Source organism: Microplitis mediator, chromosome 1, assembly GCF_029852145.1.
Source record: "Microplitis mediator isolate UGA2020A chromosome 1, iyMicMedi2.1, whole genome shotgun sequence".
NCBI classification, from domain to species: Eukaryota; Metazoa; Arthropoda; class Insecta; order Hymenoptera; family Braconidae; genus Microplitis; species Microplitis mediator.
Window position 1 is genome coordinate 25,982,532 of NC_079969.1, and position 288,358 is coordinate 26,270,889.

At 34.2% G+C, this 288,358-nt stretch overlaps 23 protein-coding genes, 1 long non-coding RNA gene and 1 other non-coding gene across 58 annotated transcripts; 12 read left to right on the top strand and 13 right to left on the bottom strand.

Annotated features, from left to right (window-relative positions):
* The first annotated feature begins 218 nt into the window (after positions 1–218).
* On the top strand, positions 219–1,350 carry LOC130665550 (transmembrane protein 216-like). Its single transcript, XM_057466001.1, has one exon. The coding sequence runs from the start codon at positions 796–798 to the stop codon at positions 1,222–1,224; it is 429 nt and encodes a 142-aa protein (XP_057321984.1). The 5' UTR covers positions 219–795; the 3' UTR covers positions 1,225–1,350.
* A 1,080-nt stretch (positions 1,351–2,430) lies between these two features.
* LOC130665542 (adenosine 3'-phospho 5'-phosphosulfate transporter 1) lies at positions 2,431–7,030 on the bottom strand. The gene is made up of 7 exons (XM_057465990.1): positions 6,702–7,030; positions 6,404–6,612; positions 5,742–5,950; positions 5,296–5,671; positions 5,015–5,226; positions 3,639–3,764; positions 2,431–3,557 (listed from the first exon to the last, which is right to left on the bottom strand). The coding sequence occupies exons 1-7, from the start codon at positions 6,731–6,733 to the stop codon at positions 3,390–3,392; spliced, it is 1,332 nt and encodes a 443-aa protein (XP_057321973.1). The 5' UTR covers positions 6,734–7,030; the 3' UTR covers positions 2,431–3,389.
* A 1,030-nt stretch (positions 7,031–8,060) lies between these two features.
* On the bottom strand, positions 8,061–14,650 carry LOC130665571 (trafficking protein particle complex subunit 8). The gene is made up of 4 exons (XM_057466024.1): positions 14,096–14,650; positions 13,586–14,027; positions 10,078–13,515; positions 8,061–10,012 (listed from the first exon to the last, which is right to left on the bottom strand). Exons 1-4 carry the CDS (start codon positions 14,250–14,252, stop codon positions 9,748–9,750), a joined length of 4,302 nt encoding a protein of 1,433 aa, XP_057322007.1. The 5' UTR covers positions 14,253–14,650; the 3' UTR covers positions 8,061–9,747.
* Positions 14,651–15,618: 968 nt separating this feature from the next.
* On the top strand, positions 15,619–18,350 carry LOC130665589 (E3 ubiquitin-protein ligase RNF14-like). Of its 2 annotated transcripts, none has more exons than XM_057466045.1 (5): positions 15,619–15,746; positions 15,849–15,896; positions 15,963–17,060; positions 17,433–17,605; positions 18,085–18,350. In XM_057466045.1, the coding sequence occupies exons 3-5, from the start codon at positions 15,968–15,970 to the stop codon at positions 18,343–18,345; spliced, it is 1,527 nt and encodes a 508-aa protein (XP_057322028.1). In that variant the 5' UTR covers positions 15,619–15,746; positions 15,849–15,896; positions 15,963–15,967; the 3' UTR covers positions 18,346–18,350. The 2 variants fall into 2 exon arrangements, with proteins under 2 accessions (XP_057322028.1, XP_057322035.1); XM_057466052.1 differs by having other exon boundaries at positions 15,966–17,060.
* A 249-nt stretch (positions 18,351–18,599) lies between these two features.
* LOC130665603 (soluble lamin-associated protein of 75 kDa-like) lies at positions 18,600–20,383 on the top strand. The gene is made up of 4 exons (XM_057466064.1): positions 18,600–18,739; positions 18,816–18,987; positions 19,070–19,250; positions 20,010–20,383. Exons 1-4 carry the CDS (start codon positions 18,726–18,728, stop codon positions 20,309–20,311), a joined length of 669 nt encoding a protein of 222 aa, XP_057322047.1. The 5' UTR covers positions 18,600–18,725; the 3' UTR covers positions 20,312–20,383.
* A 127-nt stretch (positions 20,384–20,510) lies between these two features.
* Positions 20,511–26,613, bottom strand: LOC130665582 (AP-3 complex subunit beta-2). Its single transcript, XM_057466032.1, has 9 exons — positions 26,248–26,613; positions 26,085–26,160; positions 25,438–26,019; positions 25,070–25,366; positions 23,373–23,640; positions 22,605–23,312; positions 22,235–22,540; positions 21,515–22,154; positions 20,511–20,869 (listed from the first exon to the last, which is right to left on the bottom strand). The coding sequence occupies exons 1-9, from the start codon at positions 26,385–26,387 to the stop codon at positions 20,722–20,724; spliced, it is 3,165 nt and encodes a 1,054-aa protein (XP_057322015.1). The 5' UTR covers positions 26,388–26,613; the 3' UTR covers positions 20,511–20,721.
* A 14,355-nt stretch (positions 26,614–40,968) lies between these two features.
* LOC130676872 (histone-lysine N-methyltransferase, H3 lysine-79 specific-like) lies at positions 40,969–53,158 on the top strand. Of its 7 annotated transcripts, none has more exons than XR_008991545.1 (11): positions 40,969–41,576; positions 41,797–41,976; positions 42,053–42,379; positions 42,465–42,732; positions 43,709–44,429; positions 44,546–45,023; positions 45,165–46,405; positions 46,482–46,712; positions 47,746–47,993; positions 49,579–49,739; positions 51,068–51,208. XR_008991545.1 is itself a non-coding variant. In XM_057483492.1 (11 exons), exons 1-11 carry the CDS (start codon positions 41,499–41,501, stop codon positions 51,565–51,567), a joined length of 4,185 nt encoding a protein of 1,394 aa, XP_057339475.1. In that variant the 5' UTR covers positions 40,970–41,498; the 3' UTR covers positions 51,568–53,158. The 7 variants fall into 7 exon arrangements, 5 of the variants coding, with proteins under 5 accessions (XP_057339385.1, XP_057339633.1, XP_057339475.1 ...); XR_008991536.1 differs by having other exon boundaries at positions 40,970–41,576; positions 51,080–51,220; XM_057483492.1 differs by lacking the exon at positions 49,579–49,739 and having other exon boundaries at positions 40,970–41,576; positions 45,165–45,510; positions 45,598–46,405; positions 51,068–53,158.
* A 3,709-nt stretch (positions 53,159–56,867) lies between these two features.
* LOC130676422 (glutamate-gated chloride channel) lies at positions 56,868–94,386 on the top strand. 11 transcript variants are annotated; one of them, XM_057482634.1, is made up of 11 exons: positions 56,868–57,352; positions 64,808–64,875; positions 70,976–71,088; positions 81,616–81,683; positions 89,167–89,236; positions 89,328–89,481; positions 89,560–89,642; positions 89,719–89,853; positions 89,934–90,086; positions 90,338–90,615; positions 90,948–94,386. In XM_057482634.1, exons 2-11 carry the CDS (start codon positions 64,817–64,819, stop codon positions 91,761–91,763), a joined length of 1,929 nt encoding a protein of 642 aa, XP_057338617.1. In that variant the 5' UTR covers positions 56,868–57,352; positions 64,808–64,816; the 3' UTR covers positions 91,764–94,386. The 11 variants fall into 11 exon arrangements, with proteins under 11 accessions (XP_057338617.1, XP_057338609.1, XP_057338601.1 ...); XM_057482626.1 differs by lacking the exons at positions 56,868–57,352; positions 81,616–81,683 and adding exons at positions 58,001–58,232; positions 77,870–77,937; XM_057482618.1 differs by lacking the exons at positions 56,868–57,352; positions 81,616–81,683 and adding exons at positions 58,002–58,232; positions 74,889–74,956.
* Positions 57,484–58,235, bottom strand: LOC130676487 (uncharacterized). Its single transcript, XR_008991413.1, has 3 exons — positions 58,025–58,235; positions 57,702–57,854; positions 57,484–57,634 (listed from the first exon to the last, which is right to left on the bottom strand). It is a non-coding gene; the product is annotated as an uncharacterized LOC130676487 (long non-coding RNA).
* Positions 94,387–99,000: 4,614 nt separating the features above from the next.
* On the bottom strand, positions 99,001–101,375 carry LOC130676479 (DNA repair protein RAD52 homolog). The gene is made up of 6 exons (XM_057482741.1): positions 101,240–101,375; positions 101,014–101,167; positions 100,809–100,957; positions 99,609–99,831; positions 99,360–99,539; positions 99,001–99,272 (listed from the first exon to the last, which is right to left on the bottom strand). Exons 1-6 carry the CDS (start codon positions 101,264–101,266, stop codon positions 99,139–99,141), a joined length of 867 nt encoding a protein of 288 aa, XP_057338724.1. The 5' UTR covers positions 101,267–101,375; the 3' UTR covers positions 99,001–99,138.
* A 112-nt stretch (positions 101,376–101,487) lies between these two features.
* Positions 101,488–105,089, top strand: LOC130676412 (ribosomal RNA processing protein 1 homolog). Its single transcript, XM_057482598.1, has 5 exons — positions 101,488–101,825; positions 101,900–102,294; positions 103,442–103,624; positions 103,695–104,696; positions 104,776–105,089. The coding sequence occupies exons 1-5, from the start codon at positions 101,672–101,674 to the stop codon at positions 105,004–105,006; spliced, it is 1,965 nt and encodes a 654-aa protein (XP_057338581.1). The 5' UTR covers positions 101,488–101,671; the 3' UTR covers positions 105,007–105,089.
* A 66-nt stretch (positions 105,090–105,155) lies between these two features.
* On the bottom strand, positions 105,156–107,699 carry LOC130676469 (lysocardiolipin acyltransferase 1-like). Its single transcript, XM_057482714.1, has 4 exons — positions 107,452–107,699; positions 107,159–107,347; positions 106,876–107,083; positions 105,156–106,802 (listed from the first exon to the last, which is right to left on the bottom strand). Exons 2-4 carry the CDS (start codon positions 107,324–107,326, stop codon positions 106,069–106,071), a joined length of 1,110 nt encoding a protein of 369 aa, XP_057338697.1. The 5' UTR covers positions 107,327–107,347; positions 107,452–107,699; the 3' UTR covers positions 105,156–106,068.
* A 187-nt stretch (positions 107,700–107,886) lies between these two features.
* LOC130676471 (regulator of microtubule dynamics protein 1-like) lies at positions 107,887–111,257 on the bottom strand. Its single transcript, XM_057482728.1, has 6 exons — positions 110,886–111,257; positions 110,617–110,809; positions 110,352–110,546; positions 109,981–110,198; positions 109,533–109,771; positions 107,887–109,047 (listed from the first exon to the last, which is right to left on the bottom strand). The coding sequence occupies exons 2-6, from the start codon at positions 110,802–110,804 to the stop codon at positions 108,784–108,786; spliced, it is 1,104 nt and encodes a 367-aa protein (XP_057338711.1). The 5' UTR covers positions 110,805–110,809; positions 110,886–111,257; the 3' UTR covers positions 107,887–108,783.
* A 2,730-nt stretch (positions 111,258–113,987) lies between these two features.
* Positions 113,988–119,564, bottom strand: LOC130676653 (phospholipase DDHD1-like). The gene is made up of 8 exons (XM_057483050.1): positions 118,921–119,564; positions 118,011–118,307; positions 116,889–117,056; positions 116,605–116,733; positions 116,348–116,489; positions 115,526–116,226; positions 115,315–115,467; positions 113,988–115,185 (listed from the first exon to the last, which is right to left on the bottom strand). Exons 1-8 carry the CDS (start codon positions 118,982–118,984, stop codon positions 115,037–115,039), a joined length of 1,803 nt encoding a protein of 600 aa, XP_057339033.1. The 5' UTR covers positions 118,985–119,564; the 3' UTR covers positions 113,988–115,036.
* A 2,007-nt stretch (positions 119,565–121,571) lies between these two features.
* LOC130676655 (enhancer of rudimentary homolog) lies at positions 121,572–123,684 on the bottom strand. The gene is made up of 3 exons (XM_057483065.1): positions 123,443–123,684; positions 123,269–123,356; positions 121,572–121,938 (listed from the first exon to the last, which is right to left on the bottom strand). Exons 1-3 carry the CDS (start codon positions 123,443–123,445, stop codon positions 121,718–121,720), a joined length of 312 nt encoding a protein of 103 aa, XP_057339048.1. The 5' UTR covers positions 123,446–123,684; the 3' UTR covers positions 121,572–121,717.
* Positions 123,685–124,540: 856 nt separating this feature from the next.
* LOC130676664 (unconventional myosin-IXa-like) lies at positions 124,541–138,836 on the top strand. Of its 5 annotated transcripts, XM_057483094.1 has the most exons (12): positions 124,541–124,942; positions 125,074–125,292; positions 125,419–125,713; positions 127,293–127,985; positions 128,209–128,509; positions 129,419–130,595; positions 130,688–131,333; positions 131,422–131,482; positions 133,009–133,419; positions 134,191–137,516; positions 137,599–138,612; positions 138,716–138,836. In XM_057483094.1, exons 5-12 carry the CDS (start codon positions 128,217–128,219, stop codon positions 138,811–138,813), a joined length of 7,026 nt encoding a protein of 2,341 aa, XP_057339077.1. In that variant the 5' UTR covers positions 124,541–124,942; positions 125,074–125,292; positions 125,419–125,713; positions 127,293–127,985; positions 128,209–128,216; the 3' UTR covers positions 138,814–138,836. The 5 variants fall into 5 exon arrangements, with proteins under 5 accessions (XP_057339077.1, XP_057339084.1, XP_057339059.1 ...); XM_057483101.1 differs by lacking the exon at positions 133,009–133,419 and adding an exon at positions 131,730–131,777 and having other exon boundaries at positions 125,074–125,713; XM_057483076.1 differs by having other exon boundaries at positions 125,074–125,713.
* Positions 138,837–164,290: 25,454 nt separating this feature from the next.
* On the top strand, positions 164,291–173,420 carry LOC130665443 (hemicentin-2-like). The gene is made up of 4 exons (XM_057465842.1): positions 164,291–164,917; positions 167,555–167,706; positions 171,932–172,142; positions 172,269–173,420. The coding sequence occupies exons 1-4, from the start codon at positions 164,830–164,832 to the stop codon at positions 172,760–172,762; spliced, it is 945 nt and encodes a 314-aa protein (XP_057321825.1). The 5' UTR covers positions 164,291–164,829; the 3' UTR covers positions 172,763–173,420.
* Positions 169,919–169,990, bottom strand: Trnah-gug (transfer RNA histidin (anticodon GUG)). Its single transcript has one exon. It is a non-coding gene; the product is annotated as a tRNA-His (tRNA).
* Positions 173,421–178,228: 4,808 nt separating the features above from the next.
* Positions 178,229–179,608, bottom strand: LOC130665437 (3-ketodihydrosphingosine reductase). The gene is made up of 3 exons (XM_057465828.1): positions 179,353–179,608; positions 178,854–179,283; positions 178,229–178,769 (listed from the first exon to the last, which is right to left on the bottom strand). Exons 1-3 carry the CDS (start codon positions 179,458–179,460, stop codon positions 178,315–178,317), a joined length of 993 nt encoding a protein of 330 aa, XP_057321811.1. The 5' UTR covers positions 179,461–179,608; the 3' UTR covers positions 178,229–178,314.
* A 65-nt stretch (positions 179,609–179,673) lies between these two features.
* On the bottom strand, positions 179,674–180,798 carry LOC130665452 (probable ribosome biogenesis protein RLP24). Its single transcript, XM_057465854.1, has 2 exons — positions 180,621–180,798; positions 179,674–180,230 (listed from the first exon to the last, which is right to left on the bottom strand). The coding sequence occupies exons 1-2, from the start codon at positions 180,699–180,701 to the stop codon at positions 179,790–179,792; spliced, it is 522 nt and encodes a 173-aa protein (XP_057321837.1). The 5' UTR covers positions 180,702–180,798; the 3' UTR covers positions 179,674–179,789.
* An 810-nt stretch (positions 180,799–181,608) lies between these two features.
* On the top strand, positions 181,609–187,402 carry LOC130663407 (girdin). Of its 3 annotated transcripts, none has more exons than XM_057462619.1 (5): positions 181,609–182,216; positions 182,282–182,370; positions 182,447–185,697; positions 185,800–185,867; positions 186,524–187,402. In XM_057462619.1, the coding sequence occupies exons 1-5, from the start codon at positions 182,166–182,168 to the stop codon at positions 186,797–186,799; spliced, it is 3,735 nt and encodes a 1,244-aa protein (XP_057318602.1). In that variant the 5' UTR covers positions 181,609–182,165; the 3' UTR covers positions 186,800–187,402. The 3 variants fall into 3 exon arrangements, with proteins under 3 accessions (XP_057318602.1, XP_057318610.1, XP_057318596.1); XM_057462627.1 differs by having other exon boundaries at positions 181,610–182,216; positions 185,764–185,867; positions 186,508–186,646; XM_057462613.1 differs by having other exon boundaries at positions 181,613–182,216; positions 185,764–185,867; positions 186,524–187,401.
* Positions 187,403–190,088: 2,686 nt separating this feature from the next.
* On the top strand, positions 190,089–204,166 carry LOC130663424 (NGFI-A-binding protein homolog). Of its 9 annotated transcripts, none has more exons than XM_057462659.1 (11): positions 190,094–191,252; positions 198,260–198,361; positions 198,451–198,588; positions 199,566–199,876; positions 199,939–200,151; positions 200,225–200,478; positions 200,550–200,646; positions 202,110–202,193; positions 202,300–202,415; positions 202,488–202,544; positions 203,530–204,166. In XM_057462659.1, exons 1-10 carry the CDS (start codon positions 190,964–190,966, stop codon positions 202,540–202,542), a joined length of 1,659 nt encoding a protein of 552 aa, XP_057318642.1. In that variant the 5' UTR covers positions 190,094–190,963; the 3' UTR covers positions 202,543–202,544; positions 203,530–204,166. The 9 variants fall into 9 exon arrangements, 5 of the variants coding, with proteins under 5 accessions (XP_057318642.1, XP_057318661.1, XP_057318651.1 ...); XM_057462678.1 differs by having other exon boundaries at positions 202,315–202,415; XM_057462668.1 differs by having other exon boundaries at positions 202,113–202,193.
* Positions 204,167–206,719: 2,553 nt separating this feature from the next.
* LOC130668665 (flap endonuclease 1) lies at positions 206,720–208,581 on the top strand. Its single transcript, XM_057471062.1, has 4 exons — positions 206,720–206,971; positions 207,054–207,433; positions 207,513–208,118; positions 208,186–208,581. Exons 1-4 carry the CDS (start codon positions 206,890–206,892, stop codon positions 208,258–208,260), a joined length of 1,143 nt encoding a protein of 380 aa, XP_057327045.1. The 5' UTR covers positions 206,720–206,889; the 3' UTR covers positions 208,261–208,581.
* LOC130668658 (reticulon-4-interacting protein 1 homolog, mitochondrial-like) lies at positions 208,573–212,439 on the bottom strand. The gene is made up of 8 exons (XM_057471048.1): positions 212,113–212,439; positions 211,866–212,023; positions 211,566–211,806; positions 211,169–211,314; positions 210,661–210,810; positions 210,302–210,591; positions 210,032–210,217; positions 208,573–209,188 (listed from the first exon to the last, which is right to left on the bottom strand). Exons 2-8 carry the CDS (start codon positions 211,911–211,913, stop codon positions 208,807–208,809), a joined length of 1,443 nt encoding a protein of 480 aa, XP_057327031.1. The 5' UTR covers positions 211,914–212,023; positions 212,113–212,439; the 3' UTR covers positions 208,573–208,806.
* A 1,933-nt stretch (positions 212,440–214,372) lies between these two features.
* LOC130677859 (mucin-19-like) lies at positions 214,373–267,656 on the top strand. Of its 3 annotated transcripts, XM_057484763.1 has the most exons (5): positions 214,373–214,526; positions 236,183–236,356; positions 243,424–244,982; positions 261,976–262,125; positions 264,710–267,656. In XM_057484763.1, the coding sequence occupies exons 3-5, from the start codon at positions 243,783–243,785 to the stop codon at positions 266,105–266,107; spliced, it is 2,748 nt and encodes a 915-aa protein (XP_057340746.1). In that variant the 5' UTR covers positions 214,373–214,526; positions 236,183–236,356; positions 243,424–243,782; the 3' UTR covers positions 266,108–267,656. The 3 variants fall into 3 exon arrangements, with proteins under 3 accessions (XP_057340746.1, XP_057340754.1, XP_057340738.1); XM_057484771.1 differs by lacking the exon at positions 236,183–236,356; XM_057484755.1 differs by lacking the exons at positions 214,373–214,526; positions 236,183–236,356 and adding an exon at positions 238,939–239,972.
* Positions 267,657–288,358: the final 20,702 nt, after the last annotated feature.

Here is a 288,358-nt window from a genome sequence, read left to right on the forward strand (position 1 = left end):
TTTACCATCTGGGTAAAATAAGTCTCCTAAAAAATCACCAAAATAAATATTTTTTTTTTTTTAAATTTGACCCGGCGCTCAAATAATAATTCAAAAACTCTACTCAAATATTTCCCGCCACTAAAACGCGTAGTGCGCATATTCCCCGAGAACAAAACCACATATATAAATACATATATTCACATATGATATATCCCCACACTTACCCTCTGCATTTTTATGTGTTGACAAATTGGAGGGCGGTCAGTATATCTATTTACGTTTATGCATTCACGGACCGAGACACGTCTAACTAAAGTTATTTCCTCTCTGTCTCTCCTCCATCGGACATCAAAGAGGTGGGCGCCAGAGAAAGAGGGAAAGTGGTGGCGGTTACTAGCGTCGGGGAGGAGGTTAAAAATAAACAACAAAAAGGGAAAAGTTGTTTTTAGTAATACATATTTACATAGAATACTTAAAATATATAACAATAATCTGCGTGGAGTAGCGACAGTCAATACGTAAATATATAATAATCATACTATTTATAAAAATTAATCACAAAGTTTATTTAAATTTAAACAAACAAACAGTGCGATAAAATTACCAATAATGAGTGCAGTGATCTATTACAGACAGTCGAGTTATCAGTCAGCTTCACCTTCAGCAAAAATATATAAAAACAAACAGTCCCCGAGTTTTTAAAACCACTAGTGCCTATTAATAAATAAAACATTTCACTTGACCATGAGTACAATTATTTACTGCCCGTGAAGATTAAAAACCACAAGGGGAAGTTTAAAAAAAAATAAAACAATGCCGGCAGTCGCAAACTCGTCATTGACTTACGAAATCCTCATGTACTTAAATTCATTTTACTTCGGAATGTTCGCGGTATGCGAACTGGGAATGGGACTCTACAAAGCAACGAGTCTTCCAGCATCAAATTCCACGACAACGATAACTGAATTTTCACTTCTTCTGTTCCTAATAGCCACCGAGGGCGGACGTGTCTATCTGGGCCGTAAGGGAAATTTAACAGAACGAGGAGTTCCCATTCTATGTGGAATTATTCTAACAATACCCAGTGCACTTACGACACTGTATTTTCTCGTGTGGCAGAGCTATGTCCTTAGACTAGAGATGATCCTCTGTAGCATACAGTTGGTCCTGCTTACGTCTGAACTTGTCATCTCTGTCCTGTGCCTTATTGCCATTTTTCGTCCTCCGCTCTTTGAAGAATAGATTACTATTGTCATTTATTTAATATATTCATATCACTCTATAATCATCATACTTATTATTATTATTATTATCACTATTATTTATATTATTATTATTATTATTAATATAGATATGTATATTACCATATATTAGATATGATTATTTATTATCATTGTAATAATATACGTTTGTAAACCCCAGCATGTGGTCTGATCAATAATGCATCATATATATGTATGTATATATATATATATATATATATGATTCATCGCCTACATACATCTAAAGCTTTTACTTGAGGGTGGGCAGTACCAATTTTTGATTTTTTTGTCTTGAATAAATTCAATACTCGAATGTTGAAAATCTTTCGAAAATTTTTTACGTCTTGAAAATTTTCCCGGAAGCTTAAGAAAATTTTAGTTTTCCGATTACGTCTTGAATAATTTTGTCACACGAATGATGAAAATTTTTGACATCTTAAAAATTTCTCCGGAAGCTAAAGAAAATTTCTGTAATAAAAGTTGATGTAAAATTCAAAAATTTGGTTAGCGCGCCAAATTTTTGAATTTTACTTTTCCGATTACGATTTGAATAATTTTGCCACACGGATAATGAAAATTTTCCGAAAATTTTTGACATCTTAAAAATTTTTCCGGAAGCTAAAGAAAATTTTTGTAATTAAAATTGAAGTAAAATTCAAAAATTTGGTTAGCGCGCCAAACTTTTGAATTTTACTTTTCCAATTACGTTTTGAATAATTTTATCATACGAATAATGAAAATTTTCCGAAAATTTTTGATATCTTAAAAATTTTTTCGGAAGCTATAGAAAATTTTTGTAATTAAAATTGAAGAAAAATTCAAAAATTTGATTAGCGCGCCAAATTTTTGAATTTTACATTTCCAATTACGACTTTAATAATTTTGTCACACGAATGATGAAAATGTTCTGAAAATTTTTGACGTCTTAAACATTTTTCCGGAAGCTGTGGAAAATTTCTGTAATAAAAATTGACTAATAAATTGAAAGAAAAGTAAAATTTGAAATTTGGCGCGCAAACCAAATTTTTGAATTTTACATTTCCAATAACGACTTGAATAATTTTGTCATCCGAATGATGAAAATCTTCAAAAAAATTTTGACGCCAGATTTTTTGGAAATTACAGAAAATTTCAGTAATTAAAAATTAGTAAAGTAAAACTAAGAAAATTAAATTAGTACAGCTCATCCTTAATAAATTTCACTCATTTATTTCATTACAAATCATTCCAAGCATCATCGGATGTTAATTTGAAACTACGACCTTTGGTTTATTTATGAGATCTAGAGTAGAAATTTAATTTAAATCCTTTATTTTATTAATTTATTAATCATGTGTATTTTTGAGTACTATATATATTTACATATAAATCTAATAGTCAATAAACGAAAATATTTATTTATAACATTAATATTCCATTTTATTTTATTAACTTGACATTAAAACTTAACTATATCTGGTTTTAATTTAAATATATTTTAGACAAATATTATTTTCACATCGATGATCAATTATTTATCGCCGATGATTAATGATTATGATTAATGATAAAGTATCAATTATCAATTATCGTATTGTTGTATCTACTGTACAAACATGTCACGTGCATGTTACTTTTTAATTGATTATCAATTGGCTAATAAAAATTAATTGGTATTTTAAATTATATTTAATTACGTTATATTGCAAATGAACACAAGCTTGTAATTCCCTTTCCTTATTTATTTTGCACGATTGTTTTGCTTTATTTTCCGTAGGTACCTTTTTTTTTTAGAGTAATTATTAAATATTAATTATTTAAAAATTTGTACATTTTTTTCAGCTAAAAAAAATATAAATAAAAAAACCTATTTTAAAAATAAATAAATAAACAGGTAAGCAAAGTGTAGAAATAATTTTTAAAAAACTGAATAAGTACTGAATTTATAAAATAATTAAAATTTAAATTCTATTATTGTCTGATTAATTTAAATTACCGCCTGAATTATGATTAATTATTACAGTTGCTGTATAAAGCACATGCTTGATAAAATTATAAAAATATATATGTAAATATATGTATATATATATATAAATCTGTTTCGAAGTGTTAGTCGATTTAAAATAATTTACTATACCGATGATAAAAAATATTAATAATTAATAATTAATCTTTTATATTTATATTTTCAGTTCGGTGTTTCTTTAACGCGCGCACTCTGTTGCGACAGTAATTACGTAAAAATATTGAACCGAATACAATAAGTATTCCAATCACTCCGTATATTGTTATTTGGTGGTCGTATATGAAACATGACAGCAGTATTGCTAATCCCTGTATTTAAATAAATAAATAAATCATTAATTTATTGTTTAATTGTTATTATTATTAGAAAATTTAGTAACTAGTAATTACCTGACGTATTGTCATAATTATTGAAAATGTAACAGCTCCGAATTTTTTTATTGTGTAGAATATAAATAACTGGCCAGTTGCGGAGCATATTGATATGAGTAAACAATCAATTACAAAAGTAGGGAACTAAGAAAAAATATTATTGTAATTAATAATTTAATTAGGGATTATTAGTCCCGTCCATTTTTTTTTAAATATTCAATGACCTTGTACTTGTATTCAAATTTTATTAATTCGGGGAAAAAAAAGCCCTAATTTAAAAAAGGACAAGTTACGAGTTATCAAGTAGGAGCTAAATGAAATTTGTTAAATAAATTCCAGTAAAATCTTCATGTCATGGTAAAATTTATTTAGCAAATTTCGTTAAACTCTTAATTGATGACAACTGTAAGTATTTTTTTAAAATCTATCTATTGTAACTTGTCCTTTTTTAAATTAATGCTCTAATTTTGTTTAAGGAGGGTCTATAATAATTTTTGTCGAAACTTTTCTCTGAAACTAAACCTCTAAACGCAAAACTAAGAACAAGGCTCGATGCATTACTCCATAAACTAGCAGTCTACGTTTTGATTTTTCAAAAATAATAATTTGTTTAAGAGAAAAACGTGGACAAAGTTTCAATTTACTGCACAAGTGCAACAAGGATAGTTCCGTTTGTTGACTTGAGTGTGATAGAGAAAAAAGTTCAAACCTCTCTTAATTAATAAAATTTAAATACGGATATGGCAGTTGAATATTTTTAAATTGGAGAGGGGGGTGACTGACTGAGAATGTCCTTAATAATTTAAAATAAATATATGATCCCAAGTAGCACACTTGATTTTGTCATCTATAAGATATCAGTTTTTCGGCCTATCGATAAGCCACCGAAATGTTGACAAAGCGATCAGAAATTAATGTCACCGAAAAAAAATCTGCTTAAAAGACTTGACACAAGTGATGACAAAAAGTAAATTACAAATAATGGTCAAATAAATCATCTAATCAGTTTTTTAATTATAAATTTTTTAAAACGGAGAAAAAGACAAATTTCCCCGACTTCTAGGACCAACATCTGTACGTCTTATTTATGTAAAAAAACTTGGCTTTGACACAAAAAAATGAGTCTTGTCTTTTTAAATGACATCTGAAATTTGTCTCTGTGCTACTCGGGTAAATATATGATTACTTTATGAGTGGAATGTAGCTGACAATTGTAAATTTTTAAATTTTTTAATAAATAAATAAAATGTAAGTAAAATAAAAATTAAAAAATGCGTACTTTGATCACTGAAAAATCAGTTCGCGCATTTTTTTAAATTTCATTATTCAAAATTATAAATTGTCACACATCTGCTACATTTACACTCATGATTACTTAGTAATAAAAAAATTACCTTGATAAGAAAACAAACAGAATTAGTAAATCCCGATTGCTGTAACAATGAAGTCGCTGTTAGTAAGCAAGAAAATAAATTGACCCCACACATCATCTGGATACTCGTTGGTCCGTATTCTTTAGACAAAGCTTCTTGCCAATTACTTGTGAAACTATCGAGCGCCATGTAACCGGCAAGTAAAATAACACCTGATATTGTTGTTACTTTATCTGTAATTCAGTAAACTCATTTATTATTTACTACTAGACAAATAAAATTAATTACCAAAAGTATTTTACCATTGACATCATCAGCACTTCCTAACATAAATAATGTCATACCGACAGATATCAGAGCAGCGGTTACGTATTCATAATACTCGTAGGTTTTGCGCGATACTAATTTACCCATTATCATTACAGGAATTATTTTTGATGCTTTGGCTAATACCTGAGTTGGAAAACTAACAAATTTTAGTGCTTCATATTGGCACCAACTACTCAGTATGTTGGATAAAGAACAATATGAATATTTGTACAGTGGCGTTATATGACGCGGCTGTTTTATTATAAATAAATATAGGCCTGATACTGTAAATGCGAGGATTCTATTTACAAACACTAGAAACTGTGAATCTTTGAAATGTCCCTTCTCCCCATTACTGCTTACATACTCCTGTAAAACAAAAAAAATTCATTTGAAAAATTAAATTTTTTTCTTTGCATTAGAAAAAAAAATTTAGTACTTGAGTCATTATTTTTTCTTGAAAATATCCCCATGTTAAATAACTTATTTGCAGGCCGAAAAAACAGTACGCTAGTAAAAATGTATCATTTTTAATAAAATTATCTTGTTGAGGTTTAGCTGCCGGAATGTAATCAGATGTATCAAGAAGACCAGATTCCCCACCTCCTGATATACATTTATGAATTAATTTTGATATAATCCCAGTTCCTGGAAAAAAATTAATTTATTTATATATTCTATAAATTCTTCATGATCTGGAAATTAGTTGACAATTAACAATTTTCGGATTTTTCTTCAAGTAAATTACAAAAAATTAAAATTATGCACATGTAGAAAATTAGAAAAACTAGAGGTGCATTTTTTAAAAATAATTTTTTTTTCCATTTATCGTTTTGAAAAAAATCCAAAAGTTATTAGACGTCGGCTAACTTTAGATGAATAAATTAATGATCCTGAAGTTAGAAGACAATTGTCAATTTTCGGATTTTTTTTCAAGTAAATCATAAAAAAAAAAATTAAAATTATGCACATGTAGAAAATTAAAAAAACTAGAAGTGCATTTTTTTAAATAATTTTTTTTTTCGATCTATCGTTTAGAAAAAAATCCAAAAGTTATCAGACGTCAGCTGAGAACTGAGAGGAAAAATAAATAAAATTTACCAGTTCGCTGCAGGTACTTGCTGTGTCTAACATACTTATAAATTAAATATCCAGGTAATAAAATAGTTGCATATCCTAGTAAATTAAGACTCAATCTTATGATCCAGTTATACGAACCAGCATTAAATAGTTCACTTTGATTTTCAGTTAATGATTTGACTATTTGTGTCGTACCATAAATTACTCCAATTGATAAAAACACAAGGGCACTGCAGAGAAAAAAAATAAAACATTTTATTGGTTAAAAATTAAATAAAATAATCAATTATTTATAAAAAACATCCAAATATCTACTTACCATATTATTAAATTTCCTACATAATTTCCCATAATTGAAACTCTGATAATATTTGAAATATTTTTAACAAAAAATTGATGGAATTTATGGAGGTTATTGCGATCATGAGTAAATAGAAACTTTTCAATAACTTGAAGGTCTTCTTTTGTGTTCGAACATCGTTAAATTACTTATCTAAGTAATTAGAGTGAAAAAGTTGTGCTGCCGGTTTGTATGAATAGAATTATTGACAAAATATGCCATGGGCAGGTTTAAAATTTTATGTATTTATTGAATTTTGGTGTATGATTTGTCTGTTTAGATTTAGACACTTGTTATTATAAGAAAACTGCATTGTCGCTGTCGGTACAAACATAAACGTCAGTTTTAATGAAATGTTTCATTAATCATTTTAAAAAATAAATAATTATTGAGTAATTATTTAATATTTTATTTTATTTGTCTCAAGGCTGGCGGAAAAATGGGAGCGATGTAATGACAGCGATAACTATTTAGAATAAAATTTATTTACAGGGTTATTCAAAAAATTAATTTTGTATTTTTAATTGGTGGTAATTAATTAATTGATTAATTATTTTATGATATGAGTAATTGCGGGTTCGGGAAAAAATTTAGAGAAATTTTTTTATACATCAATTATTTAAAAATTTTTAAATTCAGCGCCAACTTAATTGTGGTCTCATTTTTTGAATTTTAAATATTTTAAAAAAATTACCCAGTCTCTAGTTAATTAAAAAAAATTAATTTTGTATTTTTAATTAGCGATAATTAATTGATTATTTATTTTATGATTTCAATTATTTGAAAATTCTGCGCCAACTTAATTGAGGTCTCATTTTTTGAATTTTAAATATTTTTTAAAAATTGCCCAGCCTCTAGTTAATTAAAAAGAATTAATTTTGTATTTTTAATTAGTGATAATTAATTGATTATTTATTTTCTAATTTTCAATTATTCAAAATTTTAAAACTCCGCGCCAACTTAATTGTGGTCTCATTATTTTTAAAATTAAAAAAAAATCTAGTCTCCAGTTATTTAAAAAATGAATTTTTATAAATATTACAATCAAATTTATTTTTGTTTATAATTTTTTTATAAAATAAAATATTAAAAATAATTAAATTTTAGCTGTCACATAAAATCTTAATATTTATTAAAAATAAAAGTAATTAATTATTCATACAAGGAAATTAAAAAAATGCATTTACTATCAACATTAAATATAATAATAATAATTACTCTGTATAAAGTAAATAATTGGGATTTTATTAAATGGTTTTTGTTAATTAATTAAAATAACAATTAAGTAATGAATGTTTACATTAAACTATTTATTTTTTTTAGTTTGTTATTTACAATGGAAGTATGTTAAAAAAAATTTACACATACTCAAACTCAATTCATAATACTACTTAAATATATATATATTATTTATAAACTTTTGTATAATTTAAATTTATAATTAGATAAATAAAATTGTTCAATAATAATGTAACATTTATAATCAATAAATTTATTATTTTAATATTTTATACAAATATTTTTAAGTATAAATCAATTTCCCGGGAAATTTAAAAAAAATACTTAGATATGATCATATATTTTAAAATATCAACTATATGATCACGTATAAATTTTTACTCATCGAACATGAGCATAAATTGGGCGATTTTTCATACCCTAGTATTTTTTCCCAGGATAATTTGTTGTATGCAATTAAAATTCAAAAGATATGTTAGGATTTTTTTCTTCATTAATAATTATTATTATCAGTGACTAAAAGAATGGATGGAGTTGATCTCATCTCGCTTTTATTTAAATTACTTAATTACTTATCAAGTTAATTAAACAAAACAGCGAACAACATCACTTGTTGATTAGCGTAATTAATTAAAGATGACATTTAAAAAAAGGCGTTAAATGATAACAGAAATAACAAGTGGTAAAAAATATGAAAATCCATGTGCGAGTATTGGTTTTAAAAATATAACTGAGTGATTCCATGTCTCATGACTATTTACACTTTAAATATTATTGAGGAATGATTTTAATTTGCTTTATTTTTTTATGTTATTCGTCTATTTAATAGTAGATTGTGTGACAAGGGACGAAACTGGCTGACATCACCCTCAGTATGAAATCGTGTTTCATCCTGAGTTACACACAATATTTTTCATGATTACCTGCATTGGAACTTAACGTTCCAGTATCAGCAGCCAGTCAGAAACAAGTTAAGGGGGAAGCTGGGCTGAGATACAAAAAAAAGAGGATATTTTTGTGATTTTTTTTTCAGAGTACGTTCGTTATTAAAATTCTCAAAATTTGTGACACTATTAAGCAGCATTCCAAGAATGTTCTGCTAAATTTTCATAAAAAAATATTGAAAAATAAGCCAGTGGTAGTGGGGAGAGACGAGTCACCTTAAAAAAAGTCTCTATGCCGCAGACAGGATTTGAACGAAGGAATAAACAAAATATTCATTTTTGAATTTTTGGTAAAGACGGAATAAAAAACTCTGACTTTTGCCGAAAATTCTTCCTTTTGTTTAATTAAAAAATAAGTAGTTATTAAAAAAAAATCCTTCGTTCAAATCTGAGGTAAACTTATGTACTAAAGAAATCTTTTTGGTTTTTTGATTTCAGATGAGGCATGAGTTATCCTGTTTGCGGCATGAATTCTTTTTTTAGGTGACTCGTCTCTCCCCACTACCACTGGCTTATTTTAAAATATTTTTTTCCGAAAATTCTGCAGAATATTCTTGGAATGATGCTCAATGATGTCACAAATTTTAAGAATTTTAATAAAGAAAGTACTCTGAAAAAAAATGTAAAGTTAATGGTCTGAAATTACTGTTGAAAAAATAACAAGTATCAGAGTTTAACTTTCGAAAGCCTTCAGCTAGCGAGCAGAAACTTCCGAAGGGACGAAACGTAAATGTCACTGCCCTCTGATTGAAGACATTCACAATTTACGCGTTTGTTTCGACTGGCTGTAGGAACACTGAAACTTGAAGTTCTACTGCAGGTATCATGAAAAATGAATTTTATTAATTTGCTTCATTGACAGTGCAGACGCTTTCCGGCCGCCACTTCTGAGTTACAAAATTATCAAACTGCTCAAGTCTCGCTAAGAGATCTAGCCGTGATGCTAAGTCATAAGTACCTGGTGACGATATGACAGCTTGTAATTGAACGGTATGACGTTGGTATGACTCTATTTTACAACAAATTGTCGTATGACACGCGTAACGGAAGTACGTTGACGCTTGAGGTACATAGAGCTGTGATTTAACACTTGGCAAGTATAATTGACTATAAAAAAAATTTATCACTCATTAATATTTTTTCATAAATAATAAAATATTTAATGGACTTACCTACTGGTTCCAATTGTCTTTATTTGGACATAAACTTTTGACTGTGAATTATTTTGCAAATTTAACGTTACAGGAATAATACAAATCTGTTGCCTATTAAATTCATGAGCTATTTCTCGTAAATGATTGAGTGAGAATGTGATGACATTTTTTTGTAATTCATTTTCATCAATAGTGTCCTTCTTAATTATGCTAGTAGAGTCAGGAATATTACGATCGGGTCCAAATATTTTCAAACGCGTCGAATATTCACTGGGTTCTGCTGGCGCTTCTTCTGGATGCTTGTACAATTTATTGACAAGCTCAAGATCAACGTGATGCTGACCAGTTGTCTCGCGAATCACCGCCCCAGCTTCCATAACTTTAGCGCGCCACCTGACAATCATCGTCGCTCCCAATTTCACGGTATCAACAAGCGGAGAGTCTGCTAAAATTGCACCCTGATTTGTCTCTAGACTTGGATCTTGTGGACTGATGTTTCTTTTTTCAACAAACTCCGCGTACGGAGTGTTGGCTATCGACTCCCGGTCCTTGTCGTCGTTCAGTGAGACATCGGAGTAAACATTGTCGTCGTTGAGTCTTCTTGATAACTTCAGCAACAGGTGGCAAGTCTCTTGCGGCTGCACCCGGTACTTGAAAGACTCGACAATGGGATCCACCAGCTTCCAGCTGTCACTCTTCAACGACATCTTCGTGAGAGTTATCTCGTTGACAAAGGGCTCGTGGGTGTTGTTGGTGTTCTTGACCTGGACCACTAGATTCATCGTCGGTAAATTATTTTTCGTAACAGCACTTGGCCGTACGATTGTTTTTATTTCAACAGAATTCGATACTTGAAGTTGCCAAGTGTGTCTCGATACGCGATAACGCGGCGTGCTCTTGGCCTGAGGATTTTCGTAGTAGAACAATAAATCTAGTCGATGGTTGCCCTTTTCATGGGGCGCTCTTATCCACAGGGGAATTTTAAACGTCTCTCCTACGTCTAAAACCTGTTGCATTGACGGCAAAACTATTTTAGTTACACTATTTATTTTATTATCTTTACTACTGTTACTATAATTATTACTAGTGGATTTATCTGACGGTCGCTCTAAACAAAACAGACGGGCGTCAGTGGAACCGACGTAGACATTTGTCAGAGGAGCGGTTCCAATGTTTTTTAAAGCTACTTCCAGTCGTTGTAGTTCCCCGCAGAGCATTTCTGTTGCTACTTTGCTGAAGGATACTTGCAAAAAAGGCGCTTTGTCGACGACATTCATCTCCAATCTGTAATCAGCACCGTAGAGAACCGCGTCGGGCTTCTCTTTGACGTTCTTCAGCTTGGGACCCCGTACTTCGAACAATCGCTTCCCGTGGATCATCACCGAGGGATTCACGATCGGGAGATCGTTGTTCGCACTGCTGGGGTTCGACAAATTGTAACTGATGCCCATTATCTTTAGCTCGCCCATCTGCGTCGGCGTGCAAGACAGCACGACCCGTTGCCGGGAGCTCGGCTGCAGCAGGACCGAGTCGACGACCGCTGTCTCAACGGAACTCGACTCGGCCAACGAGTTTTCTGACAGAGTCTCGTTGCTGGCAGTCTGGCCGTCTTTGGTGAAGGACCAAATTAGTTTTATTTTGTACAGAGGAATGGAGATCCTCAGGGGATTGTGTAATTCAACTGATAAATAAATAGGCTCATCAATTACGGCATTTGGCTTTACAGTATTGTTAGTTTTGTTAGAATATAGAGATACTGAAGGTTTAAAAATCATCGGCACACTACCCTGAGCTTCAGTAACAAGTGTCTCTTCAAGCTTCGACCATCTGGTGTCATTGTCGTCTTGCTGATCGAACAAATCGTGAGCATCTGCGTCGTCACTTGAAGAAATCAGTGGTCCTAGTAATACTTTTATCTCGTTGCCGTCAATCAGAGGCAGAGGTAGAATTGGAAGTCCATTAAAATGTGGCGGTACTTGTTGCATAAGTAAATTATTAATATGTAAAAATTCCCGTAGAAAAGCAGCTTGTTGGACCGCCGGCTGCTTGCTCGATGGGCTGAGCAGCTTTTCGAAAGCTTTGACCGCTTCTTCGACTTGTTTGAGCGAGGCTGCTTGTCGGCCTATTGTAAAGTGAATATGATCTTCAGCAAGAGACCAGCCTTTGCTGCAGTAAACCTGGTAGGCTTGTTGGTAACATCGGAGCGAATGTTTCCGCTGTCCGGCTTTGGAGAATCTGTGGCCAGCTAACACTGCGTGGAAGGCGTACTTGTGCATCATTTTAGAGGAGACGAAGCAGTAGGCCGCTTGCTCGAGCAGCAAAGCTGATCTTAGGTCGGAGTCTTCGCTGGTCATGCGGATCAGCTGCTTGGCGGCATCACCGTACAAGTTTCTGCCCTTCAGACACTCCGCGCTGAGGATCGTCGCGCGTGTGGCGAACTGCGGCATCTTGCAGCTGTTAGAGTAGGTGAGAATAGCGTCGTCCATGTACTCGACAGTCTTCCTGGTCATCTCTCCCTGCATGAACGCACTCAGTGCTGCCATTTCCAGTGCTCCCGCGTAGTAGAGCCAGGCCTGGTCCGCAGCAAAGTCACGTTTCGCGCTGTGATACGCTTGATACGCGAGGGTATAGTGACCGAACATGAAACAGAGGTCGCCTAGACGACGCAACTGCAGCTCCGAAGAATCCGCGGAGTAAATGACCGCGTTCGTCGGCGCAGATCCAGGCGCTCCGGGTTTGCTGGTACCGAACCAACGCTTCGTCGCGCTGAACAGTGACCGACTTACCCCCTTCTTATTAGAAATGACATCATTCAAAAGGCCTATTTGCTTCTCAACATAAGGCAGCAGACTTTTTATACAAAACTCCGTCACCAAAGTTCTTATCCTATCAAGATCCTGAGTTGACAGTCTCGCTCCATGTTGAGCAACCGGACGATTTGGGGAGTCCGCCCAAACGTTTGCGTTTATCGGCGACCCAGTCACCGCCTGGTGCTGTGACTTAGTGTAACTATTGTCTGTAAAAGAGCTGAATCGTTTCTCACTGTCCGGGCTCAAAGGGTGGATCGTCACCGGGACCACTTCCTGAGCAACTTCAACGGGTATTGCAACCACTTCAGATATTTCCGAGGACAGACTTATCTTGTCAGTGATGTCAGGTGACAAAAGAACTGGATTTTGCGGCGCCACTGGCGTACCAGCTTGACTTGTTGGTTTATCAGTCCCACTGGTCACTTGATTCGGCATCGCACTGACTCCCCCAGTGTCCGCAGGTGTCCTGGGGCTGCTGCTGTGATCGCTGCTGGTAAAATCAGTGAACTTTACCAGAAATTGACTCCACGGATCAGGTAAATACATGTTGTCGTCCATTTGACCCGGTGGTCTTGAATTCATTTGTAACAGGAAGCAATTATTTACATCATACAGATTTTTCATCTCCGTAAACACCGACTCGGCTCTAAAAGAACAAATCCACCGAATAAATTTATTTATTACTACTAATAAATTATGAAATTTAAAAATCTTACTTGGCCTTTTCATCTTGCGTAGAGTCATAAATTAATATATAATATCTCAGCGCATTGTTGTTAAACCACTTTGGCAATTTTCCAGGAGTACTCTGATGTAACTGAGCGGCCATTTGTTGAATTTTATCCAAAGGATTATCATCTGCTGTCGATACGACAATCATGCAGGCTAAAAAATGTTTAGTGAACTCATGGTCCGATGGAAACTGTACATTGAGAAACATTTCACGCCAGGATTCGAACCATGGTACTGATAATGGAACATCCAAATCAGTGGTTCCTATTCTCACAGAAGTCGTGCGCTCGCACTGTTCCGAGCTGACGGAATCATTAAGCATTTTCCTGGCGACACTTGGCTCCGGTGGCTGTCCATAAATATCAAGAATAGACAGACGTAAATTACGAATGGGAATTGTTGATCCCTGGGGATCTTTGATGTGGCCTGTAGTAAAAATAAAAGGAAATGAATTACAATAAATAAAATAAAATAATTGTAAATATTTAAATTACCTTCAGTTGCGAGGTTACAAAAAGGCTGCAGCAGTTCAATAAACGACAAATTATTTTTCTGACAGACTGCATCAGCAGCTGCCGAACAAACTGCACCAATTTGAGGAGAAAATGCATTGCTTATAAATTCACGTGGTGTCAATTTACACTGAGCCATTTTTTATAAAAAAATTTATTATTTTTCACCAGCTATTAATTCTTAAATTATTTTTTCATCACCAAGTACATTATGTACATAACATTTAATTGTTATATTTATTTATTAATATAGGTATAGATATATATATGTAGAATTATATCAATTAAATTGTAATTGGATAGTCGATAAAAATTATTTGAATTGCGATAGCACCATCATCCCCTTGGATATTTTTAAATTAAATTAAAGGCCAAACATTTTATTATGACTTATCACTGACAGACACCCTACCCTTGTGACTCGTAGGTTAATGGATCCAGCAAATTAACTATTTTATGTTATTATTATTATTATTATTATTATTATCATATATTTTTATCCGCTTGATAATAAATTTATTACCACTGGCCATCTGTTGTTACAGACAGTTGCAAGTTACAGACTTCATTCTTCAATGACAATCAGCATGTTGGAGATTCAGAGATTACTGACACTGTCACCTGGTGACAACAGCGAGTACTAATTTTTGAGTTTTTGAATGGGCGGCGGTGACTTTGACACAAATGTATCGATAAAACAAATTTCGATGATTCCATTACAGTTAGCAAATAATTTGAATTTTCAAATTTTTTTTCAATAAATTGTTGACAGAAAAAAAAAAAACAAAAATATCCATGGTACTGAAGTTAGCAGACGTCTAATAATTTTTTGATTTTTTTTTAGACGATAAACCATAAAAAAAAAATATTTGAAAAAATTGCACCTGTAGTTTTTTAAATTTTCTACATGTGCATATTTTTTTTTTTGCAATTGATTTGTTGAAAAACAAAAATTCAAAAATTTTTAAATGTCTGCTAACTTCAGAATCATAAATATCCACATGTAGAAAATTTAAAAAATTATAAGTGGAATTTTTTCAAATATTGCACATTTAAAAAAATATCAGCTTCAATTTTACGTCAAATTTGTATGTCATTTAACGTATAAGAGCTAAAACGTTTATATAAAATTTTTTAAATCTACTGTACGTCACCGAGATGTCAAAAGTTTATGACACTGAAGTTCGCTGCCGTCTGAATTTTTTAAAAAATGACAGATTATAAAAAAAAAACTTTAAAAAATTGCACCTATAGTTTTTCAAATTTTCTACATGTGCATCTTTTAAATTTTTTTTTTTTTTTTTTTTTTTTCAATCAAATTATGGGAAAAAAAAGTCAAAAATTGCTAATTGTCAGCTAACTTCAGTATCATAAAAATTTCATTTAGATTTTCTGTGAAACTCTAATTTCCCGGGTTCGGGTTCATCAACACTATTTAAAATATTTTTTGCCGCATGCGCAGTAAAAATAACATATACATGTATACTTAATATTCGCTTGTTCCTCTCGTTCTCAATAAGATTCATGTTGACGTAGTCGCGATTTCTTCGATAGATACAGAGACTAGTTTTATAAAGTAACCAACATAACGCCTAATTTTTTACGCTTCAATTTTTAATTACAAAAAAAATATGTAAGTATCCATGCAATTGTAAATATTCTCATAAATATGACGTGAAATTTTGCAACAAACATTCGTTAATACCAATTACATATATATTATATTTATTTTCAGTAGCTCAATTTATTTAAGTAGCTGTTGGTTCATCAAATAATTATTTCGGTAAATAAAATTATATATTTATATTTTTCATATATTTTATAAGTAATGTAAACATACTTTTTATAGTAGAAATGGCTAGTGAACAGCAGAAAGATGAAATTATAGCACTGGAGAGTATTTACACGAGCGAAGAATTTTCTTACAATCTAAACAATGATCAGTACCAGTGTTCATTGAAAATCTTCATCAGCTTACCAGAAGGTTTTTATTTGCTGTACAAAGACGAGCGTAACAAAGAGGAAGTCGAAGAAAAAGTATCAATCAGTCATTTACCGCCACTTAAATTGTACATGACATTACCCAAAGATTACCCTGAAAAATCACCACCGGAATTCACTTTGTACTGCTCCTGGATGACTCCGTACAATCTTATAAAACTCTGCAGGAAACTCGACAAGCTCTGGATTGAAAACAAACCGCAGGAAATTATTTTCACCTGGGGTGAATTTCTGCAGAACGAAACTCTTGAATTTTTAAAAATTAAAAACAACTTAAATTTAATTAAACAGTACACGTTTTATAAGAAAACAATCGATCTTGTGCAGGAAAAAAAAACACGAGTCAAAAAAACAAATCGGTTTGACAACAGAAACTTTCCCAAAGCAAATGTGAGCAAACGCAGCCGGGATAGGAAAAATAATTTGAGACTTGACAGACGTGGAGTCGTCGACCGCGGTCCTGAGCAGAATGTAATCGAGATGCTGGTGAATTACAACGAAGAGCGGACCTCCATCGAGTTTAAAAAAAATTTTTACACCTGCAAAGTTTGCTTTATGGACAGATCTGGGGAGTCTTGCACACAATTCAAACCCTGTCTTCATATATTTTGCAAGGATTGCATCACTGGATACTTGCAAGTGAGGATCAAAGAGGGTGCTGTCCAAAACATAAATTGTCCTGAGGAAAAGTGCACTTCCGAGGCATCACCAGCGCAGATCAAAGAACTCGTCAGTCCGGAATTGTTTTTGAAGTATGACTCGACGTTACTGAGCGCTACTTTGGACACCATGCTTGACATTGTTTACTGTCCTCGTCGACATTGTCAGTATCCTGTCAGTAAAGAGCCCAATGAAAAAATGGCGAGCTGCCCTGCTTGCAATTACGTTTTTTGTATTTATTGCAAAATGGTTTACCATGGGATTGAACCTTGCAAAGTGTCTTGTGGTAAGCAATTATTATTTTTATTATTAAGGGCATTCTCAGACAGTCCCCCCTCTTTTTAAAAATATTCAATGACTCGGTCATATCTGAATTATCATTCTATCAATTAATTAAAACAATTAAAGCATTAATTGGCAAAATGACAAGGAGTTTGACAGATAGAGATAAAAAAAAAATTACTTACAATTTTTGTCAATTTTGAGTTGAACGAAATTTGGTAAATAAATTTTGGCCTGCATAATTTGATATTTCAAATAATGTAGAGTATTGACATGAAGATTTTACTGGAGTTTAAAAATTAAAAAAATCTATCTCGTGCCCTTAATAAAAATTATATATAATTAATATCGTAATTAATATGGCTATTATTTACAGCGGAGAAGCAAAAACTGGTTTCTGATTACCAAAATGCAACAGAATTATCTAAGCAACAATTAGAAAATCGTTATGGTAAAAAACAATTACAAATGCTTGTTGAAAATACAATGTCAGAAAATTGGATTAATTCAAATAGCCGTAATTGCCCTCATTGTAATACAGCTATTGAGGTAACTATTTATTCATATACTCAATCAAAATTATAATTACGAGCAACCTGCAGTCACTATGTGACTGACTAAGTATTACTGCCAAATTTATAAAATATTTGAATTTGTTTATTAAAATCTATACTGTAAAGTCAACTCTAGAATCTTTTATTTATTTCTTTAAAAAAAATCTAAACACAGTCAAATTTTTTTTTTATCAGTCGTCTAATATATTTTTATCCACTGACACCAAATTAAATTTTTTAAATTGTCTTTTTTTCCCGCGTAATTTAAATGTAATTCGAATAATTTATTTATCTCGAAACTTGGCAATAAAAAAGAGTTCAAACTATGAAAACGCACAAATTCAACTCAAGACTTTTTCAATGATACCAAATTTATTAACATTTACTTATTTTATCATATAGATATGGCGGGAACAAAATTTTCCTTATTCTCTTAATAATACAGATAATAATAACAATAATATTTATTTATAGAAATCTGACGGATGTAATAAGATGACATGCGGTCGTTGCAATACTTATTTCTGCTGGGTATGTGGTACTCGATTAAACCCAAGTATGCCTTACTTCCATTATCAGGATCCTCAGTCAAAGTGTTACAAATTACTCTACCAAGGAATGGTCGTAGACGATGAAGATGACGATGAAATAGACTTTCCTGCAGTTTATCTCGACTACGATTCAGACGATGACGATCTTTCTGACGAAGATTTTGTCATCGATTACGATATTTAATTAACTTTTTATAATAATATACATATTTATTTTAAAATATTTAATGAATTTATTTGATATTAATATTTGAAGCTGCTGAGAGTTTATATTAAAATGTACATATAGCAAATAGAGGAGTCAAGGCTACGATTGCAAATGTGATATATAATTTTATTGATGCGTCATGATTGTCATTATGGTCGATCCGTTTTGCACACCATTGTGATAACGCCTAGTTTTGTTAAGATAAATCTTTATACAATAAAATTATCTATTTTATCAGCTCGGTATTTTAAGAAGCGATCGGTTATCTGTTCTCTCAATTTAAATCTTTGTATATGTGCATTTTTTTTTTTTTACGTATATTGTTTATTATTATTAATACCGTAAATTAAAACCTCATGTTCTGTAAAAGGTATATTTATTTATTTGTATAATTTGAAATTAAACATAAATTTTTCTTCGTTTTTTTTTTTTTTTTTGTGAACAAGGTGCGGAAAACTTCAAACGACTTGTACGCAAGATGTTGATGTTAAATTAATTAAAAATATTCAACGAATTGATTGTAAACTGTGTAAAAATTTCATAACTATTGTAGAAAATAATAAAGTTGTTAATATTGATGATAAATTTGATGATTGTGTTGACAATTCCTGGATAAAAGTATTTTTATAATTTAAATAAATTTGTTTGGATTATGTAGCTTTGAATAATCAATATATATATATTTTTTATGAAAAAATAGGTTACTAGTGACCGAGATAAAGTTATTTATTATGTGCTAAGTCAAATAATTTATCGGGAAATGGATACTCCGTGTGAGGATAAATTTGAATCAGTTTATGATCACGCGGATGATGATGATGATATATATTTAAAGTGGTTAGATAACAAACCTGTTGGATTTTATACCATTAAACCAAAAGGTAAAGTTTTAAATAATTAAATATCAGACAGTGCCCCCGACTTTTTAAAAATTTTCAAATGTCATAAGCGTATTAAGATTTTATATGATACTGAAGTTAGCAGACGTCTAATAATTTTTGGATTTTCTTTTAGACCGTAAATTTAAAAAAAAAAATTTGTAAATATTACACATGTAGTTTTTTAAATTTTCTACATGTGCATATTTTTAGTTTTTTTTTTCCTAATTAAATTGTTAGAAAAAAAATTCAAAATTTTGAAATATCTGCTAATTTCAGGATCCTGATTTTATCAATTGATTAAAAAAAATTAAAAGCTTAATTGAAAAAAGGGCAACGTAGAAGTACTTTCGCTGAGGCATAGATTTAAAAAAAAAATCTTCGTGTCATTTATAATTAAATTTGAATTTTCAAATTTCGTAGGCTTAAATTTATTTGACAAATTTTTTTCAACTCCTAATTGATAACTGTAAGTATTTTTTTTTTAATTTTTTATTTCGAATTTTTTTCATCAAATCATTGAAAAAAAAAAAAAAATCTAAAAATATGCACATGTAGGAAATTAAAAAAACTACAAGTGGAATTTTTTAACATATTTTTTTTTTATAATTTTTTGTGTGGAAAAAATTATTAGACGTCGACTAACTTCAGTATCATAATAAAATTTTAATACTGACAGTTTAAAGTCATCGAATATTTTTAAAAATTGGGGGCACCCGGAGAATATTCTTATAATGATGAGTAATTTAAATATTTGAATAGGAACTGTGATTTATGGGACAAATAGATATTCAATGACGACTTTGGACACCGCTTACATCAGGTCTCAGTACAGAAACAAAGGATTGGGCTTAGAAATAATTAACGACATTATCGAACGTTATCCGAATGAAGATATTGGATTTTCAAAGCCAATTTCCCATGGTATGCAACGGGTGTTAAATAAATTTTTGACCCAACGCAAAGAATACCGACGACGTTTTTGGGAAATTCAAGACGGAGGTATCGAGGGGTCTGTTAAATTAATATGGTTTATTTTACGAAGCCAACTGCAAAAATCATAGTTATAATTTATTTGAGAAAAATAAATTTTCTTTTGTAATAAATTATCGATTAATAAATTTTTTGTAAATATACATATTTTATAATTATTTTAATTAAACTGTCACTTTAATTTTTTTTATTTCATGTAATATAAACTTTCAGACGTTTTTATTTTAATAATTAATTAAAATTTTATTATGACTGTGAATGTACCAGATATCAGACAATTCATAACTTTTAAATAATTAAATAAATTAATTGAAACAATGAAATTTAAAAAAATGCGCGTAATAATTTTTCAATTATCTAAGCACGTATTTTTTAAAAATTTTTATTCTTACATTTTATTTATTTATTCAAAAATTTGAAAAATTGACAGCTGTCAGCTACACCCACACTCATAATTTTATCATTATTATTATTATAATTATTATTGTAAATATCCTTTAATCTCATTCAACAACATTGAACCTATAACCATTTTTTCACAATTTACAATTATTTCAATTTGTTGATCATCCAGTAATTTGACTGTCACCAATACCAGAGATTTTGACGTCAATGTATGAGCAGCAAACCTTGAATAATTAATTATTTATTAATATTAATTTTAATATCTAAGGACATTCTCAATATCCCCCACTTTTCAAAAATATTCACTGACTTCCGGCTGTCATGATCGTCTTAAAATTTTATCAATTAATTAAAAAAAATTACTTAGTTATTATCAATTAGGAATTAAACGAAATTTTAAAAATAAATTTCAGTAAAATCTTCGTCAATATTTTTCATAATTCAAAATTTCAAATTTTGTTCGACTCCTAATTGATAACTGAAAGTAATTTTTTAAAAATTTACACCAGCGATAATTACAACCTGTCATTTTTATGATACTAAAGTTAGCTGACGTCTAATAATTTTTGAAATTTATTCCACACGATAAATTATAAAAATAAAATATTTTAAAAAATTGCACTTATAGTTTTTTAAATTTTCTACATGTGGATTTTATCGTTGAAAAAGAAATCCGAAAATTTCAAATTGTCTGCTAACTTCAGGATCATGCCATTTTTTCAATTAATACTCCAATTTTTTTTCAATCAATTAATAAAATTTGAATATCGATGACCGAGTCAAGAATATTTTCAAAAAGTGTGAGGGTTGGAGGACTGTCATAGAATTTTACTCCTTTGACAGGAGTAATTTTAATTACAATTACTTACCGCGTGGTATTATTTTCATTTGAAATAATAGCAAAATTACCAGCCTCAATAATTTTCTGTGTCAAATCTTTTTTATTAACAGAAAAATTTATTTTCGTGCTGTGCTCATTCATACCCTTGAGTTTATCCTTCTCGACATTGAACATGTCATCCGAAAGTTGTACAGCACGTATTATTTCTCCAATAGGAGCTTTCAATTGAACCAGAGGCGCGTGAGTTTCATCAGCTATCGTGTACTCGATATTAAAATTTGCGGGTTGTGTTGAATCATTATAATTAATTCCAATGATCGATGACAGTGTCATGTTCGATTGCAAAACGGATATGGGTGCAAAGTCGTGTATCAGCATCCCAGATGATAAATTTTTATTACCAACTCTGATATTTGTTATTGATTCACTGGTTTCATTTATGAACGTCAGCTCCACACTGACCATCACCGGATTAACTAAATGCTGACAACGTGTAAATCTTGACTCTATTTTCAGTCCACGTCCTGTTATTTTATTGACAAGTTCTGATCTCCGGGTAGGAGTAAAAAATGCTGATACTTGTGTAATACCATTAATAGAAGTCGCCGGATTTATTGGAGTCAAAAAACCTCCTAAGCTCGGAGTCATCACTGGAGTCATCGGTATTACTGTAATTAAATTTATTAATACCACAAATACTCTACCGGAACAATGAAATTCCAGTCATTTAATTATTCCGTGAACTTACCGTCATCTAAATCAAGCAACAAATCAAGACTACTTTTGGGTTTAGCCTCAGTTACTTTGTCTTTCTTATTATAAATTTTGTTATCTGTATTTTTAACTTCAACTTCACTTGATGATTCGCTGTTGTCATCAGACGCAGAGTCGTCTGAATTAGAACCACTGTCGGACGTTTCAGACTGCGAATTATTAACAATTTTTTTGATAGGCTCTTGTGATTTATTTGACTCTGATGAGTAATCGGATTCTGAACTGTCATCTGAGTCAGTCGATTCACTCGATGAAGTCTCTGAGGAATCGTCTTCCGACTCTGATAAAAATATAAATTTGACAATTAAAATAATAAACAATAAATAAATTAATAAGTAATTTACCTCCGTCATCAGGTGAACTTTCATCCTCGCTGTAAAATGATTTTTCTTTTATTTTTTTATCCTTCCTGCTGTGTCTCTTCTCTCGCGGCTGATGGGTAATTATCGGCTCCGCGACGTCTCTGACTGATGGATCTGGTGCGACTTCCGGGAAATCTGGCAGTGGTCTGTATCCAGCGCAAGGCATGTCAAGATAGTGTGACAAGGTGCCCAGTTGATAACCTTGTGAGCTTTTGAATCTTGACATGAGTGTCGGCGCGGGTTTAGGAGCGAAAAATATTTTCTTAGCGCACTTGGCTAATTTTTTATCTCCATTATTGTCATCATCAAATATAAAGTAACGTAAAAAACGTGCCCGGTCTCTTATGTCATAGTTCTGATCGTACTTCGCAAGTTGGAATACGTATTGACAAAATAATTTTGTCTGATCCGGATTATTAAGACACAACTTGACAGCTAAATTTAATATTTGTAACTTGACAATATCTTTCTCATTGATAAAACTTTTAGCCATTTTACGGAGGACATCTGGAGCAATCTTTGGCACCCGGTCAGAGTATTCACCTAGAAGCCAAAGTATTGATGCTCTTGCTTGCGGTACTGTTATGAAGTCCATCAGTTTAGCCATGTGTGCTATTATTTCTTTGTGTTCGTTCGGTTGCGTTTGCAAAAGTTTTTTTATAACGACGACACTCTCAGCCACGACGACTTCTGGAAAGAAAAAAAAATTAATCAGCTGAATTTTAATTATTAAATAATAAATATAATTACCGTCGCGATTGCTTAGTAAAGAAACTAATCCATTCAAACATGTGTCAGTAACTTCTTTGATGTTGCTCGCACACCTTCCGATGGCTTGGATACTAGCACCCACGAATTCTTTGTCACTACTTGAAATATAAGTCTGGAACTCTCTGAGTATAACACTTATACTTGTTTCCGTCGCCAAATTTGTCAGGATATCTAACTTCAGTAATTTAATATGCGTTGGATCTGATGTCCTGACGAAAAACGACTTGAGAAATGGTTCAAACATTCCCTAAAAAATGTAAATGTAAATAAATTAATGAATGGAAATTTTTGAGTAATTATTTTATTCATCATTTAGTGGGGGACGAGGGATGAAACACGATGATTACAAACCAGGGTGAGGTTGGCTGACCACCCGGAGTTGGAAATTGTGTTTTATCCTGGGTCACACACAATATTTTTTATGATTACCTGCATTGGAATTTCAAGTTTCAGTGTCAACAGTTAGTCAGAAACAAGTTAATTTAAGAACGATGGTGTGATCAAGTATGAGCGTAAGCGTAAAGTATCATTTAAAATTTATCATTAAGCAGAAACTATAGAAAATCCATAAAAAAAATCTCAAGAAAATCTATAGAAAATCAGGACTTATCACTGTCTGATTGATTATCTGTATCATCGGGGATCTGTATAATAGGGTTCCATGACAACTGATCCCCGACAAGTAAACACACGATAATTAATCCCACAGACAACTGATTCCACTGACAAATTCATAAAATAATTAATTACTATGACATGAGTAATTAAAATTCACTGTTGTAAATACAAAAAGTCAGTTACTCTCAGCATCGTATTGAAATGATGCTAAAAGTAGCAGTAATTAAAAAAATTTAATTATTTTGAATAAACCGAGTCATGGAAGCCACTTTGTTTATTGAAAATAAATAAATTTTTTCAATGACTTCTATATTTAACGTCATCTAAATATGATATCTATGGTATTTTTTTATTATCTAGTTAATTGTCATCAGATAAATTAAAAAAATTAACACAAAAAAATTTTTTTAAATTATTTACATGCATTTTTTTTAATTTTTGCCTGTCAGTATTTACTCGGTTTATTCAAAATAATAAAATTTTTTTAATGACTGTTACTTTTAGCATCATTTCAATATGATGCTAAGAGTAACTGACATCTGATAATTCTAATATTTTTGGTTCCATGACAACTGATCCCCGACAAATAATCACACGATAATTGATCCCACTGACAAATTTATAAAATAATTAATTATTAATTAATTACTATGACATGAGTAATTAAAACTCACTGATGTAAATATAAAGAGTTAAATTATGTAAATTAGTTGTTGATAAAAATCAATTGACCACCAATTGTTAATGGAATCAGATTTCGGTGGGATTAATTTGTAGGGATCACTTGTGGTACAAAATTGTTAGGATCAGTTGACGGCACACCGTTTGATAGGAATCTGGATACTTGGGATCTGGATTAATACATCTGAGTCATCGGAATCTGTGTAAGAGATCCGCCCGCTGACTGGACATTTGAAATTAACGCATACGCTCATATTTATTCGCGGCATTGGTCTGAAATTCGCTTGTTCGATTGTCTGTATGTACACCTGAAGTTTCGACGCTGGCATCATGAAAAAATAATGATGTTTTGCGATAGCTCGCAATACTTACGTTACCTTTCTTGCAATAGAGATACTGGCAATACAGTGAAGAACAATGCTCTGCACTTCTCGATGGCTTCTCAAAAGTCTTATTAAAGCCTTAGCGGCAATCATAACTTCACTTCTTGGTGCCACATGGTGATATAATTGAGCAACCGCCATTACAACAGACGCATTACGACTTTGTAACAATGGCTTTGTATTTCTTAGCAATAAACGATGATCTGCGTCCAATGAAAATTTTGTTTTTTTGACGTTTGATGAGTCCGAGTCTGAATCATAAAACGGCCGGTTCTCATCTTCCTCAACATCCTGGAATAAAAAATGAAAATTAATATTTTATTTAAAAATGACTTTTATTAAATTATTATATCGATACTTACGTCGATATTTGGATTAATAAACTGTGTTCTAGCATAACGTGTCAACATATTTACAATAACAACTTGCCCCCACTCATCAACATCAACCAGTAAATTACAAAGCTTACGATAATTTTTATGAATAAGATCTATTCTTTCTGGACAGACTTCTTCAAAGGCCATAACAGCAGAACCAACAACCAGAGTAGTTTTGTCGGACAACAATTTTTCTAAAACACTTATCAGCTCATCCTTCTGCTCTGGATCCAGAGAATACAATTTCGGGATCGCATGAGCTGCTGTTTTTCTCACATACGGCGACATGTCACTCGCAGAATCTTTTATCGCGAGCATAACGATCGGAACAATCATGGGGACTCGTATAGAAGAGAGAACTCTCAGTGCGCTGGCTCTTATCAGCTGATTTGGATCCTTCAGTGCTCTCTGAAATGTTGATATCGACAAGAGAGCAAGATCTTGCTGATCTTCGGCATAACGCACCAAGTAAACGTACACTAGTTTTTTAACTTCGATATTTTTCGACACGACGTTTTTTACAACCGCTGGAAATAAATCTGACGCATCTCTGCCTTTGGCGACCATCTGGAAGTTTAAATTTATTTTATTATTTAGTTGTAATAATAAAATAAATGACAGCAAATACTCACTCCGATGATACGTTTCATAGCTTCCAACTTGAGTCCATCTTTATTGCTGTCCAACATTTGTTTCAAGTCTTCATGCCTGAAATTATAAACCATTTAATCAATTTCCTGATTACGAATTTAAAAAAAAAAGTTAATAAAAAAGTGAGTAGATAAGAGGATTTACTTTTTGTAGTCTGAGTGAAAAAATCCTCCAGAAGCCGGATCAGTACCCAGCTCAGTATCTCCACTTGCTCCTAAAGGCCGATCGTTGCTGTACGAACCGCCAGAATTATTTGACAGAGTACTTGCCGCGGCGGTTAACATTTTGAATATTTATTTATTTATTCTTTTAATTATGTAATAAAAGTTATAATTTATAAATATTTAATATAAAAAATTGGAACAGATGATCAACTACTTGTCAAAGTACAAGACTTTTGACAGATTACAGTAAAACCTGAGCCTCCATATTGTCGGAGTAGTCCCAGTAAAACTCGCAGCAGCACCGGCAGGAGTTTCTCTCCCAGAACCCGTTCTCGTGGCCAAGTCGTGGATTAAGTGATCTCCCGTACGCGCAACTCCATTTTGACAGTCGCGATACGAGCGCTGCCATGTGATTATTTTTAAAAACATTAAAATTTAAAAAAAAATATGTATTATAGATTATTTAATCAATTTCACCAGAAAATCAATGATTTGTAAATAATTCACAAAATTGACCTGCAAAAAAAATTTTTTATTAGATAATTTGATAGCTATTGCGTATAATAAAAATATTTCTGATAGATTTACCACACGAATTTTGAAATATTAATTTTTTTTAATAATCGACCTCCCTGGACCTGCAGCTTGATCTGGCTGTCGTGCTGCTCTCGGTACCGGAGAAATCGGTCTTCTTAATTCACCATTGCTTTATATACCAAAAGAAATCATAACTTTTAAATTAGGAGCGTTTGGATCGAGATGGACAAGTACTTTGTGAAGTTATGAATAAACTTATTCCTGAAGCTATATTTTTATGATCAATTTATCTGGCGGTCAATTTAAAGTGATAAAAATTATAACGAATAATTTTTAATTATTATATTTTATTGTGATTAGTAATTAAAAAAAAAAAAAAAATATTGCAGCCTGGATTCGAACCAGGAACCTTCGAGTTGACCAGAGCGGCAATTTCCCATGATAGATAAACCCTTTTTTTTTTTTTTAAAGAATTTTATTTGCGATTAGGAAAATACAAATTTTAATATATTACAGGCAGCAAAATTTACTTAAAAACTAGCCATACATGTTTTTATTAAAAAGAATTAATAATATATTTTGGCCACTGCGTCTCCTTGATTGGAGCAGCTTTGGGCCAATACTGATTTCTTGTTAGGTTTATAATTATGTTCTTCTTTGAGTTTATTAATTTTAATTGTTATAGTAAAACACACATTGTTTAGTTTTATTTTTTAATAAATAAGTGGAAAAGACGATCCCCGTAAAAAACCTCTTATAGATAAACCCTTCAATCTCCTCCGTCCATCTTACGGTATTAAATAAATTGTTATTATTATTATTGAATTTCATGTTTCAAGTATCAAAGAACGTAATTCGATGATTGTCTAACCTACCAAGGGGTCTTGAAATATTTTAGACATCATGGAAGTTTGACAAATCTCACGGTCTCGGCGCCTTACCAATTCGGCCACCGCGACGTCTAACAAAATCATTTTTCTTTTACGTTTAAATGAGATTTCATTTTTGTCAAACTAGGCCCAGAGGACAGAATCATAGCTCACTCGATGGCGCGCCAAAATTTAACATTAAAAATAATTTCTGAACTTATCTAACAATATGGATACAAATAACAATAAATATTACACATGGAATGTTGTACAGTTAGAAGAAGAAGTAAAAAAGCGTAGTATTCGCACAATAGGAAAAAATAAAATTTTGCAAGAACGGTGGGTATGTTATAAATTATTATGATTAACCTCATTATGACGTGTCATGAAGAACAATTAATTGAAGCTTTTATTTTATTAATTTAAATAATTATTATTCGTGATTTAGGTTGATATTTTGCGATGAAAATAAAGATGTTTTCCAGTTGCATGCGCAAGACCCTAATGAAGTATTTTGGACACCAGACGTTACCGAATAGCCGGTAACAGAGGGGGTAGTTCGATGCTCACCACGAGATGGCGCCCATCTTCTTGTAGTGTTCCTGGTCAGATACTTATTTCAGAGTTTATATATTCCATACTTAGATGGTATTACCTTCAATTTGGTGACCTTTAAATTCATGGTGATTAAATCTAGAATGCAATTGAGATAATTTCAATACTTACCACATACGAGTCAAAAAATTTTCGTAATGAGTTTATATACTCCATATAAATGATATTTACAATAATCACTTTTAAATAAGTTATAAAATAATTTATCATTACAATTTGTAATATAAATTATTTCTTTCTCAATATTGGTCCTAATTCGGTAGCGACGGTTGTGAATTTGTGATAGTCGGTTCGGTATTAAGGTCGATTGCACTAAGGACAAAGAACCTTTGACTGTTTATTGCCAATTGTAGATCAGCCGGTTGATTTTCATTGACGTCGTTTGCCTGATTTGACGCAGACTCTGTGACCCGGACGGCTTGCGCTGGATTATCATCAACGGACGAAACAACTGGAAGGATGGGCAAATCGGTGGAGGTTTCATCCTTTTTATGAGATTCGACCTTACCTTCCAACTCTATGGATATTTCTAATATGGGTTCTGATGTGGCACCTTTGACTTCTCGTATAGTGAATAAAACGTACTATAGTCGACCATAAAACTCAGATGTTCGTCTTGCGTCTTGTAAGCAGAACTTGACAAATCAGAGTTGTCTAAGCACTGTTTGCTCAACTCTACCCAATTTGTTTTAACGTATTTTAGAACTGATGTTCTAATTTTTTGGTGGTTAAACTGATGTTTATGTAATAATTGGGATAGAGATCGGAAGAGACACGACCCATCTTCAATAATATAAAAAGGTTGTTTCCTAGATAGCTCCTATATTATATTTGCATCCATGAGGAGAAACCAACCTGCTCGATGGTTTCATTCCAATGAATGTTGTTGTATTTTAAATCAAGGTTATTAGAATAGAACGTCCCATAATTTAAAATTATTATCGTACCGTCCTTTAAAAGTATTAGTACCGTCATAAGAGAACTCGGGTCTTAATAAATTTGGTATTCGAAGCAAAGAATCTTCATGCTCCGATAGTTCATTTTTAATTTAATTTAGATAAGATTTTACTGTGGTTTTCGCAGTGTTTTTGTAATGCGGAATTGAATTCTTCGAATTTTCAGTAACTGAATGATATAATTCACGCACCTAGTAATGATGTTATTATGTTTTTATAATTTTAAAAAATTAATTTTTAATTTACTTGAATTAAATTTTTTTAATACAAATAATTTAATTGTTTTGATTGTCGATATTTTTAATCGATTGCAAAGGATTTTTAAGTGATCCTGAATTTAATAGACAATTAAAAAATTTTGGATTCTATTTTCAGCTAATCATTTACAAAAATTAAAAAACCAAAAATATGCACATGTTGAAAACTTAAAAAACTATAAGTGTAATTTTTTTTAATACTTTTTTTTATAATTTATTGTTTTGAAAAATTTCAAAATTAGGTGTCAGCTTACTTCAGTATCATATTTTTAACTGGGATCCTGTAAATAATTTTTATAAGATACATTTATTATTATAATTATTATTATTAGAATTATAAATATTTATTCTATATCATTACACTGAGAAATAAATATATTAAACAATGATAGAAACACTTATTTTAAATTCCTAGAATGTGCATATTTGTATTAAATTTTACATATTTATTTACAGCAGCTCCTTAATAATCAATTTATAATGGATTTACTTAAAATTTCATAAAGTAATTAAATTTCGCGCCAAGTTGGCGCTACTGCGCGTCACTGTATTCGACGTTCAAATTTTTCCTAAAGTGGGGGCGGGTCGATGATTTGCAAAATCGATTGGTTTGTATCAACTGACGGTTCGATAGCGGCAGTCAGTCATCGAAAATGGCAACAGTAGTCCAGAACTTTCTTTACGTTTGAATTAAAACACAGTGTCGCAGTTAATTCGCGGAATTATCCATAAAATTTATTGCTCATAGTAATTGTTTAATTAAATTGTGCAGTGTTTGTAAAATGTAAAGTGTGCAAAGTGTATGTGGTGTCGTTAAGTGTTAAGTGTTCAGTGGTAGTGTAAAGTGTTGCTGATGACTGATGCTGATAACTTCCTAGTTCCTGAGCAAAATCATCTGGCATCGTCTGGTGGGGAAATAGCAGTTAAGTGACGTTTTTTAGCTGCAATACACTTGGAGCAATTTAATTCAAATCTCCAAGTGTACCAGGACACCCTTCTGCATATTATTTCCCCGCCAAGGTTTGTTCAAACACTCAAATGTTTTTTTTTTAAATTTTTTAAATATTTTTCTATCATATGCTACCGCCATTTGATTTTGAAGTTCGATTTTTAGTTTTCCAATTTGTAATAATTTATTTTTCAAATATTTAAATTTACCGCGCAAGTGTTTTCCATTTATTTTGAATTGAAAATAATTATTAGTTGTTTTTTTTTTTTGTTACAACAATAATAATATTTATAAATATAAAAATAAAATAAGCGGGTATGGGAAAAAAATTTTTGATCAGTAACGTCTTATAAAAATTTTAAATTAAAATCTGAGATTTATATTTACACAAGTTTGCAGCACTTGGAAATAATAAATGTAGTGTAGAGTATAGAGGGTTTGGAGTATAGACAGTAGTATCAGCAGGTTCAATGGCTGGCAGACAACGCATGCGCTCAACCGGACATTGGCACGAAAAGGAAATAAGAGAATGAAGGAGGTAGAGCTGGAGATGGCAACCGAGTAGAAAGGACAGGAGAATAGACCGGAGTCGGTTGAGTACGTGATAGTCCAGTCGGCCTGGAAAAAAAAAGGGGTTTGTTGGCAACTTTTCGACAAAATGGTCCGATTTTGAATTTTTTTTTTTTAAAATACTCAGAAAAATATTCTAAACATTTGTGTGTATGTGGGAAGTGTTGCTTTTTTTTTGTTTAAAAAATAGCGTTTTAGCGTTGAGCTTTAAATTAAAATATCTCAGAAACTACGCAAAAGTAGTCGAGACATGCTGCGTATGAAATTTAGAGAATTGAATAACGAACAAAATGAGCCCAACCCGATTTCTCTACGACCAATAGTTTGCGAGATATTAATTTTTTAATGAAGAAAAACGCGGTTCCGCTCGAACGCTTATAAACAAATAGCTGTAACTCCTCGAAAAATCATTCGATTTACTTTTTTTTTTTTTTGAATTACAGCTATTGTTGTCTACTATAAGCAAAAAAATCAGCTAAGCTAAAAAAAATTTTTTTGAATTTATAGGAATTATTTTCAGTTTTTCGAATTTATGCATTAAAAAATAGTTAAAATTCGAAAAAAAATATTTTGTTTGCATATAAAACTTTGACCAGCACCATAGAATCGATGTGAGAAAAAATATTTTTTTTAAAAAATTTTTTTTATGCAAAAATTTAGCTTACAAGTTTAAAAAAATATGAGCTCTACGGGGACTTGAACTCAACTCCGAGACAGTGCGCGTGCGCCATTCCCCTCAAACCGTTGTCGGCGAAATATGGGGGAAATAATAATAATGTGAGGCATATAATAATAATAGCAAGCGGCCGCTCAGATACTCGGAGTAATTCGTTTTTTCATTCTTATTTATAATTTTTTTTTTTTTTTAAAGTCTTAATTAACTTTCAAAAAATCGTTACGACAATATAGGTATCAATCGATTCCAAATTTTGTGAATCGTCCAGAAAATCTATCGATTTAAGATCGATTTTTGAAATGTTAACTAACATTTTTTATAAACAAATAAGTTTATGAACTTTCAAAAAATCGTTACGACAATATAGGTATCAAACGATTCCAAATTTTATGAATCGTCCAGAAAACCTATCGCTAAAAGATCAATTTTTGAAATGTTAACTAACTTTTCCTATAAACAAATAAGTTAATGAACATTTAAAAAATCGTTTCGATAATGTAGGTATCAATCGATTTCAAATTTCATTAATCGTCTGGAAAACCTATCGATTAAATATCGATTTTTGAAATGTTAACTAATTTTTGTTTATAAACAAATAATTTAATTAACTTTTAAAAATTCGTTTTTTCTATATAGGTATCAATCGATTCTACATTTTATAAATCGTTCGGAAAACCTATCGATAAAAGATCTATTTTTAAAAATGTTGAGTAATTTTTGTTTATAAACAAATAAGTTAATTAACTTTTAAAAATTCTTTTTTTTATATATAGGTATCAATCGACTCCAAATTTTGTAAATCGTTCGAAAAACCTATCGATAAATGATCGACTTTATAAATGTTAACTAATTTTTGTTTATAAACAAATAAGTTAATTAACTTTTAAAAATTCGTTTTTTCTATATAGGTATCAATCGATTCTAAATTTTATAAATCGTTCGGAAAACCTATCGATACAAGATCTATTTTTAAAAATGTTGAGTAATTTTTGTTTATAAACAAATAAGTTAATTAACTTTTAAAAATTCGTTTTTTCTATATAGGTATCAATCGATTCTAAATTTTATAAATCGTTCGGAAAACCTATCGATACAAGATCTATTTTTAAAAATGTTGAGTAATTTTTGTTTATAAACAAATAAGTTAATTAACTTTTAAAAATTCTTTTTTTTATATATAGGTATCAATCGACTCCAAATTTTGTAAATCGTTCAAAAAACCTATCGATAAATAATCGACTTTATAAATGTTAACTAATTTTTGTTTATAAACAAATAAGTTAATTAACTTTTAAAAATTCGTTTTTTCTATATAGGTATCAATCGATTCTACATTTTATAAATCGTTCGGAAAACCTATCGATAAAAGATCTATTTTTAAAAATGTTGAGTAATTTTTGTTTATAAACAAATACGTTAATTAACTTTTAAAAATTCGTTTTTTCTATATAGGTATCAATCGATACCAAATTTTGTGAATCGTCCAGAAAATCTATCGATAAAAGATCTTTTTTTAAAAATGTTGACTAATTTTTGTTTATGAAGAAAAAGCTAATAAACTTTAAAAATATCGATTCGACAATATTTAGTCCCTCGGCTGAAGAGGGAAGCCCGTATGCACTTTTAGGTCCCCGGATTCTGATTAATGATATTTACGTATTTTTTTCCGAGGATCACGAAAAACTAGGTTATTTTGCTCGCCGATGGTAGGTTTAATTGTTAATAACAATTTAATTGTTTATAACGATATAAATCGAGAAGGACTGATTTGACGGGGAAGTTTATTTAAAAAAAAAGTTTTAAAATTAAAAAACCAACAAAAAATGTCCTTATCATTTTTTTGATAGAATGAATATTTTCGGAGATAGCGCAAAAAACAACAAGTAGCGGTCGAACCTCTCTCTCGCGCGCACGCATCCCACAGACTCTAGCGACGAACGACAGGCACAGAAAAATACAGGGACGAAAAAAAAATTCAATTCTCGGTGTCAACTAAAGATTAAGAAAAGAAACTCATAGATATCATAGAGGAGACTCTATGGAAAATTTCCAGACCCATAATCGATGGATCCACCCCATAGACACCGAGTAACAGCCCCATAAATGGGAGTTTTTTAATTAAATTGTCGAATTTTCGACTTTAGAAAATTCAATCCTCGGTGTCCACCTGAGATTAAGGAAGGAAACTCATGGGAATCTTCGAGGACACTATACAGAAGATTCCCAGACCCATAATTAAAATATTAACCCCATAGACATCGAGTAACAGCACCATAAATGGGGGTTTTTTAATTAAATGAACGAATTTTCGACATTAAAAAATTCAATCCTCGATGTACACCTGAGATTTAGGAAGGAAACTCATGGGAATCTTCTAGGACACTATACAGAAGATTCCCAGACCCATAATTAAAATATTAACCCCATAGACATCGAGTAACAGCGCCATAAATGGGGGTTTTTTAATTAAATTAACGAATTTTCGACATTAAAAAATTCAATCCTCGATGTACACCTGAGATTAAGGAAGGAAACTCATGGGAATTTTCTAGGACACTATACAGAAGATTCCTAGACCCATAATCGATAGATTAACCCCATAGACACCGAGTAACAGCCCCATAGAAGGGGGTTTTTTAATTAAAGTGTCGAATTTTCGACTTTAGAAAATTCAATCCTCGGTGTCCACCTGAGATTAAGGAAGGAAACTCATGGGAATCTTCGAGGACACTATACAGAAGATTCCCAGACCCATAATCGATAGATTTACCCCATAGACACCGAGTATCAGCCCCATAGAAGGGGGTTTTTTAATTAAATTAACGAATTTTCGACATTAAAAAATTCAATCCTCGATGTACACCTGAGATTTAGGAAGGAAACTCATGGGAATTTTCTAGGACACTATACAGAAGATTCCTAGACCCATAATCGATAGATTAACCCCATAGACATCGAGTAACAGCCCCATAAATGGGAGTTTTTTAATTAAATTGTCGAATTTTCGACTTTAGAAAATTCAATCCTCGGTGTCCACCTGAGATTAAGGAAGGAAACTCATGGGAATTTTCTAGGACACTATACAGAAGATTCCCAGACCCATAATTAAAATATTAACCCCATTGACATCGAGTAACAGCACCATAAATGGGGGTTTTTTAATTAAATGAACGAATTTTCGACATTAAAAAATTCAATCCTCGATGTACACCTGAGATTTAGGAAGGAAACTCATGGGAATCTTCTAGGACACTATACAGAAGATTCCCAGACCCATAATTGAAAGATTAACCCTATAGACACCGAGTAACAGCCCCACAGAAGGGGGTTTTTTAATTAAAGTGTCGAATTTTCGACTTTACAAAATTCAATCCTCGGTGTCCACCTGAGATTAAGGAAGGAAACTCATGGGAATTTTCTAGGACACTATACAGAAGATTCCCAGACCCATAATTAAAAGATTAACCCCATAGACACCGAGTAACAGCCCCATAGAAGGGGGTTTGTTTAATTAAAGTGTCGAATTTTCGACTTTAGAAAATTCAATCCTCGGTGCCCACCTGAGATTAAGGAAGGAAACTCATGGGAATCTTCGAGGACACTATACAGAAGATTCCCAGACCCATAATTAAAAGATTAACCCCATGGACACCGGTTGACAGCCCCATAAAAGTCGTTATTTAACTTGTTTTTCGAGAATTTGACTTTTTAAAAATTTAAGTTCTCGGTGTCTACTCGAGATTAAGAAAAGAAACTTATAGAATTTTTATAGTAGACCCTACTGAAGATTTCCTGACCCATAATTAATTGATCCACCCCATAGACACCAAGTACCGACCCCATAAAAGTCGTTATTTAACTTGTTTTTCGCGAATTTAAGTGTTATAAAATTCAGTTCTCGGTGACCACTGTATATTAAGGAAAGAAACTCATAGAATTTTTTTTAGTAGACCCTTCTGAAGATTTCCTGACCCATAATCAATCGATCAAATATTTTTGATAACTCACTTTTGGCCGATTTTTATATATATTTTAAATATATTTTAGATATATTTAAGAAATATTTCAAAATACATAAAAAATACATAGCTAAAAATATAAAATAAATATATTTTGCATATATCTAAAATATATTTGATATATATAAAATATATAAGAAAATCGGCTAAAAGTGAGTTATCAAAAATATATATTTACTATACATATTTTTTAAATATTTGATCGATTGATTATGGGTCAGGAAATCTTCAGAAGGGTCTACTAAAAAAAATTCTATGAGTTTCTTTCCTTAATATACAGAGGTCACCGAGAACTGAATTTTATAACACTTAAATTCGCGAAAAACAAGTTAAATAACGACTTTTATAGGGCTGTCACTCGGTGTCTATGGGGTAGATCGATTAATTATGGGTCAGGAAATCTTCAGTAGGGTCTACTATAAAAATTCTATGAGTTTCTTTTATTAATCTTGAGCTGCCACCGACGACTAAATTTTTTTCAAGTCTAGTTTTAGTTAAATAAGATAAAATTTGGATCTTATGGGGTCGGTACTTGGTGTCTATGGGGTGGATCAATTAATTATGGGTCAGGAAATCTTCAGTAGGGTCTACTATAAAAATTCTATAAGTTTCTTTTCTTAATCTCGAGTAGACACCGAGAACTTGAATTTTTAAAACTCAAATTCTCGAAAAACAAGTTAAATAACGACTTTTATGGGGCTGTCAACCGGTGTCCATGGGGTTAATCTTTTAATTATGGGTCTGGAAATCTTCTGTATAGTGTCCTCGAAGATTCCCATGAGTTTCCTTCCTTAATCTCAGGTGTACATCGAGGATTGAATTTTTCAAAGTCGAAAATTCGACAATTTAATTAAAAAACTCCCATTTATGGGGCTGATACTCGGTGTCTATGGGGTTAATCTTTTAATTATGGGTCTGGGAATCTTCTGTATAGTGTCCTCGAAGATTCCTATGAGTTTCCTTCCTTAATCTCAGGTGTACATCGAGGATTGAATTTTTTAATGTCGAAAATTCGTTCATTTAATTAAAAAACCCCCATTTATGGGGCTGTTACTCGATGTCAATGGGGTTAATATTTTAATTATGGGTCTGGGAATCTTCTGTATAGTGTCCTAGAAAATTCCCATGAGTTTCCTTCCTTAATCTCAGGTGTACATCGAGGATTGAATTTTCTAAAGTCGAAAATTCGACAATTTAATTAAAAAACTCTCATTTATGGGGCTGTTACTCGATGTCTATGGGGTTAATCTATCGATTATGGGTCTAGGAATCTTCTGTATAGTGTCCTAGAAAATTCCCATGAGTTTCCTTCCTAAATCTCAGGTGTACATCGAGGATTGAATTTTTTAATGTCGAAAATTCGTTAATTTAATTAAAAAACCCCCATTTATGGCGCTGTTACTCGATGTCTATGGGGTTAATATTTTAATTATGGGTCTGGGAATCTTCTGTATAGTGTCCTAGAAAATTCCCATGAGTTTCCTTCCTTAATCTCAGGTGTACATCGAGGATTGAATTTTCTAAAGTCGAAAATTCGACACTTTAATTAAAAAACTCCCATTTATGGGGCTGTTACTCGATGTCTATGGGGTTAATCTATCGATTATGGGTCTAGGAATCTTCTGTATAGTGTCCTAGAAAATTCCCATGAGTTTCCTTCCTAAATCTCAGGTGTACATCGAGGATTGAATTTTTTAATGTCGAAAATTCGTTAATTTAATTAAAAAACCCCCTTCTATGGGGCTGTTACTCGGTGTCTATGGGGTTAATCTTTTAATTATGGGTCTGGGAATCTTCTGTATAGTGTCCTCGAAGATTCCCATGAGTTTCCTTCCTTAATCTCAGGTGGACACCGAGGATCGAATTTTTCAAAGTCGAAAATTCGACAATTTAATTAAAAAACTCCCATTTATGGGGCTGATACTCGGTGTCTATGGGGTAAATCTATCGATTATGGGTCTGGGAATCTTCTGTATAGTGTCCTCGAAGATTCCCATGAGTTTCCTTCCTTAATCTCAGGTGGACACCGAGGATTGAATTTTCTAAAGTCGAAAATTCGACACTTTAATTAAAAAACCCCCTTCTATGGGGCTGTTACTCGGTGTCTATGGGGTTAATCTATCGATTATGGGTCTAGGAATCTTCTGTATAGTGTCCTAGAAAATTCCCATGAGTTTCCTTCCTAAATCTCAGGTGTACATCGAGGATTGAATTTTTTAATGTCGAAAATTCGTTAATTTAATTAAAAAACCCCCATTTATGGCGCTGTTACTCGATGTCTATGGGGTTAATATTTTAATTATGGGTCTGGGAATCTTCTGTATAGTGTCCTAGAAGATTCCCATGAGTTTCCTTCCTAAATCTCAGGTGTACATCGAGGATTGAATTTTTTAATGTCGAAAATTCGTTCATTTAATTAAAAAACCCCCATTTATGGTGCTGTTACTCGATGTCTATGGGGTTAATATTTTAATTATGGGTCTGGGAATCTTCTGTATAGTGTCCTCGAAGATTCCCATGAGTTTCCTTCCTTAATCTCAGGTGGACACCGAGGATTGAATTTTCTAAAGTCGAAAATTCGACAATTTAATTAAAAAACTCCCATTTATGGGGCTGTTACTCGGTGTCTATGGGGTGGATCCATCGATTATGGGTCTGGAAATTTTCCATAGAGTCTCCTCTATGATATCTATGAGTTTCTTTTCTTAATCTTTAGTTGACACCGAGAATTGAATTTTTTTTTCGTCCCTGTATTTTTCTGTGCCTGTCGTTCGTCGCTAGAGTCTGTGGGATGCGTGCGCGCGAGAGAGAGGTTCGACCGCTACTTGTTGTTTTTTGCGCTATCTCCGAAAATATTCATTCTATCAAAAAAATGATAAGGACATTTTTTGTTGGTTTTTTAATTTTAAAACTTTTTTTTTAAATAAACTTCCCCGTCAAATCAGTCCTTCTCGATTTATATCGTTATAAACAATTAAATTGTTATTAACAATTAAACCTACCATCGGCGAGCAAAATAACCTAGTTTTTCGTGATCCTCGGAAAAAAATACGTAAATATCATTAATCAGAATCCGGGGACCTAAAAGTGCATACGGGCTTCCGAGTACTCTTCAGCCGAGGGACTAAATATTGTCGAATCGATATTTTTAAAGTTTATTAGCTTTTTCTTCATAAACAAAAATTAGTCAACATTTTTAAAAAAAGATCTTTTATCGATAGATTTTCTGGACGATTCACAAAATTTGGTATCGATTGATACCTATATAGAAAAAACGAATTTTTAAAAGTTAATTAACGTATTTGTTTATAAACAAAAATTACTCAACATTTTTAAAAATAGATCTTTTATCGATAGGTTTTCCGAACGATTTATAAAATGTAGAATCGATTGATACCTATATAGAAAAAACGAATTTTTAAAAGTTAATTAACTTATTTGTTTATAAACAAAAATTAGTTAACATATATAAAGTCGATTATTTATCGATAGGTTTTTTGAACGATTTACAAAATTTGGAGTCGATTGATACCTATATATAAAAAAAAGAATTTTTAAAAGTTAATTAACTTATTTGTTTATAAACAAAAATTACTCAACATTTTTAAAAATAGATCTTGTATCGATAGGTTTTCCGAACGATTTATAAAATTTAGAATCGATTGATACCTATATAGAAAAAACGAATTTTTAAAAGTTAATTAACTTATTTGTTTATAAACAAAAATTAGTTAACATTTATAAAGTCGATCATTTATCGATAGGTTTTTTGAACGATTTACAAAATTTGGAGTCGATTGATACCTATATATAAAAAAAAAGAATTTTTAAAAGTTAATTAACTTATTTGTTTATAAACAAAAATTACTCAACATTTTTAAAAATAGATCTTTTATCGATAGGTTTTCCGAACGATTTATAAAATGTAGAATCGATTGATACCTATATAGAAAAAACGAATTTTTAAAAGTTAATTAAATTATTTGTTTATAAACAAAAATTAGTTAACATTTCAAAAATCGATATTTAATCGATAGGTTTTCCAGACGATTAATGAAATTTGAAATCGATTGATACCTACATTATCGAAACGATTTTTTAAATGTTCATTAACTTATTTGTTTATAGGAAAAGTTAGTTAACATTTCAAAAATTGATCTTTTAGCGATAGGTTTTCTGGACGATTCATAAAATTTGGAATCGTTTGATACCTATATTGTCGTAACGATTTTTTGAAAGTTCATAAACTTATTTGTTTATAAAAAATGTTAGTTAACATTTCAAAAATCGATCTTAAATCGATAGATTTTCTGGACGATTCACAAAATTTGGAATCGATTGATACCTATATTGTCGTAACGATTTTTTGAAAGTTAATTAAGACTTTAAAAAAAAAAAAAAATTATAAATAAGAATGAAAAAACGAATTACTCCGAGTATCTGAGCGGCCGCTTGCTATTATTATTATATGCCTCACATTATTATTATTTCCCCCATATTTCGCCGACAACGGTTTGAGGGGAATGGCGCACGCGCACTGTCTCGGAGTTGAGTTCAAGTCCCCGTAGAGCTCATATTTTTTTAAACTTGTAAGCTAAATTTTTGCATAAAAAAAATTTTTTAAAAAAAATATTTTTTCTCACATCGATTCTATGGTGCTGGTCAAAGTTTTATATGCAAACAAAATATTTTTTTTCGAATTTTAACTATTTTTTAATGCATAAATTCGAAAAACTGAAAATAATTCCTATAAATTCAAAAAAATTTTTTTTAGCTTAGCTGATTTTTTTGCTTATAGTAGACAACAATAGCTGTAATTCAAAAAAAAAAAAAAGTAAATCGAATGATTTTTCGAGGAGTTACAGCTATTTGTTTATAAGCGTTCGAGCGGAACCGCGTTTTTCTTCATTAAAAAATTAATATCTCGCAAACTATTGGTCGTAGAGAAATCGGGTTGGGCTCATTTTGTTCGTTATTCAATTCTCTAAATTTCATACGCAGCATGTCTCGACTACTTTTGCGTAGTTTCTGAGATATTTTAATTTAAAGCTCAACGCTAAAACGCTATTTTTTAAACAAAAAAAAAGCAACACTTCCCACATACACACAAATGTTTAGAATATTTTTCTGAGTATTTTAAAAAAAAAAAATTCAAAATCGGACCATTTTGTCGAAAAGTTGCCAACAAACCCCTTTTTTTTCCAGGCCGACTGGACTATGACCCAGAGCGAGAAAGAGAATATACAATATAGAGGACAGAGAGGCGAGAGGCGCAGGCAGGCAGAAAAGAGCCATGACGCCATGTTTTGATGTCGTCATCCCCCCCCAAAGCAAAACCTCTGCTGGTGTTTTTCGACATTAAAATTTGCTGTTGTACTTAGTATTTTTAATTGTTTATATTGTTTTATTATTGTGGTGTGTGGCCTACCCCCTCGAAGACTCATAAACCCAACAGTTAATAAGATAAATCCAATAGCTGGGGAATAAAACGTGGCCCGAGTTTCGCCACACAGAGTCAGGTGAGCCTCAGTCAACTTTGCTCTGTCTTTTTCTCATACATAAAGTGCTGCTGCTGCTTGATGTTGGCGAAAGCGATTCTCGAGCGGGGGGGGTCCACGAGCGTCGTCTACGTGGTTGTGGGATCCTAGTGAACGACCGACATTTAACACTTAATTGTTTATCAGGATTACGTCACAGCCATCACCATTTAAAGTTTTATAAATTTATAAAAAGTTACTCTACATGAAAATAAATATTACAACACAGTGCCTCGAAGTATTATCATGGAGTTGCGATTACACTCACCAGCGGGAGCAGAGCCCATCGTTTATCAGTGGCCACTCACGTCTGGATCAGGCGCCGTAAGTTTATTTTAATAATTATTGTTTATTATTTTTTTTAACTATCACGTTATTTTCATCGCTGATTATCCATAATAAATGTCATTGGTGTCAATGACACACTTGACATCGGTGCTCTCATTTTTTGAGCCAACTGCTTTCCTTATCAGCCCAACGCTCACTTTTATTATTTATTAATTAATAATAAATAGTACGGCAATTAAAAGACTATTGTTTACAGGACCGTCATGATGGAGCCATTGATGTTGTGGAGACGATGAGGTGGGTCTGTGATGATCTACCGGACCTTAAATTACCCCTAGAGAACAACATTCTCCAAAACTATGACACTAGAGATTATGACAGCATGAAGGGCCTGTGTGACCGTTTCAATAGAGCTATTGACAGCCTGGTGCAGTTGGTACGTTCATTTAAATAAAATAAATACAAAATTTATCAGGTAAATTTTTTATTTATTTATTTAATTATACGTTTAGGAAAAAGGAACGAGTTTACCATCAATGAGATTAAATAAACGACCTAGTAGAGGACTGCTACGTCATATATTACAGCAGACGTACAATCAAGCGGTAGTTGAACCTGATAAATTGAACCAATATGAACCATTTTCCCCAGAAGTGTATGGAGAAACTAGTTACGAGCTTGTTTGCCAAATGATTGACCAAATAGACGTCACCGAGGACGATATTTTTATCGACCTCGGGTCTGGTGTCGGTCAGGTTGTGCTACAAATGGCTGCGGCGACTTACTGTAAAATTTCACTGGGTGTTGAAAAAGCTGATGTGCCTTCACGATATGCACAAGTTATTATTTTTTTTATTTAAATTATTTATATGTATATATGTATGTCTGGAGTAGTTACTTAAGCAAGTTGTGTATTTTTTACAGAACATGGAAGTTAATTTTCGTAAATGGCTAAGTTGGTACGGGAAACGATGCGGCGAATATCGTTTAGTTAAAGGAGATTTTCTAGCGGATGAAAACCGTGAGAGTATTACTAGTGCAACTATAGTTTTTGTAAATAATTTTGCATTCGGTCCAACGGTAGATCATCAGTTAAAAGAGCGTTTTGCTGATTTACGTGACGGCGCACGTATTGTATCTTCTAAATCATTTTGTCCGTTAAATTTTCGTATAACTGACCGAAATCTTAGTGGTACGTATACTTTACGATGGTAAATAGTATATTGTGTGACGAGGAATTAAACAAGACAATTTCAGGCCAGGGTGAAGTTGGCTGACCACCTAAAGTCTGAAATCGTCTTTCATTCTTAGTTACACACTAGAGTTTTCATGATTACCCGCATTGGAGCTTGAAATTTCAGGGTCAGCAGTCGGTTAGAAATGTCAATTTAAGATGATCCTGAAGTTAGCAGACAATTAACAATTTTTGAATTGTTTTTCAACAAATCAATTGCAAAAAAATAAAATAAAAATATGCACATATAGAAAATTAAAAGAACTACAAGTGCAATTTTTTATGATCCTGAAGTTAGCAGACAATTAAATTTTTTGGATTCTCGTAATTCAATAAATCAATTGTAAAAAAATAAAATAAAAATATGCACATGTAGAAAATTTTAAAAACTACAGGTGCAATTTTTTCAAATATTTTTTTTTATCTTCTATCGTCTAAAAAAAAAATCCAAAAATTATTAGACATCTGCTAACTTCAGTATCATAATTTTTTAAATATTTTTTTTTTTTTTAATTAAAAAATCATTAGACGTTGGCTAACTTCAGTATCATCAATTTAAGACCAATGATGTGATCAACTATTAGCGTATAGTCCAAGAAAACTTTTTTTCAACCCTACCTGGGCGATGGTTAAAAAATTTTTTTTACTACTCTATTTTTGATACTTCAAATTAACTTATGTCAAAAGTTCCGAAACTTATCTCAAAATTCGCATTTGAAGCTCTATTTTCTTGGAATAGTAAACGTAAAATGTCATTGTTGATCACAAAGTCATAACTGTCATTTACGTAAATATTCGCGGCATTGGACTGAAATTATCTGGACTTTTTCGACTGGCTGTAGAAACACTGAATGAAGTTTCGATGCTGGTACAATGAAAAATGAAATAATAGTAGTTTTGATAATAATTATTTGTAATAAAAATTTGAATTTAGATATTGGAACAATAATGCATGTTTCGGAGATGACACCTTTGAAAGGTTCCGTCTCCTGGACTGGGAAACCAGTATCTTACTACCTCCACGTAATCGATCGAACAAAATTAGAACGTTATTTTCTTCGTCTTAAGAACAATAGAATGGGCGGACCAGACCTTGAAAACTCTGATTCTGTGATAAGTAACACTGCCAGCAATAGTAGTAGTAGAGTATCAAGTAGAGCTGAGCGTGGAGATAGAGCTAAGAGGGATTTGTCACGGCAGCTTGAAAGTCCCAATACTGAATTGGCTGGTACAAACAGCGATTCAGATATGGACGACACTAAAACACGACGGCAACCCTCGAAAATGCGTAGAAAATTAAATAGAAAAGTTGGCGCTGGTGCTGGTGCAGCTGCTGGGAACAATACTGGTGCTGTTGGCATCACACGAGCAACAAGAGGTAGACAACGCGGCAGAGGTGCGGTCAAGAAAGCTAAAACCAAAAAAGCTATCAATATCTCGGGATTGGATTTACTCCACAGTCAGACACTGCTGAGCACATCTCCGCAAGCTATTGGTAAAAAACTACCGCCAGCTCCTGGTTGCGTCGACCAACATCTTTCGTCGTTGTCACTTTCATTGCAAGCCAACACCACGAGTGTTCACGAAGAACTCAGCATACCTCCAGCACCAGCTGCGACACCTTACGCGCTCCAAATTCTCCTCGATCATTACAGGTAAATATAACTTCAAAAAATCTTCATATATTTATAGGTATTTTAAGTGTTTTCTTTTTGTTTGTTTGTTTTTTTTTTTTTTTTTTTTTCGTTTTTTTTTTACTTTAATTCTACAGGGACCAATTCATGGCAATGCTGGAATCATTGAGGACACCGGCGTACAAAGACTCAGTTAATGAGGAATTAGCTAAGGAGCGTGAACGTAATTCAAAATTGCAGTCACGCGCAGCACAATTAGAAAAACAAATAAAGGTATTGATTGATGACAGTGTGGCATTATTGAAAGCAAGAATGACAGAATTGGGTATTAATGCCACTTCACCGGGTGATTTGCTTGCAAAAGCTAAGGAAATCGTACTGAGGCATAAACAACTGCAAGCCAAAGCCAGTAAATTACAGGCTCAAGTGTCATCAATGGAGACTGAGCAAACACGATTGGCAACGCTCAGGCACCAAGAGCTTAATGATAAGTACAACAGTGGTAGTCATGATAACGCAAACAATATTCAAAATCCTCCTCCGGTACTTACACCTGAGTACATACTCAAAGAGATATCGGCAACGTTATCGCAAAGAAAAAAATTACATTCTCAGGTAATTATCATTATAATAATAATAAAAAATTATAAAAAATTCATTATCTATTTTGTATTTATTCTTAATAAATAGTTTATTAAATATAAATTAATAATTATTATTAATAATTAATAATTTTATTTAATGATTATTTATTAGGTATCAAAATTAGAGCACGAATTAAATCAATTAGAACGTACTGCCAGTGATAAACAAGCAGTAGCGATAGCCCAACAGCATCGTGATGCTGTTGCTAATAAAAATTTACATCATCATTCACAGCAGAACGGAAAGAGTCCACGGAAAACCCGTGAAGGACGATCGCGGTCTCAAGAGTGGCCTGATGTACCGGATATCGGTAAAATTCAAGAAAACAATCCGGAAATTTTAGCGCAAAAAATTTTAGAAACTGGACGTCAGATAGAAGCCGGTCGTATACCCAACAGACTCAATCCGACGAGTGGTGCATCAAATATTAACAATAATATTAACATCGGCAACAATGGTAACATAAATATTATTAATAACAATAGTATCAATAGTGGTAGAGTTAAATTACCACAAGCAAACGTTAATTTCTCATCCTCACCAGTCATTGTTACTCAATCACAAGGTAATTCTCGGGACGCTATCAATCGTGTTCAAGAGTCGCCGAGAGTTAATAATTTTGAGGACAGACTCAAAAGTATTATCACCAGTGTGCTAAATGAGGATCAGCAGAATAGAAATAAACAACAACAGCAGCAGCAACAGCAGCAGCATCATCAGCAGCCGCATTCTTATCAGCTCCAGTCTCAGCAGCAGCAGCAGTCGCCCCAATCCAGTGAACTTGATCGCAAACGTACCAGCAGCATACCTCCGAATGTATCAACTCCCGATTATACTCAAGTATCACCCGCGAAATTGGCGCTACGCCGACATTTGTCCCAAGAACGTCTTACTTGTCATCTAGTGCAGCCCGATAGATCATCATCGGCACCAGATTCACGGCAATTAAATCATAATAATAATAATACTAATAATATTAATAATAGTAGTAGTAATAATAGTAATATTAGTAGTGGTAATAATAATGACAATCGTATTCCATCCACCGGTCCAAGTACCGGACTACTTGGTACAAGAACGATCGGTGATCTTGTGAGCGGTGAAATAGAACGAACGCTTGAAATATCAAATCAATCGATTATTAACGCGGCAGTGGATATGAGTGCAATGATAAGACCCGAAACAGTTTATTCCCCGATAAGTAGACCCGCTAGTGCGGAAGGTGAAACAGGACTTGCTACCTTGGCACACGTTGCCAGCTATGCGCCAACTTGTTCAGCTTCTGCGTCAACTTCAACCACTTCAACATCACGTTCTTCTGTTTTATTCACACCTGCGTCACAATCCCAAAGGTAAGCACGCAAATAAATCACACGCTAATTGTTGTTGTTCTTGTTGATGTTACTGGTGTTGGGGTTGTAATTACAGATATACACCGGTTCAACTACCAAGAGCGGACTTGAAACCTTATCATGAATCATACTTTGCTGATAACTCAACGCAGTTAATAAAGCAAACTCAACATACGACGGTATCACATCCGTCTCAGTCCTCGGCATCTAATGAGGATTTACAACCTGTCGAGGGTCTTGCGGCCTCGCTTCATGCGAGAATAGTAAACAACCACAGTGACAAAAACGAATCTTCAAATAATCGAAGGTATTCAATAATTATGAGATAAAATTTTATATTTACCCGTAACCTAAGGAGTAACGGTAACCGATTTTCAATTCAATTTACGGACAAACATTGGAAACCTAAAATAGAGCTAGAAATTTCGTATTTTCAAAATTTCTAATTCGTCTCCGAGAAAAATTGTTTTAAAATTCTCATTTACTCTACGAGTGCAAAAAAGGCAGTCCCGTTTATTTTTCTGAGTGTGAGACAGAGGTCCGGTACCGCATGCCCTTAAAATTACTCTATTCGAATCGAGAAAATTATGATCAGTTTTCAAATATTCTATTTCTATTCAATGGAACCCAAGTAGCACAGAGACAACTTAAAGATGTCATAAAATTTTTTTGCATAAATGAGTACCGATGTTAATCCTAGGAGCCATAGGAAATTTGTCTTCTTTCCTCTGTTTTAAAAAAAAAATTTCAAGTAAAAAGCCGATGACTTATTTTATCATTATTTGTAATTTACTTTTTGCCGTCACTTGTGTCAAGCCTTCAAATATTTTTAACATAAATTTCTGATCTTGTCAACATTTTGGTGCCTTATCGATGTCAAAAAACTGACATCTTATAGATGTCATAGTCAAGTTTTTAAAGTAATCAAAAATAATTTTTTCGTAAATTCGTGTCTGATTTTTATTTACCCCAGACAAAAATTTAAATTATCGTAAAAAATATTAAAATTTTATGATACTGAAGTTAGTCGACGTCTAATAATTTTTTTAAACAATAAATTATAAGAAAAAAAAATATTTGAAAAATTCGCACCTGTAGTTTTTAAAATTTTCTACATGTGCATATTTTTAGTTTTTATTTTTTCGTAATTGATTTGTTGAAAAAAAAATCCAAAATTTCTTAATTATCTGCTAATTTCAGAATTATAAAATTTTGCGTAATTAAAAATAAAATTTTGTAATTGTTCTTATACTCTTATTAAAAATGACTTAATTAATTTAAATATTTAAATAATTGTTTAGTGCAAGCCGGTAAATTATTGATAATTGTTTGGTAATTAGATATCAGCCGTATGCACGTTACGTAAACAGCAGCAATAGCCACGGGAGTAATGACGGTAGTGTGCCGTCGCCTCTACAATCACAATCAGCGGTGTCTTTAGTTAAAACAGAGACAAATGTTTCGTCTGTGAGCACCAGTGGAGCACCTCTCAGTCCTCTTATTGAGCCGCACTCCAATACCTCAACACCGCTAGTTGATGAGCCGCACATGACTACGCAAAGACAACCCACTGGAGTTATAGACGAAGGTAAGTAATTGTGTATCACTGTGTGGATAAATTATTATTTTATTTAGATGGAAATATCAATGATAACCCGGTCGTCATTATTATTATTAATTTTTATATATTTACATTAGGGTGTTTCAGAAAAAACAAATTTTTTTTTGGTATTCAAAAATTGAAAGTATACCTGTAAATCAAAATTTTGGTGCCAATCCGAGCTCTTAATAATAATATTAAGGTTTGCCTCAATCCATTTTTCTATTTTCCATTTAAATAACATAGGAAAAAATTTTTTTTTTTTAGAATTTTCTAGCTTACAGACCACTCAACGGATTTTTATGCACAATAAAACTTTGTGTAGGAAATTGAATGCTCTACAAAAAAAGTCTCTTATCATTTTTTGATAAATCCCACTGTTCAAAAGTTATTTAAGTTTCAAGTCAAATTTATAGTAAATTTTGAGATCTTTTCACTTTCTGGCGAAACTATCAGTCTTATTACAAAATGTCATAGAAACTTTTTTGTAGGTAATTTTATTCCTTACAAATTATTACGAATAAAATTTTTCGAAATTCCGCATTGTTTTCAATTTATTTTCATTTCAATGTCAAGCTCTTAGAATTAATCATAAATCTATTTTTTTAAGAGCTTGACATTAAAATAGAAATAACTTGAAAACAACGCAGAATATCGAAAAATTTTATTCGTAATAATTTGTAAGGAATAAAATTATCTACAAAAAAGTTCCTGTGATATTTTTTGATAAGACTGATAGTTTCGCCGGGAAAGTAAAAAAATCTCAAAATTTACTATAAATTTGACTTGAAGCTTAAATAACTTTTGAACAGTGGGATTTATCAAAAAATGATAAGAGACTTTTTTTGTAGAGCGTTCAATTTCCTACAAAAACATTTAATGTGCATTAAAATCCGTTGATTGGTTTATGAGCTGGAAAATTCTAAAAAAAAAAAATTTTTTTTCCCGTGTTATTTAAGTGGAAAATAGAAAAACGGATTGAGGCAAACCTTAATATCATTATTAAGAGCTCGGAATGCTACCAAAATTTTTATTTTTAGTGATACTTTCAATTTTTGGATACCATAAGAAAAAGAAAATTGTTTTTTTTTTTTTGAAACACCCTAATTCACATATAAAATTTTGTGTTAGCTTTATTTTAGATGCGTGCGTCCTGCTTTATTTCCTTCTTAAATTAGCTTTACCTTTACATTTAAATTTATATTATTATTATTTTATTTAAATATTTCCCGGTTTATTTATATCGTTATTATTATTGGTGATTTGTTATTTCTTTGATTGGAAAAAAAGTCTAAACTATCAATTTTGATTGAAATATTTAAATCAAAGTCTACTGTGCTTCTGAATTTACATTCTACCCTATTATTATTATTTTGCATCCGTATAAATTTGATTTATTTATATTTATTATTTTGAATTTATTAACTAATGGCTTTGGATATGAATATTCTATGGTTTTATTTTTAATAAATCTTTATATTCGTACTTTTTATCTGACGGAGTTGGTATGTGATTTCTTTATTTATAATTTTTATTTTGTTTTTTTTTTGTTATTGTTGGTTGTATTTGTTAGATGCACTGTAGCTGTTTGTTGGTTAGCTCTGTCACATACTCAGTCTCTCTCTTCAAAAATTCCCTCAAGGCTTGTGTTTTATTAGAGATTGAGACGATCAGAGGGAGAAAGAAAAATATGAGAAAATTATGGCTGCCTTTGGGTTGGTTCGCGGTCTCTTGGTGAGTTTTCCCAAAGGGGTTCTTCCAAATTTTTCTTTTGTAATAACTTTTATTCCAAATCATTCCATAAATAAATCTTTAAACATAAACAATAATTATTGAGGGGATTCTCCGCAAGTCTCTCCCGCACTTTTTTAAAAACCAAATGTCATAAGCGTAAACAAATTTTGTTAATTAATTTTTTAAAAAATTGGAGAATTGATTGAAAAAAAGACAAGTTGCAATTTCGCCAGGTATAGATTTAAAAAAAAAATTACTTTCAATTTTTAACAATTAGGAGTCAAATAAAATTTTTTTAAAAATCTACATCAGGAAAATTTTTACTACATCGTCTTTTTTTCATTTAATGCTTAAATTTTTTTCAAATTAATTAATAAAATTTAAATACCGCAATGAGTGACCGACCTAATGAACTTTGAAAATTGACCTTCAACAATTTGAACTTGACAATTTGAACTTTGGTAAATTTGAACTTTTATAAATGAAACAATCTATTAATATTCTTATAAATATTAATGATAATGATGAAAATAATGATGATAAAGAACTTTTAAATAAAACAAAGTTTATTGGTAAAAAAATAATTATATTTAAAAAAATTATTTTTGATGATAGAAATACTAAATTATTCAAAATTCAAATTTACTTAAGTTCAAATCGTCAAAGTTCAAATTGTCAAGTTCAAATTTCCGAAGTTCATTAGGTATGGAACCACCGCAATGACAGATCAGCTGCCCAATTTCAAAATTTTGAATCATGTCAAGACTCCACTGGAACTAAAAATACTAAAAAATCGATTTTTAAAAATTTTTCTCTGTGTTTTGAAATTGGGCAGCCGAGTTGGATATTTAAAAAAAGTGAGGGCGGGGTATTGTCTGAGAATTGCCTTGATAAATAAATAAAAATGAATAATTTATCCATTTATCATTCATTGAGGCATTTCATGGTAACTATCAGTTGCATATTTCCATGAAAATAAGCCAACAATCGCAACCAACTGTGCTATTAATTGGATTAATTAACTGTTATTATCTAATGGCGAATAAATAAGCCAAAGGTAGCCTGACTGCCATTTGTGAGAATGCCTAGTAGACAATAGTACTATCTTTACATATATATTTATACTTAGTCGTATTATTATATTTTTAAGTTTATTCCTATTTATTATTTAATTATAAACTTATAATTTAAAATCTGTTAAATGTATAACGTATGCATGTAAGTGTTATTAATTGTCTTAATATAGGGACATGGCTTATTTTGATGAAAATATGTTGTTGATCGACTGTTATTTTCTGTAGAATATTAGTATGTCATGATAAATGTAGTTGATATTACAGATGGTGAGGCAGACTGGCAGGATCGCATTAGTTCGGGTTTCGATAGACTAGTTGCCTTCGCGTCGACAGAACTTGACAAACGGCGAAGATCCACCGAAGGTGTCAACACAAGTCCTGACAGCGGATTAGGATCAGACAGCACCGTTATTGGACCACCTAGAGTTGTGCCTTCGCCGGACGAAGCACTAGGTCCGCCGCGTACGCCCTCGCCGACCAGTCCACGTCCGCCGAATCCTACTGCGACGAATAACAACAACAATACCAGTAGTAATAACAACAACAATAACAATAATAATAATAATTCATCATCGGTACCACTTAAGTACCAGCGACAGTCGGATCCTGAGAGGCAGCATCATTTTAAAAAAAAGTTCTTTCATCGCGATTGGAACAATTCCGGCAGTACAAGTAAATTTCGACCTAAGGGCAAAGATTGGGACTGGAATAATTCTGGCCACTGGCCGTCTTCTAATGGCGAACAATCATAAATTCATAATCAATCGTTTTTCGTAATAATCGTTTGTAAAAAAAACTATAAAAGAAAAAAAAAAGTTGTAATATCGGAGTTTTTTGGCCAAATTTATAGCGATAGACTTTTTTGTTTTGTTTTGTTTTTTCTTTTTTATAACTTTTTGCATCCATGAGAGTGAGAGAGTAAATGTGACATGTGCGTTGTTTATTATTATTATTATCATTATTATTATTATTATTAATTATTAAAATTGTAAATTAAAATAAAAAAAAAGGTACTGCTACGGTGTGCCACCAAAATTTTAGTTAGTATCAATTACGACAAAATCATAAGACTTATTAGGTAAAAAAAATTAATAGGAAAATTTGTATGTTGTTTTAGTGTGATGGTTTTTGAAAAGGGGACAATAATTTAGGTGTAATTATTATAACTATTATTATTATTATTATTATTATTATTATTATTATTATTACTATTACTATTATTATTATTATTATCATTTTACCCTAAAGGATTCAGAAGATTATTTTCTAATGTAATGTTTACTTTTTTTTTATATATTTACTTTTTTTCTTTATTTTGGAGTTTATAGAGTAAGTTTTTGATTTAGATTTTGTTTTTTCCCAAATAAAATTGGTGAGTACTGTAGCAAGAAAAAGGAAAATGAATTGTGAAAATAAATAATCTGATAGAATTAAATTAAAAAAAAAATAGTAAAGCAGTGGAGAAAAGAACTGGGTATGATGAACAACACTAAAGTTAAGTGAATTTATCAGTGATGAAGATCTAGTTATCAATCTATACGTGCGCGTGTACACCCGGATTTAACCGGGATTAGAGAGACTGAAGCAATGATAGCTGGTAAACAACATTACCAAGCCACTGTGTGTTCGTCAAAAGCTCAAGTGTTCATAGCTGTTGCGCATACTACAATGTTGTTATTGGAGTATGTTCTTAGCCAACAATATATTTATTATTATTATCATCATCATCGTCATTATCCTGATCCCCATTCCCCTCATGATCCACCGCAGCATCCCGAGAGCCCAGGACCAATTTAATGTCTTGGAGATAAAATCTTATTAGGAAAATGAGCTGTAGGCTTAAACTTGATCTCTCAGCAAAGAAATAATTAAAAACATACGTCATAAAATAATTGAATTTTGTGTACAGTAGTTTTAATTCTGTACCGGAAGCTCTGTATATGTATCGAGTACAATTTACGGTGTAAATGTTAAGCATGGAAGTTATGTAGATGTATGTATAAAAATATTAACAAAATAATAACGTAAATGTGAGAGAGTCGATTGATTCGCTGATCAAGTAGCGTAAATTAACGTTAAAGGATAACGTGTGTAAAACTGTAATTATATTGATTGATAATCAGCGAATAATCTCTTGTACGTTTAATAATTAATACACTTTAAATAATAATTGTGATGTAGGCACCTGCCAATTTTAGCATGTTCCACTGCCGAATCTTATATTAATTCATTTTATTATTATTATCATTATTAATTATTATGGTTATTATTATTATTATTATTAATCATTATTATTTATTGTTTTCTTGGAATATTTTAATACTAAGGTTTTATAATAAGCAACTTTATGGTTTTGTTATTTAAATCCTTACCATCAATAGTGTTACGTCCTTTTAAATTTAAGGTAAAAGATCTAGTACCTGATATGACACTAAAGTTCACCGCCGTTTGATAATTTTTGAATTTTTTTAAAAAATGAAATTATAAAAAAAAAGTATTTAAAAAATTGCACCTATAGTTTTTTAAATTTTCTACATGTGCATATTTTTTTTTTTTTTTTTTTTTTTCAATCAAATTTTGAAAAAAAAAATTTAAAAATTGGTAATTGTCTGCTAATTTCAGTATCATGTACCCGATCAGGGAACTAGTACCTAATTACTCCATGTATTTGTATATCTATATTTAATAAATATATATACAAACACATGAGTTATCGGGTACTAGTTCCCTGATATGATACTGAAGTTTGCCGCCGTCTAATAATTTTTTGATTTTTTTAAGCGAGAAATTATAAAAAAAAAAAAATTTCAAAAAATTGCACTTGTAGTCTTTTAAATTTTCTAGATGTGCATATTTTTAGTTTTTTTTTTTCTTCAACTTTAAGGGCGTGTTCAGAAATACACTCTGGAGGTGAAAAATTACCTACCCAGGTGTGATTAATACCTTTGTAATGTTAAATCGCACCTCTGGTTCGACTAGAGGATATTTCTGAACGCAGGAGTTGAATGTTTCTCTTCCAGAGTGTGTTTCTGAACACGCCATAATTGTTCAAAAAAAAATTAAAAAATTTTTAATTGCCTGCTAACTTCAGGATCGTTTCCCTGATCGGGTACTGGGTCTCTTACCTTACGAAAAAATAATTTTATCAGGTTGACGTCGTTGGAGTATCGATAGATCCGAAGTGCACCAGCTGTTGAGCTCTAAATAATTATTTTTTATTTTCATGGGTATTATTATTGAATTAGTAGACAAAATTCAATTTAAACTGTGGCATATTCTTGAAATAATATGAGCGGGTGCACGGACAGAAAAATATTGTCAGAGTATACGTATCGCTATTCTGGCTGTACGCTGTATACTCATCTTAGGAAATCGGGTTTATTTTTATCCGGATTTAAATTAATCTTAATAATATATAGATATATCAGCTATAATAATTTAAACCCGGATTAAAAACCTGGTAATGATACGTCGTATAGCCAATTCAGCTTACAGAGTTTCCTCACAGTGGATCGTCAAAATGACGATTGTATGTCATTGAAGTATTCTTTCAAAATATATGAATATTTATTTATTTAAAGCTGTAAGATGGACAGCGGGGTTCTCTAAAGTCTACCACATGACTATCCTACAGATATGAGTGCCGTCAATTGATCCCATCGTCAATTGATTTGTATCAACGACTAATTTACTTAATTTAATTTTTATATTTAAAAGTTATTTTTAATTGCTCGTGTCGTAGTAATTAATTACTTTATGAAATTGTCTGTGGGATCAATCGTCTTGTGATCGCTTGTCGGGGATCAGTTGTCATGGAGCTCTACAGATAATACTTGATAAATAACTAAGCAGCCAATTTAGCTATACGGATCCTCGCTGGCAAAACAATTACTTACATCAATGAAACTACATGTGATTACAAATCTATTTGTCGTATTTTTAAATTAAATCAATGAGTACATATCGAAGTTCTAATTAGCAAATTGTCTACTAGGTAATTCCGATTTGAGTTACAGACAAAAATATTATATACTAGATACGGAATTGATTTTTAAATGAAAAATAAAATTTTAAATTACTTTTTTTTTGCGTAAATAGAGGATCTTCTGAAACGGAGTTAGACAATTTGTTAATTAGAACGGCGATATCACTATTTTAATGATACTATAGACTATTCGATGAACATGTGAGTAGGAGGGAATCCCTCCCAAGCGGCACAAAAAAATTGTTGACTTTATGGTAAATTTGAGGCGACAATTTGTAATTATGTAACCAATTGTTAACTTAAATTCAACAAAAACTCAACAATTTTTTTTGTGCCGCTTGGACTAGTGGAAATTTTTCGACTTTTCTCTGAAAACTCTGAAAAACCCTGATTAAACAACTGAATTCGATCGAATTAAACAAAATTAATTTTTAATTCTATTTAATTCAGATAAATTCTGTTAATTCGGTATCTAACTTAAAAGTGAATTCTGTCTAATTCGGCAGGAAAACCAGAATTTGTCCAAATTAAAACGAATTCGAATAATTCTATTCGGTTTAATTCTGATTAATTCGAAAATAAGTTTCCAATTTCTGGTTCTGAATCCGAATTAAACTGAATTAAAACGAATTTGAAATTTTTAAATCGCTTGTATTCTGTTTAATTCAAATTCAAATTTTCAATTCAGTTGAATTCTGTTTTGCAGAATTCGACAGAATATAACAGAATAAAAATTTTTAATTCGGTTGAATTCAGTTGTTTAATCAGGGAACTCTTTAGAACTTTAGAACTGAGTTTTTCAGAGAAAATTCCGAAAAATTTCCACCAGGGTTCTTAAATAAGGCAACCAAATCGTTATTTTGAAGATACATTGGATGGTCATTCTGACAAAAGTTTTCTCCATGTGGAGGACAGAGATCCGGGGTCTTGGATCTTCGTAGACTATCCTAGATCTGCGATCCAGTGCAATTATTAAAAATCGTTTGTCGCATCTCAAATTACCCTAGCGAACGTCCTCGCGACCCCGTCTCATACATCGTCAATTCCGGCTCACGAATGCGTCCCAAAATCTCTTATCGCAAGCGGTAAGACGACAATTCAGTTTCTGATCAGCAAAGTATTGAATTAATTAATTTCTTTAAATTTAAATGAGTAATTAATTAGTTTTCAACGAACAATACTAATAGGAACGTCACAATAGTAAGTAATAAAATAATTATTTTCTAGTCCTTCCTCTGCATTTAATGTCTGCTTGGTTTAAAATAACTTAAGTGGGCCTCTAAATTTTTACCCGGCATCCACTTGATTTTTGTGTCATATTTTTTCATTATTATATTTTTTTACCGTGAGAAAACGCGGGTAAAAAATAAAAAATAAAAGCAATGAAAAGTTTTCTAATGAGAGCTGGTGTTACGTACGCATTGTAGAGAGTGTATGCGCAAGCTGTTTATTTATCTGAGTTGTTTAAAAAAAGTTAAATAAATCGTCGAGCGCATACTCATTAAATTCAATGAGAACACACATAAACTAAACTTTAAATTACAAGTTATACTCAAAGGATTTTAAATACTCATTTAAAAAGAATTTAAATAAACGCGTATGCGGATGTACATTTCTTTCACCATCTGCAGGTTCGTAATTTTCCAAGACCGATTGTCGGGTTTCTTTGTCATATTACATAAGGGGGTTTCATTTTTTTGCGGGAAAATATTTTATACAACAAACTTATTTTTTTACAAAATTTTGGGTACCCCATTTTGCCCCCTCTTCTATATATGATATATATTTTAAATTATATTTAATAAGTGAGGATATTATGCTGTGGGTCCTTGGAGATTTAGCGAGTGTGCAAACAATAATCAATTGTGTATAGTTACCGATTAGATGGTCCATCGCAACCCCCGACTCCCGAGTGGTGTAGTAGGGCCGAGGGCGTGTAAATAAGGTAAGCATCGATGATTAAATAGCATTAGTGTGGAGCAGGTAGAGAGAAGTTGTAGCAGTGGTAGCAGTAGCAACAGCGTAGCTAGAGGTAGAGGTAGAGGCAGAGGTAAACCCAGAGGTAGAGGTAGAGGTAGAGGCAGAGGCAGAGGCAGGCATCAGCAGAAGCATTGAAGGCACCAGAGTAAGTGACGTGATTGAAGTTTGTGGTGGGGCCGGAGGTGCCAGCGGAGGTGATGGAGGTGCTGGCGATATGAGGAAAGAGAGGAAAGTCCTCTGGACGAGGAGAGCACAAGCGAACCGGCACGGCATAGGATTTAACAAGCTGGAGAAGGGTGGTCTATGACGTCACGTTGCTAAAGCGACGCGGCAGCACTGAGCGTCTGCGTAAATCCTACACTGGGTGTCTCTGGGCCGAGAGATCAATAGTGTAACCAGTAACCAGGTAGTCAGTGTGAATTGCTTTCGAGCTCTCGACAACGCCAGTCCAGGATACGAATCCCCCGAGATAGGACGTTTGCTAACTGACCAAGCGAGTAATATCGGAAGGCGCCATGTCACCATCGCCACGCCGTTCCGCCGTGATTGCCTAGGATTTTCATTATCTCCAGGTGAGTCTCATCATTACCTTGCAATTTATTTATTTCACTCACCATTTTTCATTATTTATTTATTTACTCACCAAAATGTGTACAAAGTCGCGCTACCGCTCTAATCAAGCGGTATTTTGTTTTTTCGGCTTATTAAATCACTCGTATGTGTGTCGGTTTGATTCGAATTAGCAGGGGTAATTAGCCAGATCGTCATTAGTTATAACCGGGCAGAAACGAGACGGTTGAGTTTCGAAGGAGTCGGTTGGGATGTTGGGAGTCAACCCAGGGTGGAGTAACCACCTATACAAAAGATGTTTTACACCCACTCGTACAATTTACCGTTCGCTAAGTCAAATAAATAAAATACCATTTATCCAGATAATTTCCTTGATTGGTTAATAAATTTCTGTACTTCAACCAGCACCTATGATTAGTTAATATCAACTGCACTTTATCACTTGGCTGATGTTGCACAGATTGTTGTCTCAACTAACGTACAATATGTCAAGCTGTCTCGTAGCTTCAAATTACAGAGACGTAAAAGTGTTATTACTTGTCACCGGTGTAAATTGTGTGTAATGATGAGCTGGGTAATCTGATCCACTTGATTCAATATTCTATACAACTATACAAATAAAAACTTATGTGATATCACAGACGGGTCGAGCAAAGCGTGACAGTATCACTTACATAGGTTACACCCTATCAGTCGTCCGACGTCGCTCGACGATACGTTTACTCGTTTCACTGAAGTCCTGTTGGTTTTTGTTGGTCTCCACTCCTTTTCTCGCTGAATTAAATCTCAGACAAGTTCTTAGCATCCGCGAGTCTTAATCAATTGACATCTGTGGGATAAGAGCTGGTCCGTTGTTTGAATTTAAAAATGAAATTCTTAAAGGTAATGATAAAAATAACTAATTAATTTATTAATCAGCAAACGTACATATTAAAATTAAAATCAATTTAGTTTTAAATAGGATTATAATATTACTGGAGCATTGCGAGTAAGTGTATATTTCAATATGATATCCATTGATAAATTCCAATAGGTACAAATTAATTAACTAGTTATATAGGATAAGTTTGATTAATGAGGACACCTGATGATTCAAGTTGTATTTTGGTAATCAGCAACTGTAGCCTTTAATATTTTATCTCCTCTTTCTCTCTCGGTTTATATTTATCTTGTTCTTCCTCTTCTCTTCCTCTTCCTTTGATACTTCTCGGTATCTTTGTCACCTGGATAAATTAAATAATTTAAGTATTATAAATTTTAAAGTAGATCTTGACGTACAAGAAGAATTTCAATAACTTAAACATGCGAATTCAATTATTCAGTAGGTTTTAATTATTCAAATTATTCATTCACTCAAGATGGGTGTTAATGAAGAATCTAATTAGCAATTACTCAATCATATTATTAGATTATTTGTTATTATAAACGTTTAAGGTTCATTTCAAAATGTAATATTAAGACCGTACTCAGACAGTGCCCACTTTTTAAAAATTTTTAATTACTTTAAACTGTCATTGTATTAAAAAAAAATTTGAAACTTTTATTGAAAAAAAGACAGAAGTACATAATTTCGAGAGGTAGAATTTTTAAAAAATTACTGACAGTTGACATCAACTGGGAGTTAAACGAAATTTTTTGAATAAATTTTAGCCGAAAAAATTTGAATTATAAAATTGAGAAAATTTTTCGGAATAGTATATTACATACCTAGGCCAGTAAAATAAGAAAAGTCTCAGAGCACATGTAATTGTTGGCCGAGGCGAAGCCGAGGCTGACAAACATGTGGTCTGAGGCTTTCTTTTTTACTGGCCAAGGTGCGTATACTATTTTTCTGCTCGACGAAGCCGGAAAGTTGCAACTTCGTTTAGGGCAGCGGCCCGAAAGTTGCCACTTTCCGGCCGGAGGGCAGAAAAGTTATTTAACAAATTTTGATTAACTTCAGTAATTTTTTTTTAATTCTATACCTCGTCAAAATTATGTACTTCTACATTGTCCTTTTTATGAGGTGATCTTGAAGTAAGCAGACAATTAAAAATTATTGAATTTTTTAAAAATCAATTACAGGCAGAAAAAAAAAAAACTAAAAATATGCACATGTAGGAAATTAAAAAAACTACTGGTGGAATTTTTTTAAATATTTTTATTTTTATAATTAAACATTTTTTTTTAAATCCAAAAGCTATTAAACGTCTGCTAAATTCAGTATCATTTTTATGACACTGAAGTTAGAAGACAATTAACAAATTTTGGATTTTTTTTTTCAACAAATTGATGACAAAAAAAATAAATTAAAAATATACATATGTAGAAAATTAAAAAAGATATAGGTGCAATTTTTCGGAATTTTTTTTTTTATAATTTATCGTTTTTAAAAAAATCCAAAGATTATTAGACGTCGGCTAACTTCAGTATATCTTTTTTCAATTTTTTTTTTAATTGATTTAATTTTAATACGGTTTTGGCAATTTAAAGTCGGAGGATATTTTTAAAAAGGGTTACATGACTAAATAACTAATTTAAAATATCTAATTCAAAATATCTGACGACAAAAGATCTAATGACAAAATATTAGGGTCAAATATTACGATACTGAAGTTAGCCGACGATGTATAATTTTTGTTTTTTTTTTTAAATGACAAATATTAAAAAAAACAAAATTTGAAAAAATTGCACTTGTAGTTTATTAAATTTTCTTCATGTGCATTTTTTTGGAATTTTGTTTTTTTTTGTAATTAATTGGTTAAAAAAAAATTTGAAAATTTATAATCGTCTGCTAACTTCAGTATCATCAAATATTTAGTCGTGACACTGTTTGTATTCGTATACTTAGTAAATTTGACTAGATATAGATATACCAATACATTTAAAATTGCTACGATAGTAGCAATACTATCAGAAACAATTACACCAGTAACTTCATTAGATGATTTGATCAGATATTTTTGGATTAGATCTAATTTCTTAGAAATTTTGACGTTGGATATTTAGGGTCAAATATTTATTCGTGACACCTTTAAAAAGTAGGGAGTACTGTCTGAAAATTATACTGTCCGAATAATTATAACTATTATTGTGACCCTTTGAATAAAAGTTATCGTCCACGTGCGCAATTATCCCTGAGTAGGTTAACGAAAAAATTTTCATCACGTCGAATCGATTTGTAATAACAATAAAAATAGTAATAATAATAATAAGAGTAATAAAAATATGAAAAATGTAAACGTTTCGTTGGCCTTGTCACGGTTAAGAGTTGGCAATTTGTCGGGAAACGAGGCACGATTTTCGTATATATCCCCAATCAATCGGATATCCGGCGCACTTGCTACGAGGGTTTGTGCTTACTCGAGCAAAACTTACAGTCTCAGACTCTCATTCCCTTCTTTCTCTCTCTTTCCCTTTTTCGATGATGAAATGCTGTCGAGTTGCCGAACCGAGAGTCACACTCCAGATGAACAAAATACCAGATGTGAGGTGTGAGGTGTGAGCTGTATCAAATACATATTTTTCTCACTACTTTTTTTCCTCTTCCCTTCATTCTTCTTCCTTTCCTTTTCTCCGTAATTACTTTTTACGATATTAAAGTTTATGAGAAATTTTATTGTTAATAAAGACCGTTTTTTATCCCCTTTTTTCGACTCTATTTACTTTTTAGTCATGAAACTTTTCCGTATTAATTAAACGTGAATTATTATTAACGCTCAGTTGGTCAGTACTCTTATTTTTTTATTACTTCCATTGATATATTTTTATACTCCTGATAACTATTTTTAGTTCGTCTGAGAAAGTTATAAATACATTTTTTTTTTCATGTCAAAAGTTTCAACTTTTTTTGTTGCGAATAAATAAAAACCCCGCGGCTATCGCGGATTACAGAAATTTAAAATACTTTTTTTTATATATTTAAATTTAATCAAATTATTTTTCCTACAATTCACTAATTACAAAAAAAAAAAAAAAAAAAATTTACCCAATTATTAAAATACGGTAATAGCAGTAATTAAACCGTGATTGCGCAGAAATAAAAATTTATTCATAAAAAATAGGAAAGCAAAAAAAAAATTTCCCATTGTGTATAATTAGCAATCCAATGAAATTGTTTTAATTTATGAGCTATTTTTAACATAAATTACTCTGTTATTAAATGGACATTAAAAAGTATATAAAACTTTTTATTATTAATTTGTACACTAACGCAAGTATGATGCCGGATAACGTTAAATTGACGTCTAGAAGTGGTTATATAAAAAAAAAAAAAAATCGATCTAGCATCCGTAGCTCACTGACGTCCAATAACAAGTTTTATAACTGAGATGCTCGTATCGCGTGCACGGGCGTGACCGAGATTTTCAGCAGGTAGCTTAAAATCTTATATGTTATATATACATACATACATACATATATATATACCTATCCACCTTATCCATATATCTCGAGTAAAAAAATAATGGCGAAAAAAATAAGAGCAAGTTAATAAAAAAAAAGTGGTTAAGCTGAACAACAAGAGCGGAAGATGAACGCGGGAAATTTATCTTATATATAAATTATAGCCCGCACTCCCACGAATTTAAAATAAAAGCTGCCCCTGAAAGCCAAGTTATTTAAACCCACCTGCGGACTAGTCCCTGGAGATTGGAACATTAGATATAAATCTCGCGGATCCACACTCAAGACATTTTTAAATTTATTTCATCAGTCATCGACCTTTCGCGGGATGAAATGGCGTTAAATAAAATTAAACTTGTCAATAATAATATAAATGATATACATTTATACATAAAATAATTTGATGATAAAGTTAATTTTTCCTCAGTTGACGGAAGAAGAGTATGAGTTTAAATATCCGGCGAAACTAAGTAATTGTGACATTGAGGGGTGTTACTACCCTCTGATTTACCAACCGATCAGCGCTTCCTATTTTCATCACTCATAATAATAACAATAATAAATATTTATTATCAAATAGCAAACTCATAAAAATAAATTAAAAGCATAATAGATCTTTACTGTAGATCATCGTAACAAAGATAAAAGATAAATTTATGATTTACGACGGATGAGATTAAAAATAAAAATATAATACTTTTACACACTCTGTACAAACACCCCAGCTGTACATGTATTAGATCGAAATTTTATCAGTGGCATTTAATCACGATTTATTGCCATGAATTACTTATCTTAAGTTGCTCTTTGGGATTGTATTGATTTTACGCACACGAGCGCGCGCGCGCGACTAGACCAGGAAAGATCGTTATAGCGCCACCTGACTACTCCGTCGTCGTCATCGTCGACGTAGTTGTAGTTGTAGTTGTAGTTGTAGTCCTCATCCTTCTCGAGCTTATACTTTACGTTCGTTTTCTTTTGTATCCCATCCACCCACCCACCCACCCACCCACCCACTACTACAACCACCAGCATGACCATGCACTAGGTGTAGTAAATCCCTCGGACCTCGACGTCTACACTCTTATACACGCTGATTAATATGTCCATGTGAATAGAACACGAGCAGCAGCGGTAGTAGCTGTCGGTATATGAAAATTAGATTAGCAACATCCTGTGCCTGCGTGACTCTCCAGAGCTGAGCTTGAGCTTGAAAACGAAATCAATTTATCTCCGTGATTTTTTTATTCAATAATAATATATTGCTTTACCCTGCCAGCAAACGATTTATCAATCAAAGGGGTTATTAGTCAGCAAGAGATTTCCGTATATATTTTTTATCCTCGCTTTATACTACGAATTATTAAAATTAGGCGACGAGATGGGGGATAAATGTTTAAGCGGGGCTGGCCTTTTTTTGTCACAAACTCGCTTATGTGTCTCTGTGTCATATATTTTTTATATATACACTTTTTGTCTCGTTAAATTTCTCTTGCATATTCATACGTATGTATACAACGTTAACGCGACTGTTTGTTATCATCTTTCTCTCTTATACTCACTCAAGAGTCTGCCCGAGCTTAATATGTTGAACCATTGGAAATCGATATACTTGATCTATTCCATCTGTACAAAATTGTTTCCAAGCAAAGCAAATATATTTCTTACTCGTTGATTAAAACCACCGGCTGATTGTTTTTACAATAAAATATATATATATCGTCATTCTCGGTAGAAAATCGTCTAACTCCATTTTCGTAGATTATACAGGAGCTGAAAAACGATAAAAAAATCATTTTTCTAACATAAAAAAAAATATTTAAATATGCAGACATTTTTTTATTTAATATTTGAAAGTATCAGTTTTTTCCCGGGTTAAAAAAATAATTCAAATTTGACTTTTTTGACTTACATTGAAGTCAACGATTCAAAATCTAGTAACTTGACTTACACTGCAAAAAATCGGGAGTGAATTCGGATTTTATTTTAATCTGAATTCACTCTGTCACTTGGAGTTTCGGAGTTTTTCCAAAAAATCACTCCGTATACGGAGTAAATAAGGAGTTTGTCTTTCAGCGGAATCCCTATCCAAAAATTCCCATAGAATCCACTCAACTGTGACAGAAACCGCATAGAATCCTATAGACTGTATTGGTTTCTATGCGGTTTTTGTCGCAGTTGAATGGATTCTATGGGAATTTTTGAATAGGGATGATTTCGAAGTGGTCTGGATTTTATTTAAATCTGCATTCACTCCGATTCGGAGTTTTAATATTTAAATAAACTTCGCTTCGGAGTAAATTTCACTCCAAAGGAATTAAATAAAAAAACAGTCATCCATTTTCCATTCACTCCGTAAATTTTTTACAGTGTACTGAGTATCCATTTAAGTCAAACTTCAGTTATTTCTTTGACCCGAGTTCTTATCTTTTTTGTTGAAATTACGCGATTTTTGTGCGTCAGCCTCAATAACTTGGAAATCTGAAAAAAAATATGAACCAATCATCAATATTATGAATTACTTCGATTTCTAACGGAAATGCAAAAAAGTCATTTTATAAAAAATGTGGTTCGGCGGTTTCCTACTGAGAACGACGATATATACATAGATATACATATGCTTTTGATGAGATGAGATTTTAACAAGACAAGGGAGTTATGCACAACAATATAATCATATGTATATGTATACATGTATATGTTTATTCAATCAGTGTTTACGTTGATATAGACATTAAATTAATTTATTAATAATCTTACTGATTTCATTACGCATATAGAGTTAAGTACAATATACATATATATATATATATATATATATATATATACGTACTGTGCAATGCCAAGCCTTATTTAATCTCTACGGATTAAATTATTTTGTTAGCCGTGTGGTAAATGAGATAGAGAATTTGTGTTTGTATATATAATTAGCTGTAATATTATTCGTATATATATATGTATATTGTCAATTGGCCACAGTGGGATACTCACTTTGTGGGTTTTTGGCATTTTGCAACTGCAGTATATATTTTTAAACCTCAGTATTCATGAATATAATTATGTTTATTTTACAGGCCGCCGCAATGTGGCCTGGAGTACTACCTCTGGTAGTATTACTGATATTCCTGGTGCATCCGTCAAGGTAAGATTACTCAAAATATATATAAAGATTTAAAAAATTTTTTTACTCCATTTAATTTTATTGTCCTGGTACATACAAGATGAAACTGTCTCGAGTTATTTACCGCGGTTTCGTTCAGAGAGCAGAGACCCGCGAAAAGATAAAATAAATGTCTCCGGAAATGAGAAAACGACGCGTGATATATATTTTTTTCGCAGTCGTTTACTGGATAAAGTAAATTAAAAATTAACTCGCGACACTTGTTGATCGAGGATGTTATTTTTAAAGCATTCTCGCTGTTTTTCTTCCCGCCTGCAGTTTAAACTACTGAAAAAATAAAACACGGGATTTAACTGGTTTTAAGCCTTGTCAAGTAGAGATGGTGACAATATACAAGCTTAGCCCAAAGATTTTCATATTTAAATAATGACTGATGAGTTGCAACCACTCGCACATACACACAGAAATAAATAATTTCTCGGCGCAAAAAAAATTTTGCATTATGAATTGAGGACAAAAATCCTTTTTCCTGTGCAGATTTCGCTCACGATGAGACACATATATATTTTGTATTTATTATTTATCTTATTTTTAGTCACTTTCCGAGTCAAAAAACTTCGGATTTAAGTCTCAAAGTTCTCAATGAGGTTTTCGAGGATCAATTTAGAATTTTAAGATTGACAACAGTATAGAAAGTTATCGTAGTTTAGTCCTCAAAGTAGTAAGTACGACCCATTTTACCACTTTGAGGACTAAACTGTAATAACATAATCTGGATTAGAGCATCAAAATACTCAAAACATGAAGGAATAATTTTATCCGCATTTGAACCTCAAAAGTTTCATTCGACGTATTCTCTCCCCTCCCTTTTCTATCCATATTTTTAAAAGTCCGTATAACTTTTCATTCGTTGAGGATTTTGAGGCCTTAGTTACAATTTAAAATCGGTAAATTATTCGCATGTAGACTTTATAGTTCTTATTGAGGATTTTGAGTACTAAAGTAGAGTTACTTCCCATATAAAAAAAAAGAATCGGCCCATTACTGGGTCGTGAATGGCTACCAATTTTCAAGTATCGGCCGAAGATCGGATGATAACGGTATGCCAAGCATTGGCCAATCGTGGCAATCAATCATCGGCCAAAGCTTGGTTTCAAAAGCACTCGATCAAACCGTTGGCCAACGAACGGCGGTTAATTGTGCGCCGTTTTTATAAACAAAAAGACGGCTGCCAATGATTCACCATGCACGGGCCAATATAGTTAGCCATTTATTGGCCAATCATTGCAAACCAGGCGTCGGCCGATCTATGAGAAAACTGTGAAGCTCGGCGACTTTGTATGGGAATTTCTGGGCGGCAAATAAAACATCAGACGGCAACTTTAATGAGTTAATTTATTTCTCAAGTTTCGATAATCATGACGTGTGAAAAAGTTATCAAGTCTTAAAATTTATTCATGGATTTGAAGAGAGTTGAATCAAGCCCTAATATATAAACTCCTTGACTCTTTCCGAGTCCATACCAAGTAAAGGGAGAGCTTGAATAGTCCTCTACAAGCTCAGTCTTCTCACTTTCTTATAGTCTTGTTCCTTTACGTTCTGCCTGTCTCTTACTTATGTTATATACTTTCCCTCTTTCTCTATATATACATATGTATATAAATCCAAAGCTGACTGGCACGGTTTCTCATTTAAAATTTGCCTGAGGCATCAGACCAGTTTAAACATTTTCGTTGAATATCATCTGTTATCACCGTTCTCGATTAAGCTTTATAGTATGTTTCTTTTTTATTTTTAAGCGGAGTCATACACCTTTTTTATTTCCATTCCATTTTTTTTCTCCACCAGACAATCGATCATTACTGGGATCTAATTTTTTTTCATCTACTACACTGCCTGTACATTTATTATTTTCAAAGGCTTTATGAAAAAATACTAAAGCATGAATACTAAATTTAATAGGTCATTAATAATAAATAAAAGTCATGTGATACGATGTACTGAGTTTTTATACAACATTTTCCTTGCCATTATAAATTTATTGGGGAATAAATTTTTATGACATCCGGTTATTTTTACAGCCAATAAATAATTCATAGATTCTGGTGATATTTATTTACTTATAACCTTTACTAATTCCATTGAGGCTTTCTTGGGGCTCGAGAACCCCCATATGAATTAAGATAAGTCTCCAAGCGAATTGTAATTCAAATTTATCTGGGATTTAGATATATATATATTACAAACTAAGTCTATTGACTAGATTCTGTACCGTTTCTTCCCTTGACATTTATATTATTCCGCCTAGTTCTTATTGAGCTTTCGTTCTGCTGCTGATAGCTTTGGAGGCGGAATTTTTTTTTGAGTTATCAAAAGAGGTTTTATTTCTAAATATCAGTCATCATATTCCCATACGAAAAAAATTTATATCCGGGTAAATCTGGAATATGTCTCATATATGCAGATTTGCCCGGATATATATTTTTTTCGTATGAGTCAAAGCTAAAATATCACATAAAAAAATATCATACGATGAATTATCACACGTCCAATTCGCGCCAGATTCGAAATTTAAATCGTAGATTGAACGTACTAGACGTTTAAAACGTAAATTCAACCTTTGAAGACGTAAAAACGTATTTTAGACGTAGTTGACGACTGAAAACGTAAATAAGATATGCGTTATCGTAGATACAACCTTTTAAAATTTGCAATCGAAAAAATTAAACTATATCGGAAATATTTCATTGTCAAAAAAAAACATGTCTAGCAGTCAGAAGACGAGAAATAGAAATTTTCTCTTTTAGGTCTTACAGACTACCCTGTAGCTAGCAGACCAAAAATAAAAACTCTCGGCAGCTGTGGTATATTTTGGGCCTTGTGAGACAGTATACTTAGAAGCTGGGAAACAAGAAATACAAATTTTCAGCAGCTTTTGAAAATTATTTTAGAGCCTTGTAAGAGATCTCTAGACTCTTTACTCTTTAAACTAACTCACGAGCCATCAGTAGATTTATCTTCTGCGAGGCCCAAAATATTTTTCAAAAGTTGCTAACAATTTTTATTTCTCGTCTTTTGGCTGCTATCCCGAGTCGAAACATTAGACGTAAATTGAACGTTCTTAATGTTTTAAACGTAAATTGAATGTTTTGAACGTAGATTGGGGTATCATAAATTGAAAACATATTTATCATAAAACTAAAACCTATTTATACTTCCAATAAAAAAACATAAGCATACCAAAAAATTTTTTTCATCAATTTTGTACTCCTGGATTATAATCACGTCAATTCCCTAAAATTTTGTCCTCCGCTTTTCTGGCTCTTCAATAAAGAATTCGTATTGTGAAAAAAAATTTTTTTCAGTTTCATACTTCTATTTTTAACACTATATATGTATATATCTGTTCATATATTATGATATCAAGGTGATGAAAATTGTGATTAAAAATATCGAAATAAATTAATTGATGTTATCATTAAACTAAAATCATAACTCATGAAATTACCAATTCATTATGAACCAAAATACAAAAAAATTGTTCAATTTACTTTCAAAACGTTAAAAACGTTCAATTTACGTTTAAAACGTTAAGAACGTTCAATTTGCGTTTAAAACGTTAAGAACGTTCAAATTACGTTCAAAACGTTAAGAACGTTCAACTTACATTTAATATTTCGACTCGGGTAGGCATGTTTTTTTGACAATTAAATGTTTCCCATAAAGTTTAATTTTTTAATGCAAGTTTTGAAAGGTTGTATCTACGATTACGCAAGTCTTATTTACGTTTTCGTACGTCAACTACCTCTAAAATACGTGTTTACAGCTATTTACGTTTTCAACGTCTAGTACATGCAATCTACGATTTCAATTTTGACTCGGGCACTTGCTCAAATTTCGCGACTCGTTTTTGCCGACTTTAGGGCCAGTTTTGGACACTTAATACACAACTAAGGACGTCATTAATTTTTGAAATGTATACCAAGATACTTTTATCAAACTATTACAGCGGGAATTTTATTTTATACTTTTTCATTCATTAAAATAAAGTATTTAATGTCCGAAAATGGAGCAGCGGCTTCAAATGACACTTAAATCCTATAAATGATTTTTTTATCATGATATTGATACGCTGAAAAATTCCTACGGTATTTTGATATGATAATTAAACCGTGATATTTTTTTTTTTCATGTAATATCTACTCGTGACACCATTAAAAAAAAAAAAGAAACATTAAACGTGAAAAAATTTTCAGCGGCTTCTTAATTTTTCTGTTAAGTCTAATGTCGGTATATATATTTGAAAACAATACCAAAGACTTGAATAGCAAACACAGGGATATCCTTGAAAAAGTATCAAGATGTTTGTTGAAAAATGCATCGTCATCTTAAATGTAGATAGTGCCAGCGGTTGGTAGAAAATTCACGAGCTGGTGATCAAACGTGATGCACATACTTCCGCACTAGAATAATAAATGAAAGAAGAAAAATAGAACAATGTACATTATGCAAACAAAGAAACCTCAAATTACTTGCTGGATTTTTTTAACTTTTTACTTTTTACAATAAAATATATTTTAAATTATTTACGTAATTGCGTTTAATTTAAGGAGCCCGGGTCAAAAATAAAACTTGATTCAGGCTCGCTTCACCTTATTTTCTTTTGAAGTGATCGATTTGCCGACGATTTTTCGATAAGATCTCGACTTTTTCGACTTAAATTTAATTTTTTTCAACTTTTTCAACTTTTTTCATCTTAGTTTCAACTTATTTCAACTTATTCATATTTTTTTATCTTAGTTTGAACTTATTCGCCTTTGCTTCGAGCACGATAGTCATTCACCTTACTTTTGACTTGCTAAACCAAGTCGAAAAAAAGTTATTTATTCACCTTACTTCCGCCTTTATATATACAAATTATTTGGCTCCCTGCCTTTATAAATCCGGAATAATTTCTCATGCAAAAATTTCTCAGCAATAATTACTCAAACAAAAATTGATCCGACACAAAAATTTCTCGCTGTTGTTTACCTGCTGTTGTTTCTTCATATTTGTGGTGAGAAAATATGCCTTGAGAAATTATTGCTGAGAAATTTTGTCGCAAGAAATTATTGCATGAGAAGAAAAAGACGGTCGCCAAATTATTTCACCTTAGTTTTGACTTTTTCGTCTTATAATTTAAGTCGAATAAGTCTAAATCAAGTCATTTTCGACTTGATTTAGACTTTATCGCCTTATATTTTAAGTCGAATAAGTCTAAACCAAGTCAATTTCGACTTGATTTCAACTTTTTCGTCTTAAATCGTGACTAAGTAAGCCAGTTAAGTCTAAACCAAGGCGAAAACTCAATGTATTTCATCTTCGTAAAAAAAAGTCGAGTTTGTTTTGTGAAAAACGGCTCCCAATTTCGACTTGGTAAACCAAGTCTAAATCAAATTTTATTTTTGACCCGGAAGAGCTCGTTTCAACTGGACACCTAACGGGATATTCTTTATTATGTTGTTAAATTAGTAATTGGAGAATTGTCTGTTAAATATTATGATGATGATAATAATAATATTTAATGTAATGTAATGATATGAAAATGTAACACAAAGACTTAATGATTCTCTTGATGTACTGGTGTGCATGTAGTAGCATAAGGCTCATTAAAACAGTTAGATATAATGGAGCCAGCAAAGGAGAATAAGAAAAAACCAGAATAAAAACCTAGAAGAAGAAGGACAGAAAGAAGAGATGTCCGATAACAACGTCAACAAGTTGAGAATGAAGCTCTCTTGGGTTCTCTCTTGAAAAGCTCAGGCTTTATTCAACTTAATGCCGACTTTTTCTCTCTCTCTTTTTTACTTCGCGAGTCGTGATCTCGTGCCCGTCTACTGTACGACAGATATAATTAAGCCGTTGTAAATGCTCAACCGGTAATTGCATATACTTGTATATAGATATATATATAAATAAGTTTATTCTATGAAAATTAATTTCCGATCTGGATCGAGTATTTTATTTTTAACTCCAGGGGCTTAGAGCCCGGGTATTTAAAAGTAATATGCAGCCTTAATTGCGAATTTAAATGTCACCAGTGTTGAGAGATTTTATTATATTTTATGTTTTTTTTTTGCAGATGCTCACCGGGAAAGGTCAACTACCGGGAGAAGGAGAAGGAAGTCCTGGACGACATTCTCGGGGAGAAAAAATACGACGCTCGTATTCGACCGAGTGGAGAGAATGGAACAGGTAAATAGATTATTGTCCAAATAATTCCTAGATTTCCAACAAAAAATGATTATTCCTCTACACAATAACCGTCGGACGTAAGAGTAACCACTTACTGGTCTTTAGTTACTATTATTAATTCATTTAAGAATAATAAATGTATATTATTAAATCCAGTGGTTAAAAAGTGTTCAGAAAGCGCCTAGTGTACACTGTAAAAAATTTCGGTGTAAAAATCGACCTGGAGGACTTTACACGGTCGTGTAGTGTGAAATAACAGTGTAAAATTCTCTCGGTGTAAATTTTCCATCCGTGTAATTTTAGTACGGTGTAGTCTACTTTTTTGCACCATTCCGTATTACTCGTTGTAATTTTGATTAATGAGCAACAAACGATCATTAATTATTTTTAGATATTAAATAGTATTTTGAACATTTCAATATTTTTATGCTGAATTTTCTTAACGCAAAATTATCATGAATTGTACAGTTACACCACCGAATTTAGTGTAATTTTTACACCAAAATTTTTACACCGAGACATTTACACTACACCGGGTCCAAAGAATTTTTTACAGTGTATTAATTTCAATGAGTTTTAATATTCAAGAAGAAATTTTTTAATTTTAAATTGTGATGATCGCTGAATAATTATACCCGGGTAAAAACATTTTACCGAAATTATGCCGAAACCATAGAATTTTATTCAAAGAGGTCGAAATTTGGCTGAAATCTCACTGAAGCCGTAGAATTTTATTTGAAAGAATTCGAAAGTTGGCCGAAATTTAACTGAAGTCGTAGAATTTTAATGAAAGAGGTCGAAATTTGGCTGAAATCTCACTGAAGCCGTAGAATTTTATTTGAAAGAATTCGAAAGTTGGCCGAAATTTAACTGAAGTCGTAGAATTTTAATGAAAGAGGTCGAAATTTGGCTGAAATCTCACTGAAGCCGTAGAATTTTATTTGAAAGAATTTGAAAGTTGGCCGAAATTTAACTGAAGCCGTAGAATTTTAATGAAAGAGGTCGAAATTTGTCTGAAATCTCACTAAAGCCGTAGAATTTTAAAGTTGGCTGAAATTTAACTGAAGCCGTAGAATTTTAATGAAAGAGGTCGAAATTTGGCCGAAAACACCGAAATTTTATTCTTAATATACTGACCGAAAATTGGCCACCAGAATCGGCATATTTTCGATTTTCTTCAGGCCTAACTATCGGCCATTTTTCAGCCTCGAGTTCACCTGAGCTTTTTCCGGCCACTTTTCGACCGCGAAAAATTAATTATTGTTTTGGCTTGAAATTTTTTTACCCGAGTATAGACAATTATTTGACGCACGTACTGGTGTACGTAAATTTTGTTACCGATACATGTTGTGGGACATGTAATTTATTACGTCAACGTTTACCGCTTTTTTTGTATTTCGCGTTGGGTGGGATAAAAAATGGACAGTATATGAGTATGAAGCCTCAAATGTCTTGTTCGCATGCATCAGCCACGTTTGCTGGTGATACAACCATTTAACATTGTACATTTAAAAATGTTTTTTTTTTTAAATATGACAATGTTTAAAGGCCTTTTACCCGATCAATGTTTTACATAGAGTGGCTAACACGTTTATTACAGGCTGTATAAAATGAAAATATGAATTATTGCTATTCCGTGTTAGAGGAAATACTTTTATATTTAGATCACGCGATGCGATCTGGAGGCATACTTTTTTTTAAAATAAAAGGCTAGATTAATATCGTGCTCTATATTACTGCAGCCCCCATTGCAAATGTTTGTTATTATCCTGACATTACGAAATTGTTAAAATAATTTAAAGTTTATTTTATTGTTGATCATGAATTAAGTTAAATTGGTGGATAGAGAGCATTATTGTTATTACAGCTGGAATAGTAGAATAAATTTCAAGAGTTAAATGCACAAATGGGTATAGTTTGAGGTAGAAACGCGTGTTTTGTTCAAAATGAAATAGTATAAACGTGTAGGAATTGTGGGCTGGGGTGAGAGGAAGAGAGAGGGAGTAGAAGGAGACGCTAAAGGATGACAGAGTAAAAAATAAAACCAAAAAAAAATGGATAGATAAAACAAGTGTGGATCTGCGAGTCTCGTACTAAAAACGTGTCTCACCTTTATCGAGCACTTTCGCGCCGCGGTAACCAGGAGCTGAGTACCAGTAGCTGGAGATTTCGAGGATATTGTTCGTGCCACGTCATGCCATGCATTTCCCTTGCAAATTATGAGCAAATATAACATACAAATAAACCTGGTTCTGTGTAAACATCCACCAGGGCAGTGTGAAATAACTTCAGAGTGCTCGTTTGTGAGAAACGATATCCTAGATTTGTTGCCGCTAGTTTTATTTTTTTTTACTCAATTATTTCGGCGAAAACAATTTATTATTTTAAACTTTGGGTAATTTACTTTCAGTTCTCTAACGCGACAGTTTTATAATTGGCTCTTTTATTTGTTTGTGTCTTCAATTATTACTATTATGATCATGATTAGTAGGGTGGGTTGAAAAAAAAACTTTTTTTTTTGTTTTTCTTAGAATGGGGGTAGAATTTGTACCTTATAAAAAAAAAAATTTTTTTTACTCAACGTTTTGAGGTGGCCCACTCGTTTTTAAAATAAATAATTGATCAAACGGGGTTGTCCCAACGAAAAATATTACATGGTGTTCTAGAATCTGTAGGGTGTCCCCTTGAAAGCTAATTGAAAGTCAGAAGTTGAAAAAATTTTTTTCCTATTATTTTTGTAATTTAAGTAAAAAATCCAAAAATGAAAAGCATTTTCTTTTGAATTAAAATGAAAGTGAAGTTAAAAAAAAATCACATTCGAAAATTATTAGATGTTTTCCACGATTTTGGACAAAAAAAAATTTTTTTCGTTGGAACTACCGTTTAATCAATTATTTTTTTTAAAAACGAGTGGGCCACCAAAGGACCAAAAAAGGTTGAGTAAAAAAATTTTTTTTTTCTTGAAAAATTTTTTTTTGTATAAGGTACCAATTCTACCATGCTACGAAAAACAAAAAAAAGTTTTTTTTCAACCCACCCTAATGATTAGCATCCTCGCTGTTGTTTTTCGTTTTACACATAGACAAGTGAAAAATAGCTCGAGTTTTGATGAAAATTTTGTTTTGTTTTACAAGTTTAGTTTAATCGGCGTTACTACTTGGAACTGTTTTGCTGGGTGATTGGAATTTAATTGTCAATTAAGTCATTTCCAACTGCGTTTAAACTCGTGACACTAATCACACCAACAATTTAACTCAGTTTACTATTTTATGGATGTGACTATTAAATTTTACTTAACATCTGACGCTTTATCCAGAACATGATGTATTATTCTGATTATCATCTTTTAAATCATTTTTTTCTCCTGATAAATTTATTGATTTCATTTCATTTCATTTCATTTTATTTTATGAATTAAAGCTCCTCTGAGAGGCTTTTTCATCCGATAAATTATTTACGTGTGCATCAAAACTTTAGTATAATAGATTGAGTGAGGGGCGATGATAAATTTAACCATTAAATAAATTAATCAGTAGCTCAGCAATAAATATATTAGACCCGGTAAAAATATTTAACGAATACCGCAGCTGCGACTTGAAATATTTTCTAAATGTAAATAACGTTATTTATTTCTCATTCTTTTTAGTTTCTTATTTTCATATTAAAGTCTAAGGTAATAATTCATTTTTATTTAGACTTGAACTAGTAAACTTTTAAAAAAAAAATTAAATAAAATAGCCAATTGATGACTAGCATAAGTTTAATTGATTAAAAAGGGGCTGTATTGTTTTTGCCCTTAGATGGGCCGGCCATTGTCCGGGTAAACCTGTTTGTAAGAAGCATTGCAACAATTAGTGACATCAAGATGGTAAGTATATATTAAAAAAAAAAAAAAAAACAAAGCCAGTGCTCGCACAGATCTGATGTCGAGCACTTAAGTCAAAAATTGTTGTATTGAAAAAAAATAATTAAGTTATCGCGGTTAATTTAAATCGTCTCTCTATGCCTCTAAATATTTTAATTAAAATCCCTGCCAAATGTAGAAGAGCGCAAGTAGGTTAGTCTCGTTATCGCATGCTGCGAATATTATTATTATAAATTTTTATTATTGTTATTATATATATATATATAAAATAATTTTATTTTTACTTAAATATACATAAGTTTTGTCAACAAATTAACGCTATTCGTACGACCCTCGAGCATCTTCACGAGTCCATCGATCATCCAGTCCACTAGAATTCTGTATAGTATACCTATATAAATATATGTATATGTATATGTATATATGTCAATATCTATATATATATATACTCTATAGGTGCAGGCATGCCAGGCATTTCTATATAGCTTTTTATCTTCATTTTATCTCAGCGACGTTCAAACCAAATACTTACTCTTGTTCATATATTTTACTTAGTCTAAAATTTCTTCTTTTTATTTACTTTTTTCTCATTTGCATTTATACTTTGTAAGTATTCTTACATGCTATTGTTTCCACCGAAGGATTCAGCTCGTACAATTATCGTAATTGGATAAAATAATTAATTGGCCAATACATATATAAATTACATCCTTTTGAGTTGAGGATTGTCATAAATTGAGGATGGGGAAATATGAGATTTATTGTAAAAACAAAATTTATACCGAGAGCTGAGGACTGATATGAGTAGGAAGGAGTTGAATCCTTTTATATTTATATTAGAGAATAAACTGGGTGTATATATATATATATTTTTAATATATAATAGATATATATTATCCGTGTCCACGATGTGGCGATCTAAAAGGGCGCGCAAGCGCATTTTCGACAGATCTTTGCACGTTCAATACGGGTGTGACGCCCACACTCCTCCATCTCTTACCCTCATTTCCTTCATCATATCCCTGTTATCCTCATTTTTTTATTTATATATTCACTCCTTATTTTCCCTATTCATCTCCCTATGAACGTCTTATTTATTTATTTTATTTAAAAATACATTTTATATTTATTTTGCATCAATGCTCGGCTCTGTTATTACAAAACTTACAGCGTGTTTTTATCTCTTCGCAAATTATCATATATATATTGACAATTATTTAAATATTAAATGTCATTTCGCGACTTCGATAGCTGACTTGCTCAGGTAAGTCTGCAAAAGATTTATAAATTAAATATACATGTATTTTATATCATTATTTATTACTATATTTTATGTATTTATCTCTCTGCTAGTCCATCAAATTTTAAATATTAAATACACCGACGATTTAAATCACTACGTTTATAAATCGTCTTAAAAATACGTTATCAATTTTCGTTGCTAAATAAGTATGATGAATGATTTAATAATTATATTGTTTATAATTTATATAAATAGATTTTAAATCTCCGATAAATATTCAATAATTAATCACCGACATCAATTTTAACAATTGGATTATTTTGATAACAATGTAGCATGCAGTTGATAATTTGTGGGATTTTCATTACATATTCAGCGGATGCCAAATAAATGATTGAAATTTCATTTTTTTGACTCAAGTTAAAGTCAATTTTGCCAAAATCAATTCAAATTTTACTTTTGTTGACTTAAATGAATACTACGGAGTCAAAATCCAACTTCTTTTTCATCCATTTTGACTTATTTTTGGCTAATTTGACATCCACGGTCTTCATTTAATTCACAAAAGACAAGTTTTTGATTTTGGCTCAACTGACTTGAATTTGAGCCAAAAAATTCAAATTCATTTTTTTTTTTATCCGGGTATTCAGTGGATGCCAAAAAAGTAATCACTGATTTCCCAATTAAAAGACATCGCATATATGCCAGGCAGGCATATATTTGATAAAAATAAAATGAATGATGTCATTAGCTGTATGTTTATTTTATTTGATAAAATGAAAAGCAAATAGACGAAAAAAATGTAAACAGCGATACAAGTCTCGTCAACTTATTTGCCGTCAGTATTTTCAGTCTGACGGTACAGCACGTACACAGTTTCTGTAGCGATGGCATACAAAACTATTGATGGAGTGACGATACAATGGTTGCCCTTCGGAATCCTTTTGTATACATCAGTGCTGTACACAAATGCACGCCCGTTTCCAACGGGTTAACGTATCAATATGCCATATATATGCTACAATTCAAATAGGGCTCTTTTGCATGCATCTGGTATATCACCAAACATCTATTATACTGGCATGTCTCTTGTGCGACCTGCCAGGTCATATTTTTAAATATAATGCGATTAATAACAATAATAATACGAAAAAAATAAATATGAGCGAGTGGTGAATGTAAATAAAATTTTATTTTAAATCTCGGAACTGTAAATTTATGGGAAAATCAGTGTGTTGGGTTTTATTTTAAATTTGTGAGCTCGTAAAACAGTTACGGTAAATACGTGAGATGTTACGAAGTCATGTTTTATGTGACTTTGTCACTTAAATCTTGATTGCACATAAAGAAGATTAAGCTGTCAAATATTTATCATTTCAAAAACATTACCACATTTATTTGAAATTTTTTTTACATCAACAATTTTTTTCGTTCATTTTTTTTTTTTTTATTTGTTTGTTTGTTTGCTGGATAAGAGGATGTGTTGGTGTACAAAGTGTTGGGTGGATAGAGTATAATGAAGATAAACAGGTCGATAACATACGGATTAATAAAAAAAAAAAAAAAAAAAAAAAAATGATAACATACACGTTGACAGATGAATAATAATAGCAACTAATTTAAAAAAATAGAGATTGATTAATTATTTGTGTGTTCTGTTTTTGCCATGTTAGATGGACCTGCATATGTCCAAGTCAACATATTTGTTCGAAGTATCTCAAAAATAGATGACGTAACTATGGTAAGTTTGAAACAAAAAGTTAACAAACAAAATAATAATCGAATAGTATTTTTAAAACAAAAAGTCTTTATATCTTGTAAATCACAGAAACATATATATGCACACGCGTTTTGGGTGTTTGTAATTACTAATTGATATCTTTACTGTGTATATTAATTAAATATCTATATACAATAACATATTTTCGACCGTTTTTTCATTATAGTTTATCCATTTTGAAACTGTTTGGATTTTAATATGTATTTGACACCTACACTTTGTTTTTCTCTCTCATATTTTTTTTACACTTTATTTATATATTTTTTCTATTATTATTACACGGAGAGAATTTCGTTATAAATTTAAAGGTTCAAATTTAGAAGAAAATTACAGTGTCAGTAGTAAAGCTGGAAAATTTAGCGCCAGTGGTTGTCGGACTGCTCCCAGAAAGAGAGTGAACTTCGACTCGCCCCCACTACCGATTATTCCTGAGCTGCGCATGCGCAATGAAAAGGAAGACCAGTAGAACGCCCAGAGTGGGAGTAAAGACCGAAAACACCCGAAGTCTCTCTTGCTGGGACAGTGGAAAAGTTTACAGCACTTCCTATAAAATATATATGTCTATAGAATACTTTGAGACTCATATTTTATAAAGAGAACTGTAAAAAATCCCATTGGCGCTAAATGGTGTCAGCTTTACTAAACTGCGACTGAATTTTATGGTAAATTTTCTCCGTGTATTATTATTATTAAAGTAATGTGGTGTGATAAAATAATATAAGCAGTTTATGTTAAATGAAATTGACAAGCAGTATGATGTTTTGTTTAATTGACATTAAATTAATATATAAAAATAATGATTCGAAACAGTGACAGTTAATAAATAAATTAACGTTATTAAATGAAATTAAATTTTGCATCATGCTGAGAGTTAATTGCTCGTTTTATAATATGTTAACGCTAAAATGCTAATGTGTAGTAGATAATTTTATTCAGTAGAAATATATATCCATATATATTATATTTATTGCTCTTTTGTATTTATTAAATTTTTAATTAATTATATTTATTAAATTTTTTATTGGCCTTTTTTTAATACTTTTTTTTCTAAGACAACTGAGTGCACACAATACAATTAAATAAATTACAAAACTGTACACCATTTAAATAAGTAATTACTTGTGACTTGTTATAAAATAATCCGTAATTGGAACTATTATAACATGATACAATAAAACTTAACATTTAAACAGGAAATATAATTGTACATTAAACAATACAGACTATAAATATTATTATTGTTATTACGCGCTTTTGAATTTATGAAATTTACTGCATTATAAAAAAAAAGTAAATAAATAAATAACAGCCAGAATGTTTATAAAAACACTACGTAGTGAACATATAAAGGAACAAAAAAAAGCAATAAATTTATAGTAAAAATATGCACGGGAATAATGTCAATAGATAAAATAAATGTGTGTGAATATAGAGTATGCACTGGATTTACAATTGTTTGGTAAGTTACAGCAAAAGTTTAATAACAAGTTTTGATAGTCATCGAAAATAAAATAGATAAACCAAAGGCATCTACACATACACATATATACATATGTATGAATATATACATACATATATATATATAGATATAAATCATTGTTATTTTGTTATGTTAGGATTAAGATATCTCGCGTTTATATTGTCATAAAACTTAGCTCGCATCTACTATGCGTATACACGGAGAAAATGGTAACTGTTCCTAGCATTTATCAACCCATAACGTTATGGTAATAATTACTTGGAATTATGAGATGTACGCCCATAATTTTTGGAAAAAGTTTCCATGACCATGGGAAACCTTATAATTACGGTCAAAGTTTCTACATCGTATGGTAATCAAATTACGGTAATAATTTCTATATGGAAGTAGTTCCTATAGTCACATGTAAATAAATCCTATTTCGACATTGGAACGGTTCCTAAGTAAGTAAGTATGGGAATGAACTTTATAAATCATGGTAAACATTATGATAATATTATGGTAATGATTACTATGGTAGTATGGTAACTATTACTATAAAAATTATGGCAATGATTACTATGATAATATGGTAGTGATTACTCTGGTAGTATGGTAACTATTACTATAAAAATTATGGTAATGATTACTATGATAGTAAGATAACTATTACTATAAATATTATGGCAATAATTACTATGATAGTATGGTAGTGATTACTATGGTAGTATGGTAATGATTACTATGATATTATGGCAATGATTACTATAAACATTATGGTAACTATTACTATAAATATTATGGTAATGATTACTATAAATATTATGGTAATCATTACTATGATAGTACGGTAACGACTACTATGACAGTATGGCAATGATTATTATAAATATTATGGTAATGATTACTATAAATATTGTGGTAATGATTTCCGTAATATTAAAATTTTCTGAATGTTACGGTATTCGTTACCATCAGACACAGTAATTATTACTATAACTAGTATGGGTGCCATTCCTATGATGGATATTTCAAAAAAACCTGTTACCATACGATATGGTAACTATTACCATAAAATATTGTAATAGTTACCGTAAATATATCTCCGTGTATATCCATTTATATTTAGATATTTAAAAAAACTATGTGTGCACATATTATTATTAATAGATATAATGCTTGTGTATGCGTATCTGGTTGGGCCAAAGCAAGAACTTGCAAGGAAACCCTTTTACATCACTTGCGTTATACAACTATGTGTACTGTTATACACTGAGGTAATAGTTTGGTACAACAATGATAATGTACTGACGCCATGATAAATATATTTAATAAAACTTTTCTAGCTCTACGATGGCTCTCGTTTCCAAGACTTGTACGAGTCAAACTTTCGAGAGAAAAACTCGGAAAATTTTTTTTATTTCAAACAAATACAGGAACGTAATTGGATTTTTATTTATCACGTCTGTTGCATAATTAATTAAATTATTATTATTATTATATGCTTGATAAATTTTGAGTACTGGTTGGTGCTCTTGTGTAACAACGAGCTGTCTATATATATTTTATTATATAACCGTAAAAATTATGCTATCAATTTATTAAATTTCATAATCCCTTGGAGTGAAAATAAAAGAGTATAATAATTAAAAAGCGGATTTTCTCGCGTGATTTAGTAAAGAGCGTGAAGGGGATATACATTTTTTATAATAACGTATGAAAAGGAATCTGAGCATGAGTATATATGTGCGTGTGTGAATTTATGAATTTAAAAATAATAAAACAGAGCTCGGAGCAATAAAAATAAACAAATAAATCGGCAGCGTAAAATGCAGAAACCGGAATTTATATTAATCATATATCATTTTTTCTTCTCCTGATTCACTCATTTTTTCGAGCATATGCTACCCTACGTTTTACTCCTGTCACACTTCTTATTTTTTATTATTCCTATTATATCACTTTTTAAAAATATATCAATAATCTTCCTTGACGTTTTTTTTAAGCAAAGAAACAAACCAATTTAAACAATATATTTATATATGTCAATAATATCATCAACAAATACATCAACTACAACAACAACAACAACAACAACGACTACTAAAAGATAAATCCTATATTCCTTCATAATGATTTAATAATCCGATTGTTTTGTTCTGTTCCGGCAACGTGATTAGATGGCCCAACAATTGTCGACGTCAACATCTTTCTCCGATCAATCAGCAAAATAGATGATTATAAAATGGTGAGTCAACTAAAAACAACAACAATAAAAAAAACAAGGCCTACAGTCTATACTAATCCACACATTGTATTATCTATATAATTAACGTCACGTGTATATGATTCGTTAAAACTTGCACTTCTCTGTTACTGTACTCGTAATAAAACAGTATCTACTAGGGTGGAAAATTTTTTCGACTTTTTTTTTATTTTTAAGCTCACATGGAAAAATGGTGGCTTCAAGTATTCAAAGACTCGGCTTCAAATTTTGTCATGAAAAATTTTCTAGAGGTCGCTTAGGAATTTTTGAACTTTTGAAAATCGACAAAAAATAAAATTTTTGAAAATAAAAATATAAAGAAGATTGAACTACACTGTAAAAAATCACCGGGGTAAGTCCAAGCGGTATAGGTGTTAAATTTACCCCCGATAGCGGCGTGAAAATAACACCGCCACCGGTGTAAATATTCTTTACCGGTGTTAAAATATTTTTACTTACTCGATCACTATATTTGTTAATAAATGATATTTTTTATTAATTTTCATAAAGAACTGACATTTTTTGTGTTTTATAATCTTTAAAGTTAATACTCCAAGCGGACGCAATTTACCCCACTTTTACACAGGCATTACTCCGCTTTTACACCTGTTACCTCGCTTTTACACCGGTATTACTCCGCTCTTACTCTGGTTATCCCGCTTTAACACCGGTATCTTTAACACCGGTGTAATTTCATTTTTACACCGGGCGGAGTTAAAACGAGTCCATTTTTAACACTGCTCTTTTTACAGTGTAGTGAAGAACCAAAGATTTTGAAAAAAAAATTATGTATCTAAAGATCGGAACGTGTTTTGCGCAATGAAAATGAAAAATTTATGTAATTTGACTACTTATATAAAAGACTTAGGGGGTAATTGGGGGTGGCTGAAAATTTCGGTGACATCTAAGCACCGATGCGAAATATTTCAGAAATTTAGATCCAGTAGATTTTCACTTTTCATTGCGTTTTTTTAATTTCGTTCTGCGAAAAAACTTTCTGATTTTTAGTTACATACAAAATTGAGTATTGTTGACTTTCGAAAGTTCAAAAATTCCTGAGCGACCTCTAGAAAATTTTTTGACGACTTGAAACTTGGAAAGAAGTATTTGAATACTTCAATTTAACATTTTTTCATGCACAGAAAAAAATAAATTTTTGCATTACGAATTTGAAAATAAATTTTCTGAGACGAGAAATTGACAAGAATTCTAGTCCTGAGAAAATTTTTGGTTTCAATTCATAATGCAAAATATTTATTGATAAAAAGTCAAAATATTGCCACTCTAATATCTACTATTATTATATATATACTATACATAAAATATATATATAATAAATATACTGTCGCGCAACCAGTGGATGCAGTGTTGCTACTACCAGTCAAACGTTCAATTTTAAATGTCGTTACTTGTCATGTATTATAATCAGCATAAACGTATTTAACTACATACATGTATATATATCTATTTATTTATTTATGTATAGATATATATGCATATTGATTGTCGAGTGATTGATTGATTGACTGATATTGATTGGCTGTATATTACTAAATAAATAACCTCGTGTGTCTTGTCAAAAAATATATGTGGAATCTGCTCTTATATTTATTAACACACCGTTAAAGCTTTTTTTCCCGGTCGTTAAATCGAATATCAATTACCAAATTAAAAACCGATAACAAAGTTATTATTTCTTTGGTAATTACCGTAATTGTTGCACGATATACGATTTATCTTTGTCGGAAATTCGGATTCAAAACATCAAAGAGTTTTTTAGTTTTTTCATATATTAGATTAATATACAATGCATGCTGGAAAAACATGCTCAATAATAATCTCGTATAATGAATTAAATTATATGTATTCATTCATTTATAACCACGCTTTATAAATATATATATCATTCAATCATAATCATTCAATTTATCCGCTCGCTCAATGTCATTTTTATTTTCTTTCAATTCATTAATCATTTTATCGTCATATTTTATAAGTCTCATTTTCATCCCCTATTATCTACTCGATTTCTGTACTTGGTGTAACTCATATCAAATTCATATATTTATTATCAATATCATTATATACATATATATGTATATCTTCTCATTTTACCATAAATGCCTATCGTCCTGATTTATTTCCCCGCTGTATTTTTTTTTAAATTTCGATCCCACGAATATAGAACATGACTAACGAGCAATCCGACAATAACGTAATTATTTATTTAAATTATTAATAATTGTCTGCCTTTTGTTTCATTGTCTTGTATAATAATGCTTATCGCTGTTAAAATCGTTAAATTATTTATTGTGATAAGAAAAAAAATAATTATAACCGTTGAAACTTCAAATAAATTAACTGATCATTACTGGCAATAATATTCTCCTGAACGTTTCGTTATGGTACAGTGTACAGTGTAATTAATCAAGCACTTTAATAATAATTATAATAACAATTAATAATAAACACCTAACGCACTATACACGTGTTCATTTATTTTAATTACTATATATTTGTATATACCCGTATAAAAACTCAAAAAAGGTTCATAATCGTGAGCTTCGAAATTTGAGACAATTCGAAATTTTGAGTTAATCTTTTTTTAAACTCCAAAAATATTCAAAAGTTTAAGAAAAATTTCTACTGAATACTTTTCAGGCAAATTTTTTCAAGTAAAAGTAATTCGTCTTGAAAATTTTGCTGGTATGAAAAACACCCGAGTCAAAAAACTTCGGATTTAAATCTCAAAGTTCTCAATGAGGTTTTTGAGGACCAATTTAGAATTTTAAGATTGACAGCAGTATAGAAAGTTATCTTAGGTTAGTTACGACCAATTTTACCATTTTGAGGACTAAACTGAAATAATATAATTTGAATTAAAGCCTCAAAATACTCAAAACATACAGGAATAATTTTAATCGCATTTGAACCTCAAAAGTCTCATTCGACGTACACGGAGAATAATGTTGGCTCGAAACCTACTAATTTTTGTTATGCTGTCGACCAAACTTGAAACAGGAATTGAAGCATCCAAAAAATTATTATGCTCATACGAAAAATTATTACACTCACACGAAAAATTATTATACTGTATCACGATACTTACAACGTGCAAGAAACTTTTCGATAAACTTTAATAAAAATTACTTTCATACATTATTATAACTGTGATGCGGCATAATAATTTTTTATAAGAACATACTTTTGGATGCTTTATTTCCTGTTTCAAGTTTGGTCGGCAGCATAATAAAAATTCGTAAGTTTCGAGCCAACATTTTTCTCCGTGTATTCTCTCCCCTCCCTTTTCTATCTAAAATTTTTAAAAGTCCGTATAACTTTTCATTCGTTGAGGATTTTGAGGCCTTAGTTACAATTCAAAATCGACAAATTATTCGCATGTAGACCTCATAGTTTTTATTGAGGATTTTGAATACTAAAGTAGAGTTTCTGGGCGGCAAATAAAACATCAAAGTAATCGAGGCTTTTGAGGACTAAACTAAAATTTTTTTTTTACTCAGGCATAAAAAAAAATACTTTGAATATTTTTTGACTCCTTGCAAAAATTTCCCAGGAACAAGACGGAAATTCAAATTTTTTTTTCCCTCCTAAAAATAATCAACTCACAGTTCAAAATTTTCTCAAATTCGGAAGTTCACTGTAAATTTTTTTGAACGATCTTTTTCTATACGGACATATATATCACTATGAAAATATTTAAAAAAAAGTTAATAATTTCCTACGCTTAAAACGCCGCAGTTCAGATTAGCCTTTAATGCTTTTCTATAATCAATATTACGATTAAAAAAAAAAAAAGCCAATAGGCAGTTCTACCCAATTTAAAAAGTAACGTATAATATATATATTTTTTAACACGTACACTATTTTAACACATTATGAAACTACATGCACTCTTTCACGCTCTTCCACGCCTTTATTGGGCATTTATAGCTTACTAATTAATATTTTTATCTAACATATATACTAATATTGATAATATAAAAAAAAAAACGAATATTAAAGAAAAACATTTCGAGAATGTGCTGTCTGTGCCTGATCTGTTTTGTGTCGGCGTAAAAAATCTCCATATAAATATAAATTTTTGAAAGTAAGAAAATTTTTTTTGAAAGCGTGTGTGTTTTAATTATGTGCTGATAGCTAAATAACGATAATAATAATAAATATATCTACTATATTTTATATTATGTGATATAGAATATTTTAAATAATTTTTAGGTATTATTGTTATCATTAAATTGTCTATATATATAATTGTTTGGTGAAATAAAAATTATGATGACACGCATGAAATAACCGTTTTGATGGATAAATGCTGAGGAAAAATATATTCATGTCTTACATTAAACTCAGGTGACTGCATGGTAAAGTATATCGTACATGATATAGGGGTTGCGATTGGTTTTTAACGAGTCTTGGAAACATTTAGATGGAAATATAAGTAAAAGGGGATGTCATACATTTCCATGTCATTTATTGCAGAGCAATATATTTGGCAGATATCAAGCATAATATTAAGTTCAAACTTTTTATGCGTCTGTCTAGTAAAAAGTGTTATTACAGGTAGAGCACATATACACGTCAATAGTTTTTAAGACTAATGGATTATTGCGGTGGATTTTTGCCAAAAAATTGCGAATTCATCCCTTACATTACAGAGTTATTGGGAACCTGATGCGTTTCGATCTTATATTTTGATGAAGTATTTTTTCTTAAACAATTTCTGTAACGTCAAATTAAATTTTTTTTCTTGGTCGCTTTTTAACTGCCGGGGTCTTTAGCAACCGTGAACTGGGGGTAATAAGTTTGGGACTTTTGGACTTTAGGTCAGCGGCGGGCCGAATCTCAGTACAGGGAACTAATTTTTTTGGGTAACTGGGATTCGAACCTACGTTTGACCGGTTACTAAGTTCGAGTAGTAGCCTACTTACCTCTCGGTCATGACGACTGGTTCAAAATAAATTTTTGTAGTACATGAAGAGAATTTTTTGATAAAATTTACCCTACAGTTTAGAGTAGACCTGGGCCAAAAACGAAAGAATAAAAACTGATTCCTTTCGTATCATTTTTTATTTAAAAATTACTCGAAATTTGGTTTTTTGACCCCATAATTGAACACTATCTAGAAACGTAAGAATAATTATTCATCCATGCCCAGTTTTACTGACAATAACCCTGGTATAAATTTTTTGGAATTTGCTCTGAAAAACTCAGTTCTAAAGTTCTAAAGACTTTTTCAGAGTTTTTCAGAGAAAAGTCCAACAAATTTCCACTAGGGAAACGAGTAAAATTTATGCGACAATTCTCTCCGTGTATGAAATTTCAAAATTTGATTTTTTTTTAAATTTATTAGAATTTTTCTCACTGATGACGTTACGGTAATTGCAATTTTTTTTTTGTTATTCAAAGCAGACTTTTTTTGAATTAATTTGATGAATCTTAAAAAAATGGCAAGTATAATTATTTAAATAAAAATTTGATAGCAAATGAATGAGATGGTTTGTTAAGTACAAGATTTATATTTATTGGAATCACACACTAACTGAAACAGAAGAGACGAAAGTTACCTGCTGACAACTCGAGATAAATCTGTGAGCTAATATGCATGAATAATATATACAAATATATATATATACATATATATATTAGTTGCTTTATTAGTTTATGTGCATCGTGAGCAATTAAATACTTATCAACATGCTTCCACTAAAATCCTCTTAGTACTTGGCACAAATGCTTATACATGCCGCCGCTTTTAGTATTTGTTTTAATTGTTTTTTATTTTAAAATGCCATCGCTCGTATGTCCAATTGATTAATAAATAAACGATCAAATATTTCATTAATTTCAGTAATTTAATTATAAATTCATTTACATATAATTTACTTAATTAAATTAACTTCTGTACGAACATATTTGATTTAATAACCGAAAAGGTTTTTATTTTGTCGCTAATGGAATTTATTTATTAATCAAACCGTTTATTTTAAAAGTCATACATATTAAAAATATTCATTCGGAGAGAGAGAATTAACGAAACTAAAAAATCTAAAATGTATATTACACATTTTTTTTAGTTTTTATTTTTTTTTATAGAATATTGGCAGTGATTGAAATTTTATAAATATCGAAAGACAATTGATTTAAATTTTTAAATGAGCGCGAATGCAGCAGACAGACAAATTTTAAATTATAAATAAATAGAGTAAATAATTAATAAAATAAATTTTTTAAAAATGCGCATTTAAAAAATTTGGAAATTTACAAGTGCATTTTTTTTAATTATTTTTTTTTTAAGTATTTATTTATAATTTTAAATTTCTCTGATGTTTGCTCAGGGTGGCCACAAAGAAATGATTTCAAAATTCCCTGATATTTCCCGATTTTCCACTAAAGTTTTTCACATTTTTCCCTGATTTATAAATTTTTTCGTAATATTTAGATATTCAAAGTTTTTATTATATTTTTATTTTTAATAATTAAATTTGATAATTAAACCATGCGAGAAATCATAAAAAATGGCAATAAAATAAATTAATATTGCCTACTATTGATTATTCGATCTTAAAAATGTATAAGTTAAAATTTTTAATAAGAAATTTTATAATTTAAATAAATTCAAAATACACTGGTTACAAAAATTAAGGGATATTAAAAAAATTTCAAATTTTTTAGTAATTTTCAACAGTTTGTAACTCGAAGGAAAATGGTCGTACAATAAAAACAAAAAGTCAAACTGTATCTTCAAGTGTCTAGTTTTCTGATCTGGGTCTTTAAATTTTTTTAATATGCGCGGTTCCGGAGCAATCAAAAATTAATCATAATTATCGAAAAAAATTTATTGGAGCTCGAAGACCGTTTTTAAGACGAGCAAAAATTTGGTAAATTTATTTTTCGATAGTTTTCTCAGGATTACTCCAGAACCGCACATAATAAAAAAATTTAAAGACCAGATCAGAAAACTAGACACTTGAAGCTACAATTTGCCTTTTTTGTTTTTGTCGTATTACCATTTTCCTTCGAGTTACAATCTGTTGAAAATCACTTTAAAATTTGAAATTTTTTTAATATCCCTTAATTTTTATAACTAGTATATAATCAAAAATTTTTTAAATTTTGAACTGTTGCAATTCAATATCCGGATACTTTTCGAAATTCCCTGACATTTCCATGATATTTCCCAGCTGCATTAAATTCCCTAACAATTCCCGGTTTTCCCGGTTCGTGGCCACCCTGCTGCTGCATTCACACTCGTATTTTTAAACGTCAAATAAACAATTAGAGTATTTTTTTTTTAGAAAAAAAGTTTATAAAATAACAATATAGTTTAAAAAAAACGTTTTACAATAGAATAGTATTCGAAAATAATTAAAAAATATATAAAATAATAACAAAGGTATGTGGGTACAACACTGTGAAATAATTAATGAAAATAATTTGTTGACAGGAATATTCAGTACAATTGACGTTTCGAGAACAATGGCTGGATGAACGGCTCAAGTTCAACGATTTCGGAGGTGCGCTGTTATAATATATTTTTATTTAAATATATATGCATGTATATTTATTTATGTTTTATATAAAATTTTAATTAAAAAACTTTGGCAGGTCGATTAAAATATTTAACGTTGACGGAATCGACGCGAGTGTGGATGCCGGATCTTTTTTTTTCAAACGAAAAGGAAGGACATTTTCACGAAATCATTATGCCAAATGTATATATTCGAATATTTCCTCATGGCTCGGTACTCTACAGTATACGGTAACAAAAAAATAAATAATTCATAGATTTCATTTTTCTATTCATTCAAATATCACAAGACATTTTTTTTCCACCCAGAATATCTTTGACTCTATCGTGTCCGATGAACTTGAAGCTCTATCCACTAGATCGGCAAACTTGCTCATTAAGAATGGCCAGTTGTACGTAATACGTCACAAATTTATTTATTTGCTTGCTTGCTTATTAGTCAGTAAAAAAAAATGTATTTAATTCCAGATGGTTGGACGACTGACGATTTAGTATTTGTTTGGAAAGAGGGCGATCCCGTCCAGGTAGTGAAAAATTTACACCTCCCACGATTCACTCTGGAAAAATATCTCACTGACTATTGTAACAGTAAAACAAATACAGGTAATATTTATTTTAGAGTAAACAATATTTTATTTAAATGTAAATAAATAAAGAGTTTACCGGATGAAATTTTTTTGTAGGCGAATACAGTTGCCTAAAAGTGGATTTACTTTTTAAACGTGAATTCAGTTACTATCTAATACAAATTTATATACCATGTTGTATGTTAGTTATTGTCTCGTGGGTGTCTTTTTGGCTAGATCAAAGCGCCGTACCAGCTCGAGTGTCACTTGGTAAGTGGCTTTTTTAACTTTTACTTTTTCTCTCCCTTCTTGATCTCGTTCACGAGTTTTCTTTTGTACCTTGTCCATGTATCTGTGGTATAAAAAATCTATAAGCAATTCAGATGGCAAAAGATGATCAATATGAATAAGGGAATAGAAGGGACATGTAGATATGTAGATAAGGGTGATGAACTAAAGTGGACTATGAATAATAACAGAATTGAATTGAAATGGTGTATGTTATTTGTGATTAATGATAGGAGTGACAACATTACTGACAATGGCCACACAAACGTCTGGAATAAACGCTTCACTGCCACCAGTCTCCTACACAAAGGCCATCGACGTATGGACAGGAGTATGCCTGACCTTTGTATTCGGTGCGCTGCTAGAGTTTGCACTGGTTAATTATGCCTCGCGGAGTGACATGCACCGGGAGAACATAAAAAAAAAATACCGCACTGAAATAGAGCACTCATCATCCGTCGATCCAACGACCGAGCTCCTTGAACCCGACAGCTCCACCAATTTCCAAATGGTCAGTTTAACAGACGTCTTGATAAGTATTTTTTTTTTCCTTTTCGTCTATAAGTATTATTATTTTATCGGACAAGAGTCATTTGAATGAGAGTCACAAGCAAAAAATGAAATAAAGTAAAGTCAAATTAAAGTTTAAAAAGTAAATTTGAACATAAATGTTGATGTTAAATTAGTAAAAGAAAAAAATTAGTAGCTTTTGAACAGAAAACCAAGAGCCGTCAATTTCTTTCAGAAGCCTCTCGTCCGACACACGGAGGATTCAATGACAATGGATAAGGTCCGGCAGTGCGAAGTACACATGATGCAACCGCCGAAAAAAAACTGCTGCAGGTCGTGGCTGTCCAAGTTCCCGACGAGATCCAAGCGCATCGACGTCATCTCACGGATCACTTTCCCCCTCGTGTTCGCTCTGTTCAACCTCGCGTACTGGTCCACGTACCTGTTTCGGGAGGAAGCGGAGAACGAATGAATGGCAACAACATCACAACAACAACACCGCCATCAACCAACGAGGAAACGTTTGGAACAAGAGACGTGGCTCGCGGCCATCTCTACCATCATTCTCACTCATCAAGACACCATCACCACTCGCGTTCACGCTCCCATTCGCGCAATACTATCACGAGTAATCATTCTCACCATGTCTATCCGCACATAAACAACAACCATCAGCACCATCATCAGACCTACAGCAGACAGCGGCAGCACCGTCATCGTCATCAGCAGCCGCCGCAGTCGCCGACTTCGTCAACTCAAACAGAGGAGGGAGAGACGACTCACGGTTCGCCCGGAGTCCTGTCGATAAATTCCCGGAGGCCACCTTCTTCAAGAGGTTCCTCATCGCCAGCTTCGTCGCGCATGGAGACTCCATCTCCGTCGACGTCCATGCTCACCACCGCCGGGACTAAGACGAACCTGAACTCGTCAGCTGGAAACAGTTCTTCGAAATTATTCCGGAGATTGTCACGACTGAACCGGGAATCCTGCACCAACTACTTCAGAGATCTCTCCACCTGTCATACCCAAGGCAGCGCGAGAATAGACGTTATCTCACGCTTTGCTTTCCCCTTCATGTTTGTCGTATTCAACTTCGCTTACTGGTCCATGTACCTCTTTCGGGAGGAAGACACTACTAAAATGAATTGATGTGTGACTTTGAGTAATGTACGTAAATTTATACTAAAAGATAAAACGTTTATTTGAAAAACAAATGAGATTTAACTGATCAAGTTGATATGTAGTGGATAGTTAAAGGTGTGAGAAATGGGAATTTAATAATATCTAATGTTGATTACGCTCAGCATGGTCATTTCCATATATATAATATTTAAATCATCATGATATCGTTCATTAAATTTATAAGCAACTCAATCTATCAGTCATTTATCTTAATACGATATACGATTTTAATAAAAAATAATCGATAATAAATAAATTTAAAATCAATATTAAAAAAATAAATATTAAATGTACGATGCTGAGTCGTGACCAATAGATTGCTCAACGATATTATAAAAAATAAATAAATTAAAAATTTTAATTACGGAGAAAAAATAAAATAAATAATTTATTAATTCCGGGAACATTTCTCTGTAAGCACTAAATAATTTTGGGCGTGAACGACTAAATCATCAAGTGCGAATGTTTTAGTAAAACATATTATTATTATTTATAATTATTATTGTTATTATTATAATTATAATTAATGAGGAGAGACCGCGCGCCACGAAGTGACAAAAGTAGTGGATCTTGCATAGCCACGGCCTTTTTATGCCTTGGTGCATCTATATTTATAAGTATTATATATCTATAAATATATATATAAATATAAATATATATAAATAATATAAATATATCGAAAAAAAGTAAACTTGTTATAAACAGTCAGTGATTCCTTTATATTAATAAAATAATGTGTGAAACTTTGTAGCCTTGTGATTTATTGTCTCGTTCTGTACATTCTTTTCAAACGGCCCTCTTTTGGGCGCGTTTATTAGCTAATTGATTAACTAATGTTAACATCAAACATGCAATTTGCAAATTATCCTAGCGGATCCGAATTACCATAAATTTACGTAATTTACTGCAAATTTGCCGCATTTTCGGTTATTTGCGGCAAATTACAGCAGTATATGGCAAATCATGACTAATATTCGGTAATTTACCGTAAAAATACGAAAGTTTACCGTAGAATATGGCAATTTAAAATTTTTACCGTAACTGCAAATTACTTTAGCGGATCCGAATCACCGTAAATTTCCGTATTTTACCAAAAATTTGCAGTAGTTTACGGTAATTTGCGGCAACTTACAATGGAATACGACAAATTAGGGTAAAGATGGGGTAATTTACTGCAAAAATACAAAAATTTACCGTAGAATATGGCAATTTATAACGATTTGTAACATTTTTACCGCAGTACAGTGAAATACTTCACTTTACGGTAAAATTCTGTAATTTTGTAGTAAATCTGCCCGTTTGGGTGAAATAGCGCAATTTTGCCGCAAATTTACGGCAAATTACCCCATCTTTACCGTAAAACCCGCAATTTGCCATGATTACCGTAATTTTCTACAAATTTGTAGTAAATTACGGCAATTTGTGGTAACTTACAATAGAATACGACAAATTGTGGTAAAGATGGGGTAATTTACTGCAAAATTACAACAATTTACCGTAGAATATGGCAATTTATAACGATTTGTAACATTTTTACCGCAGCACAGTGAAATACTTCACTTTACGGTAAAATTCTGTAATTTTGTAGTAAATCTGCCCGTTTAAGTGAAATATCACAGTGCCACCGCAAATTTACGGTAAATTATCCGTACTTTTACCGTGAAATACCGCAATTTGCCATGAAATACCGTAATTTACTACAAATTTGTAGGAAACTACGGCAATTTGCGGCAACTTACAATAGAATATGACAAATTGTGGTAAATATGGGGTAAATTACTGCAAAAATACAAAAATTTACCGTAGAATATGGCAATGTATCACGATTTGTAACATTTTTACCGCAGCACAGTGAAATACTTCACTTTACGGTAAAATTCTGTAATTTTGTAGTAAATCTACCCGTTTGGGTGAAATAGCGCAATGTTGCCGCAAATTTACGGTAAATTATCCGTACCTTTACCGTGAAATACCGCAATTTGCCATGAAATACCGTAATTTACTACAAATTTGTAGTAATTACAGCGATTTGCGGCAACTTACAATGGAATACGACAAATTGTCGTAAAGATGGGGTAATTTACTGCAAAAATACAAAAATTTACCGTAGAATATGGCAATTTATCGCAATTTGTAACATTTTTACTTTAATACAGTGAAACACTTCACTTTACGGTTAAATTCCGTATTTTTGTAGTAAATCTGCCCGTTTAGGTGAAATAGCGCAATGTTGCCGCAAATTTGCGGTAAATTACCCGTACCTTTGCCGTGAAATACCGTAATTTACTGTAATTCAAATTCGTTAGGGATAAAACACACAATGACGAGTGTAAACGAGATAGTTGCTCAGAGGCTGAAAGTTTCTTATAGTAAATCCGTATGATAATTATATGAATCAAAAAAAAAAAAAAAATAATAAATAAAAATAAAAATAAATACCATAGTGTGTACCAAGTGATACATTTTCATTTACATGCTACTATAAAGTAAGACAATTAAAAATAAGATAATAAATAAATCGACGAACGAAAATCGGTGGAAAAAAATATTATTACAAAAAAAAAAAAAAAAAAAAAAAAATAAAGGGTAACTAACAGATTGATTGTCGTACAAACGTTATTACTTTTTACGAACGACAGATTTGTAATTTAAAAAAAAAAAGTAAAAAAAAAAAATTAATTTAAGCTTTTCAAAATTTAAATAAAACCAGTCGCCGGCGACCACAAATACCGGTAGTGTGACAAATATATTTCTGCAGTCAATATCGAGGATCGTGTATATTAATTAAAAAAAAATAATAATAAAATAAACTAATAATAAATAAAATAAATAATAAATCGTATCGGTTGTTTGTCAGTAAATAACTAGTATAATAAATAATAAAAAAAACAAGACACGAATTTATATAATTATCATTGCATTAAAGGGGGCAGGGTAACGAATTAATAAATTCATCCATATATTTATTTATAATGATAATAAATTTAAAATAAATAAACGAGCGAGGATTATTATGAATTATTTTTCTTTTTTTTGAATTTGAAAGTGATCGACCTCGATAGAAAATAATGAAATGATTTACTAACGTTGAAAAACAGTTAATAAATAAAAGCGAGGGCATAAACACGTTGGAAAGTAATGTAATATTTCGACGATAAATATTAGCTGGAGAAAAAAAAATAAATGAATTTAAAAAAACAATAAAACTTTAGATTAACCACCATTAGTTATTTAATAGTTGCACTTATTACATTATAGACATTGTAACTCATCCCATATAATATATATCATATATATATACATACATATACCAGATATAAACCATTCGAAATTAAATATCACCCCTTAGCCCCGCCACTACCCTATCCATCCAAGTGTAAATAATAATTATCAATTGCAGAGGATCCCATCAGTGAAAATCAATACCACACTACAGACACACAATACATACATAAATATACATATATATTTATTCTAAATAAATACGTACGCAGACACGTCATTGCCATATCTCTATAATTAATAGAGTCGGCGAATTTCATCAGACAAATTAATCAAATGGAAAGTATACCTACGTAAATATATATATACATATACATACATATACACACGTACATGCATACAAACAAATAATACATACATACAGTTCAAATTTGTTGTAAGCAATCGTCAAAGGTTGTAAGGGAAAAAATTCTTTTAAAAATTCGAGATCGAGATGAGTGTAAATTTAGATAATTCTGAAGTTAGCAGACAGTTAGAAATTTTCGGATTTTTGTTTGAACAAATCAACTACGAAAAAACAAAAAATAAAAAAATGCACTTGTAGAAAATTTAAAAAACTACAGGTGCAATTTTTTCAAATATTTTTTTTTTTTATAATTTACTGTTTAAAAAAAAAATCAAAAAATTATTAGACGTCGACTAACTTCAGTATCATTAAACGTAATGATCCTGAAGTTAGCCGACGTCTAATAATTTTTGAATGTTATTTTTAAATAGTAAATCATAAAAAAAATATATTTGAAAAAATTGCACCTACAGTTTTTTAAATTTTCTACATGTGCATATTTTTATTTTTGTAATTCATTTGGTGAAAGAAAAATCCAAAAATTTTTAATTGTCTGTTAACTTCTGGATCATTAAATGTAGCAGACATCAGACAAATTTGAAATTATTAAAAAATAGAGTAAATAATTCGTAAAATTAAATTAAAAAAAAATGCGCATTTAAAAAATTTTTAAATTAATAAGTGCATTTTTCATAATTATTATTTTTTAAATTATTTACTCTATTTATTTATAATTTTAAATTTGTCTGATGTCTGCTACATTTACACTCATGAGATCAAGGACTCCCGCCACCACAATTTTTAGATAAAATTTTATGAGGGCGTTGCGTACACAGAAAAAAATAATTTCTTGGTGCGAAAAATTTTTACTTGACCCAAGAAATTGAGGCGAGAAAAAAATTCTTGAGCAAAGAAATTTTCCCAAGTCCTAAAGAAATTTTTGTCTTAAATTCATAATCTTGCGCCAATAAATCCTTTTTTTCTGTTATATGAATGTTCGAGTCGCTCGTTATGAACAAAGATCCAAAGAATATACCGATGATTCGTGATAAGTTGCGTGCAAAATAAATTCAAGTTAATGAACTTGTATTGTGAGTGATAATAACGAGTGTCGAGATGAAATTTTAGCGGCTGAAAAAGTGGAGGAGTAAAAGTAGCGAAAAGCGCGACAGAGAAAGTTGCTTATAACAAACTTGGACTGTATAAAAGTTTTTAGTACACTGTAAAAAAATCGGGAGTGATTGTCACTCGGACTTCAGAGTTTTAGAAGAAATCAATCCGCATATGGAGTAAAAGGGAGTTTGTTTTTCCAGCAGTGATCTGAATTTTATTTAAATCCGATTCAGGGTTTTAATATTTAAATAAACTCCCGTTAGGAGTCCATTCATTATTCACTCCAGATTTAATCGGCAAATTTTTTACAGTGTAGTATATACTGGTGGAGTATTTAAATGAAACAACCAACAAAAAGATACGACGCTCATTACACAAAATTATTTAAGAGTGAATTTATAAATCTATTGATTTATAACAATAAAATAAAAATTTTTAACTAAAATCAGGACGACCCTGTAAATAGAAAAATAATAAATAATAATAATAAATAAAAGCAGATGGACGTAAAAAAATAAATAACGTTAATTTAAATCCTCACTAATGGATTTATTGATAAAATAAATAAAAAAAACCGTATGAATTACCAATAACTCACTGATTGTAGATCGTTAGATCTTATGTTTGTTTAAATATATATTATTTCATTTGTTATTGAATAGATAGGATGTATAAAAAATTATGCATTACAGGTTTTTATGTTTTTTATATATATTATATATATATATATATTTTTTGTTTTAATTATTAATAAAGTTTTTTTTTTAAATCTGTATACGTTGATAATAAAAAATCCGAATGAATGAATTGATTAATATAATAAATAAATTTATTCCCTTCTTAATAAAAATTATTATTATTATTTATAATTGAATGTATAATATTTTTTAAATTATATTAATAAATATTGTTTATTATATTTAAGATTTTATGATAGATATTTATATATAAATACGTAATTTATTAAACTAATTATAAAAAAAAATAATTGAAAATGGATTTGACGATAAATCAAAATTGATTGATCAAACTAGGATTTTAAATTAATATTTAAATTGTAGCTCTTTATTTTATTATTTTATTTGGGGAGAAGCTGGTCTGCGATGCAAAAAAAAGAGGATGCTTTTGTGATTTTTTTTTTTAGAGTACGTTCTTTATTAAAATTTTGAAAATTTGTGACATTATTAGGCATCATTCCAAGAATATTCTGCTAAATTTTCATTAAAAAATATTGAAAAATAAGCCAGTGGTAGTGGGGAGAGACGAGTCACTTAAAAAAAAGTCTTCATGCTGTAGGCAGGATAACTCATGACTAGGAACAAGTTTTTTGCCTTAATTTTGAAATGAATGGCTCTAATGTTTGATATTAAAGCGAAAATATTGGGTTTATCATAAAAGTTTTCAAACAAAAGTTGTGGGAAATTTAATTTTACAAAAAAAATGTCTCTTATGATTTTTTGATACGACCAATATTTTCGTCGTGATTCCAAAATTAAGATTCATAATGAGTGATTCAAATTTTTGTTGATTATAAAAATCTTAATTTTGAAATTACGGCTTTCTTATTAGTTCTATAAAAAAATTTTAAGAGACATTTTTTTTATAAAATTAAATTTTGAACAACTTTTATTTGAAAAATTTTTTTATACGACCAATATTTCCGCCGTAATATCAAGAATTTGACAGCATTAATAATTAATTGTTATTTTTTATTCAAAGTAAAAATCCTGGCTCTACTCATGACTGCCTTATCTGAACTCAAACAACCAAAAAGATTTCTTTAGTACATAAGTTTATCTTGGATTTGAACGAAGGAATAACCAAAATATTAATTTTTGAATTTTTGGTAAAAGTGCAATCAAAAAACTCTGATTTTTGCCAAAAATTCTGCCTTTTATTTAATTAAAAAATAAGTAGTAATTGAAAAAAAAAATCCTTCATTCAAATCCAAGATAAATTTACGTACTAAAGAAATCTTTTTGGTTTTTTAATTTCAGATGAGGCATGAGTTATCCTGCCTATGGCATAGAGACTTTTTTTGAGGTGACTCGTCTCTCCCCACTACCATTGGCTTATTTTTCAATATTTTTTTCCGAAAATTTAGCAGAACATTCTTGGAATGATATTTAATAATGTCACAAATTTTGAGAATTTTAATAACGAACGTACTCTGATAAAAAAAATAACAAAATTATGCTCATTTTTTTGTATTTCAGCTTCCCCCCTTAAATAAAAATTTTTCATGCCATTAAATTTTAAATTGTTCATAAATAAAATAATAATAGAGATTTTGGAAATTCATATCGAGAAATTAAATTAAAAAAAAAAGTAAATTAATATTACGACGCGATTAAAAAATATATCGATAAAAGAACGTCGTATCTGTTTCTGCTGCAACGTGCTCAATTATTATAGAAGTTCTTAAACAAACCCATGTAACAGTAATATGAAATCAACCATATACTGATGTAATTGATACAAAACTACTAAAAAAAAAATAATAGAAAAAAACTGATAAAAAAAATAAAAAACCTCAGACTCAATATAATTTAATTTATAAAAAAATTTATTTAATACTTTTTTCGTTGTATTACAAACGACTAATCAATTACTCTAATTTATAAAATTGTAAACACGATTAACTTATTAATTAATTATTAATTACTGATTTTTTTGTACTTTTTCGTCAACTTTAACATCTACTTCACCTTTCAACATCATTTGTCGACGATACTCCTCTTGTTTTTCTCTCTGTTTACGCTTACGTTCTAATCGTAATTCTTCATCTGTCATGACTGATTAATTATTTATTTATTAAAACTAATTTTGTCATTAAATAAACCAAAAAAAAAACAAATTAATTTATTTAAAAACTTATTTACCTGTAGTTCGTGTTGTGATGTCTGTACTTTTAGACGGAGGTTTAATTAATTGTACTGTAGAAGTAGTAGTTGACACGCCGCTAATTACTTTTACTTCATCTTTTTTTCCTTCTTTTAAAATGTCTTTTTTCTCTTCCTTAAAAACTTCTTTCTTTGCTCGTTCATTTGGAGAATTAACGTCTAATTAATTTTTAAACAAATTGTTAAAAAAAATACTACAAAATTAAATATTTTATTTAAATCTTTTACTTTCTATGTCTGTATTTGTAGAACTAGAAGGCTTTGGTACCGAGTTACTTGTTGACACTTTTGCTATTTCCTTTGATCTCTGATCGCTTTGGGACAATTTATTATCATTCGTTTTTTGTATTTTTGATTTATGAGCCACCGACAATATTTGCTCGTTTATTTTCGTTTCGATTATGCCGCCAAAGCAGAGGAGAGATTTCTTCAGCGCGTTTGTTATTGAAGACTGAAAAATATTAATAATCAATAATTAAATAAATATAAATTTATTTTATTTACCCCAGACTCCCGCTCCGAATTTTTCCTCACTCATCTCCATTTCTTCACACCCAGGCCAAAAAATAAAAATAAATTTCAAATAATAAATTACAGGATAAAGGGATCAATAAAAATGGTAATCAGCAAACTTCAATTGCAACGTTTACACATCAGCCCTGATAGCCACCATAACCGCAAGTCAACTTCAAGCTACATCCGGAATCTGATTGTAACTTGAATTCAAATTGACTTAAAATGTTACTGTCAGATAATGACGTTAAGTTAATTGAAAGTTTAACTTGAAATTGATGGCAAGTTTTTTTGTAAAATTACATTCAGTTTACGGCCGCAATTTACATCAACTTGCACGCAAGTATTATCCAGCCAAGGCTTGCCAGAAACTTGTTAAGTTAGCCGAAAATGTTTCACTGCAGAAACTTGCTGAGCAAAGTGTGGCTATCAGGGAATATTATACAGAGTCTGAAGCTGGAAAATACAGCGAATCATTGCAATTGAAGTCAACTAATTATCATTTTTATTTAACGATCCCTTTATTCTCTAATTTATTATCTATTATTCCAATATCTGGATCTTAAAGGCCAAGAAAGAAAAAAATATTTTTTCAGCTTTCGTTCCCCCATTCCAGGAGCTCCGTTTCCTGCTCCATCACTACTTTACAAAAGATGATCCTGAAGTTAACAGACAATCAGAAATTTTTTGATTTTTATTTTCAACAAGTCGATTACAAAAAAAATACACATGTAGAGTATTCAAAAAACTACAAGTGCAATTTTTTTGAATATTTTTTTTTTTATGATTTGTCGATTGAAAAAAAATCTAAAAATTATCAGACGTCGGCCAACTTCAGTATCATTTACAAAAGCTCTTTATTTCTGAGCCCTCTTTCCCAATAATTTATTTGTAAATTACAAGATAAATACTTACGACTCTAGCTTCATAAACAGCAGCACCTTTGACTGATGATTCAGCGTTACTGTATCCCATTTCTTCATGATAAGTACCATCAGGTAATTGTACTCTTACAAATGCAGCACAGCCAATTAAATATTTTCCCATGACATATTCAACAAAGTCTAGATAATTAATTAATTAAATATACATTTATTTTATTTAAATTCAAATTATTTACCAACAGTTTGACTAGTGACAGCATGACTCCATTTCCCATGTCCGAATACTTCATTGGCTATTGATATTAATTCATTATATGTATATTTATCATTATCCAGGTGTCCACGTGAAGAAATATCTTTCTCTGGTGAATTATCTGTTCTGTGTGTCGGCTTAATTAAAAACAAAATTAATTAACTAATTAATTATTTACTTACATTTCAAATAATTTTTTTATGACTTACCAATTTAATGCAAGAGGAAAAACTCATTGTAATTAAATTAAAATAATAAACAATTTTAAAAATTTAAAAATAATTCATTTTTTGTGTACATCAGGAAAAAACAAAAACTCAACTGAAAGTCGTTGACATTTTTATTTTTTTTTTAATATTATTATTAACTGTTGGTAAAAATGGTGACAATGAATTACAAAGATGGCGCTAGTGGATTATTCTGGAGGGTAATGAGAGTAGTAGAAAATTATTTTAGAAGGTTATAATTTAGTATCCCACGTGTCTGTACCAAGCACTCGTTGTTTATAATTTTTTTTAATAACCAAATCCTATAAATAAACAAAAAAAAATTTGTTGTACATAAATATGACGTATTAATATTTTATTTAACAATTGAAAATATATATGATTTATATATTGTAGTAAATAACGTAAGCAATAATGGCAGTGAAAAACTATCAGTATAAAAAAAATCTAGTGATAGCCCAAGAAATAAAATTCGCACGAGAACTTGCGGATAATAATAAAAATGCGCGTGCGAAAAAATTAAAAAAGTTAAAGACATGGTTGACAATACGTTCCAAGAGTACCATTGGTATGTTTTTTTTTTTTTTTTTAATTTTACTCCAACTCCAATTGATTATTTGCTAATTTATTTTTTAATTTCAGCATTCTCTGAACTAGACTTCATGAGAATATGGAAGGGTCTGTACTACTGCATGTGGATGTCCGACAAACCGCTGGTGCAAGAAGAACTCGCGGAATCAATCAGCCAGTTGGTATTTTGCTTCGATTCAAAAGACGTGGCTCTGCTGTACACAAAATGTGCACTGAACACTTTGTCTACTGAATGGTTCGGTTTAGATCAGTACAGAATAGATAAATTTGAAATGTTGGCCCGAAGAATAATCCGCCAGACATTTTTGATTTGTAAAAAAATGGCTTGGAATGAAGAATGGGTCAAAGGTTTTGCTGATGTAATTGATTTTATTTTGTCAAATGTCAAAGGATCGTTGGGATTCAGGTTCCATATCATTGAAGTCTTTATGGAAGAACTGGCTAAGGTAAAATTATTTATACGAAAATACCTCAGGGTGGCCGCGAACAAGGAAAACTGGGAGTTATCAGGGAATTTAATGCAACCGGGAAATATCATGGAAATGTCATGATCCTGAAGTTAGCAGACAATTAAAATTTTTTGATTTTTTTTTCAACAAATCAATTACAAAAATACAACAAATAAAAATATGTACATGTAGAGAATTTAAAAAACTACAGGTGCAAATTTTTCAAATATTTTTTTTTCAATAATTTATTGCTTAAAAAAAAATCGAAAAATTATCAGACGTCGGTTAACTTCAGTATCATGAAATGTCAGGGAATTTCGAAAAGTATCCGGAAATTGAATTGTAACAGTTCAAAATTTTTAAAATTTCAAATTTTAAAGTGATTTTCAACAGATTGTAACTCGAAGGAAAATGGTAATACGACAAAAACAAAAAAGGCAAATTGTAGCTTCAAGTGTCTAGTTTTCTGATCTGGTCTTTATATTTTTTTATTATGTGCGGTTCCGGAGTAATCCTAAGAAAACTATCGAAAAAGAAATTTACCAAATTTTTGCTCGTCTTAAAAACGGTCTTCGAGCTCCAATAAATTTTTTTCGATAATTATGATTAATTTTTGATTGCTCTGGAACTGCGCATAATAAAAAAATTTAAAGACCCAGATCAGAAAACTAGACACTTGAAGATACAGTTTGACTTTTTGTTTTTATTGTACGACCATTTTCCTTCGAGTTACAAACTGTTGAAAATTACTAAAAAATTTGAAATTTTTTTAATATCCCTTAATTTTTGTAACCAGTGTATTTTTAATTTATTTAAATTATAGAATTTCTTATTAAATATTTTAACTTATACATTTTTAACATCGAATAATCAAAAGTAGGCAATATTAATTTATTTTATTGCCATTTTTTCTGGTTTCTCGCATGATTTAATTATCAAATTTAAATATTAAAAATGAAAATATAATAAAAACTTTGAATATCTAAATGATACGAATAAAATTTATAAATCAGGGAAAAATGTGAAAAACTTTACTGGAAAACCGGGAAATATCAGGGAATTTTGAAATCATTTTTTTGTGGCCACCCTGTTATAATAATTTAAAAAAATTAAATTACTTACTCATTTAATTAATTAATTTTAGGTAAGCGAGGGTAATATACATGAAGATCTGGTTACTCAATTACTCAGACCATTCGCTAAATATTTGGGATCATTGCGTGATGACAGAGAAATTAGACATGTTACCAAACATATATTTAGGTATTTAATATTTCAATCTGATGTCGGAATGGATTATATGGAAAAATTTGACGCTTGGAGAAAAGTAAATTTTTTATTTTCTTATTTTTTTTATTTATATTTTATTTATTATTAATTATTAACATAAATTTTAGGCTGGTTTTCCTATGGGCAGTATCGATGCAATGTCCAAAGTAGAAGTTGATGATGATGATGATGATGATGATCAAGCAGATGATGAGAGTGGAGCTGAAGATGGGGATAAAAAATCAGGAGAAAAACCTCTTGATCCAAGAGCGGGCCGTGTAGATGTCGAATTACCTCAAGTGCCTTTTAATCCTGGTCAAATTGCTGAGTTACTAGAGGAGTACAAGAGGCAGCCGTCGTCGATTGCGAAAACTCGACGGCAAGTGAAGAAATTGATCTATGAATTCACCGATTTGTCGCAGGGTGAAATGCCGATCGGTGTTAAAACCGTCGAAGTTTTTAAAAAGAAACCTAGAGATGTAAATCCGTCTAAAGCTGCCGCGCGATTTCTGGCTTTTGAAGAAAAACTTTACTCTGACTCTAAGCTACGGCTGCTGAGGAAGAAGAAAAAAAAACGGGTTCTAGAGCTCAATGCCAATGGAAATGTTGATGATGATGATGATGATTTGGAAAAACCAAAGGCTAAGAAGCGGAAAGTAGCTAAAGATGAAAAAGAAGTCAATGAAACTCCAGAAAAAGTGACGAAGAAAAAAAAAGTTAAAGAAGCTGAGGTTTTATGCAACGGAGATGCGAAAGACGAATTGAAATTAAAGAAGTCAATTAAAAAAACAACTCAAGTGAAGGATAAAAAAACGAAAATAAACAAATTAAAGAGTCGGCGGAATAGTATCCTGAGCCAAATGTTTGATGAAATTGATGACTTCGCTGATTTCCAAGCTTCTGGACTAGCGAAGAAGAAGAAACAAGTAAAATATGATTTCAATAACAGTTGGGATGTGTCAGTAAATGAATGCCCGTCTACTCCAACATCTCCAGTCGCCAAGTCTCCGGTTCCAGATTCTCCGGCCAGCCCACCTCCATCTCCACCCACTCCTGTGCCCGAGAAAATTTTAAATCCTCCAGTACTCTCAACTCCGCACTTTCCCGCGTTAAAAAAAGTTAAAATTCAAGTGAGTAGTTTTGCCTACAGATTTTTAAAAATTATTTTTCAGTTTGAATTTAATTTTGATCGTAATTTTTTTCTTCCAGGAGGTGCTTAGTGTCGAGGCTCCAGTAACAAACGATACTGGATCAAGTTTAAAAAAACGTGTTAAAATCGTATTACAACGTAATACAGCTCAAAACACATCCGAATATATAAAACAATTACGCTCGAGCCCAGCGATTCCATTTGACGCCAACAGGAAACCACTCGCTGGTGTCCTCAAGCCGAGTCCGATCTCCAGCCCGATAAATCCATTCTACAGAAAACTAATGTAGATAATTTAAAATAAATAAACTAATTGTAATTAAATATGGATGTCTTTTAAATTTGATAAATAAAACAAATAATTAAAATAATTTTTCTTAATTATTTTCGAGGCGTGGTTAAGAAATAAAATTAAAGGCCGTAGTCTTTGAGTCAATATATTTTTTTTTAATTTACAAGGATTTACACACATCTATTATTACTTTTTTTTCTTATAATTTATAGAGAAGGTACACAAAAAATTTACAGACAAAATTTACTAGTGATTTGTAAACTGTTCAAAGATATAGTTTTTTTTGTAATTGATTATTTAATTGTTTAATTAATAAGTTAATTGATTTAGTTTAATTAAGTTGTGTTTTTGGTATTGATGAAATATATATTATTTACAGTAAATATAGTAATAGTAATAATTAAAATTAAATCTCTAATTGAAATCTTCCAGAGAAGATATTTTTCCATTGAGATTTTTTAATCTTAATACTTTGGCACATGAATTCACTTCATTTATTACGTAGTTCGTAATATACTTTAGAAATTGAGAAAAATATATTCTTCTGACGCGATATATTTATATATATATTTATATTTAAATTTATTTTGTATTTTATTATAGTAATGATTAACTACAATTCATTATTTAATACTTTGAATCACCAAGATAATTGCACTATAATATGATAATTTCAATTTCAAATTTTAAATTCAAAATTAAGTTGTAAAATTTAAAAAAAAAAAAAAAGTACAGTCATTAATTCCAGGGATTTTTAAAAAACTTTAAAATTTATTTTTTTTCATGATTTAAAATAATTTATAAAAACTTTAGATTGGATTTTAAAAAAATTGAGTTGTCAGTTGATTGTAACAGACTTTTGGTTTCAATTATCTAAATAAATTACATTGACCTAAATATGAACCTTTTTCCTTTAAATATTAAATTTTAATTTTAATTTAAAATTCAAAAGAAAAAAATTTAATATTTTATTTACATCAATATCACAGTACTAAAAACCACGTGCATTTATTTCAAAAATAAAATTTCATCTACCAAAATTACTCAATATTTATAATTTTCATCTGGACAGTAAGTAAATATTTTTCCATCTCCAGTACCACCCCATCTCCATCTGATTAAACCCCGAGCTGAATAGCGAGAGCCCGATGAACAAGAGAGTGTGCGCCAGAGTCCAGAGTTGAAAGAAAGTCGAGGTGATGATCATTACAATGGACACTCCGGTCAAAAGTGTCCAGAACCCAAAAGCGGCGCTCAAAACTATACCCTGGGGCATCGGCCAGACCTCGTTGTCTTCGCAGAAGCTCTTGTTTTTGTTAAACTTCTTGAGCATCGCTTCTTTCTGCCGCCAGCGTTCTTCCAGCCAGTGTCTGAGACCTTCTTCATCATCCGGAACTTGAGCAGAAGGAATTCTAGTCACGTAAAAATGAACTTCTTTTGGCATTTTACCACTGACTAAATCTATTTCCGACTGCGGCACGTAGTCCGGATAACCGATTGTGAGATCGTAGACGGCATCAAGATATCCAGCACGCTGTAGATGTCTCGCCAGATAACTGAAACCGGTTGTCTTTGGATGCAAAGTGTACTCGTACAACGGCAGCCCATTTTTTTTAGCAAATCTATCAGATCTTTCTTTACTACTCGCTGTTAAATCCGTTCCTTCTGGGAATATCAATAGCTGCGTACGTCTTTTTAATGCTATCAAGTAGTCTAGTGTCCGTGACAAACGACCTTTATCTTCTTCCCACCTACGTGTTATATAAAGGAACCCATTCATCTGCATAATCCAACCTGGTACGTTCATTTTGTTATCAACAACCCAATAAAATTTATAAAATTTAGTGACTTATAGTTAATAACTCACCCGGACCAGGTATATGACGTATTGGATCCTTCAAAATAAATTTCAATTTATGGGCAGCGATATTTGGCATGCAGGCTTGATACATCGCTGCCCACAAGAAGTTCCAGTCGACTCTCGTCCGATGATTCATCACCATTATTGCCGACTCATTCGGTAGGATGTGATCTCCAGATATTACAACTTTCACTCCGATCATCTCCAGCAGTGCCTGGGCAGTAACATAAATTTTTAAAAACCATAAAATAAATAAACTGGCCTTTGAAGGTATCAATTAAATACTGACTGTAGGATACAGTTCCCAGCAGGAAAATAATAAGTCCCCGCATTTTCTGAAGGTCGGAGGACTGAGTATCAGTATGGGCAGAAGAGGACACGCGATGAACAGGAAACCCGCTGCTATGCTGCCATACCAAAGGGCACAGTACAATATCCCGTACACCAGTCCACGCATCACAACTTATTTGTTGATGTCCTGTAAATTTAAAAAATAAATCAGACTGAATTTAAAAAATAACGAGGGTTGTTAATTACTTAAATCAAGAGCGTAATGTTTTTGTTTTAATTAAGCGAACTTACATGAACATCGACAGGGAAAATACGTCCCACATTTCACAGATCTGAATCGCTGACTAAATTAACAGAGTAATAAAATTTAAAACTTAAAACCTCTGGCTTCCCTCCAGAGTTATAGACTAGTACAAAAGTACCAGAGGGGCTTCCTCATGTCTACACACACCCATAACTATTTTAAAGCATCCCCTACTATTCACTACCTTCCTTCCTGCCTGCTGCCTGTCTCTCCCTTCCCCTCCCTCTGTATCTCGCGACCCTCAAACGTACACACACTCACCCTCGAGAGAAAATCTCGTGGCAGGGATGCTGGACCCTCGCTGTGTGGACCGTTATTGATCTTTATATATAATACACATTGTATTATACACCACAAAAGACTTGTCAATACTTCCGTCATTTTTTTTTTTAATAAAAAAATATGTACATTAAAAAAAAAAATTAAATAAACTGAACTGCGTGTACAATTCAATGGATTTATTTTTTAAAATGTATAAACAATTAATGCGAAATTATTAAAAACTACTAATTAGACCAATTTATGCCTTTACAGCTGACAGCTTCATGATTACTCATATCAATTGTTTTTAATTAATTATTAATTTACAATTATATATAAATAAAATATATGAATCTATAAAACATCAGAGCACCATTTACACTACAATCAAACTATTAAAAATAATTATTTTAATTACTAACTATTACACAAATAATTGGTATTTTTAATTCTATTTACGGACTTTGGATACAAAAAATTACGTATGAAAAATAAATTTAATAGGAATGTCAGAATATTAAAATTAAAAAGCGCATTTACGCGGTCATGATTTAAATTTTTTTTTTGTTATACAAGTAAGTTTGTGTAAAATTATATAACCCGTGGATTTAAGTAAAATTACTGATCAGCGACAGTATCGCAAAGCCGTAGTTTAATAAATTTAATCTTTAATTATTATCATTATTATTTATAAAGTAGAATTGTTTAAAATGAGGGTAAATGTAGCAGATATATGACAATTTTTTAATTACACAAAAAAATTAAATAATTAAGACAATCCCGGATGGAAATATTTCGGACTTTCCTCTGAGAAACTGAAAAAGTCTTTAGAACTTTACTGAGTTTTTCAGAGAAAATTCCGAAAAATTTCCACCAGGGATAAAATTAAAAAAAAATGCATTTACTGAATTTGAATTTTCTAAACATGCATTTTTTTATTTTTATTTTATATTAAAAAAGTTTTAAAAATTGTCAGATGTCCGCTAACTTTACTATCACTTGTTTAAAAAAGATTGTATTTATAAGTAGTTGGGTAAGAGGAGAAGGTAAAGTAGACATCAACAGTAAGAAGAGTATGTTGATATAAGATTATGAGCTTCGGATTTCATCGTTTCTTCTTTACTGTCACATGCTGGAAGATCTTTTAATTCTTTAAGCAATTCGATAGCTTTGCCGTAGGACTTTGTTTTTAAATATGCTTGTGCCAAGAAATATTTGTTGGGTATTTCGGGCACCTTGACATGATTCTCTGCGTGCTCCAAATGTTTTATTGCCTCTTCATAGGTTGCTTTTGGTGCTTCTCCGAATAATGTTTCGCAAATCTATAAATATAATAATTAAATAAAGTAATAGATGATCCTGACATTGACAGACAATCAACAATTCTTGATTTTTTTATCAACAAATCAATTAAAAAAAAATAAATCAAAATATCCACGTTTAGAAAATTAAAAGAATTATAAGTGCAATTTTTTCAAATATTTTTTTTTGTAATTTATCGTTTGGAAAAATAATTCAAAAAATCCGACGTCGGCTAACTTGGTATCGAATTATTCGAAATTTACTAATGCTTCAAATTCAAATTTTTATGAGAGGTAATTAGACCTCAGATACAAATCTGCAAAAATTTATTTTTTTACTTTAAAAACTAATTGAATATTTGAAAGCTGATCAGAATTTCTTTGATTCAAATCGAGTGATTTAAAAATTCACAAACAATTCGATTCAAAAACCATTCGCACGCCCTATAAAATAATTAATTGATTGATTGATGGTTGGATATAATAATATTAAGATATTTAATTACTTTTCTTTCAAACCAAGTTAAATTTGAAACGCTGTACTGAAATCTTCCAAGTAAGTGATTGAGTAAAGCGTCATCGGGGCTTAATTTCAATGCTAATTTAACATGTTTTTCAAATTCTTTACCAGCTGCAAGTTTTTCTTTAGTTGGTAAGTATTCAGTACGTAAACCAACAAGTAAAGCGTAATATTTGTGGAGATCAACATTATCAGTATCGAGAAATTTTTGACAAGATTTAATACCTGAAATAATAAACAAATTAATAAATAAATTGATTAATTTATTGGTGCCGCGACTATTAAACCGAAGATAGTTCAACATTACGACAGTTCAACCGACAAAAAATCCCTGATAAGAAGGCACCTAAATAAGGGTTCTGATTATTTTCAGTTGAACTGTCGTTCGGTTTAATTGTCACAGAACCGATTTATTAATCATCAGAATAATGAACCTTCTTGTAATATAACATCTTGTTCTTTAGTATCAGTAAGTAAAGAAGCATTTTTAAAATAAGCCCTTGCCAGTCTCCAAGCGACTTCAATATTGTCATCATGCCAAAGTGCCAGCGAACGCAATTCCTCTAGTACCTCATCGTAAAATATTTCCAGTTCAAATTTCATATCCAGCCCGAGCAGTTTATCGAACAATGGCAGCATTACTCCTGCTGTCCTACATCACTAAAATATATAATCTTGTTCTTCATGATTTATAAATTTATCAAAATAAAAATAAAAATCCGCAAAATAAAAAATATCAGCAAACAAAAAATTTCATTTTATTTTTATTTTAATAATAATAATTATTATTATTAAAATAACTAACCCATTTTCGAGCTCTTCATTGGCTACTTCATCATCAGAACAGTCATAAAATTCATCATCGACGTCTGTTTCAGTAACTGATACTCCATCGTTCTCAATGTCTGTTTCATTTGTTGTTGTGTAAAAACTATTTGCTGATGTCTTTCTTTTCCTTGAATTTTTAGATTTTTTAACTCGAAGTTTTTCTTGCTGTGCTCTGAAATAAATAATTATTATTATTCCACCTAATAAACAATTAATATATTAATTAATTAGTAGTAGTATACCTCAAATTATCTAATGCTTCTTGTAATTCGGAAACTCTGCGATTAACATTTTCTAAATTATTCAACATTTGCTCGCGTTCTCTGTGTTCCATTATTTTTTGGTAAATAAATAAACTAGCGGCACCAATTACTCCAATTGTTGCTCCCAGAGCAACTGTTATCATCTGTGTGTTTTGAAACTGACTCATTGTGCCTAAAAATTTTTTAATTTATTTACAAGTCAACATTTTAATTCGTAATCTTGAATAAAAGCAGAGAAAAATTCTTACCTGCAAGTACTTAAACAATAAAAAAAAAAAAAAAAAAGTAATCTTTGACCCACTTGAAATAATATTTAAATTATTCACATAACTTTGAAATACATCATATGTAGATTAATTTAATTATCAGGTAAAAATATGGTAGCAATTTACACGTCGTAATAAATAAAATTTGTCAGGTGCATTAAAAAAAAAATAAATTTTAAATTTAAATTTACAAAATTAGTTAAGCGTTTGTTGACTGCCGGTTTACTACTATTTCAATAATGTTTTACGTGTCATTATTGATAATAATTACTGTACAGTAGGTCAATATACACAATATTCACAATGTACTCAAAGGTGTTGCTGTTGCCAATGTTTGCAATAAAATTTAGGCTAGAAAATTCTTTATATATATATATGTATATAATATAATATATAGTTGCTTGCTTATTGAAATATTTTTAAATTATCTACTGCTGGTACACAAGTTTATGACAGAGAAATATATATATATTTACACTCAAGTCGATGGCACTAAAATTCAATTTATGGATAAATTTAAAACTGGCAAAGTCTCGAGATACGAAGCCTTTGAATGTTTCAATTGATTCTCATGTAATTTAAATAAAACTCATCAAATACTTCACTAACAGTATCTTACAGCTCGGCAATAAAATTTCGCAATTAACTGTGAATACTATTCAACCAGGTAATAAAAGTTTTCTACATCTTATCAAGATTTTCTGTAATTCATCATATGAGTAATACTATTCTTATGCATTAAAATTTTTGTGTTCAGTACACACCGAAGCTGTTTTCCCCCGATTTACAAGAAATTGGCACGGCGATGAAAGAAGCGGCGTCAAAGACGGCTAAAGCAGACGAAAAAATCGCTGATGCTCTATCGCAGCAGAGCGATATTATATAAAAGGCCAGATGACAGCAAACGAGTTAGCCTCATTAGAAACACGGCTAATGGAAAATAAAAAGACCAATGATGCATTGGAAAAACAGCGGCAACTTTATTTATTATTTAATTTTCATATTTTCACTTGTTGCAACCGATACAATTAACTGTAAGTGGTAAAAAAATCTAAACGATGAATAGCAACATTCACTTCAAAGTGAAGATTCAAACAGTTGAAGGAAAGCTTACATTCGCTCATTTCAAGCAAAGAATGCTTTTAAGCAAAATGCGGCCAAAGTTCTGTCCGAATTGCGAAGACCAATATTGAGACAGAAATAATTACAGAAGAATTTATACTTTTAAATTGTTTTCAAAAATACATATATGATAAACTTGGAAACTATCTGAACATTATTTCAGATTATTTCACAATGTATGAGAAAGTCACTAAAAGCAATGACAATCATCTTGGTTGCATTTGAATAGTATATTTATTTATCATTTCAAGTTTACAAAAGTATAAGTTTTACAGTTTTCTGTACTTATTGCTTGCCCAGTTTTACCAGTTACATTTTTATATTAGACTAGGATGTTTGTATTTTCATTTTCTTAGGTATTAACACTTGTAGATTTATATATTTGGAATGGGCCCAAAATGAAAAACAAACCCATGAGATCCAAAATGACAATTAATTAAATCCCCAGTATGGAATATATCAACTCTGAAATAAGTATCTTACTAGGAACACTACAAGAGGTTGGGCGCCATCTCGTGGCGAGCATCGAACTATTCACGCTGCTAGTACCTAGCATCGGTGACTTTTCTCTCCTACATATATATTTTTTTTCCCAAGAAATTATTCTCTCGATTTAAGCAACTTCTTTTTCTCCTTCAAAAAAATTTCTCTTATATTAAGGGGATACGCTACCGGATCTCTTTCTCACACTCAGAAAAATAAACGGGACTGTCTCTGTTGCACTCGTAGAGTAAATGAGAATTTTAAAACAATATTTCTCGGAGACGAATTAGAATTTTCGAAAAAAATACGAAATTTCTAGCTCTTTGTTATATAAGGTTTAAAAAAACGCTAGAGACTCTATTTCAGGTTTCTAGTATTTGTCCATGAATTAAATTGAATTGAAAATCGGTTATAATCTCAAGCACTATTTTTTTATGTGCGTATTTGAATATATTTCTAAAAATATAATACTTATATTTTATTTTAGATACCCATCAAAAAATTTTAACTCTTAATTTCCATCTGTAATAATTACTATAACTTTTTGTAGAGAAAATTTCCACGAGAGTGTAGTTGAACGTTTATCATCATACTGAGAATGAAAAATATTTTTTATATAAATAACTATTTTTAACGGGTTACAATTGCATTACACAATGGACCAAGACTCTGCCATAGCGATAGTTCACCGTATTGTAAATTCTCATTACCGTGAAATTGCATAAAATAAAAAAATAAAAATAAAATAAATTGTAAAACACGCAAAGACATAATTACTTTTTGAAATTCGCGCCAAAATACTTTTATCGCACTATTGCAATAGAAATTTTATTTTATACTTTTTTATTATAATAAAAAAATGCAGCAGTGGCCACAGACGTAACTTCTGCCCTACTTTTTCAAAAATTAATAATCAAAATATTGTTTTACTCAATTTTCATTATTACAGAGTTAAAGAAAAACTCTAGTAAAATAAAAATATGTAAAAAAAAATATGATACTGAAGTTAGCCGACGTCTAATAATTTTTTATTTTTTAAAAAATGATAAATTGTAGAAAAAAAACGTATTTTCAAAAATTGCACCTGTAGTTTTTTTAATTTTTCACATGTGCATATTTTTTTTTTTTTTTTTTCAAATTGATTTGTTAAAAAAAACTAAAAAAATTTGTAATTGTCTGCTAACTTTGGGAGCATAAAAAAATAATTTATATTAATTTGGTATAACAAGAATTTTATTTTAATTTTCAAATAATTTTTAATCAAATCATTCAATATCTACATATCTGTCAGTTTAAATTAAAACTTGTAATTACAAAAATTTTATTAATTACTATTACTTATTTACTCAGCTTCAATTATAAGTTTGTTTTAATTAATAAATAATTTGTAGTTTGTAACAAAAAAATTTTAAAGATGAAATTGCTTTTGATTTTATTGGTGTCAATATTGTGCTGTTTTTAAATTAATTACAATAAGTATTTAATTTAATAATTTATTTATTAATATAATAATTTTAGGCTCTATAAATTCTTATCCACTAATGATTTGTTATCATTATTAATCTACGTGCGAAATTTATTTAGTATAAAAAATGGTCGAATCATTTCTTTCTCTCTCTCTCTAGTTTACTGCGAGTTAATTTAAAAAAATTCAAAATCAACAAACACTAAAGGATATAATTATTTAATAGAACAATGAATATGTAATTAATTGATATTTTAAAAATATTAAATATATATTTGATGATGTGGACGAATGTTATAATTTTACATTTCTTAATCTTCATTAATTCATTTTCTTTTAACAATTAAAAGGTACAACTTATTTTAATTAACTAGTTACAATAATTAATCATTTAATTATAATTTTTTTCTAATTATCATTACGTAAAAAAAATTTATTTTTTTCTATCTTATAAAACATTTATTATAATTATAATTATTAATTAATTAATATTGCTGCGTTTGTCACAAATTCGTTATTTAAATTTTATACTTAGAATATCAATTAACGATAATTAATAAAACAAATAAATTCATTTATTTTTAATTAAATAAATTATCGTGATTAATATCGATCACATTAACGATTAAATATAAAAAATGCGTTCCACACATGTGTAAATTGGACACTATATTTGTGATCTATATATATTAATAATGATAATTACAATTAACAATTATTATTAATTTTAAATATGAAAAATTATGAAAAAAACTTATTAGTCTTACACTGTAAAATTGTTATTGTATCGTTTTTCTGTTATCACAGATATGGTTTTCAGTAATTATTCTATATAATTTTTAATATACATGTATATGTATATATTCATATATATATGTTTATTTTTCATTTTTTTTAATAATAATTATTTTTTTTATTATTAATTATTTTTGGTAGGAGGTCTTTTATGCGTCAGATGTCAAATAGACCTGATTGGTTTTAAAATAATAATATAAAGGACTAGTAAACGCATGTATGGCATTTCAAAATTAGGAGCCGTGATGCTGCTGATCCCGAGCAAACATCAAGTTTCTAAATTTGGAAATAATCTAGTTAATACAAAATAGGCGACGTCATAATTACTCCAGTACGCAGTATGAGCTGTCACGGTGTATAAATAATTACGTCCTAGTCCACCCGCTCGCAACACGTAATCAAGTCGTTGTTCCAGTTCTTAAATAAAAAAAAACAATAATAATAATTATAGTAATTGCTGATAATATTTATCTATTGACATTTACATTCTTACACTAGTTAATTTAAAATAAAATACTTGTACTTTAAGTCTGTAAATAAAATTACCTTCGTCAGGTCTGATAATGGCATCGGGTGTAGGGGACGCGCCTTCTTTGCCATTCCATCCGGCTCTGACAAGACCCCATAAGCTCCATGAGCCTTTTTCGACAGTTCTGATTGGCGTATCGGTAGGACTTTCGGCCTCTTTGTCTTCATTATCTGTAAAAATAAATAATAATTAATAAAGTATAAAATAAATATAAAATATAAAAATTACCTGACGTAGGCATTGACTCGACGGTTCCTAGTGAGGGTGGCTGGTCAGGATTATCAACGCCACCGTATGGCAAGATAAGCACCGGCTCAACTTTGCTGTAATTTCTAACAAGCAGCGGTTCCATTCGATAAGCGACCGGGTCAGACCAATGAAAAATATTAAAAAAATTTTTGCACAGTCCCGGTGGCATGATATCCCCAGGATTAGCTGGTGTGCGTGTACGTAACGCCAAAAATACTGATAAAGGTGAGCCGAGACAAAATAAATTTTCAATTGTAAACTTCAGACCATCTGTTACAAGCAAAACATCCGGCGCCGCTGGTGATGGTGGTCTCGTGTCTGGTCCCATCCAGCCAGTCACGATGTCGTAAACAATAACACAGCCGAGTGAGTGCGCCAGCACTGATACCTTTCCACTCCATCCAGGATGACGGCTTGTAAACATGAAATACAGACGATTCAGCTCACGTTGCAACCCAGCACGGACTTCTCCGCCATACAGCGGACTCGTGTAATAAAGAATATCCATAGCAGATGTGTTCAATAGATGTCTGATACTCATTACGCTGTACGGCGTTATTGCGTCTACAATATCTCCGTCGAGTTTTAAAGACGACCGCCATTCCACCGGGAAAAATTCAACACGGTGCGATGAATAGGGAAAGTATTTTTGCTTACACCAGTCAACGCAATCACGAAATCTATTGAGAAAAAGAATATCTATATAGATATATATTTATAATTAATTTATTTATGATAATGAGACAAAAGGTCGACGGACTGTTACAAAATAGATAAACAAAGTAACGATAATTTACTCACGATGCTGTATTTCGTATGATTTTACCGGTATCACGTTTCTGACCAATCCCATGGACAACAAAAACCAAATGATCAATATCATTTGGCTTATCATCCATTGTCGCGGGAGCCTTGTAACCGCGCTTGAGGCGATATCCGCTTGCTTGATAATTTTATAAAAAAAAAAATATAAAAAGTAATCAATCATGGCTCCAGTCGGAGCTTAACAAAGTACTTTTTCTATATTCAAATGACTTGACATAAAAATGAATACATACTTTTAGTAAATCCTAATTTGGAGGTAACACTGCGCATTAATTTACTCGGAGTGTATTCACTGTAAAGCGCGACATCGTTAATCGCATGCCAATCAACATGAAATTCCGGGAAATGTACCGTGTGTAGAACTGTAATAAAAAATAAATTATGTAATCTTATGAATATTTTTATTCAAATGGAAAAAAAACATAAAATATGTCGGATAAAAAATAAAAAATAAAAAATTCCTCCAGGTATAGATAAAAGTAATTAATTAATAATTCAGTGGTAAATAATAAATTACCTTTATAGGAATGCGAGGGAGCTATTTCCTCAGGTGTTGACCCTGACGATTGTTTTTTTTCAAAAAGTCTTAAATGATTCTCCTCTATAACTTTTGAGTGTTCTATCTCCAGTGGAATCCAGCTGGCGTCGTAATACCACGTGCCCCGCATGATTTCCCATTCTTCACCTTTTCAACAAACATTCGTATCATTTTTTATTTTATCAATAAATTGCTTTCAATATTCCCGATATATCAATCAAATAAATAATTACTATGTATTGAGTGTAAATAAATGTTAATTCATTTTTTTCTCAGCACCAGCATTAGCATACGCATTAATTATTTTTTTCTCTTATCAATAAAAAAAATTCGATTAAAAATTTCTACTACGAAAAGACAGAAGAAATTTTATGAGAAATTAATTTTAGTAAAAAAAGAAGTAGACAAATTATTTTATTTATTGCTGGTGTTTTTATTGAATTATAAATTTTTAATTGAATCTAAAGTGATTGAATAGAAGCAAATAACATCAATGCAACACTTGGCTTACATTACTGTTGCTTATTGCAGTGAATGCACCCAAAGGAAATTGGCAATAATAGACTCAAGGACGTTGTCATTTTTTTAACATTAAAAGCCGGAGTTAAAAAAATAGAATGTAAAATATAGATATGAATAAAATAAAAATTTTAATTTTTGATTTTCTTTAAACAATAAATTATTAAAAAAAAATATTTTAAAAAATTGCACTTATAGACTTTTTAATTTTCTACATGTGCATTTTTTTCGTTTATTTTTTTCTTCAAATTTAATTGTTCAAATAAAATCCGAAAATTTTGAATTGTCTGATAACTTCAGGATCATAATAATTTAAATATTTACGTACAATAAATTTTAATAAAATCAATAAGTGAACTGAAAACTATCTAGAAATTTTTTCTCAAGGTTTAACAATCGCGTGATAGCTCTCCGGTTAATGTCAACAATATGTTGTTTCTTTTTAATTCGTTATTAATAAAATAAATAACAGCAATAAAAACTAATGAGTAAACACTTGAAGTAAATTATAGCAGATATGTTTGAAGACTAAATAATTTGTTTGTGTTGAGTGTTAGGTAAAACAACAATAAAACAAATTACCTGGCCAATAAATAGATACACATCTCATATTATCAAATTCTACGTCATACATTCCGCCTTTTACGACAACTCTCTCATAAGTATTTGAATTTTCATTGGTCTGGTTATCATCCTGTCCCAGTCTTAGCTGCCAGGCATTTTCGATTCTCAAGCTGTCGTACCCGCAAAATTCAATCCATCTTTTATCAACACCATCCTTGTAAAACCATCTGACTTCTTCAGGCGTCAATGCGACAGCGTATGGTAATTCTGTTATTAATTCTTCCGCAATATCCATTCCATTTTCTTTGTGTTCATCTTAACCAAAAGAAAATTAAATAAATAAATAAAATATAATAATTATCAGTATAATAAAAAAATTTAACCGAGATAATATTTTATAAAACTACACGATAAACTTAATTAAGTAAATATTTGAATTTATTTTATTAATTAATCGGACAATGATCTCATATTTACTACAATTATTTAAAACTATAACCTATAGAGTCATCACACGACAATAAATAATATATCAGTAAAATATATAAATAAATATGAGTGTGAATGTAGCAGACGTCAAATTTAAAATTTTTAATGAATGGAGTAAATAATAAATAAAATAAAATTCAAAAAAATGCGCGTTTGAAAAATTTCAAATGAGCGCATTTTTTAAAAATATTATTTTTTTATTTATTTATTTATTTTGATACTGAAGTTGACAGATGTCTAATAATTTTTTTACTTTTCTTTAGACGGTAAACTATAAAAAAAAATTGCACCTGTAGTTTTTTAAATTTTCTACATGTGGAAATTTTAAGTTTTTTTTTTGTAATTGATTTTTTAAAAGAAAAATCTGGAACTTGTCTGCAAACTTCAGGATAATTATTTTAAAAATTATTAGCTTTAAATAAATAAATATATAAATTACCTTGAATGTCATCAAGATCCAGCGATGTCTCACTGAAAGGATCCACGACAAAATTATGAGACATCCTGGCCACCAGAAAAATTTCCTTTATCGTTGATAAAAAAAAAATTTTTCTAAACAATGATAAAAAATACTCCGTAATCTACAATAAACACAGAACTACTTCATAAGTAATAACACGATGAATCATTTAGAACGATAACGATACACTTTCTCTCTGCATTACTTATTACTTGTACTTGTACTCAAATAATCTTCCAATGTTTTTTTATATATATATAAATATATAAATTACCGTTGAATATTATTAGAACAACTATTTTCTGCACTGCGACAACGCACACGAATTATTGACAGCTGACATCAACATCAATCATTTTATTTTATTTTTACTATCAGTTAATCGGTAATTTAATTGCGAGTTCACTGCATGAAAAAAAAAAATAAATAAACAAAAAAACAAAATATTTAAATGTCTATGAATTTAAAAGACTAATACATTGTGAGCAAGCGGCGATAAATGTTTTTATCTGAAGCTCTACTCACAATCACAACACTCGTAATAAAATAATACTTGCAACAGAACTCATGAGCATGTCGACTGTCGAGTAGTCAACGTTGACTTTACTATTTTTCTTGGCTCCTCAAACTCCTCTTCTAGGTCTAGTGTCTAGTTGTCCCTCCACTTTCCACCTCCTACATTCATTCTTATATCTATAGACACATGTACACATTTATATCAACATATATGTGTTGACTCCCTCTCTTTTTCCCCCTCTATTCCCGCGTTTACGTAACTTGAATTACTTTATATTTATATATATTTATATTTAATGTAATTAAAGTAATAATTTGCAATTAATTTACTTAAGTTTATTTCGGTTAAAAAATTTGAATTACAAACGAGCAATTAATGAAATTTAAGTATTCAATTTTGAATTTTAAATTTTAGATAATTCATTTATTTGAATTTTCAAATAATTTTTGATAGATGTAATGAAGAAATAAAATTACGAGAGATTGTATTTATAGATTTCTGCGTATGAATGAAGTAATGGTATATGGGTAATATAATATACAGAAATATATATACATATGTGTATTATAAAGATGTTTTGTGTTTTAATCTTAATATTATTATAGATTTATCAGCCACGTGTGGAATTCGTGCGTATTAATATCGTGTCAAATGTCAAATGATTTGATCTTGCAATTGTTTTCTTGGTATTTTTTTTGGCTGATAAAATTACAATGTAATCTACTTAAAGGCTTTGATAGTGCCCCTCATTTTTTGAAAATATTTGAAAACTTTAAACTGTCAATCATATTAAAATTTGTGAGTGAGTGTAGCAGACATCAGAGAAATTTTAAATTGTAAATAAATAGAGTGAATAATTAATGAAATTAAATTTTTAAAAAATGCGCGTTTAAAAAATTTTGAAATTGACAAGTGCATTTTTTATAAATTTTAGTTTTTAAATTATTAACTGTATTTATTTATAATTTTAGATTTGTCTGCAGATTCACAATCGTTAAAATTTTATTAATTTCTTAAAAAAAATTAAAACAATTGAAAAAAGGACAACGCAGTCGTAAGCTCGTTGAAGTATAGAATTTTAAAAGAAATTACTTACAGTTATTGCCAATTAGGAGCTGAATGAAATTTTCTGAATAAATTTCATCCTGAAAAATTTGAAAATTCTGATTATAAAATTTATATGATTTTACTAAAATTTATTTTCCAAATTTCGTTTGACTCAAAATTGTAAGTAATTTTTTTTAAAATCTGTATCTCAGTAAAATTACTTCTACGTTTTTATTTTTCAATTGAGGTTTTTTTTTTTTTAATCAAAATTTTACGATACTGAAGTTACCGACGTTTAATAATTTTTGAACTTTTTTTATAATTATAAATTAAAAAAAAAATATTTAAAAAAATTGCACTTATAGTTTTTTAAATTTTCTATATGTGCATATTTTTAGTTTTCTTTTTTTTATAATTTATCATTTGGAAAAAAATTAAAAAAATTATGAGATGTCTGTTAACTTCAGGATCATAAAATTTTGATATGTGTGAATGTAGCAGACAGACAAATTTAAAATTATAAATAAATAGAGTAAATAATTAAAAAAATAAAATTTAAAAAATTTAAAAATGTATAAGTGCAAATTTTTTAAAAATATATTTTTTTTAAATTATTTACTTTATTTATTTATAATTTTAGATATGTCTAATGTCTGCTACATTCACACTCATAATTTTGATACGTTTACGACAATTGAAAATTTTTTAAAAGTGGGGGACACTGTCTGCAAATGGCTTTAATATAAAAATAGTTAATTATTATAAAATTAATTTTATCTTTTATGATTTGTAATTATTTTTATTATATATCATTTTTCCTTTTATGGACATATGAGTCCAAGTTTAATTAGAGATTTAAGTTATCAAGGTCTCGGGTTGTAAAAAATAGTTTTGATAAAATTTGGCTTAATGGCTGTAAAGTAATTAGTTAATTATAAATTACTGATAATAATATACCTGAAACAAAAAAAACTAGCAATTATACTTATAGTTTTAATTAAAAAAAAAAGTGTTAAGAAGGAACCTGAGTAGCAACAAGAGGTTTATTAAATAAATAAATCATCAATGAACGTTTATACATTATATTTGTTATAATAAACAGTAAAGAAATATCATAATGTATAATAATTATTTAATATTTAATTAATTTCAATATAATTAATGGATGTAATTATGAAAATTAAGTTAAATAAATAAATATATCCAGTGTTATCACTCACTGTGACCGGCAGCTCGGCGTAATAAGACATAAATTTTTTCTTTTATCCAGTCTTTATTGTAAGGGGCGTAGGTGTTTGTTGATTTTTGATAAACCAGACACGACAGATCCGTTAATTGATCTATAAAATCAAATAATTGGCTAATGTCGTAGGTTATTGTCGGTGTATTTGGGTTTCTTCTCTTTAAATGTTCTTCGTAAATCTTACAGACACCTGACGGAAATTTATTTATAAATTATATTTTATATATTAACACAATAAAAATATAAATAATAATGATGCTGAAAGTAGCCGCCATCTGATAATTCTAGTATTTTTAATTACCAAGTTAATTGTCGTAAGAAAAATTTCTAAAAAACCTGAGTCAGATTCTAAGGCAAACTTTGAATCTAAATGAGCATTGAAACCTTAAGTTAGACTTTTTAGGACATATTTGTAAAAGCTTGAGAGGCCAACTTAGATTTATGGAGGTATGAATTAGATCTAGAGACATAAATCGTGAAACGAACGTAACCGGACTTAACAGAAGCAAGAGTTGGAGAATTGATGCAAGTGATCTAGTCATTTCTCCAGTAGGCTAATGACCCAAAGGTGGATTGGGTCCCATAGTAGCCTGGGACTAACAGAGAGTCTATTTAAAAAATTTTAAGGCCTTAAAAAATTTTTTGCAAGTGATCCAGAGATTTAATCAGTAGATTATTGACATCTAGGAGTGGAACAGGACCTAGAAGCAGCCTGAGATCAACAGAGAGTCGATTTAAAAAACTTTAAGGCTTTAAACAAGTTTCTACAAGTGATCCAGCGATTTAATCAGTAGATGAATGACACCTAGGAGTGGAATAGGACCTGGAAGCAGCCTGGGATCGACAGAGTCGATTCAAAAAATTTTAAGTTTGTTCGTTTCACGATAAATCTTTGGTTTAATTCATGCCTTTGTAAGTCTAAGTTGGTTCGTTCCAAGTTTTTACAATGACTGTGTCCTAAAAAGTCTGATCTAGGTTTTCAAAGCTCATTTAGGTTCAAAGTATGCCTTAGATTTCGATTCGGGAGTACACAGTAAAATTTTTGAAAATTATTAACATGGATTTTCTACTCATCTAAAGTTAGCCAACGTCTAATAATTTTTGGATTTTTTTTCCAAACGATCAATCATAAAAAAAAATTATTTTAAAAAATTGCACCTATAGTTTTTTTAATTTTCTACACGTGCATAATTTTTTTTTTTTTGATTGAATTCTTGAAAAAATTTACGAAAATTGTTAATTGTCTACTAACTTCAGGATCATGATTTTCAAAAATTTTTCCCTGTCAGTATTTACTTTTTTTTATTGAAAATAAATTTTTAAATGACTGCTACTATCAGCATCATCTTATAATAATAAATAAAATATTTAAAATATAAAGGGAATGATGAAAAAATAAATTATTGCATTACAGATCCATTAGTTGTAATCACAAGACGTTAATTAACAGTGATAATTTAATGACAGGTGATTTAATAAGAGATTATTATTTATTATCAATTAAAAAATAGTGATAATACCTTCAAGACACTCGTTGACACTTTCGTAATCAGAGTAGGTTCGTGTTTCTGGTCGATTTCCCGGCTGTACTAACAATATAGTATGTGACTGTAATTAAAAACATATTTATTGTAATTTAAATAATTATTAAGCAAACAAACTTATCACTAAATATTGATTACCATGATTCTTACCATTTTGGTTAACTTTTAAAAACGTTTCTCTTTTTATTATTTATTTATTTAGACTAAAAAAATAAATAGTTCTCGGATTATTCCACTATTCAATTAATTAATTAATTAATCAATTAGTAATACTGTTTATATTATTATTATTTATTTATTTATTTGAATAGTTGTTAACATTTGTAGCGGTTTATTTGTCAGCAAGATCAGCAGTGGCGTTTTTTCCAGGTTTTACTTTTAGTTCGTATTCCTGCCGGGTTTCAAAATTTCCGCGCGGAATTCAAATTTTTAAATTCAATTTTCATATTTTTCTTAACTTTTTTTCTTTAAACGTTTGTTTAAATTAATTATTAATTAATAAAAAGTTAATCATTAATTATTTTTGTTTTTTTTTAATCAATTTACAAAATGAAATTACACAGTGACGTCATCTGTCAGTGACAGTCGTAATTTTAAAAAAGTACCAACATATTGATACTGAAGTTAGCCGACGTTTAATAATTTTTTTCAAATAATAAATTTAAAAAAAAAATTCCAAAATTTGCACCCATAGTTTTTTAAATTTTGTACACGCGCATTTTTTCTTTTTTTAATTTTTTCTACTTGAACTGTCAAAAAAAAAATTCAAAAATTGTTAACTTATGATCCTGAAGTTAGCCAACAATTCAAAATTTCCGTATTTTTTTTGCACCAAATAAATTACAAAAAAAAAACCTAAAAATATGCACGTGTAGAAAATTTAAGAAATTATACGTGCAATTTTTTCAAATATTTTTTTAAAAATATTTATCGTTTCAAATAAATTTCAAAAATTATTAGACGTCGGCTAACTTGTGATCCTGAAGTTAGCCAACATTTCAAAATTTTCGAATTTTATTTTGAACAATTAAATTTGGAGAAAAAAATAAACTGAAAAAATGCACATGTAGAAAATTAAAAAGACTGTAAGTTAAATTTTTTTAAATATTTTTTTTTGATATAATTTACTGTCTAAAATAAAATCAAAAAATTATTAGACGTCGGCTAACTTCAGTATCATGTTAACTTCAGGTCCGCACATATTATACATAAACCAAAATATACAATAAGCTACAGAACGTTTGTAAAAGTAAAAAAAGTATAAAATAAAAGTACAAAATAATAAAGTTTTATGGTATAGTGGTTTCAACGGCAAATAACGTTGACGATTGGTCAAATAATAGAACGTAACTAATGCCATTGGTAAATAGACCTAAGGCATCTTCGGTGGCGGCTGTATGATTGATAATTCCGTAGTGACTGTACATACACACACTTACACACATCCACACACATACCCCAGAGTCTCGAGTACAAGTACATACATTAAACTGAACCATTCATACATACATACAATACAGTTGTTTCCTATCGTGTCGATATCTCATACTCATACTCTGTAAAAAAAAGAAACAAATAAATAAATAAAATAATCAGAGTACAACAATAAGTAAAAAGGGAAATATATTTAATCTCCATGTGATAGTGATTGTAAGTTGATATAATTATAAATATATAAATAATTTTAAAACGGAGTACACTATTATTAAGTCAACAGGATTTCCAAGTGTTTCATACTTGATCTCTCACCATCTTATTTTATTTTCTTTCTCTTTCTCTAGATATATTCCATATCCATACACATATACACATACATACATATATATAAAACACGAGTCAGAGTCAGAGCAAGAGCAAGAGCACCAGCATATATCTGTACACATATATATGTCTACGAACATATTAAGTCTTTCTTTGTCATACATCCAGTCTTAAAGTTTAGTACTTGTAGTTCTGATTCGCTCGTTTTGCGCGTGAACGAGCGAAAACAGGAAAAACAGGTACGCGACAACGGGGTGTGCAACTTAAAATTTTTCTGTTTTAATTATTTAAACAAAATAATAATAATGGTAAATAAATAAATAACACTGGGTAATTTAAAATAATAATTCGGGTTATTATTTTAGGTGATTTTAAAATAATCTGTGTACTGGATAATAAATAGTGCCAGTGCTAGCTAGTGCCATTGGATAAGCAAAAAAAATTGTTAAAGAAAGTGTGGATGGTGAATGTGTGTGATGGATTTTGATAGTTGTGTAGACGGTTGATAGAACTCTTTTTACTTTGAGAATAAACCCATAAGTCTACTTAGTTACAAGTACTTTGGTTGTAATTATTATTATTATTATTAAGAATAATTACTGGTTACTCTAACGGAATTGTTGTTGATTATATTTATATATGAATGGCAATTAATCAAAGGTATAGTATTTTTACAGTATAATAATTATGGTTAAATAAATGGGAACAATAATCTGCAAGTGGAGAGTAATCTGGTGTCAGAATATCATTTTTCTGGTAATAAAATATGTGGATTGATAAATATGGTGATGGGATTGCCGGTTTAAGGGGAATTTATTTATTTATTTGATGAATAATTTTAACGAATGTAAATCGTGTCAACGTTGTCGCGGTTCATTGGTTTTAACTAAAAGGAGTTAAAAAAAATAGTAAATTAAATAAAGTGTGTGATGGATCTGGTGCTGGGGCGTCATGGAATTTTCTGTTTTAAAACGACGGCCTCGTGATTCATAAGATGAAAAGTGTATTTATTTAGCTTTCTAATTGCTTTGCTGCTGAGTAATTCAATGCCATTAGCAATACAGCAATGACAATATAAACAATTCCTAATTATTGCTCGTTATTTTTTTTTGCAAACAAATAAGAGAGGAGATGGTCTTTTAATGGGGTCTCGTAATTTACTGGACTATTTTTAATCATTAATTCAAAATCGTGTCCAGATCAACTTAATAACAGTAAAATTTCAGGGAGTTGGACAATTTCAAAATTAGAATTTAATTTTGAACATATATTGGACCTTTCGTCCCTTTATTGGGACCTTCAGAAACTAAAACAAGTAATTTTAAATGATTTGTGATTGGTTATGTTGTACCATGTGATTGTATAATTAATTGTTTTGTTTATTCATGTACCTGAAGATTAGAACGTTTATCACGCAACGAAAATGAAAAAAATTCATGTAATTTAAGGGGTAGTTCCAGTTGGGGTTGGCCGAATATTTTCCAGTAGATTTTTTACTTTCCAATTTTTTTTTTCGTTGTGCAGAAAACGTTCCAATCCTCAGGTACACGTTTATTTACATAATTTTTGTAAATCATTACAATGACTTGTTTTAGCTGCTAAAGTCCCAATAAAGGGACGAAACGTCCAATGTACGGTCAAAATTAAATTAGAATTTTGATGTACCTGAAGATCGAAACGTTTTTCGAACAACGAAAATGAAAAAAATTGATGAAATCTGACTGCTTAAGGGGTAGTTTCGGAGTTAAGGGTTGGCTTAAGATTTTCTGCTGACATATTAGCATCTACGTGCGAAACATTTCAGAAATCTAATCATCCAGTAGATTTTTTACTTTCCAAATTTTTTTTTCGTTGGGCGAAAAACGTTACGATCTTCAGGTACATGAATTTTGAATTATTGTCCACCTCCCTGATTTTAATATTTTTAAACATTTTTTTGTCTACTGTACTAAGTTTTGATTCTCTGCCATAGACTACTACGTTGTTATGATCCTGAAGTTAGCAGACAATTAACAATTTTCGGATTTTTTATTTCAATAATTTAATTAAAAAAAAAAACTAAAAATATGCACATGCAGAAAATTAAAAAAACTAAGTGCAATTTTTTTTGAATATTTTTTTTTGTAATTTACCGTTTCTTCAAAAGTCCAAAAATTATCAGACCTCAGCTAATTTCAGTATCATCACATTGTTGCAATTTATTTATTTATTTATGTTATAATTTTTTGAAAAATTCCAGATCCGAGTTTGAAATTAATTGGAAAAGGAGTCAGCTGATGAGGTGACGATGAACGGTCGATTATTTATTTAAACGAAGCTGCCTACTCAACTCTATATATTATAAATAATTATAACAGTAACTATTATTCTGGTGTAATTGAAGAAACTGCCTGCTGATAATAGATTATTCATGCATAGTTTTCAATGGACTTTAATGGATACCATGACAATAGTTTTAAATACTTTATATGTTTTACTTGAAGCTCTATTATAAACTAAAACTCGTGTTGTAAATCTAGTTCAAGCCTCAGCTATTATTAATTACGTACGAGTAATAAATAATCTCAGCAAAAAATCCATTTGGTTGTACAGTAAAAATAATAATAATTATTTTTAAAATGATATATTCACACACTCGGACAGACTGGAGACGATAAAGTTTAACTACAAGAGGATTTTTAAAAATCTGGAGGAGACGAGAAATAATTTTTTAAAATGAAGACTGTGAAATATTTATTTATAAATGATACTCGGGAATATTGAGTTTTGTTTTATATAAATTTAATAATCAAAATGTATACATATTATTTTAAATATTTTCATCAATGGTTAAAAGTTACATCAAAAAAATTGAGAGACGAGGACGACGACGAGGTTTTTAAATATTTTATGGATGATAGAGGATATATTTATTAACCCTAAAAATATCAAGGTAATTTAATAATATATATTAGATATTTAATATAAATATAAATATGATATTTAAAGTAAACAGCCGAAAATATTTATCATAAACTGGTAGTTTATTTTTAAACTTTCGCAGCAAAGTTAAATTTAACATGAGACATAAATAAGGAGGAATGAAAATATAAATAAATATATGAGTATCTGTTTGTAGATAAATAATAATTTGTTGAATGTTTGTATTTTCGTAGGGTTAATCATGGAGAATAGTGGTTCTGGTGTGGTGCAAGTATTTGTGGGCGAGTGGAGCCCGGAATACGAAGCGCTGTCAATAAAAGCAACAAAACAAACAACATCTGCTGAAATAGTAGAATGTATAATAGAAAGATTGGCTCTGAATGACCCAAATCTATCAAATGGCTACGAATTAGCCGAGGTTGTGGGTAATTCTGTTGGTCAGGAATGTAAAGAACGAAGACTTGGGCCATCCGAGTGCCCTGTCGCGCTCATGCTGCTCTGGCCAAAAAGTGTTACACAGCAAGAATATTATCGGTAAATAAATAAACTAATTAATTACCAATACTCAGTAGGGTGGTCGTTAAAAATTTAATTTTCTCAGCCCCATAAAAAGCTTTTTTAGTGAAAAAATACCTGGGGAATTTGGTTTTTTCGGTAAAAGTAAAAAGAACACGTGCCGCAGGATGATCCAAGTTCATTTTTCGATGCAACCGCGGTTTTTTTTAAATATCTCATGAAATATGCAGATTAAAGGGAAAAATCTTAGGAACAATTTTGAAGGAAATTAAATTCTTGACAAAAAATTGTTAAATTGTTGCACCTACATTAGCAATCGGAAATTTCAAATAAGCCGTTCTCAGATATAAACTAAAATTTCCGAACGAGAAACATTTCATTCAATAAATAATAAGTTTACGCATCGAATGAAATGTTTTGTTTGATGATTTGGGTCTTTCTCTATGGAAACGGTTCAATTGAAAATTATCTGGTGCACTCTCTTAAGGATTGATATGTTACGAATTACAAAGTTGTCTATATTTAAGGAATAACGTTATTTTTGACATTCGTTATCCTGAAAATGCTCGATTGATAAGATCTAAAAAAGTTTTTTTTGAATATCTTCATAAATACACATTTTATAAAAAAAATGAACGTGACCTTTTTTGTCAAGAATTTAATTTCCCACAAAATTGTTCCTGTGATTTTTTCCTTTAATCTGCATATTTCATGAGATATTTAAAAAAAACCGCGATTGCATCGAAAAATGAACTTTGATCGTCCTAAGACACGTGTTTTTTTTTTACTTAAAAAAAAACCAAATTTCCCAGGTATTCTTTCACTAAAAAGAAGTTTTTTATGGTGTGTCTGAGAAAATTAAATTTTTAACGAGCACCCTAACACTCAGTAATTATTAAAACATAAATTAATTTTTTTGTGCTCCAGATTTTATTTAAGAAAAAAACAAACAGATTGTTTATGGGCGGACAGTAGATTTCCACTGGATCCTCAGCTACTGAAAGATTATTTTAACCGATTTTTATATCAACCACGTGATAAAGAGTATCCAGATTTGTGCCAATTACCAGATCTTAATGAGCAGACTTTACTCGACAATTTGCGTGCTAGATTTTTAGCTGGAAATATTTATACATACGTTGGTAGCATATTAATAGCCGTGAATCCATTTAAATTTTACCCAATATACAATCCAAAGTACGTTAAATTATATCAGAATCGTCGGTTGGGTCCGGACATACCGCCGCACATATTTGCGATCGCCGATGCCGCTTATCACTCGATGCTCAAGGAAAAGAAGAACCAGTGCATTGTAATAAGCGGGGAAAGTGGTTCCGGTAAAACGGAGTCGACAAATTTTTTGTTGCATCACTTGACGGCGCTGAGCCAAAAAGGTTCGCACGGTAGCGGCGTTGAACAGACGATTCTGAGCGCTGGTCCTGTTCTCGAGGCCTTCGGTAATGCCAAGACTGCTCACAATAACAACAGCAGTAGATTTGGTAAATTTATCCAGGTTAATTACAAAGAAAATGGTATGGTACACGGTGCTGTTGTACAGAAATATCTATTGGAAAAGTCCCGTATCGTATCCCAGGGTAAAAATGAAAGAAACTATCACGTGTTTTATTATTTATTAGCCGGTGCTAATGAACAAGAACGACAGTTGTTGCATTTAGAGAGTGCCGAGCGGTACAATTATTTAAATAAGAGCGGGTGTTATGGACTGGAGAATATCGACGAGCGACACGAATTTTCCCGACTGAAACAATCCATGGAGATGGTGGGTTTCACTCCCGAGAAACAGCGTCGACTGTTTGCTGTCCTGTCGGCTGTCTTGCTGCTGGGTAACGTCGAATTCCAGCCGAGAAAGTCTTACCACCATCACGACGAAGCCGTGGGTGTAAAGAATCCAGAAGTCGTTGCTATTATTTCGGAGTTACTTCGAGTAAAGCAGGAGACATTATTGGCTGCACTAACAGCCAAGCGCGCACGTGCATCTGGAGAAACTTTAGTTATAAATTATCGTCTGCCAGAAGCTATTGCCGCCAGAGATGCCATGGCTAAGTGTTTATATGGTGCATTATTTGATTGGATTGTTCTTCAGGTAATTCAATAAAAAAATATATTTCATTATTTGGTAAATTGCTACTAATTGGTTGATTGATTGGTTTTATTTATTTGTCTGTGTATGTGTAGGTAAACCACGCGCTGCTATCTAAAAAAGACACTCTGCGTGATCATCAAGGCCACAGTATCGGCGTACTGGATATATTTGGGTTCGAGGACTTCAAGACGTGCAATAGCTTTGAACAATTATGTATTAATTACGCTAATGAACAACTCCAGCATTACTTCAACCAACACGTCTTTCAATACGAACAACGTGAATACCGTAAACAGGGTATAAGATGGACAGACATTGGGTTCAGTGATAATTCGGGATGTCTTAATTTAATTGAGGGAAAACCAAATGGACTGTTGTGTTTACTTGACGATCAGTGTAACTTCCCGGGTGCTACTAATGAAACATTATTACAGAAGTTCAATTCTGTACACAAGGACAATCAATTTTATGAAACACCGCAGCGACGTGAGGCGGCTTTTGTTGTAAGACATTACGCGGGGGCTGTTAAATATCAAGCGGCGCAGATGAGAGAGAAAAATCTTGATCTGATGAGACCCGATGGGGTTGTCGGTGTTCTGAAAAATTCTTCGCTTGCGTTCGTACGTGAGCTGGTGGGTGCGGATCCTGTTGCCGTATTTAGGTGGGCCATTTTACGAGCGTTCTTCAGAGCACACTTCGCCTTCCAAGAAGCCGGTCGTGCTCATCGTCACGGCAGAGGTAATTTTTTTATTAGACTGACACTCAATTCGATCAATAAAATTAATAAGTGTTAATAAAAATAATAAATTTATTGCTCTGTCTTCAGCTGATGGAAATAAAAATTCGGTTCAAAGCAGATATCGACAACCCAACGATAATTTAATCAGGTAATTTATTTATAAATAATATATATTTAGATTTTTAATTAATTAATTAATTAATTAAGTATTTTATTTAAATATTAACATAAATAATAATAATAAATTAATAATATTTTAAATAACGAATGTAAGAGCCCTTGGACGAGTTTGTTTGAAAATTAACAAAAAAATTTTTTAAATTAAATTTAAAAAAAAATTAATAGACGATTGAATTTACATTGGTTGCATTATTATCTTTTGTCTCTTATTATAGCCATCTTGTGACGTTATCGGCTGTTAATCTAACTATTAACCGAATTGCGTAAGTGGTACTTGGATCCACTCTATATGTTCTTTTTTTTTTTTAACGAATTCTTCTACATCTTGTCAATTTTATTTATCTTTGATCTCTCACTTTTATTATTTTTCTGTACTATGGATTTACAACAAGTTGGCATTTTTATTTGCTACTCAGTAAATAAGCTAATATACGATTGCAAGCTTATGGATTTGTAAATCCATATTAATTTTCTTGAATTAAATTTTAAAAAATATATATATATATTTAATTACTCAACAATTTTACAGTTTATGCTAACGCACCTTGTCAATATTTTTAAATAGCTGTGATTAGAGAGTCATCTTCATTACTCTGATCATTTCACGACATTATCAATCGTAGTATCCAAGGTGCATCATTACTCATACCCACTATTTTTATTATTATTTATTATTTATTATTAGGGCCAGGATTTTTGCGTTAATTTAAAAATAATTAAAAATTAGTGGTGTGAAATTTTTGATATTACGGGGAAAATATTAGTCTTATGAAAAAATTTTTCAAACAAAAGTTGTAGGAAATTTAATTTTATAAAAAAAATGTCTCTTATAATTTTTTCTTAGGACCAATAAGAAAGCCGTAATTTCAAAATTAGGATTTTCATAATTCTCTAAATTTTGAATCATTCATTATGAATCTTAATTTTTAAATTACGGGGAAATTATTGGTCTTATGAAAAAATTTTTCAAACAAAAGTTGTCGGAAATTTAATTTTCTAAAGAAAATGTCTCTTATAATTTTTCTTTAGGACCAATAAGAAAGCCGTAATATCAAAATTACGATTTTCATCAGTCCCCAAATTTTGAATCATTCATTATGAATCTTAATTTTTAAATTACGGTGAAAATATCGATCGTATAAAAAAATCAAAAGAGACATTTTTTTTACAAAATAAAATTTCCTACAACTTTTGTTCGAAAACTTTTTTAATAAGACCAATATTTTCGCCGTAATATCAAAAATTTTAACTACTCATTTCAAAAATAAGGCAGAAATCTTGTCCCTATTTATTATTTATTATCAATAACTCGAGCATGCTCCTTTAAATCAGGATTCATTTAAATCCATAAGTCATCAATCAGCAATTAAAATATTACTCTCCTAATTAAAGTAAAGTTACAAATAAAAGTCACTATGACGTAACGTCAATTAATAAAAAAATAATAAAGAAAAAAAAAAGTACATATCGGCTAAGCATGACAGCATTTTTCAGTTCGCACAAACATAATCGCCCGGCAAGTTATCAGAAACAGCGCAGTGTCTGCTTGTCACCATCGACAACTCATTCCACACAAAACGAAAACAACGACAATGTTAACAACAACCACAACAATAATAATAACAACAACAACAACAATAATAATAATAATAACAGGTTGTCTTGGCCGCAATTTAGAAATATAAGTCAGACTCAACAACACCCAATGAATATTACCTCGACCAAGACAACCTCAACAACAACAACAACAGCAACAGCTACTTATGTATTGCGTGTAAGGGATGAGCACCAACCCATTAGTAACAATAAGTACAGACGGGATTGCTCTGGTACTCATACACCACTCGAGAGGGTGCTTCCTAAAGACGAAGCTAATGTCATGGAACGTGCTAATCAAATAGTCATGTATGTAATGTCAATTAATGATGAGTTTAAAACAAAATTACTGTACTTGTTAATAAGGTACCGGAGCTTTTGTGTAGTGGGAACTAAAGGTCTACTCTTCTCTATTAAAATTACATTAGAATTATTAAATAAAAATTACGAGCGACGGATGAATTTTTTAAATTATTAATTGGTCATTCATTATTCATAATTCATTGTCATTAATCATTCACTAACCAATTAAAGTGTTTGTTTAATTAAAATAACTGCATGGTAATTTTGTCTAGTGAATTTTTGATGTTTTATTAGATTTTTATTAGTAATTAATATCTATTGAGGTTGCACCTTTCCTACTCTTCACTAACACAATTACACATAATTATTATATTATAGTATATATATATATTTATATTTATACATTGTAATCGTTGGGATAAAGGTAATTTTATAACCGCAACTAAACGCTGCGCTTGGGGATCAATTTTTTACTCAAATATTTTATCAAGGATTAAGGCTGTTTTTTTTTGTGCACACGAGTGTTTTGGATTTTTATTTCACTAAACGGCCTTTGTCCTTTGCTATTTTTTTTTTCTCAGGCATTATAAAAATTTTCCGAGAATGATGCAAGAGCTTGAGTAGCAGCTTAATTACAAAAAAATAATTTACTACAGAAAACTTGCAAATTTCTCAACAATTTCATTATTTTTTTTTGTTACTTACTAGTTTTTGTTTAAATTTTAATTTGAATTTGAATTTAAACGAGTGAATTAATTTATACTAAAAATTTTCCAGGAAAAATAAATCATTTCGGCCACGCGAGCGGGGAAAGAAAGGCTTGAAAAATTTACAAACTGTCAAAACGCTGGCAGGAAGGACACAGAGCTATGGAACAGGACCCGGAAAAGCGCGGAAACAGCCAATGACTGTCTCGGCCCAGTTCCAGCACAGCCTGCACAGTCTGATGGACACTTTGAATCAAGCGAATCCATTTTTTATCCGGTGCATTAAATCAAATTCAAATAAAATACCAAATGAATTTGACGAGGAGACAGTCCAGCGTCAGTTACGTTACACGGGAATGCTCGAAACCGTGAGAATACGTCAGGCCGGGTTTAATGTCCGTCTCACTTATGAAGAATTCATTCAACTCTACCGCATGCTTTTACCAAATGGTTTAATCAGCTCTCAAAATGACGTCCGTGATTTTCTACTCACGCTCAATCTCAACAAAGACAATTATCAACTCGGTAAAACAAAAGTATTTTTACGTGAGTCGGAAAAAATAAAACTGGACATTGAGTTGCACCAGCAGATAATCACGAGCATAACGACGATACAGAAGTGGTTCCGCGCTTGTCTTGAGCGGCGAAAGTTTTTGAGAATTAAAAATTCTGTTGTACTGATCCAGTCTTTTTGGCGAATGATAATGGCGCAAAAAATAGCCCACACTATTCGCGCAAGAGTCGAGGCTGCAGTACAGATACAAAATACCTGGCGCGCTTATCGACAGTACTCGTGGTTCAAAAAATTAAAGTCGTCTATTGTAATATTCCAGTCACATGTACGTGGGCGTATTGCCCGTAAAGCATTTATAGAAATTAAAAAACGTAAACAAGCAGCCACTGCAACATCATTGTCCTCGTTGTCATCGTCATTGTCATCCTCGTCGTTGATTAATAAATCCGAAATAGATTTTAGTGAAAATAGCAGCAGTACTTGTGATAAAAGTCCATTATCTAAAAGTATTGGGTTGCAATCTAAATTAACATTGGAACCTTGTCCATCACCACGTCGTGAATACATCACGTCAAAATTAGATATCAATCCTTGTGCTACTAATTCAGTAAATCCAATTGATAGTATGGATGTTACATATTCAAAACGTAAATTAACGCCAAATAAACGTCTTCTTACTACTGCTAATTCACGGGATCCAAAAAGTCCAGAAGCGCTATTCAGTCCTGATGATAATTCTCTACGCAAAGGCAGTCTCGAGAGCTTGGCTAGTTTCAAGAGCTACGAATCACAGCTCAGTATTGACAGCAGCGAATCTCATTACTCACAAGAAAGCAATTCAACAAAACCTGTACCAAGTGCTAGAACAAAGCGCGTTGATCAGTCGCCGCTGATAACAGCAGCTCATGCGAGTGTTATCAATACCACAAGTCGGTCGTCGTTGATGAGCAAACGCACTGACAGCTCGTCAACGGGATACAGCGACGGTGACACTGACGGTGAAGCTCCGAGTCTCGTACAAAGTGCACCCCCTGTTTTCAACACCACGATATCGTCATTCCACAGTCCGCGTGATAAATATCATCCGGGATTGTCTCAGCAGCAGCAGCAGAGCCCGGCGTCAGACGTATGGCGACGTAGAGCCGAATATTCAACGACAACTTACGTTGATACTAATCCACAGAAATCTACTTTGATAACAAGATCCCCCAATGTAACGCAGTACAGAAATTTGACTGAGAGTCTGCTGGAGCAGGCGAGACTCGAGCGATTAAATGAAGTGTCGAATTTAAATATTAAAATTGATAATAGTGATAGTAATAAATTTATTAGTAATAGTAGTAGTAGTAAAAATGATGGGTTGTCAATACGCGAGAGAAGGTTCAATGAATCTCAAGACAAATTTGTTGAAGTATCAAATATCAGACGTGAACAGACACGTGACATTAAGGAGTACAGTTTTTTGAAACGACAGAATTCCGAAGGTGACACGGCTTTAAAACTGATGGATTTGATTCCGTCGTTGCATGACGACAGACCAGTTGCTGAGAAGACTGAACCAGATGTACCCGTAAGGAGTGCGCGTAGAAATCGACCTAGTCGGGAAGTCCTGTGTCGTTCAATGGGGGAGAGTGTTAATGAAACTCTGTCAGTTGCCGATGCACGGAGTATTTTTCTTGGGACAATAAAAGAAGATCTTAATAAAAGTCACTGGTCTAATACCTCTACGACATCGATCTCCTCGACGATAACTTCCTCGGCGACTTCAATGACTCCAACTACCATGGCCATTAAAAAAGACGACCCGTCATCGAGGTCGGTTACCGATTGGCCGGTCAACAAGGAAGCGGCTTACAAAGGACAGCAATTGGGTAAACGCATGCGTTCAAATGCCATAACGACACTTGAATTACGACGTAGAAACTCGGATCCAGCGACTAAAATATCGGGATTAGATGAAAAAGCGAACGTCGTCGGGGATTGTGGAGATTTAAAACTTGCGCCTGGTATGAATCGTCTCGAGTGGAAGGGAAATAATTTATTCACACTCGCTGGTCACAGATTTCGTAAAGTCGCAAGATTTTCAAAAGAAGACGTATGCGTTTGTTGTCACGAAAAAATGGATGCATTTGTTACTCAAGGATACAAATGCAATGATTGTAAACAACTTTATCATGTTAAATGTATACAGAATGGTGGTGTTCTAAAGATGCCCTGTTCGTTGGCCAACACAACGACAGCCAACAGACGTAAAAATCGCAAGCCCATAATGCGGACACCTTACGATACTTCTGCTAATAAACAAACGGTCGCATCCAAATTCAGTCTCACCGGTACATCGGCATTTACAGACAGCGCTGACAAAATTATTTCCGACGCTAAAGAGCTGGCTTTGATGCAGGATTTTATTACCAAGAAAATTTATATAATGGAAGGGCAGGAAGAGGGTAAGAAACCCAGCGAAGTCGACAGGGTATTTAAGCAAGCGCTGAGAAAGTTCAAAGACGATTTAGTTATTACGTACAGTGTTGCCATTCAACAAGGGGTTGAGGGCAACATCAAGTACACGGACTTGATAGCAAACTTTTTGCACGTTATGGAGACTGTTTGTAAACAAGAAAACACTAGGGAAGATTTTCCTGTCACGATGGGTGTCAATGCCTTCCGAGGTTTCATGAATGAGTTTATGACACAAGTAAAGCCCGAGGCTATTGACAAGCAGAGCAAGAGCAAGAGGAAGAAGGAGAAGAAGCGGAAGCAAGAGGAGCCCATCAAGCACGGCAGTCATATGTTCCAATTAACGATTATTAATATCCCGACTGCTTGCGAAGTCTGTACCTCATTTTTCATGTGGCCTATCGAGCGTGGACTTGTTTGTCAAAGTAAATATATGTTCATATTTATTTTACTTATCAAAAATAAAATAATCAGTGTAATTCCATTAATGTTTTTGTTTTATTCCAGATTGTAAATTAACGTGTCACAAAAAATGCTACATGAGAGCAGCTGCTGAGTGCGGCAAAGACGGATCCATTCATGATTCAAATTCACGTAAAGTATTTGGCGTGCCGCTGTATAAATTAGATTGCGGTGACGGCAAAGTACCTCTGGTTGTTGATCGTTTAATAACGACAATAGAAATGCACGGACTTTATACCGAGGGTTTGTATCGTAAAAGTGGAGTGAGTTCAAAAGTACGTGAGCTCAAGGTTAAAATGGACGAAGACGATTTGCAGAACATTGACTTTGAGAATTATCAAGTTCACGTGTTAGCTGCTGTGCTGAAAAGTTTCTTTCGTGATATGCCAGAGCCGCTGCTGACATTCGAGTACTACGATGATTTTTTACACGCCGCAAATTTAACAGATCCCCAGGATCGGGTCAATACTCTCTTTGCAATACTTAAAAAATTGCCTAAGCCAAATTACGATTTGATGGAGCGATTGACGGTCCACTTGGCCCGGGTCGCGCTCAATGAAGTCGCGAATCGCATGTCCTCCTCCGCACTGGCGATAGTTTTTGCGCCCTGCATACTCAGGACGAATCGCACGTTGCCAGCACAAGACTCACTGCAAGATGTCGGCAGACAGACTAAATGTGTTGAGACAATCGTGCAAGATAAATTACGTAGCGTAAGGACAGCACTTGCTGACATAAGTACTCTAGAGTCCGCGTGTCACGCCGCGACAAATCGTCTGTCCAGTCTGAGATCTTCAAAGATATTCAGCCCCGAAGAGCTCAGCGTGTCCTCGACAACAGCCGGCGGTCGGTCGAGCAACTCGGACCGGGACGGCGACCGCGGTGGTGGCGACGAAGAAGAGGCACTTCTAGTTGGACATATCCAAACAATTCAAAAAGAAAAGGCACTACTCACATCAACTCTACCCAGTTTAACTCGCGCTTCCTCAGATGACGACCTACTCCTGTCAGCGACAGATCTTGACGACGGCTCTCTAGATGATTTACTTCCATCAGCTGGTAAATTTTTAATCTTTAAATTAATTAATTGTTTTTGTATAGAAAATTCATTAATAAATTAAACTTTTTTGTTAATTTATTTAAATCGTCTTTTTTTTTGTAGATGCATTGGTAAGAAAAAAAAATATCCATAGACAAAGCTCGGCGGATAATACTTTTCCTACGATAATAAATGTCGACGAAGACATGGTGATGGTATGACCTGTCGCTTACATTAATTACAATCATTAATGTGTCCGACTGTTAAGTAGTAATAATTAATACTATTATTATTATGGTTGACAGCAGTACAGTTAATTTTATTGTCAATAATTATTAACGACTGGTGCCACCAAGCCAAGTTATATTAACTCGGACTAAATTATTTCCGGCTACTGTTTACTTGTTAGTAGTTATTTATTTTGATAGATCATTATTAACTTTTTACTTTAGTTTAACTATTGCATATATATTTATATGTGCAAGAAATAAAATAAAATAAAAAAATGCTTCGCAGATTGAATGATCGCGTGCCGTGCAAGGTTCGATATCGATCTCTGAGGTTGTCAAAGCCCGGCATTTATTTTTTTTATACTAAAGAAATGTTAAAAAAAGTTATTAAATTTCTTTTACTATTAGATTAAATAAAATAAAAGGTGATAGATAATAAATAATCACCGGTATCATTTATTTATTTTTTTAAAATAAATTTTTTTATGTCTTAGTTATTAAATAAAAACGGCAATGCTCGTAATTTAGTTAAATAATTAAATAAAATGTATTTTAATTAATGGACAAAAATAAATTATTATTTTGTTACGTTTTTTATTATTATTATTTAAATAATTAGCTTTTAAAATTAAGGAATTTAAAATATATGATGCGGTTTGACAGCCTCTACTTCCTTTTACTTCCCGCGCTGGTCAATCAGCGACTTAGATTAATTTTTATTAATTAACAAACTTAAATAATTATAAATATATGAATAAATAAATAAATGAAATATATATTGATAACTATAATCAATAATAATGATAATAATAAAACCAAATGTAGCGTGTATATAATTAATAATAATAATCTGTTATTATTGTTACGTTTATTGAACTACGTTACCAAGATTATATATTTTTTTCTTTAGTAATGTCTCATATATTTAATGATATTACTGATATTATTAAAACTAATAATAATAATAAATAATTACTAATAATTAGTATAAGATGTTAAAACTAAGCGTCATTTAAAACTTGCCTTTTATTAATTTCTAAAATCTATAAATAAATAATTACTAATAAATATTTTAATTAAAATTGATATTTAATTACTTTCATTAAAATATTATTTTAGTCTGTAAATGTGTTGACGATAACAAACGTTTGAAATTTAAATAAATAATTTATATTTATACTTTGCTGTGAAATTATTTATGGGAAATTAATAAAATACAAAGTGCTATCTAGAGATCGAACAAATTAAATGTACAGTTAATATCTTTAGTATAAATTATAAATTAACAACCGCTTTGAAAATTAATTATCATTTATTATTATTATTATTACTCATTTTATTGAAGCAGAAACTGCAATTTGACTGACAATTGTTCTTTAGTTACTGCCATTCAATTTTTTTTATTTATTTAAATTTAATCAATGGCGAATTTTAGTAACCGCTTATCTTAAATAAATAAATAAAAATATATATATATATACAAATATTAATTATCGTACGATCATACAACTGTACATGTCTTCTATAAAAATTAAAATTATTTTTATCTATTTTTAAATGGATCTTTTTTTTTTACTTAGGGTGTATATTATTTTTTTTTTGCTGTTTAATAGTCATTACACTGTAAAAAATTGGGAGTACGAAGTGATTACGGATTTTATTTTAAGAAGTCACTGGAGTCGGAGGTTTTACAGAAAAGTCACTCGCATATGGAGTGAATAGGGAGTTTTTTTTTAAGGGGGAAAAGGTCTGAGATACAAAAAAAAGAGGATATTTGTGATTTTTTTTTTCAGAGTACGGTCTTTATTAAAATTTTTAAAATTTGTGACATGATTGAACATCATTTCAAGAATATTCTGCTAAATTTTCATGAAAAAATATTGAAAAATAAGCCAGTGGTAGTGGGGAGAGACAAGACACCTTAAAAAAAAAAGTCTCTATGCCGTAGGCAGGATAACTCATGCCTCATTTTTCAGTAACTACTTATTTTTTAAATAAACAAAAGAAAAAAATTTTTGGCAAAAATCAGAGTTTTTGGATTGCACCTTTGCCAAAAATTCAAGAATGAATATTTTGTTTATTCCTTCGTTCAAATCCAAGATCAACTTATGTACGAAAGAAATATTTTTGGTTTTTTTATTTCAGATGAGGCAGTCATGAGTTATCCTGCCTACCGTATGGAGACTTTTTTTTAAAGTGACTCGTCTCTCCCCACTACCACTGGCTCATTTTTCAATATTTTTTTATGAAAATTTAGCAGAATATTCTTGGAATGATGCTTGAATGATGAGCACAAAAATTTGCTCTTTTTTTCATTTCAGACCCTTTTATTTAAATCTGCATCTACTCCGATTCGGAGTTTTAACATTAAAATAATTTTTCCTTGGAGTAAATTTTACTCCAAGAAGATTAAATATATAAACAGTCACCTGCTCCGCATTCACTCCGAATTTAAATCCGCGTTCACTCGCAAATTTTTTACAGTATAAGTCTAAAAACTAAAAATAAACGCTCTTAATTATTTTAAATTTAAATCAATTAATATTTTTCTTTTATAAAAATAAGTTGAGTTCAATAACTAACGAAATCAAACTGATGTTCATAACGACTTTCAAGCGACGAAATTATTAAAAATAAATATACTATATACAGATATATATTATATAATTTTTACAAGAAATAAATGTTCGCTGAATTACGCGGTACTCTGCATTTACGCCTCAATAGTTATATTTGTTCTTGTAATCTTAATTAAACAACTAAATAAATAGTAAATATGTGACTATCAAAATATAAATACATAAATATATAAATATATAAATAAATACTGTAACGTAAAAGAAAAAAAATTACGCTTCGATTGTGCATGGGCGCGATTTTTAAAATTTATTTACTAAGTACCCGGTGCAAGCAGTAAATACTTTATTTTAGAATAAATAAGATATAAAAATATATAAATATATATAACTATTTTGAAATAACTGCTTGTACAGAAACGAGACGAAAATTTGAGTCTTCATTTAAATTAAAATTTTTTTTAATTCAAAATTTCTTCACTGAATTTTAAATTATAATTATTATATATCATTTATCGTCATATATATTTATAAACAAATGGATTTATTACTAAAAAAAAAAGATTTAAATTGTGTGCGTCGAGGCTCTGCGCCTTCTTATAAATCAAATAAATAAATGAGAGAAAAAAATAAAATAAATCCGTGGGATAGAAGTCACTGGAGAATAAATATTTCAGCTCTTCCCGTTTGTGTCTTGGCGTCTAAATAATTATAAACACGATACTTAAAACTTAAGAATACAATGAGTACATACATATATAAATGTATATGTATATTTATATACTGTATGTATTTATAAATAAATTATTATTTTTCTTCAAGTATGAGAATCGCGTGCAAGATTAATGATATTGATTTCATGACATAAATATGAATGAGTGTATGGTTAAATATTTATAAAAAAATATATAACTACAAGTCGAACTGATTTTAATAATAAAAAAAAATATATAACGTTTTTTTTAATTAATTTTTTATCTCAACGAAAATATGGCATTTATATTTATATATAATTTAAGAAGTTTGTTATTTTTTATTGATATAATTGTATGGTAATTAACAATTAAAGGCTGGATCCACGACACGGTGCGAAAAAAATATGTATGTATAAATATGTGTGATAAGTTATAAGGTAATAAATTACTAAAACTGTCCTCTGTCTTTTAGGTATAATAATTATGACAATTATTATTATTATTTAATTAAATCGAAGTCGTAGGGGTGTAAAATGAGCATGGAGCAGATTGCATAACGAGTAATTATAATTAATTAATAAACATTAATTGAATATAATTATAAATTATTATGGAATTATAACTGAAGACTTGTCGCGATGGATTGTAATTTTATATAATATTTTTAAGGTGAAAGATAAAATCTTATTTACAGTCTACCTGATATTAAATAATAAGTATTATAAACTGAAACTAAAATAAAAAAAAAGTTTTAAATTATTTTATCGAAATTTTATTACTCCAATCACCTTTTATTACTTAAATTCTGTCGGATGCTCGTAACTTTATGATTAAAATAGGGGAGATGAAATTCTTGGGTTTTTTACTACTGGCTCGGTCTGAGGATTTAATAACTTGGAAATTATTCGCTTTTTTATTTTACTACCGTCACTTTTCGTCTTTGCTTATGTCTTAAATTACAAATTTGATGGAGGAAAAAAAGGTCCAATGTGAGGGATGTCCAGACACGTGGGTCTGGGTTTGTTATATGGGGCTCAAAAAATTTTTAATCTCCAGTATTTTTTATTATTTTACATTGAAAGAGCCTTAGAGATAATGCCGGATAATCAGGGGGTAAATCGACAAAAAAATCTGGGCATCGGTTGGTCCTGCGGGCCCCAATACTTCCCGCTGTATTCAAGCGCCTTGAGCGTAAGAAATAAGATAGTGAAAATAAAGTTATAAGCCGACAACTGCTCAGGTACGTTCAGGATGACCCCCTGCACAAGAAAAATGATAACAGCAATGAAGGGAAGCCGTGAAATCTTATCAGGAGAGCTATTGGCCTCGCAAAATGGGCAAAAATGCCGATTCTAGCCATATAATCTTGGAAAAAAATGAAGTTATAGGGCGACAACTAGGCTGCTCAATTTCGAAACAAAGTAACTGACAAAAATAAAATTTTTGAAATATGAATTGAATCATGTTCACAAAATTTCACTCGGTTTTGTAAAATTTGTCCCTTACTGTGTTTTGAAATTGGGCAGCCGAACTGCTCAGGTGCATTTAGGGTGACCCCCTGCATAAGAAAAATGATAGCAGCAATGAAGGAAAGCCGTGAAGTCTTACCAGGAGATCTATTGGCCTTGAATAAATGTTGGATGATAATCAGAAGGTAATATGAAAACAAAAATATCAAATGGACAGACAAAGAAGATGCCATCAACATGGATCAGTCGAGGATCAGTCTAGTTGCTCGATACTCATATACTAATTTTATAGATCTCCGTCCGCGAGAAGACTTAACTCACTAGCCACCTAGCGGTTTTTTTTTAAACCCTTCTATTGCAATACACTAGCTTTCCAATTAAATGACTATTCAGAAGTGATGGCAGATAAAATAAATAATGATATATATCAGTCAATAACGAAGACATTTACTGGATAATTAAATTTACAGTCGGGCATTTACGCGCTCGTTGGATGTGTAGACCAATAAATATAATAATGAATGCTCAACCGGATAATTCCAATGTCGCATCCTATATAATTATAAAATATAGGTATATAAATATATACTAAGTGTTGGTAGCCTTTTGATTTTACGGTGAAATCGATCGCGGGTAACGGAGCATAGGAAAAAGCTCATACGTTGTGAATGCGCAACGTCAACGTGCCAACGAGCGTACGTAGTCGATGCTCGACGCAGACTCTGTATCAGTTAAAGAGTTAATATATATATGTATAAATGTATAAGGACATGGAGTGATATGAGTGCAGGTGTGTGTAGATTCTGCACAGTGTGTACAGTAGGCTAGTGGATGGAGAGATAGAGGAGATATATAGAGGTAGTTGAGGGTAGAGCTTGTGTGTCAGGTCGATAGGAAAGCTCTGGTTAAATTCTCCCAACTAGCATCCTGTTTAAATAAAGAACTGCTGGCATTGTACGATGCCAGTTGCCTAGTTTATCTAATACTCTAGTTTACTGTACGCAGATTAGTCTTATATATATATTTCATGATGATAGTAATGTATGAGGTTGGAAAACGATGGCCAATAGTGGCATCAGTGGATTTCAAATCTCCATGCCGCCAATAGAAATTCTATTAATTTTTTGAATCCGGCGTTTTTTGGTCCATTGACATTTTCTCTCCCTCTCTTTGTCTCTCTTTAGTTCGCATTATCATCTCCAAGAGTCTACAACTCATCTTTTGCTCTGTACTCTGTACTCTATACTTTGAGCTCTCGACTCTGCACAGGGTCTATGGCCATCGGAAAAATCCACAAGAGTTGGGAAAGAGGTCTGCGTTGCGTCGACGAATTAATTACTAGCGATCTTCAACACGACTTTTGTTTAATGGAATTCTACTTACTTTAGAATCAGGTCAAAGAGAATTATTGCACGGCCTTTAATCATACGTGCCATTTATTTTTATTATTATTTTTATTTTTTTTTAATTATAAATAAACTCAAGTGGATAAATTTAAAAGTTTTTCAGCTCAAGTTTTAAACTTCTCTTTCATATTAATTAAATTTTTATAAATAGATTAATTATAACTGATGTTTGCTTTTATTTAAATCGAATAAAAAGCTCAGTTGAAATGATGCTCTAAAAACTAAATGAATCTGTCGCTTTTATTATCAGATGACTCTATAAATGGATAGACTAATTAATTTTTAAAACGAAATAATTTATAATTCGATAGATGAACTGTGAAAAATTCGAAGAGCGTGAAAATATATATATTGTGAATGTATCGATTGCATTTAAAACAAAATATAAAAGGAGTTGAATAATAATAGCGTGTGATGTGAAATAACAGTAAAGTAAAATATAAAAATTGTTTTAAATAATAATAATAATAACACAGTTAAATAAAATGAAAAAATAAAAAAGCGCTTTCATTCCGGTCATTTAAAAATATATATACGGTGAAGCTCAAGTCGTGTGTGAAATCTCGCGGCTTGTTTATGAGCCATTCACCGAACCGAGGGGTCGCCAGCAAAAGAGAGATAAAACTACTTGTAAAGAGAGCTCGATACATATATATTTGTATAAATATACTTACATATATATATATATAAATATTATCATCATCCATTTAAATGAATATTATATCATCGTTTAATTTTTTTCATATGTACATATTTAAATATTATTAATTTTTAGTTTAAATAATAACCAGCAGAGGTGTTAACACTGGTAACGGTGTTAAATTTAACCCTGAAAATGGTGTTAAAATAATAACCGACACTAGTGTTAAAATTAACTCCGAAATTGGTGTTAAAATTAACACTGATAACGGTGTTAAATTTGAAAAAGAAAATATTGTAAGTTAACATTAGTAGCGGTGTTAAAATTTAACCCTGAAAATGGTGTTAAAATTAACCCCGACATTGGTGTTAAAATTAATACCGATAACGGTGTTAAATTTGAAAACGAAAATAGTGTAAATTAACATAAGTAGCGGTGTTAAAATTTAACCCTGAAAATGGTGTTAAAATAATAACTGACACTAGTGTTAAAATTAACCCCGACACTAGTGTTAAAATGAACCCCGACACTGGTGTTAAATTTGAAAACGACAATAGTGTAAATTAACATTAGTAGCGGTGTTAAAATTAACCCCGACACTGGTGTTAAAATTAACACCGACAATGGTGTTAAATTTGAAAACGAAAATAGTGTAAATTAACTCTAGTAGTGGTGTTAAAAATTATAAAGGTGTTAAGGGGTGTTAAAAAAAAGTAGTTTTACTTTAAAATATCAGAAGTTGAATTTTTTTTTAAATACAAAAAAAAATTTGTTTTTTATAAAATTATTATACGAGAGATTTATCAATTTATGGAGAAATCCAAAGAATTTTTGTCTACAATGACATGTTAGTTACACTCACCCTCATACTCCGATCGGAGTTAATTTACTCCACATGTACACCGTCTTTACACCGTTTAGATAAAATCGCTACACCAGTGTGAGATAACTTCAGTCTAAAATTGATTGCGCTCTACCAGTGAACTTGATATCAGACATTTATACTTAAAATATATATCAAGTCTTATTTTAGCGGTACAACTTAAATTTAAATCCCGAGATTTTAGAGTACAGTTGAATATATAAGGGCGTCTGACAAGACTCTCGAGTGTCTGGAATGATGAGATCGTCCGGCTATGGCATCATTGCATTGCACACCAGTCTCTCAACTCAACAAAACTCAAGTTTTACAAGTTGACTGAGGCTGAGTAAGATTTTAGAGTAGTCTGGTAGTTATAGTAGGCAGTAAGTTTGTGGATTGTCAGAGTGTTTGTGCTGTGTAGTCTAGTCTAGTCTCTGGTGGTAGTGGATAGTTACTCAGTACTCAGTACTCAGTGGATGAAGGACGACAAGGTTACACAGCAAACGTTTTGCTGTTGGGTTTGGGTGTTTCGTAGCCATCGCTAAACAGGATGGAGTTTCTTGGGGTCGAGGTAAACACGTCGTACAGTAGAGTAGACTCCAAGACCGAAAGACCAGAAGACCAGAGGACCAGAATATAACAGAACAGAACAGAATAGAATGATACGTAGGAGAGATGAACCACGAGCTTTAGAGAGAGTAAACGTTTTATTCATGGCGACAGCGCCAGATGTGCTCCTGCTTCTACTGTTACAAATGTCTTTTGCTACTTTCTCTACATCTATACTCACCCTCACACATCCACAGAAACTAGACACTAGATATTTATGTTGCTGAAAACGTTTACCGAAAGTTAACGAATTTAACGTACATTTACATACATTTTATTTGTCTACTTTTATTGTTTGCTTTACTAGAACTTTTATTTATAAATTATTGATCAATAAAAACTGACTGTTTATTGCAAGAGTCTTAAAAATTTCAAAAACTCAGCAATTAATCCATAGCTCATTATTTCACCTGATGAATTAATTTCTGTCTTACTGCTAATTATCGCAGACAATCTACGATAAAAATGGACTCATTTTAACTCCGCCTGGTGTTAAAATGAAATTACACCGGTGTAGGAGGCGTAATTCGATGGTGTTAAAATACCGGTGTAAAAGCGGGGTAAACTGCGTCTGCTCAGAGTATTAGCTTTGAGAAGCTTATAAAACACAAAAAATATCTTCACACACACACATACGCACACATTCCCAAAGTAAAATAGGTAATTGTTTACAATCACGGCTCCACCTATTTTTGGTAATAAAAAATCGAAAAATGCATATTTTCAAACTTTTTTTTTTTTTGAAAATATTCTACTTTTCGGCGCATTTCAAGATATGAATTCATTAATTCATGAAAATATGATTATCTATTAGCAAATTCAATTTATAACGAGCAAAAATACATAATTTTGATGTTTTTGTTGAAAATTTTGTAAAAAAAAATTTTTTTTAGCCGTCATATATTTTTTTTTGTAAAATTCATTCAAAAAAAAACAATTTGAAAAAAAAAATTTTTTTAAATGTTGATTTTTCTATTTTTTATGATTTTTTGAATATTTCAGAAATTTTGAATATTTCATAATTTACTGTTTTTTGCCCACACCGCTTTCGGGGTTAAAATTTAACACCGCCAATTTTAACACCTACACCGCTCGTACTTACCCTGGTGATTTTTTACAGTATAGTAACTAATTTCACATTAAAAACTGAAGTACTCGTAATTTTATTAATTTACGATAGACCATTACCAAAAAAATCTAGTCTCCCCAGCCTGTCATGTAAAGTATAAATTTGTCAAAACGATTCAAACTTGTCAGCTAAAAAATTTTTTCCAGATAAAAAATGATTAAATTTTAAAAATAATGATAGAGATTTAAAAATAATCTCCAAGGAATTCGTTCATTAATTTTTTTCCCCTATCCACATACGTGTACATATACATATATATTGTTGTTGTCAATTTATCTTTTCACCCTCTGTCTGATGGCACATTCTATTTCCTAGTATACCAATGCGGAGATTATGTATACATGTTATCTCTTCCATTGAGATGACCAGGCAACTCGCCAGTACAACGTCCCTTCATCCCTATTATCTTATTTTTAACTTTATCTCTCTCCCATTTCTCTTTCTCCTTCTCTTTCTCCAAACTCTACCAATAACTACATCTATATAATATCTATAAACTATAACTATAACTATAACTGTGTAACAACTAAACACAAGTCTTTTGTCCGAATGGCCCCAAGTGTGTGTTACTCGTGCTGGATATTACCTAAACCTAGAGCACAGGACAGCCCAGCAAGCAGACTATTATACCAGCACAGAAGGAGTACTAACAGCCCAGCATGCAGCATTACTGTAACGCTTAGTAGCCATGACCAGGGGTGACGGACTCGCAGCAGTCAGCCGCAACAAATTGCGATCGTAGAGGCTGCTGTGGGACAACAAAGCTCTCCTTGTTACAATCATAAAATAAATATAAAAACAATGCTTTGCTACTCTTTAGACAATTACTTTTATTTTCCTCCTTTCATTATTCTCACAATACCTCTATTTTAATATGCTGCTTTTATTATCCCGGTTATTATTTCATTTTTTACCTCAAAAGATTATAATATTTTATTTTAAATTAATTTATGTATATTTGTTAGCGAAATTTTTTCTTTTTATGCAAATAAATAAATTAAGCTGGGAAAATAATTTATTATTTATAGAGGGAAAAATTTTATGTGGAAAAATTTTTAGTTCATTATTATTATTTTTTTTTTGTCAAAAGAACAAGGGAATAAATGAGTTGTAAAAAAGTAACTCGAGTTACTTTTTTTTGCATTGTCATCGTCGATAGACTGATATCCGACCGGGGACTTTATTTATATATATATATGTATGTATATATGTGTATCTACATATATATGCGTAGTTTACGCGCAGACGCAATTAAATTCTCGAGTACCTAATTCGACGAGCTTGGTACGTCGTGCTTAATTAAACTGTATGGACGTAACGACATAATTGCCGCACCGATTTACAGCGCACGCTAGTACGTTGTACAAACTTTTTTTTTTATTTTTATTTTTATTCTTCTGAGCTTTCTTTGCTTTACTATTTTGTTGTACACAAATCAAATTTAACTAACACATTTTTTTTTTTTCTATGCACGGAAGGAAATAGTACTGGTTACTGTTCTGCGCAGTAATCGACGAAAAATACATTTTAATATGACTGGCTCATTTTAGAACAGGAGTAAGTCATTGATTAAGACGTACGATTATTTTTTAAACGGTAACAAATGCTTTGCTATGCAGTACATGAAATATATGACTGGTTACTGTTAAAATAGTCGTCGTTCATAGTTCAAGAGTGTACAAACTTCTTAGCACAGCTTTTGTTGCTGTATAGAATGCGAGAGCTTACTATTTAGCGACAGGAATGGTTACTTATAGATCCTGTAGATCTTATTAATAGGGACAAGATTTTTGCCTTATTTTTGAAATGAGTAGTTCAAATTTTTGATATTACGGGGAAAATATCGGTCTTAGTAAAAAAGTTTTCGAACAAAAGTTGTAGGAAATTTAATTTTATTGAAAAAATGTCTCTTATGATTTTTTTATACGATCAATATTTTCACAGCAATTTAAAAATTAAGATTCATAATGAATGATTCAAAATTCGAGGAATTATGAAAATCTTAATTTTGAAATTACGGCTTTCTTATTAGTCCTAAGAAAAAATTATAAGAGACATTTTTTTTAGAAAATTGAATTTCCTACAACTTTTGTTTGAAAACTTTTTTCATAAGACCAATATTTTCCCCGTAATATAAAAAATTTCACACCACTAATTATTCATTATTTTTAAATTAACGCAAAAATCCTGGCCCGACTTATTAATCTTCAGAACAGTATTTAGTCCTTTTCTGATACGAATAATTACTGACTTCATATGTATCTGAAGTGTCAAGATTACTAAAGACACATATGAAATTAGTAACCGTTCATGTCAGAACAGGACCTGAGTACTGTTCTGGAGATCAAATTTAAGTAACCATTTCTGTCACAAAAGTGTAAGTTCTCGCATTCTATACAGCATCAAGAGCTGTACCTAGAGGTTTGTATACTCTGGTACACAATTGTGGTTACTGTTTAAAAAGTAATATTACGTGACCAATGACTTACTCCTGTTCTAATGTGAATCAGTCAAATTAAAACGATAATAATAATTTTGTAGGGAGTAATTGTTGGTCTAATCAGACATTAAATGTATTATTTAATGGGTTATATAAATGACAAGAATAACAACAGCAACAACGGAAATAGCACATGTGTCAGAGTGATTTGATATGTCATTGATGTCATTGATGGAAGTGGGTGTGGGTAGAAATAGAATAGAACAAGTTGACATATAAATAATTGGCCGGACACGTCGAATAGGAGGTGGTGGGCGAGGGCGAGGGGGTTGCGTCAATGCTGGCCCAATTCCTCGGAAGGGATCGATGATGGGAAACAAGCTGCGCGACCGAGTGAAAGAGTATGAGAGCCAGCTCTGTGTGCTCAGGGCGGGAATTGAGTTGCGAGAGTTTAAAGGATCAGACAAACTATATATATATATATATATATAGCTATATACTGGATTTTAGTTTAAGTTTGTATAGAAAGACAAGACTCCCCTATAGCCGGAAGGACACTTTTAAAATCACAATCTCTCACTTGTATTGACTTTTAAGAGCGCGAGCTCCAGCTCCGCTGACAATCCTTTACCTTTATGACTTTTATTACTTTTTTATTTATTATTTATCTTCATAAATATTTACTTCCTTATAATTTGAATAAATTTGTTATTTACATCATTTTTCCTTATTCAGTGCCGGCCTTTTGTTTGCGCAACACTCAAAAATAAATTCAAATTCACATACTTGAGCTCAACAAAATAAAGAAAATATGGAAAACGTTTGACCCTGCGGGCTGACCCAAAACTTCCCTGTTTCCAAGCTGATGTCAGTATGGATCTTAACAATAAAAAAAAATTTCGTATGCGTGATTTAGTATCCCGCCGATATTTTTTTGTCTCGAGTAATTAAAAATTAAAAGCTTGTGGGTAAATTTAAAATCCGTGTTTACTTTTTAGTAGCATCGTGACGTTGCTTGTTATGAGTAATTTAGTAGGGTCGCGGGTAGTTTTATCTCGTTTAAATCACTAACAATCATGACCGAGTATTATTTTATTATTAATAATTATCTCAAGCATAAACTTTGTATAATTAAAAGTAAAAAACTCGAGGGTAATAATTGTGAAATTAACATTAAAAAATTATTCATTTTATGGGGTCGTGATCTAGATAAAAGTTCGTACACAAAAATGTTTTTAGTTACTTAACTCAACGGGATTATTGGTAATTAAATTAAACTAAAAGGGCTCCCGCGTAAATATAATTTTTTAAATAAAGTTTACGTCATAATAAGAAGATTTAAAAAGCAAAAATAGAAAGGCTGTAAAAAAAATAAAAGTAAAAATAAGTCGCGGTACTCTTGAATCATTTTTCTATGGCTTTCTCTTGCACTCCCTTGGTGGCCCAGCTTTTTTTTTTTCTATTTCGATCCTCGAGAGAATATGTTCATAGGGATGTGGGGTTTGTAGGGAACTTCTCAAGAGTACCTTGGAGTATTCAATCCAGCACTTGAGAGCTAGAGCTCACGAATGCACCAGATACTACAAGGGCACTCCGACTTGAGCCTTTTTTTACTTGCATTACTTTTTTTTTATTTATAACAATAATAAAATTATTGATAAATGGTTTATTATTTACAAATAAATTTAGTACGCGAGTTTTGTGAAACCCAGCAACGAACCACCACTAAAATAAATCAATATTTAATTTCACTGTTATTATTATTAATAGCAAAAAAAAATTTATTTGTGCGAAAGTGACAGATCAAACGGCTGCTGGAATTTGTGATAAATCTTGATCCGCAATAATTTTTATGGGCATTCCTATTGCATACTCGAGGCACTTTAGTGTCCCCTAGCAGAATCAGTTAAATCCAAGAGCAAAAAAATATATTACCAGCCCCGAAATTTCGGTTTTCTCTCCGTTAAATCTGGGCCGCATAAATTATTTTAGAATTTTAAATTCAATTCAATTCTACTCTTATCACTTATCCAAAAACTGAACAAGACAAATTTGAATAAAAGCTTTTTAAACGATACACAATTCAAATATAAAAAAAGTACGGCTGTAAACTTTTTTTTTTCCACTTGAATTAAAATTCAGTTTCCGTTTTCTTACACTGTAAAAATTCAACGGGGTAAGTCCAAGCGGTGTAGGTGTTAAAATTGGCGGTGTTAAATTTCAACACCGAAAGCGGTGTGAAAATAACGCTGCCGCCAGTGAGAATATTCTGTACCGGTGTTAAAAAAAATTCCCCGGTGTTAAAATAACACCGCCACCGGTGTAAATATTCTGTACCAGTGTCAAAAAAAATTCCCCGGTGTGAAAATAACGCCGCCACTAATGTAAATATTCTGTACCGATGTTAAAATATTTTACTTTGTAAATATTTTTACTTACTCGATCACTATACTTGTTAATAAATGATATTTTTTATTAATTTTCACTCTCTAAAAATGAATTAGTGAAATTCACGCGAATCAGTGGATACTCACTATTTCTACAGCTATAAATATACCACTAATTCAACCAGTATACCTATAGCTGGTTCCCAGTAAATATTCACTAATTTGAAGTGAATTTCACTGATTCATTTTTAGAGAGCATAAAGAACTGAAATTTTTTGTGTTTTATAATCTTTAAAGTTAGTACTCTAAGCGGACGCAGTTTACCCCGCTTTTACACCGGAATTTTAACACCACCGAATTACGCCTCCTACACCGGTGTAATTTTATTTTAACACCGGGCGGAGTTAAAATGAGTCCATTTTTAACACCGCTCTTTTTACAGTAAATAAATTTTGCAATATCATTGGAAGAATGATGAAGTTTTTTTTTAGAGTGAAAGAGATTAAACGAGTAAGGAAATTTGGTAACATTGACTTTTACTACTTGAGATATATATATATATATATATACTCATCAAGTTAGACAGTTGTCACCACAACTTCTCGTAGTGAAGGTAATACTTGTAATAGAGTCAGTAGAGAATGTAGAAGTTGTGGATCCAGTGTAAGTAGTAGTGGCAGTAGTAGTAGTTTATGCTTAGTCATACTCTTAACTACAGTAACTCAGCAATTCTAATAATTTTATAGCAAACACATTGGATGATAGTAAAGTTAATCCGCCAGCGGTGTGCAGTTATGTAATAATTACTTTACATATATTGCATTTGTGAAGGAGGGCATTGAGATAAAATATATGTGAGAATATATGTACAGTGTCTATATATAGTTTTATTGTACGTGAATAAATATATCAATGCAGATACATATCTCGTATATCAGGACACAAGTCGCGAGTACTCTCGATACTCTCTGTTCCACTAGGCTGATTCTTTGCCCTACATTTCGTACTAAAGGAAGAGCTTCGTGAAAAATAATAAGAAAAATATTTAAAAAATCTAAAGAATGAAAGAAAGGAAGGAAGGAAGAAAAGATATATATAACATTTCTAAGAGACATCAATTTTTTATTGATAGAAATAAAAAGTATCTGGATTTTATGTGCATATAAATTTTTTTTCTTATTTGTGATTTTAAAAAAAAGATTTGGAAAAATTTGATAAAAAAAATTTTTGAGATTGAAATGGAAAGTTTTGAGGCTGGTTCGCGGGGTCGATTGTTTTCTACAATTTTATTTTTTAATTTCGGGGGTTAAATAGAGCGTAAAATAATTTTGGTTGTGGGAGTAAAAAAAAAATTAAAAAATTGTGATAAAGTAACGGTGGCTTGGAGTTGACGCCTCGTGCGAGGGGATTCAACTCTAGATTGTGGGATGATGACGAGAAATCCGTTAAATCGGCGGGTAAAGTTTTAAGTTAGCACGACTACCTGGCGTTGGCTTTTCTGGGCATAAAGTGCACGCGATCAGGTGCACAACGCGGCTCAAAAAAAAACAAAAATAATATAAGAGTAGAAAAAAAACAACGTAAGCGAGAAGAAACCGGAGATCTTGGATTGCATTGTGAAAATCCTCGGATTTACTACAGGATTTATACTCTCCTTTATTTTTTACGAGTAAAAATATAAAACTATTTATTTTTTTTAATTTTTAATATTTCAAATTAAATCCCTTAGTGATTTTTTTTTATAGACATTGTAAAAATAAAAGGTTTTCAAATTAAAATTTACATGAATTATTGAGTAATCTATATATTTACCACCGTGATCGAGTGAACTGGTTCATCTTAATTAATGACAATCAGTCCAAACTTTATAAACGAGCATATAAATAAAGAAATGTCTCCGAACAATTGGGTCACTATTATTTATTAAAACAATAAATATACGAACGGTTCTATCTAAATCGAACAAAAATAATTTTATTATCACATTAAATATTATCAATTTAAAAAATATTTATTGTACAATTAAAAAAATACGACTCAATATCAAGATATTTTTTATTATTATTATTAATCAAAAAAAAAAAAAAAAAAAATGGATTACACAGGTTGTTAAAATTGATTGCCCCAGAGTCTAAGCGGATGTACTCTCGAAGTTCGTTACCGCTTTGGTAGAATCACCAAAACTCTCTCCAAGTACTGAGTGACATGCGAATTCGATTTGTATCGTATACTAGATAGAGACATCCCTATTCCTAACTATTATATATATATATATATTCTATACATTTTGTTTCTCGTGTATTGATATCACTTTATACTCAACAGTGAGCTGTTATGCATGAATATGTATAGAATATATATATAGAATAGAGAGATGGTTGATATGGTTACATGGAGTAGGTTGTAGACCGTGGGCTGACAGAAGGATAACGTACATTCTCTATAGCACATCATGCTACAGTGTACTACTATATTGTGTCTGTGTATAGATAGCATTAGAGTTCACATCACACAGAGCGTTGTGTGATGTATGTGTGGCACATGTGCGTTACGTCGTTTTATCCACTTGTCACGTGTGTGTCCACTTTACTGTTGTCTCATGTGCTTATGGTCCCTTCAACTGTTTCGTGTCTATCTCTTGTCAACTATTGTCTTTTTTTGTAATTCTCACACGAGTTTTCAATTTTTAATTTTAAATTTCCCGCCAAAAATTCAAATTTTCAAAAATTTGAATATTTGTTTTTTCAATCCTAAAAAATTCTTCTGTTTATTTCCAAGATGATGTCAAAAAGTATATATATACATTCTACATATATATATATATATATATATATATATATATATATATATATATATATATATATATATATATATATATATATATATATATATATATATATATATATATTTAGATAGGTTTAATACTTATCAATTTTTTTTTTTTTTTTAACAACTGGATTAAAAAATAAATAAATATGTATGAATTCCTATCGATAATTAATATGGATAATGAAATATATATATATATAGTTCTAATGAAATGGATAAGCTGTTAATTAAAAATATATATATTATTCGTCGGATGTAAATTAATATAATATTTTGGGCAATAATAATAATAATTATCGGTATTTATTAATTGATGTTGATTATTATAAGTTATGATAATGATAACAATAATAATATATGTATGCATATATATCTATATATGAAATTTTAGTACATAGAGGTCAACCGTTAGCCGTTTCCGTTGGCCGTCAATTCTGGTTCACAGTACGAGTGGATTACTCGTGCGAGAGCACTGGGAATCGTTTTACAGATCAATTGCTCGGAAATTTTCGGTGGGTTCATGTGTTCCATTCCCTCAAAATCGTTGTATCAAACCTCAGTCAATATCCAACAAAATTTATATTTATATTTATATATTTATATACTGCCCAGAAAAATAACGAATTTGGTTTTTAATATTTATTTTTTTTTTGGTATAAATATTTATGACTTTTTTTTTAAATATTCAAATTATTTTTCGTGCCGTAAAATTTTTTAGTTACCAATAAATTTAAATGCCTAGAATATTATTTTTGGGGAATTAAAATTTTTAATACTTTTTATTTTGCTGGTACTGGTAAGGAGTAAAATAAAGTAGTGAACTCGTTGATTATGCGGGCGGGTGCAAGGAGAACACAGAGTGTTGGCTCAAATCCTTTTTATTCTTGGCAGCCCTCGCTGCGTACGCGGAGGCCAATGAAAGAGGAGGCTATTATTTTTAGTGTACGCCGCAACGCAAACAGATCGAAGAAATGAGATATTTCTGACAATAAAAAAAATTTAAAAATATTAATGAGAAAATGAGAAAGAGAGGAACAAGTCCACTTACAGCCCTTCAAATTCTTGTTGAGGTTAAACTACTGGAAAATTACTGTTTTGCTTACCCAGAGGATATATGTATGTATACATCGTAATAGCAAACGTGCTGGTGAGCATCAGCCCTCTAGGGGATACTCAAGAGTTTAAGGTGTCCTTTCTAAACACTTTTTGTTTAAAAATAATAATAATAACTTCTTTTTTTTTAAATTATCTACTACACAAAAAAAAGGATTTTTTGGCGCCAAAAAATTTTACTTGCCCACAGAAATGTTTTTTTACTATGAATTAAGAATGAAAATTTTCCTACCCGCATGAAAAAATATATATGTCGAAAATGTACGTGACGTATATGTGATATATACAAAATATATGTACGCAAAAAAAATATACGTCAAATATATTTTCAGTTATATGTTGATATAAATGTATGCATGTATGATTTCATAGATGTCAGGATATACGTAGAATATATAAGAAATATATGCAGACATATATTTTCTCATATACGTCAATGTATATATCTGCATATATATAAAAATGTACGAAAGTATATATCTCAATGTATGTATCAACATATATGTAAATATATATCTCAACATATATACAGCTATATATACTCACATATATATTAATCGATATAGAAACATATATATTTACATGTATGCAAACATATATGTTCATATATATGCAAATATATATTGACATATATTTCAACATATTTGTTACAATATCACAAACTTACATGAATTTTTTTAATTTTCAATACCTGAAATCCCTAGTGATGAAAATTTCTCGGACTTTACTCTGAAAAACTCTGTAAAAGTCTAGAGAATATATGTGGGTATACATACAAACATATATGAAAAAATATATGTCTGCATATATTTGTATATATATGTTCGTATATACACAAATATGTAAGTCAAAATATATTTAGTATATATGTAAAAATTTATGTAAAAATATATTTTTATATATATATAAACATATATGTAAAAATATATGTTGGCGTATATGTAAAATATATATGAGAATATATGCAAACATATATGCAGTCTTATACATAAACATATATGTAACCATGTATGCGCACATATAATTTAATGCAAAAAAAATATATGTCAAAATATATATTTCTATATTTGACATATATTTATGAGTATATTTTTCACATATATATTTTTCCATGCGGGTAGTCCTTAGGAAATTTTTTTTTTTTCAATTCATTCAAAATATTTTTGGCGCCAAAAATTTTTTTGTCTCTGCGGTGGAAATTTAAATTTCAAATGTAAAAAATAAAAAATGATATTTTTTATAAATATCATTAATATTAAATTCATATAAATTACAGATAAAAAAAAGAAGATATATTATAAAAATATATGTCAAGACATTAAAATATTCCATTAGTTATATTCATGTTAGTGACAAGTAAATGCATCTGATAAGAAAGAAAAATTTCTTATTATTATATCACACTTAATTTAACAACTGAAATTACCAATAAAAATTTTTCTTCCTGCAGACAATTTATTGCATTCAGAGCTCAAAGTATGAGCGCTAATGAAACAGTAAAAGAAAATAAATTATTCTCATTATTTTATTTCATCGAATTGATTTTGCTTGTAGAGACATTCGAATAGTTGAGTGGTCAAGTAGAAACGGTCATGCGACTTTTATTTTTTTATCCACGCCGTCAAGAGACAGACAATGACAGTTCACTACTACACTTTTTTCGCAAACAAATATTTTTTTACGACATGAATTGAGATATATTGCCGACAATAAATGCTCTATTTAATAGTCGAGGGAACAAACCGGTGAATTTTATCAGTTAACTTAATCATTAGACTATTAAATTATCAGTCTCGACAGCTAAAAATAATCAATCACTATTATCAACTATAAATCCCGATATTATTATTTTATTAATTAATTAACTAAAATCATTTATTATCATTATCAAAGAATTTGACGTCTAGGGACCGGAGCGGAGATGGGAAAAATATTAAATTAAGCTTATTAATGAATAAAAAAATATCAAAGTATAGAAGAATGTCAAAAAAAGTGTAATGATAATCGGGAAGATAAAAGAGTGCATATAGACATAGACATATATATATATGGAGTGAATCGAGGAGAGAAGCGATTGGACTTTCATCAGACAATTGATCCTTTGAATGGAGATCCCGAGGATACTCAGACACTTTCAAGTATGGGTAGTCGAACGGCGAATAGTCACACAAGGCGATAAGAGCTCGGAGAGACCAGATACCAGGGAGCAGATGAGGAGAGACCGAGTGCTGATGCTAAGGTTTAGGGAACTGAGATGAAACACGTTATAGTAGGACGATAATGCGAATAGCCGAGTGGATAATACTCCTTAAATGAAGGTATTGGATATATATAACAGTAAGATCATTATATTCTACGAGAACAAAGTCTTTTCTATCCCGATATCATTCTCAAACTCAATTATCACTTACTCTACATATATACTCAGCTCTTTTATGTAATATATATAATGATAATAATATAAGTATATAATTTATTATTTAGTACAGAGAAAAAAAAAAATTTTTTACTGTTAACTTTTTGGCGCGAAAATTTTATTTGAATTTAAATTCACTCGGATTTCCGGAGGTTTAGAAAAAAATCACTCCGCATACGGAGTAAATAAGGAGTTTTTTTTTCAGCAGTGATTTTCGAGTGATCTGGATTTTATTTACATCTGCATTTTCTCTGATTCGGAGTTTTTATATTAAAATAAAATGATACTGAAGTTAGCCGACGTCTAATAATTTTTTGATTTTTTTTTAACGGTGAATTATAAAAAAAAAAAATATTCAGAAAAATTGCACCTGTAGTTTTTTAAATTTTCTACATGTGCATATTTTTAGTTTTTGATTTTTTTGTAATTGATTTGTTGAAAAAAAAATCTGAAAATTACTAATTGTCTGCTAACTTCAAGATCATAAAATAAACTCCCCTTCGGAGTAAACTTCACTCCGCAAATTTTTTACGGCGTATGAATTGAAAACAAACATTTTCTTGAAGGAGAAAATTTTTCCTCATTCAATGAAATTTTTTTTTTTTATAATTTAATTTATAATTCAAAATATTTCTTATGTCAAAAAATTCTTTTTTTCTGTGTACTCGAGTCAAAAAAATAACTTAAGTTTGACTTTCTGACTTAAATTAATACTAAGTAGGTTAAGTTAGCCAACAGTAAGTAGAAAATTGATGAAAAAAACTTAATTTTGACTCCCTAGTATCCATTTGAGTATAAAAAGTTAAATTCTCGTTATTTTTTTGACCCGTAATAGCCTTAATTTAAAATATCAATACCTATCCATTAATATTGATTGATTAATTAACTTAAAAGCTTTATAAATATTTTCAATAAATTAAAATCTTACTAATTAATTAAAAAGCTTGATAATTAATTTTTTAAATTACTCAGGATCAGTTTTAAATTATAATTCCGCTCTTCGGATGTTACAACTCAGGGGTTAAAAATTTTAAAACTTGTTAACTTTAATTAGACATTAATTATTTTTTTCGGCTCTAAATTACTCGGGTTTTAATTCTAAATAATTGACCGATGAAGAGAAAGAAGACTTGAGTAGGGTAAAGAGTTATGAACCCCAGTTAACTGTTTCAAAGAAACCATTACGTAGGTGAGGTCCTAAGTAATTTAATTCACAAGCTTAATTATAAATTAACATTTAATTACATCATGTACGAGCATTTGATATTAATAATAAATATCATCAGTTAGCTTATTATCATTAATTATTTTTTTTTTATTATAAATAAAATTAATCAGCCGACAATAAATCCCAAGGGCGGAATAATTATAATAAAGGTCTTGGTAATTATTGCAATGCATTTAATAATTATTATCAACTCGACAATTATTTCAAATTGCACCGTAATTGCGTTCAAGTGCTACGCAAAATTATTATTATTATCAAAGTTACCAGGTGTTAAAGCTTAAGTATTTATAGATTAAACCCCTTAGTAATCAATAAAGTAAATAAATAATAAATTATTAAAAATAAAAGATAATAAATAAATATAATGTGATATTTCACGAGTTTGATTAAACTTTTTTCCGGTTGATTCTTCTCCGATTTGTCATGTGCGATTAATCGCAGCACGTGTGATAATATCGCGGGTGTAAATTATATGCAGTGTAAGAGTGTAGTATGTAGATGGAGTATAATAGCCGGGAGAGAGATGAAAAATGAGAGGAACGAGCCAACGTCTCCACATCCTTCTCGTTCTCCTTCTCGCTCTAGCTCTTACCCGCTCATCTACTCATAAACGCGCATGACTTACGACATCGATAGCCATTGCAAACCTCCACAGAATAGTATATATTTATAGGGTACGTGTTTCGTTAGCTTTTCACAAATCATGTTTACCCTTTAATAAATCCTGTAACTATTCGACTGCGTCTGCAATAATTTACAGAAAGATTTTTGAATAATAATTATTATTATCTCACTTTCGTAACAGAAATTTTAAGTAAAAAATAATTAGCGACTGTCTTGATATTTTAATTTCGATTGAACCCTTGGTTTTAGAGAATGGATTTATAATGATAGCAAATTGTTTGTTGCACTGAAAAATGGCTTATAACTGTAACGAAACTGTTGTATTACAATAGAAAAATTTGTTAAAGTAACAAAAGGAATTTGTAATCATAAGCTGAGATTACTCATGGTAACAAATGCCGGCTGGGAAATCGCCGATATTTTTATTATTGATATCATGTATTCTCATAACAAGTCTACTTTTTAATTACGACGCAATTTCATCTGTTACTACATGGCGAGAAATTTACCGAGGATTTGTTCCTATTTGCTTATGGAAATTTTTCCTATGAGTATAGTAATCATCACAATAATTTTGCTACCACGCGATATGGGAACTGTTACCTTAATGGTGGACATTGTTCCCAAGGCGATGGAAACTTTTCCCAGAAATTATGGGCCTATATCCTAGAATTTCAAGTAATTATTACCATAACTGTATGGGATGATATTTCATACACCTTAAAAAATTTCGGTGTTAAAATGGACCCGGAGAACTCTACACGGCCGTGTAGTATGAAATAACGGTGTAAATTTTCCATCCGTGTAATTTTAATACGGTGTAATCTACTTTTTTTACACCATTCCGTGTTATTAAATAGTATTTTGAACATTTCAATATTTTTATTATTAATTTTCATGAGTGAGAATATAGCAGGCATCAGAAACATTTAAAATTCCTAATGAATAAAGTATATAATTATTAAAATAAAATGCGCATTTAAAAAATTTTAAAATTAATAAGTGCATTTTTTATAAATATCATTTTTTTAATTATATGCTCTATTTAATTACAGTTTTAAATTTCTGTGATGTCTGCTACATTCACACTCATTAATTTTCTTAACGCAAAATTATCATGAATTATACATATATATGTTTGGCGGTGTAAAAATTTTTAATTCACACCGTCTAAATTTAACACCGAATTTGGTGTAATTTTAACACCAAAATTTTTACACCGAGACATTTACACTACACCAGGTCCAAATAATTTTTTACAGTGTACACGTACTACACAGTAAAAAATATTGTGTATCTGTGTTAAAAACGGTCCGTGTTAAAATTTTTGGGTTGATTATTTTGTGTCAAATCAACACAATTCTTTGTGTTACTTTAAAATTTTCAATCGATTTATTCTTCAACACTTTAAAAGTGTTACTTAGTATAAAAATCGATATTATCAACATTTATTAAGTGTTACTTTAACATCATCACAAAAAAAGTGTTGAAATTCAACACAAATAGTCTGTGTTGAAAAATAACACAAATATTGTGTGGACCGTTTCTAACATACAGATTGTCTTGATTTTAACACAATATTTTTTACTGTGTAGGAACAGTTACTATAAATTTCTCTCCTCGACACTAAAAAATTTTTGGTGTGAAAATGGTTCCGAGGACAAAACTGACTGTTTAGTGTGAAATTTTCTCGTGTTAAATATCACACAGTTAAAAATTTAATACCGTGCATTGTAACTTTCACACCAGTGTTGAAAATTTTGACACCAAATCATTCGCAACACACCGCGGACTCCAAATTTTTTACAGCTCATAGCAAATTAATTTGTTACCGTAAGCTAACCGTGTTTGACACTGACAAAATCTGTCGCTATCCCGTCTTTTGCTATGACGCCAAACCTCATTTTTTTCGGTAAATTTAAAAAGTTTCAGTATCTGGTTATATAATTAACTAATCCCTTCTAGTTTAAACCTATAATCCAACTAATTATCTTGGCGTGCGTGTCGGCGAGTTGAGTAAAAGTTTGGATGACCCGTTGAAATGAGTGCTCTTCACTTAACGTCAGCGCTGGTATACCCAAACCCAACAACAATTTTACTCACGATTTAATTATACCCTATATACAAGTTAACTTATTTTGGTTATAAACCATTCAAATTAAATAAATCCCTGAATAAAATATATTTATACAAAGTCTGTCTGTCTGTCTGTCTGTTTGTTTATTATTTTTACAAGATAATAAAATGATAAATAGAGCTTGAGTTGAATAAATAGAATAATCACGTCGTGAAAATAAGTTTTAAACGAGCGTATTCTTTATCTTATATATTTATATATTTTATATACAGCTAGCCGTACTTTCTTCATTCTTTTTCCCAGCTAACTTTTAAGTTTTTATTCTTTCTCAAACTTCTTATTTTCTACTTCGTCTTCATCGTCACATCGGTTCGGTATCCCCGGGACAAAAGTCTCCGGGTCCACTCAACAAACAATGAAAGCGAGTTCGCGACTTTCCGATATACTCTTCCTATCTATATACTTATATATATAGATATATTGATCATCAATTGATATTTTTATTCTTTTTACACCATCTGTCGATTGAAAGCTTTCGAGTCAAATTTCGGAGTAGAATTTTTTTTTTTTTTTTCAATTACCGATAAATAATTAATCGATTAATTAAATTGCATAAATGATGGGTTCGAAAATAGGTAATGATTTAAAATAAAAATGATGAGTGATATTGTTGAGAGTTTAAGAGAGATTGTACAGTACAGGTGGAGCTTTGTCACGGGATGAAGGAGGCAAGTGTTGGAGTACAGAGAAGCGTAAGAGGTAAGAGGACACATAGAAAGTAAAGGAGTGAGGGCGACGATGAGGGAGACGGGTCTGTAAGGGAACACAAGTGGCAAGAGGGTAAGAGACGGGCAGTGGGACTTGAACGAGATGAAAAAGGAGCTTTAGTCTCGCAGATAGACGAAGAACTCTGTCTGATGGTGTGTAGATGAAGAGGACGCTTGCGCAAGCCCGGGCGGGCGCGGGCAGTGCCACTGGAGCCCGGCGGTTCAGAGCTTCGCCCGGGACGTCGGGAGGACGAGCAGAAAACCCACCCGAAATTTTCATCATTTTACTACAATATTAATCGTTCTTTATTATTTACTGTTTACACTCTCAATCTACTTTAAATAATCGCCGAGCAACAAATACATTACACAGCTATTTTTTAAAATTTTAAAATTTCAACCGTTTAAATGCCACCGAATTTTACGCGAAAATATGAATTTTACTCGAAATTGAGGATTATGTGATGTGGCAAGTGAGTGATGACGTGAACCGGTTTTTAAAAATTTATTTTAATTGGTAATCGCAGTTGCAATTTGCTGGGGGTGGTGGTAGGATTTTTTGAAATAAATTTGTGGCGGTGGCGGAGACGGTGACGGCGGCAGATAAAAGTACGAGAAAATAAGAATTTGTTGTTTTTTTTTTTTTTGTTGAGATAATTGGAGTGAATATTGTAATAAATATAAGTGTGCTGTAATAAATGTGCCGAAGGTGGTGCGCGCACTGAGATGTTAGTCCAGCCATGGTCCTGGTCGTTACCATGAGGACAACTTCATACGTCAACTATTATGTGCTTTGTCTTGTCTGTTGGATATTACTCGGTATCACCGGTAAGATTACACTTACTTACTTAATTAGTTATTTATTTTTTTCAATTAACTGTTTAACCGTACGGGGAAAAGTTGAGAGGTTGAAATGCCGTAGGTGGAGCATAATGTTATTGGTATGGGGAAACGTGAATAGGGGAATCTGTGATTTTATTAGGGTAAGAGGGTGTTAGGGTGAATGGTTTTTTCCTTTTAGTTGTTGCCTCGGTTTATTTAATTGCCGACGATCAAGTGAGATTTGTGTAAAGTGGAGACGCAGGTCAAGAGTTAAATGCAGAGGATCAATAAACTTTTGACCTCTTAAAACATATGTTTATCTTCGTTCTGTTTGTATTTATTTTTTTTTATACTGGAGTGGAATTAAAATTTTTTGGAGTCGATAATTCTGACAGGGACGAAAAATTCCGCGATCGAGATCGGAGTAATTTTATAATTTTTAAAAATATCAGAAATTGTTTAAGGCCTAGATTATTTAAAAAAAAAACTCAATGGTTTATTATCTAAAAATCTAAATAATTTAAATCTCCGTCGATCAAAAAGTAGTTTTTTGTGATTTCATTGTCTCTTTCGTTGATGATAGTCACCAAATAGCTGGCATTGTCCACGAGACAAAAGCGCATTGGGTGTCACGGGGATCGCATTTCTATTTGTCGAATGAAATGCGGGAAAAAAAAGATACTAGAAAAGTTGAAACGAAAAAAAAAAAAAAAAATATGAAAAGAGATCGCGAGCGCGACAGATTTAGGTCGCAACTCAAGTGTGTTCTACTTTTTTTTGTTTTTAATAATTCCTCAAATTTCGTTATCGAAAAACTAAACAAACTTAAATTGTTTAAATTTCCCTGGAGCTTTCGCTATCCAGCATAACATTCCCATATTTTTGCTGTCAATAAAATAGTATTTTGTTGCGTCGTTTAATAAAACGCAGTGCGATCGGTTGCACCCTCTGGCGCTGACAATACTCTTCTTCCACTTTGTCTCAAACAATAACCAGGAGTACTCTTGTTCTGTATTGTACTCGGATATGTCTGATCGATCGAGATCGTGATTGAATGAAACAGGATCGACTTGCTGACAAATTTACGACAACTTTACCCAGAGATCCTTGATAGGATGGCAAATGGCTTTGACCCAATACCACAGACACCACACACTCAACCATATTTAATTCCATTAACCAGAGATCCAACCTCCAGCATTAACAATCCCACTATCGGTTTACTATCTCATAACTTTTTTTACTCTCCGATTTACATTTGCTCTGTCCTCTGCCTCTGTATTTGCTTTGACTCTTTGTCCTCCTTGTGCATCTATTATTATTGTTTTTCTCCTCCCTCTATCCAAAGTCTCTTTTTGCCTCCAGAATGACATTCAGACTATTCTGAACTAGTAGACGAGAAGAGCTACCATAACTATACTATTATTACTATTACTATAGAACAGAAGCGACTGAAACTCTTGTAAAAATCCTCTTTTTATTTTCCGATCTACTGTTTCTACAATCTTGCACTTTTTCATTTTCTTCTTACTCATTATTTTCCTCCTGCATAAAACATCGTATACATTTTAAAGGAATTTCATTATACACATTTAACTTTTTATTTTTTTTACCCTCTTTACGGTTATTTATTATAGACCGTGTTTTTTAAACTTACAAAACCCGTGCGTGTAATTTCCTCGCGATAATTTCTGTTAAATAACTTGATAACGAGGAAATAAATGTCGGATACTGAGAGTAATGCGTGACTTATGGCTTTGTGTTATTTATTGCTCAAGATTTCTGCAAAACCTTTTATTAGCGTGATTTATTTTTTGTAATTAAATTATAGAGCTTAATAATTCATTTCAAAAGCAAGAAAGAAAAATGGCGGGCATTTAAAATTTATTTGGTGATAACTGATTAATAAATGGGGAAGGGGAAAAATTGAATTGTTGAAGACACGAGTATTGAAATATTTAAGAAGTTAATCGGTTTAAAATTAACATCCGGTATCGTAGTCTGAGTATTTATAGTCGGCATAATTTATTCAGACTCTCAAATAGGAGATGTAGGTCTGTGGGTTCACAATCCCGAGTCTTTCACAAAAGTTATTTATGGTTTAGTTAAATATTTAGTAAGAGCTGGTTTAATAAAAAATAAAAAAATTCAACACAGAAACAGAATTCGTAATATTGATTTAAAAAAAAAAAATGGGGTGAATATTTATGTGGGTTCACATGAAATTTTAAGTAAATGCTTTTATAGATGATTAATAAAAGCGGAAGCTATTAAATGAAAATCGATCCAAGACATTTAAGGAATCGAGACACAAAGAGATAGAAGAGAGTTCTATCTATAGTTAACGTTATTTCTTCCTCACACTTTCTTCCAGCTCTCACCTTTTTCCGTCCTCTCAGTTACAGTTAATGCTGGATCATAGATTCGGGAAATTGTTTAATTAACGCGACTAACGACGTAGGTGGAAATTAACTCCCCCGTAATAGCCAATTACTTTTTGATAACTTTTTTAATTTTTAAAAATACCCTCGGGATGGATTTACAATTAGTGTTATGTTTATAAATTACTCTGTATATTTAATATGCATAAAAAAAAAAAATTGTTTCTGATAAATTGTCAATTAATATTCAAAAATTTTTCAGGAGTAAGCACGAGATCTCACTCGTTGGTAAAAAGGTATGCTGGTATTTATCAAGGTCCTTATTTTGATGAACACAGTTTGAAAAATTATACTGCCCAATTGGGAACAAATGCTTTTCTACCTTGTAAAGTCCGACAGCTTGGTAATAAATCGGTATGTATTTTTATTTAAATTTATTTTTAAATAAATACGCGGTAAAAAATTTTGAGTGAATTCAGATTGAAAAAAATCCGAATTCTCTCCGTCACGAAATTTCGGAGTTTTTTTTTAAATTACTGCATATGGAGTAAATAGGGAGTTTACTTTTTCAACTGAGTGATTTTGGAGTGATCTGGATTTTATTTCAATCTGCATTCACTCCAATTCGGAGTTTTAATGTTAAAATAAACTGTTGAGAAGTGAATTTCACTCCGAAGCAGATTTTCAATATTTAAATAAACTTCTCTTCGGAGTGAATTCAACTCCGAGAGGATTAATTAAATAAACAGTCATCCGCTCCGCTGATTGATAATAAATTAAAAAAAACGAATGATAATAAAATTTTTTTTCAATAATAATTCGTCTCTTTGACAATCATATAAATATATTTATTGAAATTTAATAATACGAAATTATGTACGAAGCAAAAGCTTTGACCGTATATTTAATAGATAAATAATTTGAATTCCGATAAAATTAATTATTTATTATCATTATTTCCCGCACTCGCAATAACAAAAGCGCTATTGAATATTTTTATTTATAAATTTATAATTTTTTATCATAAATTTTTTTTTATATCAGCGCAGTTGTGGCGTATTTTTGTCATGACGTAAATCTTTGGAATGATGTCCCTTAAAAATATATTTTCTAAATCACTGATATTTTTGACGTTTCTTGAAATAATTTGACGCCTGCGAATTCTTAAATAGCCAAGTAATGAGACAGAAGTCATCAGAACAGAGATTAAGATTTTTTTGACTTCTCCGATGCCTCCCCGGTAATTAATCTGACAAATTCTTTTGTAGCTATTAATATTTTTACGTCATTTGATAAATTAATTTGACGTCTGAGAAAGATATTGCTGTCAAAAATTTTCTTTGTTCCTTTAATAGCACAGATATATTTTATTACTGTTATTATTTACAAAATCGGGCAGGCGGATATTCAGTACGGAATTAAACGGACAATAGTCACTATTATTGATATTTATTAGAACGAATATCAATTAATATTTATAAGCCTTTGAAACATTATCTACACTGTAAAAAAAATTGTTTGAATTTTCAAAGATTGTATATAACGCAATAAACACATACATTTGTGCTTGAAATTTCATTATTAATTTCATATAGAATTTAAAATACACGTTTTTGAATTTTCAAATGAACATTTTGAATTTTCAAATACTTTTTTTTGAATTTTCAAATAAGTATTATGAAATTTCAAATAGAATTTTCAAAATTCAATATATGTTTTATAATTTTCAATACTTGCTTTGAAAATTTAAAAATCAAGTATAAATTTTAAGTACGTTTATTAAAATTCATATTTTTTTTCTTAATTTTGAATACCAGCTTGATTATTAAATTACGTATATTAAATTTGAAGCTTTTTTAATTGAAAATATAATTCAAATATCTAGTTATGAAAATTCAATTCCTTTTGTATTGTAATTTTCAAATCTTTTTTATCAGTGTATAAATAAAAATTACGCGGTTTTCTCTTACGTACTTTTTTTAATTAATTAAGATAAATTATAATTTTAGTTTAGTGTTATGTTGACACCACTAAAGCAATGTCTTCATTAAAGTGTTGGAGATCCAGGTTTATTATTCTCTTTCTCATAATTTCCGTTCACTTTTTCCCAGTCAGTCTACATCTTCTCAGGAAGTAAATACTTAATATCTTCAACACTCTGACATTATTAAGTCGTAATGACGAGATTCTTTATGAAAAATCACCCGACTCTAGTTCTTACACCATAGAAAGTCAGGAGTGAATACGAATTTTATTTAAATCCGCATTTGGAGTTCCGGACAAAAGAAATTACCCCGCATTCAAAGTGAATGGGGATTTTTTTCCAGCGGAGTGATTTTATTTTTCGATCCGCATCTACTCCCGGAATTTTAATATCAAAACAAACTCCGTTTCGGAGTAAATTTCACTCCGAAGGAATCAAATAAATAAAAAATTATCCGCTCCGCATTCACGCGGATTGAATTCACTAATTTTTTTATGTTACGTCATAATCCGTCGAGTAGTGATAAATAATTTTTATTTACATATAATTTTTTATTAGTAATTATTAAAAAAAAAAAAATAATAATAAGTATGAAATTCTGTAGTGAATTTAAGACGAAAAAAAAAAATAAAAACAAAAAATTGCCGTGACCAGGAATCGAACCTGGATTGTTACGGCCACAACGTAAAGTCCTAACCATTAGACGATCACGGCTATTGTCGAGGTGATATATATCGATCACTAAATACATATTTAACTTTCACTTCGTGATACTTCTACATTTTTAATTATTTATTTAATAATCACGCGTTGATATTTACTCCAATAAATTTTTTTTCAACTAAAAAATTTTTCAAATCATTTCCAAAAAAAAATTAAACAAATAATAATTTTTTATAAAAAATAAATAATTAAAATTTAAAATAATTCATGTTAAATTTTCCTTGAACTTAAAAATAAAGTTCCCACTAAGCCCTAATTTCATTTTATAAAAGGGAGTGTAATCTGAGATGGCCAATCTCTGATCGCTTTTCCCATCGATTAATAAATTTCCGAAATTTCCATTCGCCCTACTTAAGCTTGATACCCCAGTAAAAAAAAATTAAATTACCTTCAATTACTCAAAAAATCCATTACAATAAATACTAAATAAATAAATATATAAATTATAAAACAAACGTAATAAATAATAAATATTATCAAAGTGACATAAATAATGTCCATACATATCTCTATATCTTTGGCTATTAATTCGCATTAAAGTACTTAGTTTTGACAAGTTACCGAAATGCTCTATGTCACACAAGTTCTCCCACCCACTACCCACTTTACCCACTTGGTCTCGGTGCGCCTGAATTTATTTTCTTGGCATACGATTCATGCTAAGTGTAGTAGAGTTAAGAGAAAGCCAACTACTACTATACTATATTAACTCAACTGCACTCGACACCATACATTCATATATATATATATATATATATATATAGTTTAGATCTTTAACAAGTTGCACAGCAACCAACAGTAAGAGCAACCGAGTAAATAACAAACTCTTTGGCCCTTGTATATATATTTTATTTCAAATAAACCCTTAGTACTTTCTCTTACTTCTCTTACTCTTCTCTGTACTTAAACTTTTAGTATACGTACATACATTGAACAAGGTGCCTGCAATTTCAAATGTTATGGCAATTAGATGAAAACTTTTCGTGTTCACTCCAATATCTTTTACATATATATGAGTATGTACATATTAGAAGTGCTAATATTACAAAAGTAAAGATCGCGTGTAATTTTTCATTTAAACTTTTTTACTTTACCTCTTTTTGACTTGAATTTTTTTTTTATTTTAATAAAAAATATTTGTGACTGCAATTACGTGTAATTTAAAATTACTAATTAAATAATAATTATTTAATATTTTTATTACTTATGTGCTCTACTCACGGTTTAATGAAAAAATTTTTTATATAAATTTTATTGAATTAAAAATCGGTGGAAAAGGTCAAAATTATTAGCGACACGCGAAAATTATTATAATCATTTCGGGGGATAAATGTAAGGGTGAAGAACGATAGCATCTAGATCTAGTTTTATTATTATTATTATTATTATTATTATTATTATGAATTGGGTAAATTTCTGGCCGCAAAATAGCTGCTGTAAACTCGGTGACACAAATGCCTTTCGGGCCATAAGCGAGGACTCAATTACGAATATTACTTCCGCAAGTGATAAATACCACTGGTAATTATCCCCGTTAGCAACATTCAGCTCAAAATTTATTTAATATCCTGATTTACTTTTATAATTATAAACTTTTAATTGTCTCAATTGTAATTAATATCAATCGTATTTTTAATCCGACATTTACTGTTCATAATTTATTTAATTAACAATAAATTGTTCATTTAATTACAAATTATATTTATTTATTAAATTACCTCAGTAACTTTCCCACAAAACTTAAACTCCGACATCAATATCCAATAATTTATTCCATTAAAATTTAATAATTTATGCTGCATTTATTTATCTGGTGTATTTAAATTTCGCGCCAAAAATTATGAATTTGAATTTTCGTGCCAAATTTTTTTTTTTCAGCGCAAGTTTACTGAAAATGGATGGGAATTTATTTAAAAATAATAATTTTTTTAGGTATCATGGATCAGACGTCGAGACGCGCATATATTATCAGTCGATAGAATAATGTTTATAGCTGACGAGCGGTTCCAAACAATATACGCCGACGGTTCGGACACGTGGACCTTGAAAATAAATTATGTCCAAGCCAGAGATGAGGGGGAGTACGAGTGTCAGATCTCGACGGAGCAAAAGATGAGCCACGTCGTCAATCTCAGTGTTATCGGTATGTAAAAAATCATTAATCATCATCCGAATTATCCATTAGTTGCATTACCAGCGTCTATTTATATTCCCCACGACAAAAATAATTACCATAAATAAATAATAAAGCATTTTATTGTAATTCCAGTGCCAAAAGTAGAAATCATGGGTGACCAAGAGCGACATGTAAAGACTGGCAGCACAGTGACACTAAGGTGTGTGATAAAACAATCAGTAGAGCAGCCGTCATACGTATTTTGGTTTCACGACGAGAATCGCGTGCTGGGTGACCAGCGAGGAAAAGTGGAAGTTCACACGCCCGGTGGAACGGAAAAAAATTTTGACAGTGTGCTGACTATTCACAACGCACGTCTCGAAGACTCGGGTAATTACACTTGCTCTCCCAGTCAATTAGACAGCGCAAGTATTCACCTCCATGTACTCAACGGGGAGCATCCAGCGGCAATACAAAGAGGAATTAGCGCCGCGCCTGGTGGCTGTCGCGCTCTTTGGTGGCTCGCGGGCTGCGTGAGCCTGTCCTTCAATCAGGGCAGACGCACACTTGTCCTCGTCGTCCTTATTGTCATGCTCCTTGTCACTTATCAGAGATCTATTCGTCTGGCCTACACTGTCGCACGATAATAATCCTCTTAATAATAATTAAAAATTATTATTTATTTTCTAATCCACCACTCGCGGCAGTTTCAGTTGACAGGACGCAGGACCCAGGACTTTAGATCTCTGATCGGTTTTTTAAATTTACTTTTTTTTGTCTGCCCGTTTTGTCGATGGCTAAAGAAAACGCGGGTTTTTTAAAAATAAATTATTAGGACAAGGAAAAAAATGAAAAAGTCTTCCTGAGATATTCGTGAGCGAACGACTCAAGTCAGCATCGATTTTACTATTAGGCGCGCCACGCTTCCGTTCTCCGGGGCATTTCAATTCGTCTACACTTCCTCGAGGAAACTCACCCTTGCTCTCATTGCCTACAATTCATCACTATTTTACTTTTATATGGGAATTTAATTTATAAAAAAATTTAATTTAACCTCTGATCTGATGTCGATTATTATTGTAACGGGTTACGAAAATAATTAAAAGCCGAAATCAAAAGTCGTTCGTCCAAATGCTCTATTAAATAAAAAATAAAAAAAAATTTTTTAATAATTAAATAAATTTTTTATAATAAATATCGTTAAAGCCGGGGGCGCTTCAGAGTTTATTAAAATTTTTTCGTTATCGCGTATTATTTTACGCAAAATAATTACAAGATAAATAAAAAAATATCATTTATTTTCCTCAGCAAGAATTGAAACTTGTTCGATAATTATAATAGAGACGAACAAAATATAAAAAGGAATCGTAAACAAGAATTAACGATGTATACACTCGACGTCCATCGTGCCTGCTCATCCTCTCGACAATGTGGAGTCGATAAATGTTTACTAAAAAATTAAAAAAAAAAATAATAATAATAATAATCATTGACGTGATAAAAATAAACGTCAGGCACTCGAGAGCACCGGGAACGAATGGTTCCGACAGTAAAAATAAAAAATATTTACCGTCTCTCGCGTGTCTGACAATAGTTAAAAAAAAAAAAGAAAAAAATAATAATAATAAAAAATAAAATAGTAAATACCGCGACTCCATATCTTGAGATAATGAACGAAAACGTGGTCGCAGTAACATTGAGCGTATACATTTTGAAAAAAAAAAAAAAAGTCTAATCTAAATGCTTTTACCTAAAAAGTATTTATCGATACGAGTGAAATATTGAATTAATTATCGCCATGAAACGTACGCGCGAGACCGTCCTGAGTTGCGTATACTATTCGTATTGTATATTTACACGATACGAGTTTTTATTTAATATTGCTGGCAGAGGCAAACATATTAAAACAAAACACACATAGTTATACAACTAAAATAATAATAAAATAAAAATAAAAATAAAAAAAATATACGCATGCGATATGATACGAATATAAACGCAATATTGAGATATATATAAATGTAAACTGGATATATATATTGATAGTAGTTCCCCTTCGGCAATTCGAACTGTGTGTTGGGTTCTCTCTTTACTCTACATTGATATATGTATTATTAATAATAATAATAATAATAATAATTATAATAATAATAATGATAATAATAAATATACACACTGTTTATGCGTATACAATTTATATATATGTTTATATTTACATATATATATGTTGTATACAAATTTATACGTGTATCATGCTAGAGTATATCGAGATAACGTTTTAATGTGAAAAATATATGCCTGTGCATAAAATATATATATATATGTATATATTTTTTGCGCATATTCATTGCATGTATTACGCGGTCGTTTATTAATTTATATCCGCGGTTTTAGTAAATACCGGAGGATATTTGTTATTGATATATTTAAAACAAATATATATATGAATATATATATGATAAGGTATAAGAAGGGATGCGGATGGATATTGAACAAGTTTCAGCTCTGGAGGATTATTAAAATTTTTTTTAGCTGAAATATTATTTCCGAGCGGTGGATTATATTTTATAAAGAAAAAAAAAATTGAGAGGATTTTTTTGACAAGGAAATAATATACGAAAATAGAATAACGATTAATGTGATTGTCTGTAAATATATATAGTATATAAATAAATAATGTAATGTTAATTATATGCCGTACGTGTTACATTTAAAAATGGTTTTAAAATCTGTAATGAAGATTAAGTGAACGCGTATGTGTATTTATTTACATACACATGTTTTAGACAACGGTAATATTAATTACTTTGGAGAAAGGGAAAATTTTTGAATAATTAAATTGTTTAATGTTTTTTATTTAATTGCTAAATTTTGTCTGGCCGCCTGTGCTAACTGATATCTGAGTTTTTTTATAGCGACTGATTAAATCTAACGAGCTGGTAATTTCTTTTTTTTAATTACTCTGCTAAAGTGTGAGGGTTGATTCGCGTTATGGGGTAGGAAAATTTAATTAAAAGCACATCTATTTTGTAAGCTGTCAATATGGTTTTTTTAAAAAATATGTCGTAATTTTTTTATTTATACGACAAAAAAATTTTCAGTAATTAAGTCATGTCAACTTTGACGTTTTTTTTTTGGACGTCACATGCAAGATTTATGTGAACTCTTGTATGTGACAAGTCGAAAAAAAAGTTGATAAAATATTAAATGAATTTATTATTTAGCGAAATTAAATTTCTTTATTAAAGAAAATTTTTAAACAATTAATTGAAGTCAAGAAATAATTTCTGATATTTAATTAATAAATTAAACGAGCTCTACTGGTAAAAATTAATTGAATTAAGGGTATTCTCAGTGTCCCTGACTTTTTAAAAAATTTTCAATGATTTTTAATTGTAATGACTATTATAATTTTGATAATTAATTTTAAAAAAATTGAAGCATTAATTTAAAAAAGGACAATTTCGAGACATAGATTTAAAAAAAAAATTATTTACAGTTGACATCAATTGGGAGTTAAACGAAATTTGGTAAATAAATTTCAATAGAATTTTCACGTCAACATTACAATTTTGAATGTCAAATTTTTGGAACTAAAATTTAATTACCAAATTTCGTTCGACTTCTAATTGATAACAACTGAGTAATTTTTTTTTTAAATCTAGGATAGAGGCACCGGTTTTGGCCACTTTAGGGCCAGTTTTGGACACTTGAAAATTATAAATAAAACAATTTGTAAAAGACCCAATAACATAATTAATTTTTTTAATATGTTTAGAGATACTTCTACCCCACTATTAAAATGAAAATTTTATTCTACTCTTTTTCATTAATTTAAATTAAAGATTAAGTGTCCAAAAATGGAGCAGTGGCCACAAATGGTACCTCTACCCTATATTTCGGCGAAATTGTTCTTTTTTCAATTAACGCATTAATTTTTTTGAAATTAATTAATAAAATTTGAATACTCTGATGACAGTTCGTCCATTGAATATTTTTAAAAAATAGGGGAGAGGGAGTGGGTGTATGAAAATTCCCTTAATGAAATAAAAAAAAAAGTAATGAGAAAAAAAACGATGGAAGATAGCACGGGCTGGCCACACACGTTAGATGTAACACACAATTACATGCATAGACTTAAGATTTAAAGTGATTACTTTGAGTGATTGCTTGAATAATAAATAAAAATGTCCGATGTTTGTTAACCAACATGAGCCAGCGCTGATCGGTCGGTTGACAAAACCAATAACTCGTTGGACTGACGCTTGTGATAAGCGTTGGTCGAATGACAATCTTACAAAGGGGCAACTTGGACCTCTTTATAAAGTTCTCTCACTTCAGCACCACTTTTATTTTTAAATATTTTTATTTCATACTTTTGCTTGTAGTAAAAAAAAAAAAAAAAAAATTATTCGCGTGCTGAAGTGACGAGACCCGCAGACGTCCTCGTTGCTCCTTTAGATAAATAAATAAATAATTAATTAATTATTATTATTTATGTATATATATTTATTAATGAATAAAAAATATATATATATAAAATAAATTGGTATAGGATATTGTAGCAGCATTGAATTTTTGTACCAATATCTAATGTAGTCACTTTTTTTATTTTTTAAAATCGAACTGACTCCTAAGATAAATTTTTTTTTTTTATTAATATTAATATTTTTAAATTAATTACGAGTTTTAAAATCCGAATTCATAAATATGTTTTCGCGGTAAAAAATTTAAATATAATTTTTTTTTTTTTTTTAAATTATTTCGACATATTTTCGTATTTTTATTCGAAAATATGTTGAATATGTCCATGGAAGTGTTATTGCTTCTTCAGGGTGTATCCCCGTAATGCAGATTAATAATTAATACCATTAATTAATAATAATATTAATAATAAATAATAAATAAATAAATAAATAAAATTTGCGATACTTCGAGGTAAAGTGTTTACACATGTAACAGTTATAAAAAAATATACAGTAAATAAAAAACGTTTGTCCAAATGTTACGTTTTAAAATAAAAAAAAAAACGATTTGAAAAAATCGTTTTATTTAAAAAAATAAATTTATGAGTACGGACACTCGTAATCCTGATTCGAACGTTCGACGAAAAGTTTTAATTATAAAGTAAAAAACACTAATGAGAATAAATAATTAAAATACTTGGAAGCCTTGTCGAGCGAGCGAATGAGAAACAAATAAGTTATTACTTAATTGATTGATTAATTAATGAATAAAAATTAATTAATTGATTTAAAAATAAATTTACGAGCCTCGAAGAAAAGGCCTCGTCTCGCGGATTTTGAAACCGAGATTTTTAGTCTCATTATCGAATCCGCGAAATGATGCGCTGAGGAATAATTAAAATAACAATGATTATAATTAATATTAATATTAATAATAATAATAAATAATTGTAATGATTAATTACTAATGACTAAAGTACAGATGGGAGAGAAAATGGAGAGAATGAAAACAATGAACGAAATGTTAATCATGCGTTTTAAAATGTAATTCGTTGGCATGCAATACAATAAGCGTGACTAATTATTTTTTTTTATCTCAATGGTAATTAATTTTTTTTTTAGCGTACGGGCCTGTGAATTGTAATGGTTTTATTTTTTAAAAAATGCTCAAAGTAAAGTTATTAATTTTTTTTTAAATTTACTTTGAGGGTTTTGTAATAAGCGAGAGATAAATGTTATTTATTTATTAATATTTATATTTATAAATATATATATACATATATTTTATATTTTTTTTTATTGATTTATTTTTTTTATATTTTTCGCGGGAATTAATAATTTTAAAAAAAATTCATAGAATTAAAATAATAATTATTAATTAATAATATGAAGATACGAACAACTTCTGATATGTGTGTAAGAAATCATTGCTTATAAACATTATATGAAAAAAAAAAAAAAAAAAAAAAAACTTACGGGAATACTTAAACTAACGTAAGCCAAAGCGTTTTATTATTTTGTCATTATCCTCTTCATCGATTTATTTTATAGTTGGTATAAATAAAAATAAAACAAAAAAAATTATAAAAAAATAAATAAATAAATACCAAAAAAATAAACGAGTAATTAATTTAATTAATAAATCCCTTAATCACTTAATTATAATTTTAATTTGCAGTATAAAACTCGAAGCTGATAAAAAATAAATTTATTATACAGCGACTTGAATAAAATCATTCGGACTTTTTATTTTTATCGCGGACATTAATGCAATTTTTGATGATCCTCTGGAACGAGAACAAGTAAAAAGCTCCGACGATCCTCAGTAACCCCATCGTTAAAAACTGAACAAAGAGCTCGGCGATTGAGGAGACGGGTGACATCCCAGCGGAGAGGGTCGTCAGTATAAAGCCCTCGAATCCGACGGTGGAGAAAAATTTACCCGCGCAGGCATCCGCGATCAGTTGCTTGGCGACGACTTCCGGGGAAACCAAACCCGCTGACTCGGATATGAGTTTTGTTTCAAGAGGTTTCGAGAGTTCCTCGATGGCGAATCCCGGGGTGTCGGTATCTGGCGGCAGGCACAAAGTTACTGACACATTGTGGGGATTTACTTCCATCGCCAAGCTCTCGGCCAATCCCCGGAGGGCGAATTTCGAGCTGCAGTATGCGGAGTATCCAAATATTCCTAATTTTTTAAAATAAAAAAATAAAGTTTCATATTTTACTAAAAGTCGGAGTAAGGATTCGATTTACTGACAAATTTTTTTACCTAGAAGCGCAGCTTGAGATGACGTTATCACGATGATACCGTCCTTGGCACTTTTCATACGAGGAATAACGGCTTTAGTACAGTAATAAGTACCCATTAAATTCAAATTAATCATCCACTTGAGGTTGTCTATTGTCGTGTCCTCAATTTTACCGCAAATGGCCGTGCCCGCGCAATTAACCAGCATGTAGATGGGTCCCATTGTCTTCTCGATATCCAGCAGAGACTTCTCAATGGCTTCATAATCCTCGGTTATGTCCAACGGCAAGTACTCGATTCGCTGCGTGTCCCTATTTCTGCACACGTTCAATATCTCGTTGCGAGCAGCCTCCAGTTTTTGAACATCTCGCGCGATTATCGTCACGTGCGCGCCCTTTTTTGCGGCTAAAATGGCTGCGGCCTTGCCAATGCCACTCGAACCCCCAGTTATCTATTTTATTTATAAAAATAATTGTCATACAAATAATATATTCATTATAAATAAATAATTATTTCTTACCACGACATGTTTGCCTTCAATATTTTTTCGTTGGCTAGGGTACAGTAATTCTTTTACCAGCCACAAAATTATCGCGATGACAATCAACACAAAAAAAATTAAAAACATTTTATTTATTTACCACTTTCTATTTTTTAATTAATTTCAAATTAAGTACTTGGTAATTAATTACTGAGTAAATTTTTTTAGCAGTTTCTGGATTTGAATTTAATTTAATTATTACAAAAACTAGACCACGTACCGGTTCGTCCAAAGACTTTCCTGAGTAATTTTGTAGGTTAAAAACTAAAATTCAAACGGAATAGAAATAATGGCGGGAAATTTAAATATTTAATTGGTTATTTATTTACAAAATACAAAAGAAAAGTAAATTAACTAAAAATATAAACTTGTTAATAAAAAATTTAATTAAATCTATAAATAAATATTTATTTAATTTAATTTTCAATTGCGATTGCTTCCGGTTCTTCTTCGCTTTCAGACTGGTCCATCTTCTCTTGATCTTTCTGGGCCTGCTCGAGCTTCTGTTTCTCTTTGAGTCCAGCAGCAGGTGACCGGACGAGATGCAAGTCGCGCTTGACTTCCTTGATGTCGCGGTCCTGCTCCAACTCGCGGCCCTTTCGTAGCCGCTGCATGATGTGGGTGTTGGTGCGCTTCTGTCTGATCTCCTCGATCTTCTTCATTCCCGTGATTACCTTCGACCACATCTCGCGGTTGTACTTAACGGGTACGTTGCGGCGTTTTTCGAATTCGAATGACGGGTCGACAGCCAGTTCTTTCCCGACTGTCTTTCTGTATGCTTTTGTCCATCTTGTTCTACGTGGGTTCTTGCGTTTTTTGAATGCTGCGTGACATTTTGATCGACAAAATTTGAATATCTGTAATTTAAATTTTAAATTTAATTTTTTTTTCCCGCAATATTCAAATTTTTAAATATTCAGCAGACCATCAATTTATGAGTGCGAATGTTGCTGACAGGTGGGAATTTTTTGAATTTTTGAAAAAATTGATAAAATCTGAGTAGAGTAAAAATTTAAAAATGTGCATTTAAATAAATGCAAGACTCGTATGCGCATTTTTTTAAATTTCATTATTTTAATTTATTTATTTATAATTTATGAATTGTCTGATGTCTGATACATTCACTCATAAATTTATGACGATTGAAATATTAATTTACTATTAATTATAGAGTATTTATCTATTAGTTATTGATTATAACCTAAAAGTAATCAGTCACGTGGCCAAAATAAAATAAATAAAATTACCTTGCAATCATTTCTTACGAATTGTATCCCATGTCCTGGATAAATTCGCGATGAACAAAAATAACACGCCTCAATACGCATTTTATTTCTTTTTTAATTTATATAATAAACTACTTAATTACTCCACACTGCACACGTTTTTCTTGCTCTTGTTGTACTTTTAGGCGGACATGAAATACATAAATTGTAGATGAGAAAAATTACTGACACGAGTCAAAAAAATTTCTTCCTTACCAACTAAATAAAAATGACCCTGAAGTTAGCCGCCTAATAATTTTTGGAATTTTTTTTCCACAAATCAATTGCAAAAAAAAAAACTAAAAGTATGCACATGTAGAAAATTTAAAAAATTATAAGTGGAATTTATTTAAAAAATTTTTTTTTTTTAAATTTATCATTTTTAAAAAAATCAAAAATTTATTAGGCGTCAGTTAACTGTGATACTGAAGTTAGCGGACAATTTTACCAATTTTTGGATTTTTTTTTTCACAATTTGATTGAAAAAAAAAAAAAAAAAAAAAAAAAAATGTACATGTAGAGAATTTAAAAAACTATAAGTGCAATTTTTTAAATACTTTTTTTTTTTTTTTATAATCTGTCATATTTAAAAAAATTCAAAAATTATCAAACGGCGGCGAACTTCAGTGTTATAAAAAAATGATACTGAAGTTAGCAGACAATTACCAATTTTTGAATTTTTTTTTCCACAATTTAATTGAAAAAAAAAAAATTGCACATGTAGAAAATTTAAAAAACTATCGGTGCAATTTTTGAAAAAATTCAAAACTTATCAGACGGCGGCGAACTTCAGAGTCATAAAAAAATTCAAAAATTACCATAAAAAAAATTTATAAATAAATAAAAAAATTTTTCAATGATTATTAGTACTGATAATAATTAAAATTTTTCCAAAATTGATTACTAAAATAAATTTTCTCACGAAAAGAAGAAACCTCAAGTGACATCTAGTGCTTAGTAAATATATGACAAGTACCTGATAGAAATGTGTATAAAAAATAATTTATGTAATTACAGTAGAGTACTTTGTGAGTAAATTTTAGTACTTACACATTAATTACATTATCACAGACTTAAAATAATGTGCTCATGTGGTGTATAGTATAGTAAGTAAAAGTATGTACTGGTAACCAGTGAATCTGATTATTGTGACGCTGAATTAATTAGTTTTGAATGTTTATTTGTTTTCGTTATCTTTAATTTATATCTTCGTTACTCATTACCTCAACACTATTGCCCACTAATTACTCACAAGTCAAACAAATCACACCAATCGCTATCGATTATTTAAAATAAATTAATATTATTGTTATTTTCAAACTTTTAAATCTACTCCGTTTTCTTAAAAAAAAAAACTAAAAAACTGGTAAAAAAAAAATTGAGCAAAGTCCCGAGCTGTCATTTTACAAAATCCCATAAATTATAAACAAAATGTTTGCTATTAATTAGTCCGATTAATTAGTGGCGCGATGGTGGGTTGTAATTAAAAATAATAAATATTAAATTATTTTAAAAAACGATTGAAAAATGGCGTCTTCGGAAATTGATGATTTTTTATCTGGACCACTTGTCACCTGGGTAATTATTTAAATTATTTATTTACTTTCATTTCTATTTAATTAATTAATTATTTTTAATTGCAGTTTGTTAGCTGCCTTGAAGATCCAGACGCACTTGCTAATTATAATGATTTAGTTGACGGTATGCTTTTGCATAACGTTTTTTTACAAATGTAAGTATCAATTAATTTGATTAATTTGTTGATTAAATTATTTATTTATTTTTTATTTTTAAATTTAAAATTACAGTGACCCAGAGCCGCTGCATGATGGAGTGATACCGAGTTACAGTAATCCGTCAGTACGGATTAAAAATTTAGAAATGATAATCGGCAACATCCGTCAGTTTTACGAAGAAGAGTTGGGTTACTTGGTGGTAAAATTACCAGATCCTGTTAAATTAGGCAAAGAGCCAGAGCTACATGTACCCGAAATCCACTTGCTGCTCCAGTTATTGCTCGGCTGTGCGGTCCAGTGTCCAAATAAGAAGGATTTTATAACTAAAATCCGTTCGCTTCCCGAGATAATTCAGCTGGAAATAGCCGAGTGCATTAAAAATGTCACGGAAATGCCGGAGATTGTCGTAAATCAAGACACCATGGACAATGTATCCGAAGTATTTAAATTAATAAAGCAATTGTTGCATGAGCGGGATTTTTATCAGAGCAAGTGGAAGTCGGTGACGGCGGGAGATCTATCGGGAGCCGCGGGCTCGCCTAGTCAAGATGATGCTGCGAAAAGTCAGCAAGCAAACGCGGTCAAGTCGGATCAGGAGAACCATCACTATGCGGTGGAGTTGGCTGACTGGAAGTCCAAGATCCGGAAACAGAGGCACGAGCTGGAGGAAAAAACTGAAGCTCTTGCTGAGTGCAAGGAAGAGCTCGAGCATATGAAGATGACTGTCGCCAAGTTGAAGCAGGAGAACCAGGAACTGATGCACGAGGCACGAGCTGTCAAAAGTTATCGCGATGAGCTGGATGCCATGATGCAGAAAGCCGAGCGAGTTGATAAGTTGGAGGCCCAGGTGCTGCGTTATCAGGAAAAAATATCGGATATTGATTTTTATAAGATCAGGGTAGAGGAGCTGAGAGAAGACAACCGGATGCTGATGGAGAATCGCGAGATGCTGGAAGACCAGTTGAATATTCAGAAGAGACGGGCTGAGAAAGCTTTTGAATTGGAGTCGGAAATCATAAAATATAAGCAGCTGATTAATGACATGGTACTGGAGCGCGCTGCTGAGAAAGAAAAGTACCAGGAATTGCAGGAGGAAAATAGTCAGCTGCATAAATTAAAAAAAGCTGCTGATGATGAAGCCGCTCGTGCTTCAGTCAGCGAGTCTGAGGAGTCAGTGTCTGATAACCGGTTGTCTGAGCAGCTGACCAATAATGCGCAGACGAGGGCGTTGAAATTAGAGCTGGAGAATCGCCGACTGAGTGCTTTAGTCGACTCGTTTAAAGAAAATTCATTCCACGAGTCTTCTTCCCGGCTCTTGGAGCTCGAGAAGGAAAAGAAAAAACTGTCTTTGAAAATCGACTCCCTCACTGACAACAACGAACGTCTCGCCCAGCAAAACGCCGATTTGGAGTCGGTGTGCAAGCAAGCGCTGGAGGAGAACAAAAAATTGCAAAACACTTTGAAAAATCAGCGGATGTCTTTCGAACGTCAGCAGCAGGACTATCAGACCCAGCATACCAAGATTGTGGAGATGGAAAATAATTATGAGACGGTCGTCAAAGAGAAGCAACGCGTGCAGTCGCTGCTTGAAAGTGTGCAGAGACGCGCTGACGAGCTTGATCGCTCCCTGGAGTCTGCTAATCAGAAGCTAGATGAGTATCGAAATGTGGAGAAGAAATTAAAAGACACTGAGGTTAAGTGTAATGATCTTGAGGCCAAGATACTGGCCTTGGAAAAAGACAAAGACGCTGCGCTGCGGGATGTTCATAAGTACCGCGAAGCCATCGAGGAGAAAGACGTGGCGATTGACAAGTCTACGAATACTATTGAGGTTTTGGAGAAAAAGATTCAGGAGTTGGAACGTGAGATTGATAATTCGAACTCTCAGATCACTAGGCTGCAAGAGATCGAACGGTCGAGTAAAGAATTGGACGCACGCGCGGCAATCGATAAAGAAACTCTCGAGACTTTGGAGTCAAATTTGATAGCCGAGAAAATGAATACCCAGCAAATCCACGCGGCTTTAGATAAATTGGGGCTTACTGTCGATATTTTGCTGTCACTGTCTGCGGAAAATGTCGCTGAGAAGCTGATTAGTTTACCGGAAGTTGCTGTGCATGTCAATAAACTGATCAACGAGAGTTTGAAAAATAACGCGGACGTTCCGGTGAGCAAAGACCGCGAGGACGAGGAGATGAAGCCGCTGAAAGAACACCTGGAGATGATCGAGTCCCTGAGGAAAGAGTTGGAGAGTGCGGGCATGAAGTTGATGACCAGCGAGGGCACTGCTGAGAACTTGCTGGAGGAACAAGCGAAGCTTCAGGTCTCGGTGACAACTTTGACATCGAAGAATTCGTCGCTGAATGCTCAGTGCACTGCGCTGCAGTTGGCAAACTCTCAGCTGGTTGCTGAGAAAGAAGAATTGCTCAAGGATCGAGAATTGCAGCAGAGAACTCATCAGCAGCTGCTCCATGACCAGGTGACACTGCAGTCGTTGCACGAGCAGTTGAATAACGAGTACGAAAATTTGGTCCTGGAGCGGGACAATTTGAAAACAAATTTGAGAGACATAAAAACTAAAGAAAGAACTTGGAAGGAAACTTGTGAGAGACTCGAGTCGAAGAATAAGAATTTGATGGCTGAGCAGGAAGCCTCCGCGACCCATATCAAGAGTTTGAATAATTTGCGCGGCGAACACTCGAAACTTAAAGATGACTTTAGAAATCTGTACTCGGCGATGGAGAAACTAAAAATAGACTATCGTAGTCTGCAGGAAGATTACAAGAAGAATAAAATAGAGAGCAATAGGTTGAGTTTGAAGCTGACGGAGCTCCAAGGCGAGTTGAGTATCAAAGACGAGTCCTATTCAAACATGGAGCTGCAGAACAGCAAACTGAACCAGCGGTGCGAGATGCTCGCGCAGATGAACTCCGGACTGGACAACAACCGGCGCTCGCTGATGGATCACGTCAGCATGCTGCTGAACCAGTATCAAGATCTGCTGACCCACTCGCTTGAGGACAAAGAGCACTACCACATGGAGGAGAAAGTCTACCGCGATCAAGTGAATCATCTGTCGAGACAGAAAGAGAAGTTGGAGGAAAAAATAATGGAGTACTACCGCAACAAGCAGAGCTGCTCCACCAAAAAGAAACGATTCGGTGCTAATTTGGTCAAGAGAGTAAGAAAAGCGGGCTCCGAACTCTTGCACAAGAACAGACAATCGTGGACCGAAGATTCGAGACAAGACAGCAAAATCTATGAGTCTGAGTCGGGGGGAAATGATTCTGACATCAGCGTCGATGAGCGTCGAGCATCTCTAGGTATTTATTATTTTTTTTTAATTAAAAAATCTTTTATAAATTATTAATTTATTATTTTTTTTGAAGATCCAACTGGATTTGATAACGATTCTTTGTCATTAGGACATCCTGGTACACGTAGAACTGTTTATTATACCGATGACTTTCCGTCCCCAACTTCTTCACTAACTGTAAGTTTTTTAAATAAATTTATTTTCGCGCGTATAATTTATCAGTTTGTGCCCACGGCTCCAGTAACCGCTGCCCTGATAGCCACCTTAACCGTAAGTTAACTTCAAGCTACAGCCGTATTCTGAAGGCAACTTAAAAGCAAACAGTTGCAGGTTAGAGGTGAGTTGACAGTAAATTGTCTGTAACTTGAACTCAATTTGACTACAAGTGTTTCTGTCAGACAATGACGTTAAGTTGATTCAAAGTTTCACTTAAAATTGACGGCAAGTTCTTCTTTCAAATTACATTCAGATGACGGCCGTAGATTTGCATCAACTTGCACGCAAGTATTATTCAGCCAAGGCTTGTCAGAAACTTGTCGTTAAGAGTCGGCAGTCTTAAAAGAAAAGTAAAATTCAAAAATTCGTTTAGTACGGCCCAGGCTTAAGTTAGCCCTAGAGACTTCACTGCAGAACTTGCTGAGCAATTGTATTTAGAGTGTGGCTATCAGGGCTGCTGCAGTAACCGCGGGCTTACCGAAAATAATTTTTAAAAATTTTGTACCAACGTCAGGAGATAATCAATACGCAAGCTGATAAATTTAACGCGTCAATAAATAATAATCTGTTAAATTGTTAGTTAATTATTTAAGTAATAAAGTAATTTATTTGTTTAGAACGAGTCAAAATTAGCCGACAGCTTGCCAATACCAGCTCACGACACTGAGGGTCCCAGTAATTTAGAAACATCAAGAACAGAAGTACGACCTCCTGAATCAAGACCATTTTTAATTTACAATAAAATATCAGCTGTTATAAATGAACCAAAAAATACGATCGTGCCCGAAAATTCAGGACAAAATGACGAAATTACAGACACAACGATACCCGTCAACAAAGACGGCAACTCAAAAGTCGGTAATTCCATTTGGTATGAATACGGATGCGTTTAATTTTTGCCCATTTTTTTTATTTTAATATTTAAAAAAAAAAAAAAAATTACTGCATAATCAAAACAGTTAATACGTAATCTAATACGTATGTAATTAAATTTTACTAATTATTATAGTAATTGACTGAGTATTTAAATTGATGTTAAAAAATAAAACGGTATTTAAATGAATGCTTTATTGTCAAATTTTAAAATAAAACATATATTTATATATATATTGATGTTAAGGAATTTTTGTAAGTGTGTGTGTGTTTTTTATTTTTAAACTATTTAGTGTACAGCGACGGCGGATTTTTTTTATAATTCATTTTGTATAGAATTTTAAAATTTTTAGACTTAAGTTTTTACGAATACTAGTGACTTTTTTTTAGCGACAACGAATAAAGTAAATCAGAAAATCGTCCGATTATTTTTAACTAGACAATAAAAAAGTGTACTTGCTAATAATTAATAACAATAACAATTAACAAACAGTGATGATAATAAATATTGTCCGGCCAGATGAAAGTATTACTTGTATTTAAAGACTAATCATGTTTAAATAGTTTAAAAAAAATAAACTTAATTTTTTGTATTTCTATTTGCTGAATTAAATGATTAATTTTATAAAAATAACCAGTGGTTTATAATTTAATCCTTGAGTTAAGACCATTTTCAGATAGTGCCCCCTCCCCCCCTCCCCACTTAGACATCGATTTAAAAAAAAATATTTATAATTGATATCGATTAGGTATTGATCGAAATTTGTTGAATAAATTTCAGTAAAATCTTCATGTCGATTTTCAAATTTAGTAGGCTAAAATTTATTCAACAAATTTTGATTAATTCCTTATTGATGTCAACTGTAAATACTTTTTCAAAAAATCTATGTCTCCACGAAATTGTAACTGCGTTGTCCTTTTTTCAAATAAGGGCATTCTGAGTCAGTACCTCCCACTTTTTAAAAATATTCAATGACCTTAAACTGTCATGAGTAACAAAATTTTATTAATTAATTTAAAAAAATTGCAGTTTCAATTTCGCCGAGATATAGATTTTATAAAAAATTACTCACAGTTTTTATGAATTAGGAGTTGAACGAAATTTGGTTAATAAACTTCAGCCTAAAATATTTGACGTTTAAAATTGTAATGTTGACGTGAAGATTCTACTAAAATTTATTTTTCAAATTTCGTTAAACTCGTAATTGATGTCAACTGTAAATAATTTTTTTGAAATCTATCCCGAGTCGAACTATTAGACGTAAGTTGAACGTTCTTAACGTTTTAAACGTAAATTGAACGTTTTTTTTGTATTTTGGTTCATAAAAAATTAGTAATTTCATGAGTTATGATTATAGTTTAATGATAACATCAATTAATTTATTTCAATATTTGTAATCACAATTTTCATCACCTTGATATCATAATATATGAACAGATATATACATATATAGTGTTAAAGGTAGAAGTATGAAACTGAAAAAATTTTTTTTTCAAAATACGAATTCTCTATTTAAGAGCCAGAAAAGCGGACGACAAAATTTCAGGGAATTGAGGTGATTATAATCCAGGAGTACAAAATCGATGAAAAAAATTTTTTGGTATGCTTATGTTTTCTTATTGTAAGTATAAATAGGTTTTAGTCTTATGATAAATATGTTTTCAATTTATGATACTCCAATCTATATTCAAAACGTTAAAAACGTTCAAAACGTTAAAAACGTTCAATTTACGTTTAAAACGTTAAGAATGTTCAATTTACGTCTAATATTTCGACTCGGGATGCCTCGGCGAAATTGTTCTTTTTTCAATTAATGCTTAAACTCTTTTTTTAGTTAATTATCAAAATTTTAATACGATCATTACAATTGAAAGTAATTGAATATTTTTACAAAGTGGGGGGGGGAACTGTAAAATATTATTATATATTTTTTAATTAACGAAATGATTTTTTGTATCAATACAAATTCCGAATAGCTCCCTCGGGTATAGCGGCTCGGATCTGACAATTCCCATAAGGCAAAAGGGCTCACGTGGTTTTTTTTATCACCACATCCTTCTGGCAAACTCAAAGGACTACGATAAAAAACAATCCACCTTCTGGTGGCATCCCTCGTTTCATCTTTTAAATTCTCAGAGCTCTCGATAATTTGCATACTCGACACACTCTACTCCTTTTGTCTCCCTTCTCCCCTTACTCCGCGCCCGCTCTCCCCTTCACTAATCTCTCAGCGGTGCAATTTTTTCTTTTTCTTTATTTATTATTTTTTTTTTTAACTAAAAGATCTAATGTTATAATGAGCAGAGTCCGTGTGAACGCATCAGTCGAAGCGATAAAGCCCGATCGCGGTTATTTAAAAAAATTAAATACTATACAGTAGAATGAATTTACCCCTTATATTTAATTTAAAAAAAAATTAATATCAATAATAATAATAAATAAAAAAAATAAAAAGCTTTTAGCCGTTACTTGACAAAAATTATTTTCCCCATCTCGGCGTCTACTCACGTAGACTCAGTAAAAAAAAAAAATAAAGAAAAAAAACATCGGGTTTTGTCCGTCCAATAACTTGCGCGGCCTCGCGGGCTTTTATCCAGCGCGGCAAAAAATTACCTAAAAAAGGATTAATAAAAAAAAATAAAAGTAACGACTAGAATAGAAGCAAAGCACAAACTCGAGCGAGGTTACGGTTAAAATAAGATTGATAAAAGCTTGCCCGCGGGGGTGAAAAGTGGAGGACGACGACGGCGGACGATCGAGCTTCCGCAGCTGATAACTTTTTAGCAAAAAAACCACCCACATTCGCGATAGCACACAAGCTTACTCTCAAAAGAAATCGAGGGCGAAAAAATAATTTAAAAATAAAGTAAAAACGAATAAGAAAACATTATAGAATTTAGCTACAGTGCAAGATATAAAGAACAATTGTAAAAAATTGTTTCATGTTTAAGTATCCCTTCTACTACTACTGCTGGTACTACTGGTACCACTACCGACTCCGGCAGTGGCAACTGTTCAGTTGTGCTAAAATTACGGTACAACCCCTCACCTCATAGGTGAGACACACTCGGCAATCGTAAACGTGTGTAAGAGTCCTCGCAAAAGGGGTCGACCAAGTTCTCCATGGATTTCGCGGGGTGGGGCGCCCGAGAGGGGAGGCCGCGGCATTTTTTTACGCGTTACCCCCTCGGCCCCGAGTATTTGTCATCCCTACTCCTTAACAATCCGTCGCACACACACCGGTCGGCGGCGTCGCGATTTAAAAGCTAAGTGGGGGTTTATTTTCAGGATGAAAAAGGTCTGGGGTGGAGCGTCGTACCCGCGACTTGTATTCTGCCGGACTAGTTCTTAGAGCTGGTACGTTTTTATGCTCACACTTGAGGAGAGACGGGTGTGTGATGTGTGATGTGTGTCGGTGTGTGTGACTGTGACGTTACGACGGTACCGCGGGTCATACCGAGGAGTGTGCAGAACGGAGTAGAGGGAATTCCCGTTTGGTTGGGCGCTCCAGGGTGGGATCGCGGCGCTGAGGGAGGGATCCGCGGATCACGGGGTGGGATCGCAAGCGCGGGTATGGCCAAGGGGTTCGCTGGTACGCTCGTGTCGGTGAGCAAGTCGAGGGGTCAGGAGAACCCCCTACTCGTGTGTGAGTGGGGAAGTAAAAAGGCAGCGTGGCTCTGCCAGGAGAAGAGGAAGGAGAGAGAGAGAGAGAGAGAAGGAGAATGAGAAAGAGATAAATATTAAATAAAATAAAAAGAGAACCGGCGAGTGAGTAGTCCGAGTGCCGGTGGGCTCTCGCGGTCTTTGCTTTGCTCGACAAACAATGTGTAGCACGCTATCGTACGGATTGCTTCGCTTACTCAGATCTTTCATACTTAATTATTAATTATTAATTATAATAATTAATATATACATATATATATATATATATATATATTTTTTTTTTATTTGTTTTGTGCGCATTTTTGTTTGAATTTTTGCACGAATTTGAAATTTGGTTAATTTGTTTGTTTATTTATTTAAATTAGTGTTTGTCAGTGGGTTTAAAAATAACGAATGCAGTTACTGCCGGGTGGATGGGAATCTTGTGTGTTGCACGCGTGAGGATATAAATAAATAAAGTTTGTTGCGTGAATGTGAATTTAGCTCGGGGGTGTGTGGCCAGAGCGTGTGTGAATGATAAATGGAGACGCGAGTGTGCGCTACCGGTAGCACGGTGTCCGGTGGTACCGAAACGCCGTCGAGAGGCGTCGCGACGCCCTCACCTGTGCCCTCACTGCCCTCCTTGCCGGCTTCCACCGGGACCACCGCGACCACGTCCTCCGCGAGCGTGGGTATCGCGGCTTCCGCGGTTTTGACTTCCGCAGCTTCTATGCAAAGCTCCTCCAGTCCAGTGGTATTACCAAGTCCGCCAATTGTTTCTTCTCACGCCAGCCTTCCGAAAATACTCAGCAGAAACGTCAATGGAACACGTGAGTATTTTCATTCATTTTTTAAATAATAATAAATATAATCCGCTGCCTCTGTCTTTTACTTCAATTTTCTTTTACACAAAATCTATAAATTTTTTTTTCTCTGAAATTGTTATGATTTATTATGATTTACTGTTATGTCTTTTTGCTTAGAGATTAGTAAAAAAAAAAATAATAATAATACAAGTATATTGATGATGGTATTTTAAAGACGGTATATTAGTGTCGAGATGAAAGATAAATTTATCGAGTAGTCTTTTGGTCAGACACACAAAAGCGTGTCTTTAATGGTACGGCTATTTGTTGCTGATTTACTCAGAGTAATTTACTTGTCACTGAGACTTAACTAGCCAGCCCGAGAATGAGAACGAGAACGAGAACGAGAACGTGAATGTGAACTTAACCCGAGACTGTACATCTCGGACTTATCGTACCTCTTTCTCTCAACATATTATTCTTGGTTTTATTATTTTATTAAATTTTTTATCCATCCTCTTTAGCTCTTGCTCTTCCTACTGTTCTTAAACTTATTTATCCTTGTCTTAGACAAGAGAGAATTCAGTAAGCCACCAAACAACATTCACATTGACCGTTTAAAATGGATTTCTTGTCCACGAAACTCTCACCATCTCCACTGTCTTTATATCCGTCGTCTCTTATATACTCGTTGTATACTAAATTCTACATGATCGAGCTCTCACTGCACCAGTGAGTGTATATTGAAAAATAACAGAGTCCGTACGGGCAAGAAAAACTGGCTCCATAAATTTTTCGGGAAAAGAAGACGAAGGAGAATGAAACGGAGCCCAATGCGATGCAAGTAAGAAACTTCTCCACTGGTCAAGATCATAAAACCTCATATATATATCGGTTATTTCGGACTTAATCGTCTTTGTGCTATCAAACAAAATGGAAAAAAATGTTTCTATAAATTTTTTAAACAAACTTTAATATAAAATAACTCGAAATAGTTTTTTAGCTCGGCATCATTCACCTTCTCCTTCTTGTTCTTAATTTTTTTTTGTTATTATTCTCCTTCAACTTCTCCTTAAACTCTTCATCATCTTTTATACTTTTTCTTATCGTTATTTTTTACTCCATTCTCTTTTTATACTTATTTCTGGTTACTCTTTTCTAGACCATCCACAAAAAACTATAACGACTTGGCAAAAAAATTGCTCACTTTTTCGTAAGCATTACCCAGCTCTCGGCTATTGCGAGTTTACTTTTTTGCTACATTACTTGTATGACATAGCTGAGTTCTGGCGACGTTTTGTGCCAGAGTACGACAAAAAAAAATATTTATATTCACGAAAAAACGTTATTTCTTAAAAAATTCCAGACATTTTTTTTCGGTTTCTCCAGAAAAAAAAAAGTTGCCGCTTAAAAAATTTACCCATTATTATTATCATTAATCATGAAAATAAAAATATTAAAATGTCGTTAAAATATTTAATAATTCATTTTATTTGAATGCCCACGCAGCTGCGCTTTATCTTGTCTATTCTTTTATAATTTTTTCTAGTCTCCAGTCTTTAGTCTCCAGTCTAGTCTCTATATATTTATTTTGGTATCTACACCAACTATTATATACAATAAAGATGTGCGTTGATTATCTTGAATGTAATCAGCCGATCAAATAATTTTAAACCCGCAATGAAATTAAAATGTGGGTACAGTACGCGAGGGTTTTTGTGGATTTAAAATATTTGCTTACGCTATTGGTTTTTGTTGGGTTTGTTTTTTATGAATAATTACATGTTGAAATGAATGAAAAAATTTCGGTCACGGTTTAGTGAAAATAATAATGATTTTATCCGGTCGTTAATATTTTTGCTTGGAATCACTGCTCGTTGCAGACCGAGGAGATGTTGAGTTTAATTTTAATGTACACTAGGTTTGTACTTTTTAAATATACTTAAACTTTATTATCGCGTTGTTATTCAGTGTTTCGTTAAAAGGAACTCCTCTTTGCTACACTTAAATTTTTTTTTACCTGCTACATTTTTTTTTAAATCGGAGTGGCAAAATTAGGGATTCGAATTTTTTTAAAAATCGGAGCGGAAAATTTATGGATTCAAATTTTTTTTAAAATCCGAGCGGAAAATTTATGGATTCAAATTTTTTTAAAAATCGGAGCGGCAAATTTATGGATTCAAATTTTTTTGAAAATTGGAGCGGCAAATTTACGGATTCAAATTTTTTTAAAAATCCGAGCGGCAAATTTATGAATTCAAATTTTTTTAAAAATCCGAGCGGCAAATTTATGGATTCAAATTTTTTTAAAAATCCGAGCAGCAAATTTATGGATTCAAATTTTTTTAAAAATTAATCCTGAGAAATTTAAAATAAGGATTTAAAAATTTAAATAAATTTATGGTGATAATTTTAATTGTTATTTGAAATTAAAATTACGAATAATTTAAAATAAAAAGTGATATAATTAATTAGGGATATTTGATAAATTATAAATTCCATTAAATTGTAAAATGTATGAGATTTAAAAAATTAATATTTTATTCATAAGAGTAATTAATCTTTACCACAGTTATTTTTTAAATCCCAAAAGTAAAATAAATTAAAGGATAAAAATTAATTTGTCTTTATAAATTTTTTCGAAAATTTATTAAATGTCACGGGATTTTTTTTCCCTTATAAATAAACAATTAAAGCTGAATATAAAAAGAGATAATACAATTATAATGAAGCATAAAATCGATCTGAGAACTCAACGAATTTCCCACAGTCTCTCAAGCGCATAAATTAATTTTTTCTTACTTTCGAATGTTAATATTTTTTTTACAACTTCGAAATATTTTTCGCGACTAATCCACCGAAAATTTCCTCCACTACAAATACAAAAAAACAAATAAACAAATAAATAAATAAATAAAAAAATAAAAAGTTTATATTTTTATCCCAAGTCAAAGCTCAAGTAAAAATAATTACTGCAATAAAAACTACGTAATAACAAGCGTCCATAAAAAAAGTATAAAAAAAAAGCCTGAGAAAAGAGAGAGGTGGGTCGTCTTTCCGACAATCCTTTTGTTTAATTTTTTTCCTCAGTTCACTCTCAATTTTTTTAAAATCCTTTTTTTTTATTTTTTTTATCAATTCTCTTTTCTATGCCGTGAGTATACAAGACAAGACACATCTACATCCACATCACTTATATATATGTATATATGTAAATATATGTGTTGAGACGTGCGAAAGGGTTAGAATGGGGTGCCGGAAAGTGAGAGTGAGAGAAGGAAACTCGGGTCGACACCGTCCACGCGAGGGTTTACACTCCCATCATGTGGGGACAGGTAGACTTCTCATATATATATATATACATATATATATACCTTGAGCCTTGACGCATCACTCTCCTGGATTATGTCGTTTCAAAAAAATTAGACCAAAAAAAAGTACATAGTAAAAAAAAGTGGTGTAATAAAAAAAGCATTTGTTCCCTTTTTTGTGCGCGATCTATGCAAATGATATAGATTTTTTTTATTAATTATCCTGCACATTGTGGGAACAGTGGACGAATGATATAATGATGTAAAAAAATGTATATATTGAGAAATAAGTTATTATAAGTAGTTTGGGGTGATGGTAAATTGATAAATTGATAATCAATAAAAATATAAGTGATTGTAACATGAAATTGACGATACAATCGTTTAGGATAAGATCTCTCGAATTGATACGTGTATCGAATAATATACTGGTTGTACCAGTTTTCGACGGGTTCTTTCTCTACTACTATACACTCGTTCTTTTAACAAACTGCCGAAGCATCACAGCATCCTTCACTATATTTATCATTTGTATTTGGCATTGACTGACTTCTCTACCTCTTATTCACTCTCTGTAGAAATACATCCATACACTAAAGCCTACTCATGTTGAATTGTTTTATTTTATTTTATTTTATTTTATCCTGTGTTGTTTTATTTATTTTTATACTACTTAAATCGACAGCAAATCAGCAACATATCCTGTCACCACATTATCCAGAGTATCCTGAAAGATTGATTTGTCTTTATGTCAATTGTCAATCTTTTATCTTATTCCCAATATTTTTATTTTATTTTATTAATTACGACCGTACGATTTTTCTCTTCTTTACAATAAAAAAAAAAAAAATAAACAATAATTTTTGTCTATTTCTCTGTTAAATTATCAGCCGTAAATTTCAAAAAAAATCCGCGCCATTTTTTCGCTAGGCGTGCGTTAAAAAATTCACCCCAGATTTAAAAAAAAAAGTTCTGGGTAACATTTCGAGGGTACGAATTTGGGTGTGCCCTAAAAAATAAGACATACCCACTGCAACCCCACTAACGATTTTCAAACCGTCATTTTAAATTTTTAGCGCGCGAAGGGGTAGATTATGGGAATAATAATAAATATTACGTCAAAGTCTTTTAGTTTATAAACTCGGAGGTATCTTTTGGATTGTCATTTTGTTTAATCGAGCATAGTAGGCAAAGGAGGGCAAAAAGCGTCTACTAGTCCGGTAGGCACACCGGGGTGGGTTTCGCGTGTGTACAAGTTAATGTACGTGGCACAGAAGAGGAGCATAGAGCATGTATATGTTGGGCTCGGGGGGAGTAGTAGCCGCGGAGTGAGTCCATCTGCCCGGTGTTTTGTGTCCGGGCGGGCGAGGCACCCGGCTGCAAAAACTCAGCTAACCCTTCCTTGATTACAATAGCCGCAAAAAGCGAAATACTAACCGCCGCGCGAACTCCTGCCCGCTCTACTCTTCTCTTCTTCTCTTCTAATATAAGAAGAAACTAGACCCGTTTTTGTGTCTACAACCACTCATACTTTTCTGTCCTTTTCCTTTTTTTTAAATTTTTTTTTATTGTATTTATAACTTTTTTACTTTTTATTTTAAATTCTATCCGTCAAGTATCGGACAAAAGGACCTAATCTCTCTCTCCCTGTCCAGCCACTCCTTCCATAATTTTTCTTCACCATTTTAAAAACCAAAGATAAAAAAATATTATTATAAAACCTTTCCCGCCGGAAATTGCTAATGAATCACGGATACGCGTTAATATTCTTTTCATCAGACGTTTTGTTCTTCCCTTCATTTTTTCATTACCTTCATTTTTTTATCATATAAATTAGACAATTATTCAATTAGAACCTAATTAGTTTACTATTCTAGCTCAATATAATAATAACAATGGGTTTAAAAAATTTTTTGCCGCTCTCAGTTTAAAAAAAAAAAGAAATAATAACACGATAATTTTAAAAAACGATATTAAATTTCTATGTATAATTTTGTTGGACTTTTATCCCGAGTCAATGTCAGGTCTAATAAAAATTGTATAGAATGTAAAATGTATTGAATTTCTTTTACAAAAATTGTTGATGAGATATATTTGTATTTTTACTTAACTTTAAAGCCAGATTCTTCAAGACGATCTGGTTTTCTCGGGGGTTCATTTCTTTATATCTCCCCTTTCCATACCGCGTGCCCTCCGCGGATGTCTTTGAATGTCTTTTCTGTCTTTAGTGTCTTTTATGTGTTGAGTTTGTTGCATGCCTGAGTTTTAAACTAAAGAACTATAAACGCGCATCATCGTCATCTTACAACACATATAAGAAATATATATACATATATATGTATGTGTCGATGTGAGAGGCGCTTCGCATCACGTTCGTCATCATAAAAAGCACAGATCGCGCCAAAAAAGTCGTTATGTAAATTATAACTATGGACGCTCGGGCAGGTACGCATGGCAAATCTAAGCGGGAATTAAACAGAACAAGAACAAGAAATGAATTTTTAAAAATAAAAATAATAAGCCGATAAAAAAAAATTTAAAAAAAAAAAAGTATTATTTATACAAAGAGGACGCGTTGGGGAGAGACTCTCTCCAGCACTGATGGGATGATGGGAACGTTCGTCAACATTTACAAAGGCATACATTAAATTCTTTTGCAAATTCTTCTTGTATAATGTGTAGTATGCATAAATATATACAATATTAATTTATAATTTATTCAATTATTTTAAATATATTAAATCAAGTCTAATGGTGATTAATTAACGAATTTATCTGATAAATATTGACGGTAATTTATGTCAGCTGAGTATTTACGGGACTAATTAAAGTGAAAAGATAAAAAAATAAAAAAGTATGGAGATGTCGAGATGAAAATTCATAGGATCAACCCTCGCGGTCGATCGGGGCCTCAGTAAATAAAGTATATAGATTATTATTTAGCGAAGGAATAAATAAAAAGAGAGACGTATACAAGCGTGAGACCGGGCGAGCCGTAATAAGACCGTCGGCGAGTTTTTTTCGAGTCTCCTCATCTACCTCATCCACCTCCTCTTCATCATCTTTCTTTAGTGTAGGGCACCACTACGAGCGCAAATAAGACCGTGTGCCGGTATTAATTTATACGCGGTACGTGTGTGCACGCGGGAGACCAACGTAAGCATAAAGAACAAGAGTAAAGAGCTAAGAAGGGACGAAGAATAAGAAAGGATGAGAGAAGATGAGGAGATGAGGAACAAGAACCAAAGAGCAAGACCGACTGGACCGAGAGGCCAAGCTTTTTCTTTTAGTTCCTCGAAATTTGCAAGAAACTAGTCGGACACCCTGGTTGAGCCAAAGAACTTTTTCCATCTGACGATGATGCGAGCGACGACGCGCTGCTTCTACTGCTGATACTGAGGCTACTGATGCTGATGCACTCCCGCGTTTCTAATCTAACCGATGCCGACTTAACTTCTTCAGCTTTCTTTTTTACTTCTTCTCTTCTTCAGCCTCCTTCAGCCTCTTCTCTACATGTCATTGTCCACCTTCATATATATATATATATACATATACATAAAATCCACGGTCTACTAATATGAGAATTTTGTAAAAAGTAATATAAATCAACGGGAGAAAGGATACTTGTAAATCTCTTCTCGTCAATGTCAACAATTAGTTTATATATTTTTATTTTTAATTAATTCCAATTAATTTAATTAGTTGTTCATTTATTTTTAGTCGTCCAGACATCTGTCCCACAAAATGAAGCCGAGCTCCAACTTTACCGTGTTATGCAACGCGCTTCTCTTTTAGGATATTATGATACGCTTTTAGAAATGGGTAATTATCATCACATCACATCACCATAAATTACTTAATAATTGCTGCTTATCATAATTACATTATTTTATTCGTTTAATGATCAACAGGTGGGGATGATGTACAGCAACTCTGTGATGCCGGCGAAGAAGAATTTTTAGAAATAATGGCGTTAGTCGGCATGGCAAGTAAGCCTCTGCATGTCAGAAGACTGCAAAAAGCTTTGCAAGAATGGATAACTAATCCTTGTAAGTATAAATCATTTGAAATAACGTACTGTAAAAATACCGGTGTTAAAGATGGACTTATTTTAACTCCATACGGTGTAGGAGGCGTAATTCGGCGGTGTTAAAATACTAGTGTTAAGCGGAATAAACTGCGTCCGCTCAGAGTAATAACTTTGGGAAGCTTATAAAACACAAAAAATATCTTGACACACACACACACTCAAACTCACGAGTGCACACATGCACACACATATGTACACCTTCCCAAAGTGAAATATCTTAACACCGGTAAAGAATATTTACACCGCTTTCGGTATTGAAATTTCCCGGGTCAAAAATAAAACTTGATTTAGACTTGGTTTACCAAGTCGAAATGTGGAGCCGTTTTTCACAAGACAAACTCGACTTTTTTTACGGAGGTATGAAATATATTAAGTTTTCGCCTTGGTTTAGACTTAACTGGCTTACTTAGTCACGATTTAAGACGAAAAAGTTGAAATCAAGTCGAAATTGACTTGGTTTAGACTTATTCGACTTAAAATGTAAGGCGAAAAAGTCTAAATCAAGTCGAAACTGACTTGATGTAGACTTAAATTATAAGTCGAAAAAGTCAGAACTAAGGTAAAATAATTTTTATATATTAAGGCGAAAGTAAGGAGAATAAATGACTTTTTTTCGACTTGGTTTAGTAAGTCAAAAGTAATGCGAATGACTATCGCGCTCAAAGTAAAGACGAATAAGTTGAAACTAAGATCAAAAAAGCTAAAAAAGTTGGAAAAAATTAAATTTAAGTCGAAAAAGTCGAGATCTTATCAAAAAATCGTCGGCAAATCGATAACTTCAAAAGAAAATAAGGTGAAGCGAGTCTGAATCAAGTTTTATTTTTGACCCGGGTTAACACCGCCAATTTTAACACCTACACCACTTGGAATTACCCCGGTTTTTTTTTACAGTGCGTTTACAGAATATTAAATTAAGTAATCAATAAATATTTTCAGCTTTATTTCAAACTCCAGTAGTACCGTCAAACACCGCGGCAGCTAAAAGTAGTTCTACTAGCGTACCAATAGCAGCCGCGAGCCCGCGAACCCATCAAACAAATTCCTCAATATTTCCGCTTGCACAAACAAGCCCGACAACACCCTTTTCATCAACAACCCACGTGCCTCTTACACCGTTGCCTTGTAGAAGTGTCAGTCCTGTTACGCCGGTAACTGTCATTGCACCTGCCGCATCAACTTTTCGACACAGTCCGAGTCCTAATACACCACTTGCTTACACCGGATCCCACAGTCCTGGTGTCCTCCAAGTAAGTAATACTTTTTTACTCGCTAACTAATTAGCCGACAATTAATTAATTAATTTATGAAGGTCGGAACATGCGAGTCATCATGCGGAAGTGGTACGACACCGAGTCCAAGTGGTGGCGGCGGTGCACCACCAAGTCCTACCCAAGTTACGCCGACATTATTGCCCTCGCAGGTGCAACGTCTTGCTGACGCAGCTGAAAGACTTGCGTGTAATCTGCGACCGCTAGACCCTAAGCCCCATAATGTTAAGAAAAAAATTTGTAAAAATCTCGAGGTAAATTATTATTAAATTTTATTTTATTTATTAATTTTAATTTTTAATTTTTTCGTTGGTTTATTTATTTAAGCAGATAGTCATGGCGATGCCGGACAACGATCCCAGGAGGATGGACGAAATAAGAAAATACGCGGCTATTTATGGGAGATTTGATTGCAAAAGAAAACCGGAAAAACCTTTGACGCTACACGAGGTATCTGTTAATGAAGCTGCTGCACAAATTTGTCGGTTTGTTCCAGCTCTGTTGACGAGACGTGACGAATTATTTCCACTAGCTAGACGCGTCGTACGCGACTCCGGATATCATTACTCTAAAAGTCAATTGTAATTTACTTTACTCAGTTATTTTTTAAAAGTAAATTATAATTTTTGATTAACAATAAATTATGTTGTAGTTTAATGACAAGACGCGGGGAAAATGGCGACGAAGAGACTGACAAAAGTAAACGACAGCATCTTGACGCAGATGCTGAGGGTGAGGACACGTCCCAGGTTAGCACGCAACGTCCACAGAAATAAAAAAAAAATAAATAATAATTAAAAGAAGCATTTACACGTCAATGGATAGCATGGACTAACAAATAATTAATTAATATCACGCGTTAATTATTTGCAATAATAATTAATTGCATAACACACGTAGAGCTACTAACGCACACGCTAGTTTAATTTACGAAAAAAAGGTCAAGTATAGCAATATAATTTCGCGTGTGCATGAGTGTTTGGTGATTAACTTAAACAGTGCATGGGTTGCATGGGAATTTTTTTTTTTTTTTAATTTCGAGTTTCGAGAATAAATAAATAAATAAATTATTCAGGGTGGCCACAAATCGGGAATTATCAGGGAATTTAATGCAACTGGGAAATATTATGGAAATCACAGGAAATTTCGAAAAGTATCCGGGAATTTAATTGCGACGGTTAAAAATTTGAAAATTTTTAATGATACTGAAGTTAGCCGACGTCTAGTAATTTTTGGATTTTTTCAGAAACGATAAATTATAAAAAAAAAAAATTTAGAAAAATTGCACTTATAGTACTTTTAATTTTCTACAAGTGCATATTTTTTTTTTTTTGCAATTGATTTGGTAAAAAAAAAAAATCCGAAAATTTTTAATTGTCTACTAACCAGGATCATAATTTTTAAGAGATTTTCTCCAGGCTGTAACTCGGAGGAAAACGGTCATACAACAAAAACAAAGGAGGCAAACTGTAGCTTCAAGTGTCTAGTTTTCTGATCTGGTCTTGGAATTTTTTTTATTATGCGCGGTCCTAGAGTAATCCTAAGAAAACCATCAAAACAAAATTTTCCTAATTCGCTCATCCTAAAAATGATCCTGAAGTTAGTAGACAATTAGTAATTTTCGGATTTTTTTTTCACTAAATCAAATACAAAAAAAAAAACTAAAAATATGCACATGTAGAAAATTTTAAAAACTACAAGTGCAATTTTTTCAAATATTTTTTTTTGTAATTTATCGTCTAAAAAAAAATCCAAAAATTATTAGACGTCTGCTAACTTTAGTATCATGTCTAGTTTCAATAAATTTTTTTTGATAAGATGATTAATTTAACTTTTGGTTACTCCAGAACCGTGCAAAAAAAATTTCAAGACCAAATAAGAACTAGACACTTTATACTACAATTTGTCTTTTTTGTTTTTGTTGTACGACCATTTTCCTTCAAGTTAAAAATCGAATAAAATTTAATTATTGACAATAAAAAATAATAAAAACTTCTAATATTTAAACCATACGACTAAAATTTCGGATTCAGGGAAAAATGTAAAAAAGTTTACTGGAAAACCGGGAAATATCAGGGAATTTAAAAATAATTTATTTGCGGCCACCCTGTAGTTGTATGAAGTATTTGAAATATTTATTTACGTTTTGGCTTAACGTTAAATACGTCTGCTTGTTGGATGGATTACCGGGTTTTCTTTGTACTGTCTGTAGCAGTCCGCTGTTCCAGGCCGAGTTGGATTTACGCTGTACCGGGTCGGATATCAACAATACGTTAAGGAGACATGTCTCATCAAGGTGAATATTTATTTTGTTTTCTTGAAATATAGTTAGTGTTGGTGTCGGTAAATTTATTAGTATGGGTATTTGTGGTGATTGTAATATATGAACTTAAAACGATAAGTATGTTTCAGTCCAGTTTGGAGGAAGAAGAGTAACAACGGTGGGTTTATTACGAATATCGAAGAAGTCAGCGACACTGACAGCCAGTTTTCCTTTTCTAATGATGAATCTTTACACGTAAGTTTTTATTATTTCATTTTTAAATTATTAACTTTAGAAAAAAATATATTTTACTTGAATTTTATTCAGGATATTAATGAATTGGAAACCGACAATACTGATAAGGAAAGTGATTTTAATTTAAAAGTGAGTAACTTTTATATCAAATTAAATTTTTGTTTTATTTTATTATTAAGTTATCGGATTTTTATTTCTATAAATAGAAACGTTTGAAAATTTGTAGATAATATCGCTGACGTCATGCTGAATTTTTGACGTTCAATATATTATTGATGTTATTGATATTTAATGAGCTAACTAATTAGCGTTGAAAATAAGTTTCTGTTTGTTGCACGGAAAAAAATAGGCGCGGCAACAGGGCACAGTCCCGTGGGAACAACAGGCCAAAATCATGTTGTAGCAACAAGATTTTTCCTGTGGAATCAACAGGATAAGAAATTTTTATGTACTAAATTTTTTTGTTAGTATATAAGATTTCAGACTTTGAAAAAAAATTCAGTTTAGAAAACAAATTCATGATACTGAAGTTAGCCGACATCTAACAATTTTTAAATTATTTTCCAAACGATAAATTATAAAAAAAAAAATATTTATTTTGAAAAATTGCACCTGTAGTTTTTTTTAATTTTCTCCAAGTGCATTTTTTTATTTTTTTGTTTTTGTAAGTGAAGGTTAAAAAAAAAATAAGAAAATTATTAATTATCTGTTATCTTCATGATACTGCAGTTAGCCGATATCTAATAATTTTTAGATTTTTTTTTAAACAGTAAATTATAAAAAAAAATTATTTGAAAAAATTGTACCTGTAGTTTTTTAAAATTTCTACATGAACATATTTTTAGTTTTTTTTTTTTCGTAATTGATTTAGTGAAAAAAAATTCAAAAATTTTAAATTGTCTTCTAACTTCAGGATCATAACAAATGCAAATTTTGAAAAAAAAAAAATTTCTTCATCACTATAAGACGTATAGAAATTTTATCCTGTTGCTTCCACAGAAAATCTTTTTGCTGCAGCAGGATTGTGACCTGCTGCTTCCACAGGACTACGTCCTGTTGCAGCGCCAATTTTTTTTCGTGGGTGAAAAAATTAATAATCATTTTTTTTTTTTAGGTAATTGCTTCGCGAGGAGACAATATTATTGCTGTTGCGAATCCAGCATTAATGGAGTGCAATCATCCAACAATAAAAAAAGAACCCGAAGACGAGAAGTCAATATTGTGATACTAGAATTTATAAAATACTCCAAGGATTCTTTATCATTTAAAATTATTTTTATCTATTCTAGATATAAAACAATCAAAATTAAAAAATTTTTTTTTTCTAACTAAAGTAACCCTAGTTAATTATTGTTAAAAAAAATTGATTAATAAGATGTGGTGGTTGTGGGTGGTCGCCATATGCGCATTCACCATAATGATTGCCATGGTTGTGGCGATTATCGAGTACTTTGTCCTGAACCCTCAACTCTTTCCGAGTTGACGTAAATTTTTTCACTGAATTGAGAAAGAAAAAAAAAATTGACTGTAATAAAATGAAGAAATATTGTGTTGAGTTTAAAATAAAAATTGACAATGTAGGGCCAAGCAATATGTAAATATACTGAAAAAATTGTTTTTGTTCAATCATTGTGTCGCTATTAAAAAATTATTATTGTTTTTTTGTTTATTGAAGAAATGTCTTCCAAATAATTTATTATGCCTTAAAAATTATTTCGCCATTTTTCGTCATTAATAAAATTTTTATTTCTGTCTAATTTTACTGTATTTTTAAATTTCAAATAAAAGTTCCTTTGATCCTTTAAGTGATAAAAGAAATTGATCATTAAAATGATTTAATTTCTTATTTTAGTATAAACTAAAAAGGGTGCATTCGAAAATGCTCTAGCTCTAGCTCTCACTATATGGCATCGCTTGGCTAGAGCTAGATTATTACTGTCATTACTTGCGCGGTAAATTTGAATATTGAAGAATAAATTATTAGAAACGAGAAAAATTAAAAATCGAACTTCAAAATCAAATGGCGGCAGAATATGATAGAAAAATATTTAAAATTAAAAAAAAAACACTTGAGTGTTTGAACAAACCTTGGCGGGGAAATAATATGCAGAAGGGTGTCCTAATACACTTGGAGATTTGAATTAAATTGCTCCGAGTGTATTGCAGCTAAAAAACGTCACTTAACTGCTATTTCCCCACCAGACGATGCCAGATGATTTTGCTCAGGAACCAGGAAGTTATCAGCATCAGCATCAGCAACACTTTACACTACCACTGAACACTTAACACTTGACGACACCACAGACACTTTGCACACTTTACATTTTACAAACACTGCACAATTTAATTAAACAATAACTATGAGCAACAAATTTAATGGATAATTACACGACGTAACTGCAATTCTGTGTTTTAATTCAAACGTAAAGAAAAATCTGGACTACTACTGCCATTTTTGATGATACTGACTGCCGCTATCGAACCGTCAGTTGATACAAAGCAATCGATTTTGCGATTCATCGACCGCCCCCACTTGCAAAAATTTGAACGTCGACTACAGTGACGCGCAGTAGCGCCATCTTAGCGCGAAATTTAAAGATTGAAATTTAATTATTTTATTAAAAATTATTTGTGTCAGTAATTATATTAATTAGGGTGCGTTCAGAAATACTGTAGCTCTAGCTCTTGCTATATGGCAACTCTTGGCTAGAGCTAGAGCTAAAGCATTTCTGAATGCACCCATAATTTAAAAAATAATTTGAATAAATTTTTTCAAAATGGCGGCATCAAAAAATGTGAAAAAAAAAATTATTTTTGCACTAATCTCTTGATAAAAAAAATTGAAAACTATACACTAATGATCACTGATAACTTTTGAACACTTTTGTTTATAAATAATAATTAATAAAAGTTACTTACACGGATTATAAATTTATGTAACGAACGACAACGAACACCGGTAGCCGAACAATGGAAACGATGGATCGAATTATTTAAATTATTTTGTTTACTATTTATGTTTTGAGTACAGATCAAATTAATATCACTAAATGACCTTTGGGTGGTGAAGAATATTTGAAGACACGAATTATTATTTATTTAAACGAAAAAACCGTAAATTTTAATTATTTATTTACGAGCTACAAAGGGTCCGAATTACTGAAATGGCGGCAAAATGAAGTTGGATACAAAACAGTTGCGTAGTTGTGGTGTCAGTTGGAAACGACCTGCGCAGCAGTGATAAAATTAGAGTGCGCGTGCGCCTTGAGTTTCTTTGGAAGTACTCGAGACGAGTCTCCCGCTGAATCGAGCGTCTCTAAACTCGTTGAAATAATTCATTTAATTATCGTGTCGTTTTATTAGAAATCTAATGTTACTTTTAAATTATTATTTTTATAATGAGGAATATTTCAAAATATTTAATTGTGTGTTCGTGAGTGTGAGTAATTGAATAAATTAAATTCAGTGTCGGCGTCACTGCATTCGACATTCAAATTTTTGCTGGAGTGGAGGACGGTCGAATGAATCGCTAAATCGATTGCTTCGTATCAACTGACGGTTCGATAGCGGCAGTCAGTAATCGAAAATCGCAGTAGTAGTCCAGAATTTTCTTTACGTTTGAATTGAAAGACAGTATTGCAGTGGCGTCATGTAATTATCCATAAAATTTGTTTCTAATAGTTATTGTTTAATTAAATTGTGCAGTGATTGTAAAATGTAAAGTGTCTGTGGTGTCGTTAAGTGTTAAATGTTCAGTGGTAGTGTAAAGTGTTGCTGATGCTGATGCTGAGAACTTCCTGGTTCCTGAGCAAAATCATCTGGCATCGTCTGGTGGGGAAATAGCAGTTAAGTGACGTTTTTTAGCTGCAATACACTTGGAGCAATTTAATTCAAATCTCCAAGTGTATTAGGAAACCCTTCTGCATATTATTTCCCCGCCAAGGTTTGTTTAAACACTAAAGTGTTTTTTTTTTAATTTTTAAAATATTTTCCTATCATATTCTGTCGCCATTTGATTTTGACGTACGATTTTTAATTTGTCTCCAATTTTTAATTTATTTTTCAAATCTTTAAATTTACCCTGCAAGTAATGGGAATAATTTAAAAAAAAAAAATTTTGAGTATTTTTTTTCAAGTCTGGGTGCATTCGAAATTCTCTAGCTCTAAATCGTGCAGCGTTTGTAAAATTTTAATTGTGCAATGTGTCTGTGGCGCCATTAAGTGTTAAGTGTTCAGTGCTAAAGTGTTGTTTTTTATCAGTTTGATTTTTCATCACCAGACTGCGTGACTCAGTTGGTTAGCTCCCAGCCACTCTCTTTATTGAAATGGCGGGAAAAAATATTCGCCGCTACCGCAACTGCGTGCTGTTCAATTTAACCTAAAATTTAAATCATCAAACACTCAGTTCTTAAATTTTATTTGTACTCGATAAATAAATAAGTAAGTAAGAAAATTCGTTTAGCAAATAAACACCATGGGTATTTTGGGCTTATCAAAAGTAATCGCTGATATTGCGCCCAGTGCGATAAAAGAAAGCGAATTAAAAAACTACTTCGGTAAGTTAACCCCAATATCTAGACGCTTGTCATTGAAAATCAAAATTCCTGATGAATTTAATTTACAAAATCTGAATTATAGGTCGCAAGGTGGCCATAGATGCTTCCATGTGTCTGTACCAGTTCCTGATAGCAGTGAGAAGTGAAGGCGCGCAGCTGACATCAGCTGACGGGGAGACCACCAGTCACTTGATGGGAATGTTCTACAGAACCATCAGGCTCGTGGACAATGGAGTAAAGCCCCTGTATGTTTTCGACGGCAAGCCGCCTAATTTGAAAGGCGGAGAGCTCGTCAAGCGCGCGGAGAAACGGGAGGAAGCCCAGAAAGCCCTTGAAGCTGCTGAGGAAGCTGGTAATGTTGAAGATATTGACAGATTCAACAGGCGACTGGTCAAAGTTACCACCGCTCATGCTGAGGAAGCCAAGCAGCTTTTGACTTTGATGGGAATCCCCCATGTCACTGCAAGTATTTTAGTTTATTTATTTGCTGATAAATTAGCCAAGTGATGATAATTTTTCATTGATGACTTTTATTATCCAGGCTCCGTGTGAAGCTGAGGCGCAATGTGCCGAGTTAGTAAAGGCGGGCAAAGTATACGCGACAGCAACTGAAGATATGGATGCGCTGACATTTGGCAGCAACATTTTGCTACGTCGGTTGACTTTCTCTGAAGCCAGAAAAATGCCCGTTCAGGAAATTCACCTGGACAGAGTCCTCGCGGACATGGAGTTGAACAAAGAAGAATTCACTGACTTGTGTATCATGCTGGGATGTGACTACACCGGAAGCATAAAAGGCATTGGTCCCAAAAGAGCAGTCGAACTGATAAAAACCCATCGTTCGTTAGAAAAAATACTTGAAAATATTGATACCAAAAAGTATCCAGTCCCTGAAAACTGGAACTACAAGGATGCGAGAGAATTGTTTTTAAATCCGGAAATCACAAAGGCCGAGGATCTTGATTTCAAATGGAGTGAACCTGACGTAGAAGGTCTCGTTAAGTTTATGTGCGGAGACAAGCAGTTTGCTGAAGACAGAATCAGGAATGGATGCAAGAAACTCATGAAAGCCAAAGGAGCGTCTACTCAGGGACGACTGGACTCGTTCTTCACAATAATTCCCAGCACGACTCCTTCCAAGCGCAAGGTAATTTATCATTATCATTTAAATAATTCGTTCAGTTATCAGTCAATTTATTATTTAATTTTTTTAGGCGGAAGAGAAAAAGGGTACAGCTAAAAGAGGTAGAGGTGCTGGAGGCAGTAAATTCCGCGGTAAACCTAAATAATTGTTATGTTAAAAAGTCCAATCGCAATGTACCTGAAGGTCGGAACGTTTTTCGCGAAACGAAAATGAAAAGTAAACAATTCACTGGATCTAAATTTCTGAAATGTTTCGCACGTCGGCCGAAAACTGCAGCCTACTCCATTTACTTCTTAAGTAAAATTACATAAATTTTTCTCCTTTTCGTTGCACGAAAAACATTCCGATCTACAGGTACATCAATCGCATCCTTTATTTAATTTTTTGTACCGAATTACTCACTATGACTTTTTGTTTTGTTCATACTTAAGTAAATTATTTAAATGAAATAAATAAATAATAATAATCATAATGGATTTATTCCGTAAAATAAATTTTTGACATTTTTAGTAAACGCAATAACAACATCCCTTACAATAATCGCGAGCAAAACCAATCGCGACTTAATTAAATATGGACGACTGTACATATGGATTGAGTTGAGTGATCAGTAGAAATATGATCCGTCTGATAATTAATTTTACAATAATAAATATATAATAATAATAATAGTATCAACGGGACTTGACAGTCATCTAAACTTGATAATGGTACTACCGATGGCATCTGGATCCACCACATGTTGCAACGCCTGTTCGATATGATTAGGCCTGAAGGCAGCGCCCACGACGCTCTGCAACTGATCCGCGTCCACGAGCTCCCGCAAAATCTCGAGATAACTTGACTTTATTTTGGCGCCTTCGTTCCACTGATTTAGGCTGCGTCCAAACATGTACTGTACTAGTAATTTTATCCTGACGCATCCCGCGAACAGACTTCCTGAGACGAACCCGAACGAGTCGGAGGCCAAATACTCCGGGACTGTGGACACGAGCGACCCGTGGGGCGTCAGATGTTTTTTTAGAAACCGGTACTCCACTGGACGATCTTCGGTACAAAATATTGCGTGAAATCTGCGATAAAATGTCTTGTTAATTATCGATTATTGATTGCAATTTATAATTATTAGGGTGGTCGTTGAAAATTAAATTTTCTCAGACGCCCAATAAAAAGCTTCTTTTTAGTCAAAAAATACATGGGGAATTTGGTTTTTTCTTTTTGAGTAAAAAGAACACGTGCCGCAGGATGATCAAAGTTCATTTCTCGATACAATCGCGGTTTTTTTTAAATATCTCATGAAATATGCAGATTAGAGAAAAAAATCATAGATACAATTTTGTAGGAAATTAAATTCTTGACAAAAAAAGTCATGTTCATTTTTTTTATAAAATGTGTATTTATGAAGATATTTTAAAAAAACTTTTTTTACATGATGAATTGAGCGTTTTAAGGATTACAAATTTTGAAAATTACATTTTTCTAAGTATATAGAAACTATAACAAGCAGGATTGATATGTTATGAGTTACGAAGTTGTCTATATTTAAGAAAAAACGTTATTTTTGACATTCGTAATCCTTAAAATGCTCAATTGATAAGATCTAAAAAAGTTTTTTTAAAATATCTTCATAAATACACATTTTATAAAAAAAATGAACATGACCTTTTTTGTCAAGAATTTAATTTCCTACAAAATTGTTCCTATGATTTTTTCCTTTAATCTGCATATTTCATGAGATATTTAAAAAAAACCGCGATTGCATCGAAAAATGAACTTTGATCGTCCTGCGGCACGTGTTCTTTTTACTTAAAACCAAATTCCCCACGTATTTTTTCACTAAAAAGAAGCTTTTTATGGGCCGCCTGAGAAAATTTAATTTTTAACGACCACCCTAATAATTATGGTAACGTTCATACTTTTCATGAAGTTCTAGTTCTTTGTAAATATCACAGTTATTTAGAGGGATGATGTCATCAGCACCAAGAGCTTTTATAACTTTTGCTGATTCCAATTTACAAATAACTGTTACATGTCCGCCCCATAATTTAATTAATTGAATTAAAATGCATCCTACAGGCGTTGTCCCTCCGTAAATTAATATTCTGTATTTTAAATTTAATTATTAACAATTAAAATGACCTGAGTATTGACAGGATAATTTATATTTAAAAAAGTATTTAAGTAACCGTTTGTCTTTAGCATTTCCCTCTTCAATAGCAGACTCGTTAACCAGAGCATCCCAAGCGATGCACCCGCTGTATGGTAAGCAAGCAGAAGCTTCGAAAGTTATCAGCTTAGGCTTCTTGGCAACTTGATTCTCAGTCACCACAAGATACTCAGCCATGGTGCCGGGTGCCCATGAGGGAATCGCCAAAAATACCTCGTCGCCGACGTCAAAACCGACGACACTTTGTCCAATCTCGACGACTATTCCCGCGCAGTCTCGTCCCAGTATCACGGGCAGCTCTTTCTGTTGCTAAATTCAAATTATAGACTAGAATTTTAATTATTGATGTCATTCTATTCGTAATTGTTGGACACTTACCCCAGAGTTTAGTATTCTACGGTAGGCTTTCGAGTATCCTGAGCATATTTTAGCGTCAACGACATTCACCGAGGCCGCTTTCACTTGGATTAGTAGTTCGTTTGATCGTTGAAGCGAGGGTACTTCTGCGTCATCAATTAACGATACTCCCTAATATCAATTATTTATTTTAATGTCCATCAAAATTGTATCCTAGTAGCATTGTCTTAAGCTAGTTACTTGACGAATGTCCGTCAGCAAGTTTCTTAAGTGTAAAGTCCTCGGAAACATTTTCACTCAAAAAATTTTTTACAGTACGGAAGTATTTTACCTCAGATATGCAAGACATGATCCAGACTTGCTTAACCCGTCAGCACTCCCGTGATTTTTAGTGTCTCGCTTGCGCGACAGCGATATCCTATAAGTTGAATAGTGTCCTGTGAGCAAAATGCTCATAAAGGGAGTGCTGACGGGTTAAAAAATGCTACTAGGGTATAAATTAACACCAATTATTAGTTATCATTTATACCTCGATCCCCATATAGTGATGGCATATTATCGCTTTCATATAATGGATACGTTTGACATTTTGTTTCCAGTTTAGTCCGACGTTGTAGCCAATAAAAATACCAATTGCTAGGCCTATTGTACAAAAAGCTACATCTCTCTTCGACACTAAAAATAATTATAAAGTTGATCAATAAATCCAACAAAGTCCCAATTATTCCGCGCGTTTTCATCCCCCGACAAAATATCCTATCAGCGAATTTTATCTTTTTTATTTAAATGTTTTATTTGTACTATTCAAAAATAATTTGGGTGCTAGTTTTTCAGGAAAATTGTGAAAATTATATCGAAAGTTATTTTGTCGGGGAATGAAAACGCGCATTACCGTCCCAATTAATGTCAAAATAAATCTGTATTACCTTCGCCAGAATGCAAACTTCCTAAATGTTTATAAAAATCGCGGAAATTAATCCGCGCATGATAGTAACCAAAGTGAATATTATTATGAGCTTTTTGGTACCAAGATGCCATAAATGAGCCCAGATCCTTTACATGCTGGCTGTAGTGGTCATTGGAAATACTTTGCAACATTCGTTGGCACTCGGTTAACCAGGACAGCAGCAGCTGATAGGTATGTTGTGCTATCGAAGCCGTTTCGATCTTAAAAATAAATCAGAATAAATAATTTATAGCCGGCAGAATTAAATTTACAAAATTACCTGGAGGGCCTCGAGGTTGCTGGAGAGTCGGAACAAAATTTCTTCCATTTTCGCTCGTGGTGGATAAAAAAAGATGGATTTAAATAAAACTATTCGCACATTATCGCTGTCCGAGGTGCGCTTTTGAGGGAAGTGAACTAGTCTGTGCAGATGTTGATCTGGAAAAACGGCACAATGTTTATAAATAACTTATTAACACATGAGTTACAAATATACATGATTTATTTTATGATTCAGCTTTAGATACCTGGGTAACATGGTCTGCACTTTGAGGTACTCGAGATAATTTTTATTGTTTACGCAGCCTTGAGAATTTAGTGATGGTGTTATTGTTGGGTACCTGGTCCAAGTGAAACTCTTGCAGGTTATTCTTTCGTCTCCATCGTCTCCAATGGGAAACTTGTTTAGTTTTACTTGTGACGTAAGTTTTTTATTGTTGGGAGATAAAGTCACGTGGTTGCGAAATTCGGCGGCTGTTTATGCAGAAAATTTAATTACTGGGCTAGGAGACTGACAGTGGGGTAAACATTTACTCCTAGATGATGACTCCTGGTGACGGTGATTTTTAATTGGCAGTTGATATCAAAAAACTCGGGTGGTAGGAGTGGATGTTTGCTTGCTTGCTTTGTAGAGGACAGCACCCGCGAGTTAGTTTAGTCAATCACTTTATATATTTTATATTCTCATATTAATTGATATGTCTGTAAGTTATTATTGATGTGTTTATTATTTTATCGGAAATTAGTTTTGACTGTCAAGGGAATTTGAAAATTTAAAAAAAGGCGCGAAGCTGGTAATGATCCTGAAGTGAGCAGACAATTAACAATTTTTGTATTTTTTTTGCACCAAATCCATTTCAAAAAAATAAAAAAAAAAATGCACATGAAGAAAATTTAAAAAACTATGGGTGCAATTTTTTAAATAATTTTTTTTTGTAATTTAACTTTAAAAAAAAATTCAAAAATTATTAGATGTCAGCCAACTTCAGTGTCATTATTGGTGCGCGTATGAGTGAATGTAGCAGATGTGAGACAGATTTTAATTACAAATAATTAATTAATTAAAAATATGAAAATAAAATAAAAGCATATATGGATTTTGAAATTCTATAAATGCGCGTTTTTTTAAATTTTGGAAGATTTAAATTTAATTCACGCATTTCAAAATTTTTGAAGTTGACAATTGTCAGCTACATTCACACTTATGGTGCGCATGCGCGACGGTCATTTAAAATCCTGGTCGATTGTTGCGAGTGATCGTGAGAGAGATTGTTTTGTTCGGATTTTATTTGTAAGTATTAATGTTTAATTAAAATTTTTAATTGATAATTATGTGATTAGGTCAGGAAATTATTTTGAATTTAAAAATCCGCGGGGTAAAAAAAATTGTATTTTTCGTCTATTCCTAGCGTGCAATTTCCTACGTCATTAGAAATGAGTGTGAATGTAGGAGACATGAGACAGTTTATAAATTTTAAATAAATAAAGAAATTAATTAATTAGAATAGTGAAATTGAAAAAAATGCGTGTACTGATTTGATGTTTATCTAAATTCGCATTTTTGAATTTTTATTCTTCTGATATTTTATTTATTTATTATAAAATTTAAAAAATTGATAATTGTCAGCTACATTCACACTCATCATCAGAATATCTGTGCGAATATGGAAAAATTTCTCCTTTTGATCCTTTTTGTAGGAGAAAACAAATTTTATTTTTGACTTTATGCCAAAAGTTTGATGAGCGTGGATGACACCGTCATGATACTGAAGTTGGCCAAAGTCTAATAATTTTTTGACTTTTTTTAAAACTATAGATTATAAAAAAAAAAAATATTTGAAAAAAATGCACCTATAGTTTTTTTAATTCTCTACATGTGCATATTTCTATTTTTTATTTTTTCGTATTTGATTTGTTGAAGAAAAATCCAAAAATTTTTAATTATCTGTTAAATTCAGGATCTTTGCTCCTGTTGGAAATAACTCAGCACAATATAAACGTTTTTTGTTTATTGTGATGTCCTCTAGTAGGAAAAACCTCAAAAAGTCCCAAGAAAAATTCTATTTTTGACTTTTGACGCGGTGTCGGAGCAGGGGTGGAGGGACGATGCCGTCTATGTATTTTTATGAAGGGAGGATAGTAATTTTTTTTCACTTGGGGATAACTCCAGACAATATAAACGTTTTTTGTTTATTATGATGTCCTCTAGTAGGAAAACCCTCAAAAAGTCCCGGGAAAAATGTTAAAACATTTCTTTTCCTATGTTAAAATGTATCAAAATGTCCCATGCCAACATTTGAAAAATACATTCTTAACGCCTTCGTGTAGTTTGGAAGAGAAACTGATAAAAAAAGATTAATTCGTGGGCGGAAAAATTTAGAGCTCGACCAGAGCCTTTTAATTGAAGCCAAAGTGATTTTTTATCGAGTTTACTATAAAAATAATAATAATAGTAAAGAAGTAGTTATTGATTTTTTATAAATAACAAATATATATTTTTCAGAACTTAAAATTTTTCGCAATGGCGGTTATCTGGGGCTATGGATTTTTTCGGTGCATTGTTTATTTTTTATCCATTATGTTCGAAATATTTCGTCAGCGAATTCACGTAGCAGAAGCAAAGCAGTGGATTATGAGAAAAAAAATGTGTATCTCCATGACGGTGAGTAATCCAACGTCATTTTAATAATAAAAAAATTTTTTAGTGATAAAAAATTGCCGGAATTTGTCGGTAACTCGTTACGAATCGGCGAGTCGCACAGTTCGTTCATCCGTTATCGAGACAAACATGTCGTGGTATCCGAGTAATCAGTGGATTGCACGTTACCCAAGCGTGTACGTATAATATATATATATCTATATATGTATGTACATAAAGAGAGAGAGAGAGACAGTATAAGTGTTGAAGGGATGTATTTCGCTGGGGATTGAAGCAGAAAGGGGAAGTAGACTTGGGTGACTGGGGTTGGGCGGTAGCCACAAGTGTCTGCCCGAGCGCCCTCTCTCATTAATTCTCCACCCTTGTTGCTTGTTAAGGAAGAGGGTGGCCGAGCAGTGCTCTGTTCTCTATACTACTCGTCGTCAGGGAAAGAGACGAAGACGCAGACAGAGAATGGGAAGGAGGAATAGGAAGAGGAAGAGGAAGAAGAAGAAGACGAAGAAGCAGAAGAAGAAGAGGAAAAGGTAGTGAATATCACCCTCGGTGACTAGTCCCGTGTATAACAGCCGAGCTCAGTATGTACTGGGCTGACGACAGAAATGCTCTTTGGAGTGGTACGTGAGTAAAAGGGAAGTGCGTGGATGAGAGGGCGCGACGAAAAAAGTTGACGGGGACAGAGTGAAGAGATACTGAGAACAAACGAGCGCCAGGACTTGGCTCTTAGCTCTTGCGCGAACTCTTGAGTCTTTCGTTGCAGATCAGAGTGGAGAGACAGAGACAGAAGGGGAGATGGAGATGGAGAGGGAGAGGGATTAAAAATAAAAGAGAATAAGCCAAGCCCAAAAAAAATAAGAGCTATACAAGAGGGGGATGATGAGCAAGATTGAGTCTCTAGATCTAGATGTATTATGTATGTAGACCGGCAGTCGGCTGTCAAAGAGGGGACTGATGATGAAGACGATGATGAGGGAATGGGACGCGGCTGCGACAATGACAACACAAGTTCGAACGTCAATGACAAGTCGTCAGCTTCAGCACGTGTCTATAAACGGAGTTATTGTACGAAACCGTCTCTCAAGTAGTCCACTCACACTTTCGACCACCGAGCATGACCGCAGTTCAATTTAACGCCCAATAATCCTATGAAACATTACTCTATTTTAATGAGTATAATGATAATAATAGTTGTTATTATTATTATTGTTAGTACAACTATTGGCACAGCGTATGCCGAATGAATGACACGCAGGAGCGGGTGAATAAAATCAAATGAATAAATTAATGGAATTGAATAGTAATAAAGGCGATCTGATAATAAATCAAGTGAAAATTGGAAGTAATTTATGACATCGATATCTCTCGTGTGGAGGCGTTATCTTTCCCTCACGCTTCCTCGCTTTTCTACAGCACTCTCACCGACTAGACGACGTGAGCCCGTGTCCTCACGTTTCATAACTCTCTCTCTCTCTCTCTCTCTCTTCCTCACTCTCCCTTGCCGTTTTTTGCTCATATATATTTTTTTTCTTCGTGCTTCGGCGTTTTATAACCCTCGACCGTGCTCCTCCGGAGGCCTGGTGAGCCCCTCCCAGAACGAGGGGCGAGAGAGAAAGAGAGTTGTGCGTTGAATTAATTTGCGCTTCGTCGAAGGCCTTCCGTTCGTTCGTTCATTCGTTCATCGCACAGTACGTTTTACTTGCACGTCCTCTTTCTCTCACTCACTCTTTCACTCGATCTCATCTTTTATCCCCAGCATATTGTGTTTCTATCTCACGTGCAACGCTCTCTGCTCTCGCATCTTCTCTACCCCATACTCGTTAAGTATTCGTGAGCGCTCCGTGCTCTCGCTATTTTTTTCCCTTCCGTTTCTCCTGGTTTCCACACTCCACCGATCCTCAGTACACCCAGCATACGCTGCTTCGTATTATAACTATACCTACAACTTCTGTCGACTCGCCTTTCCCTTTACCGCACGTATCGAATTTCGTTAATCCGCCTTTTTAAATATATTTTTCACGTACAAAATGACTTCTGGTGCTTCTCAATTTTTGTTCACTATTTTCTTTTATTGATGCATGCCAAATAAAACCAAAACCACCAACAAAAGTACACCGCGGACGATGCATGCACTAAATTTTAAATACACCCAGAAGAATTTTTTTCTCTTCCCCCCCCTCCACTTTTTTTTAATCCACTTTTGTTCTATCAGGTATTCTCTGTATGATGTGAGCTGCAGTGGCTTGCTAGTAGGTATCTAGAGAGCTCGCTGTAGGTGGCTTTGGTGGGTAGATAGGTAGGGTAGTTAGGTATTGTTGAGGGTGTTGACTGGTATTCAGTGCAGGTTACTTGTCTGCATGGAGGTAATGTATATATGTATGATATCTTGAACACAGACGAGAGTAGAGCGCAAACACGCAGCGACTGGTAGCACTGTGGAAGCATCGCGGATGAATAGATCCAGGCTAAGCCTCTATTATTAGCAGATGGTAGATTGTATCGATTTTTTTTCCTTTCTACATACTACGGGATATGGCTGTGCGGAGTACCAGCAGCACGGCGGCAGAGTACAGTAGCCGTAGCACACAGAGTGGAGAGCCCGAGAGCGCTTGTGTTCTTCGTTTGACCCTCTGTGCTCGCTCTCTTGAACCTACCGCCGAGCACTCACTCTTTCGCCATACACACACCCTCTAGCCAACAGCTTCCCCCTTTTCCGCAGTTTATGCCCCGATAAACGCATTCTCGCGGCAATTACCCGCCCGGGTGCCAGCGTTTTAGGGCATTAATTGATTCTGGCCTCTCGCTCGGACCAAAAGAATTTTCGGCGATGCTCGAGCTCGCTAATAGCTTCCCAAATGTCTTCATCAGCACATTATGAAATCCCATTATTTATTTTCCCGCCTCCCGAGCCCATGTCTATTTTTATTTTCACGTCATTTTATTGACCAAGAGAAATTATCGAATGATAATAATAATAGTCGTGAGTATGAAATGCGGAAGGAGATAACGGTCGGCAGAGTACGTTGGTGACCCCAGGAGCTAAAATACAACCCTCGAGATCGAGATTCCGTTGGTTCAGCCACTGCTCTGGTGCTGCTGATGCTACAAGCTGGACCGCAGCATCTCTCCAACTGGATGGGGTAGTTTCCGGCAACCGGACTTATATAGCCTCGTGTTCTCATCTAAACTCAAGCCACCGTGGTGTGTGTTGGACCACTGGGACACGTTGGAAATGAAATCTAGCGTAAGACCAGCGGGAGTTGTGCCACATTAAATGTTTCATCAGACTATACTACTTCCACTTTTACCATTGTACCTTATTCTTTTTATTACTTTTTATTTTTATATCTTTCGTATCCGTCTGCATCCTATAAACTCCCCTTCGCTACACTCCACTGGTTTTCGTCGCTCACGAGTTGTTGTTATTATATTTTTAAATGCCCGGACATTAACATATTTTTACAGCGCACACATAAACATACATATATAATATCTACATACATATAGATATATATATCCAAGTATCCACACTACTCGGACAATATTTATCGATCCGTGGATCAAAGCACGTATTAAAAGACCCAGAAATAGATTTCTGGCAATTCTATTCGCGTGTACCAGCAGTAACAGCACCAGCAGAAACAGAAGTGTACCAAAGCACCATCACCAGCACATAGAGTTTCCTCAGTCGCGGCCAATGAACTTTATATAAACTTAGCGCTATACCTGCAGCAACCCAATTACCGTTTTATAACGAGGCGAAGAGAGTTACTTGCACGTCGTTCGCGTCACCTATAACGACAAATCCTACCCCTGAGTAGTCTATAAGTCAACTGCTTCTCCCTTCTCCTCCACTTCTTCTTCTTCTTCTTCTTCTTCTTCCTCCTACTCCTCCCCAGGCTGGTGATGCTCGATGGTGTTATTAACTCGCGCTGATGAAACTTTCTCGTAAAGTGATAGAAAAGGAGAATAATCCTAGCCCCGCAATATCTTAACTCCCGTATACATAACTGGTTGTTTGTCTTAAAGTTGTTGGTGGGTATCTTGGATCATTAATTATTGGCATAATCGCCGTTGAGGATTCGATAAAAGTGTAGTGGAATAAAAAAGATAAACTAACAAGTAAAGCTATCAGGGCCGGCTGGAGATCGTGAGGTAGATCCGCTCGAGATTCATCTAATAACAGTAATGGTAGGGTGATCTGATAAAGTGTAGGACGATGCAGGGAAAGGGTACGGGGGTAGGTAGGCACCCAGTGGAGTAAAGTAGAGTGGAGTATTCCAGCCCGAGGGTAGATTCACCCTCAGTTACATTAAGAGAGCAGCTTATCGATTCCCAGTCTAGTCTTTACTTATTTGCTAAGTTGATGATGCACTCGAAAGACGTGTTTTTATTGTTGCTACTACACTGTAAAAAGAGCGGTGTTAAAAATGGACTCGTTTTAACTCCGCCCGGTGTAAAAATGAAATTACACCGGTGTTAAAAATACCGGTGTAAATCGGGGTAAATTGCGTCCGCTTGGAGTATTACACAAAAAAAAAGGATTTCTTGGCGCAAAAAATTTTTTCTTGTTCTAAGAAAATTTTTACTTGACCCAAGAAATTTTTTGTATTATAAAGTGAAAAGAAAACTTTTCTTGGGGTAAGATAAAATTTTCTTGGAACAAGAAAAAAATTTTTTAGGCGAGAAAAATTTTTGTCTTCAATTCATAATACAAAATATTTCTTGCGCCAAGAAATTCTTTTTTTCTGTGTAACTTTAAAGATTATAAAACACAAAAAATGTCAGTTCTTTATGAAAATTAATAAAAAATATCATTTATCAACTAGTATAGTGATTGAGTAAGTAAAAATATTCACAAAATAAAATATTTTAACACCGGTAAAGAATATTTACACCGGTGACGGCGTTATTTTTACACCGCTTTTGGGGGTAAATTTAACACCGATAATTTTAACACCTACACCGCTTGGACTTACCCCGGTGATTTTTTACAGTGTATAACTATCATACTTTTTACTCTGCCCTGTAATTAACAGGTTTGGTTGTTTGGTCCCAAGGGAGCGTGGTCAAGAGGTTATAATGCACGTCTATATTGTATATGCATGTACATATATATAGACATATGTGTGTGGGTGTGTTGGTGTGTGTTATCGATCACATCGGAAATACCTCAAGCTTCCAGCCACGAGCGGACTGCATGTGCATTATACATGGACGTAATTGCGTAGCCACATGTATCCACGTAGTAGGTAGCACGTAGCACGTAGTACACAGGGAGAGAGCGAGAGAGTGAACGAGCATGAGAGAATAACAGGTCTGGGGTGTGGGATTGCATGGCAACGGCAAAACCTGCTCTCTACCGTTCGCTCTGTGTAATCCTGTTAGAGACTTGAATCACCGAAAGCACATTGGGCGAGCTAGTTTTCCCCTAACTGTTCTAATTAATATAAGGCTTTCCTACCCAATCGTTTCGCCTCCTCTTTGTTGTCCTGTACTTTGCCACTGGGAGTGTGTGCGTTTGATTGTGTCCCGGTGTGCCGGGCTACAGTCCCCCGGTTCAGTGATGATCAGAAAAAAAATATTTAAAAAACTCCAATTGTGCGTTGGCTGTTTGATTTTCGACGCACAATAGAAGGGATGAGAGGTACAATAGGGCATTGGAAGGGTGTCGAGGTAATACACCTGCTGTAAAAATGTTAAATCAGCTGTAATCGCATCAGGATAATGATGAATGGAATTTTTTCTATTCTCAGTTTCGGAGCATTCACTTTTACCGCGGAGCAGAGACCGAGTTGATGGATGTATTTATATGATCAAATGTTATTACACAAGTGATATCTCAATTTCCGATGACATTGTATTTTGTACGTGTATATATATATACATATAAATATAAATATATGAGGGTGTGGGTTTGTATATAGAACCTCCTGAATAACACAGCCAATAATGCATTGCGATGTGTCGGCTGGTGGGCGCGCATTGCTGATTCCAGCGACGAAACGCCCGTAATTACATCTTCATTAAAATGATGGTCGAGCGTGTGCTGCTGCCGCGATGGAACATGCAACGCGGTATTTCGTCCCAGTAGTGTAGAGGCACCAATGCGCCCAGTACGACCCAAGCCAGACTGTCGGCGGCACTAAAACACATCCATACATTGCCTGTGTCGAGCATACGCATGTGTGTGTGTGTGTGTGTGTGTGTGTGTGTGTGTGTGTGTGTGTGTGTGTGTGTGTGTGTGTGTGTGTGTGTGTGTGTGTGTGTGCGTCTGTATGCTTGCTTGCAGCTGTACTAGAAGTGTTGGTAAAGCTACATGTTTTAACTCACCCTCCAACTATATCATGGTTAACTGCAGGCATACGTAACTCTGCTGCGACGAATGAATACTTGTCACTAGATACCATAGGGAATCTGCTGGTAACAATGATCATAGTGCCGCAAATATTTTTCCGTCTCGCTGATCATCTGAAAAATTTTACCAGCAGTTCTGCTGCTGCTGTTATTATAAAGCTGAGGCTGAGTCTGATGCTGATGCTGGGACTGGGGAGAAAATAAAAAGCTAAAAAAAAAAAGAAAAAAACAATGAAAGTTGGGATTGTAATGGATAGCGACGAGTCTGCAGCATTCACGAGATTGATCGTAAAATTCTGTTGAATATAGAACTGAGCCAGTGTTCGAGATGGTTGATGATGGCGCTGCTACGGAAATTTTTAAAGCTCCGTCTACTCTGCTCTATATTCCTCTACGTCACTGTACTCTGCTGCAGACTAGCACTAGATGCACCGGGTTCTAGGTAGGCAGAGCTAGGCTGGAGGGTTTGAGCGTCAGCGCTTGGACACGCCCGTTGCCGAGATCCTGAATTATGTTCCAACCAGCGAGCTGACGAGCGGTAAATTTCTGTTAAATTTTCCGCAGTCCAAAGCGGCGAATGAGCGACGAGAAGACTTGAGTGGTAGTAAGCATCTGAGTTGAGTTGAGTGGAGTAGAGTAGAAGCCGCTCGGCCCGTTTCGAGACCGGAAAACTAGCACCCAAGAAGAGAGTACCCGGTGAAACGCGGCGAGCAATTGCATTACTGGCTACAACTGAAGTAAAGGTAGTCGCGCTCACTTAATTCTATTTCGATATCCAACTCCTGTCATTTCTTTTACTCTTCTTGTTCTTGTTCTTGTTCTTGTTCTGTCAGCAGTAGTGGTGCTGCCGGTGCTTCTATCTACCGAGTTACCTTCTGCAAAAATGATATTTTTTACTCCACTTAGTCTTTTTGGATTATCAATCTTCAGCCACTTTTCCTTCGTTTCTCCTTCGGCAATGTCTCTTTTGTATGCGATTTGACGTTCCTTATTCAGCGTACGTACCCAGGCACATTTTTATTCCTATCATAGGAAATGTATTTTTTCCTTTTTACTCTTCAGACCTTGCATTTATTTGATTTTGATCTCGAGACGGGGAAAAAGGTGTTGGAGTGAATGTATATAGCCCTAGATATAGCTACTGTATATATATGTATATATTTCTGTATATATATACGTGTATAGAAGATGAGAGTCCAGATTGTGCAGGCAACTCGATCAGCCGTTCTATAATGAAATAAGGCCTGTAATGGCCTCTCGCTGGAGTTCCTTAACTTGGTCCGAGATGACTTTGACGTACGGTGAAACCATTAAACTCTCAGACTCGGTTCTCCTGGGCTCCGAGCTCCGCTCCCGCCGACACAAAGTGAAAATGTTTAGTCGCAGCTGGAGATACGACACTTCCGGAATTATTTTATATGAGGGAGCCAGTAGATGACGATCATTTACCACAAGGATCCATCATGATGCGCTGCACGTTGTGTAGATTCTGACGAAAAAATTAAAAACTGTGAAATAAAAAAAAAGATGAACAAAAAAAAAGGCGTATAAAAACCAGCCGTCTCTCATTTTCCCAGAGTGCACTGGGATTTTTCATCGCCATTAGTGACTGTCACTTGTGCCTCTTCATAACACATTCCATTCCCACTCGGTATTTTGTTTTGTCATATATCCCATTCACTGTATATATATATATACATATATATGAGTCTATATTTATATCTATATCCACATGCCCACTCATCTATACACTAAACTCATCAAGTTGAAATTGACAATTTTCCATGGAGAAATAAAGCAATTAAGTAAATAAGAGTAAAAGAGTATAAACAGAAGCATCGATCACCGATTGGCAGTACCTGCTGGAACTTTCAGCCCCTTTGCCCTCCTCTCCATTACTCATCTGCTCATTTTTTTATTACTTCTATTTTCAGTCTTTTTTTTTCATTTCACAAACTTTTTTTTATTATATTTTTTCCTTTATTCGCTCGACGAATTCATCCCTCCGGTGCAGCTCGAGCTCGGCTCAGCCGTTCAATGTGCGATGCACTTTCTCTCGAATGTGCTCCACTCGGGTCTCTGCTCTCTCGGTCCCTCCAAGTTTCACACACTCGGGCTTGATGTTGGCTCTCATCCAGAGACGGGTTGCGATTCGATCTCTCTGCCACCGCCACGTTCTCTGTTCTCTCCTCCATCCATTTGCGTCTCGCCCGACTCCAGCCATCCTCACTCGCATATCACCCTCGTCCTGGTCCCGTCCCACCCTGCACCCGACACCACCCAACGGCATCCTCAGCTCTCTTGACTACGGACTAACGCGAGCAAGTTTTACACACCACGGACTCATGCAGGCACAGATAGCTCCACCCCCAATGCAACCAGCCGATGTCTCTGCTCAGCTCAGCCTCCTGCCATGCTTGCTGTGTTATACTGCCACTGCTACTGCTACTGCTACTGCTACTGCTGCTACAACTCGAGCTTCGAGGCGTCTACCCACCGCGTTCTCCGATATCTCATGCATTTTGTACTATCATCCTTTACATTTCCTCCCCTTCGTTTGCCTCCGAGATTATTTGACACTGCAGATATTTTTATCCTCTAGTCCGCGTTCTTTGCTCTTACTCTTTCTCTTTTTTCTTTACTTGTTCTGTATCCCAACAAATGTTTTACCCTTGTATTTATTATTTTATTTTTACCTTTCCGCATTTTTCGTTATTTATAGACCTACCGGTTGAGATTAAATTTTTACAATTGCTACGAAATAGTGGGACGGGGTCGCCGCGTGTGTGTCTATTACGTGTGTTTGTGTGTCTCGACTAGACAGGAAGTAAATAAAAAAGATCAATGGTGATAGGTGAGTTGAGTTGTGTGGTGGTGGTGGCAACAGGTTGAAACTCCTCGAGGCGTCCTCAGCAGTTCCAGGTGAAAGAAGAAAGATGAATTGACGTCTTCTGGCTCTGTACTCTGCTTCTATTACTCTCACTCACTTGTTCGCGCACTCACTTACTCACTCGCTCGCTTTACTCTTTTCACCGCCAAAGTATTTATACATCCGCGGCCCGCTGAGTTTACTCGTCGACGTTAAACTCCAGTTAATTACGAGCGACCGTCGGGGGTTGAGTATTTCCACAAGAGCTAAATGTCAGTAGATGCTGAGAGTTGTACATGCAACCATAAAATATCAAGTTACAAGACTTATTCTCCATCTTATTCTTCCTCTCCCTCTACTCTTTATTTACATCTCTCGCTCTTGGTTATTTCTTCTTCTTCTTCTTCTTCTTCTTCTTCTCCTTATTCCCTTTACCCTCTTTCCTCTTTAACCAGCACTTTATACCCATCGTCAGTCGCCGGGGATATTCTTGATGATGTAGTATTACTTGCAAGCTTTCGATAATTAAACGCAGTATAATTAATTGTTATCCGCACCCGTGGAGAGAAGAAAGATGTTATTGACGACTTGCTGCTGTGCTCTATTTTATATGTACCTCAACTCTGCAGAGCCGGAAAACTTGTCGAGTTCTAACTTGAGCGTCAGAAATTAATTGCTTTCTTTCAGACCGTTTTTTCACCGAAACGTAAAACAAATTCAGCTGAGAAAAAAGTTGCGAGGAAATTTTTTAATTATTTATCCAGATACTTGATAATTTAAACGGACTATCGGACAGTATTTTAAGAACAGGACAAGACAATTAACTATAACATATCCTGTATAATTATTCCTCGACCTCGAAAAGCTTCTCACGTTTCTCGGGTTGGACATGCGGGCCGCCGGAAATTGGCCCTGGAGCTGAGTAAAGGGGAGATAGTAGTTCCGATCGACCCTTCCGATTATATCGGACGCAGCCACCCCATCGCCAGGACCAACCAGTACAACATCGCCCGTCTATATATATACACTCGTGTATTTTATCTTTTTTTTCTATTTCATTTTACTTTTTATTTTTCTGTGAATCGTTCGTTGCTCCGAAGCCTTCCTGCTCTGCTACACACCAGTCCTCGCCCTCTTGCTCTCCGATAATTTCGGCTCAAGCTTTTATTCCCGGGATTGGATTGGAGCGACGTTGGAAGCAGTGAACGCCGTCGGGAACCTGCAGTATAGAACCGAGGGTCGACAGCCAGAGTTGGGATTGCGTGGGCATGTAGGGTGGGAATTGTTGCCGCCGCGTTACGCCAACTCTACTCTACTCTACTCTGGCATACACACAGATATTTATATATATATATATACATCGATATCCAACTTGCTTCAACTCCCAGTATTTTCCATTGCCGTCATCTCTCTCAGACTCGTCCCTCGGTAAATCTAAATCTCCCGGGACCGACCCTGTGTGTATTTTCCGGACCGAGGAAATCCCGTTAACTTATTAGTAAGTGGGCTCATCCCTGTATTCTCGCCTCTATGCAAGCGTCGAACCCGGTTCCTGGTACTTAACGTCTTGCGTGACGTTTCGTTAAGGATGTTTACTCTTCAATGCTCACACACGCTCACACCCCTTTCTTAAGCCATAAATTTTATTATTTTTATACTTATCCTTATCCTTACCCTCATATATATAAAATGAATTATTTTTCACCAAAGCTTCGACCACAAAAGACTACACTGTAAAAAGAGCGGTGTTGATAATGGACTCATTTTAACTCCGCCTGGTGTTAAAATGATATTACACCGGTGTAGGAGGCGTAATTCGCCGATGTTAAACCGGTGTAAAAGCGGGGTAAACTCCGTCTGCTTGGAGTTTTAACTTTAAAGATTATAAAACACAAAAAATGTCAGTTCTTTATGAAAATTAATAAAAAATATCATTTATTAACAAGTATAGTAGGGTGAGCCAAAAAAAAACAACCTATCGAATTTACGTCTTAAAAAGGACCTATGTATTGAGAAAAAAATTTTCCCATTGGGCAAAATTTTTAGCTGAATTTTAAAAGGTGTCGGTAGCCATTTGAAATTTCCCATTTAAATAACATGCAAAAAATTATTTTTGATTAAAAATATTATAAATTGTGAACCGTGTGAGATAAAAATTCGGCTCTAGAATATTCTTGTATGGCATTAAATTTTTTTTTTAAAAAAGTCCTGGAAGTCAAATTTGTATTAAACTGATATTTCGTATACTATCAGGCTATCAAAGTCTAGAGTAAACAAAATCATACAAATTTAAGGCTTTATTATTAAAAATGTCAATACTACGAGAAAATTTGTTTCTAGAATATTTACACCAGTGGCGGCGTTATTTCAACACCGGGGAATTTTTTTTAACACCGGTAAAGAATACTTAGGGGAGGGTGGGGCAGAGCGGCCCCCCTAAACCAATTATTACTTTTTGTGGCTTTCAACCATAATTTCCCTTTACTTTTGTCCTATTCCGAACAAATTTATGGACATTTTGCCAAAAATTCTGAAAAAATAAAAATTTTTTTTGTGGGGCAGAGCCCCCCTCCAAAAAATGATAAAAAAATTTTTTTTTTTCGGTTATTTTTATTCAAATTGCCCCACCCTCCCCTACACCAGTAGCCGCGTTATTTTCACACCGCTTTCGGTGTTAAAATTTAACACCGCCGATTTTAACACGTACACCGCTTGGACTTACCCCGGTGATTTTTTACAGTATAAATTTATAATTTAAAAATGATAAAATTAGCTGGTGATTTAGTATTAATTAATTAATATGAAACCTTTATAGTCGCTTTACATTGACACAAGTTAACAGCTTTTAGACTTTTGACTTTAGCTTCGAGGTTTAGTTATTTGATGGTTGCGTGATACAACTTCCCCGCCATGTCGACGACTATTAACGAAAGCCATCACAAGAGCTCGGGAATTTCTACGGGTTTTCAGTAAAACGACCGACCCATTATTATAAGCATGTGCACTACAGAACCTGGTTATTGGTAAATATAATATATATATATATATATACATATATATGTATGTAGAATGAAAGGTGGGACGAGTTGTGTTCGAAACGAAAAGCCACGACGGTTCATCGACTCTTGTAATTATAATTCCCCGCGTCGGCTCGTTAGCCGAGTTCGCATACGATCCAACGAACGGGTGCAGTCGCGCAAGTAATATTTATTTTTTTTCTTACTTTTATTTTATCTGACGTCGGGGATTCAGATCATAATAATAATAATAATTAAAAATAAATAATTGGTGAAGATGGTCAGGAAGTTCTCATCGATAGAGAAGTTGATATTTATAATTTGAAAGACCTCAGTTGAGTCATTAGCGAGTGATTAATTAAAAAATGTCTATGATGGGAAAATTTCCATAGAACGGAAAAATGTAAGATTGGATGAGTCGAAGCTGGAGATGGTGATAAGTTTGTTTTGTAAGGATGAAAAACATAATAGTGATAAGAAAAAATAAAAACAAATATCTGCGCGGGTTATTTCCCGTTGGCGCTTGAAACGCTTGAGCAGGAAGTACACTAGAGAACGTGATGCAGGGCTGGCGAATGAGGAAGAAGAGAGTGGATGTATGTATGTATGTATGTATGTATGTATGTATATATGTATATATGTATAAAGAGCGCTGGAAAGAGCAAGTGGATATCTCGGAGTAGATCGAAGGGCGGAAGTGTTCGAAGTAGGGAAAGTTCGAGACGGTGGAAACGTGTGGGACGATGTCAAGCATCCCTAATGACAGCGACGAGGCTATGATGCTTCCAGCTTCCACCATCACCATTGTCATCGATCGACATTTTATTTTCTTTCCTCCTTTATATCTTTACTCTGGGCTCTTATTGTAGTCTAGTGTTAATATAGATTTTAGGTTTTATTGTATTTAGTCACATGGCCGAAGGTCTGTTTTCTGAGACAAGAAACTGACTTTCGTGGGTTAAATGCTGCCAGAAAATATTTTTATTAAAGCCGTTCTCAGACAGTGCCCCCCACTTTTTAAAAATTTTCAATGACTTTCAACTGTCATAAGCGTATCAAATTTTTATTAATTAATTAAAAAAAATTGGAAAAAAGAAAACGTAGTCGTAATTTCGCCGTTTTATAGATTTAAAAAAAAAATTATTTACACTTGATATCAATTAAGAGTTAAACAAATTTCGTTAAATAAATTTCAGCAAAATCTTCATGTCAATTTTCGAATTCGAATTTTTAAATTTTGTGCTAAAATTTATTCAACAAATTTCGTTTAACTCTCATTTGATATCAATTGTAAGCAATTTTTAAAAAATTCTATATCTCAACGAAATTACAACTACGTTGTCCTAAGGTTTTAATTTTTTTTTAATTAATTAATAAAATTTTAATACGGTTATGACAGTTGAAAGTCATTGCAAATTTTTAAAAAGTGGGCACTGTCTGAGAATGCCCTTAATTCAAAATACTGTTTAACATTTTTAGCCTCATTGTCATTTCCGATTTTTTAAAAAAATATCAACTGATAAAAAATTAAACTCAGTTCAGAGGACCGGGAAAAATTCACTTTTTTATCTTAAAAATTTTTTTTCATTTGGAAAAATGGAGTAACAAAAAATTTTTAATCCAGGGTCTCTTTGGTAATAAATTTTGAGGTGTATTCATATTAAAATTGTATAAAAAAATAAAAAGGACAATGAGCAGATAGTAAGGTGGGTTGTGTTGATAATAATTTAGTGTTTGGTATTAAAACGATTTGTTACATCACACATCGAATTGTCAATATAGACTCACGCCTGTTTTAATTTGTTAGCGGAGGGTAAAGTCCGGTCGTGCGAGTGAAATTAAACTTAATCGTTCGAATTAGTGTCGGTGAACCGTTGTGGGTGACAGGAAAGCGCGGAACAATCGAATGGGTATTGTAGTAGAAGCTGTCGTTGAGCCCAAAGGCATAATGCACATCCCAGTATATCCGTCAGAGCTCCACATACATTCTCTCATACATATATACAAATATACATACATAATATGTGATTCACACAATAGACGTGTATAGACGAACCCACAGCACATATAGAGCTAATGCCCGGGCACGTCATCGGGTATCGGTAGCGCGTATCGAGGGGGCGCGAGAACTTGCACATCCCCTTGAATAGCAGATCCACCGGGCGGCCTATTCGCGAATGCTTTGGAGCCCCCGTCGGCGTTATTGGTATGGGGGAATAGAACAAGAGAACGTGTACACGGGACGTTCAAGGGTTGCCGGAGATATGTACATGGACCACAGCTTGACTATTACGCAGTGGCAGTGCACGTATGTGTGCTAGGGTGGTAAGGGGTGGTAGTGATGATGCCAGTCGATGCCAGGGTAGTAGTAAGTCGGTGTGCTGCTGCTCAGCTCGATAGGAGTCGAGGACTCGTATTCCCTGTAGGCTTACAGCTGTCGTATATCCGACACCTTCCCCCTTTTATTTCGATAAAAAAAATCCTACGCTCATTCAATCGTATTCTAACGCGCATTAATCACATTATCGCGATGCGTTCGAGTACGAATTATTTGCGGTTTGTTCTTCCATTTGGGTTATTCTTCTTTTTTATTATTCCGCTTCTTCTCCTCTTTACTTTTCTTCTTTTATTTTAGCTCCGAGATTTATTTACGTATCCGTGGTTATGAGACAATAACAAATTAATGCCATGCATATATATGCTTTTTTGTCCGTATAAATAAAATTTTAACTCATGGAAATTACACATAAACTTTTATATAAAATTCGTAATTAGTGAGCAGTGAAAATATAAATAAAAATTTATAATTACAGAAAAGTTACAAGAGTACTTGGAAGAAAGCATTAAAATTTTTAGCATTTAAACGACTTTAATTTTGATTCATGGATAGAATATACGATGCTCATTCCTCATATTTATTTTCTTTTGTAAATTTTTAAAACACAATTTTTATATTTTTTTTTTTTAAAAACCGCGAGTCGCGTTTGCGCTGTATCTCGTCATCGGATAATCGAAGCTCGTAAACTACCTTACGGGGGATGCGCAATTTTCTATTCGCCGCACGGCTATTACGGTTATTTATTTCCTGAAACGTGAGGGACGTACCCGTTTGCTAGCTGCCGTGGTCGTAAGAAAAATTAATGCGGTTGCTTACTCCGATAATTATCACGTTCTATTCAAGATTTCAGAGTTACAATTCCCGGGCTTTTTTTTTAATTAATCTGTAACATCTAGCTGTCGGTAATGTATCAGGTTCAACATAAACACGAGCTTCATCATCAACATCATCATCATTATCATCATCAGCGACGAGAATAAAAAAAATATAAATACCGTTGCCAGATGATTACAAATTAATTGCTCTGTAAAAATTATTTACACAGCACACACTCACACACGTTATTGTACAAACAATATAATCATGTCTCGGTCGTCTTGAACTCATTAGCCGAGGACTTAGCGACTGTTTCTCATTGCAATGTACCGAGTGTCCCTACTCGAACCAACTAAATAACTAACTCATGTTTTTTTAATCGCCGAACTTCATCCATAATTCATCGAGTTAAATCTACGAGTTTGCGTTCGACATCGGCATAAATATACAGTACAATGACGTCTAAATAATATCTGCCGGTAAATAAAAAAAGATACGTCGGCTGGTGCATAAATTAATTCATCAAAAATATCCATCAGAACTGTACGCACATTTACAATAATAATAATGATACACGGAAAGAAAATTATGGCAGCGGTTTCCATAATTTTGTGAAATTTTTTCCTATACCATCATAGGAATTACGACCATAAATTATGGGAGCGGTTCCTATAATTATAGGAATGTTTCCCATAATTATAGGAATAGTTCCTATAATTATGGGAATAGTTCCTATAATTATGGGAATGATACCCATAACAATATAGGAATGGTTCCAATAATTATAGGAATGGTTCCTATAATATTATAGGAACCATTACCATAATATTATGGGAATGGTTCCCATATTATCATGAAAAAATTAATTTAAAGAAGTGTGGTAATCACTTCTACAATACACAGAAATATTATTAAACATAAAAACAAAAATTCAAACATAGAAAAAAAAAATCGTATTTGGCAAAAAAACATTAAAATTTTTAACAAGAATTTTTTGTCAGCACAAAACATTCAAGAAAATTTAAATTTTGGGAAATTTCTACACTATTGTACAAAAAAAAAATTTTATGATATTATAAGGATGGTTCCCATAAAATTATGGGAATAGTTCCTATAATATTATAGGAATAGTTCCTATACCAATATGGGAACCATTCCCATAATAGTATGGGAATGATTCCCATAATGGTATGGGAACTATTCTCATACTATTATGGGGATGGTTCCCATAATATATGGGAACCATCCCTATAGTAGTATAGGTACTATTCCCATACCATTATGGGAACCATTCCCATAATGCATAGCAAAACTTGCCATAATTTTCTTTCCGTGTAATAATAATAGTAGTAATGAAAATAATGATAATGGCGATGCATAAAAAAAGTCTGGGATCTTTAGCGTTCCATTTTTAGCGATCCGATAAAGAGGACGGAGTAAAGTCGGATTCACCAGACGTCACTACGAAAATACGCGCAATTGAACTTTTCAACCCCTCTAACGTTGTGGTGAGTACTTTCTTCCCCCTTTTGGTTGATGCCCGTTCCACAGAGCCGAGTAGAGCTAGAAGTCTGCAGCATAAAACCAGCAGCAGTGGCAGCAAAATTCGTTATCTCACTCTCGCTCTCTATTTCTGTCCCAGTCTCTCTCTCGGTCGTCGCGCGTTCCATTTACCACGTCGAGGTCTCGAGCAAACTCCTCGCTTGACTACTAACGTTCAATCCCACTCCTCCCTCATATCCACCCTCTGCCACTACCGGGTCCTTGGCTCTTTTGTCACAGCCACCTTTGTTCGCGCTGTCCCACTCTATTTCCCACCTCCTTCAACTTATTCTTTCACTCCCTTGCTTCTGCTATACTACTTTCATCCCACTATTATAATTCTACGTGAACATAGATGTATGTATACACAAAACTCCTCTATATATCTATATATTTGTATAGATTTATAAAGGAACCAGCACATCGTCACTTGGTCATTTAAACGTATTCACACTCGGAGATTGATATCTTGTTTTTGCATAAATTTCAATCCTCATTTGTAATTCAGTGTCTGGCGGAGTATTTCACTGAATATAACTTGAATTTTCTCACTGGATGATATCTCTGTCTGTAATGGGAAAATGGGTGACGGTTCTGTGTATGTATGATAGACGACAATAAGACGACGGCAACTACGTCGTCGAGGAAAGGACCTCAGAAAATAGTTGAGTGGTCTCGGATCAAAAAAATTGTTCCGGATCACTAGAGATATCAGCGGAGAATAGAAAAAAAATAGGATAAAAATAAAATATATATAGACATTAGGGTGATCCAAAAAATAACAAATTTTTTTTTTTTTCTTCCAAACAGGTTCAAAAGTTTCATTTAGATAAAAAAAGACGCCTGTGAAAATTAGAGCTCTTAATATTAACATTAAGAGGTTCCTCATCGCACTTTTCTATTTCCCATAAGAATAACATGGGAAAAATTTTTTTTACGTCTTCTGATTTTTATAAGTAGCTAAAGATGCGTCATAGGAATAAATGGCAGGCATATTTTTGTAGAGAATTGAATGCTCTACAAAAAAAGATTCTTATCATTTTTTGAGGAATCTATTTGTTCAAAAGTTATTTGAGGTTGAAGTCGAATTCATATTAAATTTTGAGATTTTCTACTTTTCCGGCGAAACCATCAGACTTATTACAAAATATCATCAGACCTTTTTTGTAGACAATTTTATTCCCTAAAAGTTATTTCCAATAAAGTTTTTTCGGATTCCGCATTATTTTCTAGTTATTTTTATTTTAATGTCAAGCTCTTAAAATCGATCAGAAGACTATTTTTTTATGAGCATGACATTAAAATAAAAATAACTAGAAAACAATGCGGAATTCGAAAAAACTTTATTGGAAATAACTTTTAGGGAATAAAATTGTCTACAAAAAAGGTCTGATGATATTTTGTAATAAGTCTGATGGTTTCGCCGGAAAAGTAGAAAATCTCAAAATTTAATATGAATTCGACTTCAACCTCAAATAACTTTTGAACAAATAGATTCCTCAAAAAATGATAAGAATCTTTTTTTGTAGAGCATTCGATTCCCTACGAAAATAGGCCTGCCATTTATTCCTATGACGCATCTTTAGCTACTTATAAAAATCAGAAGACGTAAAAAAAATTTTTCCCATGTTATTCTTATGGAAAATAGAAAAGTGCGATGAGGAACCTCTTAATGTTAATATTAAGAGCTCTAATTTTCACAGGCGTCTTTTTTTATCTAAATGAAACTTTTGAACCTGTTTGGAAGAAAAAAAAAAAAATTTGTTATTTTTTGGATCACCCTAATAGACATATATATAGAGAAGAGATAAAGTAAGATGAGAAAAGAAAAAGGACATTTCTACCCTCAGTATATACACCCACGTATTGAGAGATAGATGACATACGTTTTGTGGATAGAGTCTTTCACCCGAGAGGTCAAATCTGACAGTCCTTTCTCACGCGATGACCACTATACCACTACTGCTCTCTGCTACTACATTACTACTACTACTACTACTACTACTTCTACTACTGCTCCTATACAACAAGTATACGCTATCCCATCCGTCCTCAGATCAAACCAGAATTGAACGGCCACCCCTTTCGATCTCTCGAGATCTACTCTCAACCCCAGCGATTCTTCTCAACTCTCGCGGGACCTTAGCTTGACCGTTGTCCAGTTCTCAGCTACTACTACAACTACCACTGCTTCTCTTGCTGGTACTTCCACTTTATAGTACAGCATCCACTGCTTTTCCTGCCCTCTTCTCAATTTATTCGCCAGCAATCTCTTCCTTGTTGTGGCGGCCCGTGAGAATATACGGGAATCTAAAACTGGTCCATCGCGAATTATCATCGGAGGGGATGCCAGCGTCGCTTCGTCTTTCGTTAATTCTTATGAGACGCCAGTCTCTGTTATTTCGTCAAACCGATTACACAATATTTACTCCAAATATCTCCACTTATTTCTTTAGTTTTTAACTTTTGTGCAGTGAAACGATTCAGTGTTTTTTTTTTTTAATTTAATTCAATAAATCTTTTTATCCCTGGGAAATTAATCAGGGATAGAAAGATTATTTTCTGTTTCAGGACCTACTCGATCGATTAAAATTTTTTTTAAAAATTATTATTCGAGCCCAGAAAAATAAACCGAAACCAATAGATTGGTTTTAAATTTTCACGAGCCAATTAAACAATAAAATCTCGAGCAAACAATTTGTTTGGTCAATATTTCTCTGGGATCGAATAATAATAATCATATATAATTTAATTATTTATAGCATTACATCGTGCAGTGGTACTACCGCTGACACAACATATATATTTCCTAGATACTTTCAGGTACTTAAAAATATAAATATTTAATAAATGTTTAATTAGTTAATGCGGTGTAATCTCCCGTGATTAAAGTTTGATATTGTCGGTGGTGTTGGTTGATACACAGGCTTAGCACTTAAGACTTTGCCAGTTAATATTTTTCCCAGAACTCTATTTCCTCAGTGTAAGAGAAACAACTTTTAAACTATTCCTCACTCTATCGGTTATTTTTTCGAGCTCAACTCAACTCTTCCTTTCCAGGGCAATTTACCGCATGAACAAAATTCCCAACACCCACTGCCGCGATCCTCTGGCAGGTCAACCGCAGAGTCAACTGGGCGAGAGCAAAAGGTCGGGCTTTAAAAATAAAGTTAAAAACACAAGTAAACGACAAACTTTTACGTACAAGTTACAGTCGGTTACATTTCTGTAAAAGAAAAATGCACATCCACTGACATTGGATGTAAGTGAGAATCTAATTTTAAATATCATCAAAAGGCCAAAAAAAAAAAAGTTTAAGGAGCTACAGATAACCGCTTTCCCGATAAAGTGGTGAATCATTAAGAGCCATCACTCGAATCTTTAAAAATCTACAGTATCGTTTTTTTCTCTCTTTTTTTTCTCCACCTTTTATCCTCGAGGATTTTTTCTCTTCTCATAACTACCGCGTATCCTCGTCATTCTCACAAAATCCCGGAAGTAAAGTTTTCCCCGGCAATTTTCTTAGGGCTTCGGTTTAGTTGCCACTCCAATACAGTTATCGGGGTGTGTTAGTGACAGTGTGTACGTGACAACGATACTTTTGCTACGTACACCAATAAAACAGTATATCTGCACACATGTGGCGTCAGCCCAAGCACCATAAAGTGTCTTAGCAAATGTTTCAGGTTTTATAGAACCTCGTGTGGGTGTGAGAGAGTGGCGCTATCGTGACGACGTAAACTCCCCGGCGACTGGGACTGCGAGGCGGTAAAAGAGAACCAACTCTGCCAGTAGGTGGAGAAGTTTGCGGGCAACAGAGTCCAGAGGAAGACAGAAAAAGACATAGGATGAGTCGGTGAGGAAGTGAGGACGTGGGAGTGAAAGAGACAGAGAAAACACAAGGCATCGGGTCAGTGTGCGGACACGTGAATGCGCCGTGTCGTGTTCCAGTTGGAAAACGACGTGAAGAAGGAGTACATAGCAGTACGGATAGGATAGGAGTACATAGCGGTGTACAGAGTGAGAGTTAGTATATATATAATATATATATATATATATATATATATATATATATATATATATATATAGTATAGAGAAGTAGAGGAGTAGCACAGCAAGTGAGAACACACTTGGATGCTTCTGCGAAAGCCAAGAAGCTTTAATCCGTTGAGTGTTGGCGTGAGTCCAGAGGAACGTGGTGAAACCCGCCTGCTCATGGATACGTCGACGAGCCGTGCGATCCCCTCGATGTCCCAGTGATTGGTGAGGAGAATGTAATTAGTGTCTTTGCCTCGAGACTGTCTCTCTGCTCCTGCTCGTTTTCTTGCTCCCTTTCCCTTTGGCTCTTATATATATATATATATATATGTATATATATACCACTACATGATACTGTTACCACTACTAGAACTCATACTCAGTAGACTGTACGTTAGCTGGCTCTATGTACTCTATACTCGGTTTAATCTATGATCGCTGGTGGATGGTAGCAGCTACTGTACTGCTGTACTACTGGGTGTCGGGCGTCGGGCGTTTTAAACTTACTCTGATGTTACGTGCACGACTTGCCGTCGGACGGCTTGTAGACACTTTGAGATATTACTCCTCCCGCGTTGCTTTCTTTTTCTATGTCTATGTATCTATATCTATATCTACGCTTTAGTTTGTTTATTTGCATGCGATTTTAGTTGCTTTTTTTCTATTTATATGCCCGCAACTTTTTTAGACATTCAAATTACCGAAGGGATTTCGTTTATCGGCAACACAATCGACGCTGGGTGGATAATGCCAGGGAATGTTTTATACTCGCGACACGACAATTGGTAGACCCTTGGGATGAGAGTAGCAGGTAGCAGATTAGTCGGCTGAGAAACTCACGAGTCAATTCTTCTTTGTGTAGGTATGTATAAGTTGAGTAAGTGTTTAAGTGTGTGTGTGTGTGTGGGTTTGTAGTATATTGTGCTGTTAGATTGCGCAAGGTGCCGTCGGCTCAGCTCTGAGCAGTCTGAGAACACAACCGCATGTTGCGGGCTATTTTAACAGCAGTCGTATTATATTGCCCACTCACTCATACTCTTTCTTTATTCCGAGTCTCTGTCTGGGCGATGCCAACCCTTCTCATTATCCCCCGTTAATGTGGGTATTTAAATTTAAAACAAATCCCAAGGACGCTCTGAAAAGTCGAAAACACATAAAGTCTCTTATGTATAAATATATGTATTTATATATTTGTTTTATATTTTTAAGCTCAATAAGATCCGAGAGCAGAATTTATTTAAACTATACGTCGATCCAGATGCTCTTGGGTGAACAAAAAATGTTAAGAGTCGAGTGTAACTGGGGTTTTTGTGTGCCATCGGTCAGCACTCGAGAAGTCACTCGTCCATTTCTTGGCCGATCGATATCACTCTTTCTCTCGACTACTCTTAAACGACATGGAGCCGTATTACTACCATTGGCTTGAGTAGAGACCGGATGAATGGGCGCTGTCGTTGATTGGGATCATTGTAGGGGGTATTTTATCCGGCAAACATGGACCGCAGCGCTGCTGTGTACATATCACACACACAGACCCACACACCCATAAAGAGATATATTGTATGTGCGTCAGATGAGAGACAGACAAAAAGTTACGGAGATGAAGTAGGGCTCGCCAGTTGGCGGCTTCAATGCTCGGCCGTATACAGCACATATATATGTACACATATATATATAAATAGTGTAGTGTAGTGTAGCTGAAAGCTGAAACGGGAGAGCTGTTCCCGGCTCACACAGCATAGCACAGTAGACCCCCTTCAGAATTTTAATAATCCCGGCCCCCATGTATGGGGTCCCCTTTTTTTGCCTCGTGCCTGGTGTTATACAGCACCCGCCTCCTGCCGAGCAAATGTTTCGCTGTCTCTTTTCTTCCATAAGTCGGTCTTGGTCTTGTGTAGTTTTATAATAGCTCCCAATGCAATTCACGCACAAAACACACACACACATACATGCTCACATACCGCTCACTCTATTATATGATGGGTATGACGAGCACGCGGTGACGAAGAGGATTTTCCAAACGGTCGAAAATTATTTCCGCTCAATCATAAATTTTTCTGGTATTGCCGCGCGTGAGATTGAGCGCGAATGACGTGAAAGCGAGTACGAGTAGAGGAGTAGCATACATATATAGATATATGGTGTGCAGTAATGGTCGAGTTATATGCTGAGAACGGGTTTGTGCGATACGAGGCATTTATCTGTCAGCATGTGTGACGTTGAGAATCGTTGGATCGTTGATAACTCCCTCGGGTGCTCTTATATAGAGCTATAGCTTGGCATCGCGTCGCGTCATGCAGCCATTTCAGCGAGCTTGCATCGAGTCACTACGTCGTACGTGGAATCCAAACCGTTCGCGGAAGTCGCCCGGATGTTTAGAACACTTGAGCGACGACAACGAGCAAGCAGGCTTAGGCAGCCGCGATGAAGACGATGCGAAAGGAGGAACGGGAACAGCACAACGTGGAAATACGTGGGAGCTAGAGAGCTGATGGAGAAGTTTTGGCGTACCGAGGAAACATCTGACGACTCGTCGAGTAGTTCAGTTTAGACTCTTACCACTGAGCGAGACAGAAAGAGGGAGAGAGGGAGAGAGAGAATCAACGAGAAGTGAGAGGCCGGATTGAAGCTGTCGATCGATATCGATCCCGACCACCGGGAAATTCCATCGAAAAGCCGTTGGCAGCCGGAGGGTCCAAACGATATGCTTACCACCACAAGCGCGTGCGCGGGGGGGAGGATCCAAACTTGTGAGAGAGCGAGAACGACCAGACGGTGGGATTGTATCACGAAGTCCCGGAGAAGGATAAGAGAAAAAGAGGTCCCGCGCTTGCGGAAGAGCATCGGGGAGTTAGAAAGAGAGCAACGTTGTCTAAGTATTGGAGCCGATATTTGTATGTACGAGTAAATTTCAGTGTGCTTGGGAGTAAAGTATACACGACTGTTGTGTTTAAATGTGTGTGTGTGTGTTTCTGTGTGTATGAGGGAAAGAGAGGGTGGTCCGGTTGCTCGGTTGCTCGAGTGAGATCGAGTTCCGCCCTCTGTTCAACTCGGCCAGGCGGCGGCTGAGCCATTGGCGTAGTAACCGGTACAACTGCTCTCTGCTTAGCTGGCGTGGTCGCGTGTATTCACGCCAACACATGCACGCACGTGCGCGCGATCACTTGGGGTCCCGGTCCCGGCTTTACTTACTGTACTACTGCCAATACACCATGGTTCCATCCTATATAATATACACATATATTATAAATAGTTTTATGTATATATATATAGATATAGATATAGTATTGCATTGTATGGTATACAAAGCTGGGCCGTCCCGTAGTGTGTCCGTATCGTACGCTTGCCACCCGCTATCCGCAAAAGCAGCAGCACAGCAGCAGAGTATAAGCATCAGCATCAGCATCAGCAGCAGCAGCAGCAGCAGTAGTTTCAGCTTGGCCGCCAGTGTCCCGCCGCACGGCGAACCGTTTGCACTCACAAGCAAAGCGATCTTCACAAAGCAAGACAGAGAGAAGGAGTGAACTATTCGTCCCCTCTACGTGGTCTCCGGCGCTATTTCCTCTGCCGCCACCGCCGCCGGCACCCCCTCCACTTGGTCGCCGCCGACACCACACTGTTCGCCGTCTCGCTTACGCACCCGGCACTCCCTCTCTTGCTCTTTCCAGCGCGTGCTCGCTCTCTAGTATAGTATACACCCCCCGCTCGCCACCGCCGCCGTCAAACCATCGGCAACTTCGTGTCACGATTCGTGAGCTCTTCTCTCTCGTAACGTTGTCGTTGCTGCTACTCTGCGGTGCTACCTACACTCCGGCGTGTCACCTGATCGTGGGACACTTTTCGCGGGTGAGATACTACTATACTTTACTACCGGCCAGTCAGCCGTTCTCTTTTTCTCCGGCTGTACTCCTTCCTTCGGCTGCTCACGCACACAGTCCCTCGACTACTCACGTTTAGTCGGTACACGGCATCACACACCACCCAGATCAGCTCCGCGGTTCTGTGTTTTTAAACCGCTCCGAAAATTTAAATCCTCTGTCACCGTTTAATACCGAGTGATCACACCGATGACACTCATACGTGTCGTGACAACGCTGATGTGTGCTGCTATCAGAGACGACAGTTATCAAAAAATAATATTCCTATCAACAATAATAATTAAGTTTCACGAGTGACAACAAGTTGTGACAACAGACTACAGTACATTGTGATTTACCGAGTGACTTTGCTAAGTTTCTGCAGTGGAACTGCTGGATCTACACGTAATCCTCTTGAGAAGTTGTATGCATAGACATATATATTTTTTTTTTACACTTTATGACTTTATTATTTATCGTGCGGTGGTTGTGCGACTGGATTATTATCACTAGTAGTGATACGTATGATAATCGTATCATCCGCGATACAGATCTCTGTTTAGTGGCGATGGCTGAATAAACTTAACAGAGATCGACGTCAAGTGCCGATACATCACACAGGTTGGTAGTGGTTTTGTTTTATGCGTACTTGTCACTTCCATTTGATCCCACGTCCTTTACGACACTCGACTACATATTTATCTATATACTCCTGTACTACTGGAGTGCCTTTAAAACCGATGGGAAATCCTTATCACTCGGGTTATATGTCCGTATCATGGGTTTACTTTTTTGTTTTTATATTTTCTGGTCCGTTATCGACATCAGACTACGCCAGTCGGATATTCGTTTTAGTTTTTTACAACCGGTCGTTAACTTGCACGGCATGAGCTCTATTCCAACATTTGATATCCTTGAGCCCGAGGGATATCGTTAGGGTGTGAGGTGAAATCGCGGGGCTTTAATCATAAAAGAATCCATTATCGGTGTAAGACAATGATCCGGGTAAATGCCCACGCGTTTTATCAAATTTACTTTTTTACGAGTCTTATTTTCCGTGCGAGTCGATTAACCCAGACGACACAATACATTCCATGCATATATAAATGTATAAACATATATATGGGTGTAAAGTACCAGCAGCTGCGGGACATTAAGCGAAAACCTACGGATAATTAATGCAAAACAGTGCAGAATGGGTTAACGGTATTGCAGAACTGAGAAACCTGAGGATAATAGGAAAAGTGGGTATCGGATCGGGTATGGATTGAACGAGACTCGAAAATACGAGGCAGCGGTTACGTGTTCTTAAACGACCGACGAGAGGACAAAACGAGAGATAGATGGGTTGGTTAGTTGGTTGGTAGATAGATAGATAGATATAGAGATACAGAGATAGAGATATAGACATAGATAGCAGACAGGAAAGGTGCACAGAGAGGAGCACAACTACACGGGATAGGAGTTGTAGTGCCGGCGTTCCGGTGCCCGGCACGGGACGCGTCCTCTTTCTCACTCTGCCGCTACTCGCAACACCCGCCCGTTTGGGAATTCAATTTACTGCCGGTCCGTGTACTCGAGCTCGACGCCAAAATCGTCTAACTGCATCGGGTATAGAGGATTGCTGTGCTCTAAACCAGGGTGTGTTTCAACGTTTACGTGGCTTTTTCAACGCTACTCGACCTTGCTACCTTCTGTGCTCAGTCAGTCGTGTTAAACGTCGGAACATTCTCACCATACGGCTGCTGCTGTTATTTTTACTCCGAAATATTTCCCTCGGTAAAACTTTTCATATTTTATTTTTCCACATTTGTGTAGATGTCGGGAACGTGTATTTTAGTTTCTTTTTTACTTTATTTCTTTTCCGTTCCGACTCGGCTGTTATTTTATTTTTTGTGGAACACCGAGTTACAGTGCATAAAATATTCAGTCGATAATTTTGTTATTGCGATCATACGAGTGAGAATAACTACTGACAGAGAGTATAGCCGCGCAAAAGAGAGAGAGAGAGAGAGAGAGAGAAGTTGTGTGAGTGAGTAAAGTGTGAGGGTGGGTGGACGAGGAGTCTTTTGTCACGGCGTATCAGTGAGTAGGCAGGAAGCACGTAGCGTGACACCACAGTTCGTTCGTGGTCGCGTTCACGGGTACCCGACGGCTTATGTTCACGCAGTACGAATGTATGTATGTGTGGATTGACGTACACACCACACATATGCCCACTGAGTCTGTATGAGAACTAGCTCGCGTCATAATACGTCCCGCGTGCTCAGCACAGTGTGATAGTATATATATATACATATATATATACGTGACACTCGGGCTACGCTACATAATACACTGGCAGTGGCACTGGCACATTGGGAGCCTCGAGCGACGGAGCGAGACAAAGAATGAGAACGAGCTACTAACTGGAGAGACCCCACTGTCACGGGCCGCCGCTCCGAGGACCACTCGGTGCTGCTGAATCCATTGTGCTGATAAATTATTTAGATCTTTTTCAAATGCGCCAGAGTCTGGCCCCGTTCGATTCTCCATATGTTTAATCACAGCTCAGAGGTTTGTCGTGATAATGCCGCCGAAAAAACTGGGGAGCAGGGTTCGTATTTGGTAGTTCAGCAAGCGAAGCTCCGGGTTTTTGGAGTAAACTCTGGTGTGGCGAGAAAAGTCTTTCCGTGAATAAATACTGAATGTAGATGTATGATTGTGTATGGATGGAGTGTGTGAATGCGGATGTGTGTGGCTTTAAAGGTTTAAATGCAGCTATGAGCGGTGATCGATCATGCTAGGAAAAGGGTAAAAGCATCTGGGGAAAAAAACGAGTTATTTTTGGTGCTCTGACAAGCGACGCGCGAACCATGATTGCTTTTATGGCTCGAATTTCTGGGCTTTATAGTGCACACACCGAGATAGAATGGAGTTCAGCTGAGAGTATATGGAGTATAGTACAGAGTGGGTATGGAGTAGGTGTGTATGTATGCATGCATGGATGTACAGATACTTGTGCGAGTACGGGAGTAGAGAGGAGTAGAGAGTAGCAGTTATTTAGCTCGCTCGCTGAAAGTGACTGCTACTGCAACAGACGAATGATATTCCTCTGACAATTTTAGCGACAAAAAGATTTTAGGTTGAAAAGACATGGGGATATGGCGTTAAAAAATCCCGAGAGAGTTTTGAAGCCGGGTGTCAACGAACCGGTTTCCCAATTTGCGCGAATGTTAAACCCGAGACACTCGTCCTGTCTTATTCGTAGTCTTGAACGTCGTTGTCGTCGGCACACTACCACTCTCATCGCGGTATTTTTCTCACCTTGCGAAACCGTTTCGTCTTAACGAAGCGAAATTTTTATCCGCCGCAGGGCGCTCGTTAAACTTTGACTCTCGTTCCAACCGGGACAGTGTCATTCCAACCGACGACCGAGGAACTTCCTCTCCTTTGCCGTACACCCGACTATACATATCTATATATACATATATATACATATATAGCTGTAGCTTAAGGAGTTTATATACATATCCACCTTGAGAAGTCGTTTACTGAGAGGCGAGGGAGGGTCGTAATTACTACGTCGAGACTGCTCTGCCAGGGTAAACAAGATTTTAGCAGTTCCAGTACACATCAGTTAAAGCACAAGTAGACGTAGAAGAAGAACAAGTAGTGGTAGTGGTAGTAAGAGCATCCAATCCAAAGTCACACCCTTCGACACTTGCTATTTAATAAGTCAGAGCCAATTTGCTCGGTTTAATTCCACACATTATATTCCCGCGGTTTATAATCAGCCCCTCGGTGTACTGCGGCTCACGCGGATCACCCATCACCCAGCAGTCCTTTCCACCCCTTATATATTCACCAGCCGAGCCACTCATACTCTTGATCTCACTCGCTATAGATATATAGATATATATCCACCACCACCACTATACTATTATAGAGCTCTCGACGCTGTTGAACGGACCAGACCATTAACGGGAGCCACCCCTTCCATTTAAACGCTTCCGCGCAGTGTAATCGGCTACTGCTCAGTTAATTTTTCTCATCACATTTTAACAGTATTTTTTTATTATATTTTTTCCAGAGTTCAGCGGCGTAAAAAGGACCTTCAACTGTGTAGCTACAGATATATAGATACATGTACATCAGGAGATAAAGATATCTTGGGACAATCCGAGATTTCGATTCGAATCATCAGAGTTCTTGAGCGGTGAAATGTCGTTAAATCGATGAAGCGGCAAAGCCACAAGGATACTGTGAAAAAAAACGAGCTGGTGGACGGTGTGAACATCAGTATCGTTGATACGATCTACGTCCATTTGTGTGACTTAGCAGCGACGCAAGCAGCTGCGAGAGAAATCGTCTGGGATTAGAAAGAGCGAAAGAACAGAGAGGAGAGAGAAAGAGTTAATCGAGAGAGTGAGACGGAACAAAGAAAGAACAATGGCAAGCGCGACTATGGGTTTACGTCGTCGTGTACCAGTCAACAACAATCCACCGACGGCGTCCCACCACTCGACGTCAGCGAGTAAACGCTCGAGGTCGGAGAATAACAACAATCCGTCCCACGGTAATCTCAACTCATTGAGTGGCGGACGAGACGAACCGACTGCTAAGAAATCTCGCGGGAGCGGATTGTCCAGTAGCAGAACTAATGCTTCTTCCAATAACAGCCATGTGGACAACAACAACGGCCACCACGGATCAAAAAGAGGATCTGCGGGCTCGAAATCCCGGGGTAAAAGTCCTCTACAGACTACTGGATCATCAGTCACGACACCAGTCGGTTCAGCTGCATGCACAACTGTGGGACACGAGACTGGGGATCTCACTGGAGGATTTAATGTACTTACTCCCTCGCCTTGGTCTGTTCCAACAAGTCTCTCGGCCATGTCAGGACTGAGTGTTTCTGGCGGGCATCAGTCTGGTCTCTGCGCCGGTGGATTAACGATGCCACCAACAATTCCTTACATGGCGACCTCGATGGCGACCTTCGTTGGTAATGCCACAAACCTAAACAAGAACTCGTCAGTCTCGTACCTCGATATATCCAACATGACTAGCGGTTCTCTTGCCGGCAGCTCGGGATCCTCATCATCATCATCATCAACAACAAATGCCACGAGCGCTGGTAAATTAAATGGTTACGGTTCTTCCCCGAGCGGCTGCAACAAAACGTCCGGCGGTATTGCGGAAACAAAGTCGAACAACAGCAGCAACAACCCACCAGTCCCCATGGCATTTCCCGGCGTAGTACCCAGCCCAGGAATGCCGTATGGCGTCGGGAAACTAGCTGGTTCCCAGTGTGAGCCCGTTAATGTTCCCGCTCCCGTTAAGTTTCAAAACGACAGCATGTACAATGCGTACCAGCCATGGGTCATTAAAACCTACGGTGACTTGGCTAAAACAAAGACCATAACGATTAAAAAGTACGGAAGAATTCTACGCACGTTGAGGGGTGAAGAGGTCAACAGCGCGGAGAACAGCAAGTTTAGATTTTGGGTTAAGAGCAAGGGGTTTCACATCGGCCAGCCGGAAGGATACGATGCAAAACCAGCGGACAGGATAATCGGTCGTCATGCTGTCACAAGTCCGGGTTTAGACCCGCCTCTATATGTGCCCACGCAATTGCCACACAATAAGGTAAGCAACAAATAGAACCTTGGATTTTTATCATCACCTTTGTCTATACTATTTGTATTATGGCGTTATTGTATTATTATTATTATTGTTGTTGTTGTTTATCTTTATAATACCGAGAAGAGTCGTAAAAAAAGGAGCGTTAACGTGACCGTAGAATTTTTGATAGCCGAGTAGAATAATTTTTCTGATCCTGGCACTTTATTATGGGTAAACCAGTCGACAATGACAACGTGGCTGGCGACATCTCCCCGTAAATTTCTCCTGATGCTGCTGCTGCTGCTGCTGCTAGTGGTGCGGCTGCTGCTGGTGCATGTGCACATCCTCTGCATCTCACTCGCTCCCTGGGTGGCGTGTAAAGGCAGCTCGAGGGAGACGACGAACGAACGAGCGCAAAGGACAGCAGGTCCGGTCGGCTAGTCATTAGTCACTTTCCGAAGCAGAGGCACGGACAGGCTGTGCCGCTATTTTCTCTCTCAACTAACTCCCGGTCTCTCTCCCTCTCGGTTTAATTCTCCCAACTCTACTCCATTCCACTCGATCCTCCATATTCCATCCACGTCTCGCCGTCTCGCATAACCTCTCGCTCTTACCCACGATGGACTGAATTTCTGCCGCTCGTGTTCGCCTCACGGTGCTAAGCCTCTCACGCGTCTATCTTGATTGAGAGGGAGAGCGTCGCCTGCAGCAGGGCCTCGAACCACCGACAGAGACAAAATATGGGCGTTATAGGCGAGGTTGCGTGCGAGAGAGAGACCTCGAGTGCTTGTCATTGATCGTCCCGACTCTACGACTCACCAGCCGCGCGCTAAAGGTCCCGTACAGGGTATACCTATATATTTACTGCTGGTGTGTTTCGTACATAACATGCCCATATGTGGCTGCACGCGATTACGCGCGTAGGTATATATCGGAGCGCTTGTACGATTCCACACTCACACACACACACACACACACACACACACACTCTCATCGCGTGTACGATCGAAATACCGTTCTGAAATTACTTGGCACTGCGTCCGGTTCATTTCATCGTGCATTCACAAAACTCAATATTCTTTAGAGCTCCTGCTATATAATACTCCCACCTCGGTGAGCACAATATAGCCTTCTCTACTCTTCAAATCATTCTACACGCTCCGTTTATATTATTACAGGTACGTATACCTATCCGAGTATTTTTGAGTTTAGAAAGGAGGATAAGCACGTGAAGAAAGAAAAAAAAATAAATAACCTGGAGAACAAAAGGTTGCGCTACGGTTTTTTATTCATTTCGGTTTGTTATTTTTTTATGAGTAATCGAGTAAGAAGCCGTTGGCGAGAATGATGGCAAGTTTAGTTTGTTTTTCAATCGACTAATCGCCGTGACGACCTTCTATTCGTCATTATTTCCTTTCGTTTTATTGTTCTTTGCTATTTATTTTTTATGCTGATAAAAGCATTGGAACGACCGCGGCTACACCAACCAAAGAGATATTTTATTCCGTTTAGTTTTTGTCTCGGAATCAGCAAACAAAACTCGCTCGTTTATTATTTATTTTATACTTTTTATTATCGCTTTAATCTCTTAATTAGCCAACAGAGTAATCCTGTGCGCTGTGTGTGTGTGTTTGTATTTTTATTATCGTGTGAGTACCTGCCGAAGGTGTCACAATAAATAGACAAGAGCATGAATAGAAAGGAAAGCGAGTAGTATAAGTATATATATAGGTGAATGAGCGACACGTGTGTCAAGGGTGTCCCCGACGAGGTCTCAACAGACCCTACCCTTTGCTCGGTCGACCCCCCGGACGGTCACGGAGTCTAGCTTGATGATTATCGCCGGCTGGATGATGAAAGTATCTCTACGCACGTGTGCAACTCGACTGGGGGACGCACGTCCTCGCATCAGTATCAGAAAATAATTGTGAGGGTAGCAGTTAGCATTATATGGTATACTATAAAGTACAGTAGGAGTAGGAGTAGGAGTTGGATCCTTGTATGCCAGTTGTAGTCCTGCACTGCTGGCGGTTCTTTTGCACAGTCCGGCTGAGTCACGCACCAAAAGAGAGAACCAGCCCGCAGCGGTACACATATGTATGCTTTATACAGTCCACATATATATGTATCCATCCATTTTTATAGATGGACATATATATAAGACATAAAAACAGGGAGAATGATCGGAACGAGAGAAAACGAGGCTCTCAAAGGAGAAAGGGAGTGGCGAAAAAGTAGAGGTCGCTCTCTCGAACCCTCGCACGCATTTTTTTTCTCTGAAGCATAAAGTGCTAGTGGCGATCTGACGCCTGGGGATACACACAAACATATATATGTGTGTATATAATGCTCTTACACTATGGCAGACACATTTATACTCTCACACTGACACTTACTCACAGTCACAGACTCAGAGAGCTGTTGTTGCTTTTGAGCGTTTGCAAAAATGTTCGTCGAGGCTGTCAAGAGCAAACTCCTTGTAACAAGACCCGCATCGATTTTTCACGCCTGCGGAAAAACTCCGAGAGCAGAGCAATCGGATGACGTGCGGAAAAAATCCCTGGCAACCCGAATAATGTTCATGAATAAATTACCAGTTAAATCAATGGTAAAAGCCAAAAAATAAATACCGTAAAAATTAATGATAAAAGTTATGTATTATATATATATATACATATATATGTACTTCCATTTACCAGCAACTCCGAAGAAGGGAAAAGGTTTTGCGATAAAGAGAAGAGAAAAAATAAAAAAAGTGTGATTTTCTCTACTGGTGCCGGCAGAGCTCTCTTGATCTTTCCGACTGCTCGAGCGCGGCAGTTACGTGCCACTTATCGGTGACCTCGAGTACCAGCAAGAGAAGTACATACCATACCACTGCCACCAATCCTCGGGTTAGCGTCGTCACTGAGGCGTCGCCAATTAACTGCTGTATCTATATATCTATATGTTCAGTGTGTCTCGGTTTTATTCCGTATATATATTATATATATATATACGTATCCACATCAGCGGATGAGCGAGTTGGTGCATCTCCATTCACGGGTATATGCGATAAGCATCGATAAACCTCATACCTCCCATATAAGCTTCACGTCCGTACTAATTAACTTCGATAAACCTGGAAACATGCGGTATCGAATTCCATCCATCACCACTTTGCCGCACACATCCATACAGATAATATATATATATAAATTATAACGTATGTATGTGGTGTTATAGGAGCCACCGGGGTAGATGTTTAATAGTAAATTTAAACGTTATAACATACATATATATATTTCTCATAAATATTAACGATTTTCGAGACAACATTTAACTCTTTGTACCGTGATAAATCGACTTGACACGAGGTCGCGACTCTCAACGGGTTGTTGCGGAAAGTATTTCTGGTAAAGACGTGCCTATCCAACAGCTTTCGATCCTCTCGGGTCTCTGCACCGTACAGCCGATAAGTGTACAAAAAAAAGGAAGGAGTAAAATAAAAAATAAGAAGAAAAATATTTGAGTAAAAAGTTAAAACGAAAAATATGTGGGGAAGGTTGCGAGGAGAGCGAGATGCGGTAAGAGGAAGAAGATGTCGGAGGGAAGAAGGAGAAAAGAGCATATATGGGTAGGCCGAGGTGGTCTGGGACGAGTAGCAGCGTTACGTGGTTAGGTGGCGGTTTATAACTACAAGTAGTCATGGCTATAACCCTGGTAGTATAGGGACTAGAGTAGTATAGTATTATAGTAGATAGAGTATATGAGTACGGAGAGAGGTAGGATAAGTAAAGTCGAGTCTGCTCGGGTGCGTGGCCCGCGCGATGCTCAGCGGCCCGTAGCCAGGAGCGGCCGGCGGCAATTAGTAGCGGGCCGTCGAGGGAGCTCAGTCCATTGCAGCTCATCCCACTCTCGGGTCTTGCTCTCTCACACTCATCTTCATCTTCTTCTTCTTCTTCTTCTTCACGAGCATACTCCACTCGCCATCAGAGACTCGATAGAGCCTATCTCGGCTACTCCTCTGCACTCCTCTTGCCTCTTGTGCTCGTTCCACTCGAACGTTTCCTGTACACTCGCTTTTTTTTTATACCTTTTTTCTTTTTTTTAAATTCTCTCCGCTTCTCCCTCGCGTGCGCGATCGCGCTGCGCACGGGGTGGCGGGGGAGAACGGTTGGATCGTCGGCGGCGTAAAAAGAGGTGCATGGAGGTGAAAAAGAGTAAAAAGGAAAGAGATACGTTAGGGGAGTTGTATTAGTAGTAGTGATGTAGTAGTAGTGAAGCCGCAGGCTTTTTGTCCCGCCACTGTAGCTGCTCTGCCGACAAAAATAGACGGCGTTTGGTTGGCGTGAGAGACTCACCCGAGAAAAGAGGATACAAAATGAGACAGACAGATATAGAGTACAGACGACGCACTGAGAGCAGACGAGAACGCCGTCAACGTCAACGCTGCTGCTGCTGATGTCGTCGTGGTGGTTAGGTGCTCTTGGTCGTTCTCTATTCCGTTGGTCTCTTGTTCCGGAGACCTCGTTAGAGTAAGCTCTGGCAGGAGGAAAAAAAGATGAAACGATAGAGCACGACAGCGACTTGACAATTCATGTAGACGTTGAGACTTGTGCTGGTACACTGGAATTGATGAGTCTTATGCAGCGGAATTGATGAGACTTAGTCGGTATTACGTCAGTGGCTACGTATGTGTGCATATATATGTCTTATTATCTCGGTTTACGATTTCAGAAGTTGAATATCAGCAGGCTGGCTTAGTGAGTGTGACAAATCTACGGATATCGAGGTTCTCTCTCAATAACAATCGTGACTTCTCCGAAGCCGATTATCCCGGGTGGCTAATCCGACCAGTTTCCCATCAGCGGTTTAACTTTAAGGGCCAAAACATTCTCCGAGCGATTATACCCACGATATATATATATATACTAATACCTGAATTTTTTCTTTGGCCGCGTACTAAATAATCAAACAAGATTAGTGGTGATTTACACCTTGACTATCTTGGTTAAACTGCCAAAACCAGATGCAATCTACCCGAGGCGGTGTACATACTATATTATCGCGTAGTTCAGAGTCGTCGTTATATTCCTGGCTACCATTCTTGCACCACAAACTCAATCCAATATATATGTGTATGTCCATGTATGTATATATATATATATATATTCCCGGGATTGTTTGTCGGCTTGCACGTGACTGGCCCGAATTAGGCTCTCGAGAGCGATATCGATCGGCGCCGCTCTTTTGTACGCGACCAAGCGGTGTGTAGTGGGCACGATTGCGCCTGCTGTGAGCAAGTGAACCCGACGGGGCCGATGATGATAGAGTAGGCGGAACGTAGTCGACGACGAGAGGCCAAAGCCAAAGAGAGAATAGCAGGGAGAGAGAGAGAGAGAGAGTAAATCGTTTTGTGTGTGCAGTGTGCGCTGGCAACGATCGAGGGTGATATTCTTCCCTCATCATCTGCAGAATGTCAGGCTGAAAGGAACGAGATCTCAAGGACCGAGTACGACTACAACGACAACGAGGATGATTCGGTTCTTACTCTATATATCCTTCAGTCGTTCAGCGACGGCGGCGGGTGTTGAATCCGGCCCCTTTCGCAACCGTGGTCTCAACTCTGTTTGTTCCCGACTTAGCTATTCAGGATGTCGTCGACTTCACCGTGGGATTCTCATCCTCGATCCTTTCATCCTGCTCCGTATCTTATTCTATCCATTTCCTCCTCCGCTCGCTCTCCGTCAGTGGATGTATACACAACCGAACCGTCCTGGCGACCGTACATCCGTCATTGTCGGCGTCGCTGTCCGCTCATTCGTCGCACACACCGAATCGGCCAATTTAATTCTGGGTCACGAAGTTTCCTCCTCGGATTATCGATTGCCCATCCCCTGCACCGACACTGACATCATACGTAGGCGCGTCCAAAAAATTTTTATTTTTCATTCAGCCTTTCTATTTATATTTATGCTTTTTATTTCACTTTGTTTTTTTTATTTATTTTCTTAACTTTTCCCACACTTCGGTACAAGACGTGTGCAAGTTGACGGGTATGTCTGTGTTACTCCACTTGGAATTCAGCACGTGTGACATATTTCAACGGGACTCGCTTTCCTGCAGATATCCGGCGCTGTACATCTCTCCCTCCCTCTCTCTCTTTATATCTGCGTCTCACTTCTCTTCGTATGCATATTACATACAAGAGCAATGGCAGTATCTGCATATCCTATATATATACATACATATGACGCGACTAATTTATCCATCGTGCATTTATTATTTAAAAAAATAATCTACACGTCTTTATGTGGCTCTAGTCGGCGGCGGCGGTCGCGATATCCGAGTGAGGCAATATCGCCAAAGGGTTACTGTAGAGCACAGCAGAGAAAGAGTAGAGCCGAGGCTGAGACTGAGTCTGAGACAGAGCCAGAGATAGTATAGTAGTGTAGTAGTATGTATAGAACGAAGCGGCAGCATTTAAATCTAAAAACGACGGGCGGCAAACTCGGTGCCCGTGGGTAATTGGAGGGTCGTGGAATTTGCTGGTAGAAGGCGAGAGCAGCTAAAATACGAGCGACGGTTTACTGTTGGAGTCAGAGAAGATAGAAGTATATATGTATATATATATATATATATGTAGAAAGAGAGTAGTAGTTGAAAGTGGCGGCAGCGGGAAACGCGGCACACAGATACCGAGTAGTTGCCGGCGGTATTGGTATTAGTGGTAGCAGAGGATGTCGACGACGAGCAAAGAGAAGAGCGAGTGAGTAAAAGAGCGGATCACGGGTGAGAGGGGAAGATGGCTGGGTCGCCGGCGGCATCAGAAGGAGAACGGCGAGGCGGAGAGGAGGAAACGCTCGTCGACAGTGTGCGATGCGGGTGGTGTGGGGTGGCGGCCAGATAGCAACGACCCGATGAGGGGCAAGAGGAACTTGGATAATCGTGTACACCGCAAATCCACAAGCGCCAGAGCGAGATAGAGGATTATTGCCGAGTAAGAGTGTGAGAGAGGGAGGGAGGGAGGGAGGGAAGGAGTGAGTGAGTGGGTGAGTAAGGGATAGGAAAAATAAAAAAATAAAATTAAAGGATAAAAGAAAGAAAGATCGGCGGAAATAAAAATGGAAGAGACAAGTGTGAGCTTCACTACTTTACTTGTAATTGGATTGGTTCATTTCGTCAAGCATTTCTTTTTCTATTTCACACCGGTCTGTGCAGTATCTACCCCACCCACCCACTGCACTCGTGTGAAATCGCGCTCGCGGCAAATTAACCTCTTCCGTTTGGTCTTTTAAATTTAACCGTCAAGTGTTTGACGACGGATACTGGCTCGTTGTCACCACATTTACAACACCGCTGCTCTCTTATCATCTCTCCTATGATTTTTCCGTCCGCTGACGTCATGGAGTATCATTGAGGTATCCGACCGAGTAATCTTATCTCTCGTTCCTTTTTTTTCCTTCCTCTCTTTTACTCTCTGTCCGTCGTTCTCTTCACTCTGTTCCCCGTCGACCTGACTGGCAACTCTTGACTCCTCACTGGGGACGTCTCTCCCGTTACCAACTCGAGCAACTTGCACGTAACCTGTCCGTTCGAGTTGGTAAAAGTTTCACGAGTTATCCGAGTTTTCGATGACGTCCGGTTGATGTGGGTCTAGTTTGCGCCGGCTCTCGGGTCACTTGAGAGTCGCCTCAGACGCGTCTCCGGATGTTTGTTTAATCGCCCGTCAATCGCTAAAAATTATTTTCAACATACATTAAGTCAAAAAAACTCAAATTAAAGTAACAAAACCCACATGTGTTCCCAAAAAAAGTAATTATCATCATCTGCAGCAGGGGCCTCGCTCAGGCTCAGCTCTTTTTATATAAAAATTTAGTATTCCGAGTTTCAATGTTAATGCCGAGTTTGTAAAGTAGTTTCTTGGAAAAAAAATATAACCGGGAGTGCCGAAATTACCCGCAGATAGCCTTCATGCCGATGGTGGTATGGGTGTATTGCTGGGAAGAACTGGGAAGAACGAAGAAGGTGGCTCAGAGCGTTTAGCAGGCCGCAATCGTCCGGCTGGCGTGTTGATTCTCCGCCTCGACGACTCGTCGGCAACCAATATATATAGCAGTGGTACGAGCAGCACCAAAGACCCGACTCGACCCTCTACTCGTCTGTCTGGCTCTCTCCACTTTAAACTCTTGCTTGCACACACTCCTTCTCACTCCTTTTAAACTTTTTATCCTTTCCACTCTCTCTCGAAACTCTGGGTACGCTAACGCGCGGTTAATGAGGCACACGTACACGCACGCGCGCAATCCGACATCCATTCTGCTGGTGAAGCTGCGAGGTTTTCAACTCTCACGTTTCCGAGCATAGTCCGCCTCAGAAGCACACAATGCACACTCTGCTCAAGCGACACGTTAATGACGTACTCCCACACTTTGTCGCTATCAAGCATCAGTAAAATCCGACGAAAAAGGGAAAACAAATTAAAAAATAGCACAAGAGTCACCAGTTACGGGTCCAACTTTAACTTCAAGTCTCTAGATTTCATGAAAAAGTCTGCGCGTATAATTATTGAGAGTAGACCAGAGTTTCGGGGAATATTTAATTTCTAAACTGATCTGAAAATTATTCTCATTACCGCATTTATTTTTATTATCATTGTTGATCGTTTGGCTTACGATTATTATTATTATCGATGCGGTTCAAGAGTGGAATAAGAAAGCAAGTAAAGGAGTATTTCTAGATATTTTCAGCATCTTACGGAAGAGCGTTCGAGTTGAATGTTTAATGCCCAGGGAAATCCATCCGACGTTATTGCGACCGACGGGTTTCTCGGATCCATTCCCCTTTGCTCGATTGTCCCTAGACAATGATTTGGATTCTTGGTGAAATCCGATAGCGCAAGTCACCCGGGGAAGTTAAGACTACGACTACGACTACAACTGCGATGAGGGTACACACAGTCGAGACATCATGGCAAGAAGTACTGAGAGTCGGGGCGGGTTTTCTGTGTAATCTGTACGATAGAGTTCCAACAAACCGTAGTTTAATGCTTTTTTTTGTTCTTTATGTACTTGTATTATACACAACTGGATGGTTCTCGGGTTTGTTTAGCTATCGCTTACACACGTTACTTACATTTGATGTATGTATTTTATTTTGTTAACCCAAATAGAGTTCAAAAACAGCCGGTGTTTATTTTGAACGTCGATAGGACGTCAAGTACGGGCGAATATGCGACTGAAATGAAACACCGAACAAAAGTTAAACAAACTAACAAAAATAAAACACGGATAAAAAATATAAAATAAAAATAAATGCGCAGAGGCCTTGAGTAGAGCAGACGGTGGGACATTAGGATAAGTCTTGGCGTGGGTCGTGTCGTGCGAAAAGCCCGTCGGATCACCCTGTAAGGGGTGAACAAGGACCATCAATCTTGGAGCCAAGCCGGGATGCACAGAAAACGAGGCAAGAGCCGTCAAGATCCATCACTCAGCTCGCCAACGCGCGAGAGATTCAAGTTGTGCTGATGTTCCCACTCCCGGCATCGATTCTCTTCTACTACTACTACTTTTACTACCACTAGTGCTGTTGCACTACTACAAGTACAACTACAACTACTCAGATCCTCGGCGTCGGGAACTAAACTGCCTGCTATGCCTCGGGGCCACAGAGACAGTTGTAGTCTAAGAGGAGGAGGAGGATGATGAGGAGGAGGAAGGCATAAGTGAAGCAGCCAGTCCCCCCGGGTTCCAACGAGTCTTTTGGAACATTCCGAAATATTTGATCGGAATTTCAATCGCGGCTTCTCACGGAATCGTTCAGTTGGAATGGAAACCATTGGCGGATCGATCACCAGACCTAGCTACTAGTTCAGAGCATTGGATTTGCCTCTTTCGCGTTCCTATCTATCTATCTATCTATCTATCCATCTATCTATCTGTCTGTCTATATAGTATGTACATACTTACATCCACAATATTAGAATCGAAATGACATCCTTAAAGTGTATGCCGTGTGTACATACAAGTATATGTATTATATTTGCGTATGGTTCTATTTGGTGAGTTAAGGATGAAAGCCAAGTTTTATTTCCAAGGGGCGTGTGTTGTTACTTTTAAAAATGCCAAATGTCGAGGAAGGATAATGGGCATCAGGACAGTGTGAGACGGGCGCGGCTCGATGCGTGACGCGGCAGAGCAAACAGAAATCCGACACGCCAGCCAGACGACTGTGTGTGTTGTGTAGAAACGCCGACTGCTGATGCGTTGAGGTGCATGTCGAGGGGCATATACAACCGCTGGGTTATGTATGCATCTACATCAACCTCCGCACACACATGTATGTCTATATATATGTATATATGGGTGTATATAGACGACATGGACAAACGAGAGCTGGATCGAGAGAGACGCCGGCTGGTGGTTAACTCTCTCGGGCCCGTGGGTTCCAGTGTCATCCCTTGTTTGTGCGCTGGCGGGTGGAAATGCGAGTCGTTTTACAATGGAAGCCTTTGGCGCTTGGCCGAAGTGTACAGAGACAGAGATAGTTATATATTAGATAGCCCGAGGGAAAAACGAGAAGCTCTCACGGGAGCGTTCGATTCCGCTGGTCTAAAGTCGCCGGATGTTCATTTGACTTTTTTTATCTCCTGCCCGGATAGACTTGGTACTTTTTTGTCGATGAAAAAGAACAAGTATAAAGAAGAAAGGGATTGATACGTCCACGGGAACGTGGTAACGAGCAATCTCTAGAGCCGTCCAGACTGTAGTTATCCCATCCCAGCACAAAGAGAAAGAAAGAAAGATAAAGACTGAGAGAAAAAGAACATGAGCCAGGGGGATGAGCACTCGCAATCGTATCGGAAGAAACTCCCACAGTCCTTGGCGAAAGTTTTTAGCGTTCAGATCTTTACGGGACAGCCCGTTCGGCACTCTCTCACTCGTTGTGAATTCCATCCGGGGCACGTAGTGAGTCTCCCATCTCGAACTACCTACACTGCTATCTTCTCCTTTTGCTCTTCATCTTATTTTTATTTTTCTTATTCCTCAATTCGTCTTTTTATCCTTCTTCTTCTTCTTTATCGTCTTCTCCTTCTTTCCTTGGTTCTCTTCGTCTCCATCTCCGTTCTCATCCTCGTCTGCTAGTATAATACACGAGGCGACGGTAAGCCGGCTGGCAGCTGCCTTCCGTGCAACCAACAAGGCTGGCGGTCTGGTTTGGCCCGCGCCACGGCTCTCATGCGTGGAATCTCCGGAGAATCTCCCGATATATCTCCTACTCCGCGGTTAAGGTACCAGTCACGCTCCCAGCTCACCCACCCGACATTCACTACTACTACTACCGCCGCCGTCACCGCTACAGCCTCTACTACCACACTCTCGGTTTATGCCACACAACTGCTCGGCTCCCACTCTTATCTCCTACTCCTACTCCTACTCCTACTCCCACTCCCGGAGCTCCCACTCGGGTATACAGTAGTGTGAGCAGCTCGGGACTCCCACACTTTGTTCTCATGCGCACAGCCCTCGCAGAGTATAGCTCCCGCCGCCCACACTCCACTCCCGCCTCACATCGCTACTACGGTAGGCGGCGGCTGAACACCACCGTAGTAAGCTCTCTGATGCCGAAGTTTCGTCCTCCGCTACACCACTACTGCTACAACTACTCGTCGTCAGATCGTCGGACGCATTTTCTCTCACCGGATAAGTATTGACGGGCATCCCGTCCCGCTTCGGGCGAGTCGGGGTCCCGTTCGAAGCCAGGGAGCTTTGAGTCAGATATGAATCTTTTTACTCGTCGCTGCTGCTGCTTTGCTGCCGTTGCCGTTGCCGTTGTTGAAGCCATAGCTGTCTATATTTCTCTCTTACACACATTTATACCACCAGCATCCACTAATACATCTTTCCTTACAACTGGTGTACTCTTTTCTGGTCCTGTCTTCTCTATACTTTACTCGTCTCTTGTCTTCTCAGCTCGTGGCTCATGCTCTCTGTGTGGAACGATCCGATATATAAAAACTAGACACTGACGATTTCCGAGATCAAGTGCACCCGGCTGAGACGTACGTCCTCTGTTACCGAGACATTCTAATAATTTATTTCGTTCCCCGGTCGCCAGGGGAATTCACAAGGGATCGACTTTGACTCCGTCCGACTTTCTGATGTACTATGTGTATTTTAGTTTTCGAGTTTCTGCTGCTGATTCTACTACTACTGCACCCACTGGACTTGTGTCCTGTCACGAGTCTAGACGGACATTGCCGGTGAGTGTTGACTTGGAGGAATCAGACCAGGTACCACGACAGATTATATTACTTCTGATTCACTTGTTCCTTTGTGTCGAGCGAGCTTGCAAAATTACTTATTAATTCACCCACTTACTTTTTCATTCAATTTATACATCTGACCCAAATTTACGACAGTAGCTCGTCCATTACATGAACTGAAAAAAAATATTTTAAAAAATGAACATCCTCAACATGCAGGAGCTTGATAATATATTTTTCCATGCTCGTTACACGCTGACACAAAAGTTAATCGGACGTAAACTTTTTGGCATACTTTGATTTAATCCATCAATCAGATTATAATCAGACTTCAATTAAAGGTATTAAAAAGTGAATGATTGATGTCGGTACACAGACTTTCCATTCTTCATATTTCATACCGATCCGGATATTTTTTATGCATAGGACATCGTAGTATTACCCATCGCGGTTCGACTACACGGTGTATCGATTCACCCGACAGCACCCAACAGCAGCATCCGAGGCGCGGAACCGAGAGGGAAAGCTCTGAAATGATGGATGAATATACTCCCGAGCAGTGGGTTGCATGCTTAAAGAGTTCACCCTCAATACAAATCCGTCGATAAGAGTGATCCGTGCTCGGAGAAGCTCTTTGTTCTGTCGCCAGCGACAAACACACTTTTGACTTCTTTTTGCCCGAGATTTCTCTCTATCCTAGTTCCCTAGCTCTCTATCCAACCTCTTTAACTTTATTTTATTTTTATTTCTCTGGTTCTGGTCGTCCGTGTCTCGTTGAGCCGCCTCGTCGCCGTCGTAGTCGTCGTCTTCGTCCAAGTCGTAGTCGTGGTGGTATCTAGCTCCTTGGCTTCTCCCGTGCTCTCCTTTTCTTATTCGCTTCCTTGTGGTCTCGGTGTGTATATCTATACGACTATTTCTCTGGCAAGCATCCCGCTCGCGCGAGCGGCACTCAACAGGGGCCGGTCGTTTATCTAAATGGCTACTGGGTGGCCTGGCTCAGACTTTAACTCATACTCTCATCTCTTTCCTTGTTCACTCACTCGCTCGCTCACTTACTCACTTACTATTCTCTTCTTCACCTTATCTGTCTCATCCTCTTTCTTATGTTATACTCGATTTCCCTCTGCCTCTCGACAATCCAAAACTAACCCAATCGTCCTTACAGCTCTCAGCACACTAAACTCTCCGAGTTTACCCAGGTTTTTTACACCTCTCGTCTGTTGTCCGTCAACAATTTATTATTTTATTTATTTAGCTTCATGCAGGTATACTGTGTCGGACAAATCCAAAAAAATAAATAAAATAAAATAAAATAAAATGATCGAGAGCAAAGTGGACGATTGGACATTTCGGGCGGCAAAATGGGGGTTCAAAAGCAATCGAGAGTCCGTATTAATTGCGGCCGCACCGATGCGAGAGAGCAAGCATCAGGATGTGCCGTACAAGAGCGAGCTTTGGAAAACAAAATAAATTTATATCATCGAGAGTGGAGAGAATGGTACACGAGCTCTCTCGGTCGGACGATCGGGACATACAATACACACGTCAAACGCCTACTCTGGCTCTTTCCCTCGGTCTCATTCACCCTCGCTCTGTCCCCATACCCCGGCAGCACAACAGTGTCGCGGTGCCGGAAAAACGCGAGGAAAAACGTGCCTATCCCTTGGCGAATTTTAAAAACGGATTCGCAGGCAGCCATTGTGCGTGCTTTTTTCCTCAAACCGTTCTCTCGTTTAAATTGCAAACGTGTACACTCAACCAGCCAGCCAGCCAACGCCAGGTGTGGGCTTTTAAAACATACACGCCGCTTACGTTTACCATTTTTATCTACCACTTTCCAGGATCGAACTCCACCCCGCTCCCTTTGTCCGTGATTTTTGTTATTTTTATTTTTAATTTTTTTCATGCCTACACACTAATAAATGTTTTTAAAATAATTTCGAGCTGTCGTGAGAATTCTTTCCGTTCGCAACTCTGTAGGTTCTTCGATCCGTTACATCGTCGGCTGCTCTGAGGGAATACGAGACGGGAGTGAGAGCAAGAAGAGACCAAAGGAGGACAGCGAGAGGCAGCATTGCGTGTGTATATATATGTTCATGTATATGTATATATATATATATATAGAAGCAGTGAGATCGTTCTGACCTTTTTTTCCCTGCCTCTCGGATTTCCGGGAGGCCCTTGAGAGTCACAAAGCCTCGGGGGACGGTGTAGAATCTCGAGAGGAGCATGTGGTAGAGTATAGCAATACCAGCGGCATCGAATCGCACACGACGGCTTCCGTGAAAATGTTGGACGGCGCCGGATAGTCGGATGAATCCCTGGGCACTCAGTAACGTCATCCATTGGACCCTGCTGGCTTATCAGTATACTTTGGTCACTGTGAAAGCGGACGATTTCAGCCACACACACACGCACACACCCTATCTCTGGTGTATACATTCTAATGGCCGAGATATCGTCATGGGCGCACCAAAGTCAGGCTTAAATATATATTTCCGACTAATTTAAATACCAAAAACTCCCTCGGCATATTTTATCATCATCATTATTATTATTTATTATAATTGTTGAATCCAGCTGAACAGATACGCCATTAGAAATAAATGATTTGAGAAGCTACGTGCTATGCACATATGCACACACAATACGTACATGTCAGAGATAGCCATCAGGAATTTAGTTTTGGCCAATTGATTCCGAATGCGTGGAGCCAGCATCCACATCAGCATCATCAGTAAACGGAAAACTAAACTCTCGGGGCGTTATCGTCGGTACGGTTTGCGAGAGAGTTGATCGATAGCTCGTACGGACGATGTGTAACCGCGACATTACAAAAACAGCCGTTGCCGCGATTGCATCGCCCGCCAGTGTGTAGTCTCCAGCCTGTCGCTCTCGATTTACCCGCACTCTGTGTAGTCTCTTGTTGTGTTCCACATACATATATATATATATATAGCAGTCCACTCCCTCTGGATCCTCGTTTGCATACGCCCTCAGCTCGTTACTGCCTGACATGCCGTGTAATTTCACCACACGCTGCCGATAAAAATATTACAGAACTAAAAAAACTCTATATTTATTTATATTTTTTTATTCTCTTCTTTAGCTTTTTTTTTATCATGCACAATTTCTTGCGGAGGAAATCGTGCGGTGGTTATGGGCTTTAGTTTCCGATGACCTCGTAATCCACACATGCTCGTTACACACCCCCAATATGAATTGCGTGACGCAGTAGTTAGAGTCGGGAGACGGGAAACTCGAGTAACTATGACTAGTAGGCGACACAACGGTGCTCAATATACATATACACGTACGGTGCATTCAGCTGTAAACACCCTCTGCATATACGACACATCTAGCGTCCATCTCATTCTATTCAAACTCTAGCACTAGATCTAGCTCTAGCTCTAGCTCTAGCTCTGAACAAGCAGAGCAGCAGTAGTCGGGTCGCTGTCATTCTGGTCTATCTCTCTCGAGCATGACCATTATAACCGGTGTATATCGGCCAAGCGCACACACTCGGATCTAGTATAACTGGTGAACATGGCGGCGATATATTCTACACGTGCATGCTGCTGCGGGTTATCGTTCCTCTCAAATGTTGCCTACCGAGCCGATAGATTTGCTCACCACCCAGCTGCAAACCCCAACCCCATTACCGCAGCAAACCAACTGCCAGTTTCGTGCATGAAATGTCCATGACCAATGCAATCTCACGTACATGCATGCATACGGCCCGCTATTTTTATAAATAAATTCCGTCATCGCCAGCTATCTGATGACCATTTTTTTTATGTTTAATTTTTAATTTTTTCATAGTATCAGAAGCAGATTATTCATAGGTTTTTTAAAGTAAAAATAACTAGATTCGCGTGTAAATTAAGACCTAGTTTTATTTGTTGTGCTCCGGGGGCTTTATTTAGTCGGGTGTATTCAAATGACGGCGACGTTAAAGTTATCGTGACGGAGTTGGAACGAGCGGTCACCCCAAATATGGGGATTGTTACACGGCCTGACCGCAACCCCTTAATCGGGCTCGTAAGCTCCCCACGAGTTAAACTTTACTTCAACAGGTGTTTAGGGAAATACAATAATGTCGCGCACGCGCGATAAACTTCTTGAGTCGTAAACTTTCAAGTCAGAGATGGATATATAGACTACTTTATGTTGTTATATGTATATATATATATATATATATATGTATACGGGCGCAAGGATGGTCAGTCTCCGAGCAATTTGCTCTGGGCTCGACCTCTGTGGGTTTAAACTCGCACTACTCGATTCACTTGACTCTTGTCTAATTACACTTTTCAAAAATTTTTTTACGCGATCAAAATTTTCATTACACTTGAGATCAAAGTTCGAATACTTTGAGGAATTACTCCAAAATGTAAAATTTAATTGAAAATAAATTTCCTCGTAAATGAGGATTCAAATTTTCTGACGCCAGTTTGAAAAAAATGATAATTTTTCGAGTAAAGAAACTGCGAAAATTTTCAAAAATTTAATTTCCAAAATCCGACCTGCAAAGTCGGACCCGACATTGCCGACCCACGGTCTCAAGTTGAAAAGTCTCGTGTACCGCTGATGGTAAATGTAGAAATCGCGCATGTTAGCATCAACCCCCGACAGTACCTTCGCAAGCACAAAGCTTCCACCCTTACGAAGTCCAGCCACCCTCCGCCAGAGCGCGCCACAGCAAAATCAAATCTCCAAAGCCTAAGTAACAAAGTGTTAATACTAATAAATATTTTATTTATGTTCCAGGCTCTAAGCGGCGCCGAGGGAACAGTTCCAGGAAGGGTCTACAAAAAAGTGGCAATCGTCGAGAATTTTTTCGACATAATTCACGCAGTCCACGTTGACCTAGAAGGTCGTCCAGGCAAACACGCTGGTCAAAAACGCACATACAGAACCGTGAGTTTTATTTCAAATAAATTTATCCAGCGCGAAATATGAATGAATGGATGGAAATCTAAAAAAAATATATATCAAAATGAGATGACGTAAATGCGGATGATGTAGACTCGCGTTAATTGATAATATTTCAAGCGATAACAGCCCCCATGCACATATATCGCGGACCCGCAATAAAACATATATTTACAAATACTTATAAATTTGAATTCCCTTGATAACACACAGTCAGAGGCATTGAAGCGGCCACTTGATATATTTGCACGTCATCTCACATGTTTCGTCGCATTCGCGTAAACATCTCTCCAGGGTATCCCGTCCCATATATTTATATACATCCTGCGCTTTTCCATCCATCTCTTTCCATCCCGTTAGTTCTTGTCCGTTGCTTCGCTTCCTATTCCTCCTTGCTCTCTTTCGCGCTTATATATACACACATATAGATATATACGGCAGAGTATACTGCGATCTGCTTGTGATTCAAAACCTCAGGACACTTGTTGCATTGCCTGCTTATACACAGCTCCTCCCTCACCCTCTTGGCCTCCCTCCCCCTGGATCCCGATATACCCCGCCCCCTCCTCCCATCCTGTGTACACATATATACTCATCGAATGTAAATATATACGTTTGAATGTTATGCTCACAGCGCTGGCGATACTGTTTTGCGTAAGGTCGACCTTACACGTGTACACCAAATCTATATATTGTTAATGTGTTTTCACTATCAAGTCTATTGATACCTCATACTGTTTTGACATCTTCAATTCCTGTATACATATACGTTTGAATTCTGGCCCTTATCCTATACGTTCACAATACAGTAAAAAAAAACTTACTTTACTTTAGTCATTTTTAATAAATTTATGAAAAAAAAATAAAATAAGAGGAAATTAATTCGCGGCTGAGTAAATTGAAAACGGGCTAAATGTCTGGTAGTACTTCCATTCTCTTAATAAAAGTTTCTTTGAAAAATAATCATCATTTTTATTTATAAAGTTATAAAAATTTTCATATCAAATATAAATCATTAGACACTGTAAAAAATTTCGGTGTAAAAATGGACCCGGAGAACTTTACACGGCCGTGTAGTGTAAAATTCTTTCGGTGTAAATTTTCTATCAGTGTAATTTTGACACGGTGTAATCTACTTTTTTAACACCATTCCGTATTACTCGTTATAATTTTAATTAATGAGCAACAAATAATGTTAATTTTTGTACTACTTAATTAATAACTATATTAATTTTATTTAGATATTAAATAGTATTTCAAACATATAAACGTTTTTATGATTATTTTTCTTAACGCAAAATTATAATAAACTACACATTTACACGGTTGAAGGTGTAAAAATTTTAAATTCACACTGCCTAAATTTAACACGATATTTAGTGTAATTTTCACACCAAAATTTTTACACGGAGACATTTACACTACACCGGGTCCAAAAAATTTTTTACAATGTATGAAATAATTACTCTAATATATACTAATTAAAATTAAATATATGTGTGCGATTAATTTTTACTCACAATCCATTTGCATTTGATTCGAAATTTGAATTTTGAAAGAAATTTATAATTTATTACGTTTTTTAAAAATTTAATTTGTTAAATTCTGACCAAATATTTGTACCATTCTAGTATTGATAAAATTCTTACTTAGGGCAGGGGGGGGGGGGAATTGGGCTTACATTTATATTACATATAAGCCTTTTTTTTCTTAGGGGACTCATTTTGCCCCACTCTCCCCTATACATTAAAAAAAAAATCAGACGATTATCACTTTAAAAAAATTATTTATTAAATATTTATATTTTTTCATAAAATAGGATTGACTTAAAATCGCTGCACAAAATCTATACATGTATATATATAGGTGTGTAATTTAAAATCGCCACTTTTTATTTCCTTAAAAAAATAAAATCGAATTAGATTCTTTGTATATACTTTTGTAGTAACGTATACACACAAGATACACCCTTGTTCTCTTGAAGGATCTGCAAGAGTCTCTAGTTCCTGATTGAGTTACGCCACCCCGTCCGCCTACTCAGAGAAACGTTTCCTCTTAAGAGTACAAGGATGAGGAGCTGATGTGAAGTTGTAGGAGTAGAGTAGGAGTACGACTTGGAGCTAGACCCGCTCGGAGATTGAGCCAGAGGTAGAGGTAGAGGTAGAGAACATGCCTCCGGCCGCATACTTTCTTCTGCAAGACATCAAAGTTTCTCCAGCTTGCACACAGACCTACACATACACACACATATACCCATACATTTATCTCCTGTTGGCTCTTTCGGAGTCTCCTTCATCATCCTGCACGAAGACGTTCTGAAATTTCCCCCCTGGTGCTGATATAATGATGTAAAATCAGAGAAATGGATCTGAATACCTTTGATAAAATTCCCCAAAACTTTACCAAACTTGATATTATTATTCATAAAAAAAAAACAAAGTCCTCAGAGAACATCAATCGGTCGGTAAAAAAAAAACGCGACAATCTTTACTAAATTATTTATTTATATACTTATTTATTTATCATATATGTAGACGTCTTATAATATATTTATTTGTTTATGCTCCAGATAACAGAAACATACGCATTCCTGCCTCGTGAAGCGGTGACGAGGTTCCTGTTAGGCTGCACAGAGTGTCAACGTCGCCCCAGATCTCCGAGCCCGAGCAATCTGGCCAATCAATCGCAAGCGGTGGCGGCTGCTGCAGCGGCGGCGGCCATAGCAGCAACAACGTCAGACGTCGTGACAACAACAGGGAGTACTGTGACACGAACCCCGAGGAGTCCTACCCCAGCAATAGCTCTCTCTGCGACGCCAACACAAAGCAGTCCACGTCCTCGTGAAGCCAGTAATCCGCCAGAGAGCAAAAGTTTATTTAGCTACAGGCATCCAAAGCACCACCACCATCACCACCAAGCTCACCAACACGCCCACAGAAATTCAGCAGTCACTGTTGGAGAAAAAAGTTGTAATACTAGTACTGCTGCTGCTGTTACTGATATTAGCGCTAGTAATAATAATAATAATAATAATAATAATAGTAGTAGTAGTAGTAGTAGTAGTAATAATAATAACAAAGACAAGGAATCGGACCAACATCATCATCACCACCACCATCATCACCATCACCATCACCACCGGGACAAGGACAATGGCAATAAAAATAATAATAAGAAGGAGAAGACAGTCGGTGGTGGTAAAGAGAACAAAGATAAAGAGGAAAAGTATAATCCGCTGAGTATTAGTAATTTGCTGAAGAAAGACCCCTCGAGTTTTCCATCGGCGTCCGAGAACAACGGAAACTTGAGCACAACTACGACAACTACGACGACAACAAACTCCCCGGCAACGACGCCGACAGAGTCACGGAGGACCCCAGAGTCTGATCGAGCCAGTTCAAGAAGTTCGGCTTCTTCCAAGAGAAAGCGGATGCTTCCCGAAGGCAGAACACCCTCGCCCACTCCGCCCGGGCCGCTGGCAAGGCCCTGGAGTCCCGGTATCGATTTGTCGAAAGACACTCCCGTCGACTACAGTCTTCCCATTACCACGACGTACCTGAAGCATCAGCAGAAAATAATCGCGGAGAAGAACAAAGCCACTGCCTTAGCGATCGCCTTGGAGGAAGTACAAAGGAAGTCCATGGAGGAGGATGCCGAGCTGCTCGCCGGAAATGCAAATGCTGCTGGTGCTAACGTCGGTGTCGGTGTTTGTGGCAGCCTTCCCGATAACATTTCCGCCGAGAGAGATCAATATTCACCTGCCGGACTGATCGATACCAACCTCAGTTTGCTTGCCACTATCCAACACTTGCACTGTCAGGTCATGATGGCTTTGACTGAGAGACTCAGACCCTCCGGGCTGCCCGCGTCTTTGATGCTTCCACCGGCGCCCACTATTCTTCCGATCCAGCCCTACAGTTTCATTCGTGATATGTCGATACCCGCTTTGGCTTACAATCATTCCTGATTGTACCAACCTAACTAATAACTTATCATATTTATTCTTGTTATTATTATTAATAATAATTAATTAACTCATTTGTTTATTAATACACTAGTCTGATAATCTACATGTCAGCTTTTACTTTGCACTGACAAAAAATACGACAAACTTGATTTAATCAAGAGAAATATATATATTTACTGCTTTTTATTAAAACTAATGATTTATTTTTATTTTAATCAGTATTTTAATTATCTAGATAAAAATTATTCCTTACTAAAATAGGGGACATCGGGGCATGATGGACTTCCCTAAAAATTTTGTAACAGTCATATATTTTTGGTTCATATATTTATCAAATTTCGAAGCGATACGAAATATCCGGGGCATAATGGACCCCTAGAAAATTAAAAGAAAAATTTTTTTTTCCAGTCTAGATTTATGAGTTTGATGTAATTTACAAATTAAAAAAAAAAAATTTTCGAGTCGATCGATTGGAAAAATTTTTTTTTCCTGAAATTGTAGCAAAATTATAACGGATTTGTTTGACATAAAAAAACTAGACCCGGTAATCAAAAGCCATCAAAAATTAATGACCTTCGGGAGGCCGTCATACCCCGCCCTCTATTTAAAAAAAAAAAAAAAATTGAGAGGAGTGAAGTTGGCCGGTGGACATACTCAGAGAAAAATAAAATTACATCATATATAGTTTATAAATATATTCGGATATATATATTTACATACATATATTTACACAAGGAGTAAATTATTTTATTTTTGTAAAAAAAATTCTAAAAATAGTTGCAAGTACAAATAGACACTTTGGCATGTAACTGCAACTGACGTAAAAAATATTACGGGTAACTTTAATGGCTTTGTAAAACAAAGTTTTAAATTTTCACGAGTAGTCACCGACGATGGGTTTTTTTGGCGACGTACAACGTCCTAGATCGTACACGTAAAAGATGTAAGACGTGTTACATCCGCGCTGAAGTACCGAGGTCCCTTCAAAAGGTCAACTTCACTACCCGCCTGTTTCATTACATTATTATTATTATACTTTTTTTTTTTTACTTTCTATTCTTAAGTCGACGTATAAACGTTTCGTCAGCTACTTGTATTATTGATTGCTTACTGTACAGTAGCATAGTCGCTGTGTGATTGATGCTAATTATAAAAAAAAGTATTTAATATTTAATATTAAAAAAATAGAAATTAGATTTCGAAATATAAAAAATAAAAATGCTTGTGAAATTTTTTTATAGATCGATTGCCATCGAAAGTAGAAATTTTTAATTTAAAAAAAAAAAAAATATATAAATATATAAATATATATAAATAAATATGAATATTGATATATATGGAAATAAATACAAAGCATATGTTTTTTGTACATAATCATTGTAAAATAGTGCCTGCTCTAGAAACCCAATGTATTATTATTATTATTGTCATTATAATTATAATTATAATTATTATTAAATATAACAACTGTTACAATTACATAATATTATGATATTTAAATTATAAATCGCAAAATAATAACGAGAGAATATAAATAAAAAAACTACTGTCAGCATAATTTCAATTGATTTATTTATTTAAAATATTCCCGCTCAGTTTTTAAACCACATAATTATTATTTTCTCGGCCATTTAACTTTTCTCACCCTGTGCCGCGTATATTATATAATCCGCGGCCGTGAATAAGTAAAAAGGAGATGGGGGTGTGGTAAAACACAAGTATAAAGTCAACATAGCGGCGAATTTATTTCCCGCGAGTTCTGGAGTGAGTAAATAAAGAGAAAGAACGAGAAGAAAGAAAGAAAAAAAAACAATGGAGTAAAAATAATAATTGTTTTATTTGCTGGGTGAATTATCGATTAATGTCTCATTTTAATTCGCGACATACTTGTCACTGTCGACACTTTGTCTCAAGGTCTTTGATACACGTCCTTGAAAATGACGGTAAATAAAAATAATATATATATATTTGCACGTGATGATATTGGGGAGTGACGGGTAGACAGTCAGTCAGTAAGTAAGTGAGATAAGAGATAAGAGGCGAATAAAAGTTTTAGTTCGGGTGAAAGTCTTACAGAAGGTAACCCTCGGTCTAGCCCTAGCCCATCTGGCTGTCGAGGTTGTAGCGGCCTCGTTTCATCAACTATATCTACAAGGAACGAGCGCCCTGGCACTTGTCTACTTTTCGTAGAGCCCTCGTAGCGCCGCATCCGCCTTATTCGCCTCGTCTCCATCACCTCATTCCGCTTTTCCACTTTCCTTCTGTGTTCCTTTCCATCCGACCCTCATCTCTCTCACTAGCACTCTGCTCTTCCTCCGCTTCGGCCCTTAGGAAAACTCACCCCATCCTCACAATCCCAATAAGGCCACCCTATTTCCACCCACCCACCACCCAACCACCCATTTACCCAACCAGCAAGCTATCTACCTTCTACGACTACTACAACAACTACTCCCTTAGTGCCTTTGCTTTCCTCTTCTCTCTAGTTTTCCCCTCGAAGCAGCTCTTGGCCGCCCACTGGCAACGCCGCCTTCTATCCTAACATCGTCCCCCGACATACTATAGTCCTATAGCCGGCTTTAACCCCTCGACAACTACAACTCCCCCATGGTGTGGGATGAGAAACCAGCACAAGCGAACTCGGGCCTCGGTTTTACCACCGGCATTGTTGATATCGATTTCGGCCTCGGCTACGTGTTTTTCTTGGAAATTTCGCGGCTTTTCTTACCAAAGATTCAACACCATCACCGGCATCCTCATCCTCATCTGATCCTCGGCTCCCAGCCCCACCCAACCACGGCGACGATCATGCCAGTGAGGATGCTGATGGGTATAAATATATACGTCACTTTTCTTGGAATAACGAGAAAAAAGTACGAGGGTGAAAGACGAGGGTGACACTGGCTGATCGTTGAATTTATCGATGTCGACTTGTTAGTCCACCAGCCACCAGTACGATGGATTGCCGCAAGCGCATATCGTCATACTTATTATATACTTTTATTTTTATTCCCACAGGAAAATCGAGATACCGAAAAATAATTTATCGCTGCCTCTGCTCTCTTTTAATAATTTCTCCTCCGAGTAAATTATCATCTGATAAACTCTGTCTATTTCCACATAATTACCGAACTTTAAATAAAATTTTCATGTCTGACCAGCTTGGCTTCTTCTACTGGTGAATTAATTAGACAATCGAGTGTCAATATGATTATTATCGTTAACACGAATAAAAATTCGAGTACAGAACAATAAAATAAAGCAATTTGGCACTCAGCTGGCGTCACTTGTTCGATATTTATAAATACCGGCATTTATATATGTTTATATATAGACGTATATGCGCTGCTTTTCTCCTTTATTTTATTTTTATTTACTTTTTTTTGTGTTTTATTTTATCACCGGTAGAGCCGGCGATTAAAGCACCCCTGCGGCCACCCCACGGGCGACGCGCTGACCACGTTATTGGGGTTTAAGTGGCGTAACTCCATTGAATGGCGATTCCGCATTTTCCCCACTGGCTCCGTTCCACTCAGCCTCTCAAATCTATTGTTCTTCTGGGAATACCCCCGTGAAATCTGTCACGGTTCTGTTCTAGTCTACACTCCGACGGTACTCGCTCTCACTCCCGGTGTACTCATTGTACTTTCGAAAGCTAATATCGTACATCGTGCTTCAATAGCTCTCAGTATTCAAGTTCGCTTCGCGCATCCTGGATTATCATCCTCACCCTCATCCTCATCCTCATCTTTATATCTCTCTCTCTGTATATATATATATATTTATTATACCTACGTATATTTCAATTCATAGCCTCATACAGAACGTACATTGGTTGACAAACTTGGAACAACAAAATCCCATCACCGTGTGCAGACTCGGCACCCACACACGACACCGACATGTGAGACTCACTCAACACCATTGAGAGCACACGGTGTGCATGAGTATTTTAAGAAATTTAAAATGTCAATTTCGAGAGTTGAGGGTGCGCTCATACATGCCGGGAAACCAACGACAGCGAGTACGCAGAGAGCAAGAAAGACGAGAGGAGAAGGAGAGAGGGAGAGACGGGGGTTGAAAGTAGTAAGAGCTGTAATGGTGGGTATATAGCCGAGCCAGGGGTTTGAATAGTTTAAAGTACCACTACGAGAATGGAATTGTAAATTAATGCAAACCTTGTGACCAGTGTAATTCGCATGGAACAAAATCGTTGTGCAGATCTCTTATTTCCTCGGCGTTGTATATCCTCGGTGGGGTGGGTGCTGGTAAGAGTAACCCGAAATAAGTCGGGATGCCGGGTCGAAATGAGGAAGAGAGAGAGAGAAAGAGGTAAAGAGCGACACGGGGATGAGAGGAAGCAAAGAACGTAAAGGAAAATGAGAGATGTGTTATATAAAGAAGAGAAGAAGGAGCGTAGAGGTAGTGCAGAAGTCGTATAGAAGAGAAGAGAAGAGAAGAGAATAGAATGTACTTTCCACCCTGGTGTAGGTCCGAGCCTGAGGGTAGCACATCTAGCTGCACACACCAGTGTGAGGGATGATTTTGGAGATAGCTCGAGGGTCGCTCTCTACTACTCAGAACGTAGGAGTTGTTGGCAACGCAGAGATGAGAACCCGGGGCGGCTGCGCGGAGTCGAGGGGCGAGGGTGCACAGGACGGAATAGAACGAAATGGAATGGGACGGGTTGGGAAGAGATGGAATGGGATGATGGGATGAGATGGGATGGGATGTGGGTGGCTGGGTTTGCGAAACGGGAGTTTTAGGGTGGCTTACTCTCTCTGGCAGAGAGAGGAAGCAAAGGCAGGCTACAACGACGAGCACTGGAGTTGGAGGTGAGTCTGCAGAGTCTTTGGAGGGTGAGTTTGGCGCCGAGGTGTCGGTCTTTCTCTCCATGCCGCGGCTACAGCTCTCTTCCCTCTTCCTCTCTCTCCTTACCACCCTACTGCTCCGCTTTACCCTCTTTACCACCGTACACTCGCTTTTCTCTCCTAACTTGAGCCACCCAGCCACCCACCCGGTGGAACTACTACTCCCTTTCAGACTCCCACTTTACTCCCACTAGCTTTCATCCTCCCAACCGCTTTTCCTCTCTATTCCTTTCACTATCTTTCTCCCTCTCTGTCTTTCCCTCTTGCGCGCTCTCTCCCTCTCTTTCTCGTTAAACTATACCTCTGCTGCTGGTGCTACTTCTTCTACTTCTACTTCTACTGCTTCAACTACTGCTACTGCTGCTGCTACTGACGCACACCTTACGTCTATCCTCATCCTCACTCTTCTCGTGCGAATCAAAATAAATTATTTATAGACTAGAAGAGCCTCGGCAATTTGGTGACACACTCTGCGCTTTTTATATTTAACTTTTGTCTTGTAAATTAGCTATTCACTGATTTTACGACCAGTTATCACGTCAGTTAACTATCCGCGACGAGTTATTGATATTTTTTAACCCATTTCAGTAAAATGTGCCACATGCCAACGTCCAGAGCTCCTTTAAAATTCATTTCCCAGAATAATCAATACCGACTGCCCCAAAACCCGATAATTAAATATTTAAAATTTAAAAACCCAATTGAAATTACTGACTTTTAATCACCACCGAAAAAAGTTTACGGAGTAAAATTAGTGAAAAATTCAAGCGATTAAAAAAAAGTTTACTCTTTTCTTTTTATTTAACTAAAAAATTGTCGTCGATTCCCATTCCCCGAGGTAAGAATAAAATTTTTCGTAAATTCACGAGGCATTTGTTAAAAGAAAGTGCCAGCGAGTAGTCTGCTCCCGAGGGGATAAAGGAGTAGTGAATTTCGTCGCGACCAACGATGAAACTCGGATATGCTGAAATACGAAAGGGGTTACTAATTCTCAAATAATGAAGGGACGAATCACGATCCCCTTTATCTTATTCTTATTCCCCCCTCTCTCCTTCCCTTTTACTTTTACCCGTCTTATAGACTCGTGAATGGCCCTGTCGTCTCTTCGTCCTCAGCTTAATTTACTTTATTATTATTATTTTTTTTTTTTTCTTATACTTTTAACTTGCACTTGGCCTTTCTTATTCGGAAAACGAGTGACACGCTTTGTCCGAAACAATGTCACGGAGATAAGAGCAAGTCAGTCTTTCAAAATACCCCCCCTCTCTTTACAAATATACACATACATATTCAAATATTAAGCTCACAAATATCGACACCCACACACCAAAGTTTCTCTTCAAGAAGCCATAGATTCACAAACATACATCTAAATATATATATATATACTTTCGTTAACTCTTTAGAGCGATTAAGGAAACATAGGGGTGGGATGTTTAACCCTTGTTGTTCTCTATTTAGTTTTCTCTTTTCCTTATTCTTCATTTTCTCATTCTCATTCTCATTCTTCTCCTTTTTCTTTTCTTCCTTTTCTCCTCTTGAAGCATTCTTACCAGCATCATTCCCCTTATTTATTATTATGTAATTTATTCCAGTGCCCCCAGCGCATTAAAAGGCAGCGCACACCCCAGTACTTTTCACTCTTGGTAATTTCATCTCCGTAAAGCCCTGATCCACCACCGCACTCTGACTAAAAACTTTTTCATCAGCAGAAAATTATCCGTCAAGTACCCCGTGCATTTACCCGGTTCTTCGAGTACATTACGATACGACAAATAAAGACGCCACTGGGGTATCAATTATCAATTATCTCTCTGACCGTGATGTCTTGCCGCGGCTCTGTGTCAGCGTGCCTCGGAAACTGATGCGCGGATGAATGCGACAGCTATAAATAGACAGGAAAAACGGCGGAAAAAATATGAATAGATAAAGAGTTTATTGAGTTAGTCGAGAGTTATTTGCTTAACGTACGTTACGCACCGGTGGGTTGGGTAAGTAAAAGTTCCTTCGGATATGACATTTCCCCTGCGAGGAAACCATATTTATATTAAGAAGGAAGCCGTATTTTTTAGTACGATCGTCACACAATTTAATGCCACCGACTAAAATTAGATTCTTTTCGTTATTTATTCTCTACAGTTTAACCTTTCGCGTAAATAAGAGGGACAGGCACATGTGTGCAAACACTTTTTATTCTTAAACCCAGGATAAAAAATTAAATGCCCTCATTTTTAGTGTAAATTCCTAGTCCCTAACTCAGGGACACACTGCGCTGAGTGTAAGAGAGAAAATGTTGGAACAACGCGTAACGCCCGGTTTTATACAGAGGAAAAGCACTTTTCCTCGTATTACTTAGTATCCTGGAAGCTCAACTTTCATTCGAGCGGAACGTGCACGATGCTTTTGAGCCTCCCACACCCCACAGCTCACACCCCACACCCAAAACCCCAGACTCAGTGCTCTCGAGAGCTAACACAGTGTTAGCTGTTATACTATGCTATTTTATATCTTACACAGAGAAACTCTCATCTTACCCAGGCTCGGCATCATGACGACGACACACATAATCATGCTGCTACTCTAAAGTCGCAACCCCTTAGTTGTTGCCAGGGCACACCTGCACACCCAAAGCATTACACAGTCGACGAGTATTTCGCACTTTCTTATGCATAACTTAGTCTTCTGCGCGTACTGAAATCTAGAGTGGGTCTCCAGCATCAGCATCAGACCAGAACACCGGCACGAGAAGAACAAGAAGACGAAGATGAAGACGAAGAAGAAGGAGAAGTAGAAGACGAACTAACGTCGACGGTAACTGTAAGTTGGAATATTTCAAGTAAAGGTCAAACTTGTTCCATAACTCCGGTGGCAAGTCGGAGAAGTTGGTCTTCTTTGAAGTATGCATATGGTATCCGAAGCACCTGATAATTTTTTATGCTTTATTTGACAATACATTTACATATTTATATATGTATATATCTAGCTGGAGATAGCTGTATATATGTGGATATATATATAGGAACGTAATACAAGGGTGAGTAGTCTGAGACGCAGAGAAGCCACCCTCGTTACTGCTCTGTCTCCCTCAACTACTCTCCTGTCCTCTCCTGCCCCTAGAGCTGTGAGCTCTCCCTCTCATTCTCAACCCTCTGCAGAGCCCTCCGCCCTGTTCTGTAACCGTCGCTCCAACTACCACTCTACCCAACCCCTTGGTGAAGGTGGGTGCGCCCTACTGGCGCCTGAATCATCCCGCCACCCACCTCAACCCTCTGACTACCTCCCGCTGGGTGAAAGTGGGTGAGCGAGTGACTGAGAGCTTGAGCTTTCGGTGGTAGTGCCACGGGGATCCGAACTATGTGTGAGGGAGACAACGAGACATGGCGTCGAGCTAAGAGAGCCGAGGACGGAGGTGGTGTGAGACGGGTGAGCGTTGGCAGGGTAACGACGCGGGGACACGGGGGCTTAAATGAGAGCGAGTGAGAAAGAGACCCAGCAGAGTTGAGGATTAAAGAGCGAGAAAGAGAGAATGAGTTGTAGAGTGACGAGGCCGAAGCCAGAAGAGGACACCCAGGAGGGAGAGACGAATTCGAGTAGCACAAGGTATAAACCACTACCCGTACTTGAGAGGGTTGCTCAAGGGGACCAGAGAACTTGCGAGCAAGTAAAAACTCAGGGTGTGAGAAGGAGAACACCCGGAGGGGTATAAGGCTTCACTAATTATTTTTTGTCGGTCGCACGACAGGGGTGCGCCTGCCGGGAATGACTGAAATTAAATGAATGAGTACCCCGCGAAAGGGAGGCTAGAAGGGGGCTAGAGGGACTGATGGCATAACGGGAGTGAGAAGAGGGTTGAAATTACGACTACGGGGAGCGCAAATGCCGAGCCAAAGGATTATAAATAGACTGTTCATTTTTAACTCTTTTTTATTTTATTTCATTTTTACATAAAACTCAAGTGCGAAAGTATTGAAGATTTCCAATGCGTCGACGGGCTCCCATTATTTTTCATCAGTTTCCAACTTCCGGAATTGATGCGCTGCCACCAGCTCGGAAAAAGTTGAGCTATTCGAGCCCGAAACCGACGGCGGTCTGGTTTGTGCGCAGCGGACGTAGAACAGAAATTCGGTTATTTTAAAAATTGGTTTCGTGTGTACGAGTAGATAATTACGCGTAAGGTAATTCTTGCTCGAACATACTCGTCATATATGCTCACGTTAATCGGTATCGTGATCGTTACACTCAACGCGATATGCGGTAATGCCGGTGGACTAATCACAACGCCGGTGCACATGCACAGTTGTAGATGCCATTGGTGTGGTTGGGAGGGTGGGTTAACGATAGTATGTAATCCAACCGCCCTGCACGTCTAATTGGATCCTACTTCTCTGAATAAATACCGCATCGATAGAATCGATCAATAATGCTGCTAATGTTCATTATAATTTACACCTCTTGTACAACTAATGCTCACTTTTATCTTCTATACTTGCTACTGTTACTTGTAAAATCAACCCCCCCCCCCCCCAACCATTTTTTCTAAATAATTTAATTTTTATTTTTACGCCTCATAGATGACAATAAAATTGACAGCAATAAGATCGAGCCAGATAGATTCAGACTCAATTGACTTTTATCTTTTTGCGGCTCATTTTGCCTCACATTTAAAATTTTTTTCTTTGGATCGTTGATACGAAATATTTAATTGGGGACTGAAATTTTTTCGTAAGAGACCCGTTTTGCCTCGGCTTTGAGAATGGGGCAAGTTGATCAGCCTGGCACTGCGACAGATTTAAAATTTTCAGTGACAAAAAAAAAATCCAATTACCTGTAATTCTTTTTACTATTTTAAAAAAACTCATACAATTGATGAATAAATTTTTTTTCTGTGACCCATTTTACCAGTCAGTTTTTTCACATGTCAATAAAAAAACAAACCCTAAAAAAAAACTTCTTTCTATTCCTGATCCTGAAAATTTCAAATTGGCCGCACTACCCGCAGTTTTCTGCGAACTGTAACTAAGAATTTTTAAACAAAAATTTTCTGGTCTCTAAAACTGTCTCACTTTGCCCCGCTTTCTTACATATCCATAATATTTTATTTATATACATACATAATATATATAAGATTGCAGTAAGGTTTAATGATAGCAATAGTAATACTTAGGGAGAGATAATCACCCGTCCTTAGTAGGTCACAGGTATTGTGTGTCGGATGACACGTAAGAGCAAACTTCTATTTCCTCAGCTGTCTTATACGATGCCGTTTCTACGACGTGTTACACGATGTTACATGATGCACTTTGCTATATACATATATATACATATACTCGTATATGTTCAAAGCATGAGAGCCCAATACAAGGGAACCGGATGGTAGGAACGTCCTTTGAGCGTCTCGCAAGCTCAATACTACGTCGTACTCAAGAGAGAGTGTGAGAGAGAGGTAAAGAGAGTGTAGTGGCAGGAATAGTGGCAGCAGTAGCAGTAGCAGCAGGAGTAGTAGTAGTGACTTCCACCTTGGTTGTCGGTTTCCTCCCCCACGGTTTCGAGTTGGCAAAGAGTAGGTAGGGTGGCAGGATGCTTGCTGCCAGCAGCTTATATAGAAGGGTTGAGAGCAGAACAAGAGAAGGAGGTGGAGGGAGTGGGTGGTGGGTGGCGGGTAGCGGGTGGCGGGTTGTAGATTGTAGAAAGGGTGTTTGTTCGGGGTGATAGCATAAGACGACGGTGACGTGCAGCCCTGCCATGCCAGTCTGCTATGCTACTTGGCTGGCTTTCTCCTGGCTGCCTGACTGCCACTGTGTAACTCGAGGGTCGTCGTTTTAGCTCTTGGTTTTGCTCTTTCGATGTATTGGTGAGGAACAAAGTGTGGCTTGTTGTTGGTGTATGAGAAAATACAATACTGGCCAGGGGCTAGCAACTCTACTGGTTTCAAACCTCTTTTAATTATATTTCATATTTTTTTTTATTTTTTCTCTTTACAGCGTTTAAGAGCTGAGTTATTTATTTTTTTTTCTGTTGATGGAAACTGCTTGATAACTTTTTTTATCGATATATCGAGACAAAGGGCGTCCAGAGGATTTAAATAATTTAAATCTCGACTTATTGATTTTGTAAACTAGTTCCCCAGTTAATCTTTATCGTTCCTCCCTAGACCGCAATAAAAAATCAATGACCACCTGTTTTGCACATAATGCCAAGCGGAGTAGCAGAAGAGATACTGCAGCGATTGGTATGGTCAGAAAAGATTAAATCCCTAGTCACGGGAGTGTAACGCAGCCAACGGTCCTGTCAGTTTACATCAGGATGCAAAACCATTGGGAGCATGTTTGCCGGAACCCTATGGTTTACCGATCGCTACACCCTAGCACTCATACCTTCGCTCATTGCAATACCAATACCGAGGGATGCTGGTACTGTTGGCGAAACCACCCAACCCTTTGCATTCACCCGAGTTTCATTCCGTCGTCCCTATACACTGGAATAGAACAGACTACATCCGCAGCGCGAAAATCCACGTCACCTACTCTCTTGCATACGGACATGAGTGCGCCTAAACGTGGCATTGCCGGTCCCCGTTCCCCAACGAGCGCATCCCTTCGGTATGCCTCCTCCGTTAGAGGGTCTTCTGACAGTAAATCGATCGAACGGTATAATTTATACCACCTCCTGTTGCCTACCGGCGTCGCTCACCCCCTTGTCTTCTATACCTATACCTATACCCACAGCCAACCAACCAACCAACCCCTTTTGCACTCTATATTCCTCTGCTCGTTTCTCCTCCAGCTCCAATTCTACCTCTGCCTCCTTGTCCCCGCGAGCCGCTCTCGCTCAGTCGTGTTCTCTCTGAATAGTCATTGCACGAGAGTTTGAGTTTGAGTAGTGTACCGAGGGGGATGCCACTGGTGCTCGTCGAATGACCGTACGAAGCTGGTGTGTGTTGATGTACGTGTGCGTGGATATGCGCTGAGTGGATCACACGGGGGGGTGGCCATCGGCCAGCACGAATGGCGCTCCGACGGCCAAGGGATGCACCAGCCTGAATAGGAGGGTGCTTGTCACTCTTCAACAGTTCTCCCGAGTATTTATGACCATATTCCTATATATATATATATCTACACGCATTTATAAATGTGAGTGGATATGTCAATGTGTGTGCGATGCCTCTCCACATGGTTCATATTTGCGGCGAGGCTTAATGCAAGCTTTCAATCTAGTTTATACTTCCCCCAGCAAAATATCTTTTTACCCAATTTTATTTTTATATTTAATTTACCCGCCACAAATAGCTCCCCTTCGATCGGATAACAAGCTAAAGTTATCCAGAGAGTACCACAGCATAGGAGAGTCCATTTGCTCCTCGGAGCGGGACGCGGGCCGTTTAAATACCGAGAATCGGCAAACAATCTGCGACATTAGTGCTCAGGTCCTTGATAGAACTATCGGCAGACAGTTGTGGGAATCGTTCGCATGTGATATTAGCGGCTATTGGGGTCATTTGAATCAATTATGTTTCCGGTCGCTGGAGATAGCCCAGGGAATTAGTCACTATCGTCAACCTTGCTGTGTCCCAGCCCTTCCTCGTCGCCGCGCACCTCATCGTACCCCTGTGTCCGCGTAAAGTTTGATAACAACCCCTTTCTCCACTACTTGCGTAACATATAGCTCCCGGGGTTTGGGTCAGTTTGAATTCGACGCCTCGTTGATTTACGTCTCTGCATATCCACAGACTAAAATCCGACCACACAGTACACGCACACGTGTCCCTGATGTTCCACCCTCACTCTCCATATGCGCAATACCCAATTATGGTGACCATTTCATCTGACGATTGCAATTACGATCCAAGATATTAATTGTCTATATTTTTTAATTCATATTTATTTTAATTATCAATGACTGATGGCTATAAATACACTCGCACCCACCCACACACACACAAACACACTGTTTATTATAACAAATGCTGGGACATTTTATCAACACGATAATGACAATTATTATTATCGTTATTATTGCCATTGTTATAAATGGCATTTGGTTTTTATATTTTTATTTTATTTAAACATTCATTTGTATGCGTTATTGTCAGAAATTTATTGATGACACGTTGCATACACAAGTGAAATGACGTTTTCACACGTGCTCAACTAATATACAACCCATCACACAAACGGCTGCTAGTATAATTCAGATAATCTTTTGTACGAGCGAGTGTGGGCTCCGAGCTGAGCCGAGTGTGGGTGGGCCTTGTTTGGCATTTACGTCGGGGATGCGGATGTGCCGCACACATATATTTATATTTATGTATATGTATATGTATAGATGCACTTTAGCGACATAGACAGTGCGATGAGTAGAGTGACGTTGTTCAGAAACGAGGATATTCTAGTACAGAGTACGGTCTATCCAAAGGGGTTCTCAAATACTTGATTGACTTGTTTGTGAAGCTCATGTGCGTGAGTTTTTCTGCTCGTTTCGTTTATCACGTGAAAGAGTTGTGTATACATGTCACGAGAGCTCGTGTACATAAAATGCCTTTTTTTCATTTATTTTATTTTTTTTCTGCGTAAATTTAATGACAAGGTTTTGTACGAAGTTATTCTAGGCAGCGTTAAATATAAGAGGTCCCGAGTATTCCTCGTAATTATGGATATAATTTGGCGTTGCGAGGCCCAGAGAAAAGGATAGCGAGGGGTGAAAACGACGGGGTAAAAATTGTAACGAAGAGTAGAGGCTCGGAGTGAGAGGGAAGAAAAGGTAGAGGTAAAACGGAGAAAGAGTACGAAGCTCTGCTCGTGCTTGCCGCGTCTGCCGTCTTTTAATTTTAATTAAAGTAACTTTCGGTCGGGAAACGACGTCGAGGCCGCATTTTACCAATGACGACTTGCTCGACGGGAGGGAAGGTTTTACACACTAATGTATACATGTATTTATATATACATATATATTGAGTTGAAAGAAAGGGAGCAGTACAGAGTGCAGAGAAAGGAAAGGGATCAGTTGTTGGAGGTGCTACTGCCTCCCGGTGAAACAGATGTCTGACGTTGTACCAACTCCGAGTTGCTTGACGCTCGCGTTTTTTTTTGCACTCGCTCCCTGCTCGGAAATTCAAAGCCGTTTTTTTTTTGACAGCCAGGTGGATGGCTCTGCGAGCTAGAGTCTGAAAAAAGGTTGAAAAAATTACGGGTGAAAAATGAGAGAGAGAATAAAAACGGGAAACAAAGGCTGAATAATTTGGTAGGTTAAATTTAGCTGTTATTTTGTTTGGTTGCCTTATTCGGTATATTTTTATAGTTATTAGGATAACACTCTGGCAGGATGACAGTTTGGAATCGGGTTTTGTTGAGTGTGTACGGTATGATATGACGGTTGCAGCAATTTACAGATGATATTTGGCGTTTGAATTTAAAAGTGCCCTAACCACGGAACGTAACACTTTGTCGGGTGGGCGAATTGAACGATGACGCATGCACTGCGCTGCCAGTGAAGCGTGAGGATCACATCGCACACTATTACTACCACTACTACTACTACTACTACTACCACTACTACTGCTGCTACTACTATTACTACTACTAGTATTACTATTACTGCTGCTACTGCTCTACAGTATCGAGGTACTCGACGATATTCTGAATTTAATGCGTTTCAGGGTTCCAACGAGCGAGTGAAACAAAGAGCGGACTAGGGTGCAGCCCGCTGGTGTAAAAGAGATGGAGATAGAGGAGGGTATGGTCAAAGCCACCCCTCGGTTGATGGGGTAGGGTGTCGGGAGCCGGGTGTAGGGTGTGGGGTGTGGGGTGTGGGGTGGAACTGCACCCCTCGTAGTATATATACATTCACACAGCCTAGAGCCCACACGTGGCCAGGTCGATACGCATGCAAACTCGCCAAGGACTCTATAGCCCGTTCAGCAGCTAGCAAGCACACTTGTCCACTGCTGCAAAATCTATAACGTCCGTTTATTTTTACCTTAATTATACTTTCATCCCCAATTTACCGGTGTCCCGGGCATTATGATTTAAATCCCCCTAATGATGTCAGAGTTCAATTAAAATAAAAATAAAAATAAAAAGTAACCTGTGGACAAAATAAATAACAACAGGAACCCGTCCACGTACATCCGTAATCAATATCAGCGAGATCGAGCCTCGGAGTATAAAAACGCGTTCCATTGAAACTAATCGGATGATTTTATCGGTTGGTTAGCTACATTGGGGATCGATTGCCCCTACGTTAGCGTCATTCGTTATCGCCGAATCGACGGGTAGAGAAAAAAATAAAGTAAAGTAAAATAAAGTTAAAAAGTGGGAGGAAACAAGTCACACGCCCGGAGGGTAACTCGTGCGCATCAGAGTGGCAGAGCTACGGAAGCTTGTGAAAAAGCTATGAACGAACCAACGAAATGACTACGACGGCTGGAAGAGATGATGAGTGTGTAGAGGGAGAGAAACTATCTATCTATCCATATATCTATAGATATATATGTGCAGAGGAAAAGGAGCTCAACCCCCCGGAGCATTTAATCCGTAACTTTGGCATTTCCATCCCTCTCGGGGAGAAAACGTATTCTCTTTGGTTTTCCACCACGTGACAATAAGTTTTTCCCCAGTTGCATAGTCCTGTCAACCAAGACACAATTGGCACGCGGGTCCATCTCCGTCTCTTTCTTCTACGCTTCCACGCCCGCACACACATGCACTCGTCACATCTACGCGGAATCTATCTACACATCTAGGTCTATATATTCAGCAGTGTACGACTCCTACGGCATCAGAACCGCGCCCTTCCTCTCTCTAATACTCTCTATCTCGGGCTCATCCCATTCCCTGTACGCCGTGATTGCACGACCCGAGGGCTATATTGGGATATGCGTATGGATACGATGCGAGGGGGTACTTTCTACTATACAACTCGCATCCTCAACTTCTTGTTCGTGTTCATGTTCATGTTCTATTTCACGTCTTTGACGTCATCCCCATAATCTCGGCTTTGCCTTTATTAATAAGAATTACAAATCTTATACATATATGTATTATGTGTAAGATACAGGAGATAAATGCCTATACCTGGCATATGAATATATGTGTTTGCACAACATTCATATAAATATTTCTAGGCATACGCGTCCGTGGTATTATTGTATTCATTTCTTTGTATGAAAAATAACCAAAATATCGAGGACGCTATTGAATTTACGTCACCGTCGACCTTTTTTTCCTCCCTCGGCGAGCCCTCGAACACGAAAAATGACTTGAGAAAAACCCTCGTCTTCCAGCGAGCAAGGTAATACCTTTTTTCTTTATTTCTTTCATTCTTCTTCCTTTATTCTTTCCTCGGGTTTTTATTTTCTTGGCCTTTTATTTTTTTCTTGGAGCTGCCATTCGGTGGACAGTCGAGTCCACCATCACCCTCCGAGATACTTTGGCCTTCGCATTCACCCCCCGGATGATCCTAGATTGGAGAGTGGAGTATAAGGGTAGAGGCGACCCTCCGCTATAACTTCGCTCCCGGGTGCCGGGGTGAGGGGGTGAGGGGAAGGGAAGGGTAGAAAGGATATTACGAACAGGACGTCGAGATATCTAGCCACCCCTCGGCTCCGAAGCTCCGGGTCTCTACCAGCTCAACTACAGGCTCAACCAGAGCACTTCTATATATACATATACATATATATATATACTGACGTTACGCACGGGTATTCAAACGCTCTGACTTGAATCTCCAATGACATTGTTGGGTTCTTTTTTACTTTTAAACTTAAACAGAATAAAGTCGCGCCAGAATGTCATTGACAACACAGACCTGACAAATGCCAACAGTCATTAATTTTATTAAACTTTATTATTTTTTTAATTTCACTAGTTTGCATAATTTTATACCCGACCCATCTCCACCACAATTTAAACTCTGGGAACAAAGATAATTAACTTTTTTTTTGTTTCCCCGTACAGTGCAAATATTTACTTTAGGAACTGAGTTATTTTAAAAATCTTTTAATTTAATCGACTGACCACGTGGACCCGGTCCGTAATTTTACTCCTGATTGGAAGAAATTCCGATAAAAATTATAATTAAATATCATAAAGCAGGGGGTTGAGTCTGAGGCTGGTGGAACCGTGTGTTGCATCCTTAATGTCTTCCTGCCTGACTAGGAAAATGGAAGTTAAGTTTTCGCGGCTCGTAAACCATCTCGGCCTCCGACTCCCTTTACTTATTCCTCATTCTCTGGGGTTTGTCCGTACAGAGTAGAGCAGAGTAGAGTAAACCAGCGGAGAAAAGACAAGGGCGGAGATGAGGCGAGGCAAAGAGCACAAGTTGGTTCTGTTCCGTTGAGCTGTTCGTTGAAATCCCCGCAGCGGCACCAGGGAGATGCCTAATCATTCTGCAAAGTTTCACCCTCTCGCTAATTACTCAGTGGGTCCAAGGCGAATAAAAGTGGATAGAAAAATCGATAAGACCTTTCTTTAAACAACTTTTGAGAATTACCTTCTTCGACATCTATATTCATAAACGGAAGTATGTATATGTACAAGTGATTGATGTTCATCTTTTATTTCAGTACATCCCTGAGAGCACCCGAACAACTGAAATGATTCTTCGATTTTTATATCTTTATATTTGTAATAAAGGAATCTCGTGCTTGTATTTGTCTCTGTTACAACAAAGTGAGTGAAAAAAAAAGAATGAAAAAGTAACGAAAAAAAAAGATACGCAGAAAGAAAGCACGAAGGAAAAAAAGGAGAAAAAGAAAAAGAAAATGGAGACAGAGATAGAGTGCGGGTATATATGTATATATATATAGATATATATTTGTACGTCGTGGTGGGTATAACCGGGGGATGAATCAGTGCTCCTTGGACCGCACTGGACGTAGCCTCCACCCACATCTGAGTTCGCCTCAGCAGCCCTCCACCTCACTCGCACCCCATCTATCCATCCATCCACCCGCCACCCCATCATCCGCTATATACATCCAGCAGAGCACCTCCCACGTCTCCTCCTCACCCCAAAGTCATCAGAGTAGAAGAGCAGAGCTAGCGAAGTAACCCTCTGGTCTGAACCTTCATCAACGGGTCTCTGCCGACCCCACCTTTATCAAGAACCCCCAGCTCAGAAACTCCTTTGCCCCTCGTAGAGCTTTTCCCCCTTTGGCTCTCACCGCTCACCCTCTCACTGAATCCCCTTTTCTTCGAGAAGCTTCTACTGCTGTTGCTGCCGGCTCTCTCTCGCTGTCAGACTCTAGGCAGTCGCGGTCTCTCTTGTTGGCACGTCTCTCATCTCTCGCCAGCGCTTTTATACCTTCCCTTTACTTGGAACCCTAGATTAACGGAACCCTTCCGCCGCCGTCGAGAAAAGGGAGCGCCGTTTCGACTCACCTAGCGTGAAGGTGCTCTCTCACACGAGAAGAAAGATGAAAAAAAGAGAAAAAATAAAATAATAAAAAAAAAAATACAAGAAAAAATATAAGGTTAGATCGGACAAAAGAGAAACTAAGCTTTGTGCTTTTACCGTAAATTATTTTATCCTTGTTTTTATTTTTTAAAATTGTTGTTTTATTTTCGGAACTTGGGTCGGTGGGATTCGAACCTGATAACCTATCGAGGACTCGAGAATATCAGTGAACATCATCCCGGATTTCTAATACTGAAGCTCAATTCGGTCATAAGCCGCTTTCATGTTTTGCCTATCCAAAGTGGGGAGAGACTGATTGTCTGGTATTCAATTGCATAATAAATATACCAAACAATACAGTATAATAGTTGAATATATTACATGATAGTGAGCCTATTGAAAACCTATCCTCTAATTAGTCGGCTCAACGACGTAATCCCAAAAATGTCGGTAGCAGTACTCGAAAAAAAATTTATAGTTTTTTAAAAAATCAGCGTGTGGCTAGAGAAGCAAAAAACGATTCGAAATCTGGTGATTCCTTTTTCTTAAGGAAAAAATTAACCAGCTTTAGAATATTTTTTCAATTATTTCAATTATTTTTTTACTCGAAAAATGTTTTTTTTTTATGGAAATTGAGGAAAACGAGAACTTGATTACAAAAATTGCTATCACGAATTAAAATTTTTTTTTTTAGCCCGCGTAAATAATTATGAACACTAAGAAAAGTAAAAAATGTAAGAGAGTTTTCAAACCAACCACATATAGTTTACCGGAAAACACACTTTATTACTATATAAAAAAGCTGATGCTCTTATAAATTCAAAGAGATAACTCGAAATTATTATGAACCATAAGGAAAATTATTTCAATAAAACCAACGAATTCTTAAATCAAAAGTATAAGGGAGACCGGGGCACGACGGTCCTCTTAAGCCGATAATTATTTTTTATGGCTTTTAATCTATAGGTCAACCTAATTTGGACCTTTCTTAAGAAAATCCATTGAAGTTTTACCAAAACTAAAAAAAAAAATTTTTTTTTGGGGCACGACGGTCCACCTCCAAAAAAAGCTAAAAAACATTTTTTTTTTTTTTTTTTTTTTTTTTTTTTTTTTTTTATTGAAAAAAAAGATTTCAGCACAAACATACTATTTCCGTACCTTTATAATCCCATAGATTTCAAATTTATTAAAAAAAAAAATTTATTTGGCTGATATAACCAGTCATATTGAAATTTTTATTTTTTTATTTTAACCACAATTTAATCCGTTGACCTAAAAGAGCTTTAATCAATAAATTTTTCAAATTCATTTTAGCTTAGAAAAAAAAAAATTTTTTGTATCAAATTTCTTCTTGGTGGTTCATTTTGCCCCAGATATCGCAGATCAGCTTAAAATATCTTTAAAACATCAGAGGTATCATGATTTGACTGAAAATGCGAAAAAAAAATGTTTACAAAATGCCCCAGTCTCCCCTATTTCACTGGTGATCAATAAATTTTCTCTTTCAAAAAGATTTTTTTCGCTCAATATTCATAAATGTTTTCTGAAAGTTTGTTGTTGCCTCAAATGGCCGAGTTTTGAAACATTCGCCCTAATTTTCATACAAAAACTCTGATTATTATCATAATTTCAGGCTCATTAATTCCGTGCGGCGGCACTTAAAACTTGAAGCAAATATTTTTAGCGACATATCAGTAGGACGTAATCTATGAATTATAAACGAATAATATCCATGTCCGCGTAACATTTCATCCTCATTAGAATTTCGAGTCTCGACAGCCCGAATTCATGGGTATTCGACGCTGAAGTCGCAGTGGCAGTCACAGTAGTCGGTACTAAACCCGTGATTGTGTAGTAACACTACTAAACAACACAGCTATATAAACTAGCTCTGGTGCAGAACATTTACTCGCTCACATAGACCCAAACAATTCTCCAGGCTCTTGACGTCATGTAGAATTCTGGTTCTCTGGTTACTGGAGAGTGCAGTCGTATTTCAATGGCCTTTATGTGTACTACACAGATCTCTGTGCTCATTCCCTCCTTCTCTCTCTCTCTCACTCTCTCCTTCTCTCTCTCTCACTACTCTCCATGATTTGAAACGTCCTAATTTTCTGACGACTACGACGACGCACCGTCACCACGCGTCATTATCATCGGCGGCCAGTAAACGACGTATATAACCGCCGGTGAATCCATAAGCCGCAGTAACGCGCTCTTGCAATCGTCCATACTCTCTCTACTCTGGTTGTCGGCGTGTCTAGAGTTTCCCATCCTCGGGACATCGTCGCTTCATATATATATGTGCCATCGCACATTCGAATGCACTTAAATATCTATATATACAAGTATACACCCAAATATATATATATATGTATACGAATGAAGAGATACATGTGGATACGCGGAGGCGTATATTAGCGCGTACGAGGTCGTATCTAGCCGTAGATTACGTCCAATTTGATAGCGGACGGCGTAGTAGGATGGGTGAGGTTGAAGGGTAGCGGGTGGGGGTGGGGGTGAAGGGGGAGGACGAGTACAGACGAGTTGGTTCTCATGGTACCGATGTGTATGTACAGTGAGTTTATATATGTCCATGTCTATGTCTATGTCTATAGATTTGTATAGATGTCTATCTGTTTGTGTGCGTGTGTGGGTGTGTGTGTGTGTGTATAAAAGCCGAGAGTGTGTAAATTCCCTGTATACTACTGGCAATGGTACATGGAAGCCAGGGCGTAAATGGGGAGATAGGGTCGAGCAGAGAGTGGTTAAGGGAGAGGGTTGAGGGTGGCTGAGGGTGCGGATGGGTGGCAGTGCTACAGTGCCGAGGGTAGAGTAGCATGCACAGAGACACAAGTAAAGGGAAAAGAGAGGGAAGTGGTGAACGCCGTTGTATAGAAGGTTGTATAGCCGACAAGGGAGTCGGGGGGTGGTCAGAGGTGTGGTTGCTTTAGAGGTGCGTTGAACCCGTACACAGGTAGCTTGACATCCGCGTGCCTTGTCCCATTGAAACGTGCGAAATCCATGCGTAATCCACAGGGGGTAATCTCCCTCGGTACGAGAACGTAACGTTGTCCAAACGGGGCTCTATAGCGCACATACAACCCCATCACTACTTATTCACTACTCTACTCTACTCTACACTGCTCCACTACTGTGTACTACCTACACTACGTCGTCGTCTACTGCGTCGAGGAGCTTTTACATTATTTGTCCCAACCTCAAACCAATTATTCCGATTGCCAGCGTGTCTTGCTGTAGTTTGTTTTATTTTTTCAACACCCAGTGTTTTTAAAACACGTGCTTTTACATTTTTTTATCGGCCTACACAGTCGTGCGTGTGTGTGGACGTGCACAGGATGCGGAAGAGCTGCTGTGTGGATCTGCTTCACCGGGATTTTCCAATGACTCGTTTAGCATTCTCTCTCATTTTGTCGATGCGATATCGAACGAGTAATACCGTGATAACGCGGATTACTGATAGCAAGCGGATTGTCGGGTTGCCAGGCGAACGTGTAAACATCGTTCGTGATAGATATATATATATATATATGTATAAACATAACATGAAAGTATAAAGGTGTGGGTAGGGAGGCGGGTATAAAAAATTAACTAACATAACCATTAGCCTCTAAATGTACCCACGTCAGTTTGTCCAACTCGACTTGATCTATTTGTTGAATCAAAGTTATTTTTAATTAAAATATATATATAAATATATATGTGGCTGCGTATAGATATTTTTGATGGTGTATTTTTTTGAAAGCACGACAGAAATAGAGGTAGTTTCGTTTCAGCCCGAATTGACAGTGGTGAGCGTAATTCAGCTGACGGTACCAGAGCCCGAATGGACGCAAGGGCTAGAGAAATGGCACGGGTGGTTTTGGGGAGTTGGGGAGTTGGGGGTGGCCAGTGTAGTGGCTCCTCTGCTCTGGGATATGTGAGGTCGAAATGGCGAGAGAGATAGAGAGAATGAGTGAGTGAGTGA

Coding starts and splice junctions, on each gene's coding strand:
- LOC130665603 (XM_057466064.1), top strand. Junction 18,988..19,069: donor TTGACAATTCCTGGATAAAA/GTATTTTTATAA, acceptor ATGAAAAAATAG/GTTACTAGTGACCGAGATAA. Junction 19,251..20,009: donor TTATACCATTAAACCAAAAG/GTAAAGTTTTAA, acceptor ATATTTGAATAG/GAACTGTGATTTATGGGACA.
- LOC130676469 (XM_057482714.1), bottom strand. CDS start 107,326: ATGCGTGGACTGGTGTACGGGATATTGTACTGTGCCCTTTGGTATGGC. Junction 107,084..107,158: donor GCTGGGAACTGTATCCTACA/GTCAGTATTTAA, acceptor GTTACTGCCCAG/GCACTGCTGGAGATGATCGG. Junction 106,803..106,875: donor ACGTCATATACCTGGTCCGG/GTGAGTTATTAA, acceptor TGAACGTACCAG/GTTGGATTATGCAGATGAAT.
- LOC130665589 (XM_057466045.1), top strand. CDS start 15,968: ATGGCTAGTGAACAGCAGAAAGATGAAATTATAGCACTGGAGAGTATT. Junction 17,061..17,432: donor ACCTTGCAAAGTGTCTTGTG/GTAAGCAATTAT, acceptor TATTATTTACAG/CGGAGAAGCAAAAACTGGTT. Junction 17,606..18,084: donor ATTGTAATACAGCTATTGAG/GTAACTATTTAT, acceptor ATTTATTTATAG/AAATCTGACGGATGTAATAA.
- LOC130663424 (XM_057462641.1), top strand. CDS start 190,964: ATGGAGACGCGAGTGTGCGCTACCGGTAGCACGGTGTCCGGTGGTACC. Junction 199,877..199,938: donor ACAGTCCTGGTGTCCTCCAA/GTAAGTAATACT, acceptor TAATTTATGAAG/GTCGGAACATGCGAGTCATC. Junction 202,194..202,309: donor AGGAGACATGTCTCATCAAG/GTGAATATTTAT, acceptor AGTATGTTTCAG/TCCAGTTTGGAGGAAGAAGA.
- LOC130665550 (XM_057466001.1), top strand. CDS start 796: ATGCCGGCAGTCGCAAACTCGTCATTGACTTACGAAATCCTCATGTAC.
- LOC130665582 (XM_057466032.1), bottom strand. CDS start 26,387: ATGTTAACCGCCGCGGCAAGTACTCTGTCAAATAATTCTGGCGGTTCG. Junction 26,161..26,247: donor TTTCACTCAGACTACAAAAA/GTAAATCCTCTT, acceptor TTATAATTTCAG/GCATGAAGACTTGAAACAAA. Junction 22,155..22,234: donor GTTGCTTGATTTAGATGACG/GTAAGTTCACGG, acceptor ATTTAATTACAG/TAATACCGATGACTCCAGTG.
- LOC130676422 (XM_057482626.1), top strand. Junction 77,938..89,166: donor AAATAGATGACGTAACTATG/GTAAGTTTGAAA, acceptor ATTTGTTGACAG/GAATATTCAGTACAATTGAC. Junction 89,643..89,718: donor CTCATTAAGAATGGCCAGTT/GTACGTAATACG, acceptor ATTTAATTCCAG/ATGGTTGGACGACTGACGAT.
- LOC130676479 (XM_057482741.1), bottom strand. CDS start 101,266: ATGAGTTTTTCCTCTTGCATTAAATTG. Junction 100,958..101,013: donor TGTCACTAGTCAAACTGTTG/GTAAATAATTTG, acceptor TTAATTATCTAG/ACTTTGTTGAATATGTCATG. Junction 99,273..99,359: donor CATCACAACACGAACTACAG/GTAAATAAGTTT, acceptor ATAATTAATCAG/TCATGACAGATGAAGAATTA.
- LOC130676653 (XM_057483050.1), bottom strand. CDS start 118,984: ATGTCTCATAATTTTGTCGTGGATCCTTTCAGTGAGACATCGCTGGAT. Junction 116,490..116,604: donor CAAATTAGGATTTACTAAAA/GTATGTATTCAT, acceptor AAAATTATCAAG/CAAGCGGATATCGCCTCAAG. Junction 115,186..115,314: donor CATTATCAGACCTGACGAAG/GTAATTTTATTT, acceptor TTTTTATTTAAG/AACTGGAACAACGACTTGAT.
- LOC130676872 (XM_057483402.1), top strand. CDS start 41,499: ATGGAGTTGCGATTACACTCACCAGCGGGAGCAGAGCCCATCGTTTAT. Junction 42,733..43,708: donor AACTGACCGAAATCTTAGTG/GTACGTATACTT, acceptor ATTTGAATTTAG/ATATTGGAACAATAATGCAT. Junction 44,430..44,545: donor ATTCTCCTCGATCATTACAG/GTAAATATAACT, acceptor TTAATTCTACAG/GGACCAATTCATGGCAATGC.
- LOC130665542 (XM_057465990.1), bottom strand. CDS start 6,733: ATGGGAAATTATGTAGGAAATTTAATAATATG. Junction 6,613..6,701: donor GTAGGAAATTTAATAATATG/GTAAGTAGATAT, acceptor TTTTCTCTGCAG/TGCCCTTGTGTTTTTATCAA. Junction 5,951..6,403: donor CAAGTACCTGCAGCGAACTG/GTAAATTTTATT, acceptor ATTTTTTTCCAG/GAACTGGGATTATATCAAAA.
- LOC130665571 (XM_057466024.1), bottom strand. CDS start 14,252: ATGGCTCAGTGTAAATTGACACCACGTGAATTTATAAGCAATGCATTT. Junction 14,028..14,095: donor TTGTAACCTCGCAACTGAAG/GTAATTTAAATA, acceptor TTTTTACTACAG/GCCACATCAAAGATCCCCAG. Junction 13,516..13,585: donor ACGCAAGATGAAAAGGCCAA/GTAAGATTTTTA, acceptor TTGTTCTTTTAG/AGCCGAGTCGGTGTTTACGG.
- LOC130676412 (XM_057482598.1), top strand. CDS start 101,672: ATGGCAGTGAAAAACTATCAGTATAAAAAAAATCTAGTGATAGCCCAA. Junction 101,826..101,899: donor ACGTTCCAAGAGTACCATTG/GTATGTTTTTTT, acceptor TTTTAATTTCAG/CATTCTCTGAACTAGACTTC. Junction 102,295..103,441: donor TTATGGAAGAACTGGCTAAG/GTAAAATTATTT, acceptor AATTAATTTTAG/GTAAGCGAGGGTAATATACA.
- LOC130663407 (XM_057462613.1), top strand. CDS start 182,166: ATGGCGTCTTCGGAAATTGATGATTTTTTATCTGGACCACTTGTCACC. Junction 182,217..182,281: donor CTGGACCACTTGTCACCTGG/GTAATTATTTAA, acceptor TTTTAATTGCAG/TTTGTTAGCTGCCTTGAAGA. Junction 182,371..182,446: donor CATAACGTTTTTTTACAAAT/GTAAGTATCAAT, acceptor TTAAAATTACAG/TGACCCAGAGCCGCTGCATG.
- LOC130665443 (XM_057465842.1), top strand. CDS start 164,830: ATGGTCCTGGTCGTTACCATGAGGACAACTTCATACGTCAACTATTAT. Junction 164,918..167,554: donor GATATTACTCGGTATCACCG/GTAAGATTACAC, acceptor AAAATTTTTCAG/GAGTAAGCACGAGATCTCAC. Junction 167,707..171,931: donor GACAGCTTGGTAATAAATCG/GTATGTATTTTT, acceptor TAATTTTTTTAG/GTATCATGGATCAGACGTCG.
- LOC130668658 (XM_057471048.1), bottom strand. CDS start 211,913: ATGGAAGAAATTTTGTTCCGACTCTCCAGCAACCTCGAGGCCCTCCAG. Junction 211,315..211,565: donor AAGTTTGCATTCTGGCGAAG/GTAATACAGATT, acceptor AATTATTTTTAG/TGTCGAAGAGAGATGTAGCT. Junction 209,189..210,031: donor GAACTAGAACTTCATGAAAA/GTATGAACGTTA, acceptor ATTTTATCGCAG/ATTTCACGCAATATTTTGTA.
- LOC130676664 (XM_057483076.1), top strand. CDS start 128,217: ATGGAGAATAGTGGTTCTGGTGTGGTGCAAGTATTTGTGGGCGAGTGG. Junction 130,596..130,687: donor TTGATTGGATTGTTCTTCAG/GTAATTCAATAA, acceptor GTGTATGTGTAG/GTAAACCACGCGCTGCTATC. Junction 138,613..138,715: donor TGATTTACTTCCATCAGCTG/GTAAATTTTTAA, acceptor TTTTTTTTGTAG/ATGCATTGGTAAGAAAAAAA.
- LOC130665452 (XM_057465854.1), bottom strand. CDS start 180,701: ATGCGTATTGAGGCGTGTTATTTTTGTTCATCGCGAATTTATCCAGGA. Junction 180,231..180,620: donor TCGTAAGAAATGATTGCAAG/GTAATTTTATTT, acceptor TTTAAATTACAG/ATATTCAAATTTTGTCGATC.
- LOC130665437 (XM_057465828.1), bottom strand. CDS start 179,460: ATGTTTTTAATTTTTTTTGTGTTGATTGTCATCGCGATAATTTTGTGG. Junction 179,284..179,352: donor TTGAAGGCAAACATGTCGTG/GTAAGAAATAAT, acceptor TAAATAAAATAG/ATAACTGGGGGTTCGAGTGG. Junction 178,770..178,853: donor ATCTCAAGCTGCGCTTCTAG/GTAAAAAAATTT, acceptor TTAAAAAATTAG/GAATATTTGGATACTCCGCA.
- LOC130668665 (XM_057471062.1), top strand. CDS start 206,890: ATGGGTATTTTGGGCTTATCAAAAGTAATCGCTGATATTGCGCCCAGT. Junction 206,972..207,053: donor CGAATTAAAAAACTACTTCG/GTAAGTTAACCC, acceptor TCTGAATTATAG/GTCGCAAGGTGGCCATAGAT. Junction 207,434..207,512: donor TGGGAATCCCCCATGTCACT/GCAAGTATTTTA, acceptor TTTATTATCCAG/GCTCCGTGTGAAGCTGAGGC.
- LOC130676655 (XM_057483065.1), bottom strand. Junction 121,939..123,268: donor TGTCAACGAGTGTCTTGAAG/GTATTATCACTA, acceptor AATTTCCGTCAG/GTGTCTGTAAGATTTACGAA.
- LOC130676471 (XM_057482728.1), bottom strand. CDS start 110,804: ATGAGTCAGTTTCAAAACACACAGATGATAACAGTTGCTCTGGGAGCA. Junction 110,199..110,351: donor AATGAAGAGCTCGAAAATGG/GTTAGTTATTTT, acceptor TTAGTGATGTAG/GACAGCAGGAGTAATGCTGC. Junction 109,772..109,980: donor AGATGTTATATTACAAGAAG/GTTCATTATTCT, acceptor TTATTATTTCAG/GTATTAAATCTTGTCAAAAA.
- LOC130677859 (XM_057484763.1), top strand. CDS start 243,783: ATGGCAAGCGCGACTATGGGTTTACGTCGTCGTGTACCAGTCAACAAC. Junction 244,983..261,975: donor CGCAATTGCCACACAATAAG/GTAAGCAACAAA, acceptor TTTATGTTCCAG/GCTCTAAGCGGCGCCGAGGG. Junction 262,126..264,709: donor AAAAACGCACATACAGAACC/GTGAGTTTTATT, acceptor TTTATGCTCCAG/ATAACAGAAACATACGCATT.